This window comes from Phoxinus phoxinus, assembly GCF_949152265.1.
Source record: "Phoxinus phoxinus genome assembly, chromosome: 25".
NCBI classification, from domain to species: Eukaryota; Metazoa; Chordata; class Actinopteri; order Cypriniformes; family Leuciscidae; genus Phoxinus; species Phoxinus phoxinus.
The window spans coordinates 22,804,554-23,050,058 of record NC_136900.1 but is presented as its reverse complement, the minus strand read 5'-3'; the positions used below and the strand labels follow the sequence as shown (position 1 = coordinate 23,050,058).

General features: G+C 37.9%; 6 protein-coding genes and 3 long non-coding RNA genes across 17 annotated transcripts; 3 read left to right on the top strand and 6 right to left on the bottom strand.

Moving 5' to 3' along the window:
• Window positions 1–2,323: 2,323 nt before the first annotated feature.
• Window positions 2,324–9,877, bottom strand: LOC306994087 (receptor-type tyrosine-protein phosphatase eta; the record flags this gene model as incomplete). The annotated part of the gene is made up of 13 exons (XM_079604401.1): window positions 2,324–3,708; window positions 4,166–4,301; window positions 4,428–4,588; window positions 4,692–4,808; window positions 4,891–5,025; window positions 5,132–5,205; window positions 5,510–5,600; window positions 5,747–5,837; window positions 6,055–6,099; window positions 6,197–6,296; window positions 6,598–6,855; window positions 9,145–9,774; window positions 9,820–9,877. 13 exons carry the CDS (start codon window positions 9,875–9,877, stop codon window positions 3,577–3,579), a joined length of 2,028 nt encoding a protein of 675 aa, XP_079460527.1. The 3' UTR covers window positions 2,324–3,576.
• Window positions 9,878–10,041: 164 nt separating this feature from the next.
• Window positions 10,042–10,659, bottom strand: LOC306993844. Its single transcript, XR_013796548.1, has 3 exons — window positions 10,582–10,659; window positions 10,300–10,389; window positions 10,042–10,108 (listed from the first exon to the last, which is right to left on the bottom strand). It is a non-coding gene; the product is annotated as an uncharacterized lncRNA (long non-coding RNA).
• Window positions 10,660–10,909: 250 nt separating this feature from the next.
• LOC306994086 (uncharacterized protein) lies at window positions 10,910–38,294 on the bottom strand (the record flags this gene model as incomplete). Its single annotated transcript, XM_079604400.1, has 12 exons — window positions 38,038–38,294; window positions 25,571–25,598; window positions 25,337–25,393; window positions 23,657–23,713; window positions 23,045–23,122; window positions 22,688–22,744; window positions 21,043–21,132; window positions 17,635–17,676; window positions 17,015–17,107; window positions 11,600–11,722; window positions 11,292–11,405; window positions 10,910–11,100 (listed from the first exon to the last, which is right to left on the bottom strand). Exons 1-12 carry the CDS (start codon window positions 38,101–38,103, stop codon window positions 10,910–10,912), a joined length of 996 nt encoding a protein of 331 aa, XP_079460526.1. The 5' UTR covers window positions 38,104–38,294.
• Window positions 38,295–47,523: 9,229 nt separating this feature from the next.
• Window positions 47,524–94,695, top strand: dusp8a (dual specificity phosphatase 8a). Of its 3 annotated transcripts, none has more exons than XM_079603135.1 (7): window positions 47,524–47,833; window positions 58,951–59,304; window positions 67,634–67,772; window positions 90,122–90,288; window positions 90,415–90,574; window positions 90,839–90,962; window positions 91,235–94,695. In XM_079603135.1, exons 2-7 carry the CDS (start codon window positions 59,074–59,076, stop codon window positions 92,301–92,303), a joined length of 1,890 nt encoding a protein of 629 aa, XP_079459261.1. In that variant the 5' UTR covers window positions 47,524–47,833; window positions 58,951–59,073; the 3' UTR covers window positions 92,304–94,695. The 3 variants fall into 3 exon arrangements, with proteins under 3 accessions (XP_079459261.1, XP_079459262.1, XP_079459263.1); XM_079603136.1 differs by lacking the exon at window positions 47,524–47,833 and adding an exon at window positions 51,194–51,380; XM_079603137.1 differs by lacking the exons at window positions 47,524–47,833; window positions 58,951–59,304; window positions 67,634–67,772 and adding an exon at window positions 85,971–86,474.
• A 6,332-nt stretch (window positions 94,696–101,027) lies between these two features.
• Window positions 101,028–106,417, bottom strand: LOC306994058. Its single transcript, XR_013796614.1, has 3 exons — window positions 106,212–106,417; window positions 102,200–102,479; window positions 101,028–101,626 (listed from the first exon to the last, which is right to left on the bottom strand). It is a non-coding gene; the product is annotated as an uncharacterized lncRNA (long non-coding RNA).
• On the top strand, window positions 105,781–157,790 carry mob2a (MOB kinase activator 2a). 5 transcript variants are annotated; one of them, XM_079604364.1, is made up of 5 exons: window positions 105,781–106,449; window positions 146,183–146,343; window positions 148,151–148,244; window positions 154,704–154,828; window positions 156,460–157,790. In XM_079604364.1, exons 1-5 carry the CDS (start codon window positions 106,433–106,435, stop codon window positions 156,729–156,731), a joined length of 669 nt encoding a protein of 222 aa, XP_079460490.1. In that variant the 5' UTR covers window positions 105,781–106,432; the 3' UTR covers window positions 156,732–157,790. The 5 variants fall into 5 exon arrangements, with proteins under 5 accessions (XP_079460490.1, XP_079460488.1, XP_079460487.1 ...); XM_079604362.1 differs by lacking the exon at window positions 105,781–106,449 and adding an exon at window positions 121,635–121,826; XM_079604361.1 differs by lacking the exon at window positions 105,781–106,449 and adding an exon at window positions 125,408–125,876.
• Window positions 157,791–159,678: 1,888 nt separating this feature from the next.
• LOC306994056 lies at window positions 159,679–208,376 on the top strand. The gene is made up of 3 exons (XR_013796613.1): window positions 159,679–159,742; window positions 183,961–184,110; window positions 208,251–208,376. It is a non-coding gene; the product is annotated as an uncharacterized lncRNA (long non-coding RNA).
• kcnj11 (potassium inwardly rectifying channel subfamily J member 11) lies at window positions 163,622–167,552 on the bottom strand. The gene has a single exon (XM_079603978.1). The coding sequence runs from the start codon at window positions 167,291–167,293 to the stop codon at window positions 166,124–166,126; it is 1,170 nt and encodes a 389-aa protein (XP_079460104.1). The 5' UTR covers window positions 167,294–167,552; the 3' UTR covers window positions 163,622–166,123.
• abcc8 (ATP-binding cassette, sub-family C (CFTR/MRP), member 8) lies at window positions 168,965–241,391 on the bottom strand. Of its 3 annotated transcripts, none has more exons than XM_079604359.1 (40): window positions 241,050–241,387; window positions 236,908–237,070; window positions 232,933–233,074; window positions 231,715–231,836; window positions 229,662–229,828; window positions 227,569–227,811; window positions 223,201–223,389; window positions 220,549–220,713; window positions 220,290–220,445; window positions 215,289–215,423; window positions 214,957–215,119; window positions 208,490–208,530; window positions 208,263–208,408; window positions 206,537–206,645; window positions 205,793–205,909; window positions 205,614–205,686; window positions 205,053–205,158; window positions 199,441–199,473; window positions 195,745–195,777; window positions 194,306–194,404; window positions 190,759–190,843; window positions 190,239–190,319; window positions 190,029–190,166; window positions 188,247–188,372; window positions 187,513–187,609; window positions 183,952–184,199; window positions 181,241–181,407; window positions 179,949–180,018; window positions 179,673–179,830; window positions 178,231–178,323; window positions 177,993–178,095; window positions 177,256–177,369; window positions 177,047–177,167; window positions 176,542–176,672; window positions 173,020–173,098; window positions 172,815–172,923; window positions 172,351–172,454; window positions 171,152–171,285; window positions 169,458–169,520; window positions 168,965–169,231 (listed from the first exon to the last, which is right to left on the bottom strand). In XM_079604359.1, exons 1-40 carry the CDS (start codon window positions 241,071–241,073, stop codon window positions 169,094–169,096), a joined length of 4,785 nt encoding a protein of 1,594 aa, XP_079460485.1. In that variant the 5' UTR covers window positions 241,074–241,387; the 3' UTR covers window positions 168,965–169,093. The 3 variants fall into 3 exon arrangements, 2 of the variants coding, with proteins under 2 accessions (XP_079460485.1, XP_079460486.1); XM_079604360.1 differs by lacking the exon at window positions 241,050–241,387 and adding an exon at window positions 237,186–237,466; XR_013796612.1 differs by lacking the exons at window positions 168,965–169,231; window positions 169,458–169,520; window positions 171,152–171,285; window positions 172,351–172,454; window positions 176,542–176,672 and having other exon boundaries at window positions 241,050–241,391.
• Between the last annotated feature and the right edge of the window lie 4,114 nt (window positions 241,392–245,505).

The window sequence follows — 245,505 nt, the reverse complement described above, 5'->3', positions numbered from 1 at the left end:
TCTGTCCATACAACTGTTCTGTTGAGGTTGAGGCTATAAAACATTTTAACTCTTTTATCCATAATATATAAAAGCATAAACTTAACATCATTAACAAAACATTTTAAAATGCGCATGAAAATACACCACATTTTTAAGTTTTGTTTTACAGTAAAGATGGAATGTAAAAGGATGCATGTTTCATTACTTTAATAAATGATTGCATGCATTTGATATTCAGACTACTTTATTCTGAATAAATACGGTATTGTGTTTAAAGATAAATATTTGCAATTGCAAGAAGCTTCACGGACCATATTTATGTATAACACAATACAATATTCATATTCATGATGTTTCATTAAAATTCTATTTATTATTTTCCCCTTTGTTTTTTTATTTATTTATTTATTTAAATAGTAAAGTAAAAATAATTCCAAGTATGGACACAATTTTACATAATCTGATAAACTGAACAACTGTTATGAAGACAGTTTAGGATGGATGGATGGATTTCTATCTGGAACTAAATCAGTGGTTGATTTATCAGCATTAATAATCACTCACTGTCATTTGATATGAATTAACTCAAAATGGATCAATATTTTTTATCATAATAATCATAGACAGTGATAATAATGCACAATTCAGGAAGTAAACAGGAAATGGTCGAGCTGAGTTTCCTGGTGACTGTACCAGTGTGAAAAATGTTTCTGATGACCTTACTCATATGTGTAATGACAAGAAAAGTGTTTGGCTGCCCTCTAGTGATGTGAAATGAATGATGAGCACTTTGTTAAAGAACCAACCATTTCAATGTGTTAAATTATGTCTATGTGTATAGAGATGTTTATTTAAAGTGCTCGAGAGGTGATAGCCTCAGTAAAAACAACAAAAAAACATCAAAATCTATACAAAGTAACAAAGAAAAAATGGCAAATAAAAACTACAAAACCAATAAAGATAATAAATAATTAAAGTTATAAATATACACGCAAACTTCAATAATAAGTAAAGCTGAAGACAGAAGACAGAGCTGAAGGTGCAGTCAGGACGATGTCTGACCAAGGAGGAGCCGGTGGGATGAGGCAGACCAGTGGAGCTGTGAGGATGATGGTTTCTGGTGGAGCCGAGGGAGGAGAAGCCAAGGCAGAGCCGACTTGTCGACAGGCCGCGGTGGAGCGATGGGTTCCGAGGCTGGAGGCGGAGCCAGGGGATCCTCTGGGCTAAGTGAGGCTGGTGGCCTAAAGACCTGATGCAGATCCTCACAGCATAGTGTAGGAGATCCAGAGGGGCTGGAGTGACCCAGAGGTCTCAAATAAGGCCTATAGGAGGCGGAGGAGGGAGGCTGGGAGGGTTCACAGATGACATGGGGCTGGGCGGAACCAGCAGGGGAACAGTCAGGGCTAGAGGGGTTCGGAGAAACAGGTAATTTGCCTTCTCAAACACTTCCAATAGTTCCTTTAAATATCAGCGGTGGGGCTTTCCTCCCATAGTCTGCGGTGGGCTCTCGCAACTCCACCGGGCACCTCGCAGACAGTGAACGGCTGGTCTCTGGACGTGCAGTGGGGCTGGCGTCAAGTCGATGGTGAACGGGGAATCGTTGTTCACCAGCACCCACTCCTCAAATGTGGCGAAATCCTTCTTTGCTGCTGGAAGGTGTGCCATAGACCATTTGCTCAGGCTGGTGGTAAAATGCACAGAGTGAGCTCTATCTTCCAGCGAACGGTCTCCCGGCTCCAGGCACAAGAGATGGACAGTAGGCAGGTCCATGGAAGGAAAAAAACAAAAAGAACGGGGGAAAAAATGCTGCAAAACTTAATTGTTTGGTCCTAACGAACTAATTAATAAGACAACAGGTGAATGGAATAATTCATCAATCTAGGGAACAAACTGGCACACACTAGGAAACTGGGTCACAGTGAAACTAAATCAAACAGAACATAACCGTTACAGTGAGCTTTTGCTCAAGGTGGAGCTGACTGCTGTCACCAGAGCTAAATGTTACTCTTAATGTGATAATGAGTGCTATTCCGTTCCCTCAATCCAAACAGGGAGTTTTATGACTATTTTAAACAGGCCCCTTTTTTTTCTTTCTATTTTTAACTAATTTAGATAGGGCCGATATGGAAACCATGGACATACCCATGTAGGGCCCCATCACTTACATTGGTGCCACACATGTATTACAATATACTATATATGTAAAATGTCAGGAAGAGTGCTTGGGCGCCCTTTAGTGGAATAAGGAGAAAATTGTTCTGCCATATTTAAAAAAATATATATAAATGCAAGAAAAAATGCACAGAGCACTTTAAATACCAACTCAATTCCATTCAATAATTTAAAAAAGCATTTATTTGTTATTTATTTTGTGGTCATTGTTTTCAGCATGTATCATTATCTATCATCATTAGATAAAAAACTAAATTAGGTAAAGACACTTCCTATATGCAAGGCTTCATAAATAACGTCCATACACACATATATGTTCACAAAGGATATAAAAGCAAGAAACAAATGACATGAAGGGACCTTGAAGGGACCAGTGGGAAATGTAAGTGGGCAAGAGATTCTAGTGCAACTATTGTTCAAAGACAAAGAAAAATGTTAAATCATTTTTTTTGAAAGTGTTGATCATAGAAAGGTATGAACAGTAAAAATGGCTTAAACAATGCTTTATCAAATCACACAAGTAAGAGTGCGGGTAATCACAGCTGCTAAGTTTAATAACATTACAGTTGCGGGTGTAATCACTTTTTTTAACAAAGTGCAGTAAATAGACCATAATATAATAGAGTTACTTACATAATTTGGATGGTTTGTATTGCTGTACTTGTATACTAAAAATGAGCACTCTAGGAATGCTGCTTGTCTAATCAAATTAGAAGTCTGAAACTACAGTAACTGTATAAAAACAAAACACAATGTAAATGATAAATCTCAAGCAAAAGCCCATATCCAGCACAGCAGGTTGAACTTTGTGCACACAGCTAAACCCTTAAAACAACAACAACATAATAATAATAACAAAAATGTACCATAATAGTCATATTTCTTACTTTTTAAATATGTCTAACAGCACAAACACATTCACATTTTCATGTGCATTGAAAGGTTGGGAGTGCATCTAGTGGGGACAAAGAAAAATCATTCTAAATGGTTATATAACGTAAGATACTGTATATTCCTTTAAATAACATTGAAGAGATACACATTATAAAACATGGGATCTCACATATGCCTCTATGAGCAGATACAATCATGTCAGTTCTAAAATGCACAGGGGTTTGATATAGCAGAAAATATATCATGTACAATTATTCAAATAATCATGTCACATGTCACAGTAAAAAAATAAAGATCTCTTGATTGAAATATAAATACAATTACTTGCACATTATTTGCGGTTTACTTCAACATTAAGATTCTTTCCAGTGTAATCTCTTAAATATATTTCTTAAAATTAAAATGTTACCCAAAGTTTTTTTTGGGTATTGTGCAAGAAAATAAATTACAGTTGAACTACTGTAAATGTAAAGAGTGAATTTCATGATTTTTAGGGCCATCTGAGGGCCATCTTCAGGCCGTATACAGTTACAGTTTTAAATATTTGACATTCTGGTAGATATCTAGTGCTTCGTTGTTCTGGTAAATTAAGTCCACGTTGGTTCCGGTTCTTGATCGAATGACGTCATGCGCACACTGGTGGAGGTAAACATACTGCTCCTGTTGTAGAAAACACACAAAAAACATAGACTAGTGTAAAAGTCTACTTTACTATAATCGACAGTTTCTTTGTGGAAGTCAAATTCTATCAGCTCCAATTTCTATACTAATACTTTCTGGCTTCAGTGAAGGTCAATCAACAACATTTGTTGCAAAATGTCCATCACTGGAGACATATCCGTACACATTTACCATAGATTTACCGGCATTATCAATGTCATCAACATCTGTGTAACTTTGATAAAATTAGAAGCTTCGCATTTCTGCTTTCAAAACCTCTAAAAACTGTCCGCATATACTTCATTGTAAGTGCCTTACTGTTGCATCCATTTTTTTTTTTTTTTTTTTTAAGGAAAGAAGGTAGTTGAGGTTCAAATTATTTTGGTTTTGATAAACATTAATCCACAAATGTTGTTGACTTGAGCTAAACGTTGAATGTTCCTCTACGGTCCTTTACCTCAGTCTGGACCATGAGAGGCCTGTGCATGCGCATATCATTCACAATTCCGTAGATGTCCACCATGCTTTCTCTTTCAATCTGGAAAAGCAGTTGGTCAATGGCAATGAAGGTCCCTGTTCTTCCCACACCAGCACTGGAAAATTCAGAAGGTCAAACAATGAGATGAAGGTTTACTCAAACGAATGGCAAGTTTAATATTTGATGTTTGCATTGCAATATAATTTCATGAATGTTTTGTTTATAGGAATCTTATTTTTACCTGCAATGCACCACGGTTGGAGAGTGGCGTGAGTACTGGTCCATGTGTTCCCTCACCAGGTGTCTGAAATCAATGAGGGCTTCGGTGGTCTCTGGAACTCCGTGATCCGGCCACGCTGTGTAGTGGAACTGGCGTACGTAGCGAGTTTCTGCTGTTTTCACCTACAGTGATCAATCATATTATTGTGATTTAAAAACAACAACAACAACAACAACAACATTCACTTCTGTATGCTACTGAAAGTGGAAAAGGAGATTTCTTCACATTTTTGATCCTGAAGTCTCTTATGGTCCAGCTGTCCAGTGATATATCTGAGGTGGTCGTCACTGAGATGTTATGATAATGATTAGTCCCAGATGGCCAGTACTTCTCACACTTCACCTGGAGAAAATGACACGGATTGCTTTATACATTTGCACCACTTTTCAATGCGACTAATTACGATATTCAATTTTGAACTCACCCGTCCCTGCTCGTTGCATTTGGTCAGCATCACTATGGTGTAGACGTTCTTCTCCCAGATCAATCTCCAGAATTCGTTCACTGTGACGGGCAACGGACCCTGAGCAGCTATAAACTCTTTTCTTGAATTGTAGCCCTGACCAAAAATAAATCAATAAATATGATTAGCGAAAAATGTATATACGCAACATATCGAGAAGTCATGTGACATGCTGAAAATTCCCTTTTGCATATGTACTCACTGGAATGTAGTTGGCATTGATGTAGTCATCAAAGGGGTTGCCACACATTGATAATCTCACTCTTGAAGAATCATCTGAAGAAGGAAAACATGATACAATTAGTTTCAGTCAATATTTATTTATTAAGAGCTAAACAATTATGCATCTGACTTAGTATAAATTCACACTGTGTCCGTATATCTGTCATGTTCTGTTATATTCCAAGAGCTCTGATTTTGATATTATTTTTTCACTTAAAAATGAAAATTCTGTCATCATTTTCAATAATGGAAATCTGCACAAAAAACAGTGAGTCTTGCTTTCTGATGGTATTTTCATTGTGCATTCCACTAAATGTCACCACCTTTTAATACAATATGCAACAGTCAGTCTACTCACAAGGTAAAACATTTGTGTAACGATTCTTTGCCTTGTTTTCAATAGACAGGGCGGCGTTCTTTGCCTGCGCAGTTCCAACAGATTTCAACTCCTGCAAAAACACAGCACTTCTTTAGACCTAGACTTGGAAAACTTTAGAATAATTCATAAATGAATCTATATGACAAGTCATGAGCACAAACAAATGTATATATATTATCAAACATGTATGTGTTTATATGTGTTTCCCATGTGTACCTCATACTCTTCAGCAAAACCACAGTTGGAATCTGCATGTTTCCGCTTAAAATACTCTTCATAATCTTCTATTCTTAAACCACTAGTAGTACTGTGTGTGATAAAACAGAGAAATCATTGAGGACGAAAACCTACAAAAATTTAAGATTTTTTTTTACAACTTTATAATAATTACAAGTCTGTGGGTTAATATAATAAAAAGTTATTATTTTATTTCATCTCTGGAAATGGAAAGTAAAAAATAATTCAGTTACACTTTTAAGATGTCAAATAAATATCAATCTATCAAATATATCAAACGAAGTTACCCAATGCTGTGTACAGGGATGTCAGGACATTGTTTTTTGGTTTGTCTGGAACAGAGTAATAGAGAAATGTTAATAAAATGAATCTGGATGACTACTGGATTTCTATCCAATCTTAATTTCTCGGATGATACCGGCGACTCACCTTCTTGAATAGAAGAAGAGAATGAGAGTGATAATCAAGATAATACAGATCAATGGCACAACTATGCCAACAATCAGACCAGTGGGATCTGACTTTGACTCTGGAAAAATATATATTAAACATGTTCATAATAAAGAAACTGCAGTTCAAATGCCACTAATATTATTGTAACTGGTTCCATAACATTACTGGGTCAGAGAGGAGTTCACTTTGTAATATGTTAAAAAATGTAAAAGAAGAAAGCCATTATTGATTATATTAACCTTATCAGATCATTTAATGATACTAGATGACATACTGGTATATACTAAGATGCTAATAGTTCAGCCTTAAAAAACATCTATTTTATAGTCAAACCATTATTCTAATGTTTAGGACAGATATTTCAAAAGTCTACATACCGGTAAAGCTCGAGATGCATAAACGGTCGCTCAATCTTTCTGGATGTTGAATAACAGTAGTGACACAAAATGTGTAATTGACTTCCGGTTTTAGACCAGTGATGTAATAGAAAGTTTTAGTAGTTTGTGGCAACGCCCTGTTCTCTTGATTCCATTCCACAATAAAGAAGGATCTATTTCCAATTGGTTCAGCCCAGTTCAAAACCACAGATGATGATGTGATATCAGACACGGTGAGATTTCTAACCACTTCTGGCTCTGTGTGCGGGAGAGAAAAACAAATAATATGTGCTGGTGAAAGGGGGAATTAAAACAGATGTAGAAATTATACAATTATGAATTTTTATATGTACTATATATATAGCAGCCAGAGCTCAGTGTGTCAGAGTAAACGTCACTCTACAGTTTTCTGTCCAAAAGAATAAATATGAGATGATGTCAACTGATGTTTTAGAAGAATGCTCACTAAAAGATGAATAGATTATGATACTAAAACCTTAATCTATGCGAATAAAATACAACCAAGAACACATGTGAGAACGGATTCTCACATTCAAACAAGTAAACTACAACTAAGATGTCCAAAAAAAATTGATTATACATTGATTATTCTATCATTATCAGAACAGTTACTTACTTGGATACTGAGATGCAAATCAGCTTTCCTTAAATCACACTATCTATTGTTTTTATTTTGATGGAGGTTACATTGAAAGTCAAACTATTACTGAAATATTTACTCTGAAGCAGGAGCCTTGGATGGAGATTTGGACATAGGAATAGCTAGTGCGTTCACAAGTTAGCAGTGATGGAGAATGTGTAACTGACTCCAGAAGTCTGATCAGTAATGTGACAGGGAGTGTTTATTTGGACTAGTTTATTTGCATTTACAATGGTTTTATCATCAGTCCAATGAAGTTTAAAGAAAAATCTATTTCCAACCGGTTCGTGCCATGATGTTGTGATTTCTGATCATATTTGTACGGAGCCCCTAAAGCAGTCGTGTCAAACTCAGTTCCTGGAGGCCTGAGCGAACGCAAACTTTCTCAGGGGAATGCAAAACATTTGCACGAGAGAGCATTGAATTTTTCCTTTTTTTACCCTTTAAGGGCTCAATAGAATCCTAAACAATGTAGTTAAGATTTATTGAAAGGAAAGGCATCAGTCAAAAATATGAATATCCAACTAAGTCAGATCCAAATCAGGAACCATGTAAGTAAAAACATATTAGTATATTTTAATGTAACCACTGGTTGAATATCATTGTCTATCTATATTAATTAAATCTTGTCGGTGCTGCTGTTTGACAATTATCATTATAAAACTTCATTAGTAATAATTTTTCTTTATAAAATATAGCTATATGTGTTTACACAGTTGTCCATGAACAAAACGTTCCGGGTTACTTGACTGCAATCAATCAATCAATCAATCAATCAATCAATCAATCAATCAATCAATCAATCAATCAATCAATCAATCAATCAATCAATCAATCAATCAATCAATCAATCAATCAATCAATCAATCAATCAATCATTCAATCAATCAATCAATCAATCAATCAATCAATCAATCAATCAATCAATCAATCAATCAATCAATCAATCCAATGAACATCCAAACTATAAAAACTTAAAAATGTATGCGGAGAGGACCAGCCTGCCGCATCACAATCAAACTGCAAGGGGGCATCTCTTGCGAAGGCAGCAGAGGAGGCGACCCCTCTGGTGGAGTGAGCCCTTAGACCCGTTGACGAAGCTTGGCCGCACGCCTCATAGGCAAGAGCAATAGCATCCCTGACCCAATGTGACATGGTCTGTTTGGTGGCGTCAGCACCCCTGTTGCTGCCCCCATAACAAATGAACAGTTGCTCTGACTTACGCCACTGGCTGGTGCGGTGGACGTAGGTCTGAAGAGCACGGACTGGAGCACGGCGTTGTGAACGGCGGAGGGCAGAAATCCTCGAGAGTGACCGGATGTACAGCCGAGAAAGGTACCTTAGGCAGGTAATCAGATGTCGAAGCGCAAGCTCTAGAGACTGGGCCAGTATCAGCTAATCAACATATTATAAGCATATTGGTAAGCTTCGCCCCCAAAAGCAAACCTCTGGAACTTCCTGTGTTGTGGCAATATTTCTATGTGAAAATAAAATAAGCGTCTTTAAGATCGACCGTGAAGATCCAAATCACGATGTTGAATTTGCAACACAATCTACTTGATAGTTAGCATCTTGAACTTGAGCGTTCTGACAGAACGGTTCAAGCCTCAAACTAAAAACTGACGCAACCCCCCACTTGTGACAGCAGATGTGCCTACTCGTGTTTTACTCTGAAGACAAAAGACCTGAAGATGCACCTGCGGCTCATCTAATTATAGCCTTGTGTCGCGGGTGCGCACCGATGACGTCACCGACCGAGGCTATATTACTTCCGGTCGATTCCATCGACGTGTTTACACACTATATTCACAGCGGGTCACGATTAAAGACGGTCCCATTGCGCTAAGCAGCATAGCATCGATTGTAGCTTTTGAAAGGGAACTCACTTGGCGTAGATGTTGGAGTAGATGTTGGAGTAGATGTTGGAGTAGATGTTGGAGTAGATGTTGGAGTAGATGTTGGAGTAGATGTTTCAGTAGTTGTTTCAGTAGATGTTTGAGTAGATGTTTCAGTAGGTGTTTCAGTAGGTGTTTCAGTAGTTGTGTCAGTAGTTGTGTCAGTAGATGTTTGAGTAGATGTTTGAGTAGATGTTTGAGTAGATGTTTGAGTAGATGTTTGAGTAGATGTTTCAGTAGATGTTTGAGTAGATGTTTCAGTAGGTGTTTCAGTAGATGTTTGAGTAGATGTTTGAGTAGATGTTTCAGTAGGTGTTTCAGTAGATGTTTGAGTAGATGTTTGAGTAGATGTTTGAGTAGATGTTTGAGTAGATGTTTGAGTAGATGTTTCAGTAGTTGTTTCAGTAGATGTTTGAGTAGATGTTTGAGTAGATGTTTCAGTAGGTGTTTCAGTAGATGTTTGAGTAGATGTATGAGTAGATGTTTCAGTAGGTGTTTCAGTAGATGTTTCAGTAGATGTTGGAGTAGATGTTGGAGTAGATGTTTCAGTAGATGTTGGAGTAGATGTTTCAGTAGATGTTTGAGAGTTAGTTGGAGAAATGCTTGTAGTGACAGGGGTTACTGCGACATCGGGACATATAATGAAATAAAAATACAAACATTTACAAAATAGTACTTGCAAGATAACAATGGCATATGTTGGCATATGTTCAACAAATGGCATGTTCATACAATGATAACAATAGCATATGTTCTCGTAGGTGCTGCTGTTTGACAAATATCATTATAAAACGTCATAAGTAATACAAAAATGAATAAAATATAGCTATATGTGTTTACACAGTTGTCCATGAATAAAACTCACTTAGAGTAGATGTTTGAGTAGATGTCGGAGTAGATGTTTCAGTAGTTGTTTGAGAGTTAGTTGGATCAATTCTTGTAGGTGCAGGGGTTACTGCAACATCGGGACATATAATGAAATAAAAATACAAACATTTACGAAATAATACTTGCAAGATAACAATGGTATATGTTCTCATAGGTGCTGCTGTTTGACAAGTATCATTATAAACTTCATTAGCATTTTTTTTTTATTATAAAATATAGCTATATGTGTTTACACAGTTGTCCATGAATAAAACTCACTTAGAGTAGATGTTTGAGTAGATGTTGGAGTAGATGTTTCAGTAGTTGTTTGAGAGTTAGTAGGAGAAATGCTTGTAGTGACAGGGGTTACTGCAACATCGGGACATATAATGAAATAAAAATACAAACATTTACGAAATAATACTTGCAAGATAATGGCATATGTTCTCATAGGTGCTGCTGTTTGACAATTATCATTATAAACTTCATTAGTATTTTTTATTTTATTTTTATAAAATATAGCTATATGTGTTTACACAGTTGTCCATGAATAAAACTCACTTGGAGTAGATGTTTGAGTAGTTGTTTGAGTAGATGTTTGAGTAGATGTTGGAGTAGATGTTTCAGTAGGTGTTTCAGTAGATATTGGAGTAGATGTTGGAGTAGATGTTTCAGTAGTTGTTTGAGAGTTAGTTGGAGAAATGCTTGTAGTGACAGGGGTTACTGCAACATCGGGAAATATAATGAAATAAAAATACAAACATTTACGAAATAATACTTGCAAGATAACAATGGCATATGTTCTCATAGGTGCTGCTGTTTGACAAGTATCATTATAAACTTCATTAGTATTTTTTTTTTTATATATATATAATATAGCTATATGTGTTTACACAGTTGTCCATGAATAAAACTCACTTGGAGTAGATGTTTGAGTAGATGTTGGAGTAGATGTTTCAGTAGGTGTTTCAGTAGGTGTTTCAGTAGATGTTTCAGTAGATGTTTGAGTAGATGTTGGAGTAGATGTTTCAGTAGTTGTTTGAGAGTTAGTTGGAGAAATGCTTGTAGTGACAGGGGTTACTGCAACATCGGGACATATAATGAAATAAAAATACAAACATTTACGAAATAATACTTGCAAGATAACAATAGCATATGTTCTCATAGGTGCTGCTGTTTGACAAATATCATTATAAAACGTCATTAGTAATACAAAAATGAATAAAATATAGCTATATGTGTTTACACAGTTGTCCATGAATAAAACTCACTTAGATTAGATGTTTGAGTAGATGTTGGAGTAGATGTTGGAGTAGATGTTGGAGTAGATGTTTCAGTAGTTGTTTGAGAGTTAGTTGGAGAAATGCTTGTAGTGACAGGGGTTACTGCAACATCGGGACATATAATGAAATAAAAATGCAAACATTTACGAAATAATACTTGCAAGATAACAATGACATATGTTCTCATAGGTACTGCTGTTAGACAATTATCATTATAAAACTTCATTAGTAATAATTAAAAAAATATATATATATAGCTATATGTGTTTACACAGTTGTCCATAAATAAAACTCACTTGGAGTAGATGTTTCAGTAGATGTTGGAGTAGATGTTTCAGTAGATGTTTCAGTAGATGTTGGAGTAGATGTTTGAGAGTTAGTTGGAGAAATGCTTGTAGTGACAGGGGTTACTGTGACATCTGGAAATATAATGAAATAAAAATACAAACATTTAGGAAATAATACTTGCAAGATAACAATGGCATGTGTTTTTTTATGAGAGTACTCTCGTGTTGCGTAAGCGGTAATCCCTTTTCTCGAGAATACTGAAGCCAAAATGTTTTAAAACGCATTTTGCTGCAGCAAGCAGACCTAGGCGAGGCAGCTCGCGCGCCTATTGGCTGCTCTGCGGCAACTTGCTGCAACCTATCGGCAGGCTACCCGTGATGTAAGCACCAATGAGGGCGCTGGTGCCCTCAGTTGTCACGGCCCGCCAGAAGGGGCGTGGCTTATGCCTTTATAAGCCAGATCCTGAAAGGATACTCTTTGATTTTTCATCTCTTCAGCCAAGTGTTCACTTCACATCGCTGGATCTCTGGAAGAAGCCTGCGCCGTTGAAAAGGCACTGCAGCGGGACGAGCCATCTGCATCGCAGAGCCAAGTGCCCGAGGAAGCCGGCCGTCTTCTCGCCGCCTTCACTCCGCCTCTCTCATCCGGGCCGAGCCGCAAGAAGCGCCGCTTGCAAAGACCGCCGGAATGTGATCCTGTTCACGAGTGCAGGCCAGTGGAATCCCTGTGTGCATCGCTTCCTGAGTCTCCCACCTCGCTCACGGATGGTCAGAGCCCAGCTTCCACTACTGCTCCCACCGTGCTCGAACTTCTATGCCTCCTTACCAAGGCCGTGGAGGACCTCGGCCTCGATTGGTCGCTGCCCGAAGAGCTTGTGCCCAACAGGCTTGACGGCTGCTTCCTCCCTGGATGCCACTCAACACCTCACTCGAGGCCCGCTCCCTTCGTCCCCGAACTGCACAAGGAATTGTCTAACTGTTGTAAGGTGCCATTCTCGGCCAGGCTACGGACTTCTGTCTCTTTGATGCTCTCCACTGTGGACGGTGCGAAAGACAAAGGATACCAGTCCATTCCTCCCGTCGAGGAAGCTGTGGCAACGCACCTTATCCCGCCGTCCACCGGATGGCAGTCTAAGGCTGCTCTGCCTTCTAAAGCCTGCCGGACTACTTCCGCCCTCATTGGTCGCGCCTACGCCACCACCGGTCAGGCCGCTTCAGCGCTTCACTCTATGGCGGTGCTTCAAATTTATCAGGCCAACCTTCTCCGCTCTATGGACAAGGCGGGCCCGGATCCTGAAAGCTTCACGGATCTAAGAAGCGCCAAGGACTTAGCTCTGCGAGCCACCAAGTCCACTGCACAAGCCATTGGGAGGAGCATGGTGTCTCTCACTGTCACCGAGAGACACTTGTGGCTCACGCTGTAGGAGATGAAGGACGCGGACAGAGCCACCTTCCTCGACGCGCCTGTGTCTCCTTCCAGTCTCTTCGGCCCATCTGTAAAAGGCTTTGCTGACCGCTATATGGAGGTACAGAAGACGTTGCAGGCCATGCAACACTTCATTCCCGGCCATGCGACACTTCATCCCCAGGTGCTCGAGTTCCGCGACAGGTCGCTCTAAAAAGCAGCCGCCTGGCCGGAACAGCGCCTCTGCCGCCAGCTTCACAGCGTCGTCAGCCCAAAGACTCTCATCAGCGCTCGCTCTCCTCGAGCCGCCGCAGGTCAAGAGAAGTGCTTACACATAAACTGTCTGGAGATGAAAGCGGTCGAGAACGCTTTGGTGTATTTTCTCCCCTTCTTAAAGGGGCACCACGTCTTAGTCCGCACAGACAACATGTCGGTGGTATCCTACATAAACTGCCAGGGCGGTCTCAGATCACGGAACCTTCACGCATTGGCAGAACGCCTCCTTCGTGTGGTCTCTGCACAATCTGCGCTCGCTGAGAGCGGCGCATGTGCCAGGACGTATGAACGTGGGTCCAGACATACTGTCCAGGGACAACGTTCCCCCAGGGAACTCTACTCTATGCGTTTCCCACGATTACGTTGCGAATCAGGGAGAACAAATGCTCTGTGCTCCTCGTAGCACCGCTTTGGAGGAGCCAAGTTTGGTTCCCGGAGCTGATGCAGCTAACGAGCACGGCCCCATGGCCGATTCTGTTGAGGAAGGATCTCCTCTCTCAGGCCAAGGGCGTGAATTGGCATCCACGCCCCGAGCTCTGGGCCCTGCACGTATGGGCTATCAATGGATACCTGTTGACCTCCCAGTAGGAGTGCTAAACACGATTACGCAGGCAAGAGTGCCCTCTACTAGACGGCTCTGTGCTTCCAAGTGGTCAGTGTTCTCCGGCTGGTGTCAGCTCGAAACTTGGATCCACAATACTGTGGGGTGACGGAGGTTCTCTCCTTCCTACAAGAGCTTTTGGATGAGGGCAGGTCCCCCTCCACGTATTGGCCATAGCTGCGTTTATAAAACCAACGCATGGCCAGTCACTGGGTAGGAACGACCTTATCGTCCACTTCCTTAAAGGCGCTAGGAGGCTAAACCCTCCTCGACCCCCTTCGGTTCCCGTATGCGACCTTTCCATGGTTCTGGAGGCCATGAAAGCTAACCCCTTTGAACCACTGCAGTCTGCGGAACTAAAGTATTTTTCGCTTAAAACCTTTTTCCTGATGGCTCTCGCCTCGGTCAAACGGGTGGGTAACCTGCATGCGCTCTCTGTGAGTGCCACGTGCCTTGAGTTTGGGCCTAATGACTCCAAAGTTATCCTCAAACCAAGATATGGTTATGTCCCCAAAGTGCTTACCACTTCTTTCAGAGCGCAAGTTATTTCCCTGTCAGCTCTCCCTGGGTCTGACAGCGAGAATGATGTGAATCTCCTTTGCCCGGTCAGGGCGCTGAGAATTTACGTTGAACGTTCTGCTGCCTTCAGACAGTCAGAATAGCTCTTTGTTTCTTTTGGTGGCCGTGCTAAAGGGCTAGCTACCTCGAAACAGAGCCTTTTCAGGTGGATAGTTGATGCTATCGCGTTGACTTATACATCCAAAGGCCTTCCATGTCCTTTGGGCGTTATAGCTCATTCCACCAGAGGCCTGGTCCAGTGGGGTTTCACTTCAAGATATTTGTATGGCGGCAGGCTGGGCCTCCCCGTCTAAATTTATTAGGTTTTACAACCTAGAAGTTCCTGCCCTACAGGCTAGATTGTTATCAGTCTAAACAGAATATCTGCAGTTCTGTCCGACTCAGTTCTGACCAGATTGCGTACTGTGCTTTTAGCATTCTTGTACAGAGTGGACTGTGCTCAGTCCAGCTGTCATTCAACAGTTCAGGCTGACTAAGGTCTATCCTGACTGTTATACTGTGTTAAGGACCTATTCATTCATTAGGCGACTATGTTGCCTTCTGTTATTCTCATTACAGATTTTACCCACCTATCATATGAGCCCCAGGCACATGCCCTTGGGACAATGTTGCCGACGATTCTTAGCACGCACGGCGTTCTACCGCTTACGCAACACAAGAGTACTCTTGTAAGAGAACTTCTCGGTTACTAACGTAACCTCGGTTCTCTCTAGAAGAGGGAACGAGTGTTGCGTAACCTTGCCGTGCTTGGTCTACGATCTGGTTTCGCTTCAGTTGATGAAAAGACAAAGAGCATCCTATCGGGATCTGGCTTATAAAGGCATAAGCCACCCCATTGTGGCTCATTGGTGCTTACGTCACGGGCAGCCTGCCGATAGGTTGCAGCAAGTTGCCGCAGAGCCGCCAATAGGCGCGCGAGCTGCCTCGCCTAGGTCTGCTTGCTGCAGCAAAATGGGTTTTAAAATAATACAAAATTAAGAATTATTTTTGGCTTCAGTATTCTCGAGAAAAGGGATTTTCCGGTAGCGTAAGCTACCTCAACACTCATTCCCTCTTCTAGAGAGAACCTCGTAGGTGCTGCTGTTTGACAATTATCATTATAAAACTTCATTAGTAATAAAAAAATAAAATAAAACATAGCTATATGTGTTTACACAGTTGTCCATGAACAAAACTCACTTGGAGTAGATGTTTGAGTAGATGTTTGAGTAGATGTTTCAGTAGATGTTTCAGTAGGTGTTTCAGTAGATGTTTCAGTAGATGTTGGAGTAGATGTTTCAGTAGGTGTTTCAGTAAATGTTTCAGTAGGTGTTTCAGTAGATGTTTCAGTAGATGTTGGAGTAGATGTTGGAGTAGATGTTTCAGTAGATGTTTCAGTAGATGTTGGAGTAGATGTTGGAGTAGATGTTTCAGTAGATGTTTCAGTAGATGTTGGAGTAGATGTTGGAGTAGATGTTTCAGTAGATGTTTCAGTAGATGTTTCAGTAGATGTTTCAGTAGGTGTTTCAGTAAATGTTTCAGTAGGTGTTTCAGTAGATGTTTCAGTAGATGTTGGAGTAGATGTTGGAGTAGATGTTTCAGTAGATGTTTCAGTAGGTGTTTCAGTGGGTGTTTCAGTAGATGGTTCAGTAGATGTTGGAGTAGATGTTTCAGTAGATGTTTCAGTAGGTGTTTCAGTAGGTGTTTCAGTAGATATTGGAGTAGATGTTTGAGTAGATGTTTTAGTAGATGTTTCAGTAGGTGTTTCAGTAGGTGTTTCAGTAGATGTTTCAGTAGGTGTTTCAGTAGGTGTTTCAGTAGGTGTTTCAGTAGGTGTTTCAGTAGCTGTGTCAGTAGATGTTTGAGTAGATGTTTCAGTAGGTGTTTCAGTAGATGTTTGAGTAGATGTTTGAGTAGATGTTTCAGTAGATGTTTGAGTAGATGTTTGAGTAGTTGTTTCAGTAGATGTTTGAGTAGATGTTTCAGTAGTTGTGTCAGTAGATGTTGGAGTAGATGTTTGAGTAGATGTTTCAGTAGATGTTTGAGTAGATGTTTGAGTAGATATTTCAGTAGGTGTTTCAGTAGATGTTTGAGTAGATGTTTCAGTAGATGTTGGAGTAGATGTTTCAGTAGATGTTTGAGTAGATGTTGGAGTAGATGTTTCAGAAGATGTTGGAGTAGATGTTTCAGTAGATGTTTGAGTAGATGTTTCAGTAGGTGTTTCAGTAGTTGTGTCAGTAGATGTTGGAGTAGATGTTGGAGTAGATGTTTGAGTAGATGTTGGAGTAGATGTTGGAGTAGATGTTGGAGTAGATGTTGGAGTAGATGTTGGAGTAGATGTTTCAGTAGTTGTTTGAGAGTTAGTTGGATAAATGCTTGTAGTGACAGGGGTTACTGTGACATCTGGACATTTAATGAAATAAAAATACAAACATTTACGAAATAATACTTGCAAGATAACAATAGCATATGTTCTCGTAGGTGCTGCTGTTTTGACAATTATCATTATAAAACTTCATTAGTAATAAAAAAATGAATAAAATATAGCTATGTGTTTACACAGTTGTCCATAAACAAAACTCACTTAGAGTAGATGTTTGAGTAGATGTTGGAGTAGATGTTTCAGTAGATGTTTGAGAGGTAGTTGAAGAAATTATAACAGGGGTTACTGTGACATCTGGACATATAATGAAATAAAATACAAACATTTATGAAATAGTAGTTGCAAGATAACAATGGCATATGTTCATACAATTAACTTTTGTAGTACAATCCATGTTTTATTGTTAAAAGAAAAACTTGTACTATATTACATTATAAACATTTTAACTCTTAGGCGCTGATGTTTAATACTCATGAAGTGACATGAATTTAATTTAAATATTTGTTGACATGTTTACAAATAACTTTTTGTATTCAATGAAATTCTGCATTTCAAAATGTATTATTACACAAATATATAATATAGACATTAAACAGTTCACATTTTTTTATTTTAGCTGCTGATGTTTGATACTCAGGATGTGATTTGAAATACAGTACCGAGGTACCCATTACTTCTAACAGTATTAAATAATAACTTTCTAAGAACGTTTTAAGACAACTCTACATGAATATTACTTGAGCATGAGCATGTGAATAAACTACTGATATATTTTTCCTATTAACATGTTTACTCAAATGTCTATGAATAAAAATACTCACTTGTAGTCGTTGATGTTTGAGAGATTGTAGTGGCAGTGGCTGCTGGAATATTTTGATATAGAAAGAAATATAAATACAGTTGTATTGAGCAATACATGTCATGCTTACAAGGATATATATAAAAAAAGACAATGACATTTTGTAATTCTTTATTACAATAATTACTATTAAAAGAACATGACAAACAGTAAATAATTTAGTTAAAACTTTGCTTTTCAAATTACTTTTACTTTATTTATTCCTGTTTTCCCTGCGTCTAGTTTGTTCCCTTGCTTATAATAATTCATTACATTTATATATAGCGCTTTTCTGGACACTCAAAGCGCTTAACATAGAAGGGGGGAATCTCCTCAACCACCATCAATGTGCGGCATCCACCTGGATGATGTTTTGTCTTCACCCGTGTCTTGTTAACTTTCTCTTTATCCTGTGTGCTTTTAAGGCTTCTGTTTGGTTCAGTTCATTGTCCTGTATTGTCTATGCTTGAAGCCTAACTGTTAGATTTTCTGCTGCGCCAAAGATAAATGCATCTTCCAGTCATTCGTCACCTCCTCCTCTCCCGGGATGATCACTCCTTTGGGAACCACATCAGAGAGTTTCGCACCCTCTGAGGGGGGTTCAAAAACAGTTAGTCCGGTCGGTCCTGCCATTATGCTTCAGGCCACCGAAGTGGTTATACTAGAGGCCAGCCTCAAGAGGTTGGTACCCTTAGTAGATTTTCTGACATAATGGAAGAATCTGCCAAATATATCTCGGTGGGTCCTGCAGATAATAGAGAGAGGATACAGAATTCAGTTTGGTTCTCGTCGTCCTCATTACAACGGGTGTTGCTCACGTTAGTGCATCCCGAGCAGGCTCTGTTTTGAAGCAAGAGGTGAAAGCTCTGCTAGTGAAAGAAGCTATAGAGCAGTATAGAGGGTTTATACAGCCACTACTTCATTGTTCCAAAAAAGGATGGGGGGTTGCGTCTTATACTAGATCTTCGGCATTTGAAACGTACAGTCCAGAGACTCAAGTTCAAGATGTTGACACTCAAACAGATTGTGACTCAAATCAGATCCGAAGACTGGTTTGTCACGATAGATCTGAAAGACGCACACTTTCATGTCTCCATCCTCCCTCAGCACAGGAAGTTCCTGAGGTTTTCTTTCGGGGGCAAAGAATACCATTATCGGGTGCTTCAATTCGGTCTAGATTTGATGACTTTGAATATAGTTCACAAAAACGTAACTGGTGCTTGTCTATTTCTTTTGGTCTATGTATGACTCCTCCTTGTAGCAACTACTGTAATAAAGTGAAGGTTCTTCTGTTTGACACAATTATCATAATAAAACTTCATTAGTAATAAAAATGATTGTCACTTCACTGCATTATCAGCTGCGCTCAAATTATCTGCCTTTATGTTGTTAAAGTTTGGTTATTTACTAAATTAATAAATAATAAAGATAAAGAAAGATGCCATGTTGATTTATGTGTGATATGATTTATTTAAACTCAAAAGTTAAAGAATAAATTTCAATTATTGTGACAGATGTGAGGGGGGAGGAGAATTTATACATGCATCAGGTTTCTCGACAAGAAAGACTTCCGCAATGGATACACCAGTGCATCCTCGCTCATAGCTTCTCAGGAAGCGTTCCTCACGGTGCAATTAAGAATTGAGATGTCCTTCAAGATGGCTGAGCTCGTTTGGTTTCCAGGTCATAGGAGGACGGAAGAGCGAGGAAACGAGGAGGGATATTGAGAAGCACCCCTGGTGTATCAGACCCGTTACCTCGCTCACTGATAACTTTTTTTTAGAACTGGACTTAATGACATGTTAAAAAAACAATTTCCCCTGCCCAGTTTTGGTCCTTTAGGGAGGTTTTATGCATTTTGTAGAGTTAGTGCTTGAAAACAGTGGTTCCTCTTTCAATGTGGGTGAGGTGCAGGAAGACTTTGATTACCACCTGCCTGCCACGGACCCATAGACTGAGCACACACCTGCTACAGACCCTGAGCCTGAGCATACAAGTCTGTCCTGGAGCTACAGCCAGCTGCCATATCCGTCCCAGTAGGAGCACTAATTCAACTGAACATCCTGGAGCAGAGACCCACCCATGTCCCCATAACGAGGTAGAATTATTCCCTATTCTATTCCAGTTGGAATATTGGACTCGCCGGTTCCTACTTGTTCCCAAGCCCTTCCTCCTCCATTAACTAATTTGTATCCGTTTGTTCCGCCAGGCTCCATGGCTCCTTAATTTTTGCTGGTTCTGCTGGGTCCGTGGATCAACACTCTTCACTGGCTCCGCTCATTTGCCCGGCTTGCCTCATCTTTCTGAGACACTGGCTCTGGCTATGCCTCATCCCTCCACCCTTTTGGCTCCACTGGCTACTCCGGCCCCCCCGGCTTCTCCTTTGTCCTCACTCCCACTGCCTCCAGCTCTGTCATCTGAGCCCTCATCTACTCCTCAGTCCTCTGACCCTTCGGTTCTGCCTTGGACCCCCGTGCCTGCGGTGCCAATTTGGTCCTTCATCCCCCCATCTGCCACTTTGATCTTCAGTTCCCACGGCTCCGCCCTGGTCAAAACCGGGGAGGGCACCGCCGTGGACCTTCAGCCCTCCAGAATCATCAGCAGAAGTGGATTCACTGGTGTCGCAAGAGGCCTTCCCCATCTATTCCTCTGCGGTTCCTGCCTCCACCAGCCACTCCTTGGTTTCTCTCTCCACTGGTCCCTCCGTGGACTCTGGGTGTCTTTGGCCCTCCTTCCCACCCCAGAATGGATTATAACTTCCCTTCCAACCACCTCAGGGGTGGGGGAGGTAATGTTACGTCTAAGCTCAGTGAGTTTGTTCCCTTGGTTAATGATTGTGTTCACCTGTGTCTTGTTTAGTTTCTGATTATCCTGTGTCATGCTGTGTGCTTTTAAGTCCTGTGTATTGTTCAGTTCCTTGCCTAGTGTCGTTATTGTTATTATTATTAAATTTACCACATTAACACTAAGATTAATGAACTACGGAAATCATTTTCCTTTTAACATGTTTACTCAGTTGTCCATCAATAAAAATACTGATGTTTTTGAATCAGATGAAGTAGAGCTTGTAGTGGCAGGGTGTGCTAAAATATTTAGATGTATGAATAGAAACATTGTGCAAGTAATATTTGTTGACATACTTAAAATGACATTACTGCATGAAATTAAATTCTGTTTTGCAAAACCTTTTACTAAAAGATTATATGACAGCAACTGTAAACTGCGTTAATACAGTTTTTCAACTGAAATGTCATAATTATCTATCTAGTATATTAATTACATATCATAGGTGCTGCTGTTTGTCACAATTATCATAATAAAACTTCATTAGTAATACAAATCAATAAAATACAGCTATTAGTTTACACAGTTGTCCATGAAAAATACTCACTTGTAGGAGTTGTCTCAGTAGATGTTTCAGTAGATGTTTCAGTAGATGTTTGAGGGTCAGTTGAAGAAATGCTTGTAGTGAGAGGGGATGCTGTGAAATATGGACATATAATAAATAAAAACAAACATTTACGAAATATTACTTAGAAGCTAACAATGGCATATGTTCGTACAATTCATTTTTGTATTACAATCAAAGTATTATTTTTTAGAAGAATAACTTATATTATATTACATTATAAACATTTTAACTGGTAGGCGCTGATGTTTGATACTCAGGAAGTGACATAAAATTTTTACATAACGAGGTAGAATGTATCCCCTTCTATTCCAGTTGGAATACTGGACCTGCCGGTTTCTAATTGTTCCCAAGCTCTTCCTTCTCCAATAACTCCTTTGTCTCCGCTGGTTCCGCTCGGGTCCCGGGCTCCTTCATTTCTGCTGGTTATGACCGGCTTGACTCATCTTCCTAAGACACTGTCTCCACCTCTGCCTCATCCCTCCACCCCTTCAGCTCCACCGGCTCCTGCATCCCTCCGACTCCTCCTTTGTCCTCACTCTTACTGCCTCAAGCTCTGTCTTCCGAGCCCTCATCTCCACCTCAGTCCTCTGACCGTCCGCTTCCACCTTGGACCCCCATGCCCACTTGACCCTGGTCAAAATATGGGAAGGCACCGCCGTGGACCTTCAGCTCTCCAGAATCATTAGTGGATTCACTGTTGTCGCAGAGGCCTACTCCTCCGTGGTTCATTACTCCGCCAGCCACTTCTCAGTTTTTCTCTCCACAGGTCCTTCCCTGGAAATATTTCGCCTGGGTCTCTTGGCCCTCCTGCCCACCCCAGTATGGAATGGAATGAGGCATTTATATAGCGCTTTCATATGTACTACTTTACACCCTAAGCGCATTTCAATCATATCAGGGAATCTCTCCTCAACTACCACCAGTGTGCAGCAACCACTTGGATGATGCGACGGCAGCCACAGTACAACGGCACCAATTCAGTGGATGGGGATTATTAGGAGGCCATAATTGGTAAGGGCCGATGGGTGGAATGTGGCCAGGACACCGGGGTTACACCCCTACTCTTTACGAGAAATGCCATGGGATTTTGAATGACCACAGAGAGTCAGGACCTCGGTTTTGCATCTCATCCGAAGGACGGTGCTCTTTGACAGTATAGTGTCCCTGTCACTACACTGGGGCGTTAGGACCCACACAGACCACAGGGTGAGCCTCAGTAAAACTGCTGGCCTCACTAACACCTCTTCCAGCAGCAACCTGGTTTTCTCAGGAGGTCAAGTTCAAGTTCAAGTCTTTATTTTTGCCAGAACGACACAAATCGCCTGGAATTCATTTTGGTGATGATTGGACTGGTTAGTACCTGGATAGTCTCCCATCCAGGTACTAACCAGGCTCAGCCCTGCTTAGCTTCAGTGGGCAACCAGTCTTGGGCTACAGGGTGATATGGCTGCTGGCTATCGATTATACCTCCATTTACCTAGTTTCTCATTATCCTCTGTGTATTTTACGTCCTGTGTTTGATTCAGTTCATTGTCCTGTATTATTATTGTAAATATTATTATTATAATTTACCATATTAACACTAACATGAATTACACAATTGTCCATGAATAAAAATACTCACTTGAAGAATCTGATGTTTGAGACTCAGTTGAAGAAGAGCTTGTTGTGGGAAGGGCTGCTAAAATATTTAAATTTTTGAATAGAAACATACTGTAATGCAAGCAATATTCGTTGACATGCTTAAAAGGACATTTCTGCATGAAATGAAAATCTGTATTGCAAAAATGATATGACAGCATCTGTAAACTGCGTAAATACAGTCTTCCCAACTGAAATGTCATAATAGTCTATTTAGTATATTAATTACATTTCGTATGTGCTGCAGTTTGACACAATTATCATAATAAAACTTCATTAGTAATACAAATCAATAAAATACAGCTATTAGTTTACACAGTTGTCCATGAACAATACTCACTTGTAGAAGTTGTTTCAGTAGATGTTTCAGTAGATGTTTGAGGGTCAGTTGAAGAAATGCTTGTAGTGAGAGGGGATGCTGTGAAATATGGACATATAAGAAATAAAAATAAACATTTACGAAATATTACTTACAAGCTAACAATGTCATATGTTCATACAATACATTTTTGTATTACAATCAATGCATTATTGTTAAAATAACATTATATTACATTATAAACGTTTGAACTGGTAGGCACTGATGATTGATACTCAGGAAGTGACATGAAATAAATACAATTCATATTAGAATTTTTTTAATATTTGTCAATATGTTTACAAAGGCTTTTTTCGCATACAATACATTTAGCATTACAATAATTATTATCACACAAATATATAATATAGGCATAAAACTGTACAAAAGTTTTTTTTCGGTGCTGATATTTGATACTCAGGATGTGATTTGAAATACCGAAGTACCTACGTGTAACAGTAAAACAAAACTTTCTAAGGAAGTGTTTAGACAACTGTACATTAATATTACTTGAGCATGAGCATGTGAATAAACTACGGATATCATTTTCCTTTCATCATGTTTATTCAAATGTCCATGAATAAACATACTCACTTGTAGGAGCTGATGTTGGAGACTCAGTTGAAGAAGAGATTGTAGTGGCAGTGGCTGCTGGAATATTTTGAAATAGAAGAAATAATACAGTTTGAATGTGCAATTCTTCTCATGCTTACAAGGATATTATATTTAACATGTATATATTTTATAACATACTGTACTACACGACTTACTATTAAAAGAACATGACAAACAGTAAATAATTTAGGGTTTTTAGGATAATTTTGCACCCAGGATGATTGCTCCTTTGGAGACTACATCAGTGAGTCCCTAGACCTGCCGTATTAGACTCATTACCCCAACCGATGCTTGTTTTTTTATCCTTGAGGGAGGTTTTATGGATTTTGTAGAGTTAGTTCTCGCAAACAGTGTTTTCTCTTTCACCGTGGGTGAGTTGGAGGAAGACTATGATTACCACCTGCCCGCCACGGACCCAAAGCATGACCCCACACCTGCTACAGACCCTGAGCCTGAGCATACAAGTCTGTCCTGGAGCTACAGCCAGCTGCCATGTCCGTCCCAGTAGGAGCACAATTTCAATTGGACATACTGGATCAGAGTCCCACCCATGTAGCCATAACAAGGTAAAATGAATCCCCTCTTATTCCAGGAACTCGCCAGTTCCTACTTGTTCCCAAGCCTTTTCTCCTCCATTAACTCCATTGTCTCCGCTGGTTCTGCTCGGCTCCCTGGCTCCTTCATTTCCGCTGGCTTGGCCTGGCTCCTTCATCTCCACCGGGTCCACCCAGCTCCCTGGCTCCTTCATCTCCACGGGGTCCCCCCAGCTCCCTGGCTCCTTCATCTTCACTTGTTCTGAGCAGCTCCCTGGCTCCTTCATCTCCACCGGGTCCACCCAGCTCCCTAGCTCCTTCATCTCCACCGGGTCCACCCAGTTCCCGGGTCCTTCATCTCAACCGGGTCCACCCAGCTCCCTGGCTCCACCCCCTCTGCAGGCTTCATTGGGTTCTATGGCTTCACCCTCATAGCCTGAAGCCCACAACTGCTACTGACCCTGAACTACAGCCAGCTGCCATGTCCCTCCCAGTAGGAGCACTAATTCATTTGGAAATCCTGGCGCAGGGTCCCACCCCTGCTCCTCCTTTGGCTCAGTCTTCTGAGCCTAATCCCTCATCTCCGCCTCTGGTTCCACCTTGGACCCATGTGCCTGCAGATTCACTTTGGTCCTTCATCCCTCCACCAGCCCACCGGACTCCTTCTCAGTCTACAGTTCCCACGGCTCCGCTCTGGTGAAAACAGGGGAGGACACCGCTGTGGACCTTCAGCCCTCCAGCATCATCAGCAGAAGTGAATTAACTGTGTTCACAGAGGCCTCTTCTCCATCTACTCCTCCATGGTTCTTTCCTCCGCCAGCCACTTCTCAGTTTATCTCCTTGGTCCAGTATGGATTATACCTCCCCCTCCAACCACCTCAGGGGTGGGGGAGGTAATGTCACGTCTAAGCTCAGTTAGTTTGTTCCTTTGTTACCAATTGTATTAACCTGTGTCTTGTTTAGTTTCTCATTAACCTGTGTGTATTTTAAGTCATGTGTTTGGTTCAGTTCATTGTCCAGCATTATTAATGTAATTATTATTACAATTTACCACATTGACAATAAAATGAATAAACTACTGATATAATTTTCCTATTAACATGTTTATCCATGAGAAAATACTCACTTGTAGAAGCTGATGTTTGAGACTGAGTTGAAGAGATGCTTGTAGTGTCAAGGGATGCTGTGATATATACATTTATAAAAAAAAAATTAAAACAAACATTTACTAAATAGTATTTACAAAATAACAATCTTCATACAATTACAGTCAATGTATTATTGTCAAAATAATTACTTATATTACATTTTTACTGCTGGGATCTGATGTTTGATACTCGGTATGTGACTGTATACTCACTTGTGTCAGTGCTCTGTCCATTCAACCCCTGGGAGAAATGTGAAGTTTATGATTAATAGGATGAATACTTAAATCTGAGAGGACACAGAAATGGCTTAAACCTTGACTTTGACTCATTAACAGTCGACTTCAGACTTGACTTGAACTTCGACAACTTCCATCAACTTCAACACAATGTTAAACTAATTTAACATACTCATTTTAACAATATAAAGCCATGACAACACATGTAGAACACATAAAAGCAAACAACCTCAGTTAGACATCTGTAAAATCAACACCATGCAAAGAGCAGCCCACCAGAAACACTTTCACTAACACTCACTTAGAAATATGAAGTATTTCTATACCACACAAGGACTCTGATTGGTCAATTATATCAAAATATTGTGATTGGTCCAACATGTTACTCAACTTATTGTGATTGGTCAATCTTCATCAGCATTGAGAAAATAAACAACAGTAATTTTGCAGCCTTCCATTCCAGTAAGTGTGTTAATATAATATAATAATAACGACATAATCCCCCAGTTTCACAGAAAAGGCGTAACCAAGTCTACAAATACTAAAATGCATGTTTTTGCTAGTTTAATTGGAAGTGACTTGCACTTATATATCTTAAAATATGTCAATGCCATTGTTTTGTTTCAAGATGCACACCAGTAATGTTTTTTTCTTTATAAAAAAAAATACCTTAATGCCCTATTCAGTGAAACCAGGCCATTATTGTTTATATTAAGTACATATATACTAACAATATATTTTTTTTTCATGTGACTAAATACAAGATGCCTTTGTGTGATTTTTTAGTGTCAAAACCGTATTTACTTAATTGACTATTATTTTATTACGTTTCTATAGTTTTTGTTAAACGCCTATTTACCTGTAAAACGCTGTTGTGTTTGGATGCCTAAAATGAGATGAAATACACTGTTTCACCACTAAATGGAGACATTGCCTTTTTGGTCTTTGACTCACAGAACATATTATTACAGTTATTTCTGGGTTAGTTTAGTTATTAGTGCATGTGATGTTGTGAATGCTTTCATTTTTTCTTTCTTTAAGCAGTTTCTGTCATCAGGAATAGTGAGATGAAGTAATAGCCTTCACCGTGACAAAATGACTTTCAGGGGAAGTATAGAAGTATACAATGTGTATCTAAAATAATTTCGTGAAAAACATAGATGGAAACTAACTTCTTCCCTCTCTGCTTTTGAGACAATGACACACCTTGTTCCAAATACCCCAGGTACATCAATGAGTAATGACATCACCAACTTCCTTGTCACAAACAAAGAGCCAGTTAAAATACTGATAGGGGAAAACATCCAAAAACTCACTCTACTTGCTATCAATTAAATATTTACTATACTGTTAAATATAAAACCATGATAATCTATTGCCATCAAGTAACTTTAAAATCATGATCCACACGATAGTGAACATTTATTTGAAGTTTAAAATTCAATTTCAATTCATTTATCAATTTATTTGTATAATGCTTCCTACAATACATATAATTTCAAATCAGCTTTACAGAAAATGCAGGTTTCTACATTACAATTTGACTGTGTCAAAATAATAATCATGTCAAAAATGTACAGATTTAAGATAATTCAAATCATAGAGTTAGCATGTACAGCATACAACAGTGCTTTCTGGTTCTCGAATCTGATTGGCTGAGAGCCTTTTCCAGCCGATACTCCCGCAGTATCAGCTTTCTAACCATTTCACGGTTTGTTTCACTCCGCTTGCGGCGACTGTCATGGCCGACGAACAAATATTCGAACATCATATTTTTTATTCAAATAATACTGTTGTTGTGTCACGGAATGTAGTTTTAAGTTTATGAGTTTTTTAGGCAAGAATGTAGTTATTTAGACCTCAAATATGTGACTCGTTTATATAAACATAGTGCCTATTTTACAACTTCGAAATTTTCGGAGAACAGCTTCATCTTGGTCAATCCTTCGGGAATTAGCTGCTGGCTCTTATGTAGATAGCGGATAAACATGAGATATAGTTCATTTGGGGGGTTATAAAATGGGCAATCGTTGGTCTTATTAATCTATTGCATGTTCCAGAGCAAATAGATTTTGGTTAAGGGGAAGTTTCATAACTTTGTAGGCTATACTTAAAGGGGTGGTTGATTATGATTTCACTTTTCTGACTTTAGTTAGTGTGTAATGTTGCTGTTTGATCATAAATAACATCCGCAAAGTTACAACGCTCAAAGTTCAAAGCAAATGGAGATATTTGCTTTTAAAGAAATTGCTTTTTAAGAACTACAACAAACGGCTGGTAGGAACTACACAACATTCCTCCCGGTTAGTGACATCACCAACCCTAAAGTTTACATAAACCCCGCCCCCGGGAACACATTTATAGATTATCAAGACAGAATATGCTAATCAATGACTAGAAGATAACTACACATAATCTACATAAATTCATCAACTAACCATTCAGAAATGTCCCGTTGCTTCTACATGTTGTCACTTCTTCTTGAGTCTCTCCACCCTCAAAAAGTGACAATTTTAATATGCTATACAAATATACATATGTAAAACTCGAAAAATTAGAATATCGTGCAAAGTTCATTTATTTCAGTAATTCAACTTAAAAGGTGAAACTAATATATTATATAGACTCATTACATGCAAAGTGAGATATTTCAAGCCTTTATTTGTTATAATTTGGATGATTATGGCTTACAGCTTATGAAAACCCCAAATAAAAAAATGTAATATTGTGAAAAGGTTTTCATAAGCTAAATGCACCAAATGTTATTAATGCAAAATTTGCAGAGAATATCTGAAATAAAATGTAAGTGGTGTGGTGGTGTAATGTTTAAATGTTATATTTATATAGTGCTTATAATCCCCCATGTTTGCATATTATTCTGAATAGGTATAACAATTGGCATGTCTGCAATAAAAATAATTTTGCTAGTTTTTCGATTTCTGGGAACATGCTGGTAAAAACACTGGGATTAAGCACATCAACTCTTGCACGTTCACAAACACTAAATTTGTTTTTCCATTCGTAATTTGCCTAGATTCCCTTATCAGAGTCATGGAAAATGTAATACATATGCTAACTAATTACTTTATTATTTTATTGTTTATAGTTATTGGTTTCAAGTGTCCTCTTTACTACTCATCGTCTACCCTTACCAACAGCATTACCCAGATAATCAGACACATTTATATTGAAGATTAACATATTTGATCTTGTCTAGTATGACGGATATTTCCAGTCCTGAATGCTGTTTGGTCAATGCAGCATTTCAGTTGATAAAAACCAGCAATAGAAACAACAGTGATGCAAAACACTTGTTCACCTTACTTAATAATCTGACTTTCAATGAGTTTGTTTTAAAAATGTGTCATAATTACTGAAATCAGTGATTACCTGAATAAAATCACTGTTAAATTTCGTATTATCGTATTAACGTTGATATCGCAACACTGTTTCAACATATGCTACATTTTAAATGTTTTATTTAAAACATTTGTGAATATGCACTGTATCTGTAATTGCAAGTGAAGCTTTTAAATGGGACAAAACCAAAAACGTACTCACAGTTTAGTTTCACTAGACACGGTTGAATTTCTTTGAAATACACTTCATAACCTGTATGTAAATTATAGAGACAGAAACTTCCTATTATTTGTATATTATTTGTACTCTAGTCTAGTTCCTTATGAGATTGGCTTTATACTTCACTACTTTATATACAGTTTATTTCCCTATGTATATAACACAGACTATACTTGCTCTGTCCTGCGTCGTTCATTTCAACTCCACTAAAAAATAATAAAAACAAATGAACATTTTAAAAGTGATAGCTCTGTCTGTACCTATTCAAACATTATATGACATGGTAAATATTGATCTGAAAGACACACAATTACAGTATCTGTTTTGTGAAAGCCATTATAACCAAGCACACAAACTAGGGTTTGTAAAGTTTTCATAAACTAACCATGCAAAATAGTACATGTCCTTCTTATCACAGCAAATACACAATAGACCGAATAACCCTGCATCATATTAAAATTATTTCGTGAGAAGCAAAGGGAAGCTGGCACCATTAGAGATGCAAATGTTTTAAGAGAAAAAACCTAACATGAAGGCGAAAAAAAACAAAAAAACGTGCCATGACACAAACACAGAATGAATGAATATCATCATACTGTTTTATACCCGTACGACTTTATTTCCTCCATTGGACACATAAGGAGAAGCATACACTGGCTGCTGTTTTCCATGCAGTTAGTAAGTCCCCATGACGGCAGAACTAATATTCCAGGTACAAGTTAAGCATTATAATTTGTGGCATAATGTCGATTACCACGAAAATATATTTAGACTTATTCCACCTTTACAAAAAGAGGTTACAGTGAGGCACTTAGAATTGAGGTGATTTGGGTCAAATTATATTTTTTTAATTAAAAATGTGAAGCATATAATTTTATAAAAACACATTTTAAAATCTGAGTATTATAACTTTTACACAATGTATTTTTTCATACATTTACTATATATTGTATATTATACTATTTTATTATTATATTTTATATTATTTTTATATAATAATTATATATTTTTAATTATATAATTATATATAAGTATATTATTATATTAGCTAAACTATGTTATATTAAACACATTGTTTACATCTTGTGGCTATACTATTGAAACAGCAAGTGTTTAATAATTGGCCACATTCACTTCCAATGCAAGTGCCTCACTGTAGATTTATCTTTTCTTTTTCTTTTATACAATTTTGTGGTAATCAACATTATGCCACATATAATTATGCCAATTATAACATTATAACACATATGTTGATTGAGCTTGATTTGTACTGAATATCCATTTGAGCTTCAAAAAGATGTAAAAATATGCTAAACAGTCAGACTATTGCTTTATGTGAGGAACAAATAAACATTTAAGTAAAAAATACATCTGCAATGGACCAAACAAATGGGAAAGAATCAGGAGTTGTTTTTTGTCACTTAAAATTACAATTTAGCCACAGTAAACGCATATTCAAGATACATAATAGTGTCATTCTTCTAGTGGGGGCTAAAACATCAGGCCAACTCAAAAGCTGCTTTTGGAGTGACTGAGGTTTCTTCTGGATTTTGGTGTGCTTGGTCATTATATTCCTGACCTTCAAGGATACTGTTATTGTGCTAAACACTATGGCCAGAATGGCAGGCCTGAAAGCAGTACTACTTCGGGTGGGCTGGTAGAACGGGATGGCCAAATCGATTGAGTGGTGAGAATAACAGGAAAAGAATGATGTAAACTTCGTGAGGTTGGGCTTTCCACCCCGTGACCTCCAGACCGTCTGGACTGAGTCTCGGGTTCATATTGAAGCTTTGATACAAACACAAGGCTACTTTCACTGTTCTTTTCTAGATGTTATTGTTGAATCTCAGGAGAGAAGGTGGTTCTAAACCCTTTCAAAACATGTTCATTAACCGGATAAATTATTTGCTAATTTTGGCTAAGAGCCTGAATTATTTTGCAACAGTCACAACAAACATTTCAAGGCCTATAATGTTAATTTATTAAAAAAATTACTGACATGAGTTGACATTCAAAATTCCCACATCATCACATGTCATGATCTGATCCTCTAAACAACAAGCACATTTGCATTTGTGCAAGTAAATCCATCTACCTGCTTTCCATCCAGAGCTGGCAAAATCCTTTATCAGCATATCTTGACCTAAGATATCAGAACGCCTACAAGGGTTCCTTTGTGAAAAAGAAGTACGCATTTTAACTACTTAATAATATACGGTATAAGTGCGAACTGAATGTAGTATTTTCGAACACTTGATTGTATGTTATTTACAATTAAAGGAAAATGTATTGTAGCTTAAATTAATATTAAATGCATATATAATTTAACCCAATTAAGTAGGACTTAAGTACATCTTTATATGAAATTTCATAATGTATTATATTATCTTTAAAATATGATTAAATCGTACTGCTGAATGTAATAACAAGCATTTATGGTAACTACTTGGAGGTTACGGATGTAACCCTGGTTCCCTGAGAAAGGGAACAAGACGCTGTGTCAGATCGACCATATGGAAACGCTCTGCGTGAGCCGGTGTCTGAACCATGTGTGCCAATGTGCCAATTAAATTGGCCTATTAAGTAGTCAGGTGACAATTCAAATTGTCTAAAGGAAGATACCCAGTCATGCGTGGGTTACATCAGTAACCCCAAGACATTCCCTTTCAAGGGAACTCAACGGTGCATCAGATCTGACACAGCGTCTTGTTCCCTTTCTCAGGGAACCAGGGTTACATCCGTAACCTCCAAGTAGTTACCATAAATGCTTGTTATTACATTCAGCAGTACGATTTAATCATATTTTAAAGATAATATAATACATTATGAAATTTCATATAAAGATGTACTTAAGTCCTACTTAAGTGGGTTAAATTATATATGCATTTAATATTAAGCTACTTTTGCAACCATGCCCCCACCTCCCAGTGATTGTCCTGTCCTTCCTGGCTTGCTCCAGAATTGTGCTTATTCACATTTTGACCAGGCATTTTTGCAGTATGGTGGCGTTGGGATTGATATTCCCATGGGAATATCAATCCCAACGCCACCATACTGCAAAAATGCCTGGTCAAAATGTGAATAAGCACAATTCTGGAGCAAGCCAGGAAGGACAGGACAATCACTGGGAGGTGGGGGCATGGTTGCAAAAGTATTCACCAACAAAAGAGTTGGGCAAGTTGCTGCCGCCTAAGACTTAAGCATAGTACCAACACTTCTAAAGGGCCGTACACACCGGGACGAATATCGGCGCGCATTATTCGTCAGCGTTTTTCAACGCGTTTTTTGTGTTCACACCCAAGCGATTTTCGCTGATGATGAGCCGAGTGAACATGCAAATTCATTCCCTGACATTAGATGGCGCTTAATGTAAAACAGAAATACCCCGCGTAGTCGCTGGCACGTTTGTCATATAGTTCTTTATGGTCCGACACCAACGAGACCAACAGCTCTACATTCATCTTGTCTTGCATCTTCCTCGTCTTATTTCTTCCCGGCAGTGTAGACGCATATACTTGGCGTATATCTTCTTCGCGTTACGCTCGGCAAGACCGTTTTGTGTTTGAGCGCCCCCAAGTTGTGTTTTACTGTAACTTCAGAAGCTCCAGACACGTGAGCAAAAGCACCAATCTCATTGGTCGGATATTTTTTGACGCGGCGCGTCAAACCAAAAAAACGAACCCGAGGCGTTTTTTTTAAATTACGCTTTTACGCGTGGCGTTTTACACGTCGGTGTGCACACTCACATTGGCGCCCTTTGTTTAGTCACGAGGCGTTAAATGTCAGCAAATATCGCGCGCGAAATTCGTCCCGATGTGAACAGGCCTTAACGCTACCGCTAATCCTGCTCTCACCTTCAGCCTTGTTACAATGCCGAAGGGGGCAGAAGAGGAAGTGAGACTACAATCACGCCTGCCAACACTTTCAATAGATGAGGGCAGGCTGCTAACTTGCTCAGATTAAGCATGGATTGCAACACCTCAAACTCTACCGCTATTCCAGCTCTCAACTACGGCCTTATTACAAGCCGAAGGGGATAGCAAAGGAAGTCCAAAAGTTCCTTTAGTCAAGGAACTTGTCCACCAACAGCTTCAACAGAAGAGGACAGGTATTCTTGCATCCGCCATATTTGCTTCACCCAGGCTTGCAGACTCTAAAAGCAACTCAACTGCAGGGAACAATACAAAATGGAAACCCACGCTTAGCTTAGCTTTCTCAATTGCCTGCTCAACCCTCCTAAGAGGAGAAATATGGGCACTTTATGGGCAGCTCATAAGTTCAGGTTGTTGAGACCATCCTCCTCTCCACAGCTCCATCCACGAGGAAACTCTATGCCTTGAGGTGGAGATTGTTCACTTCATGGTGCGGAAGTCCCCAGTTGGACCCAATTAACTGCCCAGTGAGTGCAGTCTTGGAAAGATTTCATACATGCTTCACCACGACCACGCATTAACACAGAAGCATTCCCACACCATTTTAACACAGCGTCCAGTTCCCTCTTCAGGGAGCTAAGGTTACAGAGAAATTTCCCTATCAGACGCAAAAATTATTGGAGGACAGTATTTAAATGAATCACGCAAGGTGATTTACTAAGATTTGCGCTCGTCAATTTACTGGTATTTGCGCCATTATTTACTGCCCCAAAAAAACATGTCTTTAACCAGACGCTAATTTGCACTGCTCCTGGTAGATTGCGTTGGTCATTATGGAAATGATCCGACTGCATAGGTGTTTTTTAATTTGTGCGTCGTCAGTAGATTATTCACAGAACTTTCCACTCCCATCTGAGCTTTTCTGGAATTCCCTGTTTAGTAAACCTGGCCCCTTAAGTATTACCTTTAAATGTAAAATCAAATAACACATTTACTGTTAAAATTATAATCATGTACATGCTTTATTATGTTAGTCAACATCAAAGTAAGTGTACTTTTTTAAACCATGACAAAATATTATTTAGACATAATGATTCACAATGTTCTTTAGAAAACAAGCGAAACATTTAATTTGATATTATTACAAAATAAGTGCACTTTTTAAAAGTACCTAAGTAACATGAAATGAAAGTCTACTCTCTTTAAGTACATCTAAGTGGCTTTTTATTTCTTTAATATTATATTACCTGCTGCAAGTACATTTTTTTTTATATACTTTTTTGATTTAAGGACACTACAAGTGCACATTCAATACAAATAAGTGCACTTCCTTTTCACAAAGCAATAGTTTGTTGAAAATTTCTTTAAGTTCTACATTTTTATTGTCATTGGGTAATGTTTGTCATTGTAATAATTAGTAATGTCTGATTTGGAATATTTTTTTCTTTTTTTTAGTTGGATGTCTTTAATAAACTGGTTGATTTGTTCATGAACTGGACTGATTCGGTTTTTCTGAACTCAATGCAAATGTCTGTTCAAACAAAGCTTATCATATTCAGAAAGAGGAAAATAGTGCACACGACTTATGAACCACAGTTATAATACATCTATGGTGCTTTTGCGTACTTTTTGAAGCTTCAGTCCCCATCCCCCCATTCACTGTCATTGCATATAAAATATTAAAGTGAACAGAACAATATTAAAACATGTATTTTCCTTATCAGAAGGAAATGGTTTGAAATGACACATGGATGACAGAATTTTTATTCTCTGTTAATTAATTACTTATATAATTCATATATTTACATTTATTTAAAATGTCCTATTTCTTTACATTCCTCTGCACATAACTATATATATAGGCTAGGTATAGGTTTACATTAGATTTGAAAAGATGGTTTGCCTACTTGATCAGCAAATGTATTTGTCAGCATATACCCAGAATACAGTATTTGGACACTTAAAGCTCAGTTAAAAACTAGGGTTTTAGTGGATGTATAAAGCCAGTTCACTTCAAATTCACACAGGTGTCAGGATAACCACAGGTGTAGTTCATCATATTAACTATGGAAGTTATAAACTAACAGTTGAAAAATCTCCACATACATTTTGTCTTCATTTTTAACACTATTTATGTTATTTGTTTGTAAAAAAAATTAGATTGAAAAGTGCTTGTAATATATCTAGTGTATGAAATGTAATGATATTAATACATTTGTGTCTCTGGGGCCACTCTAGACTAATCAAACAAATGATAGATTAATCATATCTGTCCAAAATATGTATTTGATTTGCCCTAGAACAGCTAATCTTTGAGCATAAAACAACTACATATAAACTTATTTCTTTCTTTCTTTCTTTCTTTCTTTCTTTCTTTCTTTCTTTCTAATAAAATGTTCAATACAGGCATAGCTATCCATTGTTTTATCATTCTTCTTTTCGTGTAACTGTTTGCCTGGGGAATTTTTTTGCAATTTTTCATTAAAATAAATGGCACTTTATGACATGCAATGATATTACTATTTTTTTTAGTGCATGTGTCTTAAATCTTTTTCTTTTTTTCATCATTCGATGTAGGCTAGCATGTAATTAATAACCGTTAAATGAAAAACACACACACACACACAAACACACACACACACACACACACACACACACACACACACACAGTAATATGACCTACTATTTCAAGAATCTTTCAATGAACACAAATGACAGCAACCCATGTACTTTAACCAACAAAACTTAAGTTCGATCTTTCTTTGCAGGCAAGACTTTAGGAACACAAAATCAGTTACAAGTGTGCTTACATGAACTAAACAAGTAAGTAGAGTTGGGGTACTCGAACTCGGACTCGGACTCGAGTCCGGTCTCGAGTCCAATTTTGAAAGGACTCGGACTTGTCACGCACTCGAATGAATTTGTACTCGGACTTGACACGGACTCGGGACATTTTAGACTCGGAAAAATGTCCGAGTCCAGTCGAGTCCGGGCACTGGATGACACAAAACGAAATTTTGTGAATTTTTTTTATTTAAAAACGAAACGAAACAACGTTGTTTCAGCGTTGAGCATTGTAGCCAATCACAGTTAAGTGCATAAAATCACTGGCAAATCAGAGGCGTTTTAGAGTCCGCATGCGAATAATTCGCTCAAAATGTATGTTTAGAATCAGCACGAGCTTTATCCTTTCGCAAATCCCCTCATAAACAACAAAGTCTCTCTAGACGCAATATAAATAAGATATTCACTGTGCAGTGCGGACAACTTCAGTCAGTGTTTATGACGAGAGTTTTAGGGAGAGTGCCGAACGCGGTAAGTGATGGCTTAAAGGGAGCGCTGTTGACAATCTAAATAGTTTTGTTTTTCATACTTCTAGAGGACCAGTGGTTACATTCACACTGTAAATTATAAATAGTGATAACTGCATTTAAATGTGGGATTGAATCCACTTAATTTTTGTCCTTTGAGTCATGAAATTGCGAACATAAGAACGTGATAACCATAGCAACATTTTGGCGTCTAATAATGTTATCATTTTTGTTGCATCTATACTTTAGTCATAAGTTTACATAACGTTACTCCTTGCAGAATCTCCAAAATGTTATTTTTATATGTTTTTTAATAAGACGGATCATACACATTGTTTCTATTTAGTACTGCCCTGAAAAAGCTTTTTCACATAACAGATGTTTAATAGCCTAAATAAAATACAAACACAAAATAAAGACAAATTACATAGGCTCGATTTTAATATTGTGTCATTACCTGAATGATCCAGAACTTTTTTTTCTTTTTCTTTTTTTTAATGGTTGAGGAAAAATCATCCAGCTCCTGCACATTCTTTGCTTTTCCAGCATCTTCTGCATATTTGACTCCTTACAGTGACTATGATTGTAAGATCCATACTTTCACACTGGTGAGGGACTCATACACAACTATTACAAACCCTGCAAACATTTAGTGATGCACAAGAAGGAAGCATCCGTTAAGAGTCAAGAGGTGTAAACTTTTGAACTGGATCATTGGTGTAAATTGGTCTTATTTGTTTAAAAATGCATTCATTAATTTAGTCCAACCCTTCAGAGGCTAAATAAGATATTAGCATGTACAACACAATAAGAAAAATTTAAACATCATCATCTTGCTCAAAAGTTTACCCCTGGCTCTTAATGCATCGTGTTGCATTATTAAGCATTACCTTGCAGATTCTAAAAGATGTACAATAGGTAAACGTATGACTGTAACTATACATTGCAATCATTTTGTAAGGTTTAAAATATTAATTTAAGAGCTCAGTGTTGAGACCTTTCGCCGGGATTTGATTGACAGGTGATCTGACCAATTATAATGCAGATACACGCCATTTTTGTTCGACAAACAAACCAAATCAGTTAGTAGATTAAAGGCAGTGGACTTGAACTTGAAAAATAGTGTGTATTGATTTCTTTTTTAGAAATTTGTGCTATAACTAGAAGAGATTGTCAGTTCACGTGCTGCTTGAACTGAGGCCTACACATTAAAGCACCACAAAACAGTATTTATCGTTTGAATTTCATAAAAAAAAAAAAAAATTGAAAGCTGAGACTTTATTTCAAACCAAAAGTACCCTGCTCTGTCTGTTGGCACATTGTTAGTGTCCTCTTTGCTCCGACCGAGAACATGTGGAGTGAGAGAGGAATGGCTTGTCGGACGTAGCAACAGTAACCAAGAGGGGCGGGTCTTGAAAGGTCAATTTCAAATCATTTAAATCTTTGTGGACTCGGCCGGACTCGACTCGGACTCGGATGTTAAGGACTCGGACTCAAGTCCGACTCGACCCTCTTTGGACTCGGACTTGGACTTGTACTCGGTTGTTAAGGACTTGGACTCGACTCGGACTCGACAAAGGTGGACTCGGACCCAACACTACAAGTAAGTGCTTCGTGTTTTATCTTAACAATCAAACATCACAACATTGGAAACGTATGCAAAATAAAGAAGGTTTCTCACCTGGAGAATGACAAGGAACAGAAGCGCTATGCCTTTACACACAGTTTTGACAGAAAGACATCCCATCTTAATTCACGAATCCTGATAATCCCGAGCAGCGATCCTCATATCATCCTCAGATAAGTTTCCCCGCGACTTTTCTCAACGTTGAACCTCTTTAAACTGTCAGGCTGGTCCTTGTCTAACCCGATGTGAGAGAGGTGTGAGCTCTTGCTGTCACCAGAGTTAATGTTACTGTACGGTGAACTAACGGCATCGCTTCACTACATCACAAAAAAATAAAGACTGCAATTCCGCCCCCTAAGTCCAAACAGGAAGTTCAAATGTTCACTATTTTAAACAAGCCACTCTAAAGCGCAAACTTCATGAAAGTGATTCTTTTTTCTTTTTTTTATGATTATTATTTGTACTTTTGGCAATATCCAATTAGGCTATTTTATGTTTAAAATAAAAAAAAACTGAATATAACTTGTGTTCAACGTTTCTCTTAATTCCTGATCAAGTTCAAGTTGTACTGTGTGTATATGTATATATATATATATATATATATATAAAGGCCTGTATATAATATGATATAATATTAATATATATTAATAGTCAGAGATGGAGGTGGTAAATTGTTTACATATACTATATTAAACTCATTGGCCCAACAAAACACATTCATTTCATTGTAACTGACTGACTATTGTAATGTTTCTCTTCCTGTACATTCAGAGCCCATTCTAAACATGTTTACTTAAGTTCGGGACGAAAATAGTACTAATTATACTTGCGCAATGCCCATGAGAGGAATGACCATGTTTGTACTCAAATATTTAGATGTTCTGAAGCTTTTCTTGGAGATTCGGTGTTTACTATGATGACTGTATGATATCGCGTTCAGATTCATCTTTGTAAAGGGACATGGAGAGATGCCCACAGGCTGTCACTGTCCCATGTCTCCTGGGTCTGGGTGGTTCCTCTCAGGGAGGTCATTATCCAGCTTCAATTAAAAACCAGTCCCTATTTCTGAGTGGGCACCATGTAATCAAAGAAACCCAATGCACCGACATATAGATCATATCATTATCCAACTCTCTTCGTAATGCGTAATGCAAAATGTTACAATATTGTTATTTTCGCTGTCCTGTTAGTTAAGTCAAAATGTCAATCAGCACTAGATAGTTACTTTTGAGTTACAATGTTGTGTTACTCCTTAAAAAAAGTAACTATTACTTAGTTACTTTTTAAAGCTACACTGTGTGATTTTTACCCCCATCTAGCGGATGGACAGTGAATTGCGGAGACGCGAAAGGCGAAGCTTGAATTAACGGGTATGTCCCTCTTTGGCTAATGTACTTTCAAGATGGAGGGGCAACATGGCAACCGACATTCGAACCCCTCACCCGTATGTATTTTCAATGGCATAGTATACACTCAAGAGAATACTTTATTACTTGAATGAAGTAAACATACATTAATGAGCATATTTTTGAAAGAACTAAGTGTTTTTAGCTAAGAACAAACTAAAAAAGTTACACAGTGTAGCTTTAAGGAAAGTAAATGTGTTACGTCACTTTTGTGTTACTTTTTCGTACCTGGGATGGTCTTGTTTGTTTGTTCTATTTTTGAAAAATGTAAATGCCCTTTCACACCAAAAGTGTATATGCAAAAGGAAATGCAAATCCCTGTCTGTACAGTAAAGACTGCAGCTCAACTAAACGCTTCAGCTGTGCTGCCATCCTTGATTTGCAGAAGAAAGGGAAGCGGGAGAAGAAAACTCAACACTTTTACATTAGCAACAAAAACTAAAATGAAAACACAAATGAAATGTTTATCTAAAGTAATTTTTGCTCATTAGTATGGTTGAATTGGATCATTGAAAGTCAGCGGTAAAGACATTAGTTAATAAATTGAGATAACAAGGTACATTTGTATTATGTAACATATTACATATAGGGCTTATATAGGTACTACATTTGGTTTGAAACGTACTTTGTTACTGTTAAAAAAGTACATAAATGCATATAGTATGAATGAAATTCGAATGTTTGTCGTGTTGTCCCTGTCATGTGACCTATGGTGTCAGTTGTGTCACTTGCTGATAGTCGCCATTTCACCGTCTAGGTTAACTATAGACCCGATATAGTCTGGCCATGAGTAACCCTCTTCTAGCCAAAATAACCTTGAATTTGGTTACATGTATCATATTTGCCAAAAATAACTTACGAGATTTATAATATTCCATCTTGCAAGCAAAGTCAACAGGGATTACATGGTGTTTGGTTTCATTTCTTTGACATGTTCAATGCGTAGCCTGTGCATCTATTTTTGGGCCATGGTTAGACTTTCATCAAATTTCCACTGAAAGCCCAAATTTTGCATTGTTTTTGCCTAGACTGTGTTTGGAAGTAATAGGCCATCCAGGTACTTTTCCACTAATGTTTGAGTACTATGAATTCCACATCCCAGCTGCAGAAACTCCTTCGTGACAGAGTTTGTTGGAAGTTTTTTGCTCATTTTCTGCTGATTATTGGACTTGTTGTCTGTGTCACACGAGCAGTTTGAACCCCGCTTTCAAAAGCTTGCGTTTTAAGGCCAAAACAGCCAAAACACATAAAAGGTTTTCCGTTTTTAATTGAAAACATTGTTGTGTACTTGGCCCCTCAGCCTCAGACAGCTTAATCCAGATATTTTAATATGCAAAATCGTTTGAAGAACCAAGTTAGCTAGAGATCAGCCACAATTAGAAGATCTGGCATATGTCAACCCTGCTGAAAAATCCAGCATAAACCAACATGGAGTCCAGGCTGGTTTATGAAGTGTCAACCAGTCTCTCCTCCTCTCCACTCCGACTTCAACAAACAGGAACTGGACAAATACTCTGACTCATTCTGAACTTCTGACCTGTAATGCTCCTGAATCATAATCATACACTGTTCACTCATCGGCCAGAGGAGAACTGGCCCCCGACTGAGCCTGGGTTCTCCCAAGGTTTTTTTTCTCCATTCTGTCCCTGATGGAGTTTTGGTTCCTTGCCGCTGTTGCCTTACCTTCTGGCTTGCTTAGTTGGGGACATTTAATATTCAACATTATTATAGATCTGCCTTAAGGTGGATGATGATGAAATTGTTTTTTGTATTATTTTCATGTTATCACTGTGAAGCTGCTTTGATACAATCTGTATTGTAAAAAGCGCTATATAAATAAAGGTGACTTGACTTGACTTGACTTGACTTGACTTATGCTGGTTAGTGTTGGTATATTGCTGGTCCAGGCTGTTGTATGCTGGTTAATGTTGGTATAGTGCTGGTTTATGCTAGTGTTGGTATAGTGCTGGTCCAGGCTGGTTAATGCTGGTTAGTGCTGGTATAGTTCTGGTCCAGGCTGGTTTATGCTGGTTAGTGCTGGTATAGTTCCCTGTCCAGGCTGGTTTATGATGGTTAGTGCTGGTATAGTTCTGGTCCAGGCTGGTTAATGCTGGTTAGTGCTGGTATAGTGCTGGTCCAGGCTGGTTTATGCTGGTTAGTGCTGGTATAGTTCTGGTCCAGGCTGGTTTATGCTGGTTAGTGCTGGTATAGTTCTGGTCCAGGCTGGTTAATGCTGGTTAGTGCTGGTATAGTTCTGGTCCAGGCTGGTTAATGCTGGTTAGTGCTGGTATAGTTCTGGTCCAGGCTGGTTTATGCTGGTTAGTGCTGGTATAGTTCTGGTCCAGGCTGGTTTATGCTGGTTAGTGCTGGTATAGTTCTGGTCCAGGCTGGTTAATGCTGGTTAGTGCTGGTATAGTTCTGGTCCAGGCTGGTTAATGCTGGTTAGTGCTGGTATAGTTCTGGTCCAGGCTGGTTTATGCTGGTTAGTGCTGGTATAGTTCTGGTCCAGGCTGGTTTATGCTGGTTAGTGCTGGTATAGTTCTGGTCCAGGCTGGTTAATGCTGGTTAGTGCTGGTATAGTTCTGGTCCAGGCTGGTTAATGCTGGTTAGTGCTGGTATAGTTCTGGTCCAGGCTGGTTTATGCTGGTTAGTGCTGGTATAGTTCTGGTCCAGGCTGGTTAATGCTGGTTAGTGCTGGTATAGTTCTGGTCCAGGCTGGGTTATGCTGGTTAGTGCTGGTATAGTTCTGGTCCAGGCTGGTTTATGCTGGTTAGTGCTGGTATAGTTCTGGTCCAGGCTGGTTTATGCTGGTTAGTGCTGGTATAGTTCTGGTCCAGGCTGGGTTATGCTGGTTAGTCAAGTCAAGTCACCTTTATTTATATAGCGCTTTCTTACAATACAGATTGTTTCAAAGCAGCTTTAGAGAGATAACAGGAAAATAATACAACAAAGTTTGTTTCCAGAAGAAAATAGCGTCACAGTCCAGCTTAAGTAACTTCAGTGTCATTTCTTTTGCTCCCTCTGCCGAAAGTAGAACTGAAATTTTCAATCGTTTTGGTTATGATTACATTATTAATCAAAGTCACTGGTGATTTTATTTGCAGTTGATTTATAAGGCTGTGTCACTGTAAGTTAGTTGGTTGTTGTATTTTCTGCTTATCTCTTCCCTTTTTTCTGTTCTTGTTGTTCCTCTTATTTTCAATGATTCTGCACTCTAAAAAATGCCTGGTTGTTTCAACCCAATTTCGGGTCAAATATGGACAAACCCAAACGTTGGGTTAAAAATGTAATAAAAAAAAAATAACCCAACGTTTGGGTTTGTCCATATTTGACCCAAAATTGGGTTGAAACAACCCAGCATTTTTTAGAGTGTGGTTGTTAACCGCAGGTGTCATAACTAGGCTAATGCTCAATCATCACTTGTAAAGTGAATCTTTATTTCACTAATGCCCCTTCCACACAGAGATTCCAGAAAATACACGGATAATGTGTCCCGGGATCGTTTGATTTTGGTTCATTCACACTGCCAGTGATTTTACGGGATCTGTGAGTGCGTTCACATACACCCCGGTAAGATCCCGTAAAGACACGTGACGTCAGGATGAGACGTGTAACGTACGTGCGTCGAAAACATGTAGGGTCTACACTAACGCATCGCGTAGTAGGCTACCGTTCCAAGTCAAGTCATCTTCATTTATATAGCGCTTTTAACAATGTAGATTGTTCCAAAGCTGCTTTACAGAGATAAACGTATAATTTAAGGTAACAGAGTGTTTTGGCTTTATAGCGGTTCATAATATCTGAATAAAGATATTTTCCAGCTAAAGTTAGTTTTTATTGATTCACTTCCGTCGCAACGATCATTAGTTATTAGATTAGAGGCCGCTAAGACGACACCGTTCTCTCTACACAGACTTTAAACACGAACCTGTGAGAAACGCTGATGGCGCTCACACACGTGCGCAATAAGAATTAATTCTATAGTTATGCGCATTTGAATATATGTGTGCAGGTTTTTAATTCCCTACAAACCAAACCTTAACAAACTACTTGTCTGTCCTTAAACATTTTTGACAGAATATTATGACTTTATCAGTAGATACGCGAAACTGAAATTATCCTGACAACGTTTTATCTGTAGAGTGGTAAAGGGATCCTCCATATGGAGAGGCTAGTTGGCACTTTAGCACTGCGTTGACATCGGGTCCAGGCGAAGGTCCTTCGTCAGATCTGGATACGGCCTGGATCCGGCAGGCTGCGGGAAAACCTCGGGATAAACAAAGACACTAAAATTAGTGTAGATGCCATTCTTCTTATGATGTTACGAGTACATCAGGATTTATGGAAGGTGTTCCCAGTTCCGGCTGACCTAATCTATGCAGCCTAACATTGAGTTATAGAAGTCTATAATGCATTATGTGAATGCTAGGTCAAAGAGATGTGTCTTTAATCTAGCTATGAACTGACAGAGTTTGTCTGCTTCCCGGACAATGGTAGGAAGACTGTTCCAAAGTTTTGGTGCTAAATAGGAAAAGGATCTACCACCAGCAGTCGATTTTGATACTCTAGAGTCTAGGTATTATCAACTGGCCGGAATTTTGAGATCGCAATAGACGTGAAGGACTATAATGCGTTAAGAGCTCGCTCAAGTACTGCGGAGCTAAACCATTTAGTATTTTGTAAGTAATCAGCAATATTTTAAAATGTATACGATGTTTAATAGGAAGCCAATGCAGTGTTGACAGAACGTGGCTAATATAATCATACTTCCTGGTTCTGGTAAGAACTCGAGCTGCTGCGTTTTGAACTAGCTGTAGTTTGTTTATTAAGCGTGCAGGGCAACCACCCAGTAGAGCATTACAATAATCTAGCCTTGAGGTCATGAACGGATGAACTAATTGTTCCGCATTTTTGTCAATGAGAGCATATGGTGTAATTTAGATGGAAAAATGGGGTTTTACAGATACTAGACACGTGACTTTCAAATGAAAGGTTGGTATCAAAGAGCACACCCAGGTTCCTAACCGACGACGAAGACTTAACAGAGCAGCCATCAAGTGTTAGACAGTACTCTAGGTTATTACATGAGGACGTTTTTTGTCCAATAATTAGAATCTCTGTTTTTTTTCGAATATATAGTAGGAAATTACTAGTCATCGAATTTTTTATATCAGCTATGCATTCCGTTAATTTTGTGAATTGGTAGGTTTCGTTTGGTTTTGAAGAAATATACAGCTGAGTATCATCGGCATAACAGTGAAAACTAATTCCATGTTTCCTAATGATATCTCCTTAAGGTAGCATATACAGAGTGAACAGCAGCGGTCCTAGTACTGAGCCTTGTGGTACTCCATACTGAACTTGTGATTGATAAGACATCTCTTCATTTACTGCTAGAAACTGATAATGGTCAGATAAGTATGATTTAAACCATGCTAGTGCAATTCCACTAATGCCAACATAATGTTCGAGTCTATTTAAAAGAGTGTTGTGGTCAATAGTGTCAAATGCAGCACTAAGATCCAGTAACACTAATAGAGAGACACAACCACGATCGGATGATAAGAGCAAATCCTTTGTGACTCTAACGAGAGCTGTCTCGGTACTATGGTAGGGTAAATCTGGACTGAAAATCCTCGCAGATATCATTTCTTTCTAGAAAGGCCGGAACACAGTTGTGAGGATACTGCTTTTTCTAATATCTTTGACAGAAAAAGTGGATTCGAGATCGGCCTGTAATTGATACATTTTTTATTATCAAGTTGCGTTTTTTTAAAAAGCGGTTTAATCATAGCCAGCTTAAAGGTTTTTACGTATCCTAGAGACAAAGACGATTCCACAAAGCTGGCGAACGATCTCAGCTTGAAAAGACTTGAAAATAAATTTATTTTTTAAAATAATGTTTTAGTCAATGAAATCTAATGTGGCACTGGTTACGCGATATTCTCACTCTCGTGGATTGTGATTGACATGACAACGGTAAATGTTACCGCACTTATGACGGCGTGCATGGTTTTTTTCCGTGCGGTTTTAAATGCAAGAACACTTTCTGTGTGAATGACCCCAAAGTTAATATGATGTTGCCATTAATCACCAATAATAATAATCCATTAACTACAAGGATGGATTATGTGCTGTAAAGTGTCACTTTCAGATACACTTTCAAAAGTAAGCGATTGACCTCCTGATTAGAACCAAAAATTATCTTTGTTTAAAATGTAATTTCAAAGGCAGAACCATGAGTCCCGAAATTCTTTAAATGCTATACTTCAGCCAAGTGTAGGAATGCAGGACTGATCAGACTGTCCCACCCGAAGGCCGCTGAATATTGGCCTTTCTTCAGATCATTAACTCTATATTTACTTAGTTTTCTTTTCCTGAATACCAGTCTTTGACCTTGTGAGAAAGAAGTCAGGTCAGGTTATACAGAACAGTGACAGGTACACTATTGCCAACTGATTCCCACACAACTTTCCATAATCGTTAATAAAAGTATAACTTACTTATGTTCATTCATCATAGCCTACAGTACAGTTTTCCAGAGAATACAATGTTGCTTTCTAATGCAGTGGCTAATAAGTAGCCTAACTTTGACTTGCATGGTGTATTTTGCATGTTATGCAACTTTATGTAATGCAACACTGGCACCCAAGAGTTTTATCTGGTTCTGTATGTATAATTTATCATAAAGAATGTATTGTTTTACTCTAATTTCAGACCCTTACAATCGTACACTAAAACAAAATGAAATTAAACTAAAAATGAACTACATGTTTAAAACTGATCATCTAAAAAAATGAAAATAAACTATTTCAGTGTTGATGGTTTAAAAACGTTTATGTCAAATATCTGTAAAATTATTGCTTACAAGTACATTTTGCTCCTAATAAGTTTGCATATGAAGTAGATAGTGTCAGTGAATAACATTTCAGCTTGAGATGAACACATGAAGAAAACAAAGACAAATTAAGATAATAATAATTTGTAAACTGAATAGTTTTATTATGCACTGTTTCCAATCAAGCTGTTTGTTAAATTAAATGTATAATGTCAACTGTATCACAGTCATTTCCTTTACAAAACACAACATAGGGTATAGGCCTAATTGATAGAAATAACAAGTAGCGAAAATATAGATAAAAAAATATAACAATTCTTCTGCGATGCACTGTAGGGCATTGTTTGAAAACCAGAGTAAATTGAAAATGTTAATTTTGCAGGAAGTGACTTATAAATGCTGAAGAGTGTAATTCAACCCTTTGCCGCTAGATGACAGACTTTCACTGTAGCAAAAATATAGCACAGTTAGTTCTCTCCCTCCTCCAGAAGAGGGCGCTCGTTTAGAGACGTTCTACATTGTCATACATCCTATATTTTACAGCAAATAGAATTTGAACTGTACAATTAAAGGGATAGTTCACCCAAAAAAAGTCTCTCATAATTAGTTTACCCTCAAATTGTTCCAATCCTGTATGAGTTTATTTCTTCTGTTGAACACAAAAAATATAAGGTATTTTGAAATAAGATATTTTGAAGAATGTCGGTAACCAGACACTTGATGGTAGCCATTGACTTCCATAGTAGAAAAACGAAATACAATGGAAGTCAATGGGGTCCATACATGGTCTTGTTATCAACCAATCATATTTATCAGAATATCTTTTTGTTTTCACCATAAGAAGACAAACAAAACAAACACACACATAAAGGGTTGGAACAAACGGTGAGTAAATGATGACAGCATTTTAATTTTTGGTTGAACTATCCCTTTAACATTGCCATTAAATGTATGCCCATTTGACCCACTTTTAAGTATTATTTCATTAGCATAATGCTAACAACAGTATTTCACTATAAGTTCACTTTCTTGTTCATTTGTTGGTAGTTTATCTTTCTTTCAAAGAAACCAAAACAGCTGTTAAATATCCAGCATCGGGTTTATATCTCATGTCCAGCGAGTGACCTACAAAGTGCGCACTATAACCTAACGCGCTCGCTCTCTCTCTTTAAAACCTCAGTGTCCCTTTAATCTGCGGATCAGCGCGCTGACGTCAGCGAACCCCCAGGGCCACGCGCTCCCATTGGCTGGAGGTGACGTCAACGGCATTTTTTTCCCCTCCTGAACCATGACCTCATCCTTAGTTCATTTATAGTGCCTAAGTGCACCTTCTGTTTTCCCGGCTGGCTAATGTCTACCATCGCGCATCTCTCTTTTCGTCACGGCGTCACTCACTCACTCGCTGGCCCAGTCGCGCGGTTGAAGAATGAAAAGGTTTTAATGGTTTTGTAATCCGCGCGTGTGTGTGTGTGTGTGTGTGTGACAGACAGCAGTACAGACTCATGGTTAGTATACACTAGTGACGTCTGCTGGCGAATGGCTTCCCATCGGAGCGCAGTGCCCTACATGGAGAGCGGCTGAAACACTCGGGACAGGGCGAACGGAGGTGAGTGCAGGCTATGAAAGGGGCGTATTGATATTTGAGACCTCACATTTACGCATATGGCTTTATTTTTGACAATAGTCGAAGAGAGACTGTTTTTTTGGGGGGGGGACGTACTGGCGTGTATCGACCACTAGTGTCTCAATGAGGGCAACAATGCGCCTCAATGACATGTTAAACCAGACAGTGGTCATCAACATCATAATGTATCATCATTTATTGTTGAATAAGGTATGGTCATCTCATGCGGAGTGATGACAGATCATGTTTATGTTTGTCTTCTGATTTGAGTGAGGCTTGTCATGCATGTCTACACTGCAGTCTGGGAGCTTTGTGTCACTGGATGTACAACATCAGGTTTATAGTAGCCTACATTTCATTTACATGAAGCATTTCCATAATATAATACTAACATTAAACAATAATAACAAACGCATTCTATAAATATGTGTAAACAACAAATAGTAATTGAGTATTAATCATTAATGGTAACATTTGAATAGATAAACTATGATATTGTTTATTGTGTGTACTTTTCAATATGCATAATTTATTTTTTAATTTAATTTCATTAAGATATTAACTTTGTAATATATAGCTTCTATTATAACCTATATACAATATAATATTATTTATAGGGCTGTCAAAAGATGAATCGTGATTAATCACATCCAAAATAAAAGTTTGTGTTTACATAATATATGTGTGTGTACTGTCTGTGTATAATTAGGCTATTATGTATAAATACACACACATGCATGTATATATTTAAGGAATAATTGCATTTATATACTGTATATAAATTTATATAATTTATATTATATTTAAATATTTTATATATATAACCAATTTTTCTTAAATATATACATGATTGTGTGTGTTTTTATATATATATATAATTATACACAGTACACACACATATATTATGTAAACACAAACTTTTATTTTGGATGTGATTAATCACGATTCATCTTTTGACAGCCCTAATTATTTAGTTTGAATAATTATTATTAACAGTAACAATAATAATATGTTGTAATTGTTGTTATTTGTAATAATGTAACAACATTAATCCTATAAAATAGTAAGATACTTATTTATCTATATTATAATTTTTTAAAATCATGAATTGATATGAAACAATAAAATAACAAATAATACTTTAGACTATTTTTATATTGATAATCAATAGAGCCATTTAATGATGTATCATAGAGATTGACATATAATATATAAAATATAACGTCTTGACTCTTGTATAACAAAATAGTGTTATTTATTTTGATAATTTTGACATTATAATATATAAAATATATTGTCTTGTGTAACAAAATATAGTGTTATTTATTTTTATAATTATTATTAACGTTAGTAATATGCTTTTATTATAATGTATGCGCTCTCTAGTTTATAAATTAGCTTTATTATTACATAAATATAGATCTATAGTGTGTGAATCTCAGGCTGCAGGGTTTAGATCTTGCTCTGTGTTTTATTATTATAGTGATTATGATTTTTGAGTGAGCGGCGCACATGGTTATAATTTGTCTCAGAAGGAAAACTTTGAGAACGTTATAAGGACATAATTGATGCGTTGATGTGATATATTTGTGTGATTTAAAAAGCTCTTGCTCCACAATGTGAAAGGCAGATTGGCCCATGTGACCAAATCCAGTTCATCACAACAGATGATATCACTGCAACAATGATTAACAAACGCATGCAGGCTCAGAAAGAACAATGGTCTATATCAACGTGCGTATGGCACAGAGTCCAAATAAGTGACGCCATCCATATAGTTAATGAATAACCCGGATTAAGATATTTTGCTTTCTTTTATCTTCCATTCGGTGATGTTTGTCCGCTGTTGTTCAGGTGCAGTCTGTCATTATAAAGCAATCGCTGTCACTTTAAATAGAGATGCGCTTCTCTTTGTTTTGCTGTCATGGGCCATTTCAGCAAAAAAAAAGAAGAAGAAAAAAAATAGATTTCTTTTTTGTCGTTTCCCGACATGCAACTCGGAAGTAGTATCAAATCCCTGGAAATCAATAGAGCAGATGTTTGGTGTGTGTCTTGATTTGGGATGTGAGGCGACAGCCTCCGCAACCTCTCCGCATGCCCAGACAACTTTTTTCCCTTTCCGTTTTTATATTCCGTTGCCATGGCAACTGTGTAGTCTCACTCGGTCTCCACATCAGCATTTTGCACCACTGTTGTTTATGCCGGTGTTTTTGATGAGGTAAAGGAATACCGGTCCACAGATTTGGAATAATAATTCAGATTCAGTGTGTGTGTTTGAAATAAGTCTCTTCTGCTCACCAAGGCTGTTTTTATTTGATCAAAAATACAGTAAATCAGTGAAATATTATTACAGTGCAAAATAACTGTTTTGTATTTGAATCGATTTTAAAACGTATTTTATTCCTGCGATGCAAAGCTAAATTTTCAGCATCATTACTCCCGTCTTCAGTGTCACATGATCAATCAGAAATCAGTATAATATGATGATTTGCTGCTCAAGAAACATTTATTATTGTTGTTATTTTTATTATCGGTGTTGAAAACAGTTTTAGCTTAATATTTTTTTGTGGAAGATTTAGCAAGAATCCATTACATTTATATTTTTCATTAAAAAAAATAATCCTGAAAAAAGTATCACAGTTTCCACAACAATACCAAGCAGCAAAAACATTTATAATAACCATTATTAATAATTGAGTACCATAAATAATTGATAATAATTAAGCACCAAATCATCATATTAGAATAATTTCTGAAGTATCATGTAAAAACTAAAAACTGTGGTAATAATACTGAAAAGGAAAGCATTGTCATTGTTAGTTATTAGTTAATGCGTTAACTAATGGCACCTTATTGTAAAGTGTTACTACCTATTACTGTTTTACTGTATTTTTGATCAAATAAATGCAGTCTTGGTGAGGATAAAATAAAATTGTAAAAAAAAAAATGTCATCTTTGAAAATGCAAGACAGGTGTACTATAAAAAATATTTTCTTGATTTGTTATCGCAACTTTTTTTTCTTTTGTCAAATCAACTTAGATAATTAATGTGGTTCAGATAACACAAAATTTGAGTTTCTATTTATTAGACCAATCTCCTCAACTCAAATATGTTATTTTAATGAACTCAAAATTAAGGCAACCAGGTAACTTAGGCTACTTTTTTAAGTTAAACCAACAATCATTTTTTGTACAGTGAACAGTGCAAGGTAATGCACAGTCGGTGGTCTCGAGAGAATACACACACTTTCTTATTTCGACATACACAGTGTCAAACTGCAGTGCACAGCCCCCCCCCCATCCCTGCAACCGGAGTTGTCAAGCCGAAGGAACGCATTAGACACATGCAGCGTCAGCCTTGTTATTCTCTGACGTGCCTCCACTTCTTGCTCTCATCCTGCGGGCCGCGGGGGGGCTGTTGTCATGCTATCGACCGTCCGATCGCAGGAGAGGTTACAGTGAGGGTTTCTTTTCTCCAAGGTGTGGCTGTACATCCTTCCTGTGGAGCGATTAAAGAGACAGAAGGGTGGTAAGGAGGTTTCGGTCTCTGGTGTCTGGAATCCTGCGTGTGTTTGTGTTCTGGTGAGAATGTGCAGGTTATGGTTACTTATGGTGACTGGGATTGTGATCAAAACAAAGGCGTCCATGTTGGGATGCTGGTTGCGTGAGGCTGGTCCTCTGGCAGCGTCACTCTCGTAGCGCACTGGGTTTGTTTATGTGGACGTGATGTGAAACGAGCCGTTTCATTATGAAACTGATGATTATTTGACTTACAACTGTTTAGAGAGAAACACTGGAAGTGCGAAGTGAAATGGAGATTGTGTGTGTGTGTGTGTGTGTGTGTGTGTGTGTGTGTGTGTGTGTGTGTGTGTGTGTTTGTTTATGTTCCTAAACATTCTGCTGGAATTCTTGTTTTTCTTCTTTTGTTTCCTATATAGCAAAAAGTCCTTTATTTAATATACACATATATATATATATAAATAAATAAATATACAGAAATGTGTGTATGAGAGTCTGTGTGTGAGCCTCCTGATTTCTGCAAGGCGCTGCAGATATCTGAACGTTGCAGCGTCACCCTCCCTCAATGCAGCAGCAGACGGAGATTGAGAAATAGACAGAAAGATAAAGTGTGAAAGTTTAAAAGCAGCTTATATTTAAGGTTATTATTAACATATATATTACAAAGATGAAAAAAAGCATAACATTTTTTGGGGGGGTTTTGAACAAAAATTAAACAAACTGTAAATGTGCACTAAAATACAAATAAAAACTCAATACATTTTCATAATTCATACTTTTTTTCCATAGTTTTGTTTTTAATTTTTTTTAAATGATATGACAACTAAAACATTTGCAAGTGAACAAAAACTAAATAAACTATAAATATGTGCTAAAATACAATCAAAAACTCAATACATTTTCATAGGTCTTAGTTTTTATAAAAAAAATTGTTAAGTAAAATAACAACTAAAACAATTGCAAGTGAAAGAAAACTAAATTAACTATAAATGAATAAAATACACATGAAATCTCAATAAAACTGGTTTAAAATAAAAAAAATTCTTAATAGTTTTTTGTTTAATTTTTTAACCAAAATAAAAAAAAAACGTTTGCTAACATAAACCGAAAACTATAAATGCGTGATAAAATACAATGAAAACGTAATAAAACTTGATCAAAATAGTCATGTTTGTTTCTTTAAATTTTTTTTTTTAGTTTTAAGTAAATTAAAAACCAAAACATTTGCACACAAACAAAAAATATACATTTATATTAAAGTATAAACAGAAACTCAAGTTAAAGTCTTCATAGTTTTTTTGGTCATTTTTTGACTTTTCGTATTTTCAATCAATGTTGGAAGGACTTATTTAATTAATTGCTTAAAGGTAGCGTAGGCAATGTTTTTCATAAACACTTTTGTTCTACTGGTTGAAGCTCTCTTCAAATCCTGATAGCATATATAGATAGTTACATCTTATGTGGAAGTCTGAGGAGGACCAAAACATTTTTTTTCCAATCATTGCATAGGATGTCCCTCCTGCCTGTCAACCTATTGCAGACCTTCACACACCTTCACATGCAGACATCACACGTCATCAGCGTGTTTCATGAGACAATGCAGAGTTAGACAGACGTCAGTCACTGAGCGCCGCAAACAAACCGCAGCCACCTTTACAATTCCTCCTGAACCAAAACAACAAGCTTTTACTACGTTCACACCGCGTCATAATTACCGTAATTATGAGATGGCGACCCGTGATGTTCTATGCAAAGCTGTTCATGTCCTCGGAATTATGTGTTGCTATGGAAACACTATCAACGCCCCAAATAATTTGCAGCAGTCAGGTGGTAGTCAAAGTTTTTTTTACGTTCATTATTATCGTAATATTATGAGGTATGAGGTAGTTTAACGCCGTCTCTGCTCTGGCTGTGCACGTTCATGAAGGAGGCGTGGCTTTGGAGACGCTCTGAAGGGAGGGTGGGATCTCAGCTAGCGTGCTATTGCTAGCCTCTCCGAAATTGCCTACTGTACCTTTAAGCCAGACTTTAGACTATTCTGTCCAAGGAAACAACCATTTAGACACGAAGCAACTGTCTGATCATCATATAAAATAACAGACCAGATTGAGGAATAATTCACCCAAAAATGTTGTTCCAAACCTCTATGACTTTCTTCGTTCTGTGGAACACAAAAGAAGATATTCTGAGAAATGTTTCAGTGTTTTTTACAATTGAAGTCAATGGGCAAAATGTCTTCTTTTGTATTCTGCAGAAGAAAGAAGCACAGGTTTTGGAATGACGTTAGGGTGAGAAAATGATAATAAATCTTTAATTTTTGGATATTTTTTGGAAGTACTATTCGAGCCATTATAGGAAAATGGAATAATTGGTGATGTTGAGTTATAAGGAATGAAACCTAAAAATACTAAAATTATTTTCCAAAAATACAAATGGAGTAAAAACTATGTTGGAACCATTAAAGCTGAACATAAAATAAACTTCAAATAAACCAACAATACAAAACAAAATAAAAGCTAGTTAAATTTCCAAACATTTAATAACACTCTAAAAAATGCTGGGTTGTTTCAACCCAATTTTGGGTCAAATATGGACAAACCCCAAACGTTGGGTTAAAAATGTAATTTAAAAATGTAACCCAATGGCTGGGTTTGTCCATATTTGACCCAAAATTGGGTTGAAACAACCCAGCATTTTTTAGAGGCAGTTGGAGGAGAGCTTATCCTGATCATCTGCTTAACCTTAACCTTAACCACAGCCTTGGTTGTCTTCGTTCTGTGTGCTATCTCTGCGTAGTTGCTCACTAACATGTGCTAATGCACAAGGCCCTGTTGCGTTTTCCAAGGAAACTGATCATATGTAAGTCCTCGGTCTGCCAAAGACACCAATTCTAAAGCATCAGAATTTGTCATAGAGGGACATGTTTGTCCGGTTGGAGGAGAAAGGTTACCTCTTTCCACTTTCACTTTTGGTGTGGTTAACCTTCCATTAGTAAGCCAGTGGAGGAGGGTGAAAGCCAACACCATTTTTTTTTAATGACGGGTGTTGTGTAGAGTAGACGTTTGGAGGAATACGACTCACATGAGATATTTAGTTTGAGAATATTTTGTCATGTTGGACTTTGATCATACTTTTGTATGTGTTTTTGCTTTTTAACAATGTTAATTATAGGTTTCCATCCAAAGTCGCGAATTTAACTTATGAGCAAAATTGGAATATCGCATAAAACATTCACAAATAAAGCAGCGTTTCAATCCCGTGTGTTGAGGAGAACAAAATTGCTCACTTCCTGGGAATTTGGTGCAAAACATCTGTTATGAAAATGGAAGTTGCTTCAATGGGGGAAGCCTGTGGCTCTTTTTATGCAAATCATGAATTATTTGCGCCTCAGTGTAGACAAAAGTCATTAAACGCTGTCTGTCATAAGGGGTGGGCGATATGATCAAAATCCTGTTTCATAACATGAGGAATTTTATTTCACAATATCACAATACAGTTATCTTGTGTTATTTTATCTTATTCCTGTTATTAAAAATAAGAAAAAAACGAAGCAAATTACAAACAATAGGACAAATACAATAAATATTATGAACTACAAATTAAGTTTTTGGCAGGTACAATCGGTTTATTTAACATGCAGTTAGAATTAGTACAGAAAATACTCTCATTCTCTAACGATAGCCATTTTATACCGTGGTAACGATATTGCCATACCGCCCAGCCTTAGCTAGCATGTAATCTTGTGTTCAGAGGCGGATGTGGTGATTGATAAGACGGTTCTGAGAGTAATTTACCCAATCATGTTGATGACTTTCGCTCAGGCATTTCAGAATGACCAAACTAACATCTGAGATGCGATTGGTCCGCTGGTTAGTCCAGTTATCCAATCAGATCCTCTGTTGAGGCAAAGTCACATACGTTTTTTTTTGTTGCTTATCGACGGATTTATTATGTAAATGTGTTTCCATTGGACTTTTTATCGGATAAAAAATATATTCCTCAATTTATCGCATACATTTTTAATGCATTTATGTACGTCTTGGCATTTACGACCCAGCATTTTTAGGCGATATCCAAAAATCCTCATAAAAATAGGTCGATGGAAACATAGCTAATGACATGTGGGTGAATAAATGATGATAGAATATTTGGGTCAACTTTCCTTTCAGAAAGAAACATGGTAATATAAAGTGTTGTGCTGTAGTATGGGTTGCGACCACAACCGTTTTTCTCAGCTAAACTACGTTGTGTGTTTTGCTGCAATGTAGTTCTGGTTTTCTATATGAACCCACTGCAGTGTCGCTGCTGCAAACGAATACTTCCCTCCTCCTCGACCGGCGCTCGGTTCAGTCTTTTGCTCTGCATAATGTAAACGAGTGAGAGATTGGATTGAGAGGTTTGGAGATTGAAGCATTCAGAAGGTCATTGCATACTCAAGCGGTTCCTGCTCTTTCAGGCCCGATCAACACATCACCCCACTCATACACACTCATAAACAATTCCTCTCCCTCCCTCACGGATGCCTTCCTCCAACACAGATGCACTTACATTGAACATATAAAACTGTTTTCAGTCTGCCAAGTGGAATATTTAGGCTAAATGTGCCTCTGCAATAACAGGATTACTGAAAAGACTATATATGATCCTTGCAGCCGTGGCTATAAAAAGCACATTTTTCCAGTCTTGTTACATAATCTGTATTGGTTCAGTTTCCTAACGTCACATCCTCTCTGGCTGTAATATAAACACGGTCAGTATGTAATGTATTGCATATTTCCGATAAAGATCTGCTGAGCTAGAATCAGTATTGCCATTCATAAAATACTTAGAAATACTGTGATAGGAAAACATACTTTTATGAGCCAACAGCTTCATTATGGATTAATTTTATGGTAATCATAGACAAAAAAAAACAGTCAAACTATGGTAACTTTATCATAATATGGTTATGTTTGATAAAACATTTTTAAATATTAAATATCAAAGTAGTATGACTGTTTTTTGTATAATACAGTGAATTAAATATTTTAAAATGAAGGTTATTTATTACATACCTTTGCAAGTGTGAACATAATAATTTAAAATTTGGAACATTATAGTCACAAACTAAAAGCTAATATTTGCAAATGAAAGATTAAATGTATCTATAATGGTATAATAAACAGTATTTTAAAAACATTACCTAAATATATATATATTTACAATTAGTTACATTTCCAAACATTTAATAACACTCTAAAAAATGCTGGGTTGTTTCAACCCAATTTTGGGTCAAATATGGACAAACCCCAAACGTTGGGTTAAAAATGTAATTTAAAAATGTAACCCAATGGCTGGGTTTGTCCATATTTGACCCAAAATATTTACAATTTAACAGTAGTATCACCTTTCTGTCAAATACTAAACTGAAGGATTGTAAATAGTTATTGTCATTTTAAGAATTTAACTGTATAATGAATAAGTTTTTACATTATTTTCTATGAATACAGCCTTTCATGCTATGAATTAGAAAGGTAAATAAACATTAGTGGTAAAGGTATGGTAAATTAATTATGTGTTTACAATACTTTTTAAGTAACTCTCTCTCTCTACTTCATACTTTAGCATTTAAGGTCTATATGTGCAGTTAAGTATTGGTGTTATGATCACTGGCGATAAATGAGAGGGCAGTTGATGCATTTATTGAAGATTTGAGTGTGACAGCAGATGTTGTTTGGGCTGCAGCTGGCGTTCATACTCCCAGAGCTTAGTTTGCCCTAACGCAGGTGGTTCCTGTTTCATTAGTGTCGTTAAGGCCAGAAACATATGCAAATGCAGACGTGAATGCTTGGCCAATGAATTGCAAGTGCGCTGTACCATTGTGCGTGTGTTTTTGCACTACTGTGGCGGTAGCAATCCTCAATACCCGAGGAAGTGATAAAGTTATCTTTGAATGTTTGTGCCATTAATCTGGATTTGTTCTTATTCAGACTGCTAGCTATTAACATGTGATTTAATTAAATTAACTAGCTAAGCAAGCTTCTGACTGTAGAATCTAGTCTAGTTAATCTAGAAGTTTACGTTAGTTTACTCTTATGCATGTTATAGCGCCGCTTGCGTCAATGCTAAAAATGCAGTGCAGTCTTTCCTATGAATTGCAGTCTGATAGATTTAAAGGGATAGTTCACTCAAAGATAATAATAGTATCATCATTTAGTCGCCCTCATGTCGTTCCAAACCCGTAAGACTTCCTTTCGTCTTCGGGACACAAATGAAGATATTTTTAATGAAATCTTAGAGCTTTCTGTCCCTCCATTGACAGCAACACAACTAGAGAACGTTGACGCTTCTTAAAGTTCATAAAGAGATCGTAAAAATAATCCATATGAATTGAGCGGTTTAGTCCTAATTTTCTGAAGAGGATAGATCACTTTATATGATGAACAGATTGAATTTAGTCTTTTATTCACATATGAACTTTCATCAACTCACACATCAGTTGTGATAAACGGAAGCGAAAGCATGTTCACTTAATGAACCAATGAGGTTCATTCTCGTGTTACGCAGCACGCTTGAGCTTCTGTAAGAACCAATGAGATTCATTCTCATGTTACGCATCATGTTTGAGCTTCAGCGAGAACCAATGAGATTTATTCTCATGTTACGTGGCACGTTTGAGCTTCCTCAAGAAGTTTGTTCTCAAGCGTCAAGCAGGTTCGGTTGAGCTTCCGTTTGTGTTCGCTGATCAATGTTTATATGTGAATTAAAGCCTAAATTAAATCTGTTCATCATATAAAGCGATGGATTAGTTTTACCATCACTTTATGAACTTTTTGAAGGTTTGGAACAAAACGAGGGTGAGTAAAAATGACCGACTTTTTCTGACCGAAAATGAAAACTTTACAATAAGGTTCCATTTTTTTAGCATTAATTAACTTCATTTCAGCATTTACTAATTTACTATTAAAATCAAAATTTGTATCTTCTACTCGAAGTAACTCCTGAGAGTTAATTTTTCAATAATTTAAAGACATATTCGCAAGTTTACAGTTCTCTGATGTCGGTTAATGGTCACATGACATGCAAGTCATTTTTTCTTTTTGGTGCATGTGTTTTATTTTGACTTTGTAGCCGGACTTTAAAGTAGACTCAAATCTCTTTGTAGTGTCTCAGTCCACATTCACGAACGCTTGTGAAACTCAGCATTAACTAATGTGAACTTATGGGACATTATTGTAAACGGTTACCAAAACTAAATAACATTTACAAGAAATGCTTCAATTGAATGACTTTAAAAGTTACATGTGGTGTAACCGTCAAGTAAAATGTAAAAACAAATTTTCTGCACATCATTATCAATCATTATTTTCTCAAATGTTTGCTCTTTGCTCTGACAGGTAATGTTTGCTCATATCTTGAAAAGAAGAACAAGCAGGAACAAACTTGTTTTTGTCCTGTGTAGTTTTACCTTACAAGAGACAATGATCCTAACTATGTGACTAAAAAACGAAACGAGATGCACCTTGCCCAGTAATGATTGTTTGCAGTGTACGGTCTGAAAAAAAAAAATGTAAACATTTTTTGCTTTTGTTTTTCCTCAGACACCATGCGCACCTTGATGTCTCTTTGTGACCCGTGTCAGTGATTTTATTATCACTGATCCAACGCCTCTGCCTTGGTCGTCGTGAGCAACCTTCATCCAGAGAGGGCTTCTGGGTACCTCCATGGCGGGGGAAAAGGGTCGTCGCAGCGTCATGGATATCAAGCGCCTGGCGGGGCTGCTCCAGCGCGGAGCCGGGCGATTGCTGGTCATCGACAGTCGGACTTTCTCGGAGTACAACGCCTCGCACGTGTACGGTGCCGTCAACGTCTGCTGTTCCAAACTGGTCAAGAGGAGGCTCCAGCAGGACAAGGTGTCAGTTACCGAGCTCCTCCAACCCAACGGAAAGGTCAAGGTATCAAGTGTGTGTTTGGGAGAATGTGTGGGTAGTTTACGTAATCAAGGAATTGGGGAACTATCGGTGGCATCCAAAGGCAGTTGATGTCTGTACGCAGACAGCTGCGAGCCTTTGAAGGGTTCAGTTTACAATGCTGTTCGTTTTATGTGGACTTCACAACCATGTCGCTTCACAATATTATAATGAACTAATGTTTACTTGTGAACACCCATTAAAGAGTCCCTGCTTTTCGGCGCCAACTTGCAACATCTGCAGGCAAATTCATATGCACATATAGTATTTGACACTTCCTTATGTAAAATGATTTTGTAATTAGGTGTAGTAGTCAACGGTCAGTATGAAGTCGAAGAAAATGTTTGAGAACACAAATCAGGGGTCTTGATGTTTTCTGGCGAGCAGCTACCCCTGATCTTCCCAGATTGCTCATTTCTAAATTTGGAGGACCACTGTAGGTTTATTGGTTATCAGAGGCTCTGAAATTGGAGACTTGAGTTTTCCATGACTTCTACATCGAATATGACATCATTTTTCCCGCCCGACAGGCATGCCAAGTCTTTATATTTTTAGGCACTCTGTGAAACTGACAGAACTCTTAGGGGGAAATCCAACCACCGACAGATGTCACGTAAAACTTCATGCCATTACTGATGAGGTCTGCAAAACTGATCCGCCTTTATTGCACACCTCGCTTTTCCGGAAAAATGATGCCGCATAGGGAATGCAGTGCAATGCATTTTTGATTGTTGGTTCATGAAATCAATTTTGTCGGTTCCTCATATTCAGGTTCACGAATGAGTGACCGACCTGTCATGCATGCAGTCCAACTCGTGCTTTTCCGGTTTGGCTTGCAATTAGAAGGTTTGCAAGCTCTTTGTAACCCATGTCAACGTTTTTTGTCGCATCTATTAATTTACACAATTCACACTTACAATGACTTAAATACACCTCTTCTATGATAAGCATCTATTTCATTTCGGAATTTAAAATCATTTTGATATTTTTTGGGTGGAATTGAAGACACTAAATTGTCTTTAGGTGTAAATGAGAGTGTGAATGTCTGTGTGTGAGCTCCTGTGATGGACTGGCCATCCGTCCAGTGTGTTCACTGCCTGTAGCTGAATATGATGGGATAGATGGATGGATGGATGGATGGATGGATGGATGGATGGATGGATGGATGGATGGATGGGTGGATGGATGGATGGATGGATGGATGGATGGATGGATGGATGGATGGATGGATGGATGGATGGATAGATTTATTTTTGGGTATCAAAAACTGAGAAATGTCAGGGCGATGCAACTGTACTGATATAATAATGAAGAAAAAAAGCCTCGTTAAAAAAATTAAATTATTGAAAAGAAAACAATATTAAGTAGCTTGGCATAATCCTCCATTATTATTTCTTTAAAAAGCAACAACAACAATATTTGAACAGAATAATACAGAAACCATAAAACTAGATGCCTTGAAAAATATTTTTTAAAACGTTTTTAAAAAAGAATGATTAAGATTTCACGGTGTGAGTAAATATTTTGTTATATATATAGATATATAGAGTCATGGTTTTTCATAACCATATGAATACAAAAGGTCTGTTTCTACAAATGTGGCAAATGCGTTTTAAAATACATTTAATTTATATAGATTATTTAGATTATGTCATGGTATGATTTAACTATTCGGCATCTCTTGATATTTTGGGTACTTCTTCAAAATATGTTTCATATGTTTTAGTATGGAGCTAGCACTGATGTCAGCTCCTGGGCCTTTGTGTGCCATTTGTTTCCTAAAAAAATAGGCACTTTGATTCAGATTTTCTGGCCAAAACCAGTTCCATCTGAACTTAACAGAGTGGCACTGTTTTCTTGGGTCACTCTTTCGCTGCATTGCCTATTTCTTTCCACTGCCGAGCCTAGAGGCTGTGTGGCTTTTATTATCTCCCTCAGTAAAGAGGATAACACTTGTGATTAATGCAAGTCCTGGATAAAGCTGGAGCTATCTGGGTGTAAGTGGGGGGAGGTGGGATGGGGGACGAATTCAGGAAACTCTTTGTTATTGGATGAGCATGACATCATAATCTTTAGTGTGGCCACTGACAGAGCGCTAGCTGAGCACGTGCAAATCGTCTACGCGACTAGCGCTGGATCCAGACAAAACCCTACCCCCTACATCCCCCCCACTGCTTTGGACAGCTGCCATTGCCAGAAGTTGTGGCATCAATGTGTGAGCTGAAAGTAACGACATCACCGCAACCAAAGGCCACCAGTGTGGTCCATTGTGAACGCGAATAAAGGAAGGAAGTGAAAGAGGGTATAAATGGATGGGTAGCACACATCCACACTGAGATAATGCCCGAGGTCCCCCATGGCTCTGTGTTCGGCCCATTTCAGATTACATCAGCGGAAGGCACCATATGCGCCAATTGCCTGGCCTGCATTGTAAATGGGTCAGTGTTAAGTGCAGAAGATAGAGTGCAATGGTACAGAAGCAGGTCTTCCTTTGCAGCCATGAACAGTCTTGGCTTATGGTAATCTGTGCTGCTGAATCCTCCATTGAGCTGGTACTGACAGATGGCTATGTAGTCGCCTAAAGCGAAGACAGCCGAATAGGCAGATCTGAAGGATGTACGGATTGAACAATGGTCTAAGAAAGGAAGGTTATTATCCAGGCTTTTATCTTGCACTCTTTGTAGAACATCACCTTTTCAAAATTTTACATATAGACACTAATACATTTTTCTATTTTCTAACGAACACATCAATGATGTTTTTCCATGCAAAACTCACCGCCACGTTAATGGCTAAAACAAATGTGCCCACTCCCAAGTCTCAATGAGATCCTGGCACCAAGGATGCATGGGTTCCTCCTTCAGTGTAATTGAGCTGGATAAAGACACTATAACTTTGCATCATCGACACATTGAACTGAATGGACTCGACATTGAACTGACCTGAGTGGAACGATTACACTAATGCCTTCTATAGAGCAGCTTATAGCTGAATTGAACTTGCTTCATAATTGATGAGCTGGTGCATTGACACAATTATTAAACTGATTTGAAACAACACAACACTGAATACACTCTAAAGAGTTGCTTTACTGCTAAATTGATACATTTTTACAACATTAACAATGTTTTTTTTTTCCTGAAGCTGCTTTGAATCATTCTATGTTGTATAAAATGCTAAATGCTTAAATTTGGCTTGACTTGAGTGAAATGTCTGCTAAAATATATGCAACATCTGAAATCACATCAACACACTAAAAAGCAGTAAGCAGCTTCCTATACTGTAGCTTCCTAAACATATATTTTCATGTGAAAATTGACTCCAACATTGTTGACTGTGTCCTGATCCACAGAGGACATACTTGTCAACAAGTTAAATGATAATAAATGAGCCAGAGCGCTGAATAGCACGGGTCAATGGTCTCAAGATATATGTATCCACACAGGCCCCCGACAGGTGATATAAATAGTAATTGAACGTGCCATTTTTTAAATTCTGCTGATGTCACAGCATGCAAACGATCTGAATATGTTACAGATCTCTGCAGTGACCTTGGGAACATCCTGTGGTTCTTGGAAAATGTAGCTATTTGACATGCTCGTCTTTGCGGCTGACACCTAACTATTACTGAACCTCTCTACTGCTTGGTTTAGTAATAAGTGGGTACCTAATTACACCCCACAGCACTGGCTGATGGGATTGTCCAGGTGTCTCCGGCTATTTTCGGAATAGCATATTACCATACTATTTTTTTATATTCCTTCAGTATGCAATATGTTCTGTATACTATTTGCATTGTGTCAATTTCTGTATGTGTGGAATACCTGAATAAACTATATTTTTGGTTGCACTTTATTTTATAGTACGTGTACTTAGTGTACTTAGCTAAGAAAGGACTGGCTAATATAAGGTAACTACATGGGTTAAAGTTAGGTTAGCATCATCAGGGTTAGTACCTAGTTATTGTTATTTCCCAGTTATTACTATAATAAGTACATAGTATGTACACAGGGAACAGGACTGTAAAATAAAGTGCTACCATATTTAAAAAAAATATTACAGTTCCACTTTCATCTTATTAATCTTATCTGAGTGAAATATCACATACAAATAATAAATGCATAAAACAATAAATGCTATACATTATACTGTATATCATAATAGATATTATACAGTACATTATATTTATTTTATTAAATCATTAATAAATAAAACAAAATATTATACAGTATACTCATTATAAATATATTTTCCAAAATAATTAATAATTAAAATAATAGATATTACACACAAGACAATATATTTTATGTATTGCCTAAAACAATATACATTATGCATGGCATTTCATATTTTAAATATTGAGCACACTGCAATAAATATCAGTGGTCACCTTACGTTTCCAGCGTGAAATATAAGCTGTAAAATATTTCTCTGTTTTTACCTAGAATTTGACACAAAAATTCGATTTTTAAAAATAAAAAAACCTTTTCATTTGAGAAAAAACTGGACATCACTTTGTACATTCATGATATGCCGGTCAGTTTGATGTTGAACAGAAGGACTTCACTAAGTAAAAAAGCAGTTGACAACAGAGTCGTATGTGTAAATGTGGCAGCATTGGTGTTTGCCCTATAGGTGACCCAGGCTTCAGCGGGCCTTCACGGGAGGCCATGCTTCTAAAAGACCATAATCCCCAGGTGATGATGTCATGTCTGGATTTAGCTTTCATCCAATTAAGGTGGAACACCTTGTCCCGAAGCGGGAGGGGCCTGTGGGAGACGGGCAGGACGGAGAGGACGGAGGCTTAGGCCTAGTTTCTCACTATCCCCTGTCAATCAACAGCCTCAGTTTAATACCTTATCTAACAGCTAAGCTTCACTTGCATAATCGCTCAAGGTAAATGAAGAACGATAGGTGTAAACATATTTTAAAAGCAGGACTGTGGTGCTATTATTAGTCAGCCGAGTTGGGCTGGCAGGGAACGCTCGGTACTCTTCCACCCGAGTCCGACCTTCGGCAGGTGACATCACCTTTTAGGCACGTTGCCAAGTTGACGGTGTTGTGGTGTACACACGCCGACTTTCGTTTTCTTTCACACACACCTTCTCACCTTCTCACTTACTTTTAGAGACACTTTGCATTTGCAAGGTTCACTAGTTGTGCTATGGATTTGAATTAAACGATCAATATATTGTGCTGTGAAGTCCAAAACTAATTTTCACTTGCACAAATGGAAACATGACAACTGACTGAAGTCACGTGGTAAACTTTTAATATCAGGTCAGTGCTGGTTATAATAAAGGCTGAGGTTAAGGATGATTTGACCTTTTATTTAAAGACAAAGTGTTTTCTTTTTATGAACTGGACAACTGATGTTTATTTAACTGATGGACGATCACTATGAAGTTTTAATAACTGTTCTAATTTGGTAAGAATATGGAAGTCTAGTCCACACCATAACTTTAACGATAACAACTATGTTAACGAAAAATGATGTCATTGGAATCACTATCACAAATGTTTGTTTTTTTCCAGCTAATTCATTATAAAAATCCAACAGACTTTAAAAAGCTTTTAAAGAGACATTTAAAGCAGAAGACGAAATGACTGCAGTGCGCACTTATAATAAACAGAACATTATCGTCCATTGGTGTGAATGCTAGTTATTGTTATAGTTATCTTTATAGTTTATCGTTCTTGGTGTGAAGACCCGACTCAAAAAATTATTAATTCACAAGTCAGAGAAGTGACTAGGGGTTAAACGACTTCAGGTTTTTTTCAATCGACATTTATGTGATGTATGTGACTAGTCGCTGATGCCGTCATTAATGAACAAATAAGCCAGAAGCTTGATCCGAGACTCAACCGCCTTGTGGGCAGCGCTGTGTCATTAGCCATAGCTGTGCACAAGACAACCCGCGTTCGAGTTCAGGCTTATTCGTTGAGCTATCTCTCCTACACAACAGCTTATGTTTATCATTTCTTTTGTCTTTGCGTTGTTATATTTCACAGATTTCTGCTCGTTCTAAATCAGATACAGATAAAGTAGCACAGTAAAGATATTCAGCACAGTAAAGCATTTATTTGAATGCATAATGATTTAACTATGCATTAGAGAGAGAGTGATTGTGTGTGTTACAATGCAGCCGCGCATTAGTTTAGAACGGCGATTAACTTGCGTGTACAATAAGCTGTTTAAAATATGCATTCACCCGATCAATTTTGAGCATCCAGATAGTATAATCAAACATATCTTGTGGAGCGCTCTCAGAGTATGCATTTATTTGTAATTTTAACGGTTTGGCAATGGAGCGTTAAAGTGTACTTTAAAGATTTCTTATCCTGTTGCGCCCTCTATAGGCCATGATTAGCGACTAGTCGATTTCAAGCTTAAAGGTGCTGTATGTAAGTTTTTGACTGTACTAAAGCATAAAAATACCATAATATGTTTGCAGATATTTAGGAAACGAGTTCACATAATCGTTTCTCTGAAAAACAATGATTCAGCCAGTTATTTTTCTTTGAAATGTGCGTTCCGTGTCAGAATATCTGTTATTGTTTTGGTCTGTGCGATATCGCACGCTGCCAGTTTACCCAATTTTTTTTTTTTGTGTGTCTAAAGTAATTGGAAATCACAATGGAGTGGTGACCAATATAACCAAAGCATTTTTTGCTACACACCCATCTATGCATTCCTATTAATCGTCTATATTGTTGGTGTTTTTCGCTTCCTGCGTGACTTTCCTCTTCTCATCCCCTCTTTTTTTGCTCCTCCATCTTTCCTCATCTTCTTCCTCTGTCACTGGCCTCGCTGCGTCTCCCCTCCTCTCGTTCTGCTTTCTCCAGTAGTGCTCCAGTACTGTAGTGAGTCATTCTGCAGCGGCTCTGGCTGATGGTCATGTGATCAAAAACTGCCTGACAACATTGAGACAGCCGGGCTCGCGTGCAGCCACACACAGCTTCACACTCCTGCTGCATCGCAAACACACACACACACACACACACACACACACACACACACACACACACACACACACACACACACACATAAGCGCATCACAAAGTGCATGCACTCTCATTCAGGTGTAATGCCCTAAAGCCTCGCGGCCGACACTTTTTGTGCGAAATGCGTGTGATTTGGAGCAGGAATAGATACCACAGCTTTGCTCTTGATTCTTGCATGTTTGTCTGTTCCACATTAATGCACATTAAAAAGCTGGGGCCTTTCATAAAAATGCACTTTAATAATCAGTCATAGTACAGTGATTGAGCGATTTATCGGATGGATTGATTAATTGGCCAATAAACATGCACATCTGGCCAAAATGCTGTCTCCCCCTTGTGTCAGTTTCACAATAAATTGTCTGATGTATTAATAGTATATTGTTTATAGTTATAGTATATCGCTCATACAAACAATCATATTAATATTAATTTTTAATAATTTATATATAATATATTGCACTATGGTATTGTCAGCTCCACAACACAACATCCTTATCAGCGTAATATATATGTAAATATGTATTATTAATAAATAGTTGTAAATAATTCATATTGTCTAATATATAGTGTGTGTGTGTGTGTGTGTGTGTGTCAACAGAACAAGGAAACAATATTTGTGTTTTATTTGTTTTTAATAATGCTATTTAGGTTTAATTTATTTTTATTTCAGTTTTAGTTTTTATTTATTTCCATTTCATAATTGTAGTGCTTCAATTTAAATTTATTTCAGTTTATTGCAAAGGCAACATTTTTAATTTTCGTTCAATTTTTTAAACTAATATTTATATTTTATGTTAGCTTTATAAACATAAATGTTAGTTATAGTTAACAATATAGTTATTAATAATGACCCTCATTTATAATATTGTTAACTAATATACAGTATGTATTTATGTATGTATGTGTGTGTGTTTGTATTAAATAATATATTGTGTTTTATAATATATATTCACAATTCTTAGATGCTTGTAAATATTATAAATAATGAATATCAAATATAGTAAATAGTTAATATTGTCTAATATATTATTAATTTTCTAATTACACATTTAATATATTATTCATCATTGTCTAATTGTATGTATATAATACAGTATTAATACATGTTTATGTGAACAACAATTTTCACAAAAATCACTTTATATATTATTGTTGTATCTGATTATATAAATTATACGTGTCATTGATATTATTTTTTGCTTTTTTATGTTACATTTGCTGTAATGTCATCATGGCAGCCTTGCTATATTATGAAAGTAGTCAGATTGCACTTCTCACTGATATGTTCCTGTGTGTCTGTGTCCTCAAGGTGGACCTGGCCCGCAGACAGGAGGTGGTGGTGTACGATCAGAGCACTAAAGACGCCGGTCAGCTTTCCAAAGACAGCTTCGTCCACATCCTCCTGAGCAAGCTGGACGGCACCTTCCACAGGGTGTCTCTGCTCACAGGTACAGAACATCAGCATTCACTGAGACTCACGCTGGGGGACTGAGGTCAGGGACTGGGACGTATCGGTTCTGCTTTATACCAGCAGATGGCGATTTTAACATCACAGATTCTCAAACACACAGTCCTGCGTTATGCTGTCATTCCCTCACATTTACTTTACACGTTTCTCTCTCTCTCTCTCTCTCTCTCTCTCTCTCTCTCTCTCTCTCTCTCTCTCTCTCTCTCTCTCTCTCTCTCTCTCTCTCTCTCTCTCTCTCTCTCTCTCTCTCTCTTCATTTCCCTTTCAGCTCTGTCTTGTCTGAGTGTTTTTTTTTCTGTGCAAATTAATGTTGTGTGCTGACAGATTTTTTGTTATGTCATCATTTAAGGAATGCGCACACTCGACTTGTCGAGTACTCATTTTGCACCATGTAGTTGGCTAGTAAAAACATTCATTGTTTTCAAATTGAGTTTTCACTTGCGTTGTTCCTTGGCGTAGGCACCAACAACATATACTCACCTAAATCCCTCCATTTCCGGCGTTGTTTTTATTTTGTTTTACAGTTTTTATGGTTTATTGAATGTATACTGGTCCTTTTATTTGTAGTGATTATAGTGCTCTGCATTTTTATCAGGACTAAACATGGAAAATTAGCAACCCGGAGTTAGCATTTTAGCACTTTTTGTTCCATCGTCCCGTTGTCAATGGCTCATGTGAAAATGGGGTCCCACTTTATATTAAGTGGCTTTAACTACTATGTAGGCCTACTAACATTAAAAAATAAGAATTTGATACAATGGACTTATTGTGTACATATATGTTTTTACATTGTACTTATATTTTAAAAATACCTACTTGTAATTACAGCGGTAATTAATTTATGTATTTACATTTGTAATTACACAGTTGACCTGTACACCTTAACCCACCCTTAAACTTACCCATACCAGCACACCTGTCCCTAACCTGACCCGTACCACACCGCAAAAGCAGAAAAGGTATTTTACAATACAACATGAACACAATAAGTACATTGAACTTATTTTTCTATATAAGTACATAGTAGTTAAAGCCACTTAATATAAAGTGGGACCGAAAATGGTGTAGTAGTTCTACTTATGGTGATTGTATTTAGGCTTAATTAAAGTTGTGTTCATTTGTGAAGGTCATCATGATGAACAAAAAGTATAGGAATCATAAACATTTGTTGGTCACACAGTTTATTTTCTGCAATAATCCAAAAGCCAATGGAAAAATCCTATTGGTCCAAGACAAATATGTCACAATGCTGCACTCTATTATTAATAAGATTCATTGAAAGTATTTTTTTTTTAAATAGGTGTTGAAGTTAGCTTTTTTTAAACCAATAATAAAACACAATTTTTTGTACGTCATAATTGTTTATTTTTATGTTGAGTATGTTACTCAAATGCCGATCCTCATCTGCAAACTTCTGAGGAAAAGAGTTAAGGATCATGTGATGCTAAGTGTTCCCGCAGTGTCTATGCACTGGTCTGACAGGAATCTCCTGCTGTCAATCAAATAATTATGTCATAATTCACGAAGGAGCTGCTAGTTGCCAAAGGCATGATTGGTTAACCGCCATATGCAGAACAAACCTTAAGAAAACACTTCAGAAAGTTTTGACATCCCAAAAAAACAGACTTCTTTTCACTTTCTTTGTTGCACACTTCCTAATACCTATAATTACTACTATTGGTTAATAGCGACTGTCACAGCAAAGTTTGTCTCTCAAAGTGACGAGTCCGTAGAAACCCTCCAAGTTGAAGCAAGCTTATGTTTTTTTTTTCTTCTTCTTTCTGTCGCTTATTACTAAGCTGCGTGATCCAAATATGTCAGCAGTGAAAAGAAGCTCAAATTTATTTCAGTCAGGATTTGGGGAAATTTCACCACTTCTGCAAATCTTTGATTATGTGAAGCGTCTGTCGCTTTTAAAGCTTAAGTCACATTTAGTGTTTTTCAATAAGCTTCTGCCACCTTAAATTAGAAGCGTCACACATGACATGGAAACTTAACACGGGCATCACTGAAGATGAAACGGCACAACCTCTTTGCTAAGGCGAGCATCACTATACACACTATTGCTCAACCACTGCAAATATAGAAATATTGCTGTTAGGGATATGACATATGAAGTGTTTTTCAGAATTCATGCTTGTATTATCATTTTCAGACTCTGAAAATAGTTATTTGTGTACATGAGGCCAGGAAAGAAGACGTCATTATTTTATTATGACCATATTAAGACAATTTGAATGACAAATGGCTCTTGGCGGCCTTTGATAAACATTAAAGGACAGCTCTAGAGGAGATGATGTAACGTTTCTGGATGTATTCAGTCCAGTACATGCAGTGTTATATTAACTTCATGTGCGTTTCATGTGATCTGGATTGTGTATCGACTCGTTTTTATTTAGCATATACAATACTGTGAATAAGTCGTAGGCACGTTAGTATTTTAACCAAAAAACAAATGGTTTTAAGCCAGTTTTTTTCTGTAGTGTCAGTATATCAGTTTACCTTTCCAAACACTCCTTTTGCCAGTAATTGTAATAATCCAGTGAGCAATAATCCATATTTTGGTATTTTTGTAGTCAGACAGCTTGTTTCCGCCACAGAATAAAAAATAAAAAAGGTAGTTGCGAATTTTTATCTCAGAATTGCGTGATATTGTGTGATATAAAGTCACAATTTAAAGAAATAAACTTGCAATTCCGATTTTTTTCTCAGAATTACATGTTTATATCTCGCAATTCTGACATTATAACACGCAATAGGGAGATATAAAGTCGGAATTGACCCTTCGCAGGGAGCTTGATTGACAGGTGATCTGACCAATCATACTTCACCATCCGTCATTTTGTCCGACAAAGCGGTCAGGAGAGTTAGTAGATTAACACGGGAGGATTTGAGCGTGAGAAGCGGAGTGTACTGACGTCTTTCCGCGGTTAAAACAACATTCCTTCTGATGTTCATTCATGTTTATTTGATGCTATAAATGAACAAAAGGAAGAGATGATCGGTTCACGAGCGGCTTTAACTGAGGCGACATAGCGATCTGTCACGACACTTTAAAGAGCCACAAAACGCTATTTATTGTTTACATTGGAAAGGTGAGACTTTGTTTAATGTTTAATATTAAAAGTAACCGGAAAGTAACCTGGTCTGTCCTGTATGTCAGCGTGTTGTCAGTCTCTGCTCCGCGATGTGTTTTTCACTACGTGAGAACATGGTGTGGCGTGAGAGCGGCGTAGCTTGTCGGACATAGCGACAGTAACTAAGGGGGGCGGGTCTTTGCGAACGGTCAATTGCGAGTTATAAAGTCAAAATTGTGCGATAATTGTGCATCTCAAGATGCTTACCTGCTAAGCTACCTGAAAAAATTATGTGGAAGTGTACCTAGGACAAAAGCTGTTTTAAACGCAAAGGATGGTCACACCAAATTCTGATTTGATTTAGTTTATATAAGTTTGATTTATAAAATCTATTTATGACATTATTTTTGAAAGCGTCCTCACTTTACGACATTTTTACACAAGTCCCTAAAACTCTTCACAGTAGCTTGTGGCTTAAGTGTGGAGCACTGTTGTACAAATGAGTGACCATTAATGGAGTTGCGGCCTATGAAGAGTTTTTCAGATCAATGATAATTCGACTGTTAGGATGCCTATACCTAAGAAGCTACATATGAAGAGAGAAACCCTGCTCACTAGGGTCTGAAACAGAGCTACAGAGTTATGCAACAATGTTTTTGGTTTAGCAGCAGATTAGATCAAGTGTTATGATCGGATTGTAAATGATAGACTCCAAATGAACAGGAAGTTTATGACCATTTCCTGTCTTAGGCCGTCACAGTTTCCTTTACTATAAATGCTATCTGGATTAGAGAGTGTCGTTTATGCACAAATCAACTTTGAAACTCAAACCTCAAAACACATGCAGACTGATGCAACAGAAAGCAAGGGATGGTTTCATTGTTTGATCATACCAGTCCAAATAGATTTCACAAAATTTTACCACTTTACGTAAAAAAAAAAGCCATTTTTGAGTGGTTCTTAAAGAAGTTTGTCTAGCAACTGTTGTGAAATCTTGGTCAGTGAACCTTACAGATGCATTATATGAAAAATATCATAATCTGCTACTATAATTTTGGCACATTTTAGGCACAATTTGACTTTTCAGGCATTGTGAAGCATTAGAGCAAAGGAACCGTAGGTGTTTAGTGTGCAGATTTGGAAGCTAGCCAACATACATGGCCATGTTTATGGAGTAATGGAAATGGAGGATAACGTGAAAGATGTCGTCTGCCTTTAGCTTATTGAAAAGTATGGTGTGGCGTAAGTCCAAATCGCATGAGTGTTATTATTTAGTGATCTTTACATCGAAACTTTACCTTACTGCGTGGTTTAGCTCGGACTCCGTCTCAGTTTCCTTCCTGTGAACTTGTTTGTGGAGCATGTCACAAAAATGATCCAAAACTCAGCATATACTTGTCGCACAGTTTATTTTTTCTATTGTTTTGTTAATCTGTTAATTATTTAAGTAATACTATTATATTATAATGTATTACCCCTATTTATTCCTTATATATATATATAAGTCTATATTATGTGTATATATAAAATTTTATTCCGTTTTTTCTCTATTCACTGAATATCTGCAGTTGCGTGATGTGACGATGTGTGAATCTTAATTTTCTATTATTTATGCTGCTATTTGCGCATATAAAACTAAACCCATGAAAAATAAATGTTGTTAGTTTTAATGGGTCACAGACACTTATAGATTCTAAATTATTTAAATTCAAATTTAACACACTTTTAATAATCGGTTAACGACTTTCATTTGTTGGTTAGGGAAAAACCCGCAAAATGAACATCCCTAGTGTGAAGAAATGATAACGCATCTGAGCCAGCTCGTTGGGTCCAGCCGGTCTCCTGTTAATGTGTTTGTGTGGCGATCGCAGGTTCTTGGACTGAAATGTTACGCATGCTGTTGTTGAATTTGATCTTCCATCTCCCTCCACAGGCATCTCATCCATGCTGTCCTTCTTATTGGAATGACACACACATTTACACACACGGAGTTCACAGCCTGAAGCTTTCACACCTTACTCACAGGGATGTGCTGCAGAACGTACGCGTGCACCCTACAGATGTGCAATCTCTCTTAATCTCGCCATCTGCCTTTGTTTTTCTATGCTTGGTGGGACGTCAAGTCCACTGGGTCACCTATATGCATTTGCATGTGTCATTTTCTCCAGGTATTACATGGGTCAATGACATTTTTTGCCCTGTTAATTCATTATTTTTGGTATTAAAGTATATTTTTTAGGGCTGTCAAAAGATTAATCGTGATTAATCACATCCAAAATAAAAGTTTGTGTTTACATAATATATGTGTGTATTCTGTGTATAATTATTATGTAATAATACACACACATTCATGTATATATTTAAGGAATAATTGCATTTATATACTGTATATACATTTATATAATTTATATTATATATAAATATTTTATATATAAATATAACCAATTTTTCTTAAAGGGGTCATGACATGGGTTTTTTATTTTATTATTATGTTCTCTTAGGTGCAATTATAGTATTACTATAGTTTTTTTTACAAAAAACTTTTAAAATGTAGTGATTTATGACCTTTTCCCTGTTTCTCATCCTCTGATTCAAACAGTCTGTTTTGGGGGTGTTTCCCCTTTAAGAGTTCAGTGTTAACGCCCACTGTTATGATTGGCTAACGTCAGTGCCTATGCATCAATTATTAACGCCCCCAGCCAGAGCATTTGCGGATTCGGCGTATTTAAAAAGTAGTTTAAAGCTTTAAACACATTACTTACAGTTTGCGTCGTCGTTGTTGAGCCCAGAATAGTCGGCACGGACTTATCTTTGAGCAACAGTTTTCTGGCAAAGCCAGCATCATTTTGGGATTTGTTCTCAAAACAGTCATCCTTCAAATGTATAGAACAAACGCTTAAACTAACACTGCCGTGACTGGGGCGTCCGCAAAAAATAAAGTGCATCCATTTTCCCCTGACGACTGGATCTTTCGCAGCGTATTCAAAGATGTTGTTTGTCCACAGCCAGGAACAGCACATCTGATCGTAATTTCCCTGTACACAGACCCACTCGCTGTCCGTCGACTGAACACTTGTGAGGCGCGCAGTGCGCGGGCGCGACACCGATACGAAATGAGCGTAGTTGCCTTGCGCTTAAAGCGTAACTGTCTTTTGCCGGAGGCGGTCATTATGCAAACGCTGGTACATCACTTCGCACCGTGACGTCACTTCTTACCATGGATCCAGAACGAGCTGTATTTAGAGCTTGATTAAATAAATGATTCGTTTATAACGGGGAGGACGTCTTAAGCTATGACACTTGAAGGACGTTTTAATGGTACAAAGACCTCTTATATACCAAAAGATCAAGGCAAATTTGGTTTCTCATGTCATGACCCCTTTAAATATACATGATTGTGTGTTTTTATATATATAAATAATGATACACAGAATACACACATATATTATGGAAACACAAACTTTTATTTTGGATGCGATTAATGACGATTAATCTTTTGACAGCCCTAATATTTTTATATTTTTGGGGTACATACAGTCTGATACAATTGTCCCGATATCATAACGAAGAAAAAAATCCTCATTGTACTTCATGAAAAGATAAATGTAAGTACAGTAGTGCTTTGGGGGGCTTCACTACTTATTAAAATGTTGTCCAAAAATCTTAGTTATGTGGTATAACCAAAGACTATAGAATTGCAGAAGACGCGTCACTCGTATTGTTTTGATCTGAATGGGGAAAAGTGCAACGCTTAATATGGCGGAATAAGTCCCGCCTTCTAAATAAGAGCCAATCACCGATTGGTAAAGTCATCGTGTCACTGCAGGTGCCGTTAGAAGTCAGTCAGATTTGTATGTGCATCAACTTGATCCAGCCGGGGAAAAAAAAATTCTGTCATGATTCGAGCGTTTAGATACAAAATTTATGAGACAGTTGTTGTCAGGTTTCATTGGTGGTTCCAAATATGAATTTTAATCGTAAGCTTGGCGAACAGTTTTGGAGAATTTAATGTTTCCCCGTTCAAAAAGATAGGAGCTGCACTTGCATGCCCGAGAGGCGTTTCAAAGATGGCCGCCGAGTGAAATGACTTGTCTGAAAGGGACTTTGGTATACCTAACATGCAGAACCCCATGACATACTGCCCTGTTTACACATGATATTAAGATGCATTTGGGTTGATCGAATCACTATTGGACGATGCTAAATCTAGATGTAAACGGGCTAAAACTTTTGAGTTTGTCCACTTTTGACCACTTCCAGAGGTAGTCGAAAACGCATTTGACCCGATTGCTTCTGTAGTGTAAACGCTCATGTGGTCAAATGTGTTCGAACAGCCACAAAAGACGCCTACTCTCCACCTACTGACCTAAAGCGTAAACATTATGGGAAGCGCGCTAGCCAGACGGCTTGAAACCCAAGTTTGGTTTGAAGAAGAAAAACGTAGCAAACACAATGTTCTCTCACCATCTCTGATTTCTAACATACACTTGTGGCAGAGTAGAAATGAAAGTTGCTGCCTTACGTATTTTTTTCCATCGTCTCTGGGCGGGTTCATAAATTGCATGAGCTTATTTCGTCCATTAGATCGAAAGATCTGAAAAAGCCCATATATTTAACCAGCCATAGACCCTCCCATCAAAAAAATCGGGACAGATTTTAAACACCAGGTGTAAACGTGATTTGTCTCCCTCATCTACTTGTGATCCGATCGACCATCTTAATACCAAGTGTAAAGGCCTGTGTGTCAATGTCAATAAATCTTTTAAAATATCAGACAATTTGACCTTTTTATGACAAGCCAAGATTAGCTCATATTGGAAAATGTCATGTGGTGCGACTCCACAAAATCGTAATGATGTTTATGATTTTACAATTAAAACGTTCATAAAAGATACTTTTACCTTGAAAATGTATGTAAAAGCTTTTGTGAGAATGATTAAGATATGTACAAGTAAAACTTTTTTTTTTTACCACATGACTTAAAAAAAATGTTCAACATTTTTATTTTTTTAAATAGTGTAAAAGCTATTAATTTTAAAATAATTTCAGACAGAGAGTACATTTCTAACTTGACACATATTTTAAACTTCCAGATGCTCTAAAATTCTCTACTGCACAATTCCACTAAAAAAGGATGAATACAACGTCCTCTGTGCCACCAATAGTTAGCGCAGCAAAAGTGGGAGGAATTCGGCAGAAAGTTGCAAATTATGCTCAATTAGAAGATGAAAGTTTTAGCTTGGCAGGGACCCGAGCGCGGCTGTTCCTTCCCCCTTTGTATTTAGCTGCTTTTGGAGCTGAATTCAGCTTTGTCTAACTCCCGGGCTTCTATTATGCAACTGGGCGTTTCTTGCTGAAGTGTTTGTGTGTGTTCGCCAAAATGAGGTAATGAACAGGTGGTGACGCATTCGCTCTAAAACAATATCAATATATCCTTTCACTGTAAGCCTGCCCTCAACATTACGTTCTCTCTCAGACTCCAGACTCGCCACGGTCAGCCAAAGCTCCAGTTCTGCCGCCGTTTCTACGCCCAGTTGAGGTAAAGGACAGGAGGGCATTCATGATTTAAACCAGCACAGGAAAAGTCTGACAGACTTCTCTGGAAAAATATTTCCTATTATATTTGCGCGACTTTAACTGTTGTAAGCGAAGATTATGAAAGGCAAGTCATATTTTTAGCCTAAACATTCAGCGTTCCAAGATGCATTTTTGAAACATAAATGTACAGTCAATCTTCTAACTCTGAAGTCAAGTTAACCGTGTCAATTAAACACTAACAAAAATGGCACTAATTGAGATCACGCTGTTGTTTTTTACATGCATGCATTTAGCAGACGACAAAAGCAATTAGTCAAAGAGCCAATATACAATGCCAGGTTTATTAGACAACTAGAGTAGGAAGCAAACTAGAAAAGATTAAAGTTAAAGTCCCCCTGTAGTCAAAAATGTTATCCCTTAAAACTCATCTTTGATCATGACAAAATGACATACTTAAACTTTTTTTTTCCCTATGAAAAAAATGTCTTCATGCCTTAGAATAGCATGAATGTAACTCGACACCCTTCCCTCATTTAGTATACGTGGTTCTATGAATATGCAAATGAGCCCCGCCTCCACTCACTCACTGTGCTTAGAGATCCACTGGTTGACGATCACACGTTGATCTGATTGGTTACAAGGTAGTTTGTGACGTCAGAAACACCAGCGATTTCAAACCGTGTTTTTGAGACTGTCTTTGGTTCACTGCAGTTTTAAGCAGAAAATACTCAGCAATGCTGTCGACTTATTAATTTACACATGGTTTGTCTTTAAGCATATTAAAAACACCATATAGACACATAAACAACATTAAAAAAGCTGGATTTTCACCACAGGGAGACTTTAATACATTAATACCTCCACTGGAATATTGATGACATTTTTCCAGCATTTTTAAATAATTTTTGCTAAAACTTTGCGAGTTCTTTCATTTAAAAAAAAAAATAGGATTGTGCTCATGTTGTGTGTCATGAACTGCTCGAGGACGCAGACAGTGGTGATCCAAATGCAGGCTTTAATGAGAGGAGAATCCAGAGACAGGTACAAGGAAACAGGCAGGGGTCAAAACCAGGTAAGCAGTCCAATATCAGAAGTACAATGCAGGGAGAAGGCAAACGGGAAAACCAGATACAGGCAAAGAATCCAGGAACCGTGAAACTAGAAAATACAAAGGAACTCGGAAAACGCTGGGTAATGCAGTCAGACACAAACAATACTGAGCACTGGTGCAACGGGCCACTCAGGCTTAAGACAGGTGCGCTAAACAAGATAATAAAACACAGGTGCATAAAATCAACATTAATCAGTCCAGAGTAAAACATAAAAATGAGTGAAACAGAGAAGGAGTGCCCCCCAGTGGCTCACGCGGGCACTCCAGCCGCTGATTGTCACATTGTGTTAATGTTATGAATATTTTTAAGGACAATTTGTGAAGAAAAATGGGCTAAAAAGATTATCAGCCAGATTCAAACTTACATTTTCCATAAGCACCAAGGCTCAATATCTGTACTTTTATGTAAGTTATTACATATTAATGTAGAAACAAGAAATGTAAATGAAGCCTATCAAGGAAAAGTGAGCTATTACTTTTTGAATTTTTGCCTGGTGGATGAAATGGGCATAGAAAATCCCCAAACTTGCATTTGACCCAAGTCATATCTAGAGAGCAGGATATTATAGACTTTTTATGATTTGTGCCAGTAGAAATCACCTAGAAACCACCCAGAGCACCCTAGCAACCACGAAGCATTTCCCCTGAAACGACCACTCATCACCACTCATTTGCTCGAACAAATACCACATTTTCTTTAGAATCACATATTTGTCAGATGCTTAAAGACGATGTGTCTTACATGAGGAGTAGTGATCATAATGTGAACATTTAAATCCTAGTCATAATAAGGCATACCATAACACAAATCTTAAATGAGTTTAGAAGGTTAACATCTAAAACATTGTCCTGTAGCTGCTTCACTTCCTGTGTCGATGTAACCCGTGTCCATTATCGTCCCAGGGCAGCGCGGGGATCAATGTTTCAATTGAAAAAGAGCCACTGTTGCCATTAGGATGAGGTAAGCTCTCGAGGGACGATCTTGGTGCTCGGTTATTTTCAACAAACACACACATACACTCAAGTCTTTCTCTCGCTGTATGTCTTTCTGATTAGAGCACGTCTCTATTTTTAGTTCAAGCTCCTGTGGTCATCACATCTGGCGCCAGTCGCCTACTTGAACAGGCACACATGCACACGCCACAGATTCGCAAAGGTCAAAAAGATGACCTTTCAGTCTCCACCCTGTACCCTCGACATGCACATACACCAGTTTGCGGTATGAAGAAATAAGTAGCATTTGTCCTACATATGGCCCACTGTAAACTTGGCTTTAGTTGTTCAGTGCTCTCATAGACCTCAAATTATATGTGTTATGTCAATTCTGAGAAACAAGCTGAAGAAATGATGAAATGTCAGCGGGCCGACCAGTGCCAAATACTTTCAGCATGACATGGACTACTTCTCTTCTCCTCTCTGTCTCCCTCTTTCTTTCACTCTTTTTCTCCCTCGGTTTACCTACACCCACTTCTCATTTCTGGAGTCTACCTATCATCCACATTTCCCTCAAAAAAAGTTCATTGCATTTTTTCAAACGGAGGAAAACTTTCCCACTCTATGTCCAACTTACAGAACCTGAGGGACATATTTAACACTTTTCTAGCATTTTATTTCCCCCCTTTTCTACTGTTAGCGATGCTCTCTTGCATTGAAACGGGCATAATTTAATTTATACACCCTCTCTCAAATTAAAACGTTTTTGCTTCTGTACCTTAAAGATCTCTATGTAAATGACTTGTTATAATTGGCTTACCTCGAAGCACCAGCATATTTCATTTAGGATGGGCCAAGTGAGAGCAAAAATGGTTTAATGAATTCTTGTAACTCTTATAACAAGAAAATGCTATAATTTTGTTGCTGTAGTTCATCTTAAAATGATCTTAGGGCTGCACGATATTGGAATAAACTGACATAGCGATATTTTGTTTTTCTGTGATAATATATTGCGATATAAAAAAATTATTCACCAGATGAATTGAATAGCTCTATTTGGACAGAATTATTAATTTTATGATGATTGGGTGATTTTGTAGGGGATGAATCTGCATAGAAAATAATAAACAAATTACAAGCATAGATAAACACAATAGAAAATAGATACAAATGAAATAAACAGTGCCTTTTCAGGTAAGTCTAACAGTATTTATGTACAAATAATGAATAATCAAATGTAAAATAAAATAGTCTTCACTTTATAAATTAAATATGATTTATCTTTGTTAAAGCTACAAAGGTGATTTTCTCTTAGTATTTTGTTGTTTGATTAAGATGAATAACATAAGATTAATAAAGACAGCAGCAGTTTTATTAGGCTGCTGTCACTTTAAGACCGAATGCACGGATCCAATATAACAATACACATCCGTTTTCTTTCTCAATTGTTTGCGTTCATGTAAGCCATAAGTGACTATGTTTTGAAACTGGCATTTTGACATTTTTTGTGTGCAAGTGTACGTTCAAGCTCAAATAGTCATGTAAGCGAGTGGATTTTGGTGTCCGTGTGCATCTGAGTGGCTCTGTGTGCGTGCGCACACTGTAAAAAAAAAATTACATCCCCAAGTCAAAATTTTCAAGTGACTGATAACATCTCAATTTTTCAATTAGTCTGACATATTATTTCTCATTTAGCCAATGTTAACAGACTATTGCAACAATTAATTCAATTTATTTTACAGAATTTCAATTAAAAAATGTAGATGTGACCAGTCACTAGAATATTTTGACTTGGAGAGGTTCATTTTTTTTTACAGTGCACAGTAAACAGCGTGTGCTGTCTGAATTGAGTTCTCTTTCGCGTCTTTGTGCGCTCAAAAAGTTTTTCACAAATGGTTTAAAATAGCTTGAATGTTTAAACTGACAGGAACACGTGTTCTAGTTCTAAATCAACACTTCCCGTTATAATAGCTTCCAAAAGTTCCAAAGGTTTTGGTGGCTCTTGAAGAATGCAATGAATTCCAGGAAAAGTTTGCAGAACACAGGACATGCACATACACAAACAAGTGACGCAACCCAGCTCTCATTTCCTGATAGAGGCCCAAAGTCCTTCCATTCCATCCTCGGCTAAATTTGGATTTCCAGCGGAGCTTGAAGCCCCTGTGTAAAGAATGTGGGCTTTGTCGTAATTCCTCTGTCTTATTGGAAGCATTAATACTCCCTCTCATTTATCTCTCTTTCTCTCAGGCTCTCCATCTCCCCCTTTTCCTTCCCACTCTCACGAAGCACATCCTCCCAGTTGTGTAACCCTCTCTGGAGACCTCTATCCTGGTTTACATGTGGCCCGATGACATCATGTTCTCCACAGGGGGGTCTAGATCGCTTTTTAAGGGGGAAGGGTCGGTCCATCCATATTAATAGATCAACCCTAGTTTCTCAATCACCCCTTCTTCTCTAGTAAGGCTAAATGGATAACATGGGAATAGTTGATGCATGAAATGTGGTCAAATATAAATATAATATGGTTAAATGCATGCTTACATCTATGAGGACCATCAGTGCTCATGTTAAAGACACAGTTCACCCCAAAATGCAAAATCTTTTTTCAACTATATCATTTTGGAAGTTTGCACTTACAAGCTTGCAGATATGCACAAGTTTGATGTCTGGCCCTAACTGCTCTCTATTGTATGTCTTCGTTTTCTCTCCATATTTGAACATCTGACATTACGACATTAATGTTAACTTAGGAAAAGAAAGAAGTGCAAAAGTTTGTCAATAATCTTCTCTGGACGCCTTGTCTATTTAACATGTCACAGTGACATAAGAAGAACAAATTGCTTGCTCAATAATACCATCAATTTCCTCATCCAACTATATGAATCACACAAGATGGTGTTAAGCTTTTGGCTGTTAACACACCCTTGCAAAACATCTGAAAATTTAAATCTGGTGTAACTGTCCTCCAAAAGAGTGTTAAAACTGGTTTTAACCGGGACCTCCTTCTTTGGCTGTCGGTAACATAGCTGAAACATGGCAGACCTTGATTAATGAACTTGACCTTTGACCTGTACACTGGGTTTCAGCCCAGTACTGAGTGACGGCATCCTGTTGAGCCCTTACACTTGGAAGCCTCGAGTCTGTCCTTAACTGAGTGAGATCTGGCTCATAGTCTTTTTAACATTAATAGTGCTTAACAGGGTCTGCGGTGTTAAATGAAAACTGATATGATTTTATCACCTCATACCTCCGCTTGTTTTAGGAGATTTGGAGGTATTGATAGAAACATTGAGTCACAGCAGTATTAGCAAAAAGCTGTATCCTCTTGTAAGAGGATGTGTAACATTTCTTACTATAAAACTAGTGTTGTGTCCCATTTCACAAACAAAAAAATGTTAAGTAATGATGCATTCAAGTCCTCCTTGAAGTTCGTATTTACAAGTTGGGAAGTCGTAATTACAACACCAAGGGCCCTATCATCAGCCAGGTGCAGCTCCAGGCGCGACAAGTCTTTTTTGCTAGTTTCAGCCTGACGCAGTTATCATTTTCACGTACTGTGCCACGTTGATTAAATAGCAATTGCATTTGCGCACATTTGTGCGCTGGTCTGAAGACGAGGTGTGTTCAGGCGCATTGTTGGCGCGTTGCTATTTTGAGGCAACTGAAATAGACTGCCTGCCTATAGGCTCACATAACTATTGCGCTCTTTAAACAACAAAACAATACTGCGCCATTGACTTTAGACCAGGTTTCTAGCCTGGCTAACGCCAGACCCAATTCTTGTTGAGACTTGGGTCTGGGAACCACATGTTCATTTTCTCGTATTTGAGGCGTGGTTTACGAATGCCCGGCGCCGTTTATTGAATGCTAAGAATGTCTATCAAATGCGCCTGTACGTAGCTCATAGCCAATCGTTTCCATTATACCAGATGACGTATGTAGAGCGAAATAAATTAGACAAGGAAGAAGACGATGGGTAAGATATTTTTGTGTAAACAATGACGTTCAGCGACTATTGCCGTTTGTGCAAGATAAACATGAGGGTCGAAGGTATATATGGATATAAACAAACTGCTTAGTTGTGTCGCATAGATGTCGTCATCGTCTTGCTGCTCCCTCCCCGTTCTGTGATTGGTTCCCTAGATGAGGCGAAAATCTGGTCCATGGTATCCAGACTGCCTTTCAGCGTGAATAAAATTGCGCTGCGCAAAGGCAGTATGGGGAAACCCAGGCTACCAGGTTTCAGTTGGCAGTTCGCACATTTTTTTGTTATTTAAAGAGTGCGTTAGTAATGTGTGCCTATAGGCGGGTCCACAACGCGCGGACACTTTGTCCCGTAGATGGTCTGCTTGCGCGCTTTAACCTTGTGCACGAGCAGATCCGTTTCCTCGCTAGAGAAGCGTTAAGTCTTTCCGCTTGCAAATTCTGCCATGTAAATAGCGAATCCGCCATGGTGCGAGCGCAACTGGCTTTTAAAGGGAATGGGAGATAAGACTCTGTTTTCTTGCACGTTATGCCCAAAACACACCCATTACTCATTAAGAGAATAGGGACAACCCTTTTAGACCATACGCCGGGCGCGCCAACCTTTTTTCCATATATTGGACTACAATCAATGGTATCTTTCTCTATATAGCGGAAGGGGAGGGGCTAAAGATGCTAAAACTAGCAGCACCACATTAGCTACGTTTAAAATGTAATTTTGTTTAAATGAAAAACAGCAAATGGTTGTTAAAATGTAGTGTTATAATGTGAGACAACAGCATTCTTCTGAAATTCATATACATAGTACATAGTACGAGTTTTAGGCAAATTTAGTGTGTAGCGAAGAAGTTTCAAGAGGAAAATTTGATTTACAATACAGAAACCGTCACTCTCATGCAATCTGGGAAGTGTCTTTCTCAAGAACCCAATGGTGGATCACACTAGGGTTCAAATACACAACTATTTTTTTGTTTCTTGACCTCAGCTCAGCTATACCGTTCCCAAATGTCATGTGTTGAAACTCCTACGTGGGATGCTGTCTAACGGCTGGAAAATGTCCGAGTGGACACCTACAATTAAAATTGCACATTTGTCGCGGCACGTGTGCCAGATTTAAAGCATATCAGCAGTTGGGTCCAACAAAGGATGATGGCGATTAAACGATATGAAATATAGAGTAGTACACCACAGCACTAAGGAGGCTTTTTTTTGTAATATGCCTTCTATCTGCTCTGTTTCGGTGGCGGTAAAATGATATAGCTACGCATGGCTAGCATGTAATGTAAGCGTGTCGTGTTTCTTTCTTTCCATGACTTCATCATGACTTCACTTATGGCTTGTATACACAAGACATCTAGAAGCGTAATCATGCAGTGAGAACTCGAGCTCCTTCGCCCCATATCGTGAGCGTAAATGAGAGATGCCCCATTGGGATCCATTTATGTCATATATATGTCAAACTCCAGCTAAATTTCACGCTGTTTTATCACAGACAGGGGGATTTAGACACACTTAGACTGATGCACACATGCGAGTGCTGAGCGATCGAGTCTGGCGTTGTGCTCGGCTGGAGGCTACCTCACACCTCAGGCATGACAGCTGGGGCCCCGTAAGCATTACATCATGGACTGATGTATCCGCGTATCACATGTCACTGGTGCTCTGACAACAAGAGCTATCAGCGCTAACAGTTTCCCTACTCTCTACTTCTCACAAAAAAAAAAAATCTCTTGCACACACACACCATCCTCTGTTAGAGTACGAAAGCTTTGTATAAATAGATTCAATATATTGTGGCAACACTCCTTAAGCCGCACATATGGGCAAGTGGAGTTGCGGTCAAACTGCACGGATGACGTAGCTTCTCTGCTTTACCTGATGGATGATCCTGCAGTGTAATGTTGTATTCTGATAAAACTGCTCTCTACTGCACCTTTACGAGCATCACTCACCCGTACAGATGTACATGCATGTTGTTCAAAGAACTACAAATAACTTTAAGAAAGTTGTGAAGCAAAACCTAGCCTGGACCTGAACGTTCATTACGCTCCAAGCTGGTCTTTTCAGTAGGAATGTTTTATGTGCTATCACATCTTACTAACCAAATATGTGTTTGAAACATGTAAAGCACTTTAGAACAGCCATTGTATTTAATTCATGCAATGTTATCACTGCTACCAGCATGAAAAACAAAACCACCATACAATCTAAATTGACATTTCTTATTTTTTATGGAATTTTGCAGTGTTTATTATAAATAATTTATCCATGCACATCATTATTTTTTTATTTTTTATTTATACGCCCTCATAATCTCACAACCTCTCCCTCACATGAGATCACAGCAATAACATACGGCAACAATCCAAAGATCCAAACTACATTTATTCTCGTTTGAGAAGTCACTCGGATATACATCGCAATAGGGAAGAAAATACTATTGCAACTTAAGTTTTTTTATGTCGATTTTAACACGTTTTAGGCAGGTGTCGTCTTGCAGCACATTTTTATTTCAGAAATAAAACTACATTTTCACTTTTCCCAGATGCATTATTTACTCGAACACAAACAATGTCAAAGCATTCACCAGTTTAAAGCACCAACAGAAGGTCTTGTCACAGTACAAGGAGGGCGGGGCTTAATCGTCTGGTCATGTATTCATAGGCTGTGTTATCTTACCATATGTATGTATTCTGATTACCATTGTTGGTATTACTAAAACTGCGGTAATATATGGTGTGTAATTAAGATATGTTTGTGTTTTTTCATATGTATATAAATATGTAATTGAGAGTTATGATAAAGTTAACAATTAAGGAAGCAGCCACCTTTGTTTTTCTTTTTAATTGTAACAAACCGGGGTGGGTCTAAATAAGTCTGACTCCGTTTCGAGCAATTGATTGATTTATGTTGTTAAAGTAAGGTGAATTTACATTGTTGTATAGATCGAATCAAATGCTTCTTTATTGCCTTTGTTATATGTCACTATATTGCTCGGGGAAATAATTTCAATTTAATTTATCTAATGCAACTTTGTCCATTCAGTATGTACATTTATTGGGAATCGAACCCGTGACTTTAGCTTTGCTACACCAGTTCCTCTACAGGGGCATTTTAGATGTAACATTTTTGGAAGACAAATAGAAAATTCACTCTCAATAAGAGTACAAATAATTGTAAATGCATTTATTATGCATATCATTTTATTTTTTTCCCCTATATGTATTTGCACAATGTAGTGCATTTTGTATTATGGTAAATGATGCATTTAGGGAGTGTGAGGAGAGATCAAGCCAAAATGTGCATCTCAGTGTACATTTATAAAGTGTGTACTTGCAGTCTTGTGGTTCCTGTCTAAAACAGTTGAGAGGGTGTTATATTCTTTCATATTCAGAAAAACATAGAGTGGGCCCCTAAGGTGGCTGCATATTTGCTTGGTGAGTAAGGAATGTGGTTGCATGCCTTACTCATGAGCCAGATTCAGCTCGCACACAGTAAGAGCGAGAGAGAGAGAGAAACGGGGGGGAGACAGAGTGAAAGTAAGCGAGAGAGGAGAGAGACAGGGCAGACTATGCTCACGGCAAATGAGCTCATTCACTCTAAGGTCACGCAGAGAGAGAGAGAAAGAGAGAGAGAAAGAAGGCGGGGAAAGACTTGAACGGAGGCTGTACAACAATAGCGAGCTCCACTTTCAGTTGTTGCCACACAGAATGAGATCGAGGAAGGATCCGTGGCGCTCCTGAGGAAAGACCACACACTTCTTCTGCCCTTATTTCTGTGCGGGGGATGCAGTTGTTTCTTTCCTGTGGAGTTTCCCTCCTAGGTGTTGTTATTAGGATTTTTTTCGTTACCCAGCATCTTGCAGACGTATAGTTCTTGGACTGTGGTTTGGACTAGTTGGTGCATTCTGAGGTAGTGCGGATGCCCCTAGACGTGGTCATATCCCCTCCGGAGACTTGCTTCTGGCCGGGGATCCAGGGAACAGACATGAGGCTCAAAATCAGAGTCCGTAAGATGAGGAAGGAACGCAAGCTTAGAGGTGTGTAGCATCTGTTGTCACCTGGACAGATGGTGCTTTCCCATCTGTACCAACACATGGTTGCTTCTAAATTATGCACTGTTTATTTATTATCGAAATATTTTAAATTGACTGTTTCAGTCTTTCTATTAACACAAATGTATGCTAAAAAGTAAAACATTAACCTAGCATTGCTATAGTGCTCCTATGATAATCTCCAAGGGTAGTAGCACATTTAAATGGACATGCATTGCGTTGCTTTATATGATTTAAGTACATTAATTGCTTCGTGTGTGTTCATAGTTCACAGGCTGTGAAACGTTATGCACACATGCAAGAGTATATTTGAGTTACTATGTGTGTGCGTTCTACTGATGTCACCAAATATAAGTTAAACAGTTGGACTTCGCCAAGCAATTTACTTTTATTGCAGTGACGTCTATGTTTTCGTAATGGCTTTAGGGCAGAAATGCAATAATTGTAATAGCGGCAACAGTTAATGATTCGATGATACAGGGTCCCGGGGTTTAACACTTCTAATCTGTCAAGCATGACACAAAGCGCCGGAGTGATGAGGTAGCCACCAACCCCCTGCTGTTTTTTGTGTTCCTCATTGTGCAGCATGCATGTGTGCAATGATGTCATTGGGCCTTTATTGAGATGCTAATAAGTGAGTGTGTGCGCGGAGATGGGGACAGATGGGGGCTGCTCCTCAATGGCGTCATGTCTTCTGCATCTGGAGACTTGTGTGTGTGTGTCTGTTGGTGTGCATTAGTTTCATTCAGGGGCCCATCAATGCCGCTGGATGTAGAGCCTTGAATAGAAGCCTGTGTGAGAGTGCCTATAGAGCTCAGCTGAAAAGATGAAAAACAGAGGGGCTCCTAAAGATGGAGGTCAGGTGCCGCAGCACAATGAACTGATATCAAAGGCTGGAGTTAATGAACTGTGCAACTCTGTGTTATTAAACACAAATGCATCTCGATAGTTCATGGTCTTGATAGTTCATGGCCATATCCGAAGTGTAACCTTTTTAGCTCATCTTCTTTGTTGCACAGTAGGGGAACATGACATTGTAGCTGCAGTTGAATTTTAGGTAAGTATCCCACAAGTCTGTGGTGACCCAAGCATTATAGGCTCTACACAACCTATTCACAACCTCTGCAATTACTGATAAATGTTGTGGTTCCTCCATAAAAGAAAGGTTATTCCACTGTTCTGTTTTCAGAGAAAGCTGGATGGCAAATGGAGGGTTATGTAAGGTTTGGAAACAGAGAAAAAAACATAGAGGAAGTGTGCGAGTGGCACATTGCCTTCTCGTCCAGAGCGAGTTTGACCCTGGCACACTTCTCTTACTGAAAACACACATGCACTCATATTCCCAGTGGTTTTGAGAAACGTCACCACTGGCCTGTTACACAACTCGAGACTATAAAAGTGACTAATGTTGCCTAAGTCCGTCGTGACTGTAACTGTTAGTGTGTGTCTGTGCATTAATTAATTTTATCAGGTATAGTCCCTCGCACAACTTCTTTAAACTTTACTTATTACGGTGGAATTAATTGTTCATATATTTGCAGCAAAAGTAAAATGAGGTGTTCAGGCAGACGTTAAGACAGATACGGAAGCTTATGGTTTCCTTGTAATCCTAACTGTCACCACCACCGCCCAGTTAGAAATGATAGCTGATGACCTCACTCAAGCATTTCCTCTCTTGGCTTTTCAACAATGTGGTGCTGTACTTGTTCCTGTTTGTGTTGCTGTGGTACAGCATTTTTTCGAGTAAGCTATATAAAGCACCCCTCTAGATCTTCGAAGCAGGAAAATATTCCAGATCCTTGAGATGAAAAGAGCATCAAAGATCACTTGCAAAAGGAGATCCTGTCTGCTTGCCTTTTGAGCTTTGAGCTGTGGTCTTGCTTTCAGAGATTCCAGATGCTCATTGAAATCCTTGACCTTTTGAGTTCAAGGGAGAGGGATGGGAGGTCAGCATTGCTTTTCTGTTTTGGCCTAAGTAATGCATTTGAGAGATGTGGGATAGGGAGCCAGTTTTAACAAGCCTTAAGCAGGCAAAATTTGTAATCTTAGGCATCACTGACAGTGCTGACATAATGAGCAACATTTTTAAGTGATTATGTCACTGGACCAGTAAGGGGAGTTACATTTATGGGAGGGGGACAGATATCCAAGTTTAGATGGTTGTATCAATGTGTTTGAATGTATTTGTGTGTGTGTGTGTGTGTGTGTGTACGTGGGGTCTGGGGGGAAGGGTGCATTTGAACCAGTTTGGGGGTCGTAGAACATTTGGTCGGTAGTCATTCATCTACCGCTAGCTTCGAGAGCGTATGGAGGAGGCACCAGGGGCCCGTTGGTTCTGCTTGAGTGACATGCAAATCACCTCTCAGTCTTCTGTGCTGAGAGATGATGTCATTGTACCGACCGTTGCCATTAATAGCAGGAAACAGACAGGTTGTCGCTCAAGCTCTTAAGAAACCAGGCACATACAATAATTGTTTAGATGGTGATTTATGCATGGATAAGAGGGACAGGTGTTCCATGTTGTCCGTTAGGGCAAAGCAGGTGGCTTTTTAAAATTCACAGTCTGTTGAAATATGATGTGTCACCCTTGTATAGACTCTAGATGATGGTCTGAGCATGGCTTACATTTCTTTGTTGTAAACCTTCTTATCACCTCACTCTTTATTTGCCATGACTCATTTTATTGACTTGTTCATTTTAACTCCCCCATCCCACCCAGATCTGTTTAACACAGTCACTTTTGTTTGGACTATTTCACTGTTTCCTGGCTGGGACGAAATGATTTCATGGCTCCCTGGTTGACTGCTGTGTCTGCACGCTCCCAGGGTTACCATGTCCCAAATTCTCATGAAGCTCATCTGAGATTAAGGTCTTAACCCATCTGCTGGGGCTCACACTTTCTGGCAGCATTGCACAGCTCGATGAAGACTTAACTTTCTTCCTCTGTAAATCCATTCCACGTTTCCATCTTTCCCTGTTAAACTAATGCATTCTAGTTCAGCTTCATGCACAATGTGAATGCTTATAGTTGTAAATGCATTTGCAAATTTGTACATTGCATTTGAATGTGTGTATGTTGTTGCCCATGCACCCAACACCCTAGAGCTATGAATCAAGGGCTTGGTCTGCACCTGTGACCACCCTCATTCTCTAAGCCTGACGCAGTTGTTCAGTTGAGGATATTAGGTCATTCAGGAAAAGGAGCTCCAGCAGACAAATGCCAAAACTGGAGCCACCCGCCTCTTAAAGAGACAGGATCCTTCATTAGGCCAACTGGCCTTTGCTCACTTGACTGCTATGTTCGTACATGCACTGACCTAGATTGGCATAATCTTGTTCATAACATCTGAATCCTCTCTTTATTGTTTTTTGACAAATGATGTGTGACATCAGCATGTCCTTTGTGAGTATGAAAGGTTTTGACGTGAATTATGCCCTTTATTATTAGAGGTTGCAGCTTCTTTGTTCAGTTCTTTGTCCTGCTTGAGAGATTTTGAGTTGCATCCCATACATAATGACTGTTGACAGTCACAAAATCCAGCATTCTTGTTGGTCTTGTCTTTCTTTTATCACATAGGTAGGGGGTCATTTTGTTCTTAATGTGTTTTCTCTTTTTTTCTCTGTTTCTTCAGGTGGTTTTGCAGCTTTCTCGTCCTGTTTTCCAGGCTTGTGTGAAGGCAAGCCAGTGGCCACTCTGCCTATGAGCTTGTCTCAGCCATGTCTGCCTGTGGCGAACGTTGGTCCTACACGAATCCTGCCCCATCTCTACCTAGGCTCACAAAAAGATGTGCTCAACAAGGTACAACTGACTGTAACTAATATCTTGGAATGTTAGATAATTTTTCCAAATAATTGTTTAAATATTTTATCCAAAACAGAAGTAATGACGCTACATAATTCTTACCCTGGTTCTTTGCACTCTCAGGATCTAATGGCTCAAAACGGCATCACATATGTATTAAATGCAAGCAACACTTGCCCAAAGCCAGAGTTCATCTCCGAAAGCCATTTCATGCGTATACCCGTCAATGACAACTACTGTGAAAAACTCCTGCCATGGCTAGACAAAACCAACGAGTTTATTGGTAAGAACCTCCTTACAACAATAGAAGGTTGTTTTAACACTTGATTATAGTTTTCCTTTGCTAATTGATTTTCTTTATGTGAACTTCACATGTTATCATGAAAGATAAGCATCATGCCGTGCTATGATATCAGGAAGAACACATTTGATCCTTAAAGCATATTTGCAGAAATTGTATGTTTTTTTTTCTGGCTTGTCACTGAGGAGGTATTTGGTTGTCTTGCATGTTTAGTGTTTTCTCACATGTTTCCCTTCTCCCTTTCAGACAAAGCCAAGGTTTCCAACTGTCGAGTCATTGTCCATTGTTTAGCTGGCATCTCCAGGTCCGCCACCATCGCCATTGCTTATATCATGAAGACAATGGGCTTGTCATCAGATGACGCATACAGGTAAACGCACTCAGACACCCTGCAGCTTAAATTGCACGGCCTCAGAAAAAACGTTTTCTACTACCTGTAATTTTATATCCATTTCCTGCAACATGTAAAATGGATCACATAGAAACTAGTAAACAATACCTGTTGAAGCCTTCTTAAACACATATTTTTGTTTAAGGTCTTTACAAGCTCACATGATGAGTCTTTGTGTTGAAGATGTCTTCCTATCCTTATATGCGGATTTGTCCCTAGGGTAATCATTCTTACTCTTCTGGTGTTTCCAGGTTTGTGAAGGACCGCAGACCTTCAATATCACCCAACTTCAACTTCCTGGGACAGCTGTTGGAGTTTGAGAAGGGTCTGAGGTTGCTAAAAGCTCTGTCCTCAGGTCAGGAGAAGTTGGAGCAGTTAAAGGAATCATCAGAACCAAGAGGAGAATCTTCAAGTGATCCTGGAAAGGGCAGTCTGGAGGCGGAGAAAGACCACACAGAATTTGACGTTAAGCTACCTTCTCCAACCTCCCTCCAGCAGGGCTTTAATGGCTTGAATCTTTCAGCAGAGCGTATCCTGGACACCAACCGTCTCAAACGCTCTTTCTCACTTGACATCAAATCTGTCTACGAGCCCAACCACTGTCCTCGTCTCGCACCTGTGCATACCGAAGATGTCCCCAAACTCTGCAAGCTGGATAGCCCAGAGGCTGGAGAAGCCAATGGTGTATGCCAGTACTCACCTGTTTCAGTCAGCCCCGGTTTAGCTGAATCTCCAGGCCTCTTTCCTGAGAGCAGCTCCAGACCTCGTTCACGGAGGAAAAGCAAGCACAATGGTAGCAGTGCTGGAAGTTCTCCTGTGCACTCGCACAGTCTAAACTTCGGACGCTCACTCCCTGCACACAAAAGTCCCAGTCTTGATGACAATCTGAAGCCCTCCCTGCTGCTCAGCCTTCCCACTGTGGGCACCGGGCCCATGTGGACCAAGCATAGAGACACCGTTCAGGCCACAACCCCTGTTACGCCAACAGGTGAAGCACCTTGGTTCTACAGTTCGGAGTCAATGAACAGTAATGGAGGTGGAGGAGGGGCAGTACACTTTCCTACACTAGGCTGTAGCAGTCTCCCTGGGCCGTGTGAGGCTGTGCGTCTGCGGGAGAAGGTGGGGGAACCACGGGACTCGAGGGGCAGCTGGCACGAGGATGCTCCCACTTCCTGTGCTGCCGATAAGCAGTTTAAACGGCGCAGCTGTCAGATGGAGTTTGAAGAGGGGATATCAGAGACACGTTCAAGGGAAGAACTGGGAAAGATCAGCAAGCAATCCAGCTTCTCTGGGAGCATGGAAATCATTGAAGTATCCTGACATCACCTACACAGCCTCTGAGGACTTTTACACACAGGCAGTGGACAGGCGCCACTTATGAGCAAGGATGACTGAGAGTGGGCCAGGAGATGCTGTTGTGTGGAACATTCATATTAGTTCATAGGCTTGTCGATTAAGACTGGTTCTCAGAAATGTGACACTTTTTTTTGTCTTTTTAAGCCAGTGGAACCTGACGCAGATTGACTTTGCTTTTGACTTTCTACTGTTTTTAAGCCATAGCCATCCCCAAATGACAACGAGCTGAGACTCCAGTTGCAGAATCCCTCGTTTCCTCACTCTAGAAACAGACCCCCAGGTTTCCTCATAAAAGCTTTTCCAGCCTTTTGGTGTATTGAGAATCAAGCATGGCTGTTATGCTTACACTTGTTTCTTTTATTATGCCATATAATGAAGTTACACCGCCACAGCACAAGGAGTCAGCATAGACTAAGCCTTGGTGGTACATGCTTTTACTGGCTGAATGAAGGCCTCTTTGTGCAGTTTTCTTGTCCACCCTGGTCCTGTATCCTAGCATTCATGGAATCCTGGAGGAGGAACCAGGCATGTCATGAAGGAAACGCATTGTGGGCATTTTCCCATAATGTTCTGTCACTCTTTTGTTACCCAGATTTCAGGGTCTAGTTCTTCCCTTCCTGTGCCCAAGTGGTGATGCTCGAACTGTTGTGCATCCCACGTTTTTCTCACCGAGCATGCTTCGAGGCTGCTGTTTCCCTTACAAACAAATAGTATATGAACTATACACAGTGATTTCAATGGATGTTTAATTTTTTTTTTTTTGTCATTTTTCTTAGTTACATTTTTTATTTATTCTACTGGTTCATTCTGGTAATGAGAAATAATATAAAGATTGTGGAGTTTTTATTTTTCCTCTTTTTTTCAGTGTTGATCTTTCTTTTTCAGTGATATTTACAAAAATACACTTGCAAGACCGATATGGAACTACAAGCAATATGTTTTCACTTATTGTCCTCCTTTTTGTTCATAAGAGAGTGCGGTTATTACCAGGAATTATCTGATGTTAAAATGCACTTTCTTTTGCTTTAAGTGGGATGTTTTTGGATGTTCTCATTAAAAGGGTACCACAACGCTTTACAAAAAATCATGTGTAACCATTTATGTCCTGCGGTGTGCGTCACAAACTAAAGCATTTGGTATGGCTTTCATTTGTCTCTCCAGCCTGCTGGCTTGAATTATTAAAGATTTTAATCCAGCATGAATAATCTAGAGTAATCTAGAAGAATATGTATGATACCCCAGCAATTCATTTTGATTTTCAAGAATTTGATTTTTGTATTAACAAGCACAAGACAAAATGAAGGGAAAAAATTACAGGGACTCTAAAGGGGTTTGTCTGTGTCCCCCATTTGTTCTGCATATTTATGATATTATTTATTGTTTGTTTGAGTCTGATTGTGGGAGGATGTATGATGGATGTTGTGAATGACCCTTGGTCAATGTCTTGGAGAGGAGATACGCCCCTAACCTTTAAATCCACGACTGCGCACCCATATGAATTAAGTATACACAACTAGATGCATTTTTAAACCTGACTGATGATCTGACAGAGTTATGTCTGTTGATCAACTAGTTTCTATTAGATCGTAAACTTTATTTGTAAAACCAATAACTGATTAGAACAGAATCTGCTCTATGGTGACAATACATTCGGCTTGCTTTTTTCTCAGGGGAGCTTTTGATGACTCAATTACAAATCTGAGCTTTCTCTTTCCTGTCCTTTTCATTCATTCCCTCTCTTTTGCACCAATTTCTTTCCTACTTCTTCTCTCCCTTTATCCTCTCCATTTCTCTCAGAATCTCTAGAACGCTCCAAAGTTGAAATATAACACAGAAAGGGTGTGTGTGTGTGTGTGTGTGTGTGTGTGTGTGTGTAAATGTGAATGGGAATGCCCTCTCCATGGGAGATAGTTCAGCAATTTATTTATGTCTGTATTTTTTCAGTTAGCTTTTCTGAATGGCAAATCTTGTATTTTGTGCTGCTGTAATTGTTTTCCTTGTGTGAGACATTACCTGTATTTCCTTTTCCTTCCCTGTACTATATTTTTAAAGACATTGTTATCATTATTTAAAACATGTAATAAAAAGATGCAGGCTGTCCTTTTTTGCTGAAATTGTTAAATAGTTGGCAACTAATTATTATTATTATTACTATTATTATTATTATTATTATATGTTGTGTGAATAGCATCGTATCAACAAAACTAATTGAGATAGGGAATTTTTTAAAGAAAAAATCTTGATACCTTAGGCTGCTTGACGCAAAATACCTCAGGTTCTTTGGAAAAGGCTTGTTCCTCCCCATGTACCCATTTTGTGATGATGATGAAACAAAATACAAACATTACAAAATATGAAAAAGTTTCGTGATTTCTTTTCCTTTGATTTTTGTATTAACATGATCTTGCATGTGGAAGATCAGAGATTTCCAACAGTTTTTATGAATGACCAACATTATTTATTTATGCATATTGCAAATGGTTTTCTAACATTAACGGGTTTAAGAGTTTTGTACAATTTGGTGTTGAGGTAAGGTACATGAAGTTTGTGTGCATTGTTACCTAAGCTTTTTTATAATGTCCGATGCAGACAGTAAAAAGGTAAAGATTTCTTTAAATGGAGCAAATGGGCAGCGAGTTCATCTGCATGTCCATTGATTCTCAGTATGGAAATAAAGCTGGGAAAGATATTTTATGTAAACATTTCAGAAGGTAGGTTTTATATATGTACTGTACAATCTTTATTTGATGTTTTTATATTGTTTCCTTTTAGTCTTTATTTAGAAAATCTGTAGTTGGGCTGAAATATGTTTAGAGGTACATCCACATACAGTATTAAACCAATATTAATATGATGATGTAGAACACATGTAACTTAAATATGAAATTAATTTTAATGGAATTTAACCATTGATGGTATATTTTTCTAAATAAGCCTAATCAATTTGAACAAATATAATATAAAATAATTCATATAATCTAAACATCTAGGTTATGAATGTAATCCTGGTTCCCTGAGAGTGCACACAGAGGCGGTCCTATCATGCGTTTTCACTTTTTCAACTTTATTTAGTCTGTAATGTTGCTGTTTGAGCATTAAAAAAAATCTGCAAGGTTACAAAGTCCACTCCAAAAGGAAATATTTTATTTAACAGAATCCACTTTTCAAGAACTACACCGAATGTCTCGTTTGGACTACAACACGATTTTTCCGGATCTTAAGAAGTCATAACATTCCTCATTTAATTTCTGAAGGAATACGCAAAGAAAGTTGGCGAGGCCTGGTTGAGCTGCGCTAGAGAAGATGAAGAATGTTGTCGCTGTTTTTTCCACCATGAAAAAATTCGTCCTAAGGCTGACGAACTTAGAGAGGTTAAAGGTTTGGTTAAAACACTGTTCCTGAAGATTATAACCTTGTTTGTCTGTGCCCTGCACATCTTACAGAGAACAACAGACAGACAGAGTACAATGTAGGCTATAAAGCACAAAAAGCTTCTCCTAAAATACATAATTCCCATTTTGTCTGGACATCTGTTGTTTATCTGAACTTGAAAGTATGTCTTAATATTTTTTAGATGTGTTTTCTATTAACAGTTCCAATTATAAGTTGTCTGTCCGCTAGCCTGCTAACTAAAATTACAGCATTGATGTAGTGTTTACTTTAGCTTTTATAAGCTCTTACTTTTGTAAGACCGTCAGGAAAATGATCCATGATTGTGTGATCGATTACCATAGTTTTCCGACAAATATGATGAAATGGTGGATAACATCGTATCTATAAGTCAATTGCCCGCAAAAAAAACATACCATTCTGAAACATCAGTGGCTTCATCGAAAAATGCATTCAACCAGACTGGGTAGAGAGGAGCTGTAATAATGTAAAATATGTGGAAAATAATGGGTTTTTGAACAATCAAGCATGAAAAGATATTCTAGTACACCCCAAATACAAAATCAAGACTTCGTAAAAGGGCATACAAGGACCCCTTTAAATAGCCAGTGATGGTGACAAAATAACGAACAGCTGAGAAGATGAATCAGATGAGTCCAATGAAACTAATGAGTGGCGGGAAACAAAGACAAAGCAACACATGTGACTGATGAAAACAAACTGAAAATCCATGAAAACTACAACAAATTGAACATAACTGTGACAGTACACCCCCCGTTGGGAAGGCACAAGCTTGCGCCGTAATGGATGATAACAAGAGGCAGGGACGATGGGGGCTTTGGAGTGACTGGACGTTCCTCTGAGACGGAGCCAGAGTACCCGAGGGCTGAGGTGGTGTGACGGCCCGCAAGTCCGTGGCGGAAGCAGAGTGACTATTGACCAAGGGGGAGCCGGTGGGACGAGGGAACCCGGTGGAGCCTCAAGATCGAGGGTCTCTGGTGGAGCCGAAGGTGGGAGGAGCCTAGGCGTAGCTGTCAGGTTGACAGGCTGAGATGGAGCGAAGTAATCAGAGGTGGAGCCGCAGGATCCTCTCGCTCAGACGCTGCTGGTGGATGCCCGATCTGAGGCTTGACATCACAGCAAGGCATCCTCAGAGACGGCGAAGGGCTGCAAACATCCAACAGAGGCAGGGTTGGAGGACTGGCTGAGCTCTGTGGTGATAGCGGCAGATGGAAACTTGGTAGCAATGATGAATGAAGTACAGGGTGGGATAGAGTGGGAGTTGATACCTCCGCATTGAAGTCCATCAGCAAGTCCTCAGTTTCCATTTCCACCAGCATTCCTTCAACCTCTGGTGTTGCAGGCTCACATCCTTGGTCAGACTCACCGTGGGGCTTCTCTTCTGGGTCGATGGTCAGCTCTGTCGTCTTCATCTCAGGCTCTGGCTCATGCATCGCGGCGGGCGGTAGATGTCCGTCTGCGGGGGGCTCACGCGATTTATCGTGGTGGAATGGGCTCTGGGTCTGGCTGTGTTCTGGACCAGGGATAGATGCTCTGCAGACACTGGATAATAACTTCCCTTCAGTCTAGTCCAGATGTGTCTGGGAGGTCTACAGGATGATGATGATAATTAGCCCCAATCCAGAACAAAGTCTTCAGCGTCACGTCGTCAAAGGGGCTGGTGACGGCAAGACGACAGAAATGTTCAGTAAAGGTAAAGAAATTGTGGCTCATTTGAGCCACCGCAGCACATTTTGCAGCATACTCCATATTGGGCCTGGTATTCTGCCACGGGATATCCAACGAAGATGAAGATGATCACGAATAACACAAGGTTTATTGAATTCACTCAGAACTAACAAGGGAGAAAACCTGTGAAACACGAACACACAAACAATACTGGAAACCTGAAGAGTGCACACAGAGGAACTTAAATACCCAGTGATGATGACTAGCTGAAAATAATGAACAGCTGAAAAGATGAAACTAAAGAGTGGTAGGAAACAAAGACAAAGAAACACGTGACTGATGAAAACAAACTGAAAGTCCATGAAAACTACAACAAACGAGACGATGCGTCGTAACGTTGACACTATGGGAACGGCCCTAGGCATGACCAGTGTCTGAAATGTTTGGAAGCACGCCACTTGATTTGAAGATGGCAGCCCTATGACGTCACATGTTGCACCCGTGAGTATAAAAGGGTTCTTTAGATGTCATCAGCTTATTGTCTGAAGGAGAGGTGCAGGCATGCCTGAAGCATGGCAACTAGATGCAACGTCTATTTCTCTCTCAGGGAACCAGGGTTATATTCATAACCTAGACGTTCCCTTTCAAGGGAACTCATTGCTGCATCATAACGTTGAAGCTGTCGAAATGTTAATACCCACTTTACCATGCTGAACAAGTGCCTGCTTCACAAAGATATGCACAATCCTAGTGAACTAGCATCGATAACTCAAGGAACCTACACTGGAATTAAAAGTCAAAGTCTGTTCAGCCACATCACAGTGACATGAAACAATGCCCTTATTTCCTAGAAGAGCTAACAACCCAGCCAGTGAAATTCACGAAGCTCAATGCTCTTACCTACACCTGGGAGAAGAACTTACCAGGGAAATCCCCCAACAGCCTAACAACGCATGAGATACTGAAATACTATCACAACTCTACTCATTCTCATCTCAACCCTCTACTACCTCTTAAGCACTAGGAAAGAAGGCAGAATGCAAGGTATCTCCTAATCTGTACACATTTTAGGGTGTATAAATGCTTCCCTCATTATCACCTCCAGGTCCAAACTGGAGGGGTGACAGATGAGGCAGTGGGACGCCAGTGGTGGTATTGCCCAGTCAATCTAACCTGTACCAGCCTTAAAGACAGCTTACCAAGGAGGCTCGGAGAGAGCCATACAACTTAGTATTGCTGTCTGGAAGGAGCTCTGGGGAGCGGAGGCCTCAGCATGAGGACTCTAGGGTAGAACATAGACAGACCTCCACTTGCTCTAAAGACAGCTAACCAAGGAAGCTCTTCTACATCGAGCCCTTAACACTTAATATCAATGTCTAGATGGAGCTCTGGGCCGCGGAGGACTCAGCATGACGATCCTCTCGAGCGAGAGGAGGCTTGTCTTCACTCTACACTAAAGACAGCTTACCAAGGACGCTCACAGGGAGCCCTTCACACTTGATGTCACTGTCTAAACTGAGCTCCAGGGAGCAGAGGCCTCAGCATGACGACCCTCTAGAGGGAGACGAGGTCTATCTATGCTATACCCCAAAGCTACACTTGGGAGACCACAACTGATAAAATGGGACACGAGAAGCGGAATAGGCCATCTTCTTTCAGCAACACTTCCTAAGCAATTTGAAAAGAAGCATTCACTTCTAACTGCGTATTTATCAAGGAGAAGCATAATGCAATAAAGTGGGAAGCGGATTTGCCGAGCTTTCCTCACCAGAGCCAGTGCACAACTATAAACACAGAAAGAGTAAATAGCTACTATTTCCGAATTTGCCCACTGGGAAGACAACAACTGATGAATTCAGGTGTGAGGAGCAAAATAGCCCATCTTATTTCAGCTATGTCTAACAACCATTCATATGCAAATATGAATCGGCGCATATACTCCTATCTCAGTAGTAAGCAGACCTTACATAGCACCTGCACAAGCAGGATATACGTGCAAGGTTCTCCTAGCGCTGAGAAAAGCTCTATCTGCTCCTAAACTTCTCCATCTGCGGGTCCATGAAAGCCAACCCCGACATCAGTATTGGCTGGAGGGGGAGGAGCCTAAAGCGAGTTTCCTCTGCTACATAATATTACTCCTTCAGAAACGAGAGCAGAACTACCCCACGGCGACTCATACCAATGTGTCAAATTTGGACAAACCCAGCCGTTGGGTTACATTTTTTAACGGTTGGGTTTGTCCATATTTGACCCAATTTTGGGTTAAAACAACCCTGCATTTTTTAAAGTGTAGCACATATTTTCAAATAAGGTTGGGGATGCAGGGAAAATACATGCTAAATGCAACCAATTAATTGTACATTGTTGTTTGTAATGATTTTTGGGAGCTTTGATGTCCCCCTGTGAAAGAGGAGAAGGTGGCAGAGGTGACATAAAAACTCCCATCACACTAAAGGCCCATTCACACCAAGGACGATAACTATAATGATAAAGATATAGTTCTTAAAATCATTCTAAATATAAAAGAATAGTAGAGCACAACAATAACGATAACGGAACAGAGAATCAATATCGTCGGAATCACATTCAGAATGATTTTTTCCAGTTGATGAACAATAAATACATTGACAGCTAATCCAAATCCATCCTGATTTAAAGAGCTCAAGCTTTATTTTGCAGCGCCAATAAACATAACAATATCATCCACTTTTGTGGATGCGAATATCGTTATCTATAGTTGTTGTTCTTGGTGTGAATGAACCTTAACAGTGCTGAGTTCATACCCAGCTGCCCACTTGCGAGCTGCGGGTCAAGGTGAAACGCAGTGTTAAAAGGCCCTCCGTATAACCAGGAACACTAAATCCTGTGGGAAAAGGACAAAAAATTCCCAGCTTCCCACTCAAGAATACCATTCTGTTCTCACTCAGCTTGGGGTTTTTTCTTTCATTCCTTGTCATGTTTTTTGAACATGAGCACAGTGAATGAGTAACTTTGTGGGTATATCTGCAGCCTTTTGGTCCAAGTAATTTGTTAATAGAACAAATTTTACTTTGTGCAAACAAAATAAGGGATGTGATGTGGGTGATTCATACATGCACCCGTGTGACGTATGCAGATGTTTGTTGAGTAAGTCAAGTGAGGCAGTGTGTTTGGACTGCGTGTTCTGAAGAGATAATGATTACGGAAGCCCAGCTGACGATGACCGCATGATGACATGCAGTCCACACAAAAGACTCTCCTGTCTTCCTCCCTCACATCACAGTCAAAGCTCAAACATTCACTTTTAACATGCATGCTGTGCTGGGACCACAGTTCATCCTTGTTGCTTCTAAATGGGTACAAATGATATGATGTATGATAAATAAAATAGCTTATTATATATTATATAATGCAGAAATATTATATATAACTGATTATTGTTACATTGTAAATATATTTGACAGCACTAATTTTTTGTACATTTTGTGTAAAGTGCTTTTTGTCAGCTAACATTAATTAAGGATTAGAAAAACATGTTACAATATGATAATTTTCTTAATGTTATTAGAAATGACAATTATAATTTATACAATTTCTTATTAGTTATTATAAAGTGTCGCCAGATATATTCATATACATTTTATATATTATTTTGCACCAAATATTCAATACTCAGAGCAATTTTTAATAATTTCAATCATCACTCCTTACACTATATATCCAGGCTATTTGAAAGTTGTCTATTTCCAATGTCCCCTTTGTTTGTTTTAGTGTACGTGCAACGAGCAGATTCTGTATCACATGGTTAATAAACGGGTCAATGTTTTAAAAGGCTCTTCAAAACCTGGTTCAAATATTACTGTAAAATACGTTATAGAACAACAATGAATTATGTTATAATTTAATAAACTATATTTAATTCTGCCTACTTAACATTTTGGAGGATTTTGTCCGAGTGCAAGAAAATTGTGTTATTGTAAGCTATTGGATACCAGAGTGACAAGTTCCAATGAAGCTGATTGTTCCCAGATGCAGCCATGTTGTGCGCCAGAGAGCTCTCGGATCCCAGAGTTTATATACGGCAACTTATAAAACTGTTACATCATAGCAACAATTCTCTTCAATTCCGTTTGCTGGAGTCGGTAGGTAACTTTCCGTGGGATTTCTTGCCCCATTGCCTGTGTCCTCAAATGACCGTAAATCAAAAAGCATATGAAAATGCTTCTTCACTATAAAAGAAAAGCCACAGAGACTTATTAGAATACATTTTATAAACTTTTGGTGCCACAAAATTATGTATTCATGCACTTTATGACATTGCTGCAGTTTGTTAGTGTGGCCGCAATGTTCCAATGTGTCAATTAGGCAAGGCAAGGCAATTTCCCACTGCCCTGAAAATAACCACTACAACTCAATGGAAAAGTGTAATTATTTGATTTGACTGCAGGCGAACATTTAGTGCTAATTAAGTGCTAACGCTACAAGATACCCTGTGTTATGAGACCTTCATAGTGCATTCTTTTTTTTTCAAAGCAAAAAAAAAATGATTTAAAAGTATGTTTGGCACATTCAACACTCACTGTACACTTGGTGTTCATATTTAGTTCCGAGAACAAAAAAAAGTTTCAAGATTCAACAATTTTTTAAAAGTCAGTTTAAATGTAATTTAAGTTGAAATTACTTAAACATCCAAGTTTACTGCACTTAAATATTTAAGACAGCAATTTTTTTTAGCAACTGTTTTTTACAGGGTTTTTTTAACATAATTTTTTATGTGCCATGCAAGCTGTATTAATACTTACATCAACTTTTCACCACTTTTTTTAACCCCAGTGTGGTGCTGCCATCTATTGGTGGTTGGTGATGTTGTTGTCATCAAGGAGGCCAAACAGGGGTCATGTATTATTCAATACACCTCCTTCCACATACATCATCTCTGCTCTCCTGAGATTTCAATGATGCCAATGTAAGGAGACACCATCTATAATTGTCAGGTGGGACAGCTGTGCACTTGAAACACAGGTAGGGCTCAGTCCTCCGGCGCCGAGCACATCGCTTAGGGAAAGACAGGAGACGACGTGTCTGGAATCAGAGATATGTGTATTGATCTGTACAGTATTCGCACAAGGTAAATGTCTGAAGTGAATCAACCTTGTGTGCTAAGATTTCATGTAAGACCTGGTCATAACCTTAAAGAGATTGCTCTGTCATCTTTTACCAAACCCAAAGAGATGTTCAAAAAGCTGCATTTTTCCATATAATGAAAGTGAATGAGTACTGGGGCTAACAAGCTCCAAAATAAGTACTACAAATAAGCTTCTTGTGCTATATTTTAAGTCTTTGTGTGAAAACATTTTGTCCAGAATTTGTTGAAAATCTAGTCAGGAGACATAACAAAACTATTTTGCGTAAGTCATTGAATTCAAAACAACTTTAGATGGTGTGTTTAAGGGTACGTTTACACGACAACGATATGCTCAAAACTGAGAAGTTTTTCCTTTGAGTTTTCCTCGTACAGACGGCAACATTGTCAAAACGATCCCCATTCACACGGATCCGCGAAAACGACTGAAAACCCTGTATTCTGCTGCCAGGCCATTAGATGGCGATGAAACACAGTAGACTGAACACGTAATACGCATGTGCATGACGTCATCGTCTTCAGAGATCCGCGTTTTTGTTATTTACACCGAGACCGTTTTTAAAAACGTACTCTTTGAAACCCGGTTTCAAAAGTTTGCGTTTTCAGGCACCCAAAACGCCGTTGTTGTGTAAACAAACGGCCAAAACGCATAAAAAGTTTTACGTTTTTAGTTGAAAACTGTGTGGTGTAAACAGCTCCTGAGTATAAACTGATGAGCCAAAACATTGTCACAGGTGAAGCGAAAATCATTGATCCTCTCCTAACAAGGCCACATATTAAGGTCTGGGTGGATTAGATGGTAAGCAAACAATCAGTTATTGTAATCAAATGTGTTGGATGCAGGAAAAATAGGCAGGAATAAAAATCAGAGCGACATTGACAAGGGCCAAATTATTATGGTAAGGCGACTGGGTCAGAGTATCTCTGAAACGGTGAGGCTTGTGGGTTGATCCCGGTCAGCGGTGGTGAGAATTGACCAACAATGATCCAATGAGGGACAACCCAAAAACCTGGTTGGACGCCCAAGGCTCATCGATGCACAAGAAAGCGAAGGCTATTCCATCTGATCAAAGCCAACAGAAGGTCTACTGTGGCACAAGGCAAATAAAATTGTAATGATGGTTATGAGATGAATGTGTCACAACACTCACACTGCTGCGTATGGGGCTGTGTAGCCACAGAGCGATCAGAGTGCTCATGATGACCCCGGTCCACCATCGAAAGCATCAACAATGAACAAGCGAGCGTCAGAACTGGTCTTTGGAGCAGTGGAAGAAGGTTGCCTGGTCCGATGAGTCCTGCTTTCTCTTATATCACATGGGCAGACGTGTACATGTGCGCTGTTTATCTGGGGAAGTGATGGTACCAGGATTCACTGTGGGACGACAAGCCAGTGGAGGGAGTTGCAATGTTCTGCTGGGAAACCCTGGGTCTGGCCATTCATGTGGACGTCAATTTGACTCGTGCCACCGACCTAAACATTGTTGCAGATCAGGTCCACCTCTTCATGCCAATAGTGTTCCTTGGTGGAAGTGGTCTCTTACAGACTGCACTGCACACATTGTTCAGGAATGGTTGGAGGAACATGGTGAACAGTTCAAGGTGTTGCCCTGGCCTCCAAATTCCCCAGATATCAATCTAATTGAGCATCTGTGAGATGTGCTGGACCAACAAGTTCAATCCACGCAACCTACAGGACTTGAAGGATCTGCTGCTAACGTCTTGGTGCCAGAAACCACAGGACACCTTCAGGGGTCTCGTAGAGTCCATGCCTCTTCGGGTCGGCAGCACACAGAGAACCAACAGCATATAAGAGTCATGGTGGTCATAATTTTGTGGCTCATCAGTGTAGGTTTGTTATGCTCAGTGAATTATACAAGGAAAAGATGACTGAATTTGGCTTTCCTTTTCACTTGAACGACTCCACAGAAACTCACTTTGAAGAGAAGGGTCCATTTTAGAAATTGCAGTTAGCACTCCCTCAATCGTAATTTGTGATTCTAGCTGACTCTTCCTGGACCTTTTCTTTAAAATAAATAATCCCAGTGTCCCTCCTGTATCATTACATCACAGCTAGGCTACTTCGTGTGAAAAAGTCATAATCGAGTGAAAATACAAATGGCCAATTACACAAATGAGCTCCAGATCAGGTGTTCACAAGCCATGGTAGAATTGCACGTGTTCATGAGCTTGTCATTAACGGCCCACTGAAGTGCCTTGGAACGCACAGCTTTATTTGATGCGTTGAGTAATTTCCACTGAAACAGGAAGCTAAGGCCGGACATATTGAATGGCTCCTCCCCCTTTTCAAAAATCACCAATAGTGTTTAGTTTACCTCACAGACTGCAAGTTGTACTTGACAGCACAATGGAAGTGAATCCGAGCGCTGATGATACGTCGGATTCAAAAGTAGAGTTGTGAATAAATTCTAGCCATTTCATTCTTAAACCAATGGTACAGTTAGAAACCGGAATAAAACTCAAGCGTTTGAGCAACCGAACACACATCTCCAACCCATATTGGTCTGTGACGTGTCAACGGTCGCTTTGGCCAGGTGGCAGGCTATTTATAGCATATGGGGTGGAGCTTTAGATTCTAGAGAGCATTTGATTGGACAGAAGATGTGATGAGAAGCTGAAGTCCGCGGTGATGTCATAAAAATCCGTGATCCATCTTAACGGAAGTGAGAGACTAAGTTATGAATGCTTAAAATTATGAAAGTATATCTCCTAAATGTGAATGTTGTCCTTGTTTTGGAATACACCAGTTTATCCATAACCTTAAGGATAACATATTCAAAAGCTAAAAAAATATAAATAAATAAAAATCAGGGGGCCTTTAAAATACTAAATGAATGCATTAATAAATACCTTTGTATTGATAATTCATAAAAAAAATTAAAACATTTTTTATTTATAATTTGATAATATATTGTGAAGAATTTCAGGGGGCAGCCTACCTCAGACAGGGTTAGAAAGATGCCATTATAGTTTACCATAAAAAAATTATATAAAAAAAAACACGTAGCGCTTTCTGTTGGTAGGTTGAGAGATTGTTCTTTATTCATTGATATGAGGCGTTAAAAAAAAAAAAAAAAAAAAAAAAAGATTTATCAAAAGATAAATAAAGACACATAAATCATCGTTATAGAATGAGACGTCTCGGTTAAATATTAAGTGAACAGACTTAAGAGCAACAATGAATTTCTAAAACTAGCCTAGGCTACTATGAAAAATAACGAATTCAAAAAACGAAAGCAAAGGTGTGTGCAAGACCGGTGAGGCTTTTCGATATTAGGATAATAATAAAATTCTAGCCTAATAATAATAATACCACCACTACTAGTAATACTAACTACTAATAAAGAGATAATAATACTATTCGAAGATAGATATAAACAATTGTTAAATGAGTCTCTGCAGGTTTGTTTCTGACTGCAGCTGAGGTCGATGTCAGGCACGGAAGCGACTGTGGGGGGGAACCAGTGGCTGTGGCTCAAAACCAGTAAGCTGTCCAACTAGACAAGGTTTTTGGACATTTTAGCGCGTTGCGTGCTTCAGTGCAAATAGTCACCTCGCTCGCTGGATTTTGAGACACAGCCGTGTTTACTTCCGGATTCCTGAAATCAAGCAGCAGCGGGACTGAAGCATTAGAATCTCAGTGTACTTACAGACATCAAGACACGGACCACCGGCATCCTCGACACTGACAACTGAACCCCAGCAGCCCTGAGAAGAGCAGAGTTCAAACCTGGAGAAACATCATTCAAAGTCAGCGAGGAGCAGCTCTATGTCCAAAACTGTTATAGAGACCAACAATCTAGCCCTGGATATAATTTGAGACAGCCGGTGAGAGTCAAATCAAAGCTGGAGTGGATCAGCTGCCAGCAGAATGGACTGGTTGATGGGGTGAGTTCAATATGGTCACTTATAAATTATCATGTTGTGGCAATGCATTTAAATCTATGTCTTCACATTTTTAAAAGTTTTATGCCAGATCACAAATTTAAGTTAGCTACATTTGTTTTGCACTTTGAAGTTTAGTGGAATATAAACTGAATGTATTCTGCTCAGTCTAGCAATTCATACAGGGGTCCAGATTCAGTCTGACATTCAAATTGTGTGTAACTTTAAAATGAACATTGCATTTTGTTCTACGTATGTGGTTTCCTTCATGACATCCTGCCACATGAGAAGCTACACCCTGACCTGTTGAGTTATTTTAGTTTAAGAAGCTAACAGTAGACTTAAATATGTCACTGATGTACAGATCCATTGAAACATTTACTTTTTTGATAAATGCTTGGCTTTTATTCATCTTTTGGCCAAGAGATTTTCTCAGGTATTTGCAAATGGTTGGATTATATCTAAAAGTAGATTCGTTAACATCGACTTGAGCTGCCATTTAAAATTTTCAATAGTCACTTAACATCTTTACCTTGTGGTTTGACATATAAAGTGTGGTTGGCATGTTTTAAAAGGATAGTTCACCCAAAAATGAAAATCCCATACCCTAATCATTTATGCACCTCATATTGTTTCAAACCTGTATGACTTTCTTTCTTTTGTGGAACATTAAGAAAATATTGAAAAATGTCACAAGTCGTCTCAACAATGTCATTGTTTTGGACCCCATTGGCTTTCATTGAGTACCGCTTATGATTTGCAGAACAGTTGAGACACAGGGTGCTATAGTTTTAAACTGTTGACTGAATATGGTTCAAGCTTAAAATAGGTTGTTTCATATCAACTGCAGGTTCAGATCTGCTTCGGGCCTCACTTTTCTTATTTTGTCTGATTTTCCATTTATAATGGCACTTATCTTTATACAGCAGACATTGCCTATTTGTAAAGCTATTAGCATGCTTACATGAGCAGGTTGACGCTGGGTTCCTGGTCTTGTAGTTAAACACATGAAGGGATAATTATTTGAGATATAATTGTATTTTATTTTTATTTAGGTGCATAATTGACCGATGAATGATGTCCAGAGATTTATATGCTTTTTATGCCTAGTGCCATTTATCTCATTAGGCAAAATTAAATTAATTAGATTTTTTTTTTATCCATAAGATTTTAAGTCACTGTGTTTTGTTTTTAAATTTACATTTGCACTTTTTTCCATTTTTAGAAAAATCACCTATATGTAACACAAAAATCATGCTGAACTTTTTTTAAATTCTATAGTCAAGTCAAGTCACATTTATTTATATAGCGCTAATAATACCGATTTTTTTCAAAGCAGCTTCACAGTGATAACAGGAAAATGATGCAAAAAAGTTTGTTTCCAGTAGTAAATAGCGTCACAGTCCAGCTTAAGTAAGCTCAGTGATGTTTTATTTTTGTTTAAAAAAAGTTAGGCTAATAATTTAGTTCATATATAGGCCTATATATAGCCGCTGTGGAGTAAACCATGATGTCATCGTCCAGCTCAGTTAAGTTCTTGTATAATAGTGTCAATGCATGCAAATTAATATTATTGTTGAATATTAAATTAAATGTTACATTTATTTTATAATATCTTATGTTTTTTAACCATATTCTAAGCGAAGTCATGATCTTTGAATCGTGTGAACTCCCATCTGCACTCCGATTGGTTGTCGCTGCATTATGCATAACTCTCATTTGCATAGGCCTAATGTTGAACTCATGGCTGATCTAATCGTCAACTCTCAATAAAAAAATAATTATATTACCACAGAGACTTTTGTGACTGTGCAGACTTCCCATGTGCAAAAGTAAATGCTATTTATTGTGTAGTTTTTGTTTTTAGGCTATGAAGTCATGAATAAACACATGTAAGAAGAAACGTGTAATTGTAAGAACATCTCTGTTGTCTACGTTTACATGGACACCTTTTGGTTCAATCGGAATGAAATCAATACGATTTATGAATCCGAACACGGTGTTTACATGACCGATAAATAAAAGGTTGAGCTCGTTCCGCGCGTCTACGTCATTACGCCATCTAACGTCATTACACATGCGCAGTCCTTTCAGTTTCGGTTTTCAATCCGATCGAGTGTTTACATGTTCTCTCGATCGGATTACAAAAGGAATAAACCACCCCTTTCAATCCGATCGAAATTTCATTCGGATTGAGCTCAATCGGATCGATTAAGGTGTTTACATGAAGGTTTTTTCAGTCCGATTGAGCCGTCAATCCGAAGTGTCCATGTGAGAGGTGACAGGTGGCTTCAGCCCATGGTTATAGACAGGCATTGTCAGGCATTCCTATGGGTTTATGCCATCATGCAGCTGGTTTAACAGGTCCAAAGACAGTGACCATACATTCACATTCCTGTGTCATTACATAAGCACCCTCTCTTGACCTGCTCTGTTCTGACCACATAAAGCATCACTGGCCATTGCAGGCGGATAGGCCAAATCCTTTCCTGTTTTGATGTCTTGTATAAGTGACATTGTGGCTTCTGCCCTGGGATTCACCCAGTATTCACGCAGAAGAATGGCTTTAGTTGTGTTTATTCGAACTTGCAAGTGAATTTATCAATAAAGACACCAGGAGCTGCAAGCATTTGTAAAAACACGTCTCAATTTTAATGTTATGAAGGAAACAGACAAAAAATCGACTCTTTCCCCTGCCTCGGCAGCCTTGGTTACGTCAGCATTAAAAGAAAGGATTTTTAGAGCGGAGGAAGTTTATTTTTATTGGCAAATATGTCTTTGTTGATTTATTTTAGCTATGACGGTTATTGGCCATCAGAATCGGTTGGTAGCCTATTATAGTTTTTTTTTTTCAATATCGGTTATTAATATTGCATATTTATTGGCTTGCATTACGTTTGCCGTCATCTACCGATAGTTATGAGGAAGGAAAGAAAGGGAAAAAAAACCCTCTCATTTAGTACATCATAATTAACAACAGAGGCCAAACTATTATATTCAACTAAATAATTATACTCAAATAAAAACTGTTCTTGACTTACAAGTACACAAAGGTAGTTTTCATAAGCTTGTCTTCATGGCTAATTTTAAACATGCATATAACCTCTAGTGTTTTATTATAGATAACTAATGAACTGTGAACATTTGATAACTTTCCAGAGGTAAATATGCAACGTTAAGTAACTTGAAACACTGATTGAGCGATTACATGAGACATGTCACATGATACATACCATTTGATCTTAAATATGCTTAGTTGCATGATTACAATTAACTAACCCTAAACCAAACCCTAACCGTAACTATAGTACATAATTAATATTACATATCTGAGGAAGTACAATGTAACTACGACACCTTAAAATGAAGCGTAACCTGAATTTATTTCAAAAAAATAGTTAGGCTTTATAATTTTTATGGGTTATCGGCCCTAACATGTAATTATCATCTGATCGGTAGAATTTCAATATCATTATTCTCTGTCGATTTGATCCTGCTGGTCTTTATTCTGGTCAGAAGAAGTGCCGGTTCTGTCAGGGGTCTGCTTTGCATGATAGTTGTAGACTTTGAGGAGGACACTTGACACACATGGAAGGGAGCTAGAGCTTTTATTTGAGTGGAGATTTCCACTGGAGAAATAATAGCGATTGCAGAAAGGCCGGAGGGAAGGAAGCGTCTCCACTGGGTGGAGGGAGCCATTGTTTGCAGGACCGTGCTTTACTGGAACCGTGTCAGATTTTACAATAGCATGACGTTTATTATGCCAGGTCAAGATTCTATGACTGGACAGTTATTATTAGTTTAGTTGGTTATAGCTTGTACAGTGTTTAAATATTTGACACCGTTACTTTAACGTACTTGTTTCCTTTCGACCATTTATAGACCGATATCCTACAAATGTAAGTGCTTAACATGGAATAAAAGGAAATAAATTGATTCGTTTGATTAAAGAAAGCACTATTATTTGCGGCCTTGATAATTGCTTTTGGTGTTTGGTAAAATATGGTGTGTGTTTTTCCTTCTGAAAAGTTTTGGTCTGTCCTTGGAGTTTGTACTTGTTTTTCTTGGCATAACTGCTTACTTGCTTGTTTGCTTTCAATGTCTATACTTAGTGCAAAACTGACAGTGCCAGTACATTTCAAAACAAGTCCACATTTGAGTAATATTAAGCTTTCTATTGTATTTTTTTTAGAAATCTTGTCTTTTTAATCATCTCTGAACTCCTATAGCTCTTACGTGATAAACTGTCCATTTCAATTGAATAAAAACACAGTTCATTTTTTAAATAGCATCTTGTATTTGCTTATGGCTCATTTGTTTGTCCAGATCTGTTAATTCGTTAAAAAAAACATTGAAAATGTTTTGTATACATATGAATAGAATCTATTTTCTTTGATGACCATGTTTTTCATTTCTGAGTTCAAATTCAAGAGCGCCTAAAGTCAAAATATCTTGATATCATAATGAAAAAAAAAATCCTCATTACAAGAATGAAATTCTAGAAAAGAAAACAATTGAAGCAAACCATTTCTTCTTTTTTATTTTAAAATCTTTAATTATTATTTTATAGTAAAAAAAAAAAAAGACTGTTTATATAATAATATAATAATAAAAATCGTTGTCCACCAAATAAAAGTCAAATACACTTTATTTCGATGGTCCACTTTAGACATTCTACTAACTAGAAGTAATTTTGCAACTAACTCATTAATTCAGAAAACTAGTTAGCTACTAACATACAGAAAAAATAAATCACGATAGAGAAGACCCATGCAGACCCTCATAACTGTGTCGGTCAGTAAATCTTAATATATCACATAGTTTGTCATTTTTATGACAAACCAAGGTTAGTTAAGGTTGTAAGATGTCATGTGGGTCAACTGAGAAAATATTTATGAATGAATAATTTACTTTTTTACCTTACAATATTAAAACAAATGAAAGCTTTTTTCTTTAAAGACTCTTCAAAACCATGTGGAATACATATACATAATATGATTTAAACTAGATCTTTAAAAATATTTTCTTTATCACAATGTGTCATTGACTCAAATGGGAAAGGCAGCGGTATCTTGAAAGCATATTTTTGGTGTATAAAATATTTCCCGTGTTTGGGCTGAAGTATATTTCATCTTGGAAGACTGACACTCTTGTGATAACTGATAATAACCTTCTGTGATTAACCTCTTTTCTCTGAAGTGAATGTCTAACAATGAGCTCATAGTGTTCACGACGTTGTCTTTATTAATTTAACACGGTAAAGCAAACTTCACCACACAAAATGTCAATAAGACTAGCTTTCTAAAAGTGTCTATAGCTTGTGTAATGTGGGTCAAGCAGACGGTTCGAGCCTCAACCAGTCTATCAAAACCAAAAAACAATCCCTTATAGCATGTAGTTTTGACCTTTAGTCATAGTCTTTTTGATTGGCTGTTTAGATGCAATGTCTGCTGTCAGCCAATGAGCTCTCATCTGGCAGAAGGTCTTGTCCATTTACTAATTTTATGCTGTTGTCAAGGTGTTTCATCATTATTAAATATGGTTCTTTTGAAGTGCTAAATATTGTTTTTATTCTGATTTAATTAACCGAAAAGGGATTTAATGCCCTTTTTAATGTACACAAAAGCAAAGTTCTGTCATTGACAGCGGTTTTTATGAGTTTTAAAGGAAGTTTCCAGGTCAATGAACTCTGCTAGTCAGAGCACTAAATCATTCCTTATACTGTCCTAAAGTAAGTAGGCCTACGTGCTCTTGGTCTCTCTGCTGGTCCTGTATTATAATAATACATGTGCGCCCTCTTCAGGCTGTACTGTTATTATTTCATCCTCATTCATGAGCTTCATGTCTGTACTGTAAACCTCACTGCCTGAACAATGACCTCTGCGGGTCACGGGACAGCTGGTAGATTAAATGCTCATTATTAAACGACATATTGGGCTCCATATGTCTCCTTTATGTGTGCGGATGACATGCCATGTTGTGTTTTATGCGGACAGGAAGCTACGCATAAGGATTGTGTGTATAATGTGTTCATGGACCTTTTTAATCCAAATCCAAATCAAATCAAATCAAAGTTTATTTATAAAGCACAGTAAAAACAACAATAGTTGACCACTGTGCTGTACAATGTCATACTAAAAAAGGTATAAAATAAGTGATATACACATATACATGTACACATGCACAAATATACATACATGCGCATATACACACAGTACACACCTATACACAAAAACATGCATAACACATACATACATACATACATAAATATAATAAAGACCGCAATGCAAAAAGAGAGAATAAGTCAAATCAGAACACTGATAAAAGGTCTAGAAAGTCTAGGAACAGTTATATGCCTGAGAAAAAAGGTATGTTTTTAGCTTAGATTTAAATCTAAGACCGGGAGACTGTTCCACAACTTTGGCCCAACAACAGAAAAAGCCCGGTCACCTCGCAGCTTTAATCTGGATCTAGGGACCATCAGTCATTTTTGTTCAGAGGATCTCAGAGATCTAACAGAGGTTTTTGGGTTCACAAGGTCGCAAAGATAAGTAGGGGCTGAACCATTCAAAGCTTTAAAAACAAAAAGTACAATTTTAAAATCAATTCTGTAGTGGACCGGCAACCAGTGCAAGGAGCGCAGTACAGGGGTAATATGTTCGAACTTGCGAGTACCAGTCAAAAGTCTGGCAGCTGCGTTCTGAACCATCTGAAGTCGATTTATATTAGATTGACTAATTCTGACATAGAGAGAATTACAATAATCCAGCCGAGATGACACAAATGCATGGATCACTCTCTCAAACTCAGAAAAGGTTAAAAAACTCTTGGTTTTAGATAACAATCGTAGTTGGAAAAAACAAGATCTAACTACAGGGTTTATCTGTTTGTCAAATTTGAGTGAGGATTCAAAAATGACACCCACATTTTTTGTAGAGGATCTTTCATAGCAAACTAAATCTCCCAAAAATCCACATACATTTTTGACGTGTTTTGACTTGTTGGAAATCGAATTTTAGTTAGTTGAAATTTTCCATCTACACTACCATTCAAAAGGGTCGGTAAAGGAGTTGTTAATGCTTTTGTGATTTATGTGATGAAAATTACAGAAAAAAAAACGGTAATATTATTGTAATTTAAAATAACTGTTTTTTTTTGTTCTATTTAAATAAGTGTAATCTATTCCAAAGCTGAATTTTCAACATCATCACTCCAGTCTTCAGTGTCACATGATCCTTCAGAAATCATTATAATATGGGGATTTGATGCTCAAGATTTTTTTTCTTTTTTTTTTATTATCAATGTTGACAACTGTTGTGCTACTTCATATTTTGACAGTGGACATTTCTTTTCAGGATTCTTTGATGAATAGAACGTCTGAGATATCAATCTTTCGTAACATTATCAATGTATTACCATTTTTCTGCATTTTTTATGAGTAAAAGCGTTCATTCTTAAAAAAAAAAAAAAAAAAAAAAAGGTAGTGTAGTCTCAATCAATATGAGATTATAAAAGTTGGATGTTTAATAGTTATTAAAAAGGATTAGAAAAAATGCTAGTCTAAAATAGTTTCAGGCAACAACAGCTTTAATGTCAACTTTATACACTCCTCCTATACCAAGATAAACGTATTTTTTAGAGTAGCAAATATCAGTTATCGGCCATTACATGGAAAATGATTTTGCAATCTGTATTGGGGTGAATTCCTATATTTGGTAAATTCCTTATAGTAACGTTCATTCATAACAGAACAAGTTTGTTTATTGCACAAAATCACCTTTAACTTCTTTGACTTGTGTGCTGTGTAATTATTAAAAGGAGGATTGCAATATGTCCAACCACTGGACAGCAAGTCGAGGTCAAATCAGTTCACATTCCAGCGCCATTGGCATGGAGTCAAACCCGAACCCCTCCACAAGCACAGCTGCAGACGTTCACCACAGAGCTGATACTGGACACACGAAGCAGACATACTGGCCACACCGCTGTCTGAAGCATCAGCTCACAGATATTCACTTATTATAGCCAAGTTAAGGACTCATTTGAATTTGAGTGAGTTTTAATGCTTTTGCTTTCATTTCTGTTCCCTCTCATTCTGAAAGTATTGACACATCTCAAAGAAGTTCTCACATATTCAGCGATAGAAGTCTTGCACGTCTCACCGTGGATGTGGTCTCTAAGCTCTCACTGGGTATTGAGAACAAATCTCGCTCTTTTCACACAGAAAATAATCTACTAGGCGTGTAACAATATAAAATGCACAAAAAAAAAAGGCAAATGCAAAAAAATCCAAAAGTTAGCCGTTTATTCAACAACAAAAAAAAAATCGACATTTCCATTATCATGCTACAATATTAAACAATTTACAATACTGTTCAAAAGTATGAGGTTAGTAAGTAGATAAGTAAGTAAAATAAGTAAAACTTATTTTCTTTTATTTGCAAGGATGTTAAATTATTCAAAAGTGACATTTATAATGTTATTTAATTTGTATTTCAAATACCGGGAAATGCTGTTTCTTTAAACTTTCTATTCATCAAAGAATTCTGAAAAAAAAATGATCATGCTTTCCACAAAAATATTAAGCAGCACAACTGTTTTTAACACACATACAACATAATGATAGTAAATAATAGTAAATAATGTTAATAATAAAATAAATGTTTATTGAGCATCAAATCTGCATATTATACTGATTTCTGAAGGATCATGTGACACTCAAGACTGGAGTAATGATGATGAAAATTCAGCTTTGATCACAGAAATAGATTACATTTTAATATTTAATAAATATTCAAATAGAAAACAGATATTTAAAATTGTAATAATATTTCACAATATCACTGTTTTTTTTTACGTAAAATAAATGCAGCCTTTGGTGAGCATAAAAAAGTGAAAAATCCTAAACTATTGAAAATGAGTGTACACAATTTGAATTGTGATTTATATAACACTATGGTGGAAATGTTTATGACTTTCAAAAAGAAAGAAAAAAGACTTTATTTATCCTAGTCTGTCCACATTTAGTCATTTTTTCCCCCGGTACATTTTCAGACATTTTCTCTCAATCTTTCTCCTGTCTGAAATGTGTTTTCAGAACGATGTGAAACTCCTAGTGTCAGATGTTCTTGTGACGAGAAATGAAACCATACGGTGTCATGACTTCAAGTGTAATGCTCTAGATTACAGGATATCGCAACGAGACAAAACGGTTACACGGAATATACCCTCGAAAACCCCACAGTTCAGTCTCTCGAGTCCGAAATATGAAGAAAGCCACCTGACATGAAGTTTCATAATCATTCATGCAGATGGTGTGAGAGTTAGTGACAGTTTGTGAAAACCAAAAATGGAAATTATTTCATTATTTACTCACTGCACTTCATTATTTCGTCATTGCACCCGTATGACATGAAACACGAAAATAATTTCAGCAGAATGTCCAAGCTGCTCTTTTTCTATATAATGAAAGGAGAAAGTATCCTGTCAAGGTCCAGAAAAAGACAAAAAAATGCATTATGACTTATTCCTCATACACTGCCAGGCCAAAAAAAAAAAAAGTATCTGTTTGGATTTAAATAGGCAAATGCTTAAAGGACAAGTTCGGTATTTTACACTTAAAGCCCTGTTTTCGGATAGTTTCTGATGAAATAGAACGGTTAAGATTGAAATTCTTGGTTAAGACACAAAAATCGCTGCAAAAGATGCTTTCCAACAGGTTTTATCGTAGTTTTTGTAATAGTGTACCTCTTAGCACATCCAATACAAGTCAATAGAGTTGGACAAAAACTACGATAAAACCTGTTGGAAAGCATCTTTTGCAGCGATTTTTGTGTGAGCATATCAGTGAACACCCCTGGCCACTCGGTGAGTGTAAAATACCGAACTTGTCCTTTAAGAGTTTATGATTGGATCATTATTGCCGTGATTATTGTGTTTCTTGTTATATTTTTGGCAACAGTTCTTCTAACCCTAACTGATGGAGTGTGTAGCTTTTCATTTCTTAAACAACCATGTATGAAGACACATCATGGCCATATTCCAGGATGACAATGTCAAAATTCATCAAGCTCAAATTGAGAAAGAATGGTTGGGAGGATGAAGAATCGTGTGTTTGGGATGTGCTGGAGGAGACTTCACAGAGTGCTGGACTCTTGCATTGTCAATACAAGATCTTGACCAGAAAATGATGCACCTCTTGATGGAAATAACATCACAACATTAATTTCCATCAAGACCTGCATCAATGTTTGGTCAAGATCTTGTATTGACAATGCAAGAGTCCAGCACTCCGTAAACATATAACATGTTAGAAACATAATAATCACAGCAATAATGATCCAATCATAAGTCCTTTGAAGCCATGTTTCACCTAAAGTTGTTATGTCCACATTAACACACTAGATGGCAGCACTTCATCTTTAATAATTCTCTCTAACTATATATCTTTATATTACTGTAAAATAAGGTCCATACACTAACCCTCATGCCTATTCTTTAGCCTATTTATAACAGTTTAAACCCTGTTTCTTCTCTTTGTTGATTCAAATTCACAGTTTACCAGCCCGTTCGAAGCGAAATGAAACCCATTAAGTCTTGTCTGTGTCTTGAAAGGAGATGTTGGACTATATTGGGAAGTATGCAGACATGAGTGGAATGTTCTAGAGGAGTGAGAGCAACACAGCGGCTGTTATCGTCTTGACTCAGCCTCCCACAGATGTTATCATCTTAAACCTGTGTGAAAACGAATATCGCATTCTTCAGCCATTTATCCAAACATAAATCGAGTTACATAAGTCCGTAAACTTTCTCTTGGCGCCAAAGACTTTACGGCGTCTGAGGTTTCATTGACTTAAACAAGGTTTGGATCAATTCATCACAGTGTTAACTGTGCCTCAAATCTTGTTACATTAATTGGGTTAGTGAGCCAACAAATAATATTCAGTGTCGGCTGTTATTCTGGAGCTTTCCTGTTATGAGACGCATACACAACAGAGACTCTGTGGTTCCTCTGGTGCTGATTGATTTGCCTGTGCATGTGTGCCTACAGGCAGAACGTCCCGCCAGGAGGACTGACACATTTCAGCAAACACTTACGTCACTGGTCACATGGTGCACATTATAGGTCTGTCCAATGCAGACTCACACTGTTTGCAACAGGAGATGACACAAAAGCCTACTTGTCCCTTTTGTGATATATGTAGTTTATACAAACCAAGTCAAGTCACCTTCATTTATATAGCGCTTTTAACAATATAGATTGTATCAAAGCAGCTTTATAGTGATAGGAAATTAAAGTAACAGAGATTGTTTTGGCTTTACAGCAGCTCTTGAATAAAGTTATTGTCCAGATAAAGTAAGTTTTGCTTGATTCACTTCCGTTTCAAAGATCATTAGTTATTAACTTAGGGGCCGCTAACACGACACCGATCTAACAAAAAAAACCTCAACGCGCTCCGACCCGCTCCTCCGCACAAAACAGTGCCTGGTGTCTCGAGAACGCAAACCCTGAAATAGATTCCAAGGTGCAAGCCTTGAAAAAAAAAACGTAAACCAAACTCAAAAAACGTAAACCCGCGAAAACGGGTACAGTGAATAGAAAGTTCCAGTTCAAGTTTTTTTCAGAAACTGCATCTTAATTAGTATTTAGATATATTTACAGACCAAAACAATTTGGTTACCAACTTTCTTGAATATGAAATATGAAATATGAAATATGTTTTTATGAAATTATACTCTAATAAGAAACTAAAACTGCCAGTAGGTGGCGGTAAATGTATAATTGAAAAAACTTAAAGTTATTGAGTCATTTGATTCCTCCATTCAGGAATGAAGTAAATGGCTCTTTATGAATGGGGCATTGAATCATTGGTTCACCCGAATGATTCGCTTAAAACACAGATTCTTTCAGAAACGAAACACCGCCGTCTGTTGTTCGGAAATGCACTACAGTTCTGCTCTGGCTTAATAAGTCATATTTTCATTGGAACATTTTAGCAAAATTAAACAATAATGCATCTAAAATATAACACAATAAACTGACTGTTATTCAGCTCTGTTGTTCATTCATTCAAACTGATTCAACTAATTCAAATTAATTAAGCATTTTTAAATAGACTGCAGCAATTAACATTTTGTCAGAACCAGTTAGTTACATGTTTTTTGTTGTTGTTAAGTTTAAAATATATTAATATATAAAAAAAATTATATTATGTATTTTTTTATGTATTATCTTAATTATTAAATGTATGTCTTATGATCATTTGTAAACACAAATATATGAAATAATGAAAATATAAAAATGTAAACAAATTGTAGTAAAAATGTAATTGCCATGATTACTAACTAAAAGTTGACTTAGTTTCAGAAAAGCTACTACAATAAATAATTATTTCAGTGATTATGTCTTGCCCTGTGAGCAAGACTAGTTATTTTTCGCGTTTGTTAACAAAAGATTTTTGAGTGCTGTTGGTGTTTTTATTTTATGATGGAAGTGACTGTATTCTCCTCTGAGATTTTTCTTGGTCTTCCATCTTGTTCTAGAATCTGACATGTTCCTCATACCCTAATGATGGATGGTGCATGAGGGAGACTTGCACTTGAGTTTTGTAACAGTCTGGCAGGCAAAGTTTCCCAAATCCATCTCTAAAATGATATTAAGCATAAGTTCTGCCAAAACAGCCGTTACCCAGAGACAGAGTAAATAGACTTTTTTATTTTTTTTTATACAAAAAGAACATCCGACAAGAAAATAAAATCAAGTACACAAATCAAATCAAGTTAAACATAAAAATAATAATAATTAACAATAGTACAGTTACAGAGTAAATAGACTTTCATTTAGAAGTTTTAAATCACATATTTTAGTCCAGATTAATAATTCCAAACTAAACTTGCTTTTATGCATCATAACTTATTATATTAGAGAAAAAGAGAACAGCTTCCAAAGCTTTAAGTTTCAGCCACTTCTGAAACTGGAAGGTGGTGTGTGTGTGTGTGTGTGTGTGTGTCCGTGTTGCACAGTAAACATCAGTCTGTCCCAGGACTGTACGGCTGGCTTGTCCTGTGCACGGATGGTTCTCGCTGAGGATTGCATAACTCTTTCTGCAGCCGCAGGGATCGATCCCTCAGGACTCTGCCAGCTTGCTGTAATTATAATGATGGTCCTGCCAGCCAAGCTCTCTGCACGAGACATAGAGAAACACATTCATCATATTCTGTATCATACTGCAGGGTCGGGTTAAAGAACTGGCTCCTTTTCATTTCATGAGTGTGCATTTGAATCGATGTCACCACACCCCACGGGAAGATGAGTGGGAATTTCAATTAGAAGGACAGGACAATTCAAAGAAATGAAACATAACCACACATGGGAGGAGTTTCATGAGTCCAGCGCAACAAATAGGAAAGAAAACATCACTGCTTCAATGTTTTATTTAATGGAGGATGTTGTTCCAAACCTGTATGAGTTTCTTTCTTCTGCTGAAGACAAAAGAAGATATTTTGAAGAATGACAGTAACCAGACAGTTGGCGGACCCCATTGACTCCCATAAAATAAGTCAATGGGGATTATGGGGCACATATTTGGTTACCCACATGCTTCAAAATATCATCTTTTGTGTTCAGAAAAAAATAATTCATACAGGTTTGGAACAACTTGAGGGTGAGTAAATGATAACAGAATAAATGGGGTATATATATATATACCCCAACATTTAATGTCACCATATATATATATATATATATATATAATTTTTTTTTCTAAGTATAAGATCCTTGTGTGTGTATGAAAAAATATCTATTTTGGTAATTCATACTGAAATATTAAATGTATTAGAAAATAGATTTCTTATATTTCTTATTTTATTCCGGTTTACATTATTAGACCTTTTTCACTCCTGAAACCAGAGATTTTAAAAAAGTGACCAAGATCCAGAAAACAACATAGGCTAAGAAAGGTGACAACATTGCCCTCACTGTAAAAAAAATATATGTGACCCTGGACCACAAAACCAGTCACATGGGTAAAAAAAAAATTCAATTGAGATTTATACATCATCTAAACGTCTTTAAAGTTGTCAATTTATGTTAATGATTGTGGTGCATTTCCTCACAAAATATTTATTTTATATATTTACGGTAGGAAATTTACAAAATATCTTCATGGAACATGATCTTTAGGCGACTTAATATCTTAATGATTTTGGGCATAAAAGAAACATTTATAATTTTGACCCATACAATGTATTGTTGGTTATTGCCACAGATATACCCGTGCGACTTGTGACTGGTTTCGTGATCCTGGGTCACATATCAATAAATTATGACAACATGTATTTTTTTTTATTGCTTTAACTCACCAAAATAAGTTAAGTTATAAGATTCAACTCGTATTTTAAGTCAGTTTAATGTAATTTAAGTTTAAATAACTTAAATTGGGCAGCACTGTTCTTCGCAAACTTAATGAGTTATGGAGATGTTCTTTTAAAAAAAAAAAAGAAGAAAAAAGAAAAGCTAAATAGCCGAAAAACATAAATTTGAAAGGGAGACCAAACCATATTTGTCCATTAGAGGACAATTTCTAGATTAATTAGTTTTTATTGTAGCCTATTATAGGGCTTGATTTAGCTCACTAAATCTGGATGCATGAAAAATGCACTCTTCTTTTTGTTGCTTTCAGAGCTGTACTGCTCTCACTTTTGGTCTGGATCTATTTTTAGTCTGGCACTAAGTGGAACCAGTGTTGCTTTATTGGGTGGGGTCTCATGGTCGGGGGCCTAAAGTATATCATCATGGTTATTTTTAGCTCTTCTCGTCCTGATATATGCCTTGGGAAACAGCGAAAACGTTATAAGAGGATCCTTTGAGCTTTCACTGTTTGGAAGGAGATAAATTAATGGAAGTTGGTAGTATGACTCCAACATGTTTCTTTCTCTCTCGCTCTACCCACACACACACACACACACACACGTTTGGCAGCAAACTTAATTTTAAACATTCGTCTGCCTGGAAACGCTCGCCTTTGTTTGCCAGTTTCCCTAAAGAAATCAAACACCCTCCATCCATGCCGCGGTTTCGCCAAAAGAACGTAACTCAGACAAAACATAACGTTTTATTGCCATAAATAACTTCACAAGCACACAATGAAAGTGTTGTTAATCTCCTTCTCATCCCCCTGTCTGATTTTAAGCCAGTCCTTCTGAGACAAACGGACATTAGAGGCGGTCTCGTACTCAGGGCTCCCCTCTCTTTGTGTGTTTCAGCAGATACTGTAACATACCCGTTAGCAGTCTGATTATTTTACAGTTCTGGATTTAATCGTCAAACTTGTATCATCCAAAATGAGGTTTAAACGGAACGGTTCGTACACCTTAAATAGGTAAGCACTTTAAATATCGACCTGGCATAATCATTATTTCATTGATTCCTATGTTTCTCTCTTTTGGAATTTTGAATTCGCTTCATTTGTGCTTTTAAATTCATGACCGTTTCGCGTTCGAAATCAATTGTTACGTTCCATTCCGCTAAAGCCATCGAGCGCTTCCCTAAGGTCACGCAGGGCGTTTAAATAGTCCGAGGTCTCACTGAACGAGACTCTTAAAACGTTTAAATTGACTATGTCACAACGAACACTTTTGTTTTATCATGTTTAATGAGTAACGCACGCTAGCAGCAGCAACATGCGAACTGATTTTGCAGCGTTGTTTTAGTTTACGAAGTTGTTTAACGTTTACGTTTTCTTCTAACGAGCCACGAAACTCAGGGGTTTCATTTCTGTTAAATAAACCAGTAAACCTGTACATCTTGCTTTTAGAAGGGAGGGGTGTTTCTTTTCCCCCCATTTCCATTGAGAGAACCGAAACGAATGCATAGCATCATTCGTTCCTATTGCCTCCCCTCAACTGTTTTTCATTAGATTCAATGAGTCCAGCATTAAGGCTCTGAGTGACCAGTCCATTCATAGTCAGATCATTAGGACACAAGACACATGCACTTTCTCTGCTCATTAGGATTTCTCCCTGGTGTTCCCCAACAACAACAACAACAAAAAAATCTTCCTGGCCAGGTCTGGAAGAAAACAGTTATTCTCTGCAGCTTTTCCCTTACAAAGGGAAGGTTCTTATCACAGCTCGGGCGCTGTAGTTTCCAGAGCTTCTGCTCCGTAATCACTTTGTGCTGCTGTGAATAACGTCATCGAGTCCAGGAGAAGATCACTGTGGTCTGGTCACGGCTTTATGCAGAGAGAGCTAAGATTTAAAACTGAGGCTTGAAGTATAGCTCCTCTCAGTGGATTGACACAATGGGTGACGTAATCTTTTTTGTGGTTAGGTAATTGATAATCTGTATGCATATTTACATGCATATAAACAATAAAGAGACCACTTGCAATGAGCATATTTTTGTTGGTGTCGAATAATGTGCTATTTGCTACAAAAATACTATTTTCTGTATAACATCATAAGGTGATGGTGATTTTTCTCTTATTATATTTCTAAGAAAGCCACATAGCCTATTATGTAGGTGATGTGTATGTTTGTTTATTATTAAACTGACATATATCATATCATAAATGGGATAGATTATCCCAAAGATAATTGTCATTTTTTTAGTCACCGTTTTGTTTTTTCAAACCTGTATGCTGTTATTTTTTCAGTGGAACACACAAAGAGGGTTTAATTTTTGTTTTCCCCATGCAATGACAGTTTACTGACAAATAAAGTATTTGTTTGGATTTAAATAGGCAAATTCTTAAGAGTTTATGATTGGATCATTATTGCCGTGATTGTGTTTCTTGTTATATTTTTGGCAACAGTTCTTCTAACCTAACTGATGGAGTGTGTAGCTTTCATTTTTTTAAACAACCATGTGTGAAGACACATCATGGCCATATTCCAGGATGACAATGTCACAATTCATCTCAAATTGTGAAAGAATGGTTGGGAGGATCATGAAGAATCATTTTCACACATGAATTGGCACCTCATGAGTCCAGACCTTAAATGTATTGAATGTGTTTGGGATTTGCTGGAGGAGACTTCCCAGAGTGCTGGACTCTTGCATTGTCAATACAAGATCTTAACCAGAAAATGATGCACCTCTTGATGGAAATAACATCACAACATTTGCATACCTGCATCCATTTTTGGTCAAGATCTTGTATTGACAAAATTCTGTCAAGTACTTTGTAAAGTCCAAGAATGAGATTTGTTCTTGTCTGTCGAGCAAGTGTGGTTGAGCCTCCGTTGACCGTATATAATGACTTCAAAGCTGGTGTGGACACATTGACCCCACTGGTCAATGATGGAATGGAAGACTATCAATAAATAGCAATGTACATATTGGTCTGTTTGCCAGAGGACTTGGAATAAAGTGAACGAGTCGGACCTCTTTAGTGGTGCTTTTATTGTGACATTTGTCCTATTTGGAGCTTGATATACATGGTTGCCGTTAACTGTCGTATGATAAAGAGCTGCATAAAGATTATTCAGAATTTCTCCTTTTCTTTTACATGGAGAAAAACAATGGTTTGAATGTGTAGATAAATGTCAACATACATTTATTTTTTTGGGTGAAAAATAGTTCTCTTGATGGGCGATATGACCAAAATCTTGTATCACGATATGACACATTTTTTTTACGATAACTATATATCACAATATACTTATTTGTGCTTTTGAATAAAGTTTTTGTGATATAAATTGTAAAATTGGGGGATTTAGGGGGGTAGTTAAGCAAAAAAACTACAATGGAACAAAGCAGGTTTATTAGACTGCTGTCACTTTAAGAGCGAATGCACTGATACACATGCGCTTTCTCAGTTATTTATGTTCACTTTAGACATAAAAGACTGTATATGAGGTTAATTGAAAAGACGAGCATTTTGACATATTAGTGCGTGTATTTGACTGTTCAAGCCCAGAAAGTCACTTAAAATAACTCCAGTCCAGGCGCTAAGTTCAACACTCACACACTGTATAAGCTGAGGCTCCATGTGTGCATTTTCAGGTGTGTCGTGTCTCTCAGGGGCTGTTTACATGACACCGCTTTCAACTAAAAATGTAAAGAAAATTTTGAAAATGGGTTTCAAGGTGCAAGTTTTTGAAAACGGTCTCAAGTGTAAACAACAAAAACGCTTAAATGGTTTAAAATCACTTGTTTTTAAACTGTAAGGCTGAAAAACGCATGCAAACGATAAGCTTTCGAGAAGCCACAGAGTGGCAACGTCACATGAGCGTAACCGCGATAAAGACGATTGTCCAAAATCTTTACCTGTTGGCAAATTTCTACCAGTTAATCGTGTCTACCGGTATATCGCCAAACCCTACTGCTGAGAAATAACACTGTCTTTGTGATAACTCTAGGCTCTGTAAACGGAAAAACAAAATCGGACAACACATATTAGCCAATCGGGATGCGGCTCTGTCAAGCTCAACCAATGGCGTGAGTTTGGGAAAAGTTGTTTCATTAATTGTTCACTAATTGTTTTTCTGAACAATGAGAGACGGGTAATGTTTGGGATTCAGCTTCGAATATATCATCATTTATTTACTTTTTGCTAGAGAAGCAGAAATCACTTTTTTTTTTGTATTTTTTTTTAAGTATGAGAAAGTCATTATTTTTCTGTTTCCCTGTAACTCTTTATGCCCGAAAAGTATTTATATTTGTTAATTGCTTTGCTTCCAGAGTCATTCCCCCACATTGGTCTCTTATCTTCGGGTACTTACCCTTGCCGAGTGTATTTTTATTGACATTTTTTTTTTGAGAGTGGAGAACGTTTTCCTGGAAAGAAACGGCACCATTTGCAGGGGCTATTTGGGCCCTTAAAAAATTCCTGGCTCAGAATATTCCTGCAGTGGGCCGTCATCGGTTTGCAGCAAGTCTATTTGCCAACCCGACGCTCCCGCCTCAAAGTCAGAGCCAACGGGAGAGTGAGATGGGGAGGAAAGGGAGAGAGACAGCGACAGAATGAGAGAGAGAGAGAGAGAGAGAGAGAGAAGATGGGAGGGGGGAAACTAAGGGTATCAGCAGAGAGGAACACACAAGTGCTGAGCGACTGTATGCGCTGTGCTCGCCTGCTGCGGACGCTTGTATTTGTTTGCTGACTGAAGTGTTGTTCTGTCTGCACCGCGGCAAGGGAAATCACCACCTAACAAAGCCCCAACTGTGTGCAGTCCAGCAACTGAAAACAGATCGGGACACAGGAGAGGGCGTCTGAAAGTGTGAGGGAGAAACAGTTTGGGGCTCCACTGCAGATCTGTGAGGATGCTATGCCAAGAGTTCCCGCTCTAACGGATGCCACTCACCTGTAGTACATCTTAAAGCCAGCACAACAGAGGACAGGACAGCACAACAGAGGACAGGACAATCTGATTGCCGACTTCACAAGCTGCATGGGGGTTCTAGTGTGTTGTGACTGCTTCTTTTACAGGTACCAGTTATGGGAAGTTTTATCATCCTCTTCCGCATGTTTTATTTTCCCCTACTGCCTTGGAGTTGTGGATGTTCTTGAAGCTGTGCCAGGTTATGCAGAGATCAAGCATGATGTTGTACGATGACAACTTTCAGCAAGAGAAAGAGCAGATAGCTGAAGTTCAAAATCAATGCAGCGTATAGTGTGTGAGGGCTGCAGACCGATGTTGGCTTGGACACTGTGTTCCCAACTTGCTTTTTCCCTACAGCTAAGGGCAGACTTTGCCCTTTCCAATGTTAGTTTCGACCTCTACCTCAATTTGGAAAGTTAAACAAGGGGGCTGTTTGAAAGTTAGTGAATGTTAACAGACCAAAGCATGCTCTTCACATGGAAGGCTTGAGAGATGCTGTTTCCTTTTTTTCCCTTTACATGTGGTTGTAGTTTTATTTTACTGCGGTACTGCTATATATAACAAATCTCTGAAGTTCCATGGTTTTTCAAGGATGCCGTCCAAAGTGAAAGTCCCAGATGTATCTGATTAAAAGGTTAAGATTTTTTTTTGCTGATCCATCTATTCTTTCTCCTACCCTCTTCATATTTCCTTCATGTTTCCATCTCCTTTGAGACTTTTGTGTTGATTCACAGTTAATGTTTACGCTTGGAAAGATAGAAAACCATCATGATCTGCTTGATCTGGCAGTTTATTTTGTCTTCTACGGCTGAAATGTTTTTGGCTGTCCGGTGTGTAAGGAGTTTACGTCTTTTCAGTGCAGTATCCAAACACTGTTTTGTTTTATAACACCGCCGTCAGGTGGTGTTGTTTAGTCTTTCAGGTTTACGTTGCCAATCGCAACTGTTCTCTGGGATGTTGGTTTTAGACGCACCTGCTTTCCGCAAAAACTGTTTAGCCTCTGGATAGTGTCTGATGTTTAGATAACAGCTTATATAAGTTATTCTCAAGTTGCAGTAACTGCACTAATAAGCTGTGTGTAGATGGAAACTGTTATATGTGTGACCACGCCAAGACTTGGATGAATGGAAAATGCTTCCTTGCAAAGTTCACGCTACATCAAATATAGTGTTGCTAAACTTGTTTATATAGGCGAAGTCCAACTCTCAAAATCTGTAATCGCATCCTGTTTGTGATCGTGTAAACAGATTTGTTGAATGACGGTAGTTTTCCATTTGGTGCTTCCTCAACGGTGGTCAAAATGTGGTGTAAGATTTTTCATGGAAGTGATTTGTTATGGAAGTGTAAGAAGTTTAAAAATATTCCAGCGCTGTCTGGTTTTTGGAGTATGTTGTTATCTGCTATGCCATCTGACTGGGTCGTCCATTTAATCTGATGTGCTTTGATTGGACTGTGTGTCTGTGTCTGCATTCTTCTCTAGCTTCGGGCCAATCTCTTATGACAATCATGTCTTGGGAAACTAAGGTCTATTTTCATGACCTTAGAGGTTTTATTTTGAAAAGAAATTAGCATTGTGAGGAATACTTTGTTTAGGGTCCCACTTCTATAAAAGTAACTCTAACTGTTTAATTAGGAAGGTGGAAATTTGGATTCTATTTAAATTTAAAAGAATGTACAATATATTGGTAGCCATGTTGATTTTGTTTTGTAGTATTTTTTATATATATATATATATAAATCTTCAGTCTGATTTTTATGCTGATAAATTCCAACTGTTCTTAATTTCACACTCAATTATTTTTCTAAGCCAGGTTTCAGAAGAACTAAACTGTACTGTATTAAACCCATTTTTGTATTTGTAATGTCAAATACAAAAATCTAAAAACACAAAATTCTAGATCTTTAGTCTAAATCCTATTAAAATGGGTAAAACCTTAAAGTCCCCCTGTGGTGAAAATCAATATTGTTTATATATGTGGTGTTTTTAATATGCTTTAAGACAAACCATGTACAAATGCATTAGTCAAAAAAATTGTGTATTTTCTCCTTAAAACTGCATTGGTTTGAAATCGCTGGTGTTGACTTTCTGACGTCACAAACTACCTTGTAACCAATCACGTCAACGTGTGATTGTCACCGAGTGGATCTCTGAGCTGGTGTGAGTGAGTGAGTGGAGGCGGAGCTAATTTGAGCTGCGTTCATAGAACTGCGTATAAATAAGGCAAGGGTGTAGTTACATTCAAGCTATTTTAAGGCATGAAGAATATTTTTTCAAGGAAAAAACATTTAAATAAGTAGCCTAATTTTGGTGATCAAAGATGAGTTTTAAGGGATACAATTATTGACTACAGGGGGACTTGATTGAAAAGATTTGTACCTTTAGCCATTATATCAGCTATAAAATAATTGCTAAAATGGTAGGATATACTAGATTGTACATAAATATTATTGTACAATTGAATTAACAAGTTTTAGCAATAAATTGGCAGTGCATTTATGATGAGATGCATTTATCCACCATTTTGTTGTATGTTGTCAGCATTGAATAATGTTGTCATGTTGTCTGTAGCCCCTTCAGACCTCCCAATTCCCCACTGTCATGCCCCCTTCCGTCTCTTGTGTGAAAATTACGTAAGCGCCTCCTCCCACTGCGATAGATCGGGTTGCAGCGATGCCACTCTTGCTCTTCCTCAGCATCCCGAGCTGCAGCGTGAGCACCTCATAATGCTTAATCAGCGTCAGCACCCAAGGTCACTCCATTCATTCCCACCTCCGCTGGAGACTCTGCACACATCCACACCTAATCACATTAGCGAAGAATAAATGAATGCTTAAGTGGTGTAGGGCATAATCTGTTTTGGCGGTACTCTGCAAGCCACATGTCCAGCCCTCCCAGTACTCGTTTAATTACCTTAGAGATGTTGTTTATTCTTGACAGATATGACCCTTTCATTACTTTTTTAATTATCTGTGATAAGTTGTGGTGAAATTGAGGGAGGTTAGGTTTCCACAAGTCCACAGAAGTCCTCACCACTCCCTTAGCTTGATAATGTTCACATCTCATAACGGGAGTGATGTTTTTTTGCAGTGCTAAGCCTTTCTATATTTAGCAGACAAGAGCTTCTTGTTGGAGGAGAATTACAAGGAGGAACGCAGTATTGCTCATCACAGCAGGTTCCTATTACGTAACATCCAGAGGTCGCAGCTGTGACGGCATCCGGTTGGAAATGCCTTGGGGCTTCGCTTGTTCAGGTATGCTTGCACTCCGATGGACCCATTTAGTTGCATATGTGTGTCGAGGTTACGTCATGCATACGTTTAAAGGTTAGTTCTCGACATTTAACCCTATTTACACGTCTTGACATCAAGGGATTTTTTGTCATCATGGGAGTTACCTATTTGGAGGTGTAAACTGGATAAGTGAAATTCTTTGAAGAGATGTTACGATGGCATATATATGCCTTCATTCAGGGTTGTTTGGTCCAGTTTTATAAATGACCTCTTTTGAACCATTAATTTTTTCAAAAGGAATGATCTTTGTTTGTTTAATGTGGCAGTTTTGCACAGAGTACTTCAGCAATCCTACATTGGACCCTGTGCTTATAACAGATATGGAAAATACTACCTCTTGTAGAATATAGTTTTGGCTTCAGATGGTGTGCCTATGGACGACTCGCTAACTGTTAACACAAAATTAATAATAAGAACTGGCTGAAATCACCAGTTCCAGTGTGATAGTATGGTGTCTACACAGTTTCACAGATTAAATGGCATGTCTACACAGTTTCAGAGTCAAGGCGCGCAGGTTTCTATCATTCTGTCAGGAAACTGAGTTCCCAGATTGAATCACAAAAGTTTCTAAAGGTCATCAAATCTTTGAAAGATGTTCAAGAGTTTTGTTTGAGAAACCTCTGGGGAAAAAAAAAGCAATATCCTTGGGCACACCTGTAGATTTCCCTTTGTATCTCAAAGTTGTGTCAGATTTCAGATATTCGTTGAACTCTGGTTAGTCACTGAATCCATTTTATGATTATGGAGATTATCACTCATTAAAAAGACCAGCTGGATAGATTTGTTTGTGTCCATACTAAGAGTGTTAGACCGCTTTTTATGGTGATCTGACAAGTCTGATGGTCATTCTTTCTGTTTTTGCGGTTCAGATCTGAGAATGAGAGGCATAGGCCATAGGCCTTTTATGCTTCTGCGTCAACTCCACGCTGTAGCTACGCCGTTACTCCTACGGCGTCGTGGCCGTTTTATGGTTCTGCGTCGGGTTGTGTTGCATCGCGGTGCATTTCACCGCGAGAACGCTAGGGGGGCGGTATCACAGCCCTTGTGGTCTGCGTCGCCTCGACGCGTAGTTACAATTTTTTGGAGGTGCACGTCGAGCTACGGAGGAGGGGGCGGAGAGGGGTTCGCGTCGACGCAGAAGGGTCTGCGGGGGTACGCCGTCGATTCGACGCAGAAGCATAAAAAGGCCTTAATTAATCAGGACAGGTAAGCATTAAAGGTTTGCTTCCTTCCGAAGCATGTAGCCATGTCCTCTGCACTTCTATGTTTTTCACATCTAATGGAAAGCATGTCAGAATGGTTGGCCAGACCAGCATCGAGTTTGTCATGACTAGGAAAGCTATTTTAATGTTCACCTGGTATCAGCTACACGGATGTGAAGCTCGGAACCACAACATTCTGTTGTTGTGGATTCAGCATCCTCTGGGATGATACCAATGAGCTCTGAGGTCTGGCTGGATGAGTTTCTTCGAAACTACCTCCCTCCCAGAGGCACATAAGCTACTTAGAGGATAACAGTTTCCATGAGCTTCACACCTGAGCTGGGCAGCTGTTTACATTTCCAAAGCCAATAAAAACATGAGGCAGAGCTTTTCACATTACAATGCTTTATTTTGAGTAGACTCTCAATCCCATTTATTCTGAGGTAGTTTCATTGAGTATGTCAACTGAGCACTGTGGCGACAAGAGACTTGTTATTAAATAAAAAAAATGAAGATTATGATTAAAGGTACAATATGCAATATTTTCTGCCGCTAGAGGGCGCTACATTCCAAACAACAACAACAACAACAGCGTAGCTATGACGATGTGAAGGAGCGTGGAATGATGGGAACTGTCGTTTTTAACTCTGTCGATGTAAATCAGTCAGACGGGAATCGAAAAATCATGTTCATGAATGAGGTAAAGTTCTATTTTTATAAATGTTGCGTCTAATGACATGATTTATTTCATTAAAATTATTTAACCGCAAGAAAAGTAAGGTTTAATACTAAATTGGTTATCATAGATGTTACTGTAGGCCTATTTGTCGAATTCATTGTTGTGATAACGCTGCACAGTTTTACGTGTTCTAAACAATTGTTGTAAAAGTGCATTCGAACATATCCACATCATTCGCCAAAAAACGGATTCATCTTTATGTATAACACATGCTATATTTATTTACATGGCCATAAACACCAGACGTGATAAACAATGTCAATAAACTAAACACAAGCCTAAAGCAATAATACTTTCCTTACATAAACATAACTATTACCGAATGCTACATTTGGAATATATAAAATTGACCCGTACGTTTACGGGACGTGTCTGTCGACAGAACCGGCTGCAATCGGTAAAGAATAATTGTGTTCCATAACGACTGCGCGAAACAAGCTAACGTTTGTTGCTTGATAGATGCTACAACTACAACTTCCGCATTTGTCAGGACTCCGCGCAGTACGAGCGGAAACCGAGGGTAGCCATTGGCTGGCGTCTCCCAGCTCACCCCCGCTCACACACCCCGTTTCCTTGGTTAAAATCGCAATTTTCTCACGATTTAAAAATAGTTGGAAACATTTGGGACAGGGGCGTAACTATCGGTAAGCAGGGTAAGCGGTTGCTTACGGGCCTGGACCAATCAGGGGCCCGCCCGCGTGACTGGACGATATTGATTGACAGGCCCAGGCGGGTCCTCCTATCGCATTTTACTACAATAGTCTGATCGCATTTTAATTTTTTGCTTATTGATTTGAATAAATAATGACAACAACATATTTGACTGATCTTTAAATAAATGTTTGAAACGAACAATGATGAATTTGGTGTAATTTGTTTCGAATTGGGACTGGGGAATCCCCGGGTGAACATGCGCATTGCGTGCAAAACAGTAAAAACCGGTGAACTTGAGACAGATATGGAGTCGTCAAAATTTTTTGTCAGAGCGTTCTTTTTCTAAACTGAAACTGATAAAAAGCTATCTCAGGAGCTCAATGGGACAGAGTCGTCTCTCTGGAGAAGTCCCTATGACTCTCTCATACTGTCAATTGAGAATGCCCGTGCGCGCTATCTGGATCTTAAAGGAGAACTCCGGTCAATTTTAACATTGAGCTCAATTTTTAGTAAATTTGGAGTGCTGTCAATACAGAGAACAACGACAAAATCGGTGTTGCCTACACCGTGTTATCCTCTTTTTAAAATTTGCGACTTGAATGGGGTCTAATTTTAAACCTGCTTTTATTTCTCTTATCATCCTTGATGTGTCATACAAGTGCCCAGCCATGTTGAGTGATTCCTTCAGAGTGAACACGAGTGAATCTGACTGCAGGAGATGTGAAAGATATGAATAAAAATGATGTTATATCAGCCAGCGCAAATACCTGTATTTAGTTCCTGTTTTCGGTTGAAGTCCAAAGTAGTCAATTGTCGAGTTCACGCGCGCGATCATAGGTAACTAAACCTATGACCTGACAGCTTTGCACAGAGGAAAGCCCGGAAAATGCAGCTATAATGTAAGTGAGCATATTTTTTATGTATTTGGACTCAGGCCTATGTGTATATAGGCTAGCAGTGACAGTAACAGTAACAATGTGTTATGGTGCGCCGTCACCATTTTTCTTTTATTTTTTTGTGCGTGTAGCGTCATCACGTGTTGTAGTAGGGGGGCCCGCCTTGATAATCCTGCTTAAGGGCCCGGTGTTGACTCGTTACGCCACTGATTTGGGATATCGTAAGTAATCAACTTAACAAAATATATAACACTGGCCTTGTGATTTTGGGATATTTTAATGCATATGTATTGCAATTTAATATGTGTACAAATTGGTAAGCTTTGAATGAATCCCCAGTTCATCTCTGTGAGGCTGGGTGGAGATGTTTATGTTGTAAACACCGGAAAAATGTCTATGATAGTGGAAGACCTGCTTAAGTAGACTCAGGGTAGGGTTCAGGAAATGAGCATCTGAGGGCACTTAAGGGCCAAATTACAGTTCCTGGGTGGTTATAGAAATGTACTTGCCAAAAAAGGAATTGAGACCAGAACATAACCACAGTGTGATTCGCCTAAAATAGCACGGAAAACAGCTGGAGTACATATTCTCAAGCTCGACTTGCAGATTTGTAGTACAATCACTTGAGCACTGCTGTTATCAGAAAGTCCTTACTGTTTGGCATTTGACCCCGTTAGGGTCAATACACATTAGTCGCTGTCTGAGAGAGTGTTTCCTTTTCTTGCACCCCTCACCAATCTGGTAAAAAAAAGCATTGTATTCAGTAGCACAATTGTATCGTTGTCTTAAGCATGTTTCATGTACAAACATGGCAGCAGTCAGCTTTATTCTGCCTTCGTGCACAAAGGTCTTTCTGTATTGAACCCTTACATATTACATCCAAAAGTCACGACCAAAAGCCCTTCCGTGCTTCTGTGTACAAACATATTGACATAACCAAAAGGTCATTAAAAAACGTGTCTTTGTCATTCTCTGTGCTGTAGAGTACATTTTGAAGAAAATAACTTTGTTTACACACAAGTAAAAGTTCAGGTTTTGCTTAATGATGCAATGATTTTTTTTTTTACTTGATTTTAACCTCTAGAGGTTCGAGGCACGCGGCAAAGTGCTGTACGTAAAGGAATCCTTCCTGATGGCAATTTTACAGATGGTGTAGTTACAGCATTGACCAGTAGGGGTTAACTGGACTGATAAACAATCACTTGGCCACTTGGTTGATGTACAGATGTATTTCTCCAGTAGGAGGCAGTGAAGTTCTTGTTGTAAAAAAAAAAAACAAGACCGCCATCCACTCTTTGAAACTCTTTGTGCTTTCAGATGGATCACATGGTCGTCTTGCCTTTTCATTTCTTTACTGTTTTTGTTTTTTAGCCCACTGCTATTTTTGCTCATGATCTTAATTTTTTTTTGTTGGAACTTGTCATCAGTTTCGGATGTGTGTCTGTGCGCGTTACTATTCATGTATACCTCATTACTTTACATAATGTCTGTCCACACTGATGAAGCTTGTCTCATCATCTTTCATCTCTTTATTCTCCGAACAAAGACCTTGATTAGCTTTTCCTACCCCCGAATCCAAGGATCAAAGGCTCTGCCTCCATAATTACCAACATTCAGAAGCTCTTTCACAATCTCATTGAAGCCAGTTCTTTCCACTGCTTTATTTTCTAGTTTTTTTAATTGATGTGGCTATGGATTAACAGCTGCATCCTATCTTTAAGTCTATAACCCCCCTACTCCACTTGAAATCATAATGACTATTTATTTAAATCACTGTAATTGATGGTAACTGAAGGTGACAAATGGTAGCATGATTAAACCTGTTTTTAATTACCAATATTGATAGGGATTGTGGCTGATGTGACAAGCTGACCAAAAGATGAATGACCAAATTTATCTTTACCTAATTTAAATTTACTAGAATTAAAACTATTTTTTAATTTGGCTTAATAAATACAATAGAAACTTAAAACCAGTCATTTTAAGTGCTAGATGCTAAGTGAATTTTGGCATCACAACATTCCAGATGAAAAATGGATATATTCATTTTGAGATTTGCTTAAAAATGTATTAAATAATTAACTAGTTGTAGTTAACTAAACATTTGATGGTGGAAAAGACCAAAAGCTGATTTTATAAACACTGATTTTATATTAACTCTTATTTTACACACTATTTACACAAATCTCTTAAAATGTTTAAATCGGAAATGTGTATTTGTTGATTTTGGAATGGACACCACGCAGTTGATTACTGTTCATTGGTTAATTGGTAATAAAGTTATTAAGTGTAACTGCATCGCTAGATTCTGGGGTTTTGTTGGACAGTTTTTGCACAATTGCTTTGGATACATATACAAGTTAGAACTGCAACAACTATTTTGAGACTTTGATTTAATCTGTCGAGACTTCGGGATACGTTTGTACTTTTGTTTGCCCCGTATCTAGATTCTCAAACTGAAGCTGAATCCTTCAACCGCTGGAATGCTGCGTGCGCGGTGAAGCCTTTTGAACATGCTACAACTCGTCTCGCTGTTTCCTTCGTTTTCTGTTTTGCTCACTTTCTTTTAGGCCTTTTAACATTACATGTGCATTTTCTGTTTTATAGTACTTGGGAAGCGTCATATAACTTTAAAAAAAAATTTTTTTTATTGTAAATGGGCATAGTGGTGTCACACTTGCACAGAATCCAATTGTAAACCTTCCCAGAATTTGTGCGAATTCTGCGTATATAGCAGCCAAAAATAAAATCTCACTAGCAAGATTTAAAACCGAGTGCTGTAAAAACGTAGGTTTTCTTCTTCATCCATCTCCCTCTTGCTTTCACTGCTCCCTGCCGTGTGTTTTGTTAGCCGAGAGCAGAGTGTGTTGGTGCATGCAGTCGCTCCTCTGCAGGAATGTGCGATAGGATGCAGGACCATGTTAATGATGGCCATCATAACATTGTTAAAACCAGTTTCTATCATAGGCTTTTATCTAAAATTAAACCTATCTCTTAAACACTTTGAACATGTGATTCATGCTTTGATTTCAACTCGTGTAGACTACTGTTATGCACTTTATATTGGCGTAAACCGAACCTCTCTTTCACGCTTACAGCTAGTACAAAACTCGTCCGCACGCCTGTTAACCGGAACGCGCAAGCATGAACATATAACACCAGTTCTGGCCTCGCTACATTGGCTCCCGATCCATTTTAGAATACATTGTATTGTTTTTTTTTTAAAATCACTAAATGGTTTGGCTCCACGCTACATCTCAGACCTCGTAAAAGTTTACACCCCTACACGGTCACTCAGGTCTATTGACCAACTTCGGTTGGTCGCTCCAAAAACCTGGGGTGACCGCGCTTTTGCAGCTGCAGCCCCTAAATGTGGAACGAGCTTCCTCCACAGGTCAAATTGGCCCCAACCCTCGAATCTTTTAAATCTCGTCTAAAAACTCACTTGTATTCACAGGTTTTTACACCAGCATGAGAACTGTGTGATTGTATGTAGACTTATGTGTTTTGTGTGTACTTTTATGTGTTATCCCTTTTTTAAATGTGCTATATAAATAAAAATGGAATGTAATCTTCCAAAATCTCTTCAGGACACCAGGGGAGAGGAGTAGGACGACAACTCATGGTGTCGCAACAAATTATTTTATGTGCTTTGCTAATAAAAAATGGACAATTCATACCAAGAATAAAGAAACTTACTTTTTAACTATTGAACTATTGCTGACCAGAACAAAAATAGATGTTGTTTTAGAAGTATTGCATCTCATGATTTGTATAATGCTTGGAATGAAACTGTTGAAACGCTCCAGTCCAGATCATCAACAATGATTGAAGAAGGATGAACTCCTCCACACATGATCCTTGAGCCACTTTGAATTGAAACTAGCAATCAAGTGTTGAGAGATTCTTGCGGCATTTAACGTCTTTTCTCCGATTGCAACAGGATTGTGGGTAGGTTCTTATCTATCTTGTTCATCTCGTGTCGCCCTCGGCCTTTCAGCGGGGCTGGATTACTCATCTGCTGGATGCTTTAGCTCCGGGCCTAATGTGCAGTGTCTGAGAGGATTTTTTTTTCTGTTTGCTTTGTCTAAGAGGAATGTTCGTTGACTTTCTCACTGAACGAGTCGGGCCAGCCGTGTGACCAATCCTATGATCAAGCTTGAGGAAAAAGTGGCTGATTTCAAAATTTTGCTCCCTTTTTACTTTTACTTTTTACTCCTTTTTTTTTTTTAACCTGGCCTGCTCTCATTGAATGAGATGATTGACGTGTAACATTTGTTTAATCACATGGCCTTGTCTCAAACATGATATCCCATCATACAGCACATCTGTTCCGTTCTATAATTGGTAGTTGGACACATGTGAGTAAATGCCTAAGATTGAAAGTAAAGTCTGAAGCGCATCCTGTAAATCAGTGACTTAATTGTGTTATCAGACACGGCAGATGCTGCCATGTTGTTTCAGTTGTCGTGAATCGGGTAGTCAGTAAACATCTCGTGAAGTGTGTGGGATCAGACCGAGGCCTCAGCTGACATATAGCATTTAACTATGCAAGCCCAGCCACTTTCCAAAATATTCTCTTGCGCAATATGTAAAGATTACTGAGATAATATGCTATTTTTTTAAACCTTAAGGAACTTTCTAAATGTGGTAATGTTACTCATTGTTTGTCGTCAGAGTATGTCAGACTAACACTGCTTCTTTTGTGGTTTTATGATTCACTAGATTCTAGATTAAATATTTTCCTTTTGGCTTTCATTGAAGACACAAGATTCCAATTACGAAATTGTTTTTGTAACAACTGTATTATATAAATATCTTTCCAGTGAGGTATAAATAAAGATTTATTTCACTTCATAGTCAACAAGAGAAGATCTTTCTGTGTATTATCTTTTCTGTATTCAGAGGCAGTAAAAGAGACTGTGGTTTGCGCATCCATTTTTTCCGGTCTTTTTTCTTTTGTAAAGTATACTAATCACCCCTAAATACTCAATAATTTCTATAGCTGAATAATAAATAATTTTGTTTCACTATCAGCAGTCAAAGTAACGTTTAAACACGTTCCCTCTGCTCTTCTGACAGGAATCTGTGTGTAGTTTGGCGTCTGACATGCATGGTTCAGTGTCAGGCACTTTTTTATTTATATTTTCTTATGTTGTTTAACCTTTAAAACATTACTTGGACCCTTTATATGTTTGGCTTTGAGTTTGGAATTTTCCGAAATATTAAATAAACATTAACTTGACCTTTTTAAATGTGGTAGTAAGGTATTGTAGCTCTTTTGAAGGATTTTTTTTTTCTGAACAAAGACAAACCAGTACATTGTCATATTACCTCAGAATGTTTTGAAATAAGGCTAAATGTTTCCTCTTAAATGTAGTTATAAAGAAGGAACGTCATTCGGAAGATGTTTAAAGCACATTAGCCAGAATATAAAAAAACACTGAGATGATCAACATAGACCTACAAACTAAACTGCATGTTAACCAAAACACGCCCCGCCCACGCGTGCGTATGATTGGCTGTCGTTTTGGCGTTAACATATCATGCCCCGCCCATGGACTGTTCTGATTGGCTGTCCTTTTGGTAGAACGAGAACTTTGGAGCAAGAACTTTAGATGCACTGGTAGTACCTGCATATTTCTTTGAAAACATCCACGGTGAGGGAAAGGGAAAGACCGGTCTGTTCAAAACACTTTGGACTCTTAGTCCATTTTTGTTGAAAACACTTCGGATATGCACTCGCAGAAAACTCCCAGAAACGGATTAAGTTGCAAGATGGTTCTTCAGGCTGTTGGTAAAGTTTTAAGGTAACGTGGCTTTGCTGTTTTTTTGTTGTTTTTTTTTTTTTTTTTATCAATCTAGATTTGTACATTTCGGCAAGCTGAATAAACATAAATGGGGGCTATAGCCTATAATAAACAAAGTAACAATATTAAGTTAATTAATATATGAATAATTTATAAAATATAATAATCTTAAGTTTTAAAATGATGTTACTGACTGTGATTGAAACATTTTACGCTATAGGACATTTGTTATGGGAACTGAGTATTAGCACACCATGCCACGCGAATAATAATAGCCTACATTACGATCTCAGATTGGTTGATAAATAGTGTCTCATAGGCCGACTTAAATATTCATGAGCAAACATAACCGCTCATTAAAATATTTCGAAATCTTCGTAATAGGTAATTATTTTCGTGAAATTTAGATAATGAGTGCTTTAGTGGGGAAACATGATAGATAGATAGATAGATAGATAGATAGATAGATAGATAGATAGATAGATAGATAGATAGATAGAAAGTGAATTGAAGCAGTGATATTGTAGGCCTATATGTGAGTTTTGAGTATTTTATGCCGTGTGTGTGTGTGGCTTTTTTAACCTCTTTGGGAGCCACATATTTTTGTAATAACTGCATTTAAACATTAGCATGCTTTTAATATGATAGAAGGGGGTAAAACAGTATTTTAAGTGTGTGAGTGAGGTATGGCTTACAAAGACCCCCTCTTCCCCCACCTCTCTGTTGTGATGCTGGTGCTGTGTTTAACACAATACTGTCATCTCAATGGCTCTTCACCCCTAGAAGAACAAGGTACGGTAGTACAAACTTGGCTAGACACACTCATTCAAAGACCAACAAGTTTACTTTTACATTAATGCTAAAGGTCACCAGCTTTTTTTTAAAACAATTATAAATGCTTATATATATATAAAATATATAAATTCATCCTGACAATTTTTTTATTTTAATATGTTTTTTTTTTTTTCTTGTTTTTTTTTAAGTGTGATGTTACATTAATCAAGACTACTACAAGACCTATGTCAGTAAGTTGGTGCTTACATTAGGCCTATTTAGTGCTGGGAAACGATTAACCGCATCCAAAATAAAAGCTTGTGTTTACATACTTCATATATGTATATATATATATATTACTGTGTATCATTATTTTGTATATAAATATATGCACATGCATGCATATTTAAGGAAAAAAGGTTATTTATATATAAAATATTTATATATAATATAAATTATGTATATATATATATATATATATATATATATATATATATATATACAGTAAATACATGCAAATAGTTCTTAAATATAATATATACATGCATATGTGTGTCTTATATATATATATATATATATATATATATATATATATATAATAGGGGTGTCACGATTCTCCAAATCCTCGATTCGATTACATTTTCGATTCTAAGGTCACAGTTCGATTCGATTCTCGGTTTTTACTCTTTTTTTTTCCTTTCTTTTTTTTTTAAAGCACAGGTTGCTATGCCATTTTTAGACCAAACTTTTATGCATAATATCTGACCTTTGTTCGCAATGAATGTACCACACTACATTGTCAAATTTAAAACATTTATTAAGAACATAATGTAACAAATACTTATATCTTCAGTCAATTGGAAACTTAAGCAAAATAACCTCCGATCTAGTTTCTCTTTTGTAACTGCAGTCTTCTTCACAGAAGATGACGGTCAAGTACACAACAAAACAAACAAACAAACTAACAGTTTAACAGATAAATCTATGCGTCGCGCAGAGCCACGTCTTTAAAATTCTAACACTTTATTCTCTGAGAGTGTACACACACACACACACACACACACACCGGCGGCGCCCAGCAACGGCTCAGGACCTTGTTCAAAATTAATCCTGCCGCGCCAGAGAGCGCCATTCACATAGTTTTATTTTACATTTATTTTAAATTAATACATTTATATACATTTATTTGTCTCAAATCGTCGTTATGACTTTGCTGCAATATACATGTCTTACATTCATTTACAGAAATCAGCTGGTTGAATGAAAATTGCTGATGTTATCGGATTTTCAGGATACATTCAGTTAACGGACGCTCTCTTAGATAAAGTGCAGACTAAGCAACGTTGAACAGTAGCCTCATAACATAGACATGATCTTAATTCCATAATGTCTTTAAACATAATATTGCAACATGAAAGTGCGCGTCCGGTGTAAGATACCTCGAGTTGTCATAGACGCGCCGCGGCGCTTCTCGTCCGGTGTGTGCGCTACCTCGAGTTGTCAAAGACGCGGCGCATCTCGTTCTCGTCCGGTGTGTGCGCTACCTCGAGTTGTCAAAGACGCGGCGCTTCTCGTTCTCGTCCGGTGTGTGCGCTACCTCGAGTTGTCATAGACCCGGCGCATATCGTCGGGTGTGCGGCCCCCAGAGGAGGTTGATTGACGCGTGTTTTTTTTCTGCTTGACAAGCCGACCGAACGTGACATGGGGGCGTGGCAGCATCGACGATTCCATTTTTTAATTCGATGATCGAGATTGTGACTTAATTTCGATCGATTTCGATTTAAAATCGAAATCGTGACACCCTTAATATATAAAGACACACATATGCATGTATATATTATATTTAAGAACTATTTGCATGTATTTACTGTATATATATATATATATATATATATATATATATATATATATATATATATATATATATATAAATATATACACACACAAAATAATTATACAGTAAAAACACATATATTATGTAAACACAAACTTTTATTTTGGATGCGGTCAATCGTTGCCCAGCACTAATATATATATATACATATAGCCTATATGCTGGATTGTTTTACTGCTGCTTACTGATTTCCAGATTGTAGTTTTGGTATGCATATGGAAACTTTGAAGTTTCCATCCCTGTTCTCTCTGAGTTTTGTTTGAGTCAGAATGATTTAGGGATGTTTAGATGTTTTGGTTGTTGCAGATGCTGGATGAGAATTTGCACTGTGTGTTGCATAATGTCAAGCTGAACAGCACACTGCATTTAATAATTACTTTTAGATGTTTACTTGGCAATGTAGTCAAGTGTTTATTTGCTGCTTCAGTTCCCTAAAGAACTCGCGAACCTTATTTATTCAAAACCTATGAGGAAAACAAGTACATATTTCACATGGTTTAAGACACTTCCAACAAACACACATTGTGTGTTAGACAAAACATCTCTATTATTGTTTAATATTTAAAAATTAATCACAAGAGGTCAATGGGGTCTCCTGACTGATTTAGATAAAACTATTAAATCTATGGAAAGGAATCCATTTGAGGATTGTTATGTCAGTTGTTGTTTTTACATAAAGAAACAGTTTGTGCATCCAAAAATCTGAACGCACATTGTTTTATTTTAGCCTTCCCAGGGTTTCGCAATTTTCCAGGAAGCACTGTTTTTGTGAATTATGTGGCGCAGGGCAAATTCTCAAGCCATTAGCTAGTTTATTTTAGGAGAAAGAAAAACTTTCTAGCTGCCAGCGGCCCTCCTGTTACACACACACACACACACACACACACACACACACACACACACACACTTCATGCCCACTCAGAGCAGTTTCCCGCTGATATCTTTGCCATAAAAGGCATTGTAGTTTTCAAACTCTCAAACCAAGCCAAGGTTTCAACCAAAGACCTGTATCATCCACTCAGCAGCAGAAAACCATCTTGTGTACCAAACAAACACTAAACTCGTGTGTCACAACAGTTTTACAGACAACCATTCTTGGCTCCACTTTGGTAGTGTTCACACTACAGTTAAATATGGTGTCACTCCACTTGAGAGTTTGTAGCGTACAGACAGAGGCGTGTGTTTTGACTTATTATTAAATAAGACTACTTTGCTTGGGAACAAAGTGAGCATTGATCCTCATGGATTGGCTCGAGGTCATGGTGCAAAGGACCCTAGGTTGAAATTACGTGTGGATTCTTTGATAATAAATTGGTTTTACTTTATTTTGATGGTTTAAATATTCTGTTGTCTAGAGGTAACCTTGCACCTACATGTCAACTAACTCTCTTTAGACAGTGTTAGCAGAGTATTAGTAGACTGGTAGGGTAAAGCACAATTTATAGTTCTGCGTCAAACTCACGGCGTAGCTACGTCGTACGCTGTGTGTAGCGAGCGTACCCTGACGTGCACCTCTCCAAAAATGTAACAACAACGCGTCAATTCTACGCGGACCACAAGCGCGGTGATTGCTAGAACCGCTCCCTCGGGTTTCACATATACATGTGTAATTGTGCATCAACGCGGACAACGACACAGAAGTAAATGAAAACCAACGCGTAGCCTACAGCGTAGTGGCTCCGGCGTAAGTCCAACGCAGAATTATGAATCGGGTTTAAGGGTTAGTAGAATAAGTTAACTTAACTCGCAAAGTTACTTATTGTCAGTAGAATGTCAGATGGGGAGCTTCAAAATAAAGAGTTAGCAGATATTAAGCTATCTACTAATATTCTAATGAGAGTTAGTTGTGTGCAACTTTACTTATAGTCAACAGAATGTCTAAAGGTGACCGTCAAAATAAAGTGTTACCAATTTTATTTGAAATATGGAAAGCGAAGCTCATCCTAGTTTAGAATACCGTATTTTCCGGACTATAATAGTCGCTCCAGAGTATAAGTCGCATCAGTCAAAAAATATGTCATGAAGAGGAAAAAAACATATATAAGTTGCATTTATTTAGAAATTTATTTCACAAAATCCAATTTAATTTGGAAAGGCAAGTTATTCAACTACACAATAGCACACAGAACAACAGGCTGAAGGTGTCCGGTGTGTTAGCGTAACACATTAACAGTTATTCAGCTGCACAATAGCATAAATTAGCAAAATTAGCCTGTGGCTAACTCGGGTACACTTGCATTTGATCTGAATGTTGATTAGTGTACATTGTCACTTTTCAAAAAAATAAAGAACATATACCTGGCAGGCTGAATAGGCTAAATTAACATTAGCCAGCGAGTCCAACAAGTTACCGGTAAGCAAGTTCACCAATCTCCCGATCTCATTCCTCAACACTGAATCCATTGAGTTCTTCCTCGGTGTCGCTTCTGAACAACTCCGCTAACTAGAGCGCCCTCTCACGGCTGTAGACGGTAATGTTTTCTCTTGGTTCATCTCAGTCTGAATTAATTTTGATATATAAGTCGCACCTGACTATAAGTCGCAGGACCAGCCAAACTATGAACAAAAAGTGCGACTCATAGTCCGGAAAATACGGTAATTTCATAAACTGGATGTTTAATTTTCTGCTCAACCGATCTCAAGAGAAAACAACTATTTTACTATGTGCCAATTTAGTATTTATTTGTATGATGTGGATTATACAGAAACATAACATTTTGAGAAAAAAAAGTAAGTTCCTACACCCTATCCGTCAGTGGGACGTATGAGCAACATCCTACGAAAGCGTTCTGAGACTCATACAAAATCATACATTAGCCACCAATTCACCATATGTAAAATGTTAATGAATTTTCGTGAGTGTTTTGGTAACACTGTCCACTATGATGCTAGTTTCTGGTGCTAGTATGTTATCCTTCTGCTAGTTCTGTTATTCTGGTTTCTATATGGTTTGGGTCCATTCTTCAGTGTAAGATTGTTGGATGTCATTCAACATATAAGCCATCCGGATCACTCGGGTATCAATGTCCATGGCACATGTGCAGAATGAGTTTTGCCAAGTTTATTGGCTCAATGTAATAATGTGGCGGCTTGTTGTTATAAGGGCAGTTTGTCTGTAGAAAGAGGAACAAGAAATATCCTCCTTTTTTTCTGTCTATTTCCTTCATTTTTAGATATTTTTTTTTTGACCACAAGCAGTAAATTAGCTCATAGTGTGAATTCCCTTGGTGATTGATCTTTATTCTATTTCCTGTTTTACCCAGAACACTAATCATGTGTAGTTAAATGGATTGACATACAACTAAAGTTGAAGTTTACCAGACTTCCCACGCTCCAATGATGTTTGATCAGACCGTACTCCACGATTAACCCTTTTAGACCTTTTGACACAAGTCAATTCAAGACCTTGATAAGGATGATAAGATCTTTCCCGCTCGGAAGCAATCCAAAATCCCGCTAATCTCACAAACCATTCCCTTTGTCTTGGCTTCAGTTTAAAAACACTGTTTATGGACTTTGGTCTCTGCGATAAGTCCTCCTCCGATGATGCAGTGTTGTGTGTGTGGAAAAGAGGAAATGGTGAAGGTGGTCAGACACTTGAGGTTGGGAATGAGGGAATGTTTACAGTGCCGAGAGACTTGAACAGGATATCAAGTTGGTGGGTGAGCAATAAATTCGACTCCTTTGTCCGAAGCAAAACGCTGATTTAAGGCTGCAAGGAAGAAAGGAGGTAAAATGAGCGAGCAGTTTAGATAACCTCTTCCTAATTTGTTCACATAAACATAATAAACCAAAAAATAGGGGGCGCAAGGAAAGGATGTAAATTCTTTATAACCCCGTCCTTGCCTGTACTCTTGTTATTAGCTGTTTAATGACCCCTATAACCTTTGTCCCAGCCAGCGGCGGGATCTGCCACAGCAATGCGATTCTGGCATTTACATGTTAAAACTAGCACTGGAAGTCTGTTTTGACACAGGAGTTTGAAACAGACAAGAAATGTGGTTTACTCCGGAAAGCGGAGATGTAGGAACACTTTTTTTTTTTTTAATCCTTGGAAGTTCTTACACTCTGGGTCGATTTATTGTATCTATGCCGTTTATATATCCAATAACTTGAATGGCCTCTTTAAACAAAATTAAATAAAACATGTTAAGCCTTTTTTGGGGGATTTACAAATTTAATTTGTATAGTTAAAATGCCATCAAATTTAATTGAATAATCCTTACTTATTATTAATTTTCTAAATGAAGAATTTTAAATGAGTAAAAAAAAAACCTAGAGCTTGAAAAAACATTTTCTATAAATAATACAAACAAGAGAATGGACCATTTAGTTTGTGATTCGTATTCATAAATGAAAAAATTAAATGAAAATGTTTAAATTTGGGAATACGAATCACATAAACTGGTAAATGGTAAGATTTATAGAATTTTATTTTCTTATAGAGATTTTTTTTAAAATCTCCAGTATTGTTTTACTCAATTTAAATGTCTTAATTCATAATATGAAAAAAAAAAAAAAAAAAAAACAGTAGAAAGGCAATTTTTTGGTGTATGTTGAGCATGTTTTTAATTTCTACATTTTTTGGGGCGCCTAAAGTTCTGAAAGCAAAACATAAGGAAATATTTTTTTTTTTTTTACCATTTCACTACTTATTATTAATATTCGTTTCGAAAAATCTTTGTCTACCAAGTCATGTGGTGCAGCCAACACGCAACAAAAAAAATGAAGGAAATGACATCATAGAGAAGATCTCTGCAGACACTCATGACTGTGTGTTGAAGTCAAAAAGCCTCTTAAAATATTTTACTTTTTTATGACAGGGCTTTCTTAGTTCAGTTCAAAATGTCATGTGTGAATCCCCAAAAACTCATATTTATGAATAAGCATTTCATGATGTTTGTAAAAAAAAGTCGTTTTTACATTAAATAATGCATTTTTAAATTGTAATAAATAAATAAGATGTAGTACACCTCACATATATGTGAGGTGAAAGAAAATGTTTAATTTTAGTAGTTACACCATGTCATTTTTAAATGTTTGAAAAGCACTTGTGCATTTGGTACCGCTACTGACAACGAGAAAAACACACTTCACCTTTGTTACACACTGTGCGTCTCATCTTAACGTGTCTCTCTTCTCCCGTCTTGCAGGAAATCCAAAACGAAGCCCAATGGAAAGAAACCCGCTGAAGAGAAGAAGCACTACATGGAGCCAGAGTACACAAAAGTGCGGGTCATGGACTTCGACCTGAAACATTTGGTGGCGCTTCCCACCAGAGAGATAGACCTCAACGAATGGCTCGCCAGCAACAGTGAGTTCCTAACCAAACATTATACTTGTTATGAGTGTTTGCCCTGTACTTTGAGGCTGAGAGTCTTTGTCCGTCTTCAAAAATAACCTTCTGTCAGTCAGGAGTTTGTAAATCAGTCGCATTTTAGTGTGTGTGTGTGTGCTAAGTACACAAAGCCATTTCAGATCACTACCTTCTTAAATTGTCATTGCTGTGAAAAGAGAGAATTTTAAGGAATAGTTCAACTCAAAATTAAAAATCTGTCATCATTTACCAAACAATTGATGGACCCCATTGACTTCCATTAGTATTTTTTTTTTTTTACTATGGAAGTCAATGGGGTCCATCAACTTTAGTTACTGACATTCTTCAAAATATCTTCCTTTGTGTTCAGCAGAACAAAGAAATTCACACAGGTTTGAAACAAACAACTTGAGGGTGAGTAAATGATGACAGAATTTTCATTTTTAATGTAACTATTCCTTTAATTATGAGCCAAATTATTTCTGAAACTAATGAGATGGAACAACAACAACACAATACCGGAGACTGCAAGAACAACAGACGCCCACATTGACAAGCGCTTCCGTGAGGGGGTTATGAGAGCCGTAACTTTACTAAAAGAATACAAAGACATTTTCATTGGTAAATTACTTCTGGAGAAAAACACTGCAGACACTGGACAAAGATGGACATTTCTAGAGCGCATGTGTCGAGTGCCTGTGTTAGCGCACTCTATCAAATGTCTGCTACATGTTTGACTGTACGTATACGAATAAAATAATTTTAAACTTAAGTAATTGGTCTTGTGATTTTTCACCCGGCAAACAATAAAACGCTCACGTTTGATGTTAGCATTTTGCGAAGCTAACAACAGGATAGTTGAATAAAAAAACAACAACAGTACAAACAAATTTCAGTATGAACCAACTATTATTTCCTGTTAAAAAGGAAATGTTTGTAAAAAAAAGTGTTACAAAATACTGCATGTTTACTAAGGGGCTGTTTACATGGCAACGTAAATGTCAACTAAAACGTAAAACTTGTTGACGTTTTGGGGGCTGAAAACGCAAACTTTTGAAAACGTGTTTCAAAGTGCAAGTTTTAGAAAACGGTCTCCGTGTAAACCACAAACACGCGATGTCATGCACATGCGTTTTACGTGTTCAGTCTACAGTGTTTCATCGCCATCTATTGGCCTGGCAGCAGAGTGCAGCATTTTTTAGACGTTTTCGCGGATCCGTGTGAATGGGGGTCGTTTTCACAATGGTGTCGTCCGTACGCGTAAAACTCAAAGGAAAAACTTCTTCGCTTTAAGCATATCGTTGTTGTGTAAACGTACCCTAATTCTGGTCTTTAGCGCGAGTGATTTGAACAAACCCCTAACCTTAAGTATAATCCCCTAACCAAAATGACTTCTAAGTGATTGGACTTATTATTTTCATCTGGCGAACAATAAAACGTTCAAGTTTGATCTTAGCATTTTGCTAAGCTAATGACAGGATAGTCAAATAAAAACAAATTAAAATAATATATTTTTAGTGACACAACTTTATTTATTGTTAATTTAGACTCTTGCCTCATCCACCAACTTGAATTTTTCATTAAGCTTATCACAATGTATTTTGGGATTTCCTGCTAAAATGAGGCACTATGATTCATTTGCTACGTTTTTGAACACACTGAGGTGAACACACACTCAATGCTATGACTGTGATGCCATAAAACGCTGCCTTCATAGGAAGCTCTTCAGCTTTAGTGATTGTGAAATATCAGTGAATGTCTTGTCACGACTTCTCTGAATGTTTTTTTCTTTTGTCCTGTGCAGCAACAACCTTCTTCAATCTCATAAATCTGCAGTATAGCACAATCTCCGAGTTCTGCACCGGGGACACGTGTCAAGCCATGACGGCCTGTAATACGTAAGTCCTTTCGTTTTAATTTCTCTTGTTTCGTCTGTCTTTCTTGCTCTTTCTTCCTCTAGACGTGTCCTGGGGCGAGAATCAGAAACCTTCTTTTTACGAGAAGTGCTGCTGGATCAGATATTTCTCATATTCACAATGTTTTCTCCATTTGAAGGCCAGCACACACACACTGGCTTTGTAAGAATCTGGGTTTGTAGGTTTGATTCGGGTTAAGCACGACTGGAATGACAGCTGACACACATTTTACTGAAGCCAGTGCTTGTTTTTGGCTTTCAGATGTGTTTTGAACGAGAGAATACAAGGGAACTATTCTCAGAATTGGAGGTTTTGTAAGTTTGTGTGAGGCGGGACCGATTAAATGACCTTAAAAGCCTATAGTTAAATGTTCTCACCGACTGAATGGGCGTTTCAAAAGATCAGTGAAAGAATTACTTGTGACAACATTTACCTTTCAGCTTTAGTCTCTTAAACCAACTCTGTTAAAGTAATACTTACTTTTTACTCCATTTGTAAGAGTAAAGAGTAAAATATTGTGTGATTTACATTATAATAACTTAAATAACAACACAAATAATAATAATATATATATACCGGTAGTTATATATAATTTTTACTAAAATTACAAAAATGCTCAGTAATTGAGTATTTCTTCACACAGTTAATTGACGTTTTCTCAGAATAAGTGGAAAAACACCATAACCGTCGTCACACAATATCAATAATCCACCCTCATAAATTATACCAAAATCCATTTAAAGGTTGATAAAGGCTTTAAAGGAGACCTATGTCTTTTTTCAAAGTCTTGATGTTGTTTTTGGGGTCTATAATAGGTTTTCACATTCAAAAATGTTCAAAAATCACATTATTTATCACATATTTAACAGTGTTGCTGCTCCACTCTTCCCAGTCTGTCAGTAACACTGTTTATTTCCTGTCTCTCTCTCTATGAGTAAAGCACAATGCGCTCTGATTGGTCAACTGGACCAGTGTGTTGTGATTGGTCAAGCTTTTCGAGCGTGTTTGGGAAATGACGCACCACCAGTTTCAACACAACTAACGCACATCAACCAGGCCTCATAGTATACGCTTTATTATGTGTTTGCCTTTTGTGGGAATTATTTAAATTAGGAATATTGTTAAAGGAGAACTCCGGGCAATTTTTAAGTTAATCTTGATCGTTATACCTTTGTGAGTTCTGTCTATAGAAAAAACCGAACCGAATTAGTGCTTGCAACGCGGAGCTGCTACCGCTAATGCCCAGAGCTCACTCAGCTAACGGCAGTTATTGGGCATATTCATAAAGAGTGTTTGTGTGCCTCTTAACAGACACAACATGCAATTAAAATGTCTGTCCAACATGAACAGGGTCCTTACATGACAACAAGATGCGTTTAGCAACTTAGCCATTGTTTAAATTCACCTAAATAGTGTTTTAGACGGCTAGCTGTAGTCTCGCGATGAAGTCCCGTGGGAACTGCCGTTGTAGCCGGGAAAGGTAAATAGAAGTGTGTGCAGGAGGAGGAGCGTCGTGTGTGTGAGGAGTGATGATCGGAGTTGCTCACAAATGAAGAAGAAATGGTTCGTAACGTAACTATGGAGAATATAGAAGATTTTGAACACATGGAAGAGGCTTTTGAGTTTGGTCGTCCTTATTTATTCGAACCCGAGTATACAGACGAAGAACTCGCCTCACACTCTTCACACACAACGCTGCACACTTCTTCTATTTACCTTTTCCCGGCTACAACGCGAGTTCCCACGGGACTTCAGCGCGAGACTACAGCTAGCCGTCTCTAAAACACGATTTAGGTGAATTTAAACATTGGCTAAGTTGCTAAACGCATCTTGTTGTCATGTAAGGACCCTGTTCATGTTGGACAGACATTTTAATTGCATGTTGTGTCTGTTAAGAGGCACACACACTCTTTATGAATATGCCTCATAACTGCCGTTAGCTGAGTGAGCTCTGGGCATTAGCGGTAGCGGCTCCGTGTTGCAAACACCAATCCGGTTCGGGTTTTTTTCTATAGACAGTACTCACAAAGGTATAACGATCAAGATTAACTTAAAAATTGCCCGGAGTTCTCCTTTAAGTGTTTGTTCCCGGCAGAAAACTCAAGACTACAATGGCGTTTCAGGGAGTTCAGAAACTGTGACACTGATCGAGAATAACTCTGCAGACCTTTTTCATGCTCAAACAGCAACAACGTTTTGTAAAAAAGCATAATAAGACCCATTTAACACTGATCGTACATTTTTTTTTAAACTTTTAATTTAAAAAAATTGAAGCATTCAAAAAATGCCCCAATTGTAGAGTCACTCGAACAGAAAGACTGTACACAGTCCCACGAGTAACCATGTTGACTTTTCCACTCTTTGCTCGACTCGTTTGGCCTGTTTGGCCGGAGCGAGTCCTGGGTGTGAGTCGCTAAACTCCTCATTTACACACTGACCCGTAGAACCACATGCTTGACTATTCATGGTCTACAATTACAAACACACACGACACTAACAATTGCGCACGACTCACCCCAGGCATACCACGGAGGGCAAGGATGGGAGCGCTCAAAACACAAGCCTTATTTTCAGTCACTGCCGGCTTTTCAAGTGATAAATCAATTACTGATGAAAAGACTTGGAGGAAAGGATGGCCAAACAGACCTGATGGTCAACTTGATTCGGCTCTGTCCTTTCATGTGTGATTTAGTGCAGAGTTATGTGGTTATATGCTGAGGTGTTTTAATATTAGTGTGATTATTGGGTGTTACTTCAGTCATGGATGAAGGGGTTGATTGCCCCCCCCCCCCCCCCCCCCCCGCCCTCTCTCTCTTTACATTACTTTCTTTTTTTTTCTTCTTTTTTTTGTGCATAAATGTTGTCTTATTGTCCCAGACTTTAAATAATCTTCGTAAAAAATATTTAACTATGATAATTTGAACAGTTAAATATTCAATATATACAAATGTTAATTTACATTTTTAGCTGTAAGACAATTTTAGCTTGATCTAAAATGTGAAACAAGTGATCTGTGAGGAGGAACTTAAGCTAAACATAAATTGTGAAAAGCATTTTTAATATTGTGAAAATTCAGATTTTTTTTTTTTTTTTTTGGAAACAAATGCGAGCTATAAAATTATCCTTAAAAACAAACAATTTGTCCAATTTATTCCAAAAAAATTTTCAAATGTAATTTCCACCACTTCATTTTATTAAACAAACGCATGATTTAAGACACTGTGGTGAAAATGTTTGTAACATAATAAAATAAAAATAAAAAAGACAACTCTCCTTACCTTAGTGCATGTACATGTCATGAATAAAAACTACGTTTTTTTTTTTCAAACGTCCATAGAGCCAGAATTCCCCATAGTTGAAAAAACACTCAAATGTTTTCTACTTTTGCATAAATTGTGATCCTGCAAAAAAAAAAAAAATCCTGTTTCCAAAGTTCTGTTTTCAGTGGGAATTTTTACTCTATATGTATTAGTTTTGTACAGGTAGGTTTAGTACTTGCAGTTATGAAATGAACTTTTCTCTTAGAAATTGAATCTATAACTCGACTGTCGTTTGCAGATATTGAGGAACATTGAGAACTTGCTGGCACTCATTCTGTCCATCCAAAGACATGTAACGCCTGTGTTTACACGCTAAATCCAGTTAGCTTACATTCACCGTTACTTCACTGAAAGGATTAGTTCACTTTAAAAAAAACTTTTGCTGATAATTTACTCACCCCGATGTCATCCAAGATGTCCATGACTTTCTTTCTTCAGTCGAAGGTTTTTGATGAAAACATTTCTCCATATAATGGACGTCAATGGGCCCCAAACGGTTCAAGGTCCAGATGACAGTGTCAGCGCCGCTTCAACGGGCTTTAAACGACACCAGACGATGAATACGGGTCTTATCTAGCGAAACCATCGTCATTTCAAAAATAAATAAAAAAGTTTAAGTTTTATAAGCACAACCGCTCGCCTTGCTCTGTTCTGTGATGCGCGTTCGTGACGTCACGTAATACGCAGTTACGTTGTAAAGGTCACGCTTCTGTGAAAAGTAAAACATTTCTGTCCTGACGAAAATGTTCTTTTAGGCTTTTTAATATTACAACACCAGGATACGCACACGAGATGGGCATTTTAAACGATAAACTGACACAAAGACATTTGAATATGTGTGTATGGTCCTCCTTCCGCACATCTGTAAACACTGACTCGTCAAGCGTGACCTTTTCAACGTAACTGCGTATTACATGACGTCACAAGAACAGAGCAAGGCGAGCGCTTGTGCTTATAAAACTTAAACTTTTTTATTTATTTTTGAAATGCCGATGGTTTCGCTAGATAAGACCCGTATTCATCGTCTGGTGTCGTTTAAAGCCCGTTGAAGCGGCGCTGACACTGTCATCTGGACCTTGAACCGTTTGGGGCCCATTGACGTCCATTATATGGAGAAATGTTTTCATCAAAAACCTTAAGAATATCTTCAGAACACAAATGAAGATGTTTTTAATGAAATCTGAGAGCTTTCTGTCCCTCCATTGACAGATACGCAACTACCACTTTCAAGCCCCAGAAATGTAGTAAAGACATCAGAAAATTAGTCCATGTGACTCTAGTGGTTTAACCTCCATTTTATGAAGTGACGCGAGTGCTTTGTTTGTGTTCTGAAGTCTTATGACACGAGGATGAGTATTAATGACTTTATTTACATTTTGGGAGTGAACTATCCCTTTAAACAAGTGATCTTTACTTCATCCGTTCGGTTCGTGTTCATGTTTGCTCATGCGTTGCATGCATCAGGCAGAGGTGGACAAAGTACACAACTCCCTTACTTGAGTAAAAGTACAGATACTACTGGTCAAATATTACTCCGTTACAAGTAAAAGTTGTAAAAAACGATTTTTACTTAAGTAAAAGTACAGAAGTACTCATTTTTAAAAGTACTTAAGTATAAAAGTAAATGTCAATGCATTGTTTTATTATTGTTGCATGTAATAGCCAATTTACAGTAACTTATGCCTCTGAATCTCTGCCTGCCTACCCTCATATCAATATCACATTTATTTCACAGTTCCAGTCTAGAGGATGGATACCCGACCCGAGCCCGACGGGACCCGCCGGTACCCGACGGGCCGGGCCGGGTTCGGACAGATATTTAGAAATGATGTTCGGGTTCGGGTCGGGCTCGGTCTCATCAGCGCGAAGGCATTGAACATTTTAAATTTAAAACAGCTTATGTAGGTAGCCAGTGTGCCTGATGCTTTCACTTGATGCAAACGTTCGTTTTTGTTATTAAAATACATGTAAAATATTACCATCCGTCTTCCTGTGTGCGGACATTTGTTTATGTAGCCGTGACAACGAAACGCGTGCATAATGTGCGCGCGCCAGGTGTTAAGAGCGCTTGTTGCTCCGCGCGCTGATGCGCTTGTCCTGTTGACATTTCCGATTGCCTTCCTACAGTTGCTTAATAAAAGCGGGCTTTCCACACAAACAAACGTACAATTGTCATTAGTATGAGAAAAAAATGGGATTTTAACTGTCGGGCTCGGGTCGGGCTCGAACATAAATATCTTTATGCCTGTCGGGCTCGGGTCGGGTTCGGTTACTGCTCTGTCGGACGCGGGCCGGGCTCGGACTGAAAAATTCGGCCCGATCCACACTCTATTCCAGTCGTGGGATTGAACTAGTGTACTCAATAACGTCCACAATGGGTTCGGACACACAAATGGCTGTTCCCAGTTTTTTGGCTATGAATATGTTAGCCGTGTTATCTATAAACTAATGTGCTCCAAAACAATGACAAAATACGCATTTAGAAGACCAAACCCAACGTTGAAAATTAAAATCATGTTGATCTCAGAATCCAATGTCAGATTGACGTTAATCTCCAACGTTGGACAGACGTTGTATTGTGGTGGAAAATCGGTTGACGTCAGAAACCAACATCAGTCGAGTTCTGACGTCAACCCGACATTCATTTCCAACCAAAATGCAACCAAAATAATCCCTGACGTTACTACTTTCTACTCAAGGACCTTGACAGAAATGTAGTGGAGTAAAAAGTACGATATTTGTCTTTCAAATGTAGTGAAGTTAAAGTAAAAGTTTCCAGAAAAAATAATACTCAAGTAAAGTACAGATACTCAAAAAGTGTACTTAAGTACAGTACTCAAGTAAATGTACTTTGTTACTGTCCACCTCTGGCATCAGGTCACTGGGTCTCTGCATGCTGTACGGTCAGTTATGCGGACAGTCTGCATTCCTAGAGATTTGTGATGTCTACACCCCCCCGAACCCACGCTGCCCTCCCAAACTGAGCAGTCCTCCTTTAGAAAGGCGATAGCAGCCGCATTCCAGTTGTTTTAAACCGTAAACTGTTGCTCACTTTGTCCTAATGTGCTGGAAATGGGACTCACAAGAAGTGAATTTTAAGTGTAGTTTGTCTTTTCCACAGAATATACTACTGGCATGATGAGAGGGGGAAGAAGACGAAGTGCACAGCGCCTCAGTATATCGACCTCGTCATGACTTTCGTGCAGAAATTAGTGACGGACGAAGAAATCTTTCCCACAAAATACGGTGTGTATAATTACTGCCCTCTAGCAGTCACAATAGAGAACTACACGATTTGAGATTTCAACGTTTGAAGTAAAAGCCCTTGATCAGTGGCGCCCTCTAGTGTTCACAGAGCTTTGTGAAAATAACTGGGAGTTCTCCTCGATTTACTCTTTTCTCTTGCAAGAAATAGCCATGCATAATAGAATTGGAGCATAGTAAAAACGATCTCTTTATAAGGAGTTAAAAAATATATATTAGAATTATAATGATTTATAAAAAGTAATATATTATAAGTAATTTAATAATAACTTTAATAAAAAGGTGTCCGTTTTACAGTGTAATTATATATTTAAGTACTGTGTAATACTAATTAACTACATATATTTACTTTAGGATTAGGGGTTAGTTTAGGGTTAGTTGCATGTAATTATGCATAATTTATACTTCAGTAAATACATGTGTAACAGGGACACTCTAAAATAAATTGTTACCAATTTTCTTTGTCATAGTATAATATTTAAAAAACTATTCATTTTATGTAAATATTTAATGCTTTATTTATTTTTATTTCTCTGACATTTAATTTCAAACAATAAATGAAATTACTCATTTGAGTTTAATTAAACCTGATTATTTTAATAGTTATTTACTTTTTTTTCCTCTTGAACGAAATAGCTGTTGTCAAAGTAAAATAAACGTTTGTACAGAATAATAAATATTATAAATAATACTATGAGAATAATAACTTAATTAGATGTCTTATTAATCCTAGTAGGTTTCCTTATTTCCTAACAATTGATTTAATTACAAACAATAAATTATATGAATCATTTGTAAATTAATAAAACTGAATTATTTATTTTAATACAGTTTATAAACAACTGTTTTCAAAGTAAAAATAAACCTTTTATAAGGAATAAAAAAATCATTATAAATAATGTACTTTTTTTAACCCTAGCTGATTTTGATATTTCAATCAATAAAATTAGTATATATACATTATGTATATATATGCATTAAACATTATTTAAAAAATAAAAATATATATATTTTTTAATAATGTTTAATGCTTTACTTACTTTGTATTTCCTAACTAATTAATTTCCTAGCTAATTATAAACGATAAATGACATTAGTCATTCGTGAATAAATCTGATTATTGTTAATTAACAATATTTATTTAATTTATTTTGTAAAAATAATATAAAATACACTTTTATAAAGAATAACAATATTATAAATAATATAACTTTTTTTTTATTAATCCTAGCAGATTTCCTAATTTCCTAACAATTGATTTAATTACAAACAATAAATGATTACAAACTATTTTTTTAATAATTTATGAACAGTCGTGTTTAAAGTAAAAATAAACCTTTCATAAGGAATAAAAAAATCATTATAAATAATATAATATATATATTTTTAAATCCTAGCCGGGTTTGATATTTAAATCAAGTAAATGAATATAAAATAAAGTGTTTAATGCTTTACTGACTTTTAATTTCTTAACTAATTATAAACAATACATTTGCAAATAAAACAACAACAAAACATTAATTAACAATATTTATTTTTATTTAATTTGATTAAATCATAATTAAACATGAAAAAAACAAACCCAGATGCTAACTATCTCAATTCCCTTTCAGGCAAAGCCTTTCCCAACTCGTTCGAGTCGCTGGTGAAGAAGGTGTGCCGGTTCCTGTTCCACGTGCTGGCGCACATTTACTGCTCGCACTTTAAAGAGACCGTGGCTCTGGAGCTGCAGGGACACTTGAACACACTGTACGCACACTTCATCGTCTTCGTCAGGGAATTCAACCTGATCGACCCCAAGGAGACCTGCATCATGGACGACCTGTCGGAGGTGCTGTGCGCCCCCCTGCCCCCCCTCCCACACAATCACGTGACCGAGAGATGAGCCAATAGCAGAACTCCCAGGAGGAAGATGACAGGAAAGAAAAGCGGGACGCCTCATTGGACGGCTCCCTCCATCACTTTTCCCTCACCGTGTTAATGTGAACTGATCAAAAGGATGGGGCGGGAGGGCCGCTGGTCTGCAGTTCCTGTACCAGCACAGATTGCGGTGAATGTTTAACAGGACAAACAATCTGACAACATTATCATTTATATAGGAACATTTTATATTTTAATTTGCTTTTTATTATTATTTTTGCGCATACGCCCTTGGAGGTTTTGTTTTCTTTTAGGGAATGGTATTTCAGCTCGGCTCTCGTCAGTGCCTTAGATATATAGCTAAGGTATTGTTTGTGTATATGCAACAGTGTTTAGAAAATGACCCTTGACCTCTGGCTCCCCCTTGTGGAGGGAGTGACGTCACGCTGTTTATGATCTCTGCAGCCTTACTTCACCTTTCTCTTTCATATTCCAGCCATCATTCATTGTCCATTTTCCTATGTTATCTCAACCATTTCCAGTGGTTCAAAAGTGTATTCTTAAGCCTTTCAAGATTATGTAAAAAGGGTATGATGGTTTGAGTGATGCTTTAGAGAAAGTCTGGACTTGTGTGTAGGTTTCTGACTAGGATAACGCAATGTCTGCACGCTCGGTGAGATGATGCAGACAGGGACTGATATTTGTTGCATGGCAGTTGACTTGCTGAGTTGTATTGATGAGAGAGCACACCCTCCATTATTTTTTTATTTCAATTTTTATCTTTTTTTTTATTTTTTATGATCAGAGGTCATGAATATTGTGGCAGAAAATGCACATTAAGTCCCCCAAGAAATAGATTGTAACTATATATATATATTTAAAAAAAAAAAAAAAATCACAATAATTGCCTTTAGCGAGAGAGCATCTCTCCTCCTTAATTAATTTATTTTTACTTTTTTATCTATTTGCAGAGTTCTTCTTTTCTTGCTTTCTTTTTATGTATTTTAATTATCTAAGTTAAAAGCCACTTAATATTTGAGGCTCTGCAAAACATAATCAAATAAAAACAAGAAATGCCACTTTACCTCTGTGTTGCGTTTACTTCATTAATGAGACGGTCCGGCTGAATGGGAAGAGTCCTCGATGAATCGCCATCCTTGGGAACTTGGTGAGGTTAGTTCAGATTTGAAACGTACACGCATGAAGAAATGGTTTTGTGAAGACTCCTTTAAGATTATGTTCAGACTGCCAGCAGAAGAAGACAGACTAAAACCGTGCGCGAACATCACTTGATTATGGAGAAAATCCTGAGCAGTGATGCCCATTTTGCTGCCATTTTTTTGTTGGACAGGAAAGTGAGTTCAGAAAGTGAATCGACACCTATTGTCATTCAGAATACAACGAAATTACAAAGTTAAAGGGATAGTTCACCCAGAAATTAAAATTAGCCCATGATTTACTCGCCCTCAAGCCATCCTAGGTGTATATGACATTCTTTCAGACGAATACAATCTGAGTTTTATTTAAAAAATCCAGATTCCAAGCTTTATAATGGCAGTGAATGGCCGTTTCTGTATGGAAGTCCATAAAAGTGCATCTATCCATGATAAAAGTGCATCTATCCATGATAAAAGTGCATCTATCATGATAAAAGTGCATCTATCATGATAAAAGTGCATCTATCCATCATAAAAGTGCATCTATACATGATAAAAGTGCATCTATCCATCATAAAAGTGCATCTATCCATCATAAAAGTGCATATATTCATCATAAAAGTGCATCTATCCATGATAAAAGTGCATCTATCCATCATAAAAGTGCATCTATACATGATAAAAGTGCATCTATCCATGATAAAAGTGCATCTATCCATCATAAAAGTGCATCTATACATGATAAAAGTGCATCTATCCATGATAAAAGTGCATCTATCCATCATAAAAGTGCATCTAATTTTTTTTATTTATAAAAGTGCATCTATCCATGATAAAAGTGCATCTATCCATGATAAAAGTGCATCTATCCATGATAAAAGTTAATCTATCCACCATAAAAGTCCTCCACACAGCTCTAGGGGGTTAATAAAGGCCTTCTGAAGTGAAGTGATGCGTTTGTGTAAGAAAGATATCCATATTAAAAGGGAAACACGAAAACTCTTGCCATTTCTTCGCTGATTTTCACTTTTGTTGTCGCATGTTTTCTCAACGAGCTCCCCCTACAGCTGTGGAGCGTATATTTCACAACACTGTCGTAAAAAAAAAAAAAAATTCGTGGCACCCTCCTCCCCCTTTCTACCGCTGCAAATGTGCATTTGTTATTATCGGAGCCGGCCAACTTTATCGTGTGGAGCTACCGAGGTGTACACAGTATCATAGAACATTGACATGTATGTTGAATTGCCGTAAAGCAGTTTGTGTATCTCGCTAGTTTTCGCTTCTCACGAGATTTCCTATTTTCAACTTACCGGGACGTTAGTCCCCATGTTGCAAGGTTGGTTTTCCACCTGGGAACGCTGGGGGAAGCGTGGAAAGTCACCATATTTAACCATTCAAATGATTGAATTTTCCTTTGTAACATGTTAAATATTAATATTTTTCTTACACAAACTCATCGCTTCACTTCAAAAGGCCTTTATTAACCATCCAGAGCAATGTGGAGCACTTGTATCATGGATAGATGCACTTTTATGGACTTCTATTCACTGCCATTATAAAGCTTGGAAGAGCCAGGACCATTTTTAATATAACTCAGATTGTAGTCGTCTGAAAGAATATTGTCATATACACCTAGGATGGCTTGAGGGTGAGTAAATCGAGGGCTAATTAAAAATTTTTGGTGAACTATCCCTTTAAGTGAAAACTCAGACTCGATCATGCTGATCCATGTCTATAGATGGCAGTGTAGAGACTATGATCTTAAAGCAGGGCTGCCACTCACACACATTCAGCAAGACTCTGTTCTCACGTGATCACATCAGCGTTCTCACGCAGTCAAAACTACACAGAGGAGCAAAGAAGACTGACAGGACAGCAGGTAACATCAGTTATGAAACAAAGTCTCAGCTTTTAAATTGTGTCTTTAAAAAAAAAGAAGAAATTCAAACAATAAATATGTTGGCATGTGAACTGATCATCTCTTCCTCTTTACTACTAGTTACAGTACGAAACAAACATGAATGAACACAAAAAGGTAACTTAAAAGAATCATGTCTTGAATTGTATGTAATCACATTCGTCCAATCAGTGTTAAAACCGCAGATAGACATCATTAAAACAGCTTGAGAAACTGCTGAAACTTTCATACAAAGAAAGTACCCGCATTTGTTTACTACGAAAGGCACCTCAGAAACAGTGTCAATGTGTGACTCAAATATTTGTGTCTCAAATCATTTCTTAAGAAGCGTTGGTGTTATTTGATTGAAAGGTGCGTATTGCTGAAGACTCGCTTCATGAAAAACACCTCAAAGCTCATCTTTATTAACTGCCTGCAGACAAAACCAGCCCTTTGAGTAATAATCAATTAAGATACTAAATCATACACATTTTCTATACTTGATATGTGAATTTAAATGTTTTAAACCATTCTCTCTCTCTCTCTCTCTCTCTCTCTCTCTCTCTCTCTCTCTCTCTCTCTCTCTCTCTCTCTCTCTCTCTCTCTCTCTCTCTCTCTCTCTCTCTCTCTCTCTCTCTCTCTCTCGGAGACGGCACTTATGTAGGCCTACCCTAGTGAAAAATAAATATACAATAAATGCCTAAAAGTCGTTCAAAACGCAGCAGCGAGATTCCTGAAGGGATGTAAAAAGTTTGAGCATGTTAGACCCCTTCTGAGATCCCTACATTGGTTACCGGTTCAGTATAGAATTGAATACAAAATTCTATTGCTGGTCTACAAATCACTAAACAATCTTGCACCATTATACCTGTCGGACCTACTTCACTTAAATACCCCCAAGCGAGGGCTTAGATCGGTAAACAAATTCCTTCTTCAGGGGCCTCATTTATAAAACTGTGCGTAGGAACCTTACTAAAAGTGTACGTACGCACAAAAATGGCGTACGCAAAAAAAAAAAAAATCACAGCCTACCTGATAATTTGCGCACGCATAAAAAAAATGTACCGCCCTTTCTCCGCCCACATTCAACCATATATAGACAATGCAAATTACCTCATTAGCCATGCATATATTAAAGGAGCAAGGAAATTTGTGTTTTCAGCGATCAGATTTAATCATTTACACCTTATCACATTAATCACATAATGAGTGATAGGCCTACATCCATTTAAGAATGGAAGTAAAAGAAATTAAATTTACGTACTTTTTATCTATCTATCTATCTATCTATCTATCTATCTATCTATCTATCTATCTATCTATCTATCTATCTATCTATCTATCTATCTATCTATCTATCTATCTATCTATCTAACTAACTAACTTATCTATCTTTCAAACTTTAACCTACTTTAAACATCAAACTACTTTAAACTTCTTCAAACTCTCTGGTCCGGCTTTCTCAAGCCAACTTAAAGTTTGTCTCAACAAACTTTTTTTTCTAGTTTGTATTTTTTGTTGTAACCGGGACTTATGAGCAACTTGTAAATATTGTAAATATTGAAATATGTCAAACTTAATTTTGCCATTTTGCAAAGGGTTAATTCCCTTTATCCGCAGTCAGTTCCTCAGCTCACCATCAGTGTCGCCAAACTGCTTTGTCTTCAAAATGTGCGTACGCATGGGTCAGAGTTTGCGTGGAGGTGCGCATATTTTCACGTCAAGTTTTTCTTTATAAATCCCACCTTTTGCGCAGGAACTGGCGTACGCATGTTTTCAGCCCCGTTTTGTGCGTACGCAAGCTTTATAAATGAGGGCCCAGATTCCCAGAACCCGCTTGAAAAATAGGGGAAATAGAGCGTTTGAAGTAGCAGGCCCCACGTTGTGGAACAAACTCCCAATCCAAATTAAAATGGCCTCCTCCTTATCTGAGTTTAAATCTGCTCTGAAAACTCATCTGTTTGATTCAGCTTTTAATATGTAATTGGATTTTGTACTCACTGATCCTAAGTGATCATTGTGATCGCATCTATCCGCAAAATGAATGGCTTACCTTTCACACTTTCCCATTAAATGATTTTCAACCACATTAGCGGTGCTCCAAATGGCCTTTCATTTCACAATGTAGGCTACTGGCTAACTAAACAACAACAGGTAAAAGAAAGTCGGTCACTTTAAATGTTTTATTTGTAGAGAAAAAAAAACATCCCTCTCCATTTTCAATTTCCTTAAAACAACCATACCTCTACGAGCGCTCTAAAGGGACATGGTGATGAAGAAAAAGAAATGTCCAAGAGAGCTCAACGTGAACTAGGGTTGGGCCGATAGACCGACTTTGGCTTTGCGCCAGCTACAGCGCGAACGCACAGTATGAATCTGGCAGTTATGTCACGTCACTGTACATTCGCTCCTTAGTGGTCAGCTGCTGCTGAGTGAGACCAAATCGAAATTGCTGATGAGATGTAGAGGAAAATATTAGTGGAAAATTAGAATTAGAATGTTACGTTTAGTATTTGCAGCTCGTTTCTGTATTTGGTTGTGTTGTGAGTATTTGCAGTGTGTTTCTGTATTTGGTTGTGTTGTGAGTATTTGCAGTGTGTTCCTGTATTTGGTTGTGTTGTGAGTATTTGCAGTGTGTTTCTGTATTTGGATGTGTTGTGAGTATTTGCAGTGTGTTTCTGTATTTGGATGTGTTGTGAGTATTTGCAGTGTGTTTCTGTATTTGGTTGTGTTGTGAGTATTTGCAGTGTGTTTCTGTATTTGGTTGCGTTGTGAGTATTTGCAGTGTGTTTCTGTGTTTGGTTGCGTTGTGAGTATTTGCAGTGTGTTTCTGTATTTGGTTGTGTTGTGAGTATTTGCAGCTCGTTTCTGTATTTGGTTGCGTTGTGAGTTTGCAGTGTGTTTCTGTATTTGGTTGCGTTGTGAGTATTTGCAGCTCGTTTCTGTATTTGGTTGTGTTGTGAGTATTTGCAGTGTGTTTCTGTATTTGTTTGCGTTGTGAGTATTTGCAGCTAGTTTCTGTATTTGGTTGCGTTGTGAGTATTTGCAGTGTGTTTCTGTATTTGGTTGTGTTGTGAGTATTTGCAGCTCGTTTCTGTATTTGGTTGTGTTGTGAGTATTTGCAGTGTGTTTCTGTATTTGGTTGTGTTGTGAGTATTTGCAGCTCGTTTCTGTATTTGGTTGTGTTGTGAGTATTTGCAGTGTGTTTCTGTATTTGGTTGCGTTGTGAGTATTTGCAGTGTGTTTCTGTGTTTGGTTGCGTTGTGAGTATTTGCAGTGTGTTTCTGTATTTGGTTGTGTTGTGAGTATTTGCAGCTCGTTTCTGTATTTGGTTGCGTTGTGAGTTTGCAGTGTGTTTCTGTATTTGGTTGCGTTGTGAGTATTTGCAGCTCGTTTCTGTATTTGGTTGTGTTGTGAGTATTTGCAGTGTGTTTCTGTATTTGGTTGTGTTGTGAGTATTTGCAGCTCGTTTCTGTATTTGGTTGCGTTGTGAGTATTTGCAGCTCGTTTCTGTATTTGGTTGTGTTGTGAGTATTTGCAGTGTGTTTCTGTATTTGGTTGTGTTGTGAGTATTTGCAGCTCGTTTCTGTATTTGGTTGCGTTGTGAGTATTTGCAGCTAGTTTCTGTATTTGGTTGCGTTGTGAGTATTTGCAGTGTGTTTCTGTATTTAGTTGTGAGTATTTGCAGTGTGTTTCTGTATTTGGTTGCGTTGTGAGTATTTGCAGTGTGTTTCTGTATTTGGTTGTGTTGTGAGTATTTGCAGCTCGTTTCTGTATTTGGTTGTGTTGTGAGTATTTGCAGCTCGTTTCTGTATTTGGTTGCGTTGTGAGTATTTGCAGTGTGTTTCTGTATTTGGTTGTGTTGTGAGTATTTGCAGTGTGTTTCTGTATTTAGTTGTGTTGTGAGTATTTGCAGTGTGTTTCTGTATTTGGTTGCGTTGTGAGTATTTGCAGTGTGTTTCTGTGTTTGGTTGCGTTGTGAGTATTTGCAGTGTGTTTCTGTATTTGGTTGCGTTGTGAGTATTTGCAGCTCGTTTCTGTATTTGGTTGCGTTGTGAGTATTTGCGGCTCGTTTCTGTATTTGGTTGCGTTGTGAGTATTTGCAGTGTGTTTCTGTATTTGGTTGCGTTGTGAGTTTTTGCAGTGTGTTTCTGTATTTGTTTGCGTTGTGAGTATTTGCGGCTCGTTTCTGTATTTGGTTGCGTTGTGAGTATTTGCGGCTCGTTTCTGTATTTGGTTGCGTTGTGAGTATTTGCAGTGTGTTTCTGTATTTGGTTGCGTTGTGAGTATTCTGCAGTGTGTTTCTGTATTTGTTTGCGTTGTGAGTATTTGCGGCTCGTTTCTGTATTTGGTTGCGTTGTGAGTATTTGCGGTTCGTTTCTGTATTTGGTTGCGTTGTGAGTATTTGCAGTGTGTTTCTGTATTTGTTTGCGTTGTGAGTATTTGCGGCTCGTTTCTGTATTTGGTTGTGTTGTGAGTATTTGCAGTGTGTTTCTGTATTTGGTTTCGTTGTGAGTATTTGCAGCTCGTTTCTGTATTTGGTTGCGTTGTGAGTATTTGCAGCTCGTTTCTGTATTTGGTTGCGTTGTGAGTATTTGCGGCTCGTTTCTGTATTTGGTTGTGTTGTGAGTATTTGCAGTGTGTTTCTGTATTTGGTTGCGTTGTGAGTTTTTGCAGTGTGTTTCTGTATTTGTTTGCGTTGTGAGTATTTGCGGCTCGTTTCTGTATTTGGTTGCGTTGTGAGTATTTGCAGTGTGTTTCTGTATTTGGTTGCGTTGTGAGTTTTTGCAGTGTGTTTCTGTATTTGGTTGTGTTGTGAGTATTTGCAGTGTGTTTCTGTATTTGGTTGCGTTGTGAGTTTTTGCAGTGTGTTTCTGTATTTGTTTGCGTTGTGAGTATTTGCGGCTCGTTTCTGTATTTGGTTGCGTTGTGAGTATTTGCAGTGTGTTTCTGTATTTGGTTGTGTTGTGAGTATTTGCAGCACATGTGTTGTCAAACTGTTGAAGATGTTTTCTTCAGTTTCAGCGCGTTGAGCTCTCTCAACCACGTACTCATGTGAGCCACAACACAAACAAATACACGAGGAATAAGAAATGCAATTGTTAGAAACCAGACTTTTTCATCTCTGAGGATTGTGCCAATGTAATTTGCAGTGATTAAAAAATACTTTAACCTATATATTATTTTTGTTTGATATTGACTGCTGATTGGGGAATATGGTATCCTTTTTTTCTGTACTGAAAAGCATAATAGGTAGCCTAATATGTGCTTTGTTACATTAACAGTTTAAACTATCAATAGCAAAATAAAGATATAAATGTGCATAATGTAAAATATACACATTTATATTTTGCACATGATACAAATGTTGTATTTATACACATTTATATTTTTTATTTTGCACATGATACAAATGTACATTAAACTCATTATTATTATTATTTTAACCAATTTTAAAGTTGTATTACACATTTGTTCGTGAATTTCCACCCTTCTGCTGGGATCAAAAACAAGATTGGATTTTGTGATATAATCCAGTTTCAGATTTTTTTTTTTCAACCCATATTAAAATGATCCAATCCGATAGCCGAAATCCGATCAGATTACTTATTAACAACTGGGCCCAGAAGATATGTGGGTCAACTTCAGATCTAGTATTAGGCCACAAGGTGGAAGCATTTCTCAAGTAAGGCGCGGTTACGCTTATGCATGACACGAATTTACTCATTTTAGGGCGGGGTCTTGGCTCGTGAATATTGATTAGATAAGTGACTCCCGAGCGTTTACTGTCTGCTCCCGAGTCACTTCGGGACGGTTGCCACGCAACGTCGGCATCCATGCGCTAATTATATTCTGGTAAACCAGAGTAGGATTCACAGCACCGTGGGCATATGCATTAATATTCACAACACAAGGGTAAACCTTTAGCTACTGTAAGGTCAGCACAGTGCACTACAAAGCAATTCAATACAAACAGGCTGGTTTATTTATAACAAGGCATTAAACAGGGATTGTATTAAACGTCATGCGCTTCTTCAAAGCATGTGCATATCATCCAGTTCCCTGAGACCTTCATTCAAACGTGCATATTTCTCAGGAGATCTTTATATCAAGAAAACAAACATGGTTAACAGTGCATCCGTATTTCTTGAATCCAAACGAAAATATTATATAATATATTATATCTCTAGTTTTTTTTATATATACACATACAAACCATTAACCTCCTGAGACTTACCGATTAATTTTTTGTCTAGTGCAGTTGACATATCGACACTGTTTTGTTGTTATAAACAGCTATATTTGAATGTCAGTACTTTTAATTCCATTACAATAGTTTGAAATGGATACTAATGAAGCGTCTCAGGAGGTTAACACCAGAACAGTTTCATGTTTCTTTGGTGTGCTGGTCTTGGTTCTTCTCCTCACGGATGCGCCTGTTCTGTTGGACTCCTGCACTTTAAACCTCTCCAATCCTCCCGCCTCGTCCAGAGCTCGCGCGCTGCAGCTCGGCGTGGACACTTTAACGGTGTTCCCAAACTTCGAGTAGTCCACAGCATACATCCCATCTTCTTGAGACACCGTAGGCACAAACCTCTGACCCCATAATATCTCCTCGGACAGGTACGAGGTCCGCGCTTGTGTGGTGATGCCGGTGGTCTCCACAACCCCCTCCAGTACGACGACCACCTCAAGGTCCTCGTGCTGCAGGTCAGCCGCCGATAGATCATACAGCGGGCTGTTTTTGTCAATCACGTGACTGATGATGAGGGGGGACACCAGAAAGATGCTGTTGGTGCCCACCGGGTTGTCCATCTGGATGTCTATCTGATCCAAAGGCACCATCTCGCCTTCATTGGTGAAGGTTTTCCGCACCACCTGCATGTGGATGGCGGCACTGATGATCATGCTCTTCCTCAAGTCCCCGAGGCGAAACATGAAGCACAGCTTGTTGTTTCTGACGGTTATAACCGCGTGTTTGCTGAAGATGAGCGTTTCCGCTCGCCGGTTTGCTTGCGCGGTTTTCATGAAGATGCATCCTAACATGATGGCATTGATCAGCAAACCGACTATGTTCTGAATGATCAGTATCACGATGGCCGATAGGCACTCCTCAGTGACCATCCGTCCGCCAAAACCGATGGTCACCTGGACTTCAATGGAGAACAGAAAGGCTGAGGAGAACGAGTGGATGTCTGTTACACACGGCACAAAGTCGTCACCTTTCGGGTCCAGGTCTCCGTGCCCGAAGGCGATGAGCCACCAGACCATCCCGAACAATAGCCAACTGCACAGGAAGGACATAGTGAAGATCACCAGAGTGTGAAGCCATTTTAGATCCACTAGAGTGGTGAAAACGTCTTGTAGAAACCGTCCTTGTTCTCGTATGTTCGTGTGCGCGACGTTGCACGTTCCGTTCTTGGCGACGAATCGCGCCTTCCTCGATTTAGTCTTATATTTGGGCTGTAACACATTCTCCGCCAACCGAGTCAAGAAATAGTCATCGGGAATGAGTCCTTTTCTGGACAACATAGCTGGTCCATACTACAGTTTCGCGGCTGCGCTATTAAGTTGTAACATGGCAAGTGCGCTCGTCTTCAGTGCGCGCCGCGCTCGGTGTCCGTTCACGCGCTCACATGAGGGTATAGGAGGTCCCGTGGGAAGACGACACTTTTAGTGATCCGGCTGCCGCTGCCAGTCAATTGCAACCGGATATTTTCTCGCACATCCTCAGATGTGACTTCAGAAGGACTCATTCAGCACACGGCATGCGCGCTAAACGCGATCTTCACAGTGAGAAGAGAAGCCACTCCGCGTTAACGATTAAAAGACATGGGCTACTACACTGTAGGCTACTACACTTCTATACTTAGAATGCCTATCATTACACTTATGTCATAGTTAGGGCTCCAGTTCTAAAGAGACACACTATACTAGTCCGCAATGCTGTACTACACTTAAGCCTGCTACTTTACTCTGCTTTAATAATATAACTTTTTAAAAAGAGCATTTTTATCATTTATATAACTATGGTAACACTATTTTAATGTGTCCTTGTTACACGTTACTGTAATTCACTAAACTAATATAATTAGGCATAATTGCATGCAACTAACCCTGAACCAAACTATTCATAACCCTATAATTATTACACATTACTTATGTATAATTACACTGTAACAGGGACACATTGAAATAACGTGTAACATAATTATTTTTACCCTTTTAATTGCATTTTTTTTATTTAACGATTCACGTACCCTATAGACAACAAAGCTGTACTGTACTAGCTTGTTAATATTTTGTTATACTCTGCATTAACAATAAAACTCAGTTTGTGAGTGCAAGTTTGCATGAGACAAACTAGGCTACACTATGCTATATAACTAATAATCTATATAATAATCTATAACTGTTACTGAACTACACTGTAGCTTACTATACTAATTACCTGTGAATGAGAAACACATTTAGCTTTTAAAAACAACAAACTACAGTATAAAATACAAAATACTGATTCATTTCCTAGCCTACTATGTACTGTGCTATATTTCACTCTTCATTAACAATTAACATATTTAGGTCTGTAGTGAATAACTATAATTAATACAATACACTACAGAAAACAATGCTGTACTTACTACACTATAGCATAGACAACAGTGCTGTATACTACTATGCTCTTCATTACCAATAAACATTTAGCATCAGTCCTAACTACAGTATATTATACTACAGCTAACAATACTGTACTAAAATACGTTATAATAATAGTGAAGTCATAGAATTCACAAAACATATATTCATTTTGGGGGATATGAAGTACACACTTAAGGTCAAGATCATGTCATTTTCACAACTCACAACTTTGTTTTTGTCTAGTTAAAGTTTTTCAGAAATAAGTTTTGTTAGCTGAACAATCAGAATTTGGCTTGTTTTCATTCCTGTCATAAATTAAATATACGTAGCAACCCTGACTAAGATATTAATATATCTATGATGAAGATTGTTAACTATAGGCTACAAGTTGATAACTACATATTTTTTTAACTTATTGTTATAAGTCCACTTTGGATATAAAAATAATATCAATGATTGTTTAAATTGTAATATAAATGAATGTTTTATATAATGTTTCATTTTCTAAATAAAAATCTGTAATTTTTTATAAAATAAAAAAATGGAAAGATAAAAAATGGCATACAGGTTGTTTAAATATTTTTTATTAATAAACGTTTAAGATTTTATTTACAAATGTGATTATGATAAATACAGTTATAAATAATTTATAATTCACGGTACAAGTGCACTTTCAGTAGAAGGTCTCCGGTCTCATTTGTCGGCTCGCACGAACGACGCAAACACGCTGTCCTCTTGATTCAGGAGAACCTCTGGTTTATCAAACTCCAGAATGACTCCTCTCTTCATCACAATCACCAGGTCTGCATTCAGGATGGTGTGCACACGATGCTGTGGAAACACACACACACACACACACACACACACACACACACACACACACACACACACACACACACACACACACACACACACACACACACACACGTTAAATGGCTGAGAGGTTGTTTGCTCGGACTGAAATGCCTCTTCATCATTAAAAGCATTGGATCGTCGTCCTGCTGGCGGGCTTTAACCACAGATAGACTCCAGATATTAAAGTCCGAAAGCAACTTACGGCGATGGTGACCACAGTTCTGTCGGCGAAGGCAGTCATCACAACTTTCTGTAGAATGCTCTCCTATTAAAAAAAAAGAGCATTATTAATATAATATAATAGTATATAATAAACTATAAACCTAACCTATTAAAAAGAGCATTTTATATATATATATATATATATATATATATATATATATATATATATATATATATTCAAACGTTTATAATTTCTATATAAAAAAATGGAAATGTGTAATTTCAAATATTTTAAACTAATCCATTGTTATGATATATATATATATATATATATATATAAAATATTTATAATTACAAACTATAACCTTACATATTTAATAGAGCATTATATTATATTTTTAGTCATTCAAATTTTTTGTTTATATATAATTTATTATTATAGAAATGGCTACATTGAAATTATATAAAACATTTTTTTTAATGGAAATTTTATTTAAAACATTTTAACCCAATGTTTTAAAAAGGGCATTATTATATTATTTTAATAATGCAAATTTGTATTTTATATATAATTATTATTAAAATGATTTACATTATTATTAAAATTTTAATTTGCATTATATTATAAAGTTAGAAATTATATAAAATGTATGTTATATTATTATTATCATTACATGTACTAGTTACATAAAAATTTATAATTTCTAACTCTTCAACCTAATAATATAATATAATTATAATTTTAATTAATCTATCTTTTCAAATACATTTCTCCAATTTAGTAGTTTTTATCCACAAATTATATTATTGTTAACAATTTAAGGGAAGGATTTAATAAAAAAAATGGGGGTTTTAATAAAAAAAAGTGTTTTAATGATAGCTTACATCAGGGGTTTTCAAAGTGTGGGGCTGTAGAGCTGGGCGACTGTAGAGATTTTTCTATATAGTTTTCAGCGCAGGACTGCGATAGAGCAGCAACAAAACATGGACGAATGAGAAGGAGCGGGACACTTACTGCGCTTATTATGTTTCAAAATGTCTAAAGTGAAATTAAACAGGTGGGCGAAATTTTCATTTTATTGGATCCAGCTCTTAAAGTGACAGCAGCCTCATATAAGCCAGTCATTACTGCACCCACACACCGGACGCGAATAGCGCGTCAGGCGCGAGTGATTTCAATGTTAAGTCAATGCAAAGTCTTTGCATTGACTTAACATTGAAATGACTCGCGCCTGACGCGCTATTCGCGTCCGGTGTGAACGCACCATTAATGTCAATCAAAAAACAAAAGAAAAAAATAACTCACTGCTCTTCACTAAATATCATCCATAGCGTTATTATGAATATGTGAATATGTAATTTGACTTTGAAAACCCCTGGCTTACCGTACATTCAAGCTGGCATGGCATTTTTATTTTGAATTCTTTATATCAGAAACACCAGTACTTTTCACACGGATGCTTTCCTTTCATTTTGAATCTATCAAATTGTCCCTCACTGTGTGTGCATTCCTGTATGAAACCCAGCCAGTGCATTTAGCACAGCCACGGTTCATTTCCTCCGCAGAGATGGAGGAGAAGTGTGTTTGAGAATAGTGTGAAGTGAATCGAGGTCGTGGACCCTGGGGGGGTTCTTCTACCTCTCAGACTCTCTATTGTACTTCCAAACACACACACACACACACACACACACACACACACACACACACACACACACACACACACACACACACACCGTAGCCATGTCTATGGAAGCAGTGGCCTCGTCCATTATCAGAATACTGCTCTTCCGCACAAATGCGCGCGCCAGACAGAACAGCTGACGTTGCCCCTGGCTGAAGTTCTCTCCACCCTCGGTTATCATCGCATCTGAAACGCAAAGTATCATCAATCATATATTTAGATTTAGTTAAGATTTAAAATCAAATCTTAACGTTGAAAAGGCCTGTTCACACCAATGATGGTAGCTATAATAACTATATAAATATAAAGTTTTAATAATCGTTCTAATTCTATGAGAATAGGGAAGTCCACACGGCAACCATAAAGATAACAGCACAGAGGAAAATTATTGTTCGAATCACTTTTAGGACGATTTTTTTCCAGTTAATGAACAATTAAAACATTGAGAGCCAATCAGAATCCAAATTAACTATGCAGGTTTTTTCATTTTTTTCATGAGTCATTGGAATGGTTATATTACTTTTTTCGGGTTGAATGGTGGTCGGCTCGCACCCCCCTATCGCCTGTGAGTGGAAAAAACACACTTGCAACGGCGGGCGTCAGGAAGTATCGTGTGATATCAGGTCTCGCGATGTAAAGAATTGCTTTACAGCAAAAATAAATCTGCTAAAATTCTGTCATTATTGCGCTCCCTCACGCTGTTCGAACCCGAATGAAGAAGACGTTGTAAAGAATGTCCCGTCGGCTGTGATGTCGCTGATCTACTAGCCTCTGGTATCTGAGAGTCGACAACAAGTTGTTCAAAATTCACTAAACAGTTTTTTCCTCAGTGAGAATATGGAGCTCATACTCAAGATCATACTAAAGAAACAAAAACCTGATGCATCAAATATGATACTCAAAAAAGCTGGCGTATATGTTTTTGTCAAGACTGTCTAAACATTAAATAAACTGTTCCATTAAAAAAATATGACCGGGTTAAAGTCATCATTTACTCGCCATTATATCATTCCAAACCTGTACAAACACTGATCCCCATATAGACTTTCCTCACAATATAGTGACATTTTTCATATATTTCAAATATCATCTTCTATGTTCCACAGAAAGAAAAAAATCATACTGTAGGTTTGGAACGATATGAGAGTGATTCAATTATGAAAGGTTTTTCATTTTAGGCCAAACTATCCCTTGAACATGTGATTTCTATCAGTCTCTAATCATATTTTTATCATATCTTAGGTGTCTTACCTAGTCCTCCAGGCAGGGTTTTAACTACTGGTTTGAGTTGTGCTATTTCTAACGCCTCCCACAACATGCTGTCTGTGGCCTTCATCTCTGGATCTAGATTAAAACTGAACACAAGAAAATTTGATCGTATAAAACTTCTCATTATCAATTCAGTTTGTCCCAGAAATCCTTCATCTCTACAGCCCAAACTGATGTGTTCTGGGGGTTTTAAAAACACTGAAACGGGACAAAGGCTATGATAGATTATGAGAGAGAACTGCAATGATTAATAATATATGAATGCTCATTCATGCTTGTATGTCATCCTTTCATAATGTAAATCTGAGGGAGTTTGGCCTGTGAAATCACATCTCAGGTGTCAAATTCAAACTGATAATGTTGATTTTTATTGTAAATGAATAAAATGTCTAGGATATTGGGACAGTTTTATTCACTCATGCAGTATTCGGTTTCAAGAGACGCACCGGATGGTTCCGCTGAATAAGAAGGGATCTTGTAGAATAATAGAGAAGCGCGACCTCAGCGTCTGAAGAGGCATCTTTGCTATATCGATGTCATCAATGATGATTCGCCCTGTTGGAGTATAGAGACTTCATATCCATGCCACATATTATACTCTGTAAATTAAATTAAATTAGCTTGGCCTTGATAAAAAAAAAAATGAGTCACCCTCAAACGTGTCCACCATCCGGAAAAAGGCCAATGAGAAAGATGACTTTCCACTTCCTGTTCTACCACAGATGCCAAGCTGTAACAGATCAACTGTTTATGGGTAACCTTTAACAATACGTAATCAAAATAATTGCCAGTGTGTGTATATAGAGGGTATGCATTGACGTCACTTTCCCACTAAGGCATGCCTCCTCAGTCGGACTTAAACATCTTGCAACATAACTGGCTTTAAGGGGAAACTGTAGTTTGACTCGACTCCAGGGATTGGACTCGACAGTGATCCTCACACCTCACCAAAGAGGTTGTCCATGATGGACATTGACATGAGGCCAGGAATCAGGTTCTCTGTCATTTTTATGTACCTGATTTTGACCCCCGGGAAATACAAGCAAAGCCTGTGAATACTTTACCTGCTAGACAACACTACAAATACAATATAGGTAGATCTATATCTGTCATATCGCCCAGCCCTAAAACTTGATAAAGCACTAAGGCATTAAACATAAAATTGTGACTTTCTGTAAAGCTGCTTGGAAATGATGTGTAATCTGAAGCGTTATACAAATAAATGAAATTAAATAAATCAAGACATTATTTGTTGGTGAAATTAAAGTGACGCTTGAAACTGACGCTATTTCAAGGTTTGCGTTCTCGAGCCACCAGGCACTGTTGTTGTGCAAATGAAAAGGCCGGAGTGCATTATGGGTAAATAACTAATAATCCTTGCAACGGAAGTGAATCGATCAAAACTAACTTTAGCTGGATAATAACCTTATTCTAGAGCTGCTGTAAAGCCAAAACAATCTCTGTTACTTTCATTTCCTATTATCACTGTAAAGCTGCTTTGAAACAATCTATATTGTTAAAGGGGTGGTTCAGGATTTTGGACATCGGACCTCATTTTCAAGTTAGCCTAGTTGTTATTCATCAGTGGAGACAGTTTTCAAAAATGTTCATCCAGTTCTTCCAGTTGCATAGTTCGCCGATGCTAGGCTAGCGCGAGTCAACGGTATAAGCTAGCCTGCCATTAAAAACTGTTTTACCCACTCCACAGTACACCAAAATCAAATAAATTATAACGCCAGACTGTCGATGTAAATGTCTGTTGAGAGAATAATGTTAGAAATCAAACTACCCTTTCATTGCATTGCAATAGTTACACTTTGTTTCCTGTATTTATTAGCACAGTCTACAGCAGCGGCGGAGTGATATTAAGTTACCTAGGCAACCGAGAGTCTCCACATGACGCAAGTGTATTTACCTGCCGCTGACACTCATCATCACTACAGAAGCAGAGTATATTTCACTAAGAAATCAACATAGGACTATGGACACGTTTGAAAGTCATGCCAATGTTTCAGACTTTGGAGACGAGGAATGTGTTTTATTCAACGAACCGAACCGTGCATGTATGAGCCGGCGAAGAACTAATCGAGATGGATGCTAAAAGGGCAGAAATTGAACTGTAACGTTATCTCCACTAACGTTGTCATTGTCATTCTATCAGTTATGAAAGGGACTAGCTTCACAGATAGCTATAGTAGCCTAACAAAAGTTATTACCTGTTCATCTGCTGTAGGTGCATATGGAAAGACGGCTGGAACTGCATTCCTTGTCAGTGATGAACGTTTCGATTATGGGGGTTTTCAAAGTCGTCTGGTCTAAAATAATCACTACAAATTCGCAACTTTAATAGTCTCTGCCGGTGTCTCGTTGTCCAAGCCAGCAGAAATAAGTCACAGTTGGTTCCTTTCTGGATCTCTCAATGGAAATTTGTGGAAACTTTTTGCATGACCATCTATTTGGTTTATTTTTTACAATTTCGAAATGCACAACGAATCACCATGTTGCCAATTCCTTAATGTTTTTCAATATCGTTGTTCATGGCTACTACTAGCTAGCTAGACGTCCCGTCTGTAGTGCGCGCTTCTGTTCTGTGTTTACTTTTCGGCGCAGTACTACTAACCGGAGCAAAGTAAAATTCCGCCGCTGCTGAGAAACTAGTTCCTGTAAATGTAATGCGATCATTGAGATGTAAGAGTACCGGTAAGTTACTTTGATTTCTAACATTATTCTCTCAATAGACATTTACATCGACAGTCTGGCGTTATAATTTATTTGCTTTTGGTGTACTGTGGAGTGGGTAAAACTGTTTGTAATGGCAGGCTAGCTTATACCGTTGATTCGCGCTAGCCTAGCATCGGCGAACTATGCAACTGGAAGAACTGGATGAACATTTTTGAAAACTGTCTCCACTGATGAATAACAACCAGGCTAACTTGAAAATGAGGTCCGATGTCCAAAATCCCGAACCACCCCTTTAAAAGCGCTATATAAATGAAGGTGACTTGACTTGATGAGGACAAAAATGCCGGTCGCCGTAATGTTGCCAAGTAAGTCATGTTTCTGGATCAACATCTTTTGTTGATCCTGTAACAACATTCCTGTTTGAAAATATAGTCCTAACCCTAAACCTAACCCTACCCATAACTTAACCCTATGATAGATGAATAAGAATGGTGTAGAAGCCCCTAAGTCTTGTTCTAAGCATAAACTTGACATAAACTGTAAACTTGTCCCTCAAATCTGATTGGTTGTTTGCAATGTTGTTCCAAAATGAACAAAGATATTGATCCAGGAACATGTTGTACTCTGTAAAATCAAGTTCACCATTCAACAATATTCAAATTCAAATTTATTTTTGAATTTTATTTATTTATTCAATACCCCTTTGTAGAACACAAGGCTCATTTTTTTTCAATGAACACTGACAAATACTTTACAGTTATGCAAAATATAAGATGATACATATATTTTAATTGATGAGTTGTCAATATTTGGCCTAGGGTATGATTTTACCTCAAAATTCAACATATATGATAAAAAAAACGGTAACCGCAAATCCATGTCTCTCTGCCTGGATTCCAGTTGTTTCTGTGAATGGCAGTGATCTATGTCCTTCTCTTTTCTGTAGCTTTCTAGCCTGAGAAAACCTTGACGAACTTCTGGCAAATTTGAGCTTTGCTCTGCAAGTCCGTCTGGGCAAGTGCCCATTCAAGTCCATTTCAAATTTTTTACAAATCGAGGCACCAATCACAAACGTTGAGGTGGGCTTTACACAATGACGATCTCTCTGATTGGTTGGTAGGTCTATCCAATTCGTGCCCAGAGGCATTTGAACGACGTCCGTGGGTGACGGCCCTTTGGAAATGGGCTGTGAATGAACCTTCCCCAGACCTACTGTGTTACAACTGAGAAGGGTCTGGTGTCAACCAGGCTAGTAGCTTTCAGCAACCTGTAAAATGATAGCTCAGATTTCTAGTTGAATCTATTTATATAGTTAATCGCACAGCTGTTTTGCGCCATTTCAATGCCACTCAAGTCATTTTGCCACTCAGTGGGTGTAACCGCAGTGACTCCGCCTACTGTGCATACCCTCTTTATATTTAAATAAGTTGAATATAATTAATTAACTTCAAGAAAATGTACTTAATGTCTTAAATATATGTATAATTGTACCTTTTGTCCTGGGCTGATGTGAGCATTGACCTGTTTGAGGACAGGCTTCAGGGTGCTGTCGTACCTCACGCTCAGATTCTGGATCTGAATCTCACCCCGCTGAGGCCAACCTTCTGGAAGCTGAGACGCGGCTGAGAGAAACATTTAACCAAAGAGATAAGAGACGTACAATATACAGAGCAAGATGGACAGAATGTGAGAACACAGGAAAAGAAGTAGACAGATCTACTATATCCAGTGTTTAAATCAAGTCAAGTCACCTTCATTTATATAGCGCTTTTTCACTATATAGATTGTTTCAAAGCAGCTTTACAGTGATAACAGGAAATGACAGTAACAGAGATTGTTTTGGCTTTACAGCAGCTCTAGAATAAAGTTATTATCCAGCTAAAGTTTGTTTTGATTTGATTCACTTCTGTTGCAAAGATCATTGGTTATTTACTTACGGGCCGCTTACACGACACTGTTCTAACAGAAAACCCTTCATGCGTTTACTGATACTCACACAGCAGACCCTCGTAGTTTTCAGGTTCTGTCCTCAGCAGAGCTTTTATTCTCTTCACGGCTCCCAGCTGCACCTCCATGTCTGCCAGATTACGCACCATCCAGTTCAGGTAGTTGGAAACCTGAGAGATAAAATATAGAAACAGAAGTTGTCCAATATTGCTGAAGATCAGCATGTAGAAAGTTAGATGTATGTGTGTGTGGTCTTGCCATGAGTGCGTATGTGAGTCCCAGCCCCACCAGCCCAGTGGACAGGTGATTGTACTGGGAGTTTGTGATGGAGGCCACCGCTGCTATTAGGACAATAAAGGCCCCAATGTACTCCTGCAAAAGAGGTACAATAGTATAACCATTACTGTTGAGTAGTTCAGGAAGTAAAATACATTTTTGCTAGTATTTGATCAAATAAAAAATACATTTATTTTTTAAATGGAACAAACAGTACCAACTCTACAGATGCCACATATAAAGGGATTTCACACCAGGTTGTTCTAGGAATTTAGTTATAGGAACTAGCCACCAGGGTGGTTCTCTGAGAACTAATGGTTCCCTTAGGAACATTTTCCTGGTTGCATTTGCACCGCCAGTAGGAACTCTGAAGTGACGTGAGCCTGTTTTCAATGTTCGTAGAGTTCGTTTGTGAAGTAAATATATAGGCTATAATCTTTTTTTTAAATGGTGGCTGTTGTTTTTTTGCGTGCGTTCGGCCAATCAGCATACACTAACGTCACTGGTAGTTCCTATAGTGCTGGTTTAGACACTACTCTGAAGTAGGAGCTAAATTAGTTCCTCCAAAAGGAGTTCCTAGAACTAAAATCCTTCCTAGTTCCTGCGTTGCGAACACGCCAAAAAATGAGTTCTTCCGCCAATAGTTCTAGGAACTATGAAAAGGTTCCTCCGGTGCGAAAGCCCCTATAGTTACTGACTTGTGTGGCTAATAAACTCACCATTCGAACCTCCAGCCAGCGGTTCGCCGCTGTGAGGAAGAGAGAGGCCATGTTATTGGCATCTGTGAACTCTAGAAGTCTCTGTCTGAATCTAGGCTCATACCTTAGAGAGGAAAAAACAAGAAGAATCTGTTTAATACATTTTTATGGAAGGTATTTAGCAGATGCTCCCATCCAGAGTGACTGCCACGGTCAGCAGATGAGCAAATACAGCACTCAAACCCATAATTTTGCCCACCTGAAGGCTCTGATGGTTGTGAGCCCCTCTACGGTCTCAGAGAAGTGTGAGAGCAGAGGAAGCTGTGTGCTGTCTTCTAGCTGCTGGAGATCTCTGGAAATACAAGCACACAGGTCACTAACACTAACCATCTCAATAGAAAATCAAATTCTCTCATCATCTACTCATGCCATCACCAATGGACATGTCTTTTGGTGATGGCATTGGGAAAGGACACGTTTTTCAGATAAATATAAATAAATAAAAAAACACCTCTTTTAAGTCTATTTGAAGTGAAACAATAGGTGGGTGTAAAAAAAATAGGATTTTTAAAAACTTCAAACCATTGCTTCCGGGCAATATATGTCTGGACATAGGCTATATATATATATATATAAAGCGTCAGCTAACATTAGATGATATATATATATATATATATATATATATATATATATATATATATATATTATATATATATATATCAATCATCTCATGTTAGCTGACACTTTTGCAAAAACATCAGCTGAAGTCTATTGCAGATATAGATACATAGATATTCATACATGCATCTAACTATGGTTGTAGACGCACAGTCAACTTGCTCTCGAGTGTTGAGGGACCGGCTTTGACAATTCCAAAATGTATAAATTACGTATAGCAGCCCATATAAATGTCCGATAATGAGGCATTTATGTATATTACATCTATGCTTCAAGCGCCCGAGCTAAGAACTAATTGATTGGCAACGGTGACGGTCCCTTTGTCACATCCAGTGTTGACGGCCTCAACAATTGCTGTGTCTGGTGTAGACACAGTGTCAGAGTTGTTTATGTTCATTATTATTGTAATGTTACATGTTTTGAGACATGAGCAATTTAACGGCGTCTCGTGACTCTTTGCAGACTCTGCTCTGGCTGTGTGTGTTCATGTGTTTTGATGGAGGTGTGGTTTTGGATACGCTCTGAAGTGAGGGTGGGATCTTATGCTTTTAAAGCTAACTTGCTATTGCTATATATTCTGTATATATAAATACAAACCAGTACTTCTAGCTAACTGTTGTAAAAGAGTATTCATATTTTAGTTGTTTCGCTTCAGAAGTCAGTGATTCCTCCACTATGGTTGTAGGTAGTACCGTCATGATGGTTGTTTGTGCTGTTTTGACCGTCAACATTTGGGAGCATATTGACTTGCATCATACAGACACACAGATGGATTATTATTCTAAAAATCTTTGTGTTCATCTGAAGAAAGTAAGGGAGGGTGAGCAAATGATTAGAGAATAAGTATCTCTTAGCATTGAGACTAAATTTGTAGCTATAAAGGAATATTTCTTAATATACAACATAACAAAACAAATCTGGAAAAAAGTTTCTATGTAGTAATGGAGAAGCATATAGAATACTTTGGTTGCAATGGAGAAGTAAATGTCTTCAGATAAGTGATAAATGAATCGGATTGGTTACTTTGATGCGACTCTGAAGTATTTCTGGATGAAGTAGCAGGTGATGGCCAGTGGTGCTAGTACAATGAGGAAAACCGGCGTGACGTATGAAATCACACCCAGAGCCGACACACACAGCAGCGTGGAGCGACTCAAACACTCCAGGGTAGCGGGAATGTGCTGAAACATAGACAGAACGGATGCAAAATAAAATGCTATTACTAAATGCTGTTTCTGACCAAGTTAGGAATACTGCAACACACAAACATTTTATGATTTTTGTATCGAAACATCATACCTGATCTATCGTATTGGTATCGGAAGAGAAACGGTTTAATATGCTTCCTAAAGGAGTCGTTTCAAAGAGCCTGGAAAAAGAAAGAGGGAACAATTTGGGCAAGATTTCAAATTTCAATCTACTTCAAAGGATAAATCACATGACTCAAAGAAATATACTCAGCAAAAAAAAAAAAAAAAAAAGTTTTATAACTCATCAGTTTAAATTTTATTAAGCCTTAAAGTTCTGCATAATTAAGGGCGTGGCCACCTTAGTGACCGGTGGATTGCCGCTGCTGTCACTGCTAGCCGCTTGTCTGCTGTTTGTTAGCCGTCACGTCACCTCAGTTAGTCCCGCCTCTTTGCCCATTTTTGGTTATTCAGGAGTGACACGCTGCCTACGCCGCCCACTTTGGGCTTCAAAAATGCTCTTCAGAAACCTACGGGTGACGCTGCGGACACTACATCCATATTTTTTTTACAGTCTATGGGTCGAACTCAGCACAATAGGAACTACCAGTGACTTAAGTGTATGCTGATTGGTTGAATGCATGCCATACGAAACAGCACCAGCCATTTTTTTAAAAGCTAATGTTTATGGCATTTAACTGTCGCCATTGTCTGCGCCGTTGTGTTCTTTACTCAGCCCTCAATGATATGTAGCACTACAAGTTGTTGGAGGAGATTTCATCTCTTAGCCCTCCTTTCTGCTCTTTCCATCGCATAACCTATACGTCTACATGCCATCTCTGTTATCACAAATCCAATGACACACAACAGAAACACAGCTGTTCCCAGAACTAACAAGATGTTTGGTCTGGGAACTCACCATTGGCAGGGCTCAATCCGAGGGGCGGGATAAACGGTTGTCTTTCAAATTCCCTCTGCACGCAATAGGATAGCGCTACAACCAACCAGAGCAACGAAGAAGGTGACGTAGTCAGAGCGAGTGTTTCTAGGCTAGTGTTTAGTTCACAGAAAGTGTATTTTGTCATCTGTGAAATGTACACAAGAAATTATACTTTTTTGTTCTATAGGAGTTTGAGAGCTGTAGTTCCCATCAACTTCCACTGTATGCAAAAGAGCAACTTATAACATCTCTTTTGGCATTCCACACAAAATATATTTACACAGGCAAAGAGCAATAAAACAAGACATGTTCACATACATAAACTCTCTCTCTCCTATGCAAACACTGGCCGGCCACCTTGTATTTAATACATACCCACACATACCATGACGCATAACAAATTATACACAACATACCATAATATTCCACATAAACACTTGATGATATGAAGGTTTAAGATGTACCTCATTGGGGCGAGAATAATATTACTGAGTAGACTGTGGTGCAGTTCTTTGGCCACCCGCAAGCCTGTCCACTCCACGGCCACTGATGTGGCCAGACACAGCACAATACCCAGACAACACAGCAAACTGAACACCAGCAGGTATGACGAGTGACTGAACCCAACGTCCTGTGGGGAGAACAATGCAGACACTTAAAAAAACACCAACTCACTTGGTATGTAGTTCATGAGTTGAAAGACTGAATATGTATACGGACAGGAATGGTTGATCATGCTGATCTCACTCACAACACATGTTGTCATGGTTATACTTGTACAACAGTGCAATATCTGCATATTTTAAGCATTTATTTGCCAATGTTATTGTTGCAGTGTGTTGCAGAATGATAGCTATAGCAATAACTCTATTAACAGCCACAACAACAGATAATAATGTTCTCCACATGCTGCACTTTTGTCATCTGCCACTTTAAATACTCAAGCTATTTAAATTCAGGTGGATTCTGATTGGCTGTCAATGTTTTTATCGTTTATCAGCTAACGTCCAACAATATAGTTCCTCATGCCGTTATCGCTGTGGTCTGGTCTTCCCCGCTCTCATAGAATTATGATTATTAAAACTAGAGTTTTACTAGAATAAAAAAATGAATGAATGAGCCTTAAGTGTATTTAAGTGTATTTAAGTGACTCTGAAATGATTTGCCTGCTAACAGTGTTATGGATTCTTTTCAATCACAAAAGAAGACTGAGGATTTTCTGACTGATTTTAATTTATGTACTGCAACCCTCCAAATGCTAATAGTACACCCTGAAAAAATAACAAAGTGAAAGAAAATCAATCTGGCAATCTAGGTGACTAAAAGGCTATTCATTACCGTAGAACTCCAGCAGAGAACATCAATAATGTGAACCAACTCAAAAACATAACTAATTAGTGGAAGTCTAAATCAGGGGTAAAGTCTACTTTACATTCTGTGCGGCGGCAAAGACGGCTGCTTAAAATGCGTTGAGCAATTATCTGAGCAGTGATGGAGGGTAAAGTATTGATCAGAATAAACTGGTTTGAGAAAATGCGGAAAATATGCCTTGTAGTGTCCCTAGAGGATAGAGCATGTGGATAAAATTAGATTTGTTTGCACTTATTGCACAGAGCAGCTGTGTGCGGAGAGGATATATAAACAGAACTTTTGAGCTTGACCTGAGGGAGATCTGGAGGTCCACTGGCTTCTTCAAAGTAGCACAATTTTAACCATCTGACTGACTCAAGCTGAGGTGTAGTAAATAAACTACCTAGCCTCTAACTCTGAACAACTGGATTCTAGTCTCACAGTGTTATCTGAGCTGTCACAGCACATACTAGCTCAAGGCTAAGCTCACCACAACATGCTCCTCCTCAGAGGCAGGGTGGTCTATTAATAAAGTGAAGTGATTGTATCTGGTTCTTAACACCTTCTCTTGTTTTTTCCTATGTGCCATTCAACATTTATGTGTCTCCTGGAAACGTAAAACACATTTTTTGTAGGATATTACAGTGTGGCATATTTATCATGGAGAATTTTTATAATCAACACAAGCAGCCAATTAAATAATGCATCTAAGCCATCTGAGGTCGATGAACTGCCTCTTCAGCAGGTGCAAACCATAAATTATGTAAATTGGAGCCAAAATGATCCAAGAGGGGATCCATATGCAGAGTAAATTTTCAAAGTAGAAATCAAATGTGCCAGACGTAAATTTTAGAATTTTTTTTCTGTAATTCTGTACAATACGGATCCACTTATATGCATTTATTAAGTAAGGGATAATGTACATCCAGCCAGTTGTTATCAGCCTGAAGGGGGGTTATTCTCAGATAACAACTGGCTGGATGTACATTATCCCGCTTATTGCACGGCTACTTGCCACGTAAGTAAATAATTAGACACACAATATTGATCTGAGTGTAAATATTTTATTAGCTCTTTAAATGCAAAGCTTCCGCAGAGAGAGCAGTTGCTAGCGCGGCAAGTTCAAACTAGATGGACATTTATGGGATACAGTTCAGTCATACCACTTATTACACAGAATTTCGTTGATTTGTTGATTTCAGATTTAAAAAAAAAAAAATTTTAACTGTAAAATTGTTCCTGATTGTTATCTTATAATCCAACAGCGTACAAAACAATAGACACAAAATGGCAGCAGCTGTGTTTGTATGAAACATTGGATAGAGTGAGTACACGATACTGGATGTCATAATTAAAAAACTGTACAAAAAATATTGATCCGACTGAGTTCTAATATTTCGTTCTAATATCGAATATTACCTCACCAAAAGCAAAACTTCCACAAAGAAAAAACGTTCCTAGCAATTGTATAGCGCTGCTGACAACATCAGTAACCCAGATGAGCCTGCGTTATCTGTTTTGAGCGGTTGTTATCTGGGAATAACATACCGCTGGATGGTGCGATTGACCAATCAGAATCAAGTATTCCACAGAGCCGTGTAATAATGCATATTAGTGCACCCGCATTGTAAAGAGTTACCAATTTTTTATTAAATTTAACAAATTTTAATATATCAGAGAAAAAACTAACAACCATCCATAACAATTCTGCAACCAGCATAGCATAGCAAGCTCTGACAACCACCCACAATGCAACCGTTTTAGCCACTAACATTTGTCAGAAAGTGTAAAAATCAAGTTCACATGTATGACCGTCTAACTTTACCTGCACTAGGGAGCAGTTGTGTGCAGCAGCGTCGATTTTGGCTGCGATGACTTTGGACGTCCAGTGAGCGAGCCAGTAGTCGATGGCCACCAGAATGGAGTGTTTGGTCAGCTGGGATAGCAGGAGCAGGAGAAGCAGGAGGAGGCCTGCAGAGCTCAGGTACGTCCCACAGGACCTCCAGGGAATGGTGGCTCTGTGCCTCATCACTTGAGACAGGTTATCTTCATCATCGCTCTCCACAGACTCTTCTATAGATATAGAAACATAGACAAACGAACTGAGAGACTGGATGGATGGATGGATAAGATTGTCTTACATACAATACATGTCAACTTGTCCCATCTATATAAAATAGCCTTGACCCAAGAACACAATTCAACCAATTCAACGTGCAAACGTAAATGTGGAGAGCACACCCCACTTGCTCTAAATTTAAAAAAGCGTCACACTGGCATTTTCAAAACGCAAGTGAAGGTGGATAGCAAAAGAAGGGAGAGATACTGGCAGAAGGAATAAACATGAATATAAAAAAGCCCAGCCAAACACTTGCACCATGCCAAGAATACCCTTGAGTGGCAGAGCAGTAATGCTGTGTGTATATATATAATGTTTAGGTCAGTAGAAGAGCATTTACACGCATTAGCACTCAGCACAATCTCAGTGCTGAAGAGACAGAACCATTCCCACATTCATTATCCAGTCATTCCAGCATGGTCTGGTCCGTCAGCAGATGTTAATTTGTTCACTCTACCACGTCACAATTAAAATCAACAATGCTTAGCAAACAAATCAAATGTGTATTATGATAGCCATATGCAAGGAGGTCTATAATAGTAAAATGACCATGCACAGAGAATGCAACGTGAGGTGACATTTACTTTTTCAGGCAAAGCTTTATTGTGTCAGTCACTGCAGTAAAAAGGCTAACCTTCCAATATAGCTTCAGTTGGAGCATATTGACATTTGGCCAACTGCCACATTACTGGCACTTGTCTGCCATCTGGAGAATAATCAATTATGACGGCGAGGGGGTGTAGAAATATAGAACAACTTTGGCCCTGGTGGGTAAGTAGGTTTCAGTGTCTGCCCAGAGACATTTCGGCACTCCGAGACTCGCCCCCCACAAAGAGGGTTTTAGAGAAGCCAGTTTGGCTGTTCCCTGCCAGTTATCCTATTCAAGGCGCCTAGTTCACTAATCGAAATACACCAGAGACCAGTTTTTTGAGACTGGTTCCCCTAGTAGGGCACCTGGCAGCGTGGAAACTTCTGCCAAATCTGTCTCAGTGGGTCATACAGACTATAAAATTGGATGACTAGTAATTTCCTACTACTCAATTCTGAAAAAACCCTCAGAGGTTTTAATTATTAGACCAAACATCCCTGCATGTAATAACCTAGAATACTGTCTATCACTTGATGGCTGCGCTGTCAAGTCTTCGTCACCAGTTAGGAACCTGGGTGTGCTCTGTAATATCAATCTTTCATTTGAAAGCCACATTTCTAGCATCTGTAAAAACATATTTTTCCATCTTAAAAATATATTTACATTACGACGTGCTCTCACTGACAAAAGCAGGAAAGTTCGTTCATGCGTTCTTAACCTCAAGGCTAGATTATTGTAATTCTCTACTGGGTCGTTGCTGTGCATGCAGAATAAACAAACTACAGCTGGTCCAAAATGCAGCAGCTCGAGTTCTTACTAGAACCAGGATATATGACCATATTAGCCCGGTTCTGTCAACACTGCATTGGCTCCCTATTAAACATCGTATGCATTTTAAAATTTTGCTAATTACTGACAAAGCACTAAATGTTTATCTCCCCGGTACTTGAGCGAGCTCTTAATACATTATAGTCCTTCATGTCTATTGTCTAAAAAAAAAAAAACTGTCTTCCTGGCCTTTCTGACACATTCTGTCAATTTAAATCTAGACTAAAAACATATCTTTTTATACTAGCATGCACAACGGATTGTTAGGCTGCATAAATTAAGTCATCCGGACCCGGGAACACTTCCCAATACACCCAATGTACTTACATCGTAAAAAGAATTGCATCTATGCTAATATTATTATTTCTGTTTATCCCAAGGTTCCCGTAGTCAACCATATCCGGTCCGTATCTAGATCAGATGGGTGACCTGCACCTATTAGTGCAGTGGAGTGGGTATTAAAAGGGTTGTATAATGCCCTTTCCACAAGATGTAAAATAAGTTTTCGATGTCCCAAGAGTGTATGTGAAGTTTTAGCTCAAAATACCAAGTTAGAATGGCAATTTCTAATGCCAGTTAGAAATTGTGTCCGACTTGAGACAGCTACCGACGTCATGTGACGTAATGGCATCAAAGAACCGCTAGAGTGATTCGAGGGTAGCCGGAGGACTCAGCCAGCATCCAGAACGTCTGCACGCTCTGATGACGACATAACTGATTGTCTGGATTCACCACATGACTGTGATCACGTGTGTTTCGTGTTTATTCTAAAAACTTCAGTTCCACAAATGTTCACAAATCTGTTTTTTATAACAGTAAAAGCTCTTTTCATGTAGTCACGATATTATATTGTGTCATGTTTATCAAAATAAAACTGATAAAAAACATAGACCCCATTGGCATTTAAATAGTATAGGCTTATGTTGATCTTTATTCTTGTACAAACAGACGCTGTATTTAGCAGTACTAAAACGTATAACAGAAACAGAAACGTATCTGAAACGTCAGTGTATTTGACAAATATTGCATTTATTTCACTTCAGCTCTGGTAAAGTACGCAAAAACACCAAGTGAGCGGTCACTACGGGAAACAGAAAGTATCTGACTTCACGTCTCTGTTTTCAGCTCCTCCCGGCCTGCACGAGACAACTCTCACCTATCGGTTACATCCAGCCGCAGCCGATGTCGAACACACCTTTTAACTCCAACCCTAATCAAAAACACCTGAACCAGATAATCAGGATTATTTGAAAATGACAGGTTCATTGGTGCAGGGTTGTAACTGGAGTCTGCAGGAAGGTAGCGGGAGCAGGAGCAGGATTTGCTACCCCTTCTCTATACCAACTGCACTTTGCTCGTCACAAGCAGAGACCTGGATAATGCCTATACGTTTCTCTGTCCCACTGGGAAGGAGAACTATGTGAGGATCTTATTTCTTAAATACAGCTTCATTACAACACTCAGTTTCAAGATCAGGGACCTCAGCCATCAGTCAGTGGATCCTGGACTTCCTGACAGACGGTGAGGGTGGGCATCCAAACATCTTGGCAAAGACCATTCACATCAACAGCTTGGTCAGGAATGCACAGCAATGACTATATTATATCAGGATCCTGAGTAAGTTCAAGATGCCACCCCAGAAGATCATATCCAGGTGGACTCTTTTTCCAGGTGGAATGAAGATTTATGAGGATTCCTACCACGGGTTTACATAGTTAACAATGCAACAACCCATTGTCCTTTTTTGCAGAAAGGTTGCAGACATTTTTTTTATTGTACCAGATGAGCATGAGATATAAACACTGTTAAAACATATATTAGTGTTTTGCTACATGTTTATCTAATCGTACCTTCTACTTCCTCTTCAGTTTTTATAGCCTCTCTGGAGTACATGGCTCGCCTCAAGTTTTTTCTTTCCAGCACCGTCATATTCTCATCTACTGTCTCCTGGAACACAACAAAAACATCATGCCTAAATCAATATGGAGAGCAGGGTATTCTGTTTAGCATATTTGGCTAGTTAGGCAAAACTAAAAACTTAAAAGTCAATTTCATTCTTTTCCAATGAATTGCCTGAGTATGTGGGTCTCTTAAAGTACACTGGATAATAGCGACATGTCCTGCAAGAACATCCCCTATAGTTTGGACCAAATACTGTAAGATATATCAAGTGGAAGAAGTTCCGGAAGGGGCCCAACACAGTTCCTTGAGGTACTTCAGTGTTGTTTGATCTTCAACACACAGTTGTGTAGATTACATTTATTTTTGTACACAGAGAGACAGTTTTGAGAGTTTATTGACAGCTGTGTTGGCCACTAGATGGCATATAAACACTTATTCAGAGACTTGAGTTTATTACAGTCACTTTTTTGTCTAAGTCAAAGTCCCACTTAGAGTATCCACTGTGTCCTGTCTTCTTGATTGCCAAGCCATTTTTTTTAGTATAAACCTAGATTGGTTTTCCAATCTTTCAAATAAATCTCAACAAAAAGGTCAAGTGAGTATTTGGCTTTACAAGGCTAAACAAATTAACTTGACCTTTAAATCGCTTCCTCTAGTATGTCATTCATTTTTTGCAGACTACCTTCTCAAATTCTTTGTCTTGTCTGTGCATCAGACTCTTCCACTGCTTGAAGAGCTCAGGCTGAGAGTTTTGGATGTCCTTCAATGTTCCTTCTGCTTGTATGCTGCCATCTTTCATCGCAATGATCTACAAATAAGCAGCAAACATTCAATTATTACTTCATCCTCCTGACAAGCCTGACACCACATAAAAAAGAAGGTGGACGTTTTTAATGCCCCAAGTGAAGTAAAGACAATATTTAAAAGCAGCTTAAAGTGGCTATGTCTAAATAACAGGGAGTTTAAAAACTCCTCCGGCCACTGGTGGTTTATTGAGTGCCAGGAGGAGGAACACTTTAACAAGGCAATTCATCACCTAGTGCCAGGGTGAGAGAGACAAGGGACCTCATTCATTTCTAATAAAAACAGGGTTGACGATGACAATAAATTGTCTTGAGAACTGTAAAAAAATGTCATGAGTTTTATGAAAATGCAGAGTCCCTGTAAGCTTTATCTGGTTAGGTATGTTGGGTCAAAGTATTTGGAACTATGTATATTCTCTTAAGTCTCAATATCCAAATTGACCTTCTAAAAGTGAATTTATCTTCTATTAAGGATGTTTTACTGGAAACAAAAAAGCAAAACAATGGAAATGAATAGGGTCCATTTGTAATTATAAAATACCCACCGTATTAAAAGTATGACCACAAGATTGTTGTTTATTTATATTTCTTTTAAATCCTTCAAAAATGTAGCATTTTTTGTGGTAATCAACATTATGCCACAAATGTCCATTTAGCTAAACTTGTACCGAACCTGCAATTTTCCTTTAAAAAAAATATGTTTTCAGTTAAATAAAATAACTGCAGAAGTCAAGCACAGTGCTTTCATTCTAAAAAATTGCTCCAATGAATGGATTCATTTAATCATGTTCCTTTCAATAAAAAAATTTAGTACATTTTTAAAAAAAAAATTTAAAGTAATGCTAAAATGTTATGAGTTACCTTTTTAAAAGTAATGTTTTCGCCCAATGCTACTGAGTTTACAATGTAGGTGTTTGATGCATTGGAAGAAGTATTTCCTGAGAGACTGAGTAGTGCATTTGTGCTTGTGTTGAATCTTAAAAGGTATCGTTTTCCCTCTCATTAAACCAGTGTCTGAAAGTGGAACATTTCTTGTCTGTGAAAAACAAATCAGGTTAGGTAAAAGAAGAGAATTATTTGCTCATTCTAAAACTGCAGTGACCTTATTTTGATTGAATGGCTTTGGTTTGGTCTGCAGTTTGATTCCTGCCAATGCAAACAGTGGCCAAATGAGGATTTAATTAGATTTTTTTCCTGGAGTCCAGATGGTCTATTTTGCTCAATTTGATGTATAATGAATTGCTAGTAGGATTTGCAGTTGAAAACGTGACAGAAACCAAATTAATTTATTAATTAACATCCTTTACAACAGATTATTGTATTGGACTATAAATAAAAGACATCACGAGGATCCACTGAAATAATTTTTATAGGTTCAGCGGGTAGACGACAGATGATGAATGAAGGTGAATAATTCATAAGTATAACTCAAGTTTTGTGAGATTTGACTTTTAAATTAGGCTTCGACATCTCAGAGCTCACCCATTCAATAATTTCTTTGCGTTTTCACTCTTCTATTTCCGATTTAACAGAGAAGAGTCAGAGGTCTAGGTCTGCGTTTCTGGCTAAGAGCATTTTTAAACCGGATCTATCCATCAAAATTATAACCAACTGTTTAATAGGGGAAGAAGTTTGAATAAGTGCATTTGCATATGAAGTACCCAGTCTGCGTGAGGGAGATACTGCAGTTTGTGTGTCACGAGCACCACCGTTCTTTTCTCCTCTCTCAGTAGTTTAAGAATACCCTCCTGCATCAGGTGATCACTCAGGTGAATATCCAGTGCTGAGAAAGGATCATCCTATGGTAAAATAAAAAAGAAATTAATTGTCTCACTTCGTTACTTTTTGTGTATAGATGGTTCTGAACTTACCAAAAACACCACATTGGTGGTTTGATAAAGAGCTCGAGCCACACTAATTCGCTGTCTCTGGCCTCCAGAAAGAATAATGCCCTGGAAAGAAGAAAGAATAGGAAAGTTAACAGAAAGGCTGTATTGATTAAAAACCTCAAAAAGTAGGAGGAAGGTAGTAGAAGTTGTTAAGGTAACGGTTACACAAACAAATGGCATGTGGATTGATCATGTTGACTTGGCCGACACTCTTTAAATTAGGCTTTTAGTTACAACCTGAAAGCCATTTACAACATCAAGCTGCCTTAAAAGTGACCTGAGCTAAAAACCTGAATGAGCGAGAGTAAACAACGAGACAGCGGTCTTTTAACGGCTACCTAGATACTAGATCACTAGAATGTCTCGTACTAAATATGCACGTTTATTAGTGTAATTCAATATGACACATCATAACTGAAACTCAACCATGTCCAGTTCTAAAACCATTCCAGATGGCTGGTAACGAAATGCGTCACAAAAGTCACATGGGCGGCACACTGACCCGCTCTCCGATCTCCGTCTGGTCCCCCTGAGCTAGGATGTCAATGTCCGGCTGGAGAGAACATGCTTCAATTACTGCCTTGTACCTGGACACAACAAAAGATGAGACAGAAGCACAGCTGGCTAGACACTTAACACTATGTGGTAATCTATCTTTATTACTTTTTTAAATATTGATGTTGAAATAAAATTGGTGGTTAATAATAAATGACTGATTCTCTGCATGGACTCTGTCATTGATATAATAGTGCTTAAAGCAATTGAACTGATATTAAAATTACAGACAAATGCTAAAAAAGCCACCCAAGTAGGCCTATGCCCTTTGGGACTAAAATGCTAATTTCCCTCCACATTTCCCTCATTTCATTTTGTGAAATTTCGGTGTCTGAACAATGTGCAAAGTTTTAAGAAATTGCCTGCCCACAATAATGTAAAATTTACATGACACAATCACAGCCAGTCAGAACATTTGTAATGTTTAATATATAGAAATACTAAATGGGATTGTTGACCAATGAGATTTCTCTGTGGGTGGGGCTACCCAACAGAAAACAAGGGAGCAGCAAAATATCTGGTCACTCGTTGTGATTGCAGTTAGCTAAGAGAAAACTTAGCTTAAAAGTGCTGAGGAATCCCTTTGCAGAGATTTATTTGGAAGCAAAGGGGGAAATCACAGAGTCGTAAGCCAGGCAGTAAAGTCCAGGGTCAAAAACCAAGAAAACAGTCCAAACAGGCAATCAAATCCAAAACACAAATCCAAGATAGTGAACAGTAGAGCAAGGCAGATAATACAAAATCAAGGCAAGATACAACAATGGGAAATCGAGGGATCCCTCGACTCCTGGTGTCTTATGTCCTTGTGGTCTGGGAGCTGGGCAATGAGGGTTATCCCTATGAAAGTCATTCCGGAGAGAAGGGTCAAGGATATCATTAGTGGGCACACAGGACCGTTCCTCTGGTCCATATCCCTCCCAGTCCACAAAATATTGTAGTTGCCTTTCTCTATGTCTGGAAGCTAGGATTTCCTTGACCAGATAATTGGTTTGTTTGGGTCTGGATGATGAAGGATGGGATCTGAAGTGAATCGGTTCTTGAGTGTTTGAAAGGCTGTATTATCGTTGTGAGTCCACTGCAAAGTCTTGGGTTTGCCTTTTAGTATGGAAGTAAGGGGGCTGATCAGAGCTGTAGTTGTTTATGAATCTCCTGTAGAGGTTTGCGAATCTCGAGGTCTTTTAAAGAATTTCGCACATGATTTGGCACCGGTGTGGCAACCAGTATTTCAAGCTTCCATTGACGTACACACTGTTCCTGTGATATGGAAGACCGCATACATAAAACCATTACCGAAAATGTCATGTCCAAGAGAATATAAAGATTTTAGACCAATAGCCCTTACCTCTGTGATTGGGAAATGTCTAGAGAGACTATTAGTTCAGCATTTAGTTCTGACAGTTAAAGATAAATGAGATCCTTGGTAGTTTGCCTATAAGAAAGGTTGTAGTACTGAAGATGCAGTTGCTGCTTTAGTACATATCATCTCTAAACAGTTGGATAAATCCAAAACAATTGTAAGAACTTTGTTTTTGGATTTCTCTTCTGCATTCAGCACAATACAGCTTGACAGACTGGTGTCAAAACTTGTACAGTTGAATGTAAATCCCTATATGATCCATTGGTATACCTAATTTCTCACTGATAGAGTTCAGAGAGTCAAAGTGAATAAAACTGTGTCGTCTGCAATCACAACAAATGTTGGAGTACCACAAGGTTGCGTTAGTTCTTCCATACTTTTCACCATAGATGACTGTAGAACTGACATGTTAAATCAGTATATTTTAAAGTATTCTGATGACACTGTTTTAATATCTGTGTTGAATGACTTGGACAGCCCTGGGTTTCATCAACAGATTCAACAAAGTGAGGCTGAAACACTCTTTTGTGCATCAAGCTATCTTAACGTTGAACAAAACACTTAATCCGAAATCAAGAGTATTATGAAGTATTGAATGTATAATGTGGGAGGTTTAAGTGTATGTCAATGTTTAATGTATGTTTGGTTGTTGTAAACATAGACAAGAAACATGCAAGAATGTTATGCAAGAAACATTTCAGACTTGTCTGACAATAAAGTATAAAAGTAAAGTAAAGAATCCTAAAAAAAAAGCTGTAGTTCCCTGATATTTTGAGGCTGGGGCGGCACTGATGGAATTCACATTTTTCTGTTTTGGCATATAGTTGGTGAGAGATGAGACGTTCGTGAACTTGACAAACATGTTCGATGTGTTCCTGTTCAGAATTGGAATAGATGAGCATGTCGTCAATGTAGACGATGACACAGTGATTTATGAAGTCTTTCAAGATTTCATTATGAACGATTGGAAGATGGCAGGTATAGTTGAACAGGCCATATGGCATAACCGTAATTCAAAGTGGCCAAGCGTGTGTGATGACTGCTGTTTTCCACTGTTGCCAGGGCGGATGCGGATGAGGTTATAGGCACTCCTAAGGTCAAGCTTGGTAAAAATCTTGGTGGATCTTAATTGTTCTAGAGCTGCTGGTACAAGGGGGAAGGGTTTTTTTAGTGGTGTTGTTGAAAACCTCGATAAACATGGGGTAGAGATGTCAGGATTGTGGAGGGCTAACCAAGGATAGCCAAGAACGATGGGGTTTCTAGGAGACTGAACGATATAAAACTGTAACAGTTCGTTGTACAGTAATTCCACTTGACGTTGGATAGTAGCAATGATGGCTTTAACTAGGCCGCTTCCAATGGGTTTGTCATCAATAGCAGTGATTTGGATAGGGGGTTTACAGGGTAGCGTAGGAATCTTGAGTCTTTCTACTAGACCAGCATCAATGAAGTTGGCATCAGCTCCCAGGTTGGTATGTTACAGGAAGCTGCATGATCATGAAACCTTTTCCCCATGCAGTTTTCACATTGTGTTTAATTTGTCATGCAAATTTGTGCATTGACCAACAGAATGGTGCTTGGCTTGAAAGAGACTTATGTGTGAACTGTGCTTCAAACACCACTACATTATTTAGAATGGACTTTTCCACCAGACAATTTCACTGAAATTTTGCTAATGTGACCGCACCTCAACAATATAAGCGGACTGTAAACATAGATTGTGTCCTCGTGTACTTTGAGTACAGACACCTTAGCCAGCTGCTGAGGCTCCAGGGAAGGTGCATATAAAACAGAGATCATGAGAAGCGTAGACTCGCAGAGAAACACTTACTGAGGGCCACATCTGTCTAATGACTGTTAATATTTATACTAAAATCTAAAGAGGCGAGAATGATTGTGTGTCAGATGGAGAAAGAGGACGCATTTCTATTGACAAATGGGCACAGCGGATTATAAACGAGACAAAAAAAGGATTGTAAACACTTGACTTTTGTACATCACTAGGGTGACAGGGTGCTAGACACGGGTTAATAGGTACAGAAGGCACATTTGGTACAAATGTTGTACCCAGTCGGCATATGGTGGGGTTTTTGTTGTGTATTATTGTGTGGGCAGAAATTACATGAAGGTCATTTACCTTTGCTTTATTAAAGGCATCTCAAAAGTGATGTTCTCCGCTAGTGTGGTGTTTAGGAGCCAGGGCTTCTGGGAAGCGTATGCCACAGCACCTCTTTTCCTGTCAGAGGGGTTGCCATAACATCAGTGATCTCCTTCACAACACCAATGTTGCTCTTAAATATAAAAGAAAGGCTTGTTCAAGCTTTTTTTTTTTTTTTTAAATCTACACTAAGAATTATAATTTAAAGGTCCCCAAAAAATTATAATTCTGTCATAATTTACTTCATGTTGTTCCAAACTCGAATGCTGTTGTTTATAAACCCACAACATGAACTCTAGATCTCAAAGTCAAGCTCAACCTGCAACATAGGCACCATATTTAATTTGAGAGCTAGAATAGAATAGAATAGAATAAAGGGATTTTTTTTTAGTTAATAGCATCTTAAATTCCATGTGCTACTAACACAAAGCTTAAATCCCATAAAAGTTAATACTTTTGTGCGATATTAATGTTTTTTCTTTATGTGGTCACCATGAACTGTTCTTTGGTGTGGTGATTATAAGTATTATTAGGTTATCTTAGTGTTATTTATATACTATTAAAGTATGTTATATTTAGTGTCAGTATTTATTAATATTAGCTTGTACTTTTATAGTTTTAGTTTTCATTTTATATTTATTTTAAGTTTTATTAATTTTGTCATGTACTTTTGTGATTTTTATATAGATTTTTATTTTAGTTTTTGTCCATAACAATAAAATACTGTAAAATTTGCTATTGCAAAATTTGTTCCAAAAATAATAACATGTATACAGAGCCCCACACACGAGACGCGGACCAAAAAATAAATAAATAATAATAATTCAATATATATATATATATATATAATCTCGTCGCCACCAATAAAGAATTTGTTGTCCCGTTTTAGTTGAATTGTGGCTACGAATTTAGAATTATTTTCCTCTACTTATTTATTTGTTCAATTTAGTAAATCATGGCCACGTTACACTAGTTTGTTCCCTTGTTTTGATTAAACTTAAACATGGGAACAAATTATTACAATGTGGCCACAAATTGTAAAACGAGAGAACTAATTAACTCTGAATTTTGTGTTTCTATGTCAACACTATCAATGTCGAAATGAATCTTCAGTATTCAGGTGGTACAAGTCAGAGCTCTGTAAGTTGTTTATGTTCATAATTATGTACGTCAGTACATATAAGTATATAAGTTTGGAACGACATGAGTTAAAATTATCATTTTTAGTGAACTGTTCCTTTAAAATGTTCTGTGTGCGCTAACAAACAATTAGATGTCAGTATCCATGTCCTATAGTAAAACATTAACCTTTCTGATTGCTTCGTTTTTTTTTATATGTTCGCATACATTTTTTAAATGAAGTCAATAAACATTTTCACTTTAGTATACAGAAACAGCTTGTGTGCTTGTTAACACACCTGATATCCTCCTCTGCAGATGCATCTGTGGGGCTAAAAAAACAAAAATAGATAAATACCACTTTAAGAGACTCCCCTAAAGCATCATAAAAAGACCTTTACACTCACAAGCATTGCCGAGCATATCACAGTGACCTCTGCCGTACATCTCTCAGCAACACCGGGCTTCACATTAGACATGAAGCACTCCTGCTGATGCCATGTAATAGGAGGCTGAAGAAGTGCTGTGTAATCATGTATGGGTGAATCGCAATGCAGTGCAGCTGACCCAATGAACAACTATATAGGGATGAGTACAGTGAGAAAGACTCTTAATGGATTTGCCTATTGAGCATTGGGCTTGTAATGTCATGTTGTCCTTGAGAACATGTAGAAAGCAGAAAAAGACCTGCAAAGAGTTGCATAATTATATCTGAACACAACGATTTCTGCATACTGCACACTGTGCAATATAACTATATTATAACAAAATGCACTGCATGTAATACTGTGTAATACACTGTGCTAGGAGCATAATGATATCCTCATGTCACGATTCGATACATATCACGATACTGTACTCACAATACGATATTATTGCGATACTCCAAGACATTTACCGAAGGTTAAAAACAAGGTTACCAAAAAATGTACCATTGATTAAAATGCTAAATTTTATTTTACATTGTGGGTGTAAATGAACAGGCTTGGACTTGGTGCTGATAACCCAAAGCACAGGACAATAGTGACACGAGAATAAAAATATTCATGATTCTGAAGCTGAAAATACAGAATTATTTTAGCCGAATATGCTTGCACTTGATCACTGACTAGATAAATTTAAAATAATGTCGGCCTCTTTTGTACTGGTTATGCAAGACATTTGGCATTAGCAGGACCCACAAATATTCCTAGATTGCATTATTATACATTATATTCAACATTATATATAGTAGTTAAATGTAGTACTGACACTACTAGTTTTCTTACACAGACATTTTTTATTTTTGGTGAACTATACACAATACATATTGTTGCATTTTTGTATTGCGATATATTGTGACACGATATAATGTTACACTACTAGTGCCTAACCTTCTTTTTCAAATAAAATGAATTGATCACAAAAATCAACTAATTTTTAACATGTCTTTTTAAAAAATACATTTGATCAGTCTTGCCAAAAGTTGTCATTTTTACACAAAACTGAATACAAAATTAGATTCTGACATGAAAACCAACCAAGCAGCATTTCATTGTTTATTTACTGGTGGACCAACATCATGAATATACGGAGCCCCTAAAGGGACATGGTGGTGGGGGAAAAAAATAGATGGAATCATGGGAGGAAAAATAATAAGTCCATGCTTATCCCCCGAGAAATTCCGCGTTCACTCGCAAAACCTCTTTAAATACAGTTTAAAATGCGTCCTATTGCATAATGCATACCGTTTCACATACATTTTTAAATGGTAAACGTATACAGTGTGTATACTGCACAGTATGCATAATGCTAGTATTCCATTCCAAACATAACCATTCTCTATTTGAGCTGTGACAAGAATGGATTGTAATTGGTTGTCAAGCTTTATTGGAAAAACTGTCCATAAAGATGCTTGTAGTTAGGAAATAACCCTTTTTAAAAATAAAATAAACCATGTGGCGTTTTTTTAAGTATCCAAATTTCTTTTTCATTTCAGTGAATTTAATGAAATAACAGATGCCTCATGTCCGGTAATAATACACCTTGGCTTTGTAATGTACGACATAGTGATTGCTGCCAACAGTAATAAGAGACGTCTATTCTTGGCTGCCATTCCAGCTCGATTGCCAAGAAAAGGACAGACACCTACACACTCTCACACACCCACATCCACACACGGTGACAGCACGTGTTGTTTTATTGATGACCAGGGGGACGCTAGCACATTTGATCACCAGCACCAACTGTTGACTGTTGAAAATGCTTTTTAATAGCTATTCCCTACAGAGTTTATGTATTTAACAGACACACCAAATGAGTCCACCCATTACAGTAGATAAGAGAACCATTAAAATCGCAGCTGTCCCTGTTGGAGCCATGGCTTAGCGGTAAGTGTACATGCTAACATGTTGAACACATACAAGCCACATAAATCCAGCTGGTGTCATTTCCCAATCTGTTTTTCTCATCATTTTCTGATTTTCTGTCCTTGCTCCGCTTACCATATAAAAAGTGTCCAGAACAACAATTATCTCAAAACCTCGTGAGCAGCCTGACTAGACTGACATATATTAATTTCCTACAATTTGAGACAAGCTTTGTCTGCAGAATGCCCATGTCCAAAACTGCTGTTTAGGTAGCTTGAGGTTTTGATACACCGCTATCGACTTGTTAGATTAGCTAATATGCTAACATTAGAATGAACTGAGCATAAATAGGAGACATAATTATGGAAAAAATACAAGATGGAGGTACAAATTTCAATAGTTTGGCATTTTTTCATGTTCCCCAAGAAACTTTCGCTGGCAAAAATGTGTTACACATTTTTGTGCAAAAAGGATTTTGCATTAATTTCCAAAACGTTTGCCTTGTTTTGTAAAAGTGCTGCGTTCCAAGAAACATTGCTTTTGCTTGCAAAGATGTTATCTCACAAAAGTTTTGCACTCCCCAAGATTTGTGCATTCGCTTGGAACAATTTGTGTTCTCTCTCAAAGGTTGTGAATTCCCCAAGAAACGTCTCGGTTACGTATATAAATCTCATTCCCTGAATGAGGGAACGGAGACGTAATTCGAACGTGACCGACTGAAAGGGAACTTTGTATTTACTCACAAAAATGTGTTCTCTTGCAAAAATATTTGCATTCTCTGAGAAACTTTGCATTCATTTGGAAAACTTTTGCTTTGTTTTGTAAAAGTTCTGCGTTCCCACAAGAAACATTGCTTTCGCTCGCAAACGTGTGTTCTCACACAAAATGCACTGAAATATAGTTCTTCCTCCCACCTTATATTTTTTTCATTATCAGTTTTGCAAAAGCTTTGAAATCAAATGTTCCTTCCATATAATTTTTTTCCCCAACAACATGTCCCTTTAGGACCTCCGTAAATTTCAGCTGCACATGCAGACAATAATTTTCAGTCATTTTTTAATACGCAGTATTCCTAACTTATTTGGAACCTCATAAGTGAATAATTCAAAATATTCAAGAATATATGCACAAACTACATGCATAACACAAATACTATATATCTATTTTAATAAGGACTATGTTCATCTTTCTATGCTTTCTATGCAATGCTTTCTACACTTTTTCAATGCAATGCATTCTGGTATTGCCATGAAGAATACATGCAATGCGGTCTAAGATTTTAGCCAAAATAATGACACATTTGCTGTGCCATTTCAAACAAGCTTTGCATCAGAAATAGATGTACAGATACACTAATGGCAGACATATTTGAATATATTATGAATTTTAAATGTTTTTGTATGTGTTACAAAGACCTCATAAATTAGCTGAGGGTGACTGAGGAAATACAGAGACCAGAAGAGCAAAGCCGAGGGATTATGCCAAGCCAACAAACCACAGAGAAAAGGATCAGCGCTGCACAGCATGACGGGACTCATCCACACACACACACACACACACACACACTCATCGTGTGTACACAATAATTAACAGGCTCTCTGTGGGATGGGCTAAATGGTTATAGCTTTGTAATAAAACAGAACCTACCTTTCACTTCCATCTCCATCCAGAGTGGGCAGTCTGCAAAATAATACACAGAAAATTAATAACTCAGGGAGAAATTAACATGACAAAGATGGTGATGTGAATAGATTTGGATAAACTGTGCTGACAAATATTCACAAAAACAGTCAAGGACTGTGAACATGAATCTGAGCTAAAATCAGTAATAAATACACTCAATCATTTATCTTATTTAATTGCTATTTAACATTTCTAAGAGATTCCAGTGAATGATAAACATGGCGCTATAATAGTGCAAGGATTCTGAAAGGCAAGATACAATGGCGTGCAAAATAAAATCCGTAAAGTGCCACTGCTATAGCTCTGCGGCTAAACAAAAGAAATGTCCTTGAAAAGTCAACAGGAATATAAATAAGAGCTTTTCTGCTTCCTGAAGGCATTCGCTGCAGTTGTAGCTCTTATGCTCTGTCCTTTCAAAACTGGAAAAAAAGAAAAAGAAAGAAAGAAAATACTGAGGCACATTTAAAGCCATAATATAGAGTTCTCTTTAATGTTTTCCCATGTTGGCTTTGAAGTAAATCTAGGACTCAACATGTCAATTTAAGAGAGGCTGAAGTCTTACTGCAACGTGTTTTTAATATGTTCACCTTCATTGTATCTTCTTAGTCATTGTTTTAATGGTAATGTATTGTAAACTGTCAATCCACATGATGGACAACTGTAGAAAGCAGATGATGTATGCGGTTCCAGGAAAGTGATTTTTTACACACCATACTGATACTGTAAATAGCAACTGTGTGCCAATGTATAATTACTGACGTTTTTTAAATCATGACATATTTGTAGAGGTGCTAAACGGTGCCGGTCCTGGACTTCTGTGGGTCCTAAGCAAAACTTTCAAGGGGCAAAACTGTCAGTGCATTCATAAAACCCCCCAAATAACCCAACCCCTTCATCTACCGTTTTTTTTCCCATCATTTTCAATCATAATCTTACAAACTTTAATAATACAGAAAATTACGGAACCTTGGATTATTTATGAAAAATAATACTATTTTTTTATAATATTTAAATATTAAATATAATATTTAAACAATGAAACGTTATATTAAAATATACTCGTGTTTACAAAAAATTTTTTAATTAAAAATAAATTTGCTTGTTGATTTACTACTTCTAAAATAATGACAGCTAACTTCACTACATTGTGTCACAGACTCGTGTATAGCTCATGTTGATATGTATGGCTGTTTTAAAGTCATTATTTGTGCAGATAGCAGTTGTTTGATAAATGATCGAGATAAAAGAGATGTTGATACTCTCGTGGCCTTGTTTGTAAGAAACAAACTTAAACAATACAGAAAATTCTGCAACCGTGTGTTCTTTAGCTGTTAAAAAACATAATTATTAGCGTGTAGAGTAATCTGTCTGTGATCTCTTTAAAGCAAAGCAATCAGCAACAGTAAATGTTTACAGGCAACAACTGTCAGGGATCAAAGACTATTTAGCTTATCTATTACGTACCGCAAAGTCTTATTTCTGATGTTTAGCACATGACATGTTGAGATCAGAAGTTTTGAGAGTCATTTATGTGGGCATCTGTGTGATAAACGATTCAGATAAAAGAGAGCTTTTCTTGTCACAGCGCCTGATACTCTCTGATCCTCAGCCAAAAGATGTCGAACCCAGCAAAACCATTTCCTTTAGACAACACCCAGTCAACGCAGTCATTTTACTGTTTGTATAAACATTGGCTTTTCAAGACTCGAAGAGTTGACGACTGTTCAAGGAGATATTTTGCGCCATAAGGCTTTGTAGTCTATTTTTAGAAAACATACTGTAAGCTTCACCCTCAGCTAGCATAGCCATACTGGGCACACATACCATGTAAACCATCTGAATATCGGAGATGATTCTCATAGCGTTCTCAAATATCACATGTGGATAATTAATCTTATTTGTCATTGTGCATGTAGAAAAATGCTTGGCCAATGCATTATGGATTCATTAACAAGCCTCGGTACTCAAGGGGCGCTAGAGTTACTTTTAAATGTCTGTGCCATTACAATAGATGTCATTATTCAGGTTTAACTCATTTAAAGAGTACTTGTTTGGGGTCAAAGGGGGTAATTTGATTCAGGCAGCTCAAATGGACAACCTTTCACTGACTGCTTCTATCCTATTGATGCACCGGTTTATTTATATTTCATATTTTAATCTAAAACACTTTAAGTGGTTCCACATTGTCTGTCTAATCCCATTGTTATCTTAAGTAGGCCCTTTGATTTGGGCTCAATTGCTTGGTTGTTGCCAGGGAGGACTGGCACTTGAACAAACGCCCATCTGTGTTGTGCTTGACCCAGGATGTGTCTCATAAAAGGGTGTGCGAACATCAAAATACAAGCCCCAAATCAACATTGTAATCACTAATAGCCTGTAGGACAGGACAGGCTGAAGAACAGGTGACTCATTTGTGAAGAGGACTTGAAATGGTGGTGGATGGGTACATCGCATTCTCTGTTTGAACCAAGGTCAGGTGTGTGACGTATTTCTGGCACTCTAATGTGTGTATTTCTGAAATGGCCTTGTTACCCCTGATCTGTTGACATTTTAAGGCATTATGGGATGCAGTAACATATTTTAGCCTTTTTCTTTCAGTGACCTAAGATTTTAAGACCACTGGGATCACATTGGTGAAAAGTGCAGCTTGTGTGTGATTGGCCAGTTGCATCAATGTTTGATACTTATGGTCATGTGATGCATCTGTATAAACTTAAAGTTCAGAGGTCGGATTCACCAAGGTCTTGAACTGCTTAAAGTGTAACAGAAACAATCTTAAGAATGTAATTCTTTAAAACTATTTTATATGTTAACTAACTTTTATACTTTGTCATTAAAATGTAAGAAGTATTTAAATCCTGTAAATAATCTCTCGATGCAAGGATAGCCTTAAATCCCAAAAGTTAAGACAATAAAATAATACAATTAATTAATTTTAATTAATAAAATGAAGCATTACAACATATATTTGTATAGTTGTGTATATGTTTGTGTGTGTGTGTTAAATAAAAGTATATCAATTAAAATTGTTTTGTTAATTGAAATAAAGCTAAAATAAAATACAATCTAAATACTAGATGAAAATCTTTAATAAAATAGTGATAAAATGACAAAATAAATAAATAAATAAAGCTAAATAGAAATAAATAAATAAAAATGTAAAAAAATAAAAACGAATTAACAAAAAATAATAATGATAAAAATGTTCATAAGAGATCTAAGAACCTTGTTTTTTTAAAGAATTTCTTTCTTAAGATTGTTGTTTATTATTATTATTTTTGCCTCTTTTTGCATCTTATTTTCAAAAAATGCTCCTTTTTCTTGCCTGGCTAGGAAGTTTTGAATTCTGAAAGAGCTTGTTTTCATGATACATTAAACATTGTCAAAATTTCAAGGAAATGTGATTCCTCATGATGACTCGCATACATCATCACACCCAAAATTGATTCTTTGTGGGTCCACTGATCCCGATAAAGTTTTTGCCTCTCAAAATTGGGAATCAATACCAGCGGCAGTCCAATTTTTCCTTTATAGGCTCTTGCTGTGTCTTACACAAGCCTGGAACTGAACAGCCACATGAGTTCAGATCTTCTTTGAAAAGTTAACAAGAGCTGGTAGCACGATAAGAAACTTTTGAATTACCTAGAGATTGAGGATAATAGAGGTATATAAGCGTACAAAACAGAACTGCACTACAGGCCCTAATCCCAATTTTTTTATATATAATAACGACTCCGGGAATTACCAATCCCCAAAACATCCACAGCACCATTAAAGCGATTTCAAGATGTATATGAAAGGCATTACTCATTACATTGTATTCTCTGCACACAGCGCTCTCCGTGCGCTCGGATTCAAAGAGCTCTCATCCGCAAATGGGATTCCATCCGGTGAACACACCAATCCCTTCAACCAGGCCTGAGAAGGAAATTAGGGTGACCCGTTCGGTCATTGATTAGAGCTTTTCAATTCCCATCTTTTATTCTTTCTGCCACATCCCAACCCAGTGTTAAACCAGGAAAGACTCGGGGGAATTAAATAAACCTTAGTGATAATTATATTATGACACTTGGGGCCCTATCGTACACCTGTCACAATGCAGCGCCAGGCGCGACAAGTGTTTATTGCTAGTTTCAGGCCGACGCAGATATTATTTTGACGTCCTGCGCCACGTTGTTTAAATAGCAAATGCATTTGGACCCATTTGTCTGAAAATGAGGTGTTTTCAGGCCATTGTTACTTTGAGGTTAGACTGCGTCATTGACCAACTAAAACCTGGTCTAAAGTCAATGGCAATTTTAAAAAAAGTAATGTAAGCCTATAGGCAGGTCCATAACGCGCGTAAACTCTGCTTATTACACACACACAGGGGCACGCAGCAGCTCACGAAACATGCCAAATATAAAAAATAAAAGGATTACAAGGAATATTGTGTTCATAATGATATGGTGGAATCCGGCTTGTCCCGCTTTAACCTCGCGCACGAGCAGATCCGTTCCCTGCGTTCAGTCTTTCCTTTTGCAAATTCCATCATGTAAATAGCAAATCCGCCATGGCGCGAGCGCAACTGGCTTTTAAAGGGAATGGGAGATGAGACTCTGATTGGTTTATTGCACGTTACGCCCAAAACACACCCATTACTCATTAAGAGAATAGGCAAACCATTTTTCCCATCGTTAAACTAGCAAAAGTGGATTCTTGTGGACACTTGCGCCATGCGCTTTAGACCATGCGCTTAGGTAATTAAAATAGAGCCCTAAATGCCATTCAGTGGAAAAAAGTGAGAGAAAAATTAGCATTTCCATCATGGAACTATTTTTATACTCTAAACATTTTTCTGCAAAAAAATTCCTAGTATGGAAACTTGTCTGTTCAAACTAAGAACGATACCTAAAAGATCAAGTGGCAAATTCATCATGTGGACTTTATGTAGTTGTTTTGTTTTAGTTTATGCGGCAGTTGTCATTACTTTCATTTCACTTGAGACGAAGAAGTTGGCACGCCGTCATGCAGTCCTCACAACACTTGCCGAGCTGGTCAAATCGCTCACCGGCCTCCACCAGACACAACATCAGGTGCTTATGGACCTCAGGCATGAGCAAGGAGGATTGCTTCCATCTGCTGGTCCAAGGGCAGGAGGACCGGCGGGTCTTCCGGAGCTTGCTTGGCCTGGATGCAGCACCCCCCACCCACCCACGTGCCTCTTATTAAAATGGGTCCACAGGATGAGCCAGAGGCCTTTATGGATTTATTCTAAAATTAAAGTAAAGCGGCAGCCCCTCTATGGCCGACTGCCGCATAAACTACAACAAAACTACATAAAGTCCAGGGCTCGTCCTCTCTCGTCTTGGACTCTCTTCACTCCTCCTTTAATCCCTTTGGAGCTCCTCCATCGGACTCAAGAACGGTGTGGCGCTCAGGTGACGGTCTCCCACGGCTCTCAGCCAATGACAATCATTATATTGTTGTCCAAACCAACGGTCAATAACCTTCTGTTTATTATTGGCCATTGCACTGCAAAACCGCAAACTGTGCCTTTAGTCTCCAACACTGTCAAGCGCTCCAGAAGTTCTCACCTGTTCCACATAACTGTGCCAGAGATCTTCTGCATCTCGCCGAGTGCAGCCAGCAGCAGAGACGATTTCCCACAACCCACCTGGCCCACTATCATAGTTAACTGGCCTGCAGAGAGAATGAATCAAGAATTAAGAAACGTGGATTTCATGGAGCAACAAAACACATCTGTGTGTCAAAGTAATAATTCAGCCAAACTGTAGATTATGTGGTGAAGAGGATAGTTTTCATAAATAACTGTTTAAATTTCATTCTTTTCCACACACAAAATTATCACTTGGCTTTAGAAAACTTGGGATATATTGTATAAGTCATATGGACTACTTTCATGATACGTAATGTCTTTTTGGAGCTTACCAGCATAAGCAATCATCAATTTTTTTCTTGTTAAAGAGCAGACTGCACATTATTCAAAATGTCTTCTATTATGTTCCATATGAGTTTGGAATGTCGAATTTTCATTTATGGTTGAAGTTAGTAGATCAGGTGATAGCACAAGCCAGATTCGAGTGCCATGGATCAACATTGCCAGCACATGTAGATTTATTTTTGGCAGGACTTACCAAAAGGAATCTTAATATCCACATTGGACAACGTTGCGGTTCCATCAGTCCAGCTGAAATATCCACTTGTTATCTAGGATGGACATAATGGAGACTGACAGTTAATCTTATTCTCAAAGGGCTCTTCACATAGTTGAAATTCTTGTTTACTGCCCGAGTGCAGAAATAGCCCTTCTCACCTTGATGCAGGTATCTTCATCCTCCACAGCCAGCGGCTCGTCCTCTTGCTCGCTCTGAAGGGCAAAGCTGTTCCAGTCTTCTCTGACTGGGTGCTTACGGTTCACCACCTTCAGAGGCTTTACAGAGGTGAGAAAAACATCATACCGGTACCGAATAAAGCTCGGCATGAACATCCTCTTCAACAGTGATAACCTCGCCAGGCCTACCAGGATTGTCATATTACAAACATAAATAATGTATATAGTCATAATCATATGGCTGGATTACTGAAAGCGTGGTATCATAAGCTTCAAGGCCTATTCATAACAAGAACAAATATTTTACTTTCAATCAAAATAATGGATTTCTATGGACCTATATTCATACATGAAAATGTATCCAAGGTTTTTATCCGGGAGAGTAGATAAATTGCTGACGAAATATATCTGTCTGTCTGTCTATCATCTGTATTTGTATCTGTCTGTCTCTATTTCCATTTCTGTCTCTATTCTCTAGATCTATCCATCCATCCATCCATCCATACATACATACATCCATCCATCCATCTAACTAACTGATAAATAATAATAATTTAATGTATTATTTATTCAATAATAATTTATTTATATTATTCACATCAAGAATGCAACAAATTTCAGACAAAAAGTCACATTTTCATTAACTAACCAACCAACTAACATTTATCTATTTATTAAACAAGCTTTTGTATCATGGTGCTTTTATGGTGAACTGCCTTGACTTACCAGCGCTTGATACTTGTTGTGATTGGTTGAATTGAGTAGGATAGTTGCCCTGGGCTCCTGTTCACTTCCAATCTCATCGCAGGAGAAAAACTCGCTGAGCTTCTGAACACTGGCCAAAAGAAAAAACAATACAGTATGTCATGTGATATTCAGTTAGCCTGGTTCTACCAGACTCTCCTACATTTCATTTGTACAGAGAGTCTGGCCTCTCTCCATTTACAAGCGTTAACTTCCTTGAAGGCGGATACTCTGTTGAAGTTTAAAACTATTGGATCTGCCCAGAGTCACTCTGGATCTGCCGTAACCAATCGTTAACGTTTGGTCGTGACGTATGACGACTCAAACTAGCGCACGACCTCAACGTCATCGTTCTCAGCCACTCCCTCTGTTCACTGATTGGACCGGTAAAACATTGACTGGAGAAAACCCAAGAATACACCACAATCCCAGACCTAGTACTGAAGGAAAATGAAAATTTAACGGAAGTACGTAGGAGGGCGGAGCAATTATTTGGCAATTATTTGAAATAAGTGACATTCTGAGATGACTATCACCCTTCCTAGAAAATTACCCTTCCAAAGTGTATACTTCTGTTTAACTAATAGTTATATTTACTGAAAGGGAATATTTTCTTTGTGAGAAAATCTGCACTGCCTATTGTGTGCCAGTCAATTCCACTCTGAAATATTATCACCACGATCCAACATGCAGGAGATAAATCCAGAGAGAAGCAAGACTTGGAGACCTCAGACAGATGCATTTTATTTTCTAGACCATAAAGTATTTTTGCAAGTAGACAACGTTGTAAAGGAACTGGAAACAGCTGATGCGCTATCGTAAAAATATTGTTGATCACTAGCGGGCAGTCATTTTCCTTCTGGTGCCAAGTCATATATTGAGACCGGTGGCACATATGCCCTATTTATCCGGACAGCACTGATTTATGACCTGTGTGTACACTATATATACAGCCTGCCCTCTCTAAAATGTGTTCCACATCATTGGGTTGTTGAGATTGAACCTGAGGCACACAGACAGACACACACACATTTCCGTCTTCAGATGAGTGTCTATCGGCGATGAGAAAGGAAAACGCACACAGCGCACGGCCGATCTGAAGTGATTTATCACACATTGACACCAGAATCACACAGAAACGATTCATTATATTCATGGTTAATTAAAACCTGTAAAACCTGAAACCATGTTGTGGGCCGTATATCAGATTTGCTATCGCACAACACTGCACAGAAATTAAGCAGTAAATTGTACTAGAATTGGTTCAGCAGAAGGAGTCTGATATAAAAAAAGCAGAATATAAATTAATATTTGTAAATGTTAAACCCTATAAAGCCTACTTGATACACACATTTCTAAAGGCCTCTAAATGATCAACACTGCTCAAAAACTGTTGTACACAATCTAATGCATGCCTTTTGTTATTCGATTGATAGTTTATCATTTTTTAGCAAGTAAAAGGCTTTTCAGCATAATTATACAAACTTAGAATTGTGATTGTGGGTCACGTGTCTTTCTGCTGTGAAATCTTTACCCATTTTTATAAAGTAAACATAAGAATAAATGTTAAATTGTTAGTAATATTTCAAGATGAAGCAACTTAGGTTTACTTATTGTCCAAAATTTACAGGATTAAAGAATCTTTTTTCAAACCCTACTGTGGTGGCTTTTAATTTCCATGTAATTTTTCTCATAGCATGCAACTGACCTGACCAGGGCTTTGACGGTGGAGCGCACGACACTGGACAGCAGGAAGAGAGGAGTGACCAGGATATGGAAGAGCGAGAGGGAGGCGAAGGCCACAGCGGGGGACAGGTCCGCATCATCCGACAGGTGCACATGAGCCACGAACGTCTGAAACAAACCTGATCTTTTCATCTGCCGTGTTTACGGTTTCAATATGAACAGATATAAGACTACATGTTGTATACTTACAACGAGAACCGCTGCAATGGGAATAGCAGTGTTCATAAATACTGTGAAGACAAACAAAAAACACTGTTCATTCATTTGCAAAAAGGAAGCAAAAAGATGCAGATAGCCATGTATAAAAATGTCAGTGAACACACTCATCTGTCTATCTTCACCTTAATCTATCCATGTGGTCACTTGATATACTAGTAGGCTATAATTTCCCAGTAGAATATAGATTGAGTCATATACATCTACTACTAAAGAAGAATTGAGATGTAGTACAACTTCTCCACCATTTCTCCAGCGCCCAGGTGAGCATGCGATTTCAATGAAGAACATAAGAACATTGACAATGATCTATCTGTGTTGTAAGCTGAGATACATGGCTCGCCAGATACCCGTAAGCATGATTTATTTCTCCATTATCTTGGACCCAAAGCTCAGAGGATTTTCTACATGCTTTCAAATACTAGTACAGCAGCATCTCATGCATCTGCTCTTACAGCTCTGATAGCTAAATGAAATGTTAATTGTTACATGACATTAAAGGCCAGATTTACTAACAGTTGCACCAGCGCAAACCCTCTTTTGGCGTTAAAAAACTATTACAGTCACTAGACACGCAGTGAAAAATTAGTGCTGAAAATGCATAGACAGTTATTTTTTCGGCTGAGCTTATTGCATATATGCATTTGTAGGAGTTTCTCTTTCAGATGCAAAATTTATGGTAGGAGAGTATTTCACTGAATCACTCAAAGTGATTTGCTAGTTTGCGCTCGTCATTTACTGGTATTCTCAACATTATTTACCGCACCAAAAAATCACGTCTTAAACCAGACGCTAATTTGAGCTGCTCCTGGTAGATTGCGTTGGTCATTATGGAAATGGTCCGGCTGCGTCAGTAGATCATCCGCAAAACCTTCTACTCCCATCAGCGCTATTTTGGAATTGCGCTCACACACTAATTTGGCCTGTTTAGTAAATCTGGCCATACATGTTATTGATAAATAAAACCTGCACAATAAAATATAGTATCTCACTATGCTACATAAACGTTGTAGATCAACTTTGGAGATCTTATGCTGTCAGATTGAAAAGTGCATGATATGAACATGTATAATTTCCGTCTAGTCACAAATATATATCTGTCAAATTTGCTTTGTTAAAGCTACACTGTGTAGGAATTACTCCCATCTAGCGGTGAAATCGTATATGACTACCAACCAGGGGCGTTACTAGGCCCTTTTTAGGGGGGCTTCAGCCCCTCTATAATTCTGCCTAGCCCCCCTAAAAATATGTGATTATTGTAGGCTACACAAATTCGTGTTCGCTTCAGTCTTGTTATAATCAGATTCAGCGCATTCTTCATCTTCAATCCGCAGTGGCGCCGAGCAGAGCGCACGTCAGAAACAGAGGACAGGGTGTGTGTGTGTGTGTGTGTGTGTGTGTGTTCATCTGAGCCTCATTGGTCTGTCACTGCTCGTCAATGTCAGAATATTTTAGATGACCAATCAAATCAAAGTAGGCGGGCTTTATGTTCACAGACGCTGCAGAGCGCGAAATTTAGCAGAGCGACTCGACGCTTCAGTGTACGGTCAAGTGCGAGATAAGATGTAAGTAGCTAAACGTAACATTTCATATTTGACAGTTTTTTTTAGGTCATAAATGCTAAACGGGCAAACTAATAAAGTTCTGTCTAATTTCGCCATTTTGAACTGAAAATAGGCCTATATGTAACGTGACTCATGTAATGTAGCCTAATATTTACTGTCGTTGTGAGGGGACAAGAAACATTAACAAAGCCGTTTTCATCATGTTAGGCACACGATTAATAATGAATGCGTATTGCATACATATTGAGAATATAATAAAATAAAAAATTGTAGCCTTTAGTAAATTAAAAAAGCTCAGCTTTAGGAGGGGAAGAGAAAGGGCAAGATGAGGAGACTGAGAAAAAAAGAAAGGATGATGGAGATGAAGAGAGAGCAGGTATTGACAAATAATCTACTGTCCACTAACATGGTTTTAAAGCTATTTCTTATCCATTTTTTTGGTCACATGATATGCACATATCAGTGAAATAAAAAATGTGAACCCCCTACCAACCTCAAATTTAGGACCTCTTTGATTATAAAGCCCTGTATTAGGCATAAGATCAATAATGAATGTGTAGCCTACATATTGTGAATGAATTTAATAAACTCAGTTACCTAGCTTTCCTAGTAGATTTCAGTAAATGAACGCGTCTGAGTCTGAGACAATGATTCATAGGCAAAATCAACCTATCAGTTGACTATGTTTACTTTCTTCACTGACAAACAAAAATGAAAAGCCTACATCAGTCAAAGCTCAACTTTAGGAGGGGAAGGGCAAGATAAAAACAAAGAGAAAAAGAGTTTGATGCTACTGAGGAGAGAAAAATAATCAGCTGCCAGTGCCCACTGACATGGTTTTAAAGCTGTTGTTATCCAATTTTTTTGGCCTTCAAAACATCTTAAAATGCACGATCAGAAAAATCACAATTTTCTCGGGGAAGCCCCGAACCCCCCTAACTAACCTGCTTCACATTAAGGACCACAATGATTATAAAACCCTGCCATTGCATGGTAATGAAACTGGTTAATAGTGAGCTTTTTTTTTTTTTTAAGCATTTTAAAACATTTTTTATCATACCCTTATTGGGGGCTTAGCCCTCCTAAAATGAAAATCCTAGAAACGCCCCTGCTACCAACTGAATATTACGTTCTAGCCCCTCCCATTCCGAGGGCGTTTTAACTCCTACGGTGGCCGTATTATTTCAAATCTGCCGGCAGTCGAGAGTAATCTCCCCCTCGCATTCGTCACGGTGCCACTGAGTGTAAAAACGCGAAAGGCGAAGCTTGAATTTCCAGGAATGTCCCTCTTTGGCTAATGTATTTTCAAGATGGAGGCGCAACATTGCTTCAACCATTTGAGCTGCTCACCATTATTATAAATGGCAGATTTACGCTTACGAGAATACTTGATTAGTTGGTAGAAGTAATTATACATTAATGAGCACATATACTTTTAAAAGAACAAATTGTTTTTTGCTAAGAATCAACTTTTACAGTGTATCAATTACACAGTGTAGCTTTAAGAACGGACGGACAGCTTTTTTCTGAGTGAGTCATGCCCGACTTCCAGCTTCCAACCTACATGGTGAAAAGTGCAAATCCATTAATGCTCTTGCTCTTCTTAACAGCTTGAGATGGAAATGTCACAGTTGAGTGAATCCTACATTTGGCTTCATACAAAAAGTGCACATTCAAGAAGCTGCTGATTACTGAGGGATGTTGTATCTGCAGAATGTGTTTGCCAGCTGGCTGCTGACATAATTGAATCAATATTGATCATTAATTAACAAAATTGGTCTTAAGTAAATTAATAAATACCAGAATCTAATTAGGTAATTGCTATTACCGGTAAGTAATTGCTGATAAGTAAGTGCTACTTGCTAAGTGCTAAGTGCTAAGCCATTACTTGGAGGAACCGATATGACTGAGAGGTTTAAGCATGTTTCCCGCTATGGTTCTCACAAATTTACACCTTCACTTTCCATTAAATTAGACTTGACTGCATTCATAACTCATGAATGTCTATTCAGGTCTTAATTAGTACCCTATGGACTATCTTAAATCCCTACAATCCCTCATAGCTGACAACTATAAATCTCAAAGGTATTTCATGTCATACTGCACAATGACGTGTTGACACATTCCTGCACCGGCCGATATTGATTCAGCACCACGTACTATTCTTTGAGATGTTTCAGATTCAGTTACACGATGTTGTGACCCAGTTTCATCCAGATGTTACTGAAAGAGTTGTGGCTTTCGGCTCTAGGACTCGTAGTATAAGAAGTGAAAAGGAGCTTTCAGTAGCTGTCAATGTATAAAAGTTTCAGATATTTCAGTATCGATATGTAATAAAAAATCTATATTTTTGACAACACTATTGCACTTAGTTTATTATTTCAGATGCCTTTTTAAAAGACAATTTAAAAAAAATTATATTATATAAAATTCAACCTGCCAAAGTGGCTAGTAGGAGTGAGACAAGGCTTAGATTAAGCCAGAATTAGGCCTTAGTTCAATTAGAACATTTAAGTAGATTACTGATGTGCATCTTTAGACAAAACAATGGCACTATATTTTAAGATATATCAGTGCAAGTTGCTTTTAGTTAAAACAGCTCAAACATGCATTTTAGTCAGGGACTAGGGTTAAAGGAACACTCCAATTTTTTTGGAAATAGGCTCATTTTCCAACTCCCCTAGAATTAAACCGTTTTAGCGTTTCCGAATCCATTCAGCCGATCTCCGGGTCTGGCAGTAGCACTTTTAGCATAGCTTAGCATAGATCATTGAATTTGATTAGTCCGTTAGCATCTCTCTCAAAAAAATGCCCAAAGAGTTTCAATATTTTTCCTATTTAAAACTTGACTCTTCTGTAGTTACATAGTGTACTTTTTCTTGACCAATATGACTAGGAACTATACTCTCATTCCTGCGTAATAATCAAGGAACTGATGCCGTACCAGCAGCGCAATGAGAGTAGTTCCTAGTCATATTGGCCTAGAAAATTGCAACTTTTAATTTTCTGTCGGTCTTAGTACACGATGTAACTACAGAAGAGTCAAGTTTTAAATAGGAAACATATTGAAACTCTTTGGTCATTTTTTTGAGAGAGATGCTAACGGTCTAATCAGATTCAATGATCTATGCTAAGCTATGCTAAAAGTGTTACCGCCAGGCCCGGAGATCGGCTGAATGGATTCGAAAACGGTAAAACTCAACTGTTTAACTCTAGGGGAGTTGGAAAATGAGCCTTTCCAAAAGAAGTGGAGTGTTCCTTTAAGCCTTGTCTTTGAAACCGAGGGATACATTTTGATAATTTCATGACTTACTAATTGACAATGTAACTATGCCGTTGCATGCTTATATATACATATATATATAGTGAAGTGATATACCACAATTGAAAAAAGAGATGGTGAGAGACTTTTTATTTTGTAACAAGTTATGAAAATAACGTTAGAATAATGACACTGACATATAGCCTCACAACATCTAATCTGACCGCACCTGATACTGAATCAGGACAAAGCGGTTTTCTCAAATACATTTTACTTAAACTGCGTCTGACAGAAGACCCAACAGCATTCATGCATGTCTTTCAAAATAAAAGTCTCGCATCAGAAGAACATGTACAGTAGAATAAAAAATGTTGTTGTCATTGTCATTTCTTTGACTACACACTCTGCAGCCCACTCAAAATTATCATGCCCACCCGTTGAGAAACACTGCTTTAGAGTCTAGGAAGTGTCATTGAATTCATTGAATGCTATGTGCTAATGATAGGTGGTCGCTTCAGGCTATTAATAACCCTGGAGCAAGTGTTTCTATGGAATTGTTAAAAATCAATATTTCTATGGAGAAAATGAATGGGAATTTTGCTCTATAGAGACTGAACTGTCCCTGAATATTAACCAGAGACTGTAGTAGCTATCATCATCTCTCGCCTAGAGCAAGTTTGCTCATTGCCTCCGAACCAAACTAGTAGCCTATATAGCCGTGTGTATAGAAGGAATGGCCTGGAGACTTCCTGACATGGTCCATTTCTCTGCTGTGAGGGATGAGACACCTACATGACCTTTATGTGCTGGGAAGGACTGAAGATACCCAGAAATGCCATTAGAACTAAATTTCATTTGTGTCTACAATGGGTTGACAAGTTCAATCCACAACTACATTTTCAGAAAGTCTAAATCTTCAGTATCATCCCTTGAGTTCTGCTGTATGAAGCTATCAGCTATTTTATTTTATGTATGCTATCGTGTCTACAGTTCAATCACACTGATGGGACTTCCTTCCCATACTGAGTTTGCTGTCTGCCAAGGTTTGCCCATTTTCTGCTGAAAATGGGAGAATTTGTTTTTTGGTGTCCTCTATTGGCCTCCAGGTTAGTATGTTCTGCTATATTCTTGTTGAGTTCATTTGTGATTCTTTAACTTAGCTGTTGTTCATTGAAGAATATATGTTGAATTGAAATCTGTAGATCTTTTAAAAGAGCAATACAAATCCTTCCTTCGGATGAGATGTTAAACCGAGGTCCTGACTCTCTGTGGTCATAAAAATCCCATGGCACTTCTCGTAAAGAGTAGGGGTGTAACCCCGGATTTGTCAAAAATTAGATTACTACATTTTGTCCAACACCATTTGCAATGATGCCAGTAGGCAGTGACCATGTTGTGTGAATTTGTTGTGAATTATCTCTTACAAAATTGTTTCTGATAAGAGTGCAAGCTGCTATTATACACAGTCTTAACCATTATTTAGGGAAAAATAGGTGTTATTGCATGCTTTAATAAGAAGAACCCTGTATGACATCTCTAACCCCATGTAACAAACATGTTTGCTGTCCGCCCTATTCTTCTGTGAGGTAACTGTGAAAGTTAAGGTGTCTTACTGGATATGGAGGTGTACAGGGCAAAGTTCTGCAGGCTAGTGAGCTCCTTTCTGCGGGTATCCTCCACACTTGAGCAGAAGATGTGTTCCCAGGCATACAGCTTCAAGAGTTTGATACCCCGCAGCAATTCATTGGTCTTCTTCAGCCGCTCGCTGGAATACTCCTGAGGCCGTCACATAAATTATACATTAGTTACAACACATTAGAATCTCTATATTTGACAGGCTTATCATTTGGACAAGCTCTGGCTTTACTGCACAAATATCAGTCGTATTTGAACAAAATTGGTATTTGCACAGTCACTTCACTGCATGTTATCAAGGAAAGCTCACCAATGTGCTTTTCTGTGCATCTGATAACTTGGTGGCCACAAAGTACTGCACCGGAGCCAGGAGGGTGATGACCGTGGCCCCTATCAAGGCACTTATTCCCAGGAGGTAGTAAAGGAGGATGACTCCCACTATGATCTGAAACCAAGAGGAAAATCAGGGTTCCTACACATTTTCCATTTCAAAATTCCATACTTTTCCAGACTCAAATTTCAAATCTTCTCTGTAGATTTTCAGACCATATTCAAAGTGCCCCTATTATGCTTTTTCAAATATTCCCTTTCATGCTATGTGTAATGCAGCTCTCTGCAAAGGTATGAAAATGAAAGAGCACGCAATAAATTAAGTTATTGTTTCTCAAAAGAAAGAATCGACTTTGAACCACCTAAACCGAGTCATCAGGAATTTGAATCCCACTTCCGTGACGGCTACACGTCACTGGGTAACCAACCCGGTCACACTAAATGCGCCCCTAGCACCTATTGTGTTTATCGTGCAATTTATACGCGAGAAAGATTTTTTCCGTGCATAGGATACGCATGGGTAGGTTTAGTAGTGGTGTGGGGTGCATGTGTATTATACGTTTGGTTAGGATTAGTGGTGGGCTGCATGTATATTACATGCAATAAAGTGTGTATCATATGCATGCAAAAACTGTGTATCCTATTTACGTAAAAAATAATTTTTGCATATAAATTGCACGATAAACACAATATGTGCTATAGAGACGCATTTTCATGAGATCAGGCTGGGTAACACATTTGCCTAATGCCCACCTATGTTCTATGCTGTCCGCCCATGAACAACTTGACCTGCCCTCAAACAATGTACACTGTATCTTTGTAAACACTTTCAAATGATGAGGATGTGAAGAGTCTGGTTAAAATTACCACAGCAACACAACAGCAGTATAACCTTTTGACCAATGCTTCTCAAATCTCCATGAAGTCTAAATTAGGTTTACAAAACGCTTATCCATTAAAGATAGGACAGTACCCACTTTATCAGTAAGTATGATTATTTATTGATGTATTTATTTTCTATTGGGTATTCTACTAGCGTATCACTGAGAAACGTTCTGCTCAAATCGTGCTTGCGATGGAGGTTCGGGTTGAATAACTAGTTCTTCAAATGTTTAATCGGACTCGGATTGATATGGTAAATTACTGTCTTTACAGTGTGTACAATCTATATAGGGGGTAATATGGGTGTTTAGCTTCCGACAAGCACTGTAGACCAATCACAGCAGAGTAGGCTCGAGACAAAGAGGAATTTAAAGAGACTGAATCATCGAACCTGTGTTTGAGAATCATGAAAAATGTGGGTATGTGCAATGTATATTATGAGAAAATGAAAGTGTTTTTTGTAGGAGATCTCCAAAGCAAAATTGGTATTTTCAGTCCCCCCAAAAATGGTTTTAAGCCAGTTATTTATATATTCTGCTGTAGTGTCAGTAGACATAGGTTATATATAAAACAAAAAATTGTAATGCGCAAGCATGCAAAACAATTCCCGAGCACATGTGAATAGTTTCTCGAGGGCACAAAAAAGTTTAGCATATACACTACTGTGCAAGTCTTAGGCATGTCAGTATTTTCACCCATTTTTAAATTCATTAGATTTTCTATTATAGAAAACTAAACAGGGGCAATAGTCTGGAAATGCAAATATTTTTCCATACTCTGATTTCTTTTTTCCATACTTTTCCAGACCTGGAAATTACTCAAATCAAATTCCATACTTTTCCATACTTTTCCAAACCCCGTAGGAACCCTGGAAAATGTACGTCTGATATCAATTTTACATTCAGTAGTACTTTTTGTGTCACAGCAAGTGATAAAGATGTGCCAGGTATTTTTATCATCACAAGAGACAGGGGTTTTCATAGTTTGTGATGCCAAGATGCCACAAGTATGATGATCCCCCTTTCTAAAATATAAAGTAAGCTATATAATTTCATGCATAAAGACACATTTAACTACCTGTAAAATGTTAACTTTGTATTACGTTGACACTGAAATATCATTTATAAATGTCAAGGCAGTTTTACAGAGGTTTCTTTCATTACATAAAATGCAGATTTATTCTTTATTTATTTCTGTTAAAACTAGGGCTGTCAACAGAACATAATAATGGAAATTTATCACATAATTGAAAATGCAACATTATCAAATTCTGTAAATGTGCTTAATTATTATCTTTATATATAAATATTATATATATCTACATATAAATATAAACATTTAATTAAAGTAACATTTTAAAGGGATAGTTCACCCAAAAATGAAAATTAGCCCATGATTTACTCATGGCCGTCTGCCGGAGGCTAGTTACTTTAGTTCGAAGTTTTAAAAATTTATATTTTTCTTACGAAAACGCATTTCTTTGCTTTAGAAGGCTTTTCCCCCATAGCTGTGTCGAGCACTTTTATCATGGATGGATGCGCTTTGATGGACTTCAAAAAAATTATACCCATTGACTCCCATTATAAGGCTTGGAAGAGCCAGGACATTTTTTAATATAACTCAGAATGTATTTGTTTGAAAGAAGACTTCAGGGTGAGTAAATCATTGGTTAATTTTCACCTTAGGGTGAACTATCCCTTTAACTTCAATTGCGTTTAAAAAAACAAGTAAAAAAATGTTAACTGAAAAAAATTACTCAAATTTTTCCCAGACACCTTTGTGGACCCCTGGACCCCAGTTGGAAAACATTCTTTTGTGTTGTGAAAATGAAGAAAAAGGAGAAAAGATATTATGAATAGCTACTATGGAGAAGCTGAGCATGTGGTTTGTACTTAAAAGCAGCAATAAAAAAAAAAGTTTACTAAAAATAAAGGAGCCGCCTTAGGGAACTAATCAAGGTTTGCACAAAGGCAGCCAGGAGTAACCCCAAGAGCGGTGTACGTGCCATGCTCAACGTAGGGATTGACTAACTGGAGACTTCCTGTTTGTGAGACTTTGGCTGAATCCGAAATCGCCCCCTAAACCCTCAATCCCTATTCCCTACATTAGTCCACTAATACAGTTCACTCTAAGGAGTGAAGGGAAAAAAGGGAGCGAATTCAGACGGTCATTGAGTGTACACCGGCTGTCCACTTGTTATTGTGGTGAAATATGGGATTGAATGAGTGCACTCGATAACGTCCACTATGGTTTCGGACACCACTATATATGGATGTCCCCTCGAAAAATGCCCTATATAAGGTTATAGGGGGCGATTCCGGATTTAGCCTTAGTCAAATGTGTGTGTTTGTGTCATCGCGGTCGGGCAGAAACCTTGTATCTCCAAAATTGCTACTTTACAGTTAATTAAAAAAAAAACACTATTTTTAAACAATTAAACACTGTGACCTTTGGACATCCGTGTTTTGTCTGTCATTAGAACGGCCGCATCTGAGGCAGTAAGTGCATCGCATTACGTGTTCATCAACTTACAGGTTATAAAGTTTATTGTAGTCTATGTGGGCGCTAAGTTTGTTCGGTCATTTGGCCAAAATCTCATGTTATTAAAGATGAAGTTCTACGCACAAGCTATTTAAGACAGTCTAGCAATTGTTGTCGAGTCATAGCCAATACGAAGACACTCCTCTCCTTAAACACATAAAATATTAGCCTTTATATAGTGTTTCTTGAGTAATGCAAACGCTGTACTTATTCAAACAACCAGTTCTTTATTTACCCTTGCATTGCAAACAAGCAGAGACAGTCCAAACTGTTTGCAGCACTTTATTCACGATATGAGTGTGTGGAGTTATGAGGTTTTGACTGACAGTTTGAGGAGCCAATGGAGTTACAAGATTTAGTCAAAAGCTCTTTTTAATACTTTTCATTGGTTAAATATTTGCAAAACCCACAGACAGATGTAAAGGTTGACCAATAATAATAATTTAAGAGAAACGATACAAGGTTTCTGCCCGACAGTGATGATATTCTCACACACACACACACACACACACACACACACACACACACACACACACACACACACACACACACACACACACACACACACACACGACAATAGTTCTCTAGGACTCTCATTACTTCATTAGTAGTCTGATGACTTAATTATTGGCTTTGTTGAATTTTTGGTCTGCCACAAATGAGTGCATTTTTATCTAAATTAGGACACTAATATCGTCATCATTCAAGAGGGGGGGGGGGGGGGGGGTAGATAGATAAATTACAGGAAATTATTACATCCATAAAGTGTCGATGAAGTTATTTATATTTGTTAATGATAGAAAGAACATTCTTTATTGATTAATAATGGCATCTACACAAATTGGCAAATCCAATAATTAAACAAAGGAGAGAAAAAAATATCATCTTCTAAACTTGAATGAAGTGAAAACCCAAATGTGTTAAAGTGTTATCTACAAAAAATGAATATGTTAAATCACAATTAAATGTATTAATTGACGGACCTAAATCAGGCATAATATAAATGTATATGTATAAATGACAGGGCAGTTATAAAATAAAGCAAAGACAAAAACACACACAAAAAAGAGCAAAGCAGAGCACAACAAATCAAAACAGTAAAACAAAACACAAAAAGCAAAATACAGAACAATAAAGCAAAGCACAAAAAAACTTGCAAAGCAAAACAAAAAGCAATTTAGATTAGATATTAATCTAATTCACATATTCAGAATCTCTGATCTAAATAAAAGAAAAGGGCACAACCTTTACATCATCCTTAGATACAGGGAAACTAGTCTAGTTAAAATCAGATTATACTTCAGAATTAATGGACTCTTGCTGGGATTGGACATGTTGCACACAAAATCTCTTCATATGTGGGTCAAATACAGATAACATCACAGATAACAAATCATGTGATGAATACCACATTCGGCCAAGACAGCAGAAGGTTTCAAACCCATAATTACACGACGAGGTGTGCAGTGGGGGGACGGTATAGTTGCAATCCCATCATGCATACTAAACGGATGTAATAAACAATTCCATAATTCAAATACTAGAAGCTCAGACTTACCTGAACAGGCATTGCGAACAGGTTGGGACACAGGAAGAAGAACCACATCAGTTGGTTAGTGTCTATGGCGACGAGGTTGCAAATCTGGCCCACCGTCATTCCCCCCATGGACATGTTGGAGGTGCAGAGACGCATTATTTTATTGAAAATCTTTGTCTGTAAGTAAAAATTAATATCATGTTATTATGACTTGAACAGTCAAAAGTTCTGCATTCATTGGCTGTTTTTTTCCGATAGATCGATAGACCGTTGTGCTGACCTGAATGGCTCCTCTTAAATTGATTCCAGTCTCGATGGCAACGAAGTAGGAGGCCTGGAGGAAAGTTCTCTGGAGGAGCAGCGCGAAGAACAGGAGCACGGCGAGGACGTAAGCATTGGCGAGGAACTCCTGGGAGGAGATGAAATACATTCCAAGATGCTTCACCTGCAACACACCAAACCAATTAGCTTAACAAGCCTTGACAATCCCCTGTAAATTTAATGATAATATAATAATACGTTTATTTGATATAGCGCCTTTCTCAAACCCAAGGTCGCCAAGGAAACACAACAACAAACAACCAAAACAATACAACAAAGACAAGTTATCTGTATGAAGCTATGAGTTTGGAGTGGAGAAATGATCATTAAACAAAAAGGTCTTGAGATGTGCTTTAAAGAAGGGAAGAGAAGGACAGTCACGAAGAGGTTGTGGGAGGCGGTTCCAGAGTTTGGGGGCCAGGGCACTGAAGGACCTGCCACCCAGGGTGGAAAGTCTGGAGCGGAGGATAACCCGGAGATTTTGGTCAGAGGATCTTAGTTTTCATTTCTACATTTTACATGCTAAACCAGTTTTTAAAGCTGCAGTCCATAACTTTTGGTGCTCTAGCGGTTAATAAACAGAACTGAATGTGTCTTGCGGAAGAACATTGTAGCCGGAGCTACTTCTCTGTGTTTATGTCTATGACGAGTCACGGAGGTACTGGACTACTCCACAGCGGTACGACCCGTACCAGTCTAAAATAGTCCCAATATAAACACTTATTATAGTTGTACCGTATTGATTCAGGATAAGACAGGATAAGACTTAGCCTGGGAAAACCCAGACCACTCTCAGTTGTAACTGAGTAAGGGTCTGGCAAAGCTCCATAGACAATTCATTTCCACAGGGGCGTCACCAACGGACGTCGGATAGATCTAAAACCAATCAGAGCGATGAATGACATGACGTATGCAGAGCGACGGAGAAACATCTCGAGACTCTCAGCAATTCTCTGTTTGTGTTAACGAAAATGACAATTTTAAATCGCTTGAAACAGACGCGATAGCTGATTCAAACGAGTGATGTTGTGATGTTCCACGGCGGCATCCATCTTTGTAATGTATAAAATCTGCGTCACCGTCTCTGCTCTGTCGTCATCGTGTAAAGCCCACCCCAACGTTTCTGATTGGTGCCGCGATTTCGACGGATTGGAAATGGGTTTCAATGGGCTCTTTGCCAGACCCACTTGCAGAGCAAATCTATATTTGCCGGAAGTGGTCTGGGTTTTTTCCAGGCTAGATAAGACTCGCTTATTATATAAATGTTGTACATTTTAAACAGAAAAACTACTCGGCACTATCCTGTCACCAACAATCTTCCTCCAAAGAGAAAGTACAGCAAAATAATTAGAACTCTTATCTAAATATATCATGTAATTAAAGATTAGAGCAGCGACACATAAGTCAATTAAACCAGCGGAAAATAAACACTGCTGACAGAACAGAAGTCTTTAGACAACTTCTTCAACCGTAACACATTTTGTTTTCTCTATTATAAGCCATCTTTGAATATGACATATTTATAATTGAATCAAGACGTTCAGTTATTACTTACAGAAGTGTGTCCGCTCAAATAGGATTTAAAATGTTGTTCTTGAGACCTTTCTTCTCTTAATATCTACTACATTACCTGTAATTATAAATACTTTAGTTTAGGGTCAACTAGTTGCTTATTAGCATGCATATTACTAGGATATTGGATGTTTATTAGTACTTTTAAAGCACATATTAATGCCTTATTCTGAATGAACATATTCCCTACCCAGTACCTAAACTTAACAAGTAGGCTACCTTACTAACTGTTAATAAGCAGACATTAGAAGTCAAAAGTCCTATTAATTATAAGTTAATAGTGAGAATTAGTCGCAAATCTAAAGTGTATAAAATGGCAGATTTTCTCATCCATTCACAAATAAATAAAGGGACACGATGGCCTTGGCTTTTTCTATGCAGTTTCTCTGTTCATTCATCTCACATCAATGTTTCGCCATCACTAACTCTGAAGTACATTACACCATACAAAGACGTCCGAACATCCGACATCTGAGAGCCAGACAGAAGGCTGTTCAACATTTTAATAATTGACAACAGAAGGCATTGCGATAAAACACTTTGTAACACAAGATGAAAATGTTACATGAAAAGACGCAGCCATGACCTGAAGTCAGTCCCTCACTGCAACGGTTTCGAATTTTACCTTCAAAATACCTCCGAGAATAAAAATGGCATGTTCTTGACTAGTAAGTACACTGTAAAATAATTTTTTGGTTTAATTTAAAAAAGCAAGTTACCTTGTTGCCTTAAAATTTTGAGTTTGTTGTAATAAAAAATTTGAGTTAATACAATGAAGAAGAATGGTTTAATAAACAGAAACTCAAAATAGTATGTTATCTTCACACATTAGTTATCGAAGTTGATGTGACAAAAGATAAAAAGTTGTGATAAATCATGAAAATATTTTTTTACAGTGTAAACAACACAAATACTGAAAACCCCCTCATCAATTTCAGTGTCAGTGGTGCTTTTGCATTCGGGCCGATAAAAATTCAGTGCAAATTCTTGGTTGTTTTAATGTGGCTTGGATGGGTTTAAAAGATAGCAATGCTCTCACCGGTGGCTGAATGGTGTGGTTCTCTTTACTGAGATGGTGCACGATGCCTGAGATGCAGAGCGGGCCGGCAAAGCCGAGAAGATCCGCCAAGAAACGGTAGGTGATGCTGAGGAGCAGAGGTCTCCCGAAAGCCTGTCGCAGAGCCGTCCAGATCCACTTGGACCCCTGCGGCTGAGAGCCATGGGGCCTCTATAGGTAGCAGAAAAAAATAAAGTCAGATATAGAATGAATAGAATCAAGATTTTCTTGAATGCATCTAAATTATTCACTACACAGGTGGAAGACATACAGTAATATCTCTGTTCGAAAACCTAGTGAATGTGACGCAGGCAAATTCAGAAACTATGGACAGATGGATCCAAATGTGTAGCAAGAGAATTCAAATAACTCAAAAGCTACAAAACAAAAATGCAGGTAAACCGAAGTGAATGCAACAACAGCAGCTATAGAAAGAGAATACCTGACAAACAACATGGGAAATACAAGGGCTATATATACATGCTAACAAAGGTAACAACACACCGGTGGATGCAATCAATGAAACAAAAGTACTACAAAAGGTACTATAAAACTAATCACAGGAAAAAGGAAACTAGAAATGCAACATAAAAAGTCCAGCATGTAAACGTGTAACAATTAACTTAATACTCAAGTCAGCTACCTTCTAAGACTAGACAATGTTCTACATAGGCAGCAACTCCAGCCATTGTTCTTGTCGATCTGGATGCCAAGATGTGAGTTAGCATGTTGCTAAACTTACTATGGGCTTCTTGAAGCATAGAAATCATACACAAATACTGGGTAAAACTGACCATTTTTTAAATTAAATTAAACAAATGATATACTTTTTTTTTTTGTATTGAATGAGATACAAGTATATTTATAGACATATATCTCAACTATAATTGCTTGAAAAGAATAGTTAAGTGCAAACTGAATGCAATGTTTTCAGACACTTAAAGGGCACCTATTATGGAATTTTGAAATTTACCTTTCATGTAGTGTGTAACATAGATCTAAGTGAACAAAAACATCCTGCAAAGTTTGAAATATGAAAGTGTACCGTATATAAAGTTATTGTCTTTCAAAAGTAAGAGTCGACTCTGAGTAATTTTTATGAATCGTTAGGAGACCAAAGCTTTTTCTCTGACTAGATGACGTCAACTTGTCGAGTTATTTGAATACGATACGCTCACTTATTGCGCTCCAAGGCCAGGGAAAACATCAGGGCGACGAGACGCTGTGTTCTGAAGTGCGACTCAAAAGCAAACTTTTTTAATCTGCCCAAGGAGGAGCATTTGAAGACTAAGTGGCTACAATTCATATATACAACTATACCACAGAAGTATAGTCCGAGCCTTGTGCTTTGTTCGCGCCATTTTGAAGACGATTGCTTTACCAACTTAAATGCAATCAAACTGGGATTCGCGAGCCGGCTGATATTGAAGGAAGGTTCAGTTCCAAGTGTATTTGCATCAGCTTCCTCCTCCGTATCACAACCTGTAAGTGTTATTAATAATTGTTGCTTTTATGTTTTATGTAGCATGCTTAATAATTATTTTGTTTGTTGTGTAAGCACCGTTTAGCTTCTAGGTCTTCAATGACAATTGTATTGAGATAGCCTATGTGAAGTGTTTGTCGTTGTTTTCGGAGTTGTCTTAAAGAATAGAGTAATACCTCGTAGTAACGTAACTACATTTTATTTTTATTTTTTTTGTAAAAACGTTATGTTTATGCATCGGGCTAACGCAAACAAAGACTGATTGTGCTTTTACAATATGAACTCTGGGCTATGCTCTCTAACATAACATTACATTCTTTATCTTATTTTTAGTTTTTTACTACAAACTATAAAGCAGTGGACTATAATAATTATTATAACACAATTTAATTGATAAAAGCATCATTGTACTCCGTGTTAAACAATAAGTATTATCTCTGTAAACACTGCTGGGTCATCTGACCAATCAACGCAGATTAGCGTCGCGCAGAGGAGGGGTTTGAAAAATGAGTCGTTGAACGATTCATTTGGGAGTCGGTGAGCAAATCAGGTAAAAATAAATGCATATTATACGAAAACAAAAGTGTTTTTTGTCATTGCATGCATGTAAAACTGTTGTTGGGGACTCCCAAAACAACATTAGGAACATTTTAAATGTCATAATAGGTGCCCTTTAAATGCATGTTAATTGAATTTAAATTAGTTGAAATTTATATTAAATGCAATTAGCTGATAAGTGTGTTTTTTGTTTGTTTGTTTTTGACCCAGTGCATCTTTATTTGTAATTTCTTAATTACTTCTATTGTCTTTGAAATTTGATTAAAGTTTACTGCTGAATTTACAGACGAGCATTTATGGTAAACTAAAATATATTTTAGTTATACTGTATATGTGCTTTGTTATGTTAGTCAACGTATCAAAATAAGTGTATACTTCTTTAAGGCAAAACTAAATTGTACTTAAATGTGTAAAGAAACAGTCTTGAAAGTCTACTCTCTTTAAATACATTTAAGTTTTATTTCATTGATATAATATTACCTGCAAGTACAATTTTTTAAATATACTTTTAAGATCTGATAAACACTTCAAACGTACATTGACATTCAATTCAAGCGCACTTCTTTTTTACAAAGGTGAGTTTGTCGCAATACACAAAGGCCTCGCATGCTTTATCAGCAAATTATATGTTATGCAAATTTGCAATTTAGACAAAATTAGGTATCACAGAAGGCATTTATTATGGTGCTGCCAGCTGCCTTCATTTAGTAGCAATCTTTGCTTTGAATGCACTACAAATTAAAATGCTCTTTAGATATGCAGCTGCCTAGCTTTTTTCCTCTTACTAAACTGCTTATGGATTATAATTAACTACTGAGAAATTAGGAACTTTCTTGTGTTTTGTTATCTTTGTGCTTAGTTACTGCATACAAGGTGTGACATTTCCTCAAGTCAATGTGAAACCCTGTTTATAACCTGTTTTTTTTTTTACATCTCTACAAGTGCATTTCTGAAAAATGCCGGACATGGATTGATTTCATCATTTGGGAATTGATTGGATGGTGAAAAGTGGGTGTTACATACCAGAACGGAGCCAGATCTGATGCAAACCGTGAACTATTGCACTAGAGGACGGAATCAATCATATGTAGCATTTATCATGTCCTTTACTAATGGAGCGCATCACATGACACGTGACAGATGTCACACGCATTTGTGCCGCACGTGAGAACTGTCACGTTACGAACTCACAATATCTGTTTACCTGGAGCTGAACGCACAAACGCGTAACCGCACACATCACGTGCTATTTATTCTCACGAGCACAAAGATACAGAGGTCTTTCACTCCGCTGAGGGTCAAAATGTCACAATGTTCACAGCCCAAAAGGATCATCTTCCGTCATTCAGTGTTTTGAAGACACGTACGCTCATTTAAGTATATTCCACATCTGTCGTGCTGTGGTTTGTGACGTACATGACTTTTCACTTCATCATCAAAGAGAGAGCAGCAATACCCAAATCCACAGAGAATAGACTAGTGTGTGTGTGTGTGTGTGTGTGTGTGAGAGAGAGAGAGAGAGAGAGAGAGAGAGAGAGAGAGAGAGAGAGAGAGAGAGAAATAATTTATTTGTTAGTCTTCGATTAGACGAATTATGACTATTTATGAAATACTGTAGTAATTCAGCATTATTTCTGCAGTATACTACACACAGCATGTGATTTTTCATATTTGTTCAAGTTTTTTCAAAGTTATCTGGTCTTTAATAATGTTCCCAAACATTATCTATACATAGTTCATGGAATGTTCGTCTTACAGTTTTTAAATGTTCGTTTTAGAACTTTCAGAGAACATTAAAAAATAACTTTCCCATAATGTTTGCAAAATAATTAAATGGAATGTACCCTTAATGTTCACATAACCGAGACATTTTTGGAATGTTTTGAAATAAGAAATAACATTTTCATAATTTTTGCAAAACAATCTTATTATATTCATATATTCATCAGCTGGGATGGGACTAGAGAATGTCTGGGACATTAAACAATATCACAGGGAACAAGGAAACTCAATTACTCACTAGTTCGCTTTCACAGCCTTTTAATCGTGCTTTTGCAAACTATTATACCTCAAACTTTCAGGGAAAATGTTATACAGAACGAAAGAGTTGTCGGAAGCTTGATGACTGTGACTTCTGAAATTTACTGCTGCCGATTTTATGATGAACAAAATGTGTAAGAACCATAAACGTTTGTTGGTAAAAGAGTCTCCTATCCTTGTTTTGTGACAAAAAAGAAAGAGGTTTTGCCTGAAAACAGTAATAGTAAAAATATAAAATAAAAAAACTATGACAGATTCTTAAAATGTACCTTCTGGGTTTCAAAGGCCACGCGGAGCCTCAGGTAGTTTGTTAGAGCTCTCATAGAGATTGGAAGCCTGCCAATGACCTTCAGGTCGATGGGGCGTCTGTGTGCTGAAGTGATGAAGGTGTTCATCCACCAGTATGTGCTTTTGGACAGCAGGTTTACAAACGGCTGCAGGAATCGAACCCCCAGGTCCTGTAAATCCTCCGGGGGCTTCACCTCAGGGGCGTATGCGAAACACATATAACGCTGTAGAAAAACGTGAGAAAACCTTGTCAAAATTGTACACGAAAGAAAATGCCAGTTCAAAAGCAATGTTTCCAGTCTCAACATTAAAGGGGTCATGTCATGACTGATCAAATCAGATTTGCCTTGATCTGTTGCCATATAGAAGGCCTTTGTACCATTAAAACATCCTGCAAGTTTCATAGCTTAAAACATCCTCATTATAAACAAAGCATTTATTTAATCAAGCTCCAAAAATGGCTCGTTTGGATATTGTGGAATTTGTGACGTCACACGGATAAATACATTTACATACGCCCGCCTCCAGAGCAAGACATCGACTAATAGTTTTACATCATCGCACCATAGCTACACCAGACAAAAACAAACAAAGTGATAAATCCAGAGATATATCACAAAAAACATCCTCATGGAGAAGTGTTTCCGTATTATGTAATTTCATAAAATCATAACACAGCTCTCTGCACCATCATACTGCAGTTATTATGAGATGCATTTTCATCTGTTCAATATTTAAAGGATAATTCCGGTATTTAACACCTTGAGTCTATATTGTAGTTTGTTTTGGATGAACAAGAGTGGTGGATAACATTTTTTTGACAATGGTTCCTCTCACGAGTTTTTGACTATAATAGAATTGGCCATGGACCCATTTAACATTGGAGTCAATGGGCATGTCCGAAAATGTCATTAAAACAGCCAATAATGTTCGTTTACAAAACTGTTAAACTCACCGAGTGGTTAGTGGTGTTCGTTGATGATTATAAACAATATATCGTCGCAATATATGATTCCAATCCGTTTATTTTGCTATAGTGGAACTATTTTTTCAGACACTTCACAACCGTGTAACTTCCGCTCAATATTTGAATCTGAAGCGTTAGCACACTCCCGACCACTTGATGGCGATAACCGATGTTTATGTCTCGCGGGACACTCACGGTCACAGTCGAGTTCAACTTCATATTGCACTGGTCAGTGGTCACGTCTTTCAATATGGTTAGAATTTGTGCGGTCAAAAACTGCGGTAAAGTTCCTAAAAAAATTATTGTTTATTTCGCTTACTCTCCCGGAGCACAGTTGCTCTGCTCGCTAGCCTTATGAGAAACGGAAGCGAGCAAAAAGACTACATCGACCAAATGTAAACAGCCCCCTTTCCGTTTTCCGGTAGCGCATTTATATTAACGAGCACTCAGTCCTTCAACAGAATTCAATGGAATTTTACAAAATGACAAATAAAACACGACAGAAACTGTATTTCGCAACACTTTTTGTTTCTGGAACATCAACTAACATCACTAATCACTCGGTAAATGCACAGTTTTGAAAACTAATGTTAAAGGTTGTTTTAATGACATTTTCGGACATGCCCATTGACTCCAATGTTAAATGGGTCCATGGCCAATTCTTTTATAGTCAAAAACTCGGGAGAGGAACCATTGTCAAAAAAATGTTGTCCACCACTCTTGTTCATCCAAAACAAACTACAAAATAGACTCGAGGTATTAAATACCGGAATTATCCTATAAGCCTATATAATATCAGTCATATGGCCTCAGAAGACCACATTTATGCAGCTTAAATATTCTTCCAAATATCACCTTTTGTGTTCCACAGAAATAAGTAAAGTTGGAAAGACTTGAGGGAGTGTAAATAGTCTGTATTCGGACAGATACATCTTTAAACCTCAGATTAAAGATCGGACTGCATTCAGAGCTTCCCAAATTCCCTGCAGTCTGTATTATCCGAGACTGCAATGAGAGTATGTTGCAAGAAAATGAAAGCCAGAGGCGGAAGAATAAGAACGGAGAATCAACGACTGAGAATACAAATCACAGACACACAATCATTACCCTCGTCATGATGACATTGATCTCCACGGCCAACAGCAGACCGTATAGCAGGGTCAGTGAGCCGGTGATCCCGAACCGCAGCTGTCTCAGGCCGATCCCGTGCTCCGTGTACTTGGCAAACTTGATCGCTTTAGAGACAAATGCCAGAACCCAGTAAATGAGCAAAGCTGTGAAAGAAAAATAGATATAAAAAAGTCAATATAATCATATATGACATCACATTCTCTACACGCTCTGCTGGTTTTGCTCAACATCCAAAACTTTTAAGTGCCCTTATCAGTGTTGGGAAAGTTCACTTTTTACATGAACTAGTTCAAAGTTCAGTACACAAATTTTAAAATTAACTAGTTCATAGTTCTTTCTTTTTTTTTCATGTTGCTGCGAGCTATTCTTTTTCAAAATGATTGCCACAGCCCATATAGAACCACAGCAATTATTTGATCAGTTTTAACACTGAAGCTATGCGTCAGATGTTTCCCATCCTCACCGACCTTGTCATGAAACTCATTTAAATGATCATGCAGCTTTTTGCTTTGAGTTTAGTGATGAGTCGTTCATTAATCCATTCATTGCGTCGGTCACGTGACAAATGAACGAAAGACTCGGAAGGCAAAGTAATTATTTATGTTCCCTGTAAATGATTTTGACTGCATTATAATGATTTAATAATTCAGAATATGATCAAGATTGCATAAGTGGATGTGTTTGGGGAATTTGCCAGTTAATAGTATAACATTTAAAGCCCCTTAAATGAACGAAATGGCTCGGAAAAAAGATTTGTTCATTTTGATGAACGAGATCGACCAAGAGAGTCAGGACACTGGCGGCTGGTGTTGCCAGATTGGGTGTTTTTTCCGCTACATATTAAGGCAGTTTACGGGGTGTTTTTGCCTGGAAGGCTCTATAGAAATCTGGCACCCTATTGAACGAAGTTAAACTGAGAGAGCGTGCCGTTCACCGACACCAGAATGAATGAGTTCACGGTAACGTTCATCAGGCAGTAATACAGTACGTTCAGTTCACGTTCGCCCAAAATATGAATGAGTTCATGAACTATCGTTCAATGAACGCGTTCAGGCACAACACTGGCCCTTATGCCATTTTAACGGTTCCTAATTATGTTTTGGAGATCCCCTACAATACGTTTACACGCGTCCATAATATACAGTGCAGCATCACCTCTTATCTCGCAGTGTCTGAACCTGTTCGATAAAGGATTCCGTCTCTCTAAACCCCGCCTTTTTGAGAGCTTCCTCTACTCTGATTGGTCAGATGGCCCAGTCTGTTGTGATCGGTTTACAGTATTAATTTGAGCCTTCATCCTTTGGAGGTGAAGCAAAGTATATTTGCTTTCGCAGCGCAGAAAACAGCGTCTTCTTGACATGTCGACAACACAAACCAAACTCTTCAGGGCTTAGCTACAACTACAGTGTTTGAGGGTCAATGTAGAGGAGTTGGCTGGCAGCCAATGAAGACCATAGGCCGGCATTATGCAAATTTGTTACAAACCAATGTAGGTTTGTGCAGCAAGTAAGGATCGGTTCTTTTTTGGGAGACAAAAAAATCATTTATCTGCCCTTTGATCTTTGAAAATTTGCAGACCTTCACAAAAAGCTGTTTTACACTACATGATAGGCAATATCCAAAAATAGCATAATAGGGTTTTTTTTTTAAACTGCTTCACACTCCAGATGTTCAATGACGGGATGATAGATACGGTTAGAGTCTTATAAGGGGCCCTGCCATTCTCAAACATATTACAGTCGAGGAATGGGATTGTAGGGCTGGAACTTCAATCTCTTGACGGTCAGATGATTTGAAGTCATTGTGACAAACTATTTTATTCTGGAAATGAAATTTTAGTTGGAAAATAGCATTGAACCCACCAAGTCTGCAGCACTGCAATGCAAGTCGGATTTCTAGAAAAATGTAGCTATTGCAATTCAAAACATATTCCAAAGTACACATATACTTCTTAAATGTGCATGCCACATCCAAATAAAAGAAAAATCAATCCTTCAAAAGCAAAACACACTATGAAGTCAACACGTACTAATCAGTAGTTTGGGGAAGTTGGAGGTCTCGATGTTGTGGTAGTAGATGATTGACGTGATGGCAGCCATGAAGGCCAAGCATGATGGCATGTAGAGGTGCAGGTGGACCGACTGATTAAACCTGAGAAAGAGAGAGACCGTATTAGATATAGATCAACATTTCCAATTCCATTAAAAAAATAGGCTATAGGATACAGACTGATGTACGAATAGATCAATGGCATGTCCATGTACTGTAACATTACACAAACAAATAAATGATACACATACTGTATTTATAGATATTTTTGCATTAAAAAATAATATTTTACACATCTTTTGGAGTGTGACAAGTTTATTTGGTTTATCCTTTATTCTCCAGATTTTCCTTTATACATCTTTTTTTTTTAAAGAAATCAAAACTTTTGAACTTTCTATTCAAAGACTCCTAAAAAAAGGTGTAATGGTTTTAAGCAGCTCAACTTTTTTCAACACTGATAATAATAGTACATCTTTTTTGAGCAGCAAATAATCATATTATACTGATTTCTGAAGGATCATGAGACACTAAAGACTGGTGTAATGATGCTGAAGATTCAGCTTTGCATCACAAGAAATAAATTAGGTTTAAAATATATTAAAATAGAAAACGATGACGCATGTTTAGTCATGTGACGCATATTGAACCGATAGATATGTATGTTTATTCCGCTATTGTGCTTGTTATGTGCTATTCACTTTCACACTGCTGCTAAAAATGTTACTTTGTACACTCTTCATATCAGAGTCCTGCGAAGATGACAAAAGATTTACTCGTGATTGCTGTCCAGGGTCAAAACATGAGAGCGGTTGCGCTTTAGACCAAACATGTAATGGTGAGAGAGTGCGTGAATGCTGAGATATTTTTGCTAAATAAAACGATTCTGCCAGAACAATAGCACGAGAACTTTACGAAGTCTGTTCCGTCTGTATCATCTCAGTGAGCTTTCATGAGCTTTCATTTTACGCATGCGCAGTATTAAGGTGAATTTAGATATTCCGACGTTTCAGTGTAAATGAGACATTTTTGGAAAATGCTTGAAGACGCGAGTGTGGACAGAGCGTTTTGAAACGAAAATGCAGTTTTCAAATGTATCCGGATTAATGTAAAAAATCTGTCATTTGAGCCTATGTCTAGGGCATGTTCTTGACAGGTTTAATGAGATTCACACAGACTGACAGAAAGAGAGATATCTCACCCGTCGGACACGATGCCCTCTGCTATTTCACACACGACGACGAAGAGCAGGATGAAGGTGAGGATCCAGCGGAGGTTGTGTCCGGGGAAGTGCAGCCAAGTGCTGTGATGGATGTGCACCTTGGAGCTCTGACTCCCCCAGCCTACAATACAGTGATTAAAAATCTGTTCGTGACTTACAGCAATATATTTATGTCAGGAACTGATGTAAACTATCCTTGAGGAATACATTGTTTGTCCATATATCATCATCTGAACTAAAGAACATCACATACGCATTTGGCCGGTGCTTTTAAGCAAGCTTTTTATATGGGGCAAATATGCCGTGTGACAATGGGGAAAAGCTGGTTTCCATATCCAAATCAGTCTGATATGTTGCAATAACTGGGACAGATTTTACCCTTTGATATCCTGAAGAACTGGATATTAGGGATATGCTGATTTGAAATAAACAACAACATGTATTGTATATTAAAACTGATTGAAGCATTTTTGGGGAATATCATGCATAAAATGTCAATTTGAGATGGGAATTGTATGGATTTAATGATTCACTAATAATTGTTTTGCTAACGTATTGTAATTATTCTTTTGAGATTCAAACAGAAAAGATAACATGATAAAACAAACCAGAAATACATTTAATTCTTACAAAAGGTATTTTTAACAGACTGCTCCAACTGATTCATAAGTGTTTTTGATTCACTAAAAAGAAACAAACCATAAGAGATATTTCTTTTTGATTCGGGCTATTGAAACGCACTGGTCACTGTTTATTTTGCAACATTGCAGCCATCAGTGGGATTAAAGTCGTGAAAATCAATCAATAACGGTGAAATAGAACTGTTTCTGAATAATAAGTGATTCTTGCCTAGCAAGCCTAATGCATGTATTGACAGATATCACTGAAATAAGCGTTCTGAGAAAGTCTGGGTTGCTGTGCCCTTCTGAAAATAAACCATGGTTGTATTAAAGTAAACATCACATGTGTACTACACAAGTGTAGTGAGCATGTTTTTTTTGGCAGATTGATAACTATTTGTATAACCACAGTTGTACTACAAATACCACAAATACCATGGTTGAACTATGTTTTTTTTTTGTAGTATTGTTTATTTTTGTAGCACAAAAGCGTAAGCGAATCAGCTCTTGGAGTGAATAGGGGCGGGGCTACGACCAAAACAATGGACCCTTTTCACAGACACACATTTCCAGTTATTCAAATTTCCACAAAAAAATACACATTTATAACACTATACATTGTGTTATATTACCTTGACAGTAAATTACAACAGCAAATTAAAGGATAGTTCACCCGAAAATTCAAATTATCCCATGATTTACTCACCCTCAAGTCATAGGTGTATATGACATTCTACTTTCAGACGAATACAATCGGCCTTACATAAAAAAATGTCCTGTCTCTTCCAAGCTTTATAATGGCAGTGAATGGAAGCCCATAAAAGTGCATCTATTCATGATAAAAGTGCATCTATCCATCATAAAAGTGCATCTATTCATCACAAAAGTGCATCTATCCATGATAAAAGTGCACCTATCCATGATAAAAGTGCATCTATCCATGATAAAAGTGCATCTATCCATCATAAAAGTGCATCTATCCATCATAAAAGTGCATCTATCCATGATAAAAGTGCATCTATCCATCATAAAAGTGCATCTATCCATGATAAAAGTGCATCTATCCATGATAAAAGTGCATCTATCCATCATAAAAGTGCATGTATCCATCATAAAAGTGCATCTATCCATGATACAAGTGCATCTATCCATCATAAAAGTGCATCTATCCATGATAAAAATGCATCTATCCATGATAAAAGTGCATCTATCCATGATAAAAGTGCATCTATCCATGATAAAAGTGCATATATCCATCATAAAAGTACATCTATCCATGATAAAAGTGCATCTATCCATGATAAAAGTGCATCTATCCATGATAAAAGTGCATCTATCCATGATAAAAGTGCATATATCCATCATAAAAGTGCATATATCCATCATAAAAGTGCATCTATCCATGATAAAAGTGCATCTAGCCATGATAAAAGTGCATATATCCATCATAAAAGTGTATCTATCCATGATAAAAGTGCATCTTTCCATGATAAAAGTGCATCTATCCATGATAAAAGTGCATATATCCATCATAAAAGTGCATATATCCATCATAAAAGTGCATATATCCATCATAAAAGTGCATCTATCCATGATAAAAGTGCATCTAGCCATGATAAAAGTGCATCTATCCATCATAAAAGTGCATCTATCCATGATAAAAGTGCTCCACACGGCTCTGGGGGGTTATTAAAGGCCTTCTGAAGTGAAGTGATGTGTTTGTGTAAGAAAAATATCCATATTTAAAACTTTATAAAGTAAAATAACTAGCTTCCGGCCAAACGAACATACGGATTCTACTTATGCCAAAAAGCTCAACTTATGTGAGTAATGCGACGTACTGGTGATATTTACGCTACTTCCGACGTCACTCGTTTCATAAGTTGCGCTTTAGGGTGAACTAACCCTTTAATGCTGCAGCTTGTTTCTACACAACGACTGAGGGAGTGACGGGAAATAGACATCTTTCCCTCTTTTGGAAAGTTATGGAAAACTTATAAAGTTATGGAAAACTTATAGAGCAAATGGGATCACAGAAAAATATATTTGCTGTCATCTCCCATTCACAGCTATTGAAGTTTACCCATCTATGAAGACTACAACTTCTGAGAACGCTGAAACTTGGCGCAAGGTGGCAGGAAGCAAAACAAATTAATCAGAATCATTTGGAAAATTCATAAAACAAAGTATGAGAGTAGGTGTCGGGTTAGCTCATTTTAACATTTGTGGGATTGTTGAATGTTGCTCTGACTCTTCTGGTATGGCAAAACGAACAGCGACCTTCATGTAACTCGACGCTCGGACTCTCTTCAGCTCTACATTCCACCACTAAGGTCACATTTGATAGTCTAAAATTGTTTTCCACAGCGGGATGAAAAACTCTATCCCGGTCTCCCTGTGTGGTTCGCCAAATCACATTTTCTGGCGAATGGCTACTTGAGTGCAAATCAATTATGCAGTGTTTATCTCATAATGAATGAGCCAAATGTTCAGAAATGATTTTCAAAGAGCTCATTAATCATTTGTCTGTGTCTCTGATCCCTCAACAAAACAAAACACTATCCTAAATGGTGCAGTAGTCAAAACAAAAAATATTCAGACACCAGATTTAATTTTTTATATATAATTTTTTACAAGTGGGTGCAAGACACTATAATTCATTTAGTAAGTGAGGATGGCAAAATAAAGTAACCGTGACAAATTATACCCAAAAATTCTTCATACAGTGGACTACCAGTAAAATTTATACAAATTTGGGACCAAACATTATTCAGACATTGACCTGACCATATTTTGCTTACGTGTTTTTTCTTTAATTGCTAATGCGACCTTTTTACACCACAGACTGAACAACATTAAGCATTGCTTGGTAATTGGTTGACCTAAACATGTATTATCTAATTGTGTAGTTAAATTTAACAGCTGACAGATATTCAACCTAATTCATTTGTGAGACAGTCTAACAGAAGGACGGCCAAAACCAGGGAAATATCCACTGATCTGATACCTCTGAGTTCTTGTCATATTGTATTACCATTTTCTAAACCATAGCGAATAGACTGATGATGTGAGAAATGTTGAATCTGAATATATTTGGGTTTGCCTGTATATAAACCTGCATATCTATCTATCTATCTATCTATCTATCTATCTATCTATCTATCTATCTATCTATCTATCTATCTATCTATCTATCTATCTATCTATCTATCTATCTATCTATCTATCTATCTATTAAAGTTGGAGCATGTAGTTAGGTTAAAGTATAGTCACTCCAGCCTTTGAGTATTGTGACACAAACATGCACTAGTTCTCACCTGTCTCTGACACTCACCGATGAAGAGGATAGGAAATGTGATGAAGAGCAGGAAGACGTGCGGCACCACTGTGAGGGCGTCCAGGAAGCAGCCGTTGTTGAGGACACCGGCATCCACGTTGTAAGCGGCTGAGTTGTTGTCGTTGCCGCAGAATGCCAAGGACATGGTGGTATCGGGTCTCTGAGGTGATCCGGCAGAAGAAAGACAGAGGCAGGAGGAGAAAGAGGACAAGAAGAGGGTTAAAAGCTAAAAGAGATCCTCTCAGAGCATAATCGGTCCACAGAGGAGCCGTTACATCCTTGCTGTAGGTGGAGGAAATCAGCCGAAGTGAATCACTGCACAGGTAGAGCGCAGCAGCGGCTCCGGTCCGGCATGGGATGAGCACATCCAACCAGCTTCATGTCGACAGGGGGACGCCTGCATCGGATTCCACTCACATGCATGCTTTCAAACACAGCCGCGGCATAATGGCATTAAAAAACAAAAAGCATCTCAGTGCGTGCGCAGACTCACGCGTGTGCTCGGAATGCGATCTTCCTGTGATCAAAAGCTAAGAGTTGACCTTGTGGGAGGAAAGCTGGATGGCGGAGTGTGTGCATGAGAGTATGACGAGGAGAGAGAGACACAGCATGACGGAGGGGAGAGGGAGGAGGGGAGGGGGAGAATTGCATAGCGGGCGGCGTTGAAAAACCAGCACACATGTCACAGTGAGGTTCACGCTATGAGACATCAAACATGAAGACTGGTGAACTGACTCACAGTTAAACAAAGACTGCTTTGGTCGGATTGTCAGGAAATTCAAAAACCAAAGCGAACGTATGAGACGGTTGAAGGACGAAAGGCCTTGTAATGAGGACAAACTGATTTTTCAGGTTTACAGATGTGTGGCAGATGCTGAAATCTAGAAAGCAGTGTGGCTGATAAAATGTCAATATATAACAGTTTAAGGACAGTAAATTAGATTTATATTGCATAATATTTATAATATTTGGATAGGAAATTTAATGATCTGAAATCTGTATGTAGGTTTTATTCGATAACTGCCGATAAATCACTAAACACAACGGAAACAAACAAAAAACAGAAGAAAAAACTAACAAACAAAAACACAGACACAGAAAAGACGAACAAACCAAATACAAAACGGAACAAAAACAAACAAAACTAAATACAAAATGAAAGCAAAAAAAGGAAAAAACATAAAACAAAATGAAAACAAAACAACAAAAACACAGAAAAGACGAAGAAAACAAATACAAAGGAGAACAAAAACAGAAAAAACTAACAAAAATAAAAAAATACAAATAAAAATGAAAGCTAAAAAGGAAAAACAAAACAAAAGGAAAACAAAACAAAAAACAACAACACAAAAAAAAGATATATCAAACCATTGCTATTGCTCCACTACATGCATATGGACCATTATATTGAACACTTATGTTGTGTTCGAGTCAGTTTGACCTGGAGTGTGTATTCTTTTTCCCGAAAGTGTTAGTTGATGTCATCGCTTTGGACTAAAACTTAGTCTTAATTGACTAAGGGTCAATTTGTAAAGATTTACATTTGGGGAAGTTTTACCCTGTTTGTGCAATGACTTTGCACAAACAGGGTAAAACTTCCCCAAATGTTTTGGATATTTTTTGTAATGTTTTGGGACTTTTTTCCTACCTTGTTACACTCGGCCTACTAAAATACTAAAAAATAGCTTACAAAATCGCTCATTATGCTATATTATGACTAAATATTAAATTCAATCTTTTGTCAAATTGTTTTCTTTCAATTAGGACCGGTTTTGTATTTATTTTGTGGGCCTCATTGATATGAGCTTATATTGGTCAAAAATGACCATCCATTGAAAATGAATGGGGGAGATTGAAAATAAGAGAAACCTTTATTGTTCAGGAGCATGTTCATCATGTTCATGTTCACATATTTACATGTGTGCTTGCAAAGATATGTGTGCTTGCGTGGATACATGCACACTCGCACTACCACACGCACACACACACGCAAACTATTTTTAATAGTGCATGCTTTCTTTTTCAGAGATGAACTTTGACCTCAGGTCAATGAGGCTCAGATCAATGAGGCTTACGATCAATCAGCTTCAAAAATAAATACAGAACCTGTACTAATTGAAAGAAAACAAGTTGACAAAAAGACTGAATCTGTTGCATAACGAGAGATTTATAAGCAATGTTTTGTGTAGGTTGGTCATTTTGGACCAGGAACACCAGAATTGTGAATTTGTTCCGTTTTGTACAAAACAAAAGCATTTCAAAACAAAATTCCTGGTTAAACATTAGAGCGTAATAAACAGTGCAAATGTCTTCCATATTGTGTTGAATATTGACAAAATGATCCATAAATAATGCTTTTTTCACTCAAAAACTGAGGTGCATGAGTTCAGATCAATGAGGCCTACGATCGATCAGTTTCAAAAAGAAATACAAAACCTGTCCTAATTCAAAGAAAACAAGCTGGCAAAAAAGATAGAATCCAATATTTGGTGATAATAATATAGCATAACGAGAGATTTCCAAGTCATTTTCAAAAGTCCGGGAACACAAAAGGTCTTATAAAAAGATTTGTGTCAATTCAATGGTGCAGTTTGAAGAATTACACCTTTCTGTGTCTAGACAAGCTACCTGACCCATGCTGATATTAGATCTAGGGTGTATATGAACTGTGACCCTTATTACTGTCCAGAACTAAAACAACCACCTATTGCCATAGTGTGATAATCATGACATAGTGGTGAGAAGATAACGTTGATCTATTACTCAAAGGTGTCAAGTACAGACAGGTGTGGTGTGTTATAGACGAAGCAAAATGCAAATTCACTCTCCTGCCGGACCAGCAGAGCAACAGTTAAAACGCACCACAACTCAATCATAATGTAATACCCTTAAAAGAAGCATTTTCTGAAGAATAAATGAGTAGCATGACCCTATAATCGGCAATACATGGCAGGTCAAATCAAAGGTGGGCCTGAAGGTCTGTTTATTTCAATATGCATTCATTTCTATTTGGACTGTAGTTCCAGTGTCCTTTAATAATCATCTAGATTAAAGCTCTTAGTCATGATCAGGTTATAAAGAGTCTACGTAACTGTATAACACTGGACATGTTCAAGAAATGTTCTCCTTATTTTCCACCACAAATATAAATATATAAAATATACATAAAATGTAGTTAACTCCATATTTAATAAGCATACAGTTAAATAGTTGGGGTCAAAAGTATATTAATAAAATATGTTGCAGAAAATTAATCCTATTATCAGGACGATTTCATGAAACCTAGGCATATTTCCCTAATTTTATTCTCATTAATAATTGAAATAGCTAATTATTATATTACTAGATCAGAGAGATAGGCTATGTGTTGTGCACTGTATGCCTGTCTGTAATACCGATTTTGATTAAAAAAAGTAATTAATTTGAATAGATCTAATCAGAATATAAACAGTTTCTTTTGACTCCAAATGATACTGGACCATGAAAATCAAAGATTAAGGCCAATCACATTAATTTACTTTTGTACGGATGAGACATCCTTGTGCATTTGCAAATAAATAAAACACTATCTTTTTATATAGCTCTGACACACGCACGCACACACACACACACACACACACACACGCACACACACACACACACACACACACACACACACACCAAGAGAAATAATTACTGTGGAGAGCTGGTTGTAGTAGCTTATATCGATTTTTTTATGATTATCTTTTGAGCTTCATCCCATTGAAACAGGATCAATTTCAAAACAACCGCGCATGCGCAACACCTTTCCGTTTACTGACAGACGCTGAATTCTATCGCATCTTGTCACAAGCAAAAACGTGTTAAAATGGTAAAGATGTCAAAATTTGGTCTAAAGCGAATCAGGTTCATATGAGGAAAATGTTTCATAAAAAGTTACAGCATCTTTCCTTAATGTAGCGGCGTGATTGTGAAAAGCTCATGGTTTTCCTAACAACTCCCTCACTGGAAAATAGTCGAAAAACTGTATCAAGGCTACACAATTCAATACACCACTTCGTGTTTAAAGGCAATTTACAACATGTAGGTAAAACTCTACGATCATGAACATTTCTAATTAAACCCACTTTTCCTATTGATCAAAAAATAAATTTGCATACCGGTCTGTAGCGCGTGATCATCATCCTGAAATTCCAGTTTTTCCCAAAACAGCGACCACATATGATGATTTTCAATCCAGTCCAGAAACCTCGCCGTCAAATAGAAGCGCCTAACTCACACGGGAATATGTTAAGAATGAAAAATAACTGAAATGTGTCCGTTTCTTTGCCATATGGTCGGAGATTTTCCCCAGAGGAACTAGCCAAGGTGCTGAAACGAGCTTTTACAGAATCTGACAGTTTCACATTCCCAAACATCGATTTGAAAGTTGGTCGATGAATCCAGTTCATCCAGTCGTCACTCGTCACGTACACGCGCGACGCGCGCAATCAATCACAATCAACGATGCAACAGAACAAAGCGACTGGTCAATCAATCACACAACAGAAGAAAACTGTAACCGACATGCAGCTGATTTTACAGCGTGCAGCGGCATTTAACGATAAAACGAGAGGATAAAATTATAATAGGCCTATAATTTCTAATGATTGTAGGTGAATACATATTTGTTTCTTGGTTGAGACAAAAAAGGACCTAAAATTACTGTCTTTCTGCAAGAAAGTGATCCACTGATCCACTACGCGTAAGCTATTATGGCAAATTCGACAGGTGCTGAAGAGGAAAACAAGCCAATCAGGACGTCCGCAGAGCATGTCGTCATCACAGCACAGCATACCGCCTCTTTATGGCTCAAAACAAAGCATAATGGAACATATCAGAAGTCATACAGCGTTTTCTTAATGCATATTTTTTTTATTTTCAAACAACAGCATGTCTTTAAAGAGTGAAGGACTATTAGGCTATGTATTTCAAAAACATTGTGCTTGATATAAATCATAGGGGAATAATTGATATACTAAATTATGTGCTTTTTACCAAATTAATCATGAGGAATGGCTGTCGATCCTGTGGTCTGTTTTAAAATACCGTTGCTAAAAGAATATAGATATTTAAAAAGGATTGGTATCTTACATCCACACATGAGGGATGAAGAAAAAAAGGTACATCAAATAAGGAAAAGGAAATCAACAGCAAAGACTTGAATTATCAGGTAGGCTATAGTAAGGGATATGGGCTATCGGTCATGAAATGCCGCTGTCGTGCAGAGTTTAGCTCCAACCCTAATTAAACACACCTGAACAAGCTTCACTTAAAAAAAAAATATTTTATTTTATCAGAGTTGGAGTTAAACTGTGCACGACAGCGCACTTCGGGACCACCGTTGCCTATCCATGAGATACAGCCTAAAACCAGATTGTGCAAAAAGTACACACTAACTGATGTATATATCTTACCCTCATGGTCTTTTTCCCCCTATCTTCTCCTAATTTTCCTTTGTTATTTTTTTATTTTTTTTTATTTTTTACATTAATCATTGTTAACATTGTTCTCCTGTATGTTCAGATGGCATTGAACATAGTGTTGATATATTTTGTGTATTGTATACAAAGTTGTATATCATTAATGTCATCTCTGTACGGTTTGCAATCATCATAAAAGGGAAAAAAAAGACAGTGAAAAAATTATGATCTGATAGCACAATTACTATCTGCTGCCACCAGCAGGCCATTATTAGTAGTGCAGGAACAAGCGCCTTCAAACACAAATAGGGGATTGTAGGCCTACGTTTTCCAATGGCTTCATCATGTCAGCTCTAAAGAACCAATGAAATTCATAATTCCACACACAGTAGTGCTGTAGACATTTATAGAAACATGCAGTAGCAAAAGGACATGTCAAAGCTGCAATAATCAATGCATGAGTCATGACATGTAAGAGTCCCTTTGAACAACATCAACCAAAACGACCGCACAGCCTAATGAAGAAGAATATGTTGGGATATCTAAAGCCTTGAAATCATGCTTTGGTAAGTCTTAATTATGATTTTTTTATTACTACAAAAATAAATAATAAATAATGATGACATACTTATTGCCATGTCTCGTTTTGGTTTTATTTCATGTTCATGGTTCATTTATTTGATTTTGTCATGGCTTATTTGTTTGCTGGTTTGTCATGTGATTCCTTTATCCCGTCATGTGATCTTGTCATGCGCTTCCCTTGGTTCATGTATTATATTCTCATTGGGTCTTGTATCGTCAGTTCTGTTTTCTCATTGGTTGTTCTCAGGTGTTCCTTGTAAGTCTGTAGTCTTTGTGTATATACCCCTCATGTTTCCATTGTTCCTTTTTCATGTATTGCAGTATGAATGCTGTGCTGAGAGAAATCTGATAATTCCCTTCCAAATCTCGCAGAGACGGAGAGCGTGAGTATTAGCTGTCCATGAGCAGCAGCGGGATCAACTTTATCACTCTCTGTATAGAGCTGGTAAGTCCCGCCCCTCCGTAAAACCCCGCTGGACCTCAAAGTTGAAAAACCGTCACTGCAAGTGAATGGGAGAAAATAATTATTTTCTGGTCCCGTTTGAATTGTGCCATGAATGTGAACATATGTTGTCTGTGAATTTTTTATATAATCTTTCGTGTGAAGAATGCTACAATTTAGCGGGTAGAAGTTTGATACGGGTAGACTTTGTGTGAGAGCACTTTGTGGACTACAACTCTTCGCTGCTGTCGACGCGTTTGAAACGTCAACACCACTAGCTCACGGCTCTAGCTCACGGATCCCGCTAGACATGGCTGTGTCTTTGGTGCACTTCACCGCCTTCTTTCAGGGAGAGGACAAAATCGTTGAGGTTGGCGAAAACCACGGGTAAGTCAACTTTATGGGGTGACGTCACATAGGCGACATGTAGTCTTTCTCGTTATGTCTTTTCCACAACTGCTAGCCGACGAATCATACCATATACTGTCAAACTTGTAACATGAAAGATTATATAAAAAATTCACAGACAACATATGTTCACATTCATGGCACAATTCAAACGGGACCAGAAAATAATTATTTTCTCCCATTCACTTGCATTGACGCTTTTTCAACTTTGAGGTCCAGCGGGGTTTTACGGAGGGGGCGGGACTTACCAGCTCTATTGTTCTTGTTTTGCTAATTATATATAATTATATAGTAAATGCAACAAAAACCTGGGCCAAACATGCATAAAAACACCTATTACAAATCGATTGCAAATGTTTTATTGAAAGTAAAATCTTTCAAATGCAATTATCTAATATTCTAATAAGATTATCAAGTGTCTGTTCTTTTATCAATTGTCAGTTTTTTTTTAGTTTGTTCTATGAATGGCTCAGCTAAACAGGCCAATAAGAGACTATTAACCATTATTAATTTTAATTATACTGTCTAATTAAAACATCTACAAATGCATAAAACTGATCAGAGATCAGGACTGCGTTCAGCCCCGCCAAAAAGTTGCAAAACGTTTTTTAAAGGGGTGGTTGATTATGATTTGACTTTTCTAACTGTAGTTAGTGTGTAATGTTGCTGTTTGATCATAAACAACATCTGCAAAGTTACAACGCTCAAAGTTCAAAGCAAAGGGAGATATTAGCTTTTAAAGAAATTGCTTTTAAGGACTACAACAAACGGCTGGTAGAGACTACATGACATTCCTCCCGGGTTAGTGACATCAGCAACACTACATTTTACACAAACCCCGCCCCCTGAACATGATTAATAGATTATCATGACAGAATATGCTAATTGAAGATAGTTAACTCCACATCAGCAACATAAATTCAGCAACCAACCATTCAGAAATGTCCTGTTGCTTCTACATGTTGTCACTTCTTCTTAAATCTCTCCATCATTGACTCCGTTGACAGCTTTCTGACGCCGGTTTGAACATAAAAGGCTAAAAGTTTTTGAAATTTTCAGTGCGTGTGTGTGTGAGGTAAAAGGACACAAGCTGTTGAAGCTCCGCCCCCTGTGCCGGGAGCAGCAGCTCATTTGCATTTAAAGGGACAGACACAAAACGGTGTGTTTTTGCACACCCTCAAAGTGACAACTTTAACATGCTATATAAAAATATCTGTGGGGTATTTTGTGCTAAAACTTCACACACACACTGGGGACATCAGAGATTTATTTTACATCTTGTAAAAAGGGCATTATACCACCCCTTTAAACTGAAATGGTGGTGCATTGAACACCCTGTTATGATGACGCAAGAGTTGCAACTATGGCAGCTGAGAAGGCCATTCTTTGTGTTCTTTTTGAAGAATTTTCAGAGCCTGATGAAATCGGTATAAATACATGTTTAATACTGCAAAATACGCTCGATCTTACAGTCACTGCCCTTGCCATCCAGAATAAAAGAGAACATCCCAATCGAGTGAAGGGATTTGTGGAAACTGTGGTTCCTAATTATTATGATACAACATTGCCTCGTATTTCAGGATGAAAAGACATTTCAGGTAAAGGATAATCCACTTCTTACCTCTGTGTTATGATCTATGACCTTATTTTTTGTATTGTATTAGGCTTATCATTATTGCTGATCAATGTTGATATGCTATATTTTTACTCTAAAACTCTTAC

Coding starts and splice junctions, on each gene's coding strand:
- dusp8a (XM_079603135.1), top strand. CDS start 59,074: ATGGCGGGGGAAAAGGGTCGTCGCAGCGTCATGGATATCAAGCGCCTG. Junction 90,575..90,838: donor CAAAACCAACGAGTTTATTG/GTAAGAACCTCC, acceptor TCTCCCTTTCAG/ACAAAGCCAAGGTTTCCAAC. Junction 90,963..91,234: donor TCATCAGATGACGCATACAG/GTAAACGCACTC, acceptor TGGTGTTTCCAG/GTTTGTGAAGGACCGCAGAC.
- mob2a (XM_079604363.1), top strand. CDS start 138,288: ATGCACTCGCAGAAAACTCCCAGAAACGGATTAAGTTGCAAGATGGTT. Junction 138,362..146,182: donor GCTGTTGGTAAAGTTTTAAG/GTAACGTGGCTT, acceptor CCCGTCTTGCAG/GAAATCCAAAACGAAGCCCA. Junction 146,344..148,150: donor CGAATGGCTCGCCAGCAACA/GTGAGTTCCTAA, acceptor TGTCCTGTGCAG/CAACAACCTTCTTCAATCTC.
- kcnj11 (XM_079603978.1), bottom strand. CDS start 167,293: ATGTTGTCCAGAAAAGGACTCATTCCCGATGACTATTTCTTGACTCGG.
- abcc8 (XM_079604359.1), bottom strand. CDS start 241,073: ATGATGATCACGCGCTACAGACCG. Junction 233,075..236,907: donor ATTTCCTATCCTCTTCATCG/GTGAGTGTCAGA, acceptor ACTGTATTGTAG/GCTGGGGGAGTCAGAGCTCC. Junction 215,424..220,289: donor TGTTCGCAATGCCTGTTCAG/GTAAGTCTGAGC, acceptor TCTTGGTTTCAG/ATCATAGTGGGAGTCATCCT.